Below are 220,169 nucleotides of genomic sequence, written 5' to 3'. Positions count from 1 at the left end.
TTGAGTTTTGGATTCCCAAGAGATCCTTCAGAGCAAGCAGGACGATGAATGGAAACTTATCCGCAGCTCCTTCAAGCGCCCGGGACCCAGGACGGTTTCTGCAGCTACCGCTTGACTTCAGACCGCTACCGCTAAAGTTCAAGAAGGGTGCAACGTTAGCTTTCTTGGAACTGAAAGTGCTGCACAGTCTTAGGTGGTAGCTTTCCGCTTTTGGGAAAAGCAAACTGAAAAAAAAAGGAGGACTAAAACGTAGTTAGTGCCCTCTTGCCATTTCTCTTCCTAGAACAGGGGTCTCCAACCTTGGTCCCTTTAAGACTTGTGGACTTCAACTCCCAGAGTCCCTCAGCCAGCAAAGCTGGCTGAGGAACTCTGGGAGTTGAAGTCCACAAGTCTTAAAGGGATCAAGGTTGGAGACCCCTGTTCTAGAAAGATATGTAATGGCTTAGGTCAGGGGTGTCAAACTTGAATTCATTGAGGGCCGCATGAGGGTTGTGTTTGATCTCGGGGGAGCGGGGTGGGTGTGGCTGTGATAGGCATGGTCAGGGTGGGCGTGGCCAGCTCAACGTCACTCATGTTGGGCACCTGTGGTGGCCAAGTGCTGAGGCAGGACTTCCTCAGACCCTTCCTCCCTCATTATATTCCTCCCTTCCTTCTTTCCTTCCTTCCTTCCTTCCTTCCTTCCTTCCTTCCTCCCTTCCCTTCCCTTCCCTTCCCTTCCCTTCCTTTTCTTCTTTTTCCTTCCCTCTTCCTTCTCCTTTCTTCTTCCTTCCCCCTCTTTCCTTCTTTTTCCTTCCTTGCTCTCTTTCCGTCTTCTCTTTGTCTTTTCCTTTCCTCTTTTCCTTTCCTCTTTTCCTGCCCCTTCTTGCATGCTCAAATGCAAAAGGGGAAACATTTCTCCTTTTTTGTTTTTAGTTTGTTTTGCTTGCCCTCTGCTAGTAAAAACAGGGCTCCTGGGGGGGGGGCACATGTGGCCTCCCCCAGACCTCATTTTTGGCCACGATGGCCTCCTGCAGTCCTCTGCCAGGGAAAACAGGACCGGGGGCAGGGTGCGCGGTCCCCCAAGCTCCATTTTTGCTGGCAGAGGCACCGCAGTCTGGTCCTTTGCTGTTTCCAGGGTGGCCTCGTGGGCCGGATTTGGCCCGCGGGCCTTGAGTTTGACAGCCCTGGCTTAGATGAAGTGGATGAATTGGTATTGCAGGATGGAGGGAAGGAAGGAAAGAGGGTGGAAGTAAGAAAGGGAGGGAGAAAGGAATGGAGGGAGGGAGGGAGGAGGGAAGGAAGAGGAAGGAAGAGAGGAACAGAGTGAGGGAGGAAAGGAAGGAAGGAAGGAAGAAAAGGGAGGGTTGAAGAAGAGATGAAGGGAGAAGGGGAAGGGAGAAAGGAAGGAAGGGAAAAAGGAACGGAGGGAGGAAAGGAAGGCATTCAGGAAAGAAGGAAGGAGAGTTTTGTGAATGGACAATTAGCCTTGTCATGCCCATTGTGTGACAGAGATATCTGTTGTGGAGAGAACCCAGCTCTGAAAGTTTGTTTGTGCAACCTTTTAAAAGAAAGTCTACAAGCGGTCAGCATAATCTCAGTTTATTCATACAACACTTATACCTGTGCAAAATACCATTTTAAAATCCTCTTAGCTTATCTTCCCAACCAACGTGTCTGGACTAGTTCTCATTTGACAAGCAAGAATCAGCAGAGAGAGCAAGAAAAAGGGAACGGAGGCCTATTTTTTTTTTAAAAAAAAACACACACATCACAGTGTCCCTGATCAAGAAGAGTTGTGCGAACTTGGGTTTGCATAAATCTCCACAGTACTGGATGAGACACTCTTTGATAACGTGGTTCACCTCTTCCGGTTACGGATTTATTTATTTTTTTCTTTCCTAAAGGAGCCAAGGAATGAGTTTTCAAGAAGGGAAGGCTTTAAATCATTTCTTTTCGCTTTCGATCAGGGGTGTCAGACTCAAGTTCATTCAGGGCTGCATCAGGGTTGTGTTTGACCTTGGGAGGGAGGAACGGGGGCTCGGCCAGAGGGCGTGGCCAGCTTGATGTCACTCATGTCGGGGCACCTTTGGTGGCCCGAGTGCTCTGCCAGCGAAAACAGGCTCCGGAGCTCCGTTTTCAGCTCTGCCGGCAGAGGATTGCAGGAGGCCGTGGCAGCCGAAAACGGAGCTCGGGAGCCCGTTTTCGCTGGCAGAAGCACCACAGGCCGGGCCTTCGCTGTTTCCAGGGAGGCCCCATGAACCAGATCTAATTACCCCGGGCCTTGAGTTTGACACCACTGCTTTAGATACACTGAATTCCTTCTCTCATACAGTCCCCGAATACAGTGGGTTTAAAGTAGTGGTGGGTTTCTACCAGTTCGCCCTGGTTTGGGCGAACCCGTAGTGGCGGCGACGGGAGGCTCCGCCCACCCGCCCGAATGTCATCACGGATGCTCTGTGCGTGTGCAGAAGGTTCTGAGCATTGGCAGAAGCGCCGTGCACGAGCGAAGCGAGTACACGCACGTGCTCGCAGATCCGAACCGGTAGCGAATGTAAGTGAAACCCACAACTGATTTAAAGTCTTGATGCAGCATTAGCTAGTAACGTTCACGGTCAGAGGCAATCTACCTTTAGTCACCGATGCTTAAAAGAAAAAAATAGATAAAAGATCACATTCGCCTTTTTGAACCTCCAAAAACACCTCTGACTATTATTATTATTTTAGAAATAAAACTTTGATCCCCTGCAACAAATATATAGCTCAAGTTTGCAGTTCCTTGTTGTACAGAGTCGTAAAATTAAGAAAACTGGAACCCTTGTGGGTTCTTTTTTTTAAAAAATATTCCTTTGGAAGTACTGTGTACAGACCGTCTCCCTGGGTAAAAGGCCTTTCCTTTAAAAACACGAAATATATATATATTCAAGTAGGAATGGTTTCCTGCAGGAATGCATGACCTCAAACAAACAGAGGCCGATGTGCTTAGCACCACCATACATTTGCTAAAGCCAAGGTTGTCATCAAAAAGTCAAGATGGCTACAATGACATGCCTGGCAGTGGCCCTCTTGATTTTTGGAACCTCTTCAAGGACTCCCATGTAAAATGTGTCCTAAGAAATTCATTTTTAAAAAAATTCTTACAAGGTATCGTAGAATAGTTTGCCGTAATGAATAGGGAGGAGATCTATCGTGGGAAAAGCTTGCTATAGTTCAGTGGTGGGATTCCAATTTTTTTACTAATGGTTCTGTGGGTGTGGCATAGTGGGCGTGGCATGGCGTGGCTTGGTGGGCGTGGCAGGGGAAGGATACTGCAAAATCCCCATTTCCTCCTGATCAGCTGGGACTCAGGAGGCCGAGAATAGATGGGGGCGGGGCCAGTCAGAGGTGGTATTTACCGGTTCTCCAAATTACTCAAAATTTCCACTACCAGTTCTCCACAACTGGTCAGAAACCTGCTGAATACCACCTCTGGTGTAGTTGATGTATTTCTTAATATTAACGGGAAGGAAATATGTGGCTAAGGGTGGTGTGGTATGGACGGAAAAGACACGGATAAGGCTAGGCAGGTGAACAGCTTACTGCAGCGGTGTGAAACTCGATTTCATTGAGGGCCGCATGAGGGTTGTGTTTGACTTCGGCGGGCCGGGTGGGGCATGGCTAGCTCGATGTCACTCGTGTCGGGGGCGCCTGTGGCGGCCCGAGCGCTCTGCCAACGAAAATGGAGCATGCGGCCCTCCTTACCTCCATTTTTGCTGGCAGAGGCACCGGGGGCCTGCCCTTCGCTGTTTCCAGGGCAGCCCCGCGAGCCGGATTTAAGCACACAGCGGGCCAGAGTCAGCCTGTGGGCCTTGAGTTCGATACCCCTGGCTTTCTGCGTTTCAAACAATTCACATTCTAGTGGGTTTTTAAAACCAAGATGGAAGTTAGGCTGGCCATACCTTCCTTGCCCTACCGACAGTGTCACCGTTTTCCCCCCCTCCTAAAATCAAATAATCACTCATGTTCTTGGAGATGTGAGCAGGCTAAGGTGAAGAAAAGTGACTTCCCACCAACGGCATAGAGTCAGATTTTCGAACGTCTGCGAGACAAACTACCAAGGCAGAGAGAGAAGTCCTCAAAAAAAAAAAAAGAGGTAACTCTGAGCATCAAATCCTTGCTGAGTTGTCAGTCAGGTGCTTCTTCGGACGCTGCAGTGGACCAAGTGGGAGCGAGTGAGAGTTTGCAAAGGGTTGAAAGTCCGCGGAGGGAAGCGAAGTCGTACAGCTAGTGCAGAACCTTCCTTCTCTTGGAATGGTATGGAATTTGAGTCTGCCGCTGTGGTTTCCTTCTGCTAAAGGTTGCAAAGTAGGCTTGGAGTAACACCCTTGGAAAATAACTTACAGAGCTAAAGTGAAACGTTCGTGGTTGGTGGCTTGATAAACTTCAGTTTTCCGAGCAGTGGTTAGGGAAATCATGGGAAAAGACCTTCGGGGTTTTTTTTTTCCTTTTTTTTTTTTTTTTTTAAACAGAGGGTCTAAAGTTAAAACACCTGATTGTTCAAAAGTCCCCTGAAGTATTCTTTCTGGTCTGGTTCATAGTAAGAATCGGCTGTGAGAAAGGAAAAAAAAAAAAGAGAGAAGAGACAAATAGTACGGTCAACTTGGATAGCTATGTGCAAAAGGTGAAAAACGACAGGTGTTCCTCAACCTGTAGTTCAGGAATAACCACAATTATTCCTCCACAACCCCAAATGGATTTCCATTGGAGTCATGCGTGATTTTATGAACGTTTTTTGCCCCCGTTGTTAAACAAATCAATGCAGTTGTTAAGTGAAACACGCAGGGAAATGTCCATACAAAGCTGATTTTTTTAAAAAAACTTTGCTTTTCAAAACAGATGAATTTCCCAGCTGGCATTTGGGATTTTTAGATACATGATGGGGTTCCTAGAAATTTATCCAGTGTGTGCAAAAAAAATAAAAATATTGCTGGATTTCAGGATGACCTTTTAAATGGGAGTTTCCGAAACCGATGAACCAGTTCTAATTCGATCACAAAAGTCTCACAGTTTAACAAATGAACAATTAAATTAATTGGATGCTTGAATAAAAATAAAAAAATCTTTTTCTTACACTGTTTTGATACAAGCGATTCAATTGTTGTAGAGGACTACAGAGACAGTTTGAAAGAAGGAACATGAGGGCAATTTTATAAACGCCAGCATAGCCTTGAGAGAGGTAGGGTGAGAAAGAAACTCAAGGCTGCTCTGTCTTGATTCTCTTCAGTACACGAGAGACAGAGAGACACATACAGAGATATACATACACACATACACAGAGAGAAAAAGAGAAGAGACAAATAGTACGGTCAACTTGGATAGCTATGTGCAAAAGGTGAAAAACGACAGGTGTTCCTCAACTTGTAGTTCAGGAATAACCACAATTATTCCTCCACAACCCCAGTTGGATTTCCATTGGAGTCATGCGCGATTTTATGAACGTTTTTTTGCCCCCGTTGTTAAACAAATCAATGCAGTTGTTAAGTGAAACACACAGGGAAATGTCCATGTAAGGCTGATTTTTTAAAAAACTTTGCTTTTCTAAACAGATGAATTTCCCAGCTGGCATTTGGGATTTTTAGATACATGATGGGGTTCCTAGAAATTTATCCAGTGTGTGCAAAAAAAAATAAAAATATTGCTGGATTTCAGGATGACCTTTTAAATGGGAGTTTCCGAAACCGATGAACCAGTTCTAATTCGATCACAAAAGTCTCACAATTTAACAAATGAACAATTAAATTAATTGGATGCTTAAATAAAAATAAAAAAATCTTTTTCTTACACTGTTTTGATACAAGCGATTCAATTATTGTAGAGGACTACAGAGACAGTTTGAAAGAAGGAACATGAGGGCAATTTTATAAACGCCAGCATAGCCTTGAGAGAGGTAGGGTGAGAAAGAAACTCAAGGCTGCTCTGTCTTGATTCTCTTCAGTACACGAGAGACAGAGAGACACATACAGAGATATACATACACACATACACAGAGAGAAAAAGAGAGAAAGAAAGAGACACACAGACTGAGAGACAGAGAGAGAGACACACACAGACAGAGATACACGCACAGACAGAGAAACAGAGACAGAGACAGAGACACACACACTGAGAGAGACACACACAGAGATACACACAAAGAGAGAGAAACAGAGACAGACGGAGACATAGAGACACACACTGAGAGACAGAGAGACACACACACAGAGACACACATACAGAGATACACACACACACAGAAATACAGAGAGAGAGAGAGAAAGAGAGAGAAGGAGAGATACACAGAGGGAGATACACAAAAACATACATACAGAGAAATACACAGAGATATACAGAGAGAGAGAAAGAGAGACAAACAGAGAGAGAGCGAGGAAGAGAGAGAGACACACACACAGATACACAAACAGATACACACAGAGAGAGATATACACAGAGAGAGACAGAGAGACACACACAGACAAGAGAGATACACAAAGACACACATACAGAGAAATACACAGAGCTATACAGAGAGAGAGAAAGAGAGACAAACAGAGAGAGAGAGAGAGGAAGAGAGAGACACACACACAGATACACACAGAGAGAGATATACACAGAGAGAGACAGAGAGACACACACAGACAAGAGAGATACACAAAGACACACATACAGAGAAATACACAGAGCTATACAGAGAGAGACAGACAGACAAACAAACAGAGAGAGAGACACAGAGAGAGAGACAGCCAGACAGACAGAGGGGAGGAGAAAGTTTGTCAGGTTTTCAAGATCCTGCAACTGTAGAGTTTTGATAGTGTTACTACACTCCGTTTCCTGATCTTGAAGAGCTGAGAACTATTTCATTGATACAAAGCTCACGTCTGCAAGCTGTCGTTTATAAAAAAAAAAGAAAGAAAAGTAAAAGCCAAACTTACCTATATGGCAGTTGAACACCCACACACGTAGTAACCCATACCTGACGTTACATATCATAACATTGTTGGAATAATCCGACTCTGCCACTTCAAAGTTTGGATTAACAACGACCTGGGAAAAGATAACAGGGATTTCAATGTGGCCTAATTGGAGAGATAATCCTGATTGGGTGCCTGTAAGAAAAGTTAGTTTGATCATGCAGTTGATGCCCCATCTCTTTTTATACCTCAAAACAAACATTAACAGAGGTGGAAGGGACCTTGGAGGTCATCTAGTCCAACCCCCTGCTCACGCAGGAGACTTTTACTAGGGATTCGAACCGCCGAAATGCTGACCTTTCTGATCGACAAGCTTAGCATCTTAGCCACTGAGCCATCTAGCCAGGCTCACACGTAACCTCACACGTAAAAAGTGGAGGCTTCGATGGGCCATCACTAGCAGACAATTTTCTAGCACAAACTGATGCAAGCCATTGTATTTACTGGAGCTAAAACAGCCTTTTAGTGGTTCTCGCCTTTTTTTTTTTTTTTGCCTTTCATAATGGTAAATGTTTTCCTAGTTTAACATTTGTATTGAGTTATAAGATAAAATAAGATACAAAATACTAAAGTAAATAGGAAGACAGTGGGGAGAAAGAGGGGTGGGGATAGGGAAGAAAAGTGAGGAAGGATTAGGAAAGAGAAAAAGAAGAAAGATTATAATTGTGTTAGATTTTAAAAATTTAATGTATGACTGTTTTGTTTAAGGAACTATACCTTGTGTTTGCTCTGGGAAGTCCGGGGGGGGGAGGGGGGTTTAGGAGGGAGGGGGGAGGGGGAAAAATTTAATTGTTGTAAAACTTTTTCAATAAAAAAAAAAAAGAGAAAAAGAAGCATTAGAGCCCTCTCTAAGCGATTTACAGAGTCAGCATATCACACCCGATATTCCTGGTCTTCGTTTTACCCACCTTGGAAGGATGGAAGGCTGAGTCAATCTTGAGCTAGTCAGGATTGAACTCCTGGCAGTGGGCAGAATTAGCTTGCAGTACTGCATTCTAACCACTGCGCCACGACGGCAAGGAAGGAAGGAAGGAGGGAGGGAGGGAGGGAGGGAGGGAGGGAAGAAGAAAGGAAGGAAGGAAGGAAGAAAGGAAGGAAGGAGGGAAGGAAGGAAGGAAGGAAAAAAGGAAGGAAGAGCAATAACAATATCACTTAGATTTATATACCGCTTCATAGTACTTTACAGCCCTGTCTAAGCGGTTTAGAGAGTCAGCATATTGCTCCCAACAATCTGGCTTTTTATTTTATCCACCTGGGAAGGATGGAAGGCTGAGACATCCTTGAGCCTGGTGAGATTCAATCTGCCAAGCTGCAGGCAGCCGGCAGTCAGCAGAAATAGCCTGCAGTACTGCACTCTGACCACTGCACCACCGCGGCTTTGAAATCTGGCTCCCTCATTGATTTTGCTTGTCAGAAAGTCGCCAAAGGCGATCATGTGACCCTGGGACGCTGCAACCGTCATAAGTATGAACTAGTTGCCAAGCGTCTGAATTTTGATCGCACGATCATGGCGGTGCTGCAAAGGTTGTAGCTGCTGAAAAATGACCGTAAGTCGCTTTTTTTCAGTGCTGTTGTAAATTTGAATGGTCACGAAAGTGAACTGTTGTAAGTCGACTGGCTGGTGAAGAGAGAGGCTGGGTTGTTTCTATTCTGCAAACAAGGCCTATGGTTGCCATTCACTGGCGGAATCATGGCTTACCCGGAAGAAGTAGTCTCCTTGTTTGAGATCGGTAACGTCAATCCACTGACAATCAATATCATGCCGATACACATCGTAGCATCCGACAGAGATCCCTTGCTCCCCAAAGTTTGCACATTCATACTGCTTCTGGACCCCTAAGAAGGAAGTCAGTACAAAGGTATGGTAGTATCAACGTTTTGGAAGGCATGATGGTGTTTTAACTAAACAGCAATAAGAGAAGTGAGTTGTGGATAATGCTATAGCCCAGGGGTCTCCAACCTTGGCCACTTGAAGACTTGTGGACTCCAAATCCCAGAATTCCTCAGGCAGCTCTGCTTGTGGGCTTCAACTCCCAGAATTCCTCAGCCAGCTTTGCTTGTGGGCTTCGACTCCCAGAATTCCTCAGGCAGCTTTGCTTGTGGGCTTCGACTCCCAGAATTCCTCAGGCAGCTTTGCTTGTGGGCTTCGACTCCCAGAATTCCTCAGCCAGCTTTGCTTGTGGGCTTCGACTCCCAGGATTCCTCAGCCAGCTTTGCTTGTGGGCTTCGACTCCCAGGATTCCTCAGCCAGCTTTGCTTGTGGGCTTCGACTCCCAGGATTCCTCAGGCAGCTTTGCTTGTGGGCTTCGACTCCCAGGATTCCTCAGCCAGCTTTGCTTGTGGACTTCGATTCCCAGAATTCTGAGGAATTCAAAGTCCACAAGTCTTAAAGTTGCCAAAATTGGAGACCCCTGCTTTAGATGAGCATAGCAATAGGAATGTGGGCTATGCAGCAGGAAACCCACTTCTACGCAAGGACCGATGGCCCCCATTTTAAAAAGTTAGGGGAAGTCACTTGTCACGTCTTTTTTTCCCCCTGAAGGTTGAAGCATATCATGTCATTATTACCCCAAAGGTGCTTCTTCCAAAACAGCAACAGGACTTTCTTGGTTTTTTGGAGAAAGAACTGAAGAAGTTTCTTGGATGAGAAGAGAACATTTCCAAATGGGGGAAAAAAAACCAACAACCAAGAAAGTCCAGTTGCTTTTTGGAAAAAGCACATTTGGAACCACCATGACCTGGATGATTGAGAATCTCCATAGACAGAGCATGTAATTAAATATCCCGTTCAATGGTATCTCCAAAAAAGAGGTTATGCAATGGCAGTTGACTTGGGAGGAGATGTTGCATACAGACTTTGGCAGAAGGAAGAGAAGGCTTGGAGGGCGAAGCCTTAGATCTTGCTCACTTCAACAGAGATATACTAAATCAGACTGGGCCACCGTTCTGATTTTAACATAAAGCAGTTTCCTATATCCACAGGAATGAGTGCCTAGAACCAGGAGTGGGCTGCTGGGGGTTCACAGGGATTCGGGAGAACCTCTATCTAAGATTCTGTGCAGTTCAGAGAACCCCCAAATCCCACACCTGGTAGGCCCCCTGCCTACCCCACCCCTCCCAGGAGTCCCCATGTGGCCCGTTTTGGATGCAGGTAAGTGCAGGGCGTGTGTGGAGGCTCGGGGAGGGCAAAAAAATGGGCCTACCGGAAGTTCGGGAAGGCCAGAAACGGGTCTGTTTCCGACCTCCAGAGGGCCTCCAGAGACTGGGGAGGCCGTCTTAGCCCTCCCGGAGGCTTGCCTCCAGAGCCCAGGGAGGGCAAAAATGCCCTGCCCACCATGGTGCAGGAGGTTGACTAGGTCATGCCCACCCAGCAACCGGGCAGAGAACCCCTTGCTTCTTCATTCTGAAGGGGAAAGTTTCATCTTTAAAGATTAATTCCCAGGAATGTCTGACCATTCCTCAGCCTGATTTCTGGATAAATTGAACAATGGATGGTGACAGGTTGGTTCTCCATTTGGTTTTAATAGCAATAGCCATAGCACTTAGACTTATATACTGCTTTACAGTGCTTTACAGCCCTCTCTAAGCGGTTTACAGAGTCAGCATATTGTCCCCAGCAATCTGGGTCCTCAATTTACCGACTTCGGAAGGACGGAAGGCTGAGTCGACCTTGAGCCAGGCGAGATTTGATCTGCCAAATTGCAGTCAGCCGGCAGTCAGCAGAAGTCACCTGCAGTACTACATTCTGACCACTGCGCCACCCTGGCTCATAATGTTCTCGGCGACTCAGCCTTCGATGTATTTTCTATGCTGGTGTTAAGAGGGAAAACGACTGGGATTAAGGAGTGCTAATCAACTGACATATTACCAATGCACTGAAATAACGTTAGAAACACATGTACCGTCTATGCAGTCACTGTCCTCCAGGCAAAAGCTGGCCTTGTGGCCTTCGGCAACTTGCGTCCAGTTGCTATCCAGCAGATCGTAGTGGGCAAAGACTTCCATGCTGTGGTAATGCCTGTGGAAGCCAGAAAGGAAGCAAATTTCGGAAGGCTGTCAATGAAGATTTGATGTCTTGTGTAAACTCAGCGCTGATTATGTTACCTGGTTGGGTAATGAAATATCTGCAAGTAAACCACCAAGCTCAGAGAGCACCAAACACCCCACTATTCAACCCTGAGCTACAACCATTTTCTTCTATTGATAAACTCAGCTTAGTTAGCAAATCATGGTTAAGGCTGGTGAATCTAGACATGATATAATCACAGCATATCCGATTGTTGGTTGTTTTAGACACACCAGAATGGCAGTTTATCATGACTCTAGTATCTCCCCTACCACATATGCATGCAGAGAATTTCTTTTTTCACTAAAATACTATATTAGGGCTACCTGGAAGCTCTAGCCAATGCTTAACGAAATTTACTACTGGTTAACGATAAATGCTTTTCATTCAGATGAAAACATCTCCCAAATGTGACTATTTACCGGATGAATTCCAGCTTGGTGATATTAGTCTAGAGCAGGGGTCTGCAAACTTGGCTCTTTTAAGACTTGTGGACTTCAAAGCTGGCTGAGGAACTTAACATAACATAACATAACATAACATAACATAACATAACATAACATAACATAACATAACATAACATAACATAACATAACATAACATAACATAACATAACATAACATAACATAACATAACAACAGAGTTGGAAGGGACCTTGGAGGCCTTCTAGTCCAACCCCCTGCCCAGGCAGAAAACCCTACACCATCTCAGTCAGATGTTTATCCAACATTTTCTTAAAAATTTCCAGTGTTGGAGCATTCACAACTTCTGAAGGCAAGTTGTTCCACTTATTAATTGTTCTAACTGTCAGGAAATTTCTCCTTAGTTCTAAGTTGCTTCTTTCTTTGATCAGTTTCCACCCATTGCTTCTTGTTCTACCCTCAGGTGCTTTGGAGAACAGCCCGACTCCCTCTTCTTTGTGGCACCCCTGAGATATTGGAACACTGCTATCATGTCTCCCCTAGTCCTTCTTTTTATTAAACTAGACATTCCCAGTTCCTGCAACCGTTCTTCATATGTTTTAGCCTCCAGTCCCCTAATCATCTTTGTTGCTCTTCTCTGCACTCTTTCTAGAGTCTCAACATCTTTTTTACATCGTGGCGACCAAAACTGGATGCAATATTCCAAGTGTGGCCTTACCAAGGCATTATAAAGTGGCACTAACACTTCACGTGATCTTGATTCTATCCCTCTGTTTATGCAGCCCAGAACTGTGTTGGCTTTTTTAGCAGCTGCTGCACACTGCTGGCTCATATCTAAATGGTTATCCACTAGGACTCCAAGATCCCTCTCACAGGTACTACTATTGAGCAAGGTGCCACATATACGGTACCGGTGCATTTTGTTTTTTTTGCCTAAATGTAGAACCTTACTTTTTTCACTGTTGAATTTCATTTTGTTAGATAGCGCCCAATGTTCAAGTCTGTCAAGATCTTTCTGTAACTTGAGCCTATCTTCTGGAGTGTTGGCTATTCCTGCCAGCTTGGTGTCATCTGCAAATTTGATGAGTTCCCCATCTATCCCCTCGTCCAAGTCATTGATGAAGATGTTGAAGAGTACTGGGCCTAAAACTCTGGGAGTTGAAATCCACAAGTCTTAAAAGAGCCAAGTTTGCAGACCCCTGGTCTAGAAGAAGGAAATAAATACCATATGGAATGCATTTTGGGGGGATCCTGTTATTTTGTCCTAAGCAATAATACAATTGAATTCATGTGACATCAAAGTCTCAAGTCCATTGCTGTCAACCTCAAGGCTGTCTTCAAAAACTAAGAGGATTATGCCTTAGAACCAGGGATGAAAAGCTCCCGATTCGGATTTCCCGATCCAGTAGCGATGGCGGCAGGTGGTTCAGAGAACCGGTAGCAAAAATCCCTGCCCCACCCCCATGCCCGGCTGAGCTGCGCAATCATCAGAGGGTTTTTTTTTTTACTTTTAAAAGCATTTTTTCTTCGGCCAAAAAAATGCTTTTAAAAGTAAAAAAAAAAAAAGCCTCTGATGATCGCCCGGCTCAGCTGGGATTGTCAGAACCTTTTAAAAGCATTTTTTCTACAACCTCTTGTAGAATGCTTTTAAAAGGTTCTGTGATAAACAACTCAGCTGGGATCGCCAGAACCCTTTAAAAGCTTTTTTTCCTCTGGCGATCCCAGCTGAGTTGCCTGGTCATCAGAACCCTTTAAAAAGCATGTTTTCTACAAGCTCTTTGGCCAAAGAGGTTGTAGGAAAAAATGCTTTTCAAAGTAAAAAAAAAAAAAAGTTGGCCATGCCCACCCAGTCACATTACACCCCTCCTCACCAAGCCACACCCACAGAACCGGTAGTAACAAATTTTATATTTCATTCCTGGTTAGGTGCCTGCTAAAGCTGCAATTGTCCTGCTCAGAAATGTGCTTTTCTCGAAGCTCAATTCATAATTTGGAACAAACTCAACCCAGCAGTGCTCCACCAACACCCTTGATCAAACTAAACAGTGAGCTCACCTCCAGGGAGATAAACCCCCATCAGGTACAGTACTCACTTGGTGGGAGGCCTAATTCAGAGCTTTAGTTAAGCTTTAAAAGTTTAAATAGCTTGCGGGTTGATGCCTTGGAAGAACCATCTGCTCCTATTTATCCTGCCTGGCCTTCTTTTCATCAGCATAGATTTTAGCAGATGGTTACGAAGGGACTCCTGTACCTTTTGCAGGGATGTTCACTGCAACCTGTTTTGTACTCTTCGTTTATTTTGTTTTCCAAAGTTTTGAGGGCATCGCTGCAATTTATATGTCCTTTGTACGTGGTAAATCTTAGACTTAATTCTGCGCTAGGTTTATATATTTATAGATTTCTATTCTATTCCTGCTATGTGTGTTGCAGTGGTGGGATTAAAAATTTTTTTACTACCTGTTCTGTGGACGTGGCTTGGTGGGTGTGGCGTGGCATGGCATGGCTTGGTGGGCATAGCAGGGGAAGGATACTGTAAAATCTCCATTCCCACCCTACTCCAGGGGAAGGATACTGTAAAATCTCCATTCCCTCCCCATTCCGGGGAAGGTTACTGCAAAATCGCCATTTCTTCCTGATCAGCTGGGACTCGGGAGGCAGAGAATAGATGGGGGTGGGGCCAGTCAGAGGTGGTATTTACTGGTTCTCTGAACTACACAAAATTTCCACTACCGGTTCTCCAGAACTGGTCAGAACCGGTTGAATACCCTCTCTGGTGTATTGTATATTATGATAATGCGGTTGTAGACCAAATCTGTAATGTGTGCTCCATTCTGGAACGGTGCAGAAAACCACTTAAGTAAAGAAATCAATATTGTCTACCGATTTATGCTAAGATAACAGAGAATGAATCAACTTGCTAGGATTGATTGGGATTACCGCCTTCTTTAAAGAAATTGGTCAGAAACCAAGTAAGCAAACAAACAACAGCAACAACAACAAAACGGACACTCTAATTTGGAAGGACGTGCTTGACTTAAATCCGACAAGATTTTGGTGTTCTTTCCTGAAACCTCATGAGGCGTCATGAAAGAATCCTGACGTTTTACAAAATTCGGCAAACTTGCAAGATGGAAGTCTTTGCATTTTTGTTTGTCAAAATAGTTTGTTGGGGTGGGGGGAAGCCTACAGATTGCATTTAGAGGGATGGTGGTGCTTTGGGGCCCAATCTTTGAGCGTTACACTGCTGGCAATTTGCACAAACCTGAATTTCTTTCACAGATTTAACGGTCTCACGTATTAGAACACGGATTTTCAACCTTGGTTACTTTAAGATTTGTGGACTTAAACTCCCAGAACTCTGGGAGTTGAAGTCCACAAGTCTTAAAGTAACCAAGGTTGGAGACCCCTATATCAGAAAGCTCTCTCAGTTGTCAAGTTATTTGTCCAACCAGGATACTACCTGAAGTGGCACTACTTGATACTACCTCTGACTTACAACCATGTTTCAGAAATCTTCCTGGAAGGAAAATTTTCCCCTCATCTGATACTTGAATGTTTGAAATTGATCCCCAACTAAATGTGGGACTCTGGAACTGAGCTATGGTTCCTTCCCCAAAACAAAAATATTGAGTGAATATCTATGGAGATTCTCAGTCATCCAGGACTTCGTTGTCCCAAAAATGCTTTCTCAAAAGGGAACTGGACTTCCTTTGTTTTTTCCTTGACCATGAGGCAGAGTGAAATCCAATTTTTTTTTACTACCGGTTCTGTGGGCATGGCTTGGTGGGCATGGCAGGGGAAGGATACTGCAAAATCCCCATTCCCACCCCACTCCTGGGGGAAGGATATTGCAAAATCTCCATTCCCACCCCACTCTGGGACCAGCCAGAGGTGGTATTTGCCGCTTCTACGAACTGCTCAAAATTTCCGCTACCGGTTCTCCAGAACCTGTCAGAACCTGCTGGATTTCACCCCTGCTCTGAGGGCACAGATAAACCTCCAAGTGGCCTCAACAACTCTCAGAAAGAATGCTAACGACCAGATGACTGCAAGGAATATAAATCCAGCCATTCTCCACCATTCAATCAGAACTGACGAAGATTCTTGGATGAGAAGCGAAACGTCTTCAAGGGAAAAGAAAATCCAGTTGCCATTTGAAAAAGCACCTCTGGGACATATTGTATGAATATTTGAGCCTTTTTGATCAACATGGAATTTATGCTTACAAGAGTGGGTTTATAAGCATCAGGTACGTTGTAATAATCCCTTCTGTCAAATATTGAAAGAGATCCTGGCATCTTGGAAGAGGTTTTAATTTTTAATTTGTGCAACAGCTGCCCAGAGATTGTGAACTTGCTTGTGCAAAAACCAAGTGTAGAATCAGAAAGCAAGCACATCCTGGTATAAGTTGTGGGAAACTAAGGAACTGCAAGGTAGAGTTAGCTGCTTTGCACCTGAGAAAATAAACCACAGAGGGCATTAAACACCTGGAATTCAGTATCAGGGAGATGATACATCGATCTGTTTAATCTACTTGCATGTGGGGGAAAGAATTTTTTTAAAAGGAAACCTTTTTTTTTTTTTTTTTTTAAACTGACTCAGAGTTGCTATAATAATTTTCTTTTGCCACACATTCTTGGGTTTCTCTTTTACCTGCTTTTCAGTGGAACCCTACAACCCACCCCATTCTGGATCATGAATAGAATTCCACAGCCCGCAAATGGAAAATACGGAGAGCTGTTAAGAAGTCCAAACTATTTGCTTTGAAGTTGGATGCCTGAGCGATTTTCCAGTGTGAAAAAGTCAAACATAAATGCTAACTGTTCCTAAAATATGTCCGCTTGCTCAGGAAGGTGTTTATCTTATGCTGTTTATGGACCAGAAATACTGTAGAGGAATTGAGCAGGTATCCCTGTCTATAAACAAACTGGTTTCAGCCGACTGATCAATTGTAGCTGCCTCACTTAATTTGAACTTTTCAGAAAGTCCAGAAAGGAAACGAGTGTTAATAGAAAGGACATTGTGAGGTTAAATAGAAAGAGGCCACATCAAGAGCTATGTTTGTTGGTTTGAGAAGCTTGATCAACTGGTGCTATTAACCTGCTTGATTGAGATACTCTTAGGCTTCGGGGTCAGCGATTCAAAATATGTTCAGTAGTTTCGGAAAAGATCAGCCAATTCGGAATCAACAGCGTGAGATGGACCTCAAATCTGGAATCATCCAAAAAGGGCCTGCGTAGATTCATACGGAACTGGCAGGATTCCCTCCCTGTGCTACGTCATAACACAATTAGCTTGGGGAACAATGAAACCCAACCGCGGCATTTTAAACCAGGGCTCCCCAAACTTGGCAACTTTTGAGACTTGTGGACTTCAGCTAGGGGTGGGCTCCTAGGGGTTCGCAGGGGTTCGGGAGAACCTCTAGCTAAGATTCTGTGTAGTTCGGAGAACCCCCAAATCCCACTCCTGGCTGGCCTCCCCCTCCCCCACTCCTCCCAGGAGTCCCCAGGTGGCCCGTTTTGGATGCAGGTAAGTGCAGGGCACGCACGGAGGGTTGGGGAGGGTGAAAAATCGGCCTATCTGAAGTTTGGGAAGGCCAGAAACGGGCCTGTTCCTAGCCTCCAGAGGGCCTCCAAGGCCTGGGGAGACCGTTTTCACCCTCCTGGAGGCTCGAGGAAAGCCTCCAGGGCCCGGGGACGGCAAAAACCACCTTCCTGCTGTGGTACAGGAGGCTGACTAGGCCACACCCACCATAGCCACACCCACCCAGCAACCGGGTAGAGAACCCCTTGCTAAAATTTTTGAAGCCCACCCCTGACTTCAACTCCCAGAATTCCCCAGCCAGCCATGTTTAAACCACAGCGAATGAAATTACGGCTTCGAGGGAGATGTGAGTAGGTCAGAAATGTGCTCCTGGCCTTGTTGAGTTTGACTTTGAACCAACGGGCACGGCCACCAGTATTTTAATTCACGCTTAGAATCCGTTTTTGACTTGCAGGTCTGTGTTGGTGACCCTGCATGAGTTGATGTCAGCATTTCACTTTTTTCCTTCCTTCCTGTTCTACAAAAAGCGAAGACAGAAAGCAAGACTTGCCTGTGGCATTCGTGCCAGATCCAAGCATGCCGGCCCGTTTTGGGACGGAAGTCAGCCTGCCCGTTATTATGGATCTCGGAGGAGAAGCGGAAGAGTCTCCTGTAACCGGAGGTCACCGAGGTGTTGACCGCGGAGGTGGCCAGGCAGTTCTCCTCCATGGCGCACTGCAGCACATGCATGGGGCGGTCCTCCAGGTAGGATGTTTGTTCTACTTCCTTGGCATTGAGGACGAGATCAGCTGCAGCTGCAGACATGAATGGAGAGTAAGGATGTTGTGTCTTGCTCGCTCTCGCAGCAGCCGGGGCCTTCTTATCTGCTCCCGAACACGGAGGAATGTATGCCTCCCGGCCCCAGTCCTGGCTCCATGCCCAGACAAGCTGAAGAGGAGGGGGCACCTCCCGGTCCCAGCCCTGGCTCCATGCCCAAGCAGGCTGCAGAGGAGGGAGCAATCCCCGGCCCCAGCCCTGGCTCCATGCCCAGGCAAACGGAGCAGCTAGACCCCTCCCCCTCCTCCACAGCATGTGAGCCTGAGGAAAGTTTATTTCCAACAGCTGCTGATTGGAGTGACCCTCGCATCAGAAGACTGGATAGGCGGAGGCAACAGAAGGAAGGGAGGGGCAGGCCTTAATGAGTGCTGAGTCATGGAGCCACACCCCATGGCCTATATAAAGGATCTGCTTTCTGGCAGTCTCTGAGTCAGGCAAAGTCGAACTTATCTTGCTGAAGTCACTTTCTGGTCTCCTGCCTGCTCTGAGGACTTTGCTAGGACTTTGGGCAGAGCTGCAGAGGCAAGCCTGATTCGGATTTCCCTGACCCGGCCGTCAGCGGAGGAGTGGGACACGACAAAGGACTTCGCTTTTCTCCTCTGATTATTTCCGCTGAAGGATTTGTAGATCAGGGGTCTCCAACCTTAGCAACTTTAAGACTCGTGGACTTCAAGACTCGTGGCTTTGCTGGCTGAGTAATTCTGGGAGTTAAAGTCCATGAGTCTTAAAGTTGCTAAGGTTGGAGACCCCTGTTGTAGACGGCCTTGAAAAATGGAAGGTTTCCCAAGACACTTTTCAAGACCCGTGTGCATCTTAAGGTAGGGTTAGGACCAGTGGTGAAATTCAGTTAGTTCTATCCGGTTTGGGCAAACTGGTAGCATCTGCGGTGGGAGGCCCGGACATCATAATGTCCCGTTTTTGACTCTCAACACATGCGCAGAAGGCTCTGCATATGCGTGGAGGAAACGCACGCTCTCACATTTGCGAACCGGTAGGGAAGGTAAGTGAATTTCACCCCTGGTTAGGACTCCTATCAGAGCTTGCTTCCATTAATGGAAGGTGATGTGATAGGGACACATTATTATCAGAGGAAGGCACCAGCAAAGTGTTTTTATAATGTTGTCGATAAATCTATCTGGGAGGTGACCTTCTGACACCAGGAGAGAAGCTCAGCTCAAGGAAATTTTTAGATTAATTCAGATGGCAGGACAATACATTTGCCGGGGCAAACTGCAGCACTTGGCTCACTTTGGCTGATCAGAGAAAGCTTGGGAGGTTAGATCTTGTTTAGAACTTGAATGGGAGGTATCAAGAACTCCCAAAGGTATGATCTCATCTGGAAAATTGAAACTCTAAAGTGGGCAATCTTTTCCATTAAGTAAACCACACGGACACATGGTATTAGAATATTAAAAACGTGAAGCAGTTTTGAGTTTAGAATCCAGATTTCTCCCTGAAATATTGAACAATAGAATTATAGGGCTAGAAGAGGTCTTCTATTCCAACCCTGCTTCAAGGCAGGAGACTTAAATCATCCCGGTCAAATAGTTACCTAATCTAGTCTTGAAAACCTCCTGTGATGGAGAACCTACAACTCCGGGTAAAGAGATATTCCATTGATTAATTGTTTACTATTGACTAATTAATTGAAGATTCATTAATTGATTAATTGAACATCATTAATTGGTTTCAAGGGGATGCGGTGGCTTAGTGGGTAAGACGCTGAGCTTGTCGATCGAAAGGTCGGCAGTTCAGCGGTTCGAATCCCTAGGGTGAGCTCCCGTTCCTTGTCCCAGCTTCTGCCAACCTAGCAGTTCGAAAGCATGTATAAAAATGCAAGTAGAAAAATAGGAACCACTTTTGGTGGGAAGGCAACAGCATTCTGTACACCTTTGGCATTGAGTCAGGCCGGCCACATGACCACGGAGATATCTTTGGACAGCGCTAGCTCTTCGGCTTTGAAATGGAGTTGAGCACGGCCTCCTAGAGTTGGGAATGACTAGCACATATGTGTGAGGGGAACCTTTACCTTTTAAATTGGTTTCAAAATCAATTTCTTTTGCTTGCTATGTCACCATAACCAAGGTATGGAGAAGTCATGTTAGCAATCGCCCCGGTTAAACCCAATAAAAGCACTCAAAACATGATCATGCTTGACGGCAGTTTAGATAAACTGTGGTCCAGATGTGAGCCAAGGAAGCCGAAAGTGCTTACTTTCTGTACAGGAAACACCAGCTGCATGGCGTCCGCCTCCCTTGGGGCAGGAGACCTTGGCATCATGTGGGCAGTGGAACAAAGCCATTTCTGTACCGGAGCATTTCATCCCACTCATGACCACGTTATCTGCACCAGTGTCTCCATACCAATACCAGGTCTCCTAGTAAGAAATAACAAAAAAAAAAAAAAAAGGAAGGTGATTAAGTATAGATGCTTTGTAATATGTCTTAGACCAGGGGTCTCCAACCTTGGTCCCTTTAAGACTTGTGGACTTCAACTCTCAGAGTTCCTCAGCCAGCTTTGCTGGCTGAGGGACTCTGGGAGTTGAAGTCCACCAGTCTTAAAGGGACCAAGGTTGGAGACCCTTGTCTTAAACCATCTTTCCCACTTCAGTAACCTCTGGAATCGCTGAATGTTAGTTTTGTTTTTTCCAACTTGGGGGCCTGATGACTGTTGTGACCCAGCCCCAAGTAGGTAGTAGGAAACTCAGTCAATGTAAAAACAAACTTTATTAGCACAGCTGAGAATTAACTCATTCTCAGCGTAGTCCAAACTAAATTAAAGCAAATTCCTTCCAATACAATTCCTCAGCCTTATCACCAACCTTGGTCCAATTAGGCAAACTGCCAAAGGAGTTTCTTGGCAAAAGTTTAGAAGATGCCAATACGAAACAAATGCAACAAGACAAAGCTATTAACGTTGCTTTCCGGCAAAGAGCCCAAACGCCATTGCTGGTCTTTTAAGCCTTATGGGAGGGGCCAATCATCTCTTGGCCCTACTCCCGAGTCATCCTCTTTGCTTGATCTGCTCTTGCCTTCTGGCAGCTCTTCTCATGAGTGCATTAGGAACAGGCTCCTCCTGTTCCTCTGCCTCACTACTGTCAGCCTCCGGAGGCTCTGGAATCCGCACCTCACTCCCCAATGGCCCTGGCCCCACCTCTGCCTCCGACACAGAGTCCTCATCCGGGCCTTCTCCAACCTCCAGGACTGGCCCATGTTCTTCCTCAGCCTGATCGCTGTCCGACTCTGTTGCCAGCTCCGCAGGCTGCTGGCAGACCACAACAATGACCAGCTTATTGCCTAACAATCTTCTTATTTTTTCAGCATCCACATCAGATAGTTTAGGACATGGGTATCAAATTCACCACGTCACATTGCCACCACGTGATGTTTTGTGACATTTCTCCACTTTGCAGAGCTGGGGTGGGCGTGGCCTGTGTGTGATGCATCCGCCCATGGGCCACCAGTTTGACACCCGTTGCTTAGGAGAATAATTAATTTCAAGGCCAGGATTCGAAAATTCAAATTCAAATTTAATTCAAATTCAGATTTCCTGCCTACTTTGGAGCAGGCGATCCCTTCCTTCCTTTATTGATGTATAGTCTTTACTGAGGCAGAAAAAATAATTGCTACCAACCTGCCTTCCATTGAGGACCTGTATACTGCACGAATCAAGAAGAGGGCTGTGAAAATATTTGCAGATCCCTCACATCCTGGACATAAACTGTTTCAACTCCTACCCTCAAAACGACACTATAGAGCACTGCACACCAGAACAACTAGACACAAGAACAGTTTTTCCCCCGAAGGCCATCACTCTGCTAAACAAATAATTCCCTCAACACTGTCAGACTATTTACTGAATCTGCATTACTATTAATCGTTTCATAGTTCCCATCACCCATCTCTTTCCATTTATGACTATATGACTATAACTTGTTGCTGGCAATCCTTATGATTTATATTGATATATTGACCATCAATTGTGTTGTAAATGTCGTACCTTGATGAACGTATCTTTTCTTTTATGTACACTGAGAGCATATTAACCAAGACAAATTCCTTGTGTGTCCAATCACACTTGACCAATAAAAAATTCTATTCTATTCTATTCTATTCTAAGACCAAATAAAACGTGAAATGGTTGTATGTCGAAAAAATGCAAGCAACGTAAAGCACCATACGGGATGTAATAAAACAAAGGAAATTGAAGCAAATGTTCCAGCACAGTTGAGTTTGTCCATACGACCCTCTAAAGTATAAGCTAAGCCTCAAACCTTGTAATACTTAGCCAGAATGATGGAGCCGAACTTGGCAACGTTCCTGGAAATCTTCAATAAAGAGTCTGAAAGTATAAGGTGAACAATTTCTAGGTTCTGGCCAAACAACACAGCCAAGAAGAAGTGGATATATGAAGGCTGCGAGCCAAAAATCATAAAGATGCAGCAGTGTAAAAATATGAGCAACTGACTCAGTAGCACATTCTGGACAAGCGTAACAACACTCACTATATGGAATACTGCCAAAACCTTCCCTCCAGCTGGCAGAGTTTTTTGGGTTTTTTTTAATCAGTAAGGTATCCCAGCAATTGTAATGGTCGACTGACAAACCTGATAAAAGGTCCAGGAGATGATTTTTGTAAACAGCTGCTCCATTATCAGAGGAAAGAAATTCCTTGTCAGTTGGAAAGGAGCATCTTGGACCAGGGGTCTCCAACCTCGGCAACTTTACGACTTGTGGACTTCAACTCCCAGAATTCCTCAGCCAGTTTTGCTTTGCTGAGGAATTCTGGGAGTTGAAGTCCACACGTTGTAAAGTTGCCGAGATTGGAGACTCCTGTCTTAAATAGAAACACAGAAAATGGCTTAATGCAGGGATGTCAAAGTCAAGGCCCACGGACCAGATCCAACCTGCGGGGTGCTTAGATCTGGCCCAAGGAGCTGCCTTGGAAACAGCAAAGGTCTAGCCCGCGGTGCCTCTGCTGTGTGCACCCCCACTTCCCCTGGGCTCTGTTTTCATTGGTAGAGGGCTATCGAAACAACTTAAAAACAAAAGAATAGGAGAAATGTATCCCCTTTTACATTTGAGCAGGCAAGAAGGGACAGGAAAGGAGAAAGGGAAAGAGGAAAGAAAAAGATGGGAAGATGGGAAGAGAGCAAGGAAGGAAAAAGAAGGAAAGAGGGAAAGAGGGGAAGGAAGAAGAAAGGAGAATGAAGAGGGAGGGAAAAGGAATGGATGAATGAATGAATGAATGAAGGAAGGAAGGAAGGAAGGAAGGAAGATAGGTTATAATGAGAGTGAGGAAGGGTCTCAGGGAAGCCCTGCCTTAGCACTTGGCCACTACAAGTGCCCAGATACCAGTCCCATGTCACACCCACCATGGCCACGACCCCCCAGTCCTCTGAGGTCAAACACAACCCCGATGCAGCCCTCAGTGAAATCGAGTTTGAGACCCCTGCCTTAATGCATGGGGGAACAAATTGGTTCTAAACTGAGAATAGCGTGGTTGCTGACATCTTGCAATTTCGTCCCTTTCATTTCAAAGTCTTCCACTTGTTCTTTAACAAATCTTGTTAAAGAAGTCTCGTTGCGAATATGGCCTGGAAGGATTGGTTGAGTCAGATCTTAACAACAACGGAGAAGCAAAGCAATGACCAAAGTAGACTCTGCCTCTTTGGGAATACTTTATGAGAAAAGTGAGGTTCAGAATCCAAACCATGGTTCAGTTGTTCTAATCTAGAACAGGGGTCTCCAATCTTGGCAACTTTAAGACTCAGCAAAGCTGGCTGAGGGATTCTGGGAGTTGAAGTCCACAAGTCTTAAAGTTGCCAAGGTTGGAGACCCCTGATCTAGAAAGTGATATTATGTTCCCCAAGATTCCAGCCGGTTAATGCAATATTTGAATCAGGGCTCAAAAGAGTTTTGGTGGAGGGATGTGCTTGGCTTTTGAGACTTGGCATAAATAATATGATTACTGGATACTTGTGCCAATAATTGGACCTATTGAAAACGACTACTTTGCCAGCTTCTGTACTGTTTTTTACTTCAAATTATCAATCATATCGTCAGCTGGATAGGATAAGAAATCAACATGACTCTCGACTCATCTTTGCAATAACATTTGGCAGCCAGGAAGCTTTTCTGAGTGGCTAAAGAGCCATAAAATTTGATTCAGCAGAACTGAAAATTGTTCCTGGTATAGCTTGTAAATTACTTCCCTGTCTTGCTGATGTATTTACGACACATATCTTTGTGCAAGATTCAAGCCAATTTAAAAGACTTCCAGGACCCAAGAAGGGCCAACCCACTTTTTCAGAAGTGGAAGCCACTGAAAACATGACTGTGTTTCCTCAAAATTAAGCCCTCCCCTGAAAATAAACTTTTTCCCGAAAATAAGCCCTCCCCGAAAATATTTAAACGCATGCGCAGCCAGCCCCCGCGATTTCTTCTGGTTAGGGTTAGGGAGACAGAGCTGGAAATCAGGTAAGACGGCAAGAGGAGCCCCGTCTTGCTCCACGCGCCCCCAAATAACAAGACCTCCTCGAAAATAACGCCAAGCGCTTAATTCGGGGTTCAAAAAAATATAAGACAGTCTTATTTTTGGCGGAAACACTGTGAGTTGTTTTAGATTGGCAGTATTAAATGAAATAAATTCACCTACCACCTGTCCGGTTACCTAAAATGTTTAAAAATATGTCTAGCAAATGTTGGAAATGTAACCAAAAAACGGGCATATGTGGTAGACTTGTGGAAAAAAAAATTGGGCAAAAATGCATAAGTGGTTATTTTTTTTTAAATTTTAATTTATATCCCGCCCTTCTCCGAAGACTCAGGGCAGCTTACACAGTGTTAAGCAATAGTCTTCATCCATTTGTATATTATATACAAAGTCAACTTATTGCCGCCAACAATCTGGGTCCTCATTTTACCTACCTTATAAAGGATGGAAGGCTGAGTCAACCTTGGGCCTGGTGGGACTTGAACTTGCAGTAATTGCAAGCAGCTGTGTTAATAACAGACAGACTTAGTCTGTTGAGCCACCAGAGGTTAGAAAAGGTGATAGGAAACCATGTAGATTTTAAACCTGAACTTTGTCTTATTAGGTATAGCACCAGAAAAAAATTGATAAACAAAATATATATTTAATATTGCATGTATTATCTGCAGCGAGGATTATATTTGCACAATATTGGAAAAATGAAGAAATCCCGCGAGACGAAGAGATAATTAGGAAGATACTGGATTGTGCAGAAATGGAGAGACTCACATTGAAGTTTAAACAGAAAGAAGATACAGAATATTATCAAACGTGAAACTTATTCTACTAGTGGTTGGAAAAAAGGGGTGGAGCTTAAGAACACAATCTGTACTGCTAAGCAAATAAAATAACACGAGGTTTATTAAGCACCAACAAAATGTAGACAATAGAAAATTAATAAAACTTTATAAAAAAAGAGAAATAAATTCCTTATTCATTCATTCAGTCAGTCAGTCAGTCAATCGATCAAAAAGACACTTATCTCACTTAAATATGCAAGGCAGTGGCAGACCCTGCTGTTTGCATTTATCGTGACAGGAAGTGGGTACGCAGCATAAGGATGGGCCACATTATACATACATGTTAGACTTCACGTGGCCAAGAAAAAGGGGGAACCTGTTGCCAGTCCAATAGTCCAGGCACAAATAGCCAGAATCATTTGTGAATAGAATAGAACAGAACAGAATTTTTTATTGGCCAAGTGTGATTGGACACACAAGGAATTTGTCTTTGGTGCATAGGCTCTCAGTGTGCATAAAAGAAAAGATACGTTTATCAAGAATTCTAAGGTACAACACTTAATGATAGTCATAGGGTACAAATAAGCAATGAATGAGCCCAAACGGATATTTTATTGTTGATCACCGATATTACAAGAATCTTGCCAGATATTCTGCCTTCCCTTGGGAAATGGTAGATGTATATCTACTGGGATGCGGTGGCTCAGCAGCTAAGACGCTGAGCTTGTCAATCGAAAGGTCGGCAGTTCAGAAGTTCGAATCCCTAGTGCCGTGTAACGGGGTGAGCTCCCATTACTTGTCCAGGCTTCTCCCAACCTAGCAGTTCAAAAGCACGTAAAAAAAAAATGCAAGTAGAAAAATAGGGACCACCTTTAGTGGGAAGGGAACGGCGTTGCGTGCGCCTTTGGCGTTGAGTCATGCCAACCACATGACCACGGAGACATCTTCGGACAGCGCTGGCTCTTCGGCTTTGAAACGGAGATGAGCACAGCCTCCTAGAGTCGGGAACGACTAGCACATATGTGCAAGGGGAACCTTTACTTTTACCTTTATCTTTAAACCTAAGCATGGAATGAACTCCAAGCTGAAACGTCTCTTTACTCCCCCAGATGGAGCTCCCTCCCTTTCAACTGTTGGTTTCATCAAAATCTTCTAATAAGCTCCTTAAGCTCCCTGCCTCTAGATCTAATCGATAGAACAGTTAATGATTGGGAGTGAAAGATGATTGCCTATTCCAAACCAGCTTTGCTAGTAGATTTTACTAAGGATTCCAGATTGTGATAGTCAGGAAAATGAGATGAGATACACTGCAGTCCTTATCCTACGTGATCCTGGCTTTGCATCTGGGGAGGGAGGGGAGAGAGATGCAATCTATATCCTGCTCCTACATGATCCTGGCTTTGCATTGGGGTAGTGGTAGTGGGAGACACATGCAAGCTGCAGATCTGGTCTGCTTTTACTTCTTGCTTGGTGTTGAAGTTGGTGGCTCAACATGTAGTCAAAATTCAAGGGCATTTTTGGAAAAGCCTTCAAGTAATACGCACAATCCTATAGGTTGCGTACTTTTGACCCAATAGGAAGCAACTCTTTAGAACTTGGATCACCTGTTTTTCTGCCAATCTCTGTCTCCCCCCCCCCTGCAAAATCTATCCACGCTGGCCTGTAACGAGAATGAATTAACTGAATTATGAGCCAATTAGAATGGCATTTTCCTGAGCTCACAGAGCAACTGAGGCCTGGCCTCTTTCCCGGAAAACACATAACTGCTCAATAATCACCAAATCATACTGCTTGGCTGTCCGTCCTCCCCAGCCCCTCCCTCCTGAGTCATGCAGGAGCCAAGGATCCTGTCTACTGTGAGTGAATGAATGCCTTTTCCATCAGCAGTTGCCCTATCCTGAGCGAAGGACTGACCAGCTTGGCGTCTCCATGATAGGATCTTTCATGTTAGAGAATTATCCCAGCATCGAATTTGTCAAGTTCGCCTTAAATTTGGAGAAGCACCATTGCTCTGGACTAGCTACGGGTGAGGACTTATTGGGGACTCGATTGGCTCCATCCCAAACTCTGGAAAATCAATACAGGTGATTCTTGAGAATCAGTGCATCCCCCTTATTATTTTCATTTCTCTCGGCGGTCTCCTGACAAATTAACTTATTGCAAAGTGCACTGCTTTGAGATTGGCTGGTGTGTGTTATGTCCAAGCTCCAATTCTCTGCGCAACACAGCTCCATGATCAATCTACCTGCTTAATCTGTTTTGGGACAGAATTCTTGCCTTGATCGTATTATTACCCACTAAATAATCCCTTGGCTAGAGTTCTGCATCTGGAAGACTGTTTGAACCCCAGCTCTACAACCATGCTGCACTTTTAACACCATAGTTAATAAGTTTATCTCTTGGAAATAGAATGGAGAATGAAGATGCCTGCTTTGGAAGATGAGGTGAAGATCAAGAACCTAGTAACACAGGTCATCTTGGAAATAGTTCAGTGAATGTTGTTATTTATCTATCTATCTATCTATCTATCTATCTATCTATCTATCTATCTATCTATCTATCTATCTATCTATCTATCTATCTATCTATTTTGCATATGATTGTAGGCAAGAGACTACAATGCTAATGCTGAGTAGTAGTTTGGCTGCCTAAAACTACTAGCTGTCAGGGTTCTGAAGGATACCCTAGTTAAATCACCCTGACAGCAAGCCAACTCTGACTCCACGTAATTTACTGCCCAGACTTGACCCTATTTCCCCCCTCCCCCAGTGTGTGTCAGTCACATTCGCCAACAGAGCAATTTCACGGGTTGTAGAGATCACTCCCCTCCGGCCGCTGTGGGTAACCCTGGGAGACAGCCTTGAGAGAGATATATCTGGAATGTGCTTTTGGTTTTGGTTGCCATGCTTCTTCGCCGTTTTTCCATCCCCCTTGCCTATCACAACTCGAGAGCAGGCCAGGGATGCTTTGCGAGTTGACATTAGCCCTATTTGGTTCACCTATTTGGTTCACGCTCACCCGCTATCCAAAAGAGTCACGGGTGAGCTAGCTCTACCTCAGAAAGAAAGATGAGCAGCTTTCCTGCTGCAGCATCTAGGGCCTTCTCCCTGTACTAAAGTCACCTGGGCAAGGTCCAGTGCCAGCAGGATTCTAACTGTCTGCACGAAGTGCCGGCTGTTCTGTCCTCCTTTGCCTCCATCCGAGTGATGGCTTAATTAGCCGACACTATCAGCTCTGGCAGCAGAAGAGCGAACGTCTGCCAAGTTCTCTGATATCTCCCTCGACGCTGGTGAGTCACTTCAGCTCTCAGTTAATCAGTTGATTTGCCAGCTACGAAGAGACACAGCAGTGCTCACTGCTTTTATATCCTGTGGGTTGTGGCTCCATGACTCAGCACTTCCTAGGCCTGCCCTATCCTTGCTTCTGTTGTTCCCTCCTCTCCTGCCTACGAAACCTAGGATCCAGCCAAGCCTGATTGCTATCAGCTGGGTCTGCAGGCATGGCCCGGGGGGGAGGAAGAGTCAGGGGATGGAGGCCTCATTATCTCTTCCACCTGGCCTGCTTCTGGCTCCTGGAGCTGAGCCAGGGAAGCCGGTGCTCCCGAGGTAAGTCCTGACGGCCCTTCCCCCTCACTTTCCAAGTCACTTTCTGGCAGCAGGCCCGGCTCTAAGTCACTTTCTGGCAGGAGGCCCAGCTCGGGGGGAGGTGCAGACACAACACCGGCTCACCCCCCCCATCGAAGTGGTACCTATTTATCTACTTGCATGTAGATAAATGCTTTTGAACTGCTAGGTGGAAAGAAGCTGAGGCAAGTGACGGGCACTCACCCTGCCACGCAATATTAGAACTCAAACTGCTGAAGGAAAGACCATGTCCAGCGTCGTTAAGCCGCTGACCCACTGCCTCTCTTAATCCTGCATATGGTTAACATTTCACTGGATCCAGGCTTGAAAAACAGCAGAGTAGTAATGACTGTCCAGCGTTCAGAATCTCTTCTTCATATTCCACCTAAGGAAAATGTTGCTAACAAACAGGACGTTCCTTGCATCAGGCGGAGCCTCATTAAAAATGCCTCCTTGGCATGAAAACCTTCACAAGGTAGGTCTGTTCCACCTATAAAGAGGGGCTGTGTGCTCCATGAGGAGGGCAGCCTGGAGCAAACACAAGGACCTCTGTTCCCAAAATAAGCAGAGCCAGTGCGAGGAAATGCCTTCTTCCATCAAAGAGCACAAGGGCCGCTAATGTCAACAGGGCAGAGAGATTGGAAACGGGGGCATTCGGTGGACATCGTAGTCCTCAACTCCTGAACCAAAAATTGGCTGCTGTACAAGAAAATAAACCAAGACCTCTAGGGTGGCACTTTTCAGTGGAGCTAAACTTGCAACAGGCAAGAGTTCCCTTTACTGCGCTTCCCTATTTGGCTTGTGTGCTGGCCCAGCCTGTTTCCTGGGGAAAGGCTGGAGGAGGAGATGAAGTGAATTGCAACAAGTCACAGGTCAAGCATGGAGATCCTCATGAAAAAATACACTTCCCAATCATTTTCTGCAGAGAGACATTTTCCTATGAAACTGGTACACTCTCTCTTTCCTGCCACCAATTTATCACTCACTCACTCACTCATCTTGTCTCTCTGTCTGTCTATTTATCTACCTATTTAACTACATAACTATCTTATCCACCTACCTACCGGTTATCTATCTATCTATCTATCTATCTATCTATCTATCTATCTATTTATCTATCTATCTATCTATCTATCTATCTATCTATCTATCTATCTATCTATCTATCTATCTATCTATCTCATATACCTACCTGTCTATCTCATATACCTACCTATCTACTGATTATCTTCCTTCCTTCCTTCCTTCCTTCCTTCCTTCCTTCCTTCCTTCCTTCCTTCCTATCATCCATCCATCCATCCATCTATCTATCTATCTATCTATCTATCTATCTATCTATCTATCTATCTATCTATCTCATCTACTTACCTATCTACCAGTTATCTGTCTGTCTGTCTGTCTGTCTGTCTGTCTATCTATCTATCTATCTATCTATCTATCTATCTATCTATCTATCTATCTATCTATCTATCATCTATCTATCTATCTATCTCATATACCTACCTGTCTATCTCATATACCTACCTATCTACTGATTATCTTCCTTCCTTCCTTCCTTCCTTCCTTCCTTCCTTCCTTCCTTCCTTCCTTCCTTCCTTCCTTCCTTTTCTTCCTATCATCCATCCATCTATCTATCTATCTATCTATCTATCTATCTATCTATCTATCTATCTATCTATCTATCTATCTATCTCATCTACTTACCTATCTACCAGTTATGTCTGTCTGTCTGTCTGTCTATCTATCTATCTATCTATCTATCTATCTATCTATCTATCTATCTATCTATCTATCTATCTATCTATCTATCTTTCTATCTTTCTTTCTTTCTTTCTTTCTTTCTTTCTTTCTTTCTTTCTTTCTTTCTTCCTATCATCCATCTCCCTCTCTCTCTCTCTCTCGCTCTCTCATCTAATCTATCTCATCTACCTACTTACCTACCAATGTACTTACCTATCTATATTTATACATCACGTGCACACTGACTCACTCAATCACTCACCCTACCTACCTACTAATCCACCAGTCTATCTATCTACCTACCTATGAATGAAGTGATTGATTGGACAATTTACCAGTGAGGAGGTAAATACACAAGAAGGGCTGTAAATGGAGCTTTCCTACAATGAGATCTACTCACTACTAAATAGCTACGATGGCTTGCTGTTTACCTTTGTGGATGGGCTTGTCAAAGGAGTTATTTCACAGAGACACAGAAAATTTCAAGGTAGAAAGGCCCTGGGTAAAATGCTTTTTTGGGGTGTGGGGTCCCCTTACATTTCCATGCAATTACCTCCTACCTCTTTCCTTTTCTACTTTTCTCCTCCTAGCTAGCTCCCTCTCATATGGCTTGTCTTCTTTAGACCAGGGGTCTCCAAACTTGGCAACTTTAAGCCTGGAGGACTTCAACTCTTTTCTGGAGTTTAACATAGCATAGCATAGCATAGCATAGCATAGCATAGCATAGCATAGCATAGCATAGCATAGCATAGCATAGCATAGCATAGCATAGCATAGCATAGCATAGCAACATAACATAACATAACATAACAACAGAGTTGGAAGGGACCTTGGAGATCTTCTAGTCCAACCCGCTGCTCAGGCAGGAAACCCTACACCAATTCAGACAAATGGCCATCCAACATCTTCTTAAAAACTTCCAGTGTTGGAGCATTTACAACTTCTGCAGGCAAGTTGTTCCACTTATTAATTGTTCTAACTGTCAGGAAATTTCTCCTTAGTTCTAAGTTGCTTCTCTCCTTGATTCATTTCCAACCATTGCTTCTTGTCCTGCCCTCAGGTGCTTTGGAGAATAGCTTGACTCCCTCTTCTTTGTGGCAACCCCTGAGATATTGGAAGACTGCTATCATGTCTCCCCTAGTCCTTCTTTTCATTAAACTAGACATACCGAGTTCCTGTAACCGTTTTTCATATGTTTTAGCCTCCAGTCCCCTAATCATCTTTGTTGCTCTTCTCTGCACTCTTTCTAGAGTCTCAACGTCTTTTTTACATCATGGCGACCAAAACTGAATGCAGTTTAGACTGCTTTAGACAGACATCAGTGTTATCTCTTTCCTTTACTTTCTTTAACCTTTTGCTTATAAAAAGAATTAGCGTAGGAAAAAGACAGGGCAAGGGCTGGGGCTGGGATGTATCTGCAGGATCCATATAATTGCAGTGGTTCTCAACCTGTGGTCACAGGGGGTCCAGGAAAGTTTGGAAAAAATGTTATGATTTAAATCTTGAATTAAGTCTCGGGGGTCCGTGGCCACGGCCTACAAAAGATACTTAAAGGAATATGTGGTGAAGGAAAGAGTGAGAACCAGTGATGTAATGCATCAAAATTGATCACAGTAAGCCAGCAGAAATAGGACTTCAGATATAACTGCTGTTTCAGCAGAGCTGCGGTCTCTTAACCAATTTGCGGCCGAAGATACTGTGTAGAGAAGATAACTTCTCCAGCTGTACCCCCTGAAATATGGGTGGCCCATTTCTCAAAGGTTGCAAATTATATCCTCTTAAATTTCTTTCTTTTATGTACACTGAGAGCGTATGCACCAAGCCAAATTCCTTGTGTGTCCAATCACACTTGGCCAATAAAATTCTATTCTATTCTGTTCTGTTCTGTTCTGTTCTATTCTATTCTATTCTATTCTATTCTATTCTATTCTATTCTATTCTATTCTATTCTATTCTTGATGAATCTATCTTTTCTTTTATGTACACTGAGAGCATATGCACCAAGACAAATTCCTTGTGTGTCCAATCACACTTGGCCAATAAAATTCTATTCTATTCTATTCTATTCTATTCTATTCTATTCTATTCTATTCTATTCTATTCTATTCTATTCTATTCTAATCTTTCCGGGGCCTTCGATTTGTAACTTTATTTTCCTTCTTGCTGCCTAGCTACTGTGCTACGTGGTTTTAGCCACGACTGCTTGGCTTTAACAAGAGCGGTGAATGTTTTTTTGGCCCAACAGACATTTGGCTGAAAATGGCCTCCAAAACATTGGGTGTCCAGAACTAAGACTAAATCAACTGAATGGAAAAGTAATTCAAATCAGATGAAGTTCAATAGTGCAGTGGAAAGTTTTCACCTTAATGTTTCTCCTTTCTGTCACATCAAAGAGTAAAATTTGAGGCTAAATTAAAATTAAGGGAGGTGTTTCATGCATAACAAGACGTAAATATGCCATTTTGTTATTAGAGTTATATTTCGTCTTTTCCTCAGTGTGGCTTACTTGGGTATTCACTTCACTCAGTATAGCTGAAAGGATAGGTTTCTGAGCTACAATTAGCCCAGGAGATGAAAAATGTCAGGAAGAAACCCTTTGATCTGGCGCAGTATGATTTTTTTTTAAAAAAAAATAATGTATCTAAAACCATGGTGAATTGGAGCCTTCATATACCAGGGGACTAACGATCAAAATAGATTGTCATCATCATTTTTTGTTTGAAGTATCACAGTGACTACAAATAAAAACATGGGACCTGATGAACTTTTGATCTGGTGTCCTGAAGCTATCCTTGTGCTTATGTGCCACAACACTCCAAAAATAAATACCGATGTTCCATGGAACATTAAGTGGAGCCTCAAATTATAGCAATAGCAGCAGTACTTAAACTTACATACCGCTTCACAGTGCTTTATAGCCCTCTCTAAGCGGTTTACAGAGTCAGCCTATTGCCCCAATCTGGGTCCTCAGTTTACCCACCTCGGAAGGATGGAAGGTTGAGTCAACCTTGAGCCCGGTGAGATTCGAACTGCCAAATTGCAGGCAGCCGGCAGTCAGCAGAACTCATAATTTATATAAACTATACTCAGCTTCTACAAAAGAAATAGTGTCATCTTGTATCCAATTTATCACAATTCTATCATAATTCCTCTTCTTCATGTTACTGATCTTTGACTGGTAATTGTAGCTCCTGGTTATTCTGGGCTGTAAAAACCTATTTCTTTGATTAGAGCCTGTTGTGGTTCGCCAGCAGCCTGCAGAGCTGGCAACGGAGTCAGACAGAAATGAGGCTGAGGAAGAACATGGGCCAGTCCTGGAGGCTGGGGAGGGCCCGGATGAGGGCTCTGCGTCAGAGGTAGACATGGGGCCAGGGCCATCGGGGAGTGATGTGCGGACTCCAGAGCCTCTAGAGGTGGACAGCAGTGAGGCAAAGGTACAGGAGGAGCCTGTTGCTAATGCACGCATGAGAAGAGCTGCCAGAAGGCAAGAGCAGCTCAAGCAAAGAGGACGACTCTGGAATAGGGCCCCTCCCTACTGATGATTGGCCCCTCCCATAAGGCTTAAAAGACCAGCGATGGCGTTTGGACTCTTTGCCGGAAAACAATGTTGATAGCTTTTTCTTGTTGCATTTGTATCGGTGTCTTCTGAACTTTTGCCAAGAAAGGCCTTTGGCAGTTTGCCTAATTGGACCAAGGTTGGTGAGAGGACTGAGGAATTGTGTTGGGAGGAATTTGCTTTAATTTAGTTGGACTACGCTGAGAATGAAGTAATTCTCAGCTGTTTTAATAAAGTTTGTTTGCTTTTATACTGACTGAGTTTCCTACTACCTATTTGGTCCTGGGTCACAACAGAGCCCAATTTCATATGACTCAAAAGAGGGCTACTCAGTGTCTGTTTTAGCTTTCCTTCCTACCTTTTCAAAGGAGACAGGAAGGGAAGAAAGGAAGTAGATTCCCCAGAAATATGGGGATAGGGAGTAGGAAGGCTACTCCAAGCACAGGGAAGCGGAAGGACGGACACAGAAGAAAGTTGTATACGATGCCAAGAAAACAAGGAATTTTGTATGTTGTAAATCCTGGCTTGAAAACTCAAAGAATATGTCTTTAGATAAGAACTTCTGAAGAGCAATGAATAACAAGGGGAATTTGTTTTTCACCTGTGGAATTAAAGCAATCTTGTACCTGGAAGGCATGGTTAGCATAGCCAAGATTCAGCTGGCGACAAACTACCATGGCATCCATTATATCCCATCCTTCACCGCAGATGGACCCCCATATGAATGTGCCATTGCGCTCCTGGAGAACTTCCACCCGGCCTTCGTAAGGTGTGCGGCCGCCACTCAAGCGTATCTGCGGAGAATAATTGACAGCTGTCAAAGTTATGGTGATTGCCACAACAGCAGCAGCCCCACCCCCGCAATACCCTCTCCACTTTCCCTGACAAACCTAAGAAACCTCTTGGAGGGGGGAGGGGAGGGTAGAAGGGAATTGTGGACTGACCACAAAAACCTCGAATACTTAAAAAAAACCCGAAAGCTTTCTCCCAAACAAGTTCGATGGGCTCAGTTTTTCAAACGCTTCCACTTCACCCTCAAATACATCCCAGGTTTCATTGGCAATCTCTTCCCATGGCCGGGTGGGTCACATGGCACATGGGTTCGGCTACGGGTTGTAGGAGTCCATATAATTTTCCTGAAACCATCCTCCCATTTAATTGTGGGTTCCCATTTGTCCAACCAAGCTAAACCCAGGATGATGGATCCACAATTCCCTTCTACCCCCCTCCCCCCTCCACTTGGCCCGAATTTTTGGGAATAATGGGCCTGTTTAGAGAACAAGTCCACTACGGTCCATATCACTGTATTTCCTCCACTAGGTGGGAGTTCAACAATAATCCATGGCAAGAGAATTCCTACGGTCCATTGGGTCCATTTATGTCCCCGATAAAGAGTGCACCCCTCAGTTTAATGAGTGCGGGGTGGTCGCGGTCGAGTGAGTACTTGGTTGGCTGGTTTGGTATCGGGGATCATCGCATGAATCACCTCTGGCATTTTCTGCTCGTAGAGGACATAGAAAACCAGGCTAGGGAAACGAGTTGTGTAACAAAGGCATGCTTGGCAACTCGGTTGACCAAAATTATCCGGCTGGCTTTTGAATGTGGATTGCCTCCAGTTGACTTGGAAATAACTTTAGATGGTTTAAAACTCTCCTCGTTGTTTTTTTTAAAAAATTAAATTGCAGAAAAAAGAATCACATTGACATAGCTCAGGCTATCTCTGCATTTTGAGTTGCTGCCGCCCAACAGTATCTTCCATCAGCATGATCAAGATGATATCATGGGCCATGTATCAGGTCCAGGACAAAAAAATATTTATAATTTATTTTTATGTTTATTCCGCTTTTATTACTTTATGACTAACTCAAGGCAGCAAATGAACTGAATATTCCTGCCTCTTCCAACAACCCTGTGAGATGGGTTCGGCTGAGAGAGAGAGAGAGAGAGACAGAGACAGAGACACAGAGAGAGAGAGAGACGGAGGGAGAGAGAGAGAGAGACAGAGAGAGAGAGAGGAAGAGAGAGAGAGAGAGGAAGAGAGAGAGAGAGAGGGAGGGAGGGAGACAGAGAGAGAGAGAAAGAGAGAAAGACAGAGAGAGAGAGGAAGAGAGAGAGAGAGAGGGAGGGAGGGAGACAGAGAGAGAGAGAAAGAGAGAAAGACAGAGAGAGAGAGACAGAGATGGGGGGTGGGGAGAGGGAGAAAGAGATTCAAAATCACCCAGCAAGTTTTCATGTCTAAAGCGGAACTAGAACTCACAGTCTCCTGGTTTCTAGGACGGCACTTCAACCACTACACCAAACTGGTTCTCTACACCAAATTGACTCAGAGGTCTGTGAATAATAACAACTGTAGTCTACAGATGATACCTGGTGTAATATCTGATGATCAATTTATACAGTAGCCTAAATCATGAAATATTTTCAGATTATAATCAAAGACAGAAGCAACCTGGAATTAAGGAGAAACTTCCTAACCATGAGAACAATTAATCAATTGAACAGCTTTGCCTTCAGACATTATAGGTGCTTCATCACGGGAGGTTTTTAAGAAGAGACTGAACAGCCACTTGTCTGCAATGGTGTAGGGTCTCCTGCTTGAGCAGGGGGCTGGACTAGAAGACCTCCAAGGTCCCTTCCAGCTCTATTCCATTCTATTACTCTCACAATTCCTAGCAAGATCTCGGCTGTATTAAATCCTACTGGGAAAACTCTAGCCTTCTACTCCTAAGTCTATTAAGATGATATTAAGTAATCAACAGTATATGACAATCCACTGAAACATTAGCCTATCTCCCCTTGTTCTTGGAAGTCCAGAACTCCAAAATATTTTTTATATATAGGCTATCCAACATGATATAGATTCAGTATATCACAGATGTGAGTAGCCCCCCTCCCATTTTGTAAATATTTGAGTATATTTTTTCATGTGACAACACTGAGGAAATGACTACAATATAGTGAGCATACAGCTTGTATAACAGTGAAAATGTGCTGTACCCTCAAGATAATGCCCAAGAGGGTTAAAAGATATACTTAAATATTTACAAAATGGGAGGGGGTGTACGCACTTCTGTGATATACTGTATATTCTACATACTATGCAGGATGTACTGGGCTATGCTAGATTTGATTGTACACAGCTTTTCCCAGGCACCTCTGAAGATCATACTAACAAAGGAGGAAATCAGGGGTGAAGTACTCCCGGTTTGGACCGGATCGCCCGATCTGGTAGCGATGGCAGCGGGTGGTTTGGAGAACCAGTAGCAAAAATACCTGCCCCCCCCCGCCCAGCTGAGCCACGCAATCATCAGAGGGTTGTAGTTTTTTTTACTTTTAAAAGCATTTTTTCTTCGGCCCAAAAAATGCTTTTAAAAGTAAAAAAAAAAAAGGCCTCTGCCCAAAAGGTTGTAAAAAAATGCTTTTAAAAGGCTCTGACGATCCCAGCTGAGTTGCCTAATCGTCAGAGGTTCTTTTTTTTCTTTTAAAGGCAAAAAAAATGCTTTTAAAAGAAAACAAAAGCCTCTGACCATCAGGCAACTCAGCTGGGATCGTCAGAGCCTTTTAAAAGCATTTTTTTACAATCTCTTCGGCCAAAGAGGTTGTAGAAAAAATGCTTTTAAAAGTAAAAAAAAAAGTTGGCCACGCCCACCCAGTCACATTACCCACCACCAAGCCACGTCCACAGAACCGATAGTAACAAATTTTACATTTCATCACTGGATGAAATGTACAGTTGTATTCAGACAAGAACAATTTTACCTGGGGGAACAGGAACTCATTTTTGTTTTCTACCAGTTCTTGACAACAATGTACTATGTTTATTCAGTCTAGATTAGAAGAGTTCTACTCAAACCTGATACTCTTCAGATGTACTGAATTATAATTCACAGTGTCTCTAAGCTACCAGGATATTGTTGTGAACTGTAGTCCATCAAGAAGGCATCATGTTAGTAAAAGCCTCTCTTGGGGTTGAGGGTCTCGAAACCGAGGTTACATGGCATTAAGGGCCTCTGGTGGCTCAGCAGACTAAGTCTGTCTGTTATTAACACAGCTGCTTGCAATTACTGCAAGTTCAAGTCCCACCAGGCCCAAGGTTGACTCAGCCTTCCATCCTTTATAAGGTAGGTAAAATGAGGACCCAGATTGTTGGGAGCAATAAAAGTTGACTTTGTATATAATATACAAATGGATGAAGACTATTGCTTAACATAGTGTAAGCCGCCCTGAGTCTTCGGAGAAGGGCGGGATATAAATTCAAATTTAAAAAAAAAAGTAATGCTTGAGCATAAACCCAAACTGATATTTAAGGTGGAATAATTGTTTTAAAGGGATGCGGTGTTTCAGAGGCTAAGATGCTGAGCTTGTCGATCGAAAGGTGGCCGGTTCAGCGGTTCGAATCCCTAGTGCCGCGTAATGGGGTGAGCTCCCGTTACTAGTCCCAGCTTCTGCCAACCTAGCAGTTCGAAAGCACGTAAAAAATGCAAGTAGAAAAATAGGGACCACCTTTGGTGGGAAGGTAACAGCGTTCCGTGTGCCTTTGGCGTTGAGTCATGCCAGCCACATGACCACAGAGATGTCTTTGGACAGCACTGGCTCTTTGGCTTTGAAATGGAGATGAGCACTGCCCCCTAGAGTCGGGAACCACTAACACATATGTGCCAGGGGTACCTTTACCTTTACCTTAATTGTTTTAATGAAAGTATTAGGAAGAAGCTTGGTTGAAAACTATGAAGCAAATTATTGGGGGAAAAGCTAGGATGTTTCTCAAATTATGTTGCGCTCATGGATTTTAAGAGAACACAGATGTTAAACTGAATGGAACATGTGGAGTTTGGCCAGATCCTGGGATGTAAATCTTACAAATTCACTGAACTGCCTGCCAGAATGGAGTCAGAGCCAGCAGTCTGAAGATGACCTCAATATGGAAGGTTGAGGAAAAGCGCCTCCTGTTCAGAACTCAAATTCAGTAAACATTTTAAGAAGTCTCCAAACGTCTGATTCATGTGACCCTTTTCAGGTCACGGCGGCTATTTGATGAGCTTGCTTGTGTTTTTTGGGTCCTCTAACATCGGTTTGTGTGCTGCGCTTCATACGGTTTTAGCCCTGTTTGCGCATGGGTTTAAAAATATTACAATGTGCTCAACGTTGAATTTGACCCCGGGGGGTTAGTAGCTGACGTCACAAACAGTGATCATGCTACTAAGACATAAAAACAAGGCACATCAAAAGAGCCCCAGCTCCTTTGCTCTGTGTAATGGTAAAACTGAAGAAGACCGCGACTTCTACTATCATTGCTGCTATAGCAGTTAACTCTCCTCATTGTCTACGGAGATTCTCAATCATCTAAGTCAGCGGCGTTAAACACAAGGTCCGTGGAATGCTTAGTTTTAGCCCACAGGGCCACCCTGGAAACAGTGAAGGACTGGCTCACAGTGCCTCTGCCAGTGAAAATGGGCTCCCGAGATCCGTTTTTGGCTGTGCAGGCCTCCTGCAACCCTCTGCCAGTGAAAACAGAGCTCGGGAGCCCATTTTCACTGGCAGAGCACTCGGGCCACCACAGGCCCCCCCCCGACATAAGTGACATTAAGCTGGGCATGCCCATCTCAGCCACGCCCCCCCCGACCCCCCCTTCCCCCAATGTGATCAACCCTGATGCAGTCCTCAATGAAATCGAGTTTGACACCCCTGATCAAACCTGGTGGGTTTCAAAAATTTTTACTACCGGTTCTGTGGCTGTGGCTTGGTGGGCATGGTGTGGCTTGGTGGGTGTAGCTTGGTGGACATGGCAGTGGAAGGATACTGTAAAATCTCCATTTCCTCCCATCACCTGGGACTCAGGAGGCAGAGAATAGATGGGGTTGGGGCCAGTCAGAATTTTTACTACGGGTTCTCTGAACTACTCAAATTTTCTGCTACCGGTTCTCCAGAACTGGTCAGAACCTGCTGAAACTCACCTCTGCCCTGATCTAAGTTATGGTTATTGTAAAGGTGATTTTTCTAAAAGGCAACCGAACTTTCTTGTTTTTTTTCTTTGAAAACATTCTGCTTCTCATCCAAGAAGCTTCTTCAGTTCTGAACTGAAGAGGTTCTTCAGAACCGAAGAAGCTTCTTGGATGAGAAGCAACATGATTTCCAAGGAAAAAATCAAGAAAGTCCAGTTGCCTTTAGGAAAAAGCACCTTTGGGTTGCCTCTCCTCATGTTTTTGCACTAACAACAATGTTGGTCTTAGAGATTGTGGCTGGTCCAAATTAAACCAATGATCTCAAAAGTAGAATAGATTATATCTTTGATGGTGGTCTCTTCATCTGGAGGTCAACGGTGATAAAAGTAAGAATGATATTTCTATGTTCCAGCTCTTATGATGAAGTGCACAGTGCATTCTACAGGAAGAGGAGAGGAGGAGGAAGAGGAGGAGGAGGAGGAGGAGGAGGAGGAGGAGGAGGAAGAAGAAGAAGAAGAAGAAGAAGAAGAAGAAGAAGAAGAAGAAGAAGAAGAAGAAGAAGAAGAAGAAGAAGAAGAAGAAGAAGAATTATTCTCCCAATGATCTCACCTGGTTTTGGAAGCCCATCGCTGGGATGTTGCATCTCACACCAGCATCTTCTTCATGGGTGCAGCTCCTGATCTCCTTGCTGAATTTACAGTCTGTAATGGACTTTTCAAAGCCTGTGCAGTCCACTTCATTGAGATGGATAGGGCCAATGCCTTTAAAAAGAGCGAGACACCCATAAGCTCATTTCCCCAGAATAAATCCGAAGTATATATTTTACATGTTCTGATGGAAAGTACCCTAATTTGGTGACTATAAGCAGTTAAAGTCAACATATCTACATAGTTCTTCAATTAGGAAATGTGCAGATCTTACAGTCCCCCTTTCAGAGAGTAAAACATATGACTTCATCATATGTGGTAAGCCAATGTTGTTGTGTTTTCTCCTGCTTTTTCGTTCTGCTTAATAAAAGCTTTCCCCCTAGAGACCTGTCCTAAGAGTATCCTAAGCTGCATCTGGAGAAATCAGAGAAGGCAAATGTGTTAAGAATTCATAGACTGTCTATAAAAGTAAATGTAAAAGTTCCCCTTACTAGTTGTTCCCGACTCTAGGGGGCAATGCTCATCTCTGTTTCTAAGCCAAAGAGCCAGTGCTGTCCGAAGACGTCTCTGTGGTCATGTGGCCGGCATGACTCAACGCCAAAAGCGCACGGAACGCTGTTACTTTCACACCAAAGGTGGTCCCTATTTTTCTACTTGCATTTTTTATGTGCTTTCGAACTGCTAAGTTGGCAGAAGCTGGGACAAGTCACGGGAGCTCACCCCCTTACGTGGCACTAGGGATTTGAACCGCTGAACTGCCGACCTTTCAATTGACAAGCTCATTGTCTTAGCCACTGAGCTACTGCATCCCTAGAGATTGTCTACAGAGATTCTCAATTCAACTGAAGAAGCTTGGATGAGCAGTTAAATGTTTTCAAAGGAAAAAAACCCAAGAAAATCCTGTTGCCTTTTGAAAAAAAAACCCACCTTTGGGGCAATTCATAGAGTGGACATCTCAATTGCCCAGATATTCTCAAATCCAGATAGAGGCCAAGGAAACTTCTGAGTTAAAAATATCCGGGGCTTTAATGAAGTTTTTCTGCAGTTAATTTTGTTTTTGTTCTTTGAGATACTGTTTCCAATATTTTTCTTCCTTTCTTTCAATTGTTAGAAACAGAACGAAGGCCAATTTTCCATTTCTCCATCATTTCTTAAATTTCATTTGGAGAATTGGAAGCAAAATATGCAACTGGCTTTTTTTTTTTTTTTACTATGTTTGCCCACAAAGTCTGACATTTCAATAGGGATAAGGATAATTCTTTCGTAGGACTATAGAAAGATTGCAAATAAACATGGATTATTAGAAGATTTCTAACATTATCTTTACTTTTGCAAGAAAACAGAGGGTTATAAAAAGATTTCCACGAAATCTTTGAACTTTAAATGGACATCCTAACACTACAAAATTTGAGGAAAAAAATATTACATCCGGTAGAAGGGCTTATGGTTCCCTTTTGTAATGCAGCCTCAGTGAAATAAGCTCTTAAAATCTAGCTCTTCTCCCAAGTCCTGGGTTAAAGCAGGTGTGTCCAAACTTGGCAACTTTAAGACTTGTGGACTTCAACTCCCAGAATTCCTCAGCCAGTAAAGCTGGCTGAGGAATTCTGGGAGGGGAAATCCACAAGTCTTAAAGTTGCCAAGTTTGGACAGCCCTGGGTTAAAAGAAACCATGGATCTCTGATGGGACGTCAATCTAATAGAGCCGATGTTCCCAAAGGTTTTCTTTCAAGAGGCAACTGGACTTTCTGGCTTTTCTTTGAAGACATTTCACTTTTCATCCAAGAAGTTTCTTCAGCTCTTGGATGAGAGGCAAAAGCTGAAGAAGCTTCTTGGATGAGAAGCAAAACGTCTTCAAAGAAAAACCAGAAAGTCCAGTTGACTCTTGAAAATGCAACTTTGGGAACAACCATGATCTGGATGACTGAGAATCTCCATACCCATAGAGCTGGTATTTTTCCACGCATTTGTTTTGCATTGTTTTGCATTATATGTGCATTATATTCTGTTTTGCATTATATTCTGTGGCTCAGACTGGTAAGACAGTCTGTTATTAACAGCAGCTGCTTGCAATTACTGCAGGTTCAAGCCCCACCAGGCCCAAGGTTGACTCAGCCTTCCATCCTTTATAAGGTAGGTAAAATGAGGACCCAGATTGTTGGGGGCAATAAGTTGACTTTGTATATAATATACAAATGGATGAAGACTATTGCTTAACACAATGTAAGCCACCCTGAGTCTTCGGAGAAGGGCGGGATATAAATGCAAATTAAAAAAAAATTCTTTTAATGAATATTTCATGTTGAAAACTATCCAAAGTTGGGATGAAACTAGACAGTCTAAAACTACCTAAATAAATACACAAATAAGAAAGAAGGGAATTGATAGTGTGATGGTGTGATGGTGTGAAATGGAATATGTTTTATGTTATATTTTAGATTATGTTTGTTAGTTACAATACCCTGTATTCTGTTGGGAAGTCTTGGGGGGGGGGAAGGGGGAAATGGAGGGGGGGAAGAGGAAGCTTATAAATTGATTGATTGCCATTGTACAGGAATAATGGTAGAATTAAACAAGTTGGAATGGTGTAAAGTCGGGGCTGCTCGGTAACCACTCCCGAAGGGAAAGGGTAAGGAAAGAGGAGTAAAGAAGGAAGAAAGTAGGTAGGCAGGTAGGTAGGTAGGAAAGAAGGGAGGGAGAAGAAAGGATAGGAGGAGAAGAAGGAGGAGAAGATAGAGGGTTAGAAAAGATGGTAGTGAGAAGTGGGAAAGAGGTGGGGAAGTAGGAAAGCGAGGAGAAGGATGGTGGGGAAAGTAGAAGAAGGATGAGAAGGGTAGAAAGGATTAAGGGAGGGAGTGGCGGTCGAGCAGCCCTGATTGAGTATAATTTGAGTATAGGATCGATTGTTGGATAAGTGATTGTATTGTACACTGGTCAAATTGTGGGAATTATTATGGAAAAATAAAAAATTTTGTCCTGTAAAAAAAAATAAAAAAAAATAAAAAACTTTACACATGAAATAAATACACAAATAAATATTCATGCATTTTCTCTAGTAAATCTATTAGTGTCGGATATTATGCACATTTATTAAATATTCCCACTAAGTAGGACTTCCGGTTTGGCACCGTAGGTGATGGCGGTGATCTTTACGATCACCAACCTCTGGATTATGTGGAATCGCTAGGACAGTTTAAATCTGCTGCCCAGCGGTTCGGAAAACCCCCTCTTCGGGAGAAGGAGAAGGGGTGAGCTGAGGGCAGAGGTTGAATTTCCCTAAAGCCCCTGAGAAAAAAGGGGTTTGAAGGGTTAAGTTCCCTCCAGTAACCCGAAGTGCTCCAGATCCGAGGATTCTTCTGCTTTGGCGGAACCAATCACCACGACCAAACGCCGAGATTTATTTTGGACAATAAAGGATTATACCGGACAGAACGAAAGTGGGAGAACTTTAAGCAAGTAGCCAAGCCGATTCCCCGATACTTTGTAACAAGCTTGAAAACAGCAAGAAAATGGAGGCGAATTGTTAACAAGTTAACGAGTGGAAAGCGAAAGTGATACTTTCAGCGTGTGCCTCTGCAGTTGGTAATTTGCATGTTACTTGCTGCTTTAACTCTTTGCTGCCTGCTGATAGAATCTAGGAGATTTTTAAATACTGCTTTAAAAGACTGTGTTTTCAGAAGTTAAGAAGATTTAAAGTGAATATTAAGTTGGAAATAAATAAATAAATAATTTTATAGAAGATGGCAGCCAAACAATTAAAGTCTACTGTAACAAAGAGCTCTGGAACTTTATCAGCTGGTGCCTCTCCAGCTCATACAGCAGAGACTAGAACATTGAATTTAGAGGCGTTACAAGAGAACTTAAAAGGCTTTATAGAAGAAAAATTTAAAGTAATAACTGATGAGATGTCTGAAATGAAAGAGCAGATATCAGAAATTCAAGTGGGAAATAAAGAAGTTAAAGAAGGATTTGTAATGGCAGTACAAAGTTTGGCAACGAATGTGATTTTATTGGAAGAGGAGGTTGAAGAAATTAAGCAACATAATTTAAAATTAGAAAATAAAATGGATGAATTTCAAAGTAAAATGGAAAAACAGAGGATGAAATAGTTTTGATACAATATAGAAATATGGAATTTGCTCTTAGAATTCGAGGTTTGAAAGAAAATAAGGAAGAGAATTTAAGGAAATTTTTCTGAAGTATTTGCTGAGATATTAGCAGCTCGTCCAGCAGATGTGGCTTATCAAATTGATAAAATATATCGTGTGAATTCTTGGATAGCAAGGCAAAAAAGTTGCCAAGGGATGTTGTTATTTATTTTACAAACAGAACAGTGAGAAATCAGATTTTGCAAGCTTCATATAAGGGGGAGAAGATTCAGATTGCTGGTCAAGATATTTTGATATTAAAGGAAATTCCACCAAAAATGTTAAGGGCTAGGAAGGAATTTGCCTTCCTGGTGAATGAACTTAAAAAACATCAGATTGAATATAGATGGGATATTCCAACTGGTATAATAGTATATTATGCAGGGAAAGTACATCGTTTCAATACGGTTGGAAAAGCAAGAGAATTTTATGTTGAGGTATTAAAGTTGGAAGTCTTCCCCATTGGAAGCTAGAAGAAGGAGGCTGAAGTGAAGGAAGAGAAGTGAAGCAGGTACAAGAACAGATTGTGATGGAAGAAGATTTATTACAAGTGTTGGAAATACCTACGACGGGTTTAGATTCAAAAGAACAAAGGCTGACTAGAGCTGCTGCTAAACGCAAGGAACAAGAGATGAAGGCACAACAACAACTGGCAACTACTACAATGGAAACAGTGGGAGGAGCAAGGCCTAAAGTAAAATGTGATCTGCGGCTGGTGTTCTAAAAGTTTCCTTCGGCCGATAATGGCAATTAAACTATTATCTTGGAATGTTAATGGCCTGAATTCACCGCAGAAGAGAAGGAAAGTATTTCATTATTTGAAACAATTTAAAAATGACATTACCTGTTTACAAGAAACACATATTAGATCTTGCTAAATGTTGGAGATGCGATTGTGAAGATGCTACTTATTACCATATATGGTGGTCTTGTAAAAAGTTAAAGTATTTTGGATTAAAGGCTGGTGGATCATGCAGAATATTTTGAAAAGAAGATTAAGTTTACTCCAGTTCTTTCTACTAGGAATAATTATGGACTATACAGCTATAGAGACTAAATTGATTTTGAACTTAATAACAGTCAAGACTTTTGATTGCTCAGTATTGGAAGAAAGAAGAATTACCTACAATCAAGAATGGACAAAACAAAACAACAAATGGACACTCAAAGTATCAAATCTGGCAGAGATGACAAAAATCTCCGCTTACTTGAAAGACTATATACTAGAAAAATATATTTTAGAATGGAAAATGTGGATTGATTATATTTAAAATAAGTATCAGATAAAAAAAATATCGAATAGCATATGAGTAAATTTAGGAAATATTTTGTATTAGATATATTTTTGAAGGAGAGGGGAATTGAGAGTGTGACTAAGTGTGGTGTGACTAGAGATTATAATTTAGGAATTATTTTGGATTATGATTGTTAGTTTTGATACCCTGCATTTTGTTCTGGGAAGTCGGGGTGGGGGGTGGGGGGTAAGGGGGAGGGGAATTGGGGGGGGTTTGGTAGAGATGGAGTGATGGTTAATGTACAGGGGTTATTGAAGAAATATAATTAATGTAGGGTCGGGTCTGCATAGTTACCATTTTAGAACGGTGGGAGGAGAAAGAGAGAGTAGGAGGTAGGAAAGAGGAGAAGAGGAAGGAAGAGGGATAGTAGAGGGAGAAGGAAGGTGTAGGGTGGAGGGAGGAGTGGATGTAGATAAGAGAAGGAGAGGAAGGTTTGGAAAGTAAAAGAAGGTAGAAGAGGGAAGAGTGTTAAGAAGGGTGGTGGTGACTGGGCAAGCCCGACTAATTGTATATAACTGTACATTGGATGAATTATTTGATATGATTGTAAAAATAAAACTTTTTATTTAAAAAAAAAAAAAAAAAATATTCCCACTAAGTTCAAAAAATGCAAATAGAACTGGACTCTTAGGGTGCTAGCAAACAAGACAGTGTTGTCTGTCTTCTATACCCTACTTTTCTATGCCAGCATATATTCAAGGCAGAAGAACCAAAGCAAAATAATAATAATAATAATAATAATAATAATAATAATAATAATAATAATAATAATAATAATAATAATAATATGCATTTTTGAATGTTCAGTTGACTGAGTTTCATGTTTAATAAATAGTTAATAATAATAATAATAATAATAATAATAATAATAATAATAATAATAATAATAATAATAATAATAATACCTGGAAAAAATCATGAAATATCGCAACTAGGCCATCAAAACTACATGGCTATGGATGAAACATGTAATAGTGATACCCATTGTCATTGGGGGACTTGGTAGCATGTCTAAGAATTTTATAAGATACATCAACAAATTGCAGCTTCTTGCAATAACACCTGCGGAACTGCAAAAACTGCGCTACTTGGAACATGGTACATCTTAAGAAGGTACTTGGTTGATACCTAGGATGCTGGCAGCAACCCATATCAGCCACTAGCACCAGTCAATGGTATTTGTGATGCCTTTTTGAATGTTCAGTTGATTGAGTTTCATGTTTAATGAATAAAGTAAATAATAATAATAATCATGATTAAAAAACACAGAATCTAAAAACTAAAGCAGCACGTTAAAAACTAATAATTTAGTAGGTTCTAAAATGTCAGGTATGAAGAATCAGGACCACATATTAAGTTCCAGTTTTGCTGAGTTATTGCTCATGCCTATATACAAGAATCAAGTCAACTAATGGTCAACACTAAATTGATGGAATTCGAGAGGAGGCGGAGTTGGATTGCTTGTGGCAAAATAGTGATTCCTGGCAGATTACTTTCTTGACTCCGCCCCAGGTTCTGCCTCTCCTTCTCCTACATCAAATCATTTAATTATCATAAGACTAGCAAAACTGCTTTGCCTTTATAGATTTTCTAGACACTGAGAGAGGGCCAAGTATAATTCCATAGGGGATTATATTTCAAAATCTTCTTAGTTTTGCCACAACTATGGGCTTCTGAAAGCAGTGGCTACATCAAAAGAATCTTTCTGGCTGATCTTAGTAATTGGAGAAGTTTCCAACGGGAAAGGAGGTTCTTTAGACTAGGGGTCTCCAACCTTGGCAATTTTAAGCCAGGAGGACTTCAAGTCCCAGAATTCTGGGAGTTGAAGTCCGCCAGGCTTAAAGTTGCCAAGGTTGGAGACCTCTGCTTTGGACAATCAGACCCTGAGATCAATGCCAATATCAAGATTTAAAATTAGTCAATTTCAGAGTCAGTTGTAGAGTAATCAGATTGAGATGGAAGGCTATTAGAAACTGAATAAATAAAATTACATTTGGTAAACAACTGGCAATCAGCATTGATATTTTGATGTAAACATATGTGATTCTTGCATATGTTCTTCTGCTACATTTTACAGTTTCTATGTCCTTTTCAAAGGTACACTACATATAGTAGCAATTTTCAGTATTGATTTTATAAAATTTCACCAGAGAAATTTTAGGATCATATTATAGTCAAAATAGCCAAGACCCCGTGGAATTAATCCAACTATCACAGTAGCATCCTAAAATTATTAGTCTTATTATTGAACATTAGTATCGTAAAACAATTACAGAGGCCTGTTCATGCTATCTTGTGTGCTTGAACAGACTAGTAAATTAAACTGAAAGACCTTTCATGGTTTTCCCAAGTTTCAAGAAGTTAGAAGATGGAAAAAGTTAATTTTGTTGCTGTCTCATTGAGCAGTAATCTATATTTTCCCAAACAAAATATGCATACACACACACACACACACACACACACACACACACACACACACACACACACATATATGTTTTCTGAGGTTTTCGCGGATGTTTGTATGTAGGTCTTTGGTTATTCGGGTTTTCTCCTGCGTAAAATTGGAAGTGTCTTGGCGATGTTTCGACGAAGTCTCATTCGTCACCTTCAGGCTTCAGCTTCGTGCTTCTGGGAGCAATGTGTGATTGCAGCTGTTTCTTCCTTTTTAACTGCTAGTGGGGGTTTGAACTGATTGGGTGGGAGCTTGGCTGTGCTCTGATTGGATGGGTTTTTTTTGTGCTCTGATTGGATGGGGGTGTGTCCTGTTTGGGTGGGGGCTTGTTTATGCTCAGATTAGTCTGAGTTGCAGGGGGATTTGAGCTGGTGAGCTGCATTGCTGTTGTTTGGCTTCGTGTTCGTGGTCGTGCTACATCTTCATAGTGGGTGTCAGTCTGCTGCATGTATGGATTGGAGGGGTTTGAAATGGCTAATGTTGCAGCTGCAGTCTGGCTTCTGGTCCTTGGTCATGCTTCATGATCAGTGTGGGTTTGGCTCTGCTTTCTGGGTGGATGTGTGGTGGTGACATCCTGTGTGGACCTCGTGAGTGTGGGTCTGGTGTCATTCCTCGTGTTAGGGACTCGTTTGTCATATATACTGTATGTATGTGTGTGTGTGTGTGTGTGTGTGTGTATATATATATATATATATATATATATATATTTGTTTTCTGAGGTTTTCACGGGTGTTTGTATGTAGGTCTTTGGTTGTTCGGGTTTGCTCCCGTGTAAAATTGGAAGTGTCTTGGCGACGTTTCGACGAAGTCTCATTCGTCATCTTCAGGCTTCAGCTTTGTGCTTCTGGGAGCAAGAAGCAAGAAGCACGAAGCTGAAGCCTGAAGATGACGAATGAGACTTCGTTGAAACATCGCCAAGACACTTCCAATTTTACACGGGAGAAAACCCGAACAAGCAGATAGAAAAAAAATGCAAACCTATTTTGCTAGAGGTTTTGCTACCTTCTGCTTTATTAACATACTTCGAAGCAAGGCTAGCTGTTTTTTCTAGCGATCTCCAATTTTCAGTAAAGAAAACACAACAAAACCAAAGCAGTCTTTCAAAACGTCTAGCTTCTCCTTGTGTAATGTGCCAACCTGCTCCAGCCCCATCACGTTGCAGCGAGGTTTTTTTTCATGTGATGCTAACACTTCCATAGCGGTAACCACAATTAAATATATATTAGAGCAATTTGGCTGTAAGCTCACATTTCTAAGATTCCAGAGAGCTGCAGTGTCTGTCTCATACATAAATTATTTTCCTTTTCTTTCCTCAAACCACAGCATTTTGGAGTTACTTCACGGTTTATTTAGATTTCTTGACTCCTTTGTGCCCTGGACATTGCTTTGATGCTACCATGGCAGAATTTCCCACCCACCCCCAGCATCCGGCCAGGGTGAATTCTATATGTTTAATGTTACATTTATTTGATACGTGTGTCATTCCCTCCCTTTTTTTGTACACCAATTTTTTTTTCGTTATTGGTACTGGATGTATTTTTTTTTCCTGCTTTGTATTTAAGTTTTGCTGATAAAACAAAATGTATTTTTTAAAAAACTTAAATCTTAGATACTGGATTTTATAGAACAGGGGTGTCAAACTGGATTTAATTGAGGGCCAGTTGTATTTTTTTTAATTTGCATTTATATCCCGCCCTTCTCCGAAGACTCAGGGCGGCTTACACTATGTTAAGCAATAGTCTTCATCCTATTAGTATATTATATACAAAGTCAACTTATTGCCCTCAACAATCTGGGTCCTCATTTTACCTACCTTATAAAGGATGGAAGGCTGAGTTAACCTTAGGCCTGGTGGGACTTGAACCTGCAATAATTGCAGGCAGCTGTTGTTAATAACAGGCAATAATACAATAATTTGTATTTGACTTCGGGGGGGCTGGGGTAGGTGTGGGTGAGTGTGGCCAGCTAAACATCACTCATCAAGGCTCTGTTTTTGGCCGCGTGTGGCCCTCCTGAGTTCTGTTCTCACTGGCAGAGCACCACGGGCCGGTCTTTTGTTGTTTCCAGGGTAGCCCCAAAGGCCAGATCTAAGCACTCCATAGTCCGGATCTGGCCTGGGAGCCTTGAGTTTGACACCCATTATAGAATATTGTTGTGGTCCGCCAGCAGCCTGTGGATCTGGCAGCAGAGTCGGACAGTGAGGAGGCTGGGGAGGACGATGGGCCAGTCCTGGAGTGAGGGGAAGGCCTGGATGAGGGCTCTGTGTCAAAGGCAGAGATGGGGCCAGGACCATCTGGGAGCGATGCGCGCACTCCAGAGCCTCCGAAGGTGGACAGCAGAGAGGCAGAAGAACAGGAGGAGAATGTTCCTAGTGCATGCATGCGAAGAGCTGCCAGAAGGCAAGAGCAGCTGAAGCAAAAAGGACGACTCGGGAGTAAGGCCAGAAGATGATTGGCCCCTCCTATAAGGCTTAAAAGAGCAGCAACAAGCCGTTGGGTTCTTTGTGGAAAAAGCAACATTGATTCCATTGCTTCTTGTCAGCATCTCTTGAACTTTGTGGGGTATTTGCCAAAAAAAACCTTTGGCAGGTTGACAACAAAGACAACAAAGATTGGTGATAAGGCTGCAGGACTGTTTATGAAGAATTTGTTTTGGACTAAATTGAGAATGAATTAATTCTCAGGTGTTTTAATAAAACAAGTTTGTTCAGGCCTGAATTGTGTTTGGTAATCACTACTTGGGCCTCGGTCACAACAAATATTACCTTCCTCTCTTGATATGCCATTCTAAGTTATATCAGCTTTCCGAAGAGTTAAGACAGATTGTTTTACCTATCAAGCAATCCCTTCCTAAACCTGAAGATGTTAATGATCATATTATGGGATTTTCTGCATATAAAGCATGGGCTCAGCTCTTGGACTCTCCATCTTCATTACTCCTTCATCCTTTCTAATAACTCCCTAATTTTTGAACATGCTTACCTTGTCCAAGTCTTGCACCCAAGATAGCCTCCTTGGCGGTTCCAAAGCCCAATTCTCGGCAGGCCACACTGGCTGAAGGTAGGTTCCACCCATCATCACAAATGGTCCCCCATTCTCCATTCATCAACACTTCAAGCCGGCCTTCTCCAACCTGGGCTCCACCCTTTAGCCTCACCAGAAAGTGCTAAAAAGGAATGGGAAAAAATCTTTATTGCTTAGGAATGTAATTGTCAGCGGCAGTTTTTGTTTATCTGGTTCTTTGTTTTTAAGTCAACCGATCAACAGAAATGCACCTTCTGGCACAAATCACAGATAGTATAAAAACAGAACTCGACTTATGACCATTAGAGTCGCGGTGGCGCAATGGTTAGAATGCAATATGCAGGCTACTTCTGCTGCCTGCCGGCTGCCTGCAATTTGGCAGTTTGAATCTCAGCAGGCTCAAGGTTGTCTCAGCCTTCCATCCTTCCGAGGTGGGTAAAATGAGGACTCAGATGTTGGGGGCAAGAGGCTGACTCTGTAAACCACTTAGAGAGGGCTGCAAAGCACTGTGAAGCGGTATGTAAGTCTACGTGCTATTCCCGTTGCTATAACTGGAACCAGAATTTCCATCACTAAGCAATGCAGATGTTGCGTGATTTCACACGGGATTTTTCACATTTTTTTGCCATGAATTAGTAAGTGAATGATGGGGTCATTAAGCAAACCCGGTTTCCCCCTTTACATTGTTTGGCAATCATGTGAACCCAGATCGCTGCAACCATAGTAAATACATGCTTGAATTTGATAAAATGGCTACAGTAATGCTACAATGGTCGTAAGTCACATATTCGACAAGACCTAAGTTTAACTCACAGAATCATCTATTGTAATGTCCTTCCTGTTAAAGACTACTTCAGCTTTAATTGCAATAATACTAGAGCAACCAATAGATTTAAACTTAATGTCAACCGCTTCAATCTAGATTGCAGAAAATATGACTTCTGTAACAGAATCATCAGTGCTTGGAATACTTTACCTGACTCTGTGGTCTCTTCCCATAATCCTAAAAGCTTTATCCAAAAACTTTCTACTATTGACCTCACCCCATTCCTAAGAGGACCATAAGGGGCGTGCATAAGCGCGCAAACGTGCCTACCGTTCCTGTCCTATTGTTTTTTTTTCTTTTTCTCCTTCTTATATATATATAGATGCTTATACCTCCTTATATTTACTCATATATGTGTTTATATACTATATAATCTTTTTGTATGATACCTACATATATTGTTGTGACAAAATAAATAAATAAAATAAATAAATTTCAGTGTCATTGTAACATGAGACACTGAACGTTTTTCCATAGTGCAAGTTGAGCTCATTATTTTTAGCGAAAAGTGTAGAGCAAGGAGCGTTAGAACCTGGTGGTGGAGTTAAAAGAGGAATCAACCTAAAATCCCTACATAGCAGACAAAGTCCAGCGCCCTTTGAATTCTATTGCTCCTTATCTGGTTCTTAGCAGGTGTTAATAGTTAGTTGATAATATTCCTGCACATTGGCATGATTAATAATAAATCAGTTTAATTGAACCGTCAAATCTTGCATGCCTGACAGAAAGCATGTTAGATATCCTTTCCCATCTAGGTGCCTTTCGGGCTTGTTGTAGCTATTAATCACCACATTCCCAGTCAGGAGGGCTAAGTCAAGGCATTTGGAATTATGGGAACTGTAGTTCTCAAGGTGACAGACTGGAAAAAAAGTAGGCTGGATTATGTGATAGAAGCACATTTATGCAAATTTTCTAAAAATTGGGGAGCTAGAGGGAAGCGTTGTATCATTTAGTCTCAGCTGATACAAATTCAAGTTCATAATAGAATTTTGTTCTCTATATTCATGGCTCAACTTATTCCCACATATATATATTAACAATCTGGAGATTGCAGTTTTAAAAGGTGGGCCTTACCAAAAGCTCATCCTGATGGTTTTAGAGGCCTCCGAGCCCCAACAAGAATGTCAACAGTCCATAGGAAATATTTTAAATAAACAGAAAATGCTTTGTCATCCAAGAACATTAGGTGGATACCAGAGGTGTGTTTCAGCAGGTTCTGACCAGTTCTGGAGAACCGGTAGCGGAAATTTTGAGTAGTTTGGAGAACCGGTAAATGGCTGGTCCCAGAGTGAGGTGGGAATGGATATTTTGCGGTATCCTTCCTCTGCCACGCCCACCAAGCCATGCCATGCCACGCCCACCAAGCCATATCCACAGAACCGGTAGTAAAAATTTTTGAAACCCACCACTGGTGGCTACCTTCTGAACGGCTAAAAAGGAGGAAACTTCTCCTAAGGAAAATATTACAAATCTATCAACTCTTGGTCCTGGATTAAAAGCAATCTCTTGATGACTTTGCATGATCAACAGGCTGTCCTAACAACTCCGTCCCGGGTAACCTGGTCTGTAGTTTAATTCAGGAAAGATTGCTCTTACAATTCAGGAGTTTTGTGGGAAACTAGGTCAATTCTGCTGTGATCACTTATGCACGTGAATGGTGAAAGTCCCCTGTTGTTTTATCTGTTTATTTGCTGAATTTCACAGAAGAGCAGCATGTACTGGAATTCAGATCTGGGCCATAAAATTCCCCCTCCATTCTACTCTCACTCAAACCTCCCAGGGATGGACACTAAATTCAAGCAAACACACCAGTGTTTCATCATTAGCTCCAATCCTATCTGTGCCAGGATACAAAAATGTATCCTAATAGGGTCCTACTTGCTTAATCATAACATAACATAGTAACAGAGTTGGAAGGGATCTTGGAGGCCTTCTAGTCCAACCCCCTGCCCAGGCAGGAAACCCTACACCATTTCAGACAAACGGCTATCCAACATTTTCTTAAAAATTTCCAGTGTTGGTGCATTCACAACTTCTGCAAGCAAGTCGTTCCACTTATTGATTGTTCTAACTGTCAGGAAATTTCTCTTTAGTTCTAAGTTGCTTCTCTCCTTGATTAGTTTCCACCCATTGCTTCTTGGTCTACCCTCAGGTGCTTTGGAGAATAGCTTGACTCCCTCTTCTTTGTGGCAACCCCTGAGATATTGGAACACTGCTATCATGTCTCTCATAGTCCTTCTTTTCATTAAACTAGATATACTGAGTTCCTGTAACCCTTCTTCATATGTTTTAGCCTCCAGTCCCCTAATCATCTTTGTTGCTCTTCTCTGCACTCTTTCTACAGTCTCAACATCTTTTTTACATCGTGGTGACCAAAATTGAACGCAATATTCCAAGTGTGGCCTTACCAAGGCATTATAAAGTGGTATTAACACTTCACGTGATCTGATTCTATCCCTCTGTTTATGCAGCCCAGAACTGTGTTGGCTTTTTTGGCAGCTGCTGCACAATGCTGGCTCCTATCTAAATGGTTGTCCACTAGGACTCCAAGATCCCTCTCACAGTTACTACTATTGAGCAAGATACCACATATATGGTACCTGTGCATTTTTTTTTTTTTTTGCCTAAATTTTAGAACTTTACTTTTTTCATGGCCGAAAGGCTACTTATGACCTGTGTGTCAGAATTGGAAACCAACTTTTACAATTGGATCTTCCAGGCCCATCTACCTCTTGTATTGTAGCTCCTGATGCCCATTGAAGAAAGTTAACACTTCCTGGAAGAATGAAATATTTTAGGAAATATTAAAAAGGCAGAATATTATATTTCCCTGGATGAGAAAAGGAGAAACATGTTTTCAAGCCAAAGCAGCTCCCTGCCCCCACCTTCAATTCCAGGATGATGGGATTAAGACATGGCCCTCAGGATATATTTTTTTTATTTGCATTTATATCCCGCCCTTCTCCGAAGACTCAGGGCGGCTTACATTGTGTTAAGCAATAGTCTTCATCCATTTGTATATTATATACAAAGTCAACTTATTGTCCCCAACAATCTGGGTCCTCATTTTATCTACCTTATAAAGGATGGAAGGCTGAGTCAACCTTGGGCCTGGTGGGACTTGAAAATGCAGTAATTGCAAACAGCTGCTGTTAATAACAGACTGCATTAGTCTGTTGAGCCACCAGAGGCCCCTAATTCTAATATGATAGAATTAGCCCTCTATCAGGGGTGAAATGCTCCCGGTTCAGACCGGATCGCCTGATCTGGTAGCGATGGTGGTGGGTGGTTCGGAGAACCGGTCGCAAAAATCCCTGCCCCCCCCCATGCCCAGCTGAGCTGCACGATCATCAGAAGTTTTTTGTTTTTGTTTTTTACTTTTAAAAGCATTTTTTCTTTGGCCAAAAAAATGCTTTTAAAAAACGCTGGGATCGTCAGAGCCTTTTAAAAGCATTTTTTCTACAACTTCTTCGGCTGAAGAATTGTATTACATAACAGAGTTATTATATAATAAAAATCAGGATCTAATATAGTGTCTCAATCTGGAGCCTTTCAGTTGGTTCACAATTCCAGACCCAGCCAGCCTAAATGATACCATGAAGTCTATGTTGTGATCACTATTTTTGTGACCAACTTCAGAAGTCGTTATGTGGCGATTTTTAGCTTTTAAAATATGACTGCAGATCCGCAGCATCCAAAAACGGTGCCGACTCAGAAATAGTTGGCAGCCTCAACTATCCATCTATCTTAAAAACAAATAAGTTTTTTTTTTGTCTTTCTTTTGCTGTCACGGCGTGCTAATAAGTTACACATCCACCCTTACATAAAGTTCAGGAATTCTAAGGCACAACTGTCCACATTATCATTTACATAATAGGAAAGCTGTCTGTTTGGAAGGACACAAAGCAACAGTCAGTTGGCGTGAACAAAAGAATTTGGAACCAGAATTAGGCAGCGTTTTGCCAAGAGCTTCACCCCTTCCAGCAATAAATGAAACTTGGGCAGTTCTGGAACTCCCAAACATCCTGAGTTAAAGCAGGGAGAAATTATAAATAAGGCTCTGCAGAATATAATTCTTAGCATTTTCCAGGTAAATATGAGCAACCGAGCAACTGTGCTTGAAAAATAAATGCAACATTTGAAGAGTGATGGCAACGCCTTGAAAATATTGTTATTTAGGAGGAGCAGGAAATATAAATATGGAAAATTAGAATCTGCAGGGGAGAGAATGTTTTCGGCGCTATGAATTATTTGGAATTGGGAGAAAAGCTGTTTATGACTGGCTCTTAAATGTCTCCTATTTAAATCCCAAAAACATTTTCACAATGTTTTTTTTTTAAATGTTGTCACCTTATTTAGGGATTTCATACTGTTCAAGGCATAGGCAAAAAAGAAGAGAAGGTCAAAGAACATGGGCAGACTCTGAAGAACATGGAGACACAGCATTAAAAGATACACTACAGCAACCTCAATTAACAATGGTTGAGGCCACCAAAACAGTAAAAGTCAGGACTCTGTATCTCCCTGGGCAGAGGAGGAGGAGGGATGGGGAAGGGGAAAGGGAAGAAGGGGAGGGAGAGGAGGGAGAAGAAGAAAAATATGAGGTGGAGGAGGGAAAGAAAAAGAAGAAGAAGGAGAGGGAGAGAAGGAGGAGGAGGAGGAGGAGGAGGAAGAGGAAGAGGAAGAAGAGGAAGAGGAGGAGGAGGAGGAGGAGGAGGAAGAAGAGGAGGAGGAGGAGGAGGAGGAGGAGGAGGAGGAGGAAGAAGAAGAAGAAGAAGAAGAAGAAGAAGAAGAAGAAGAAGAGGAGGAGGAGGAGGAGGAGGAGGAGGAGGAGGAGGAGGAGGAGGAGGAGGAGGAGGAAGAGGAGGAGGAGGAGGAGGAGGAGGATGGGGGGGGGGAAAAGAAGATCACCATCTTATTTAGGAGAAAATGCAAACTTATCATTAAATGAACATTGCATATATTCTATGAGATGGAAGGCTGGTCCAGCGAAAAATGCTGCTGGAATTCATACACAAAAATGGCAAGTTAAGAAGCAGGGTTCCTACTATTGATATACATCACAAAGTATTGTGAAGAATACTATTTTGTACAAATTAATGCGTGCCTTCTCCTATCACTGGACTCTAGCCAGTAATGTTCACAGTTCTGTAAATAATGACCATATATGGACAAAGAATTTGTGTGATTAGCTAGGATATTTTATCCCAATAGAATTTGGCCCCTGACTGAGCAGATTTTTGCTCACTTTTGGAGCTAAGGAGTAGCTGAGTAAACTTACTCAGGCTATAATGACATTATGCAGTGTCCACATATTCAACATCTTTTCCTAAGAATATTTGAAATGCAAAGGTTTGTGATTTCGCCACAGACACATAGACCTCTAGCTAACCTACAAATCTCAAAGTTAGCAAATAAGAACTAATTCTAGACTAACCAGAGCAATTTTATGACGATGAACATTACTCTGTAGTCTACTAAAGACTTTTGTGTCCTAGTCTGAAACCTTTTGAGATCTCACGTGAGACATGTGAAATCTCAAAAAAATACTAACCTTTTCACATTGGTAAATGTTCACCAAATATTTTAATTTTAAAATTTGCTATCCTGCCAATATTTGCATTGAAGGAAGGCACTACGGCAAGCCATCAACACAAGAATTTCTTGGAAGCAACTCAGAAGCTTGAGCGATCCTAGTTGTGATATCATCTTGCATTGCTCTGTCTCAACTGATTGACCGGAGAGAGGCCTTCACCCTACCTCAACCCTTGATCACAAGAAGAATAACATAGAAAGCAATCTGCTAAAGACAAATGAAGCACCATGGTTAATTTAATGATCACAACAGTTTTCCCTAATTAGAATGAACATCACCACTGCTGAAAATTTTGGGAAATGAAGTCCTTGCAACTGGAGGGTACTTAAGTTATGGAAAAGTGGGTTGCTAAAATCAGTTAGTGCTTTGCTAAGATCAAACATATTAGAAATTGTTTTATATAAAGCACCACAGAGCAAACAAAGAGTACAGTCACCATGTGCTTTACTGCTCAATTATATTACGGTAACAGGAAACAGGAAACTCTCCTCAGAACACAAAGAAACCATAGATTATAACACTAAACGCCGCCATCTATTGGCTAAAATAATTCCGTAGTTGTTGCAAAACAAAACGCATTCTAACATGTATTCCAACAAAACATTATGTTCAAATCCCTGCTAAGCCGTGAAGCTCGTTGGGTGTGATTTTATGTCTTCCAATCAACTTCATTTCGCAGGTCTTTAAAAAGATAAACTAGGAAGAACCATGAACGCAGCTGCTCTTCTTGGAGAAAAGATGGGAAATGAATGTGATAACTAAGGAATACTAGTTCACACACATGGTCAAGCATTGGATCCAGGTTGATGCAATGAAATGGCGAAAGGGAATCAGGGCTGTAGTTTCCTTAATATCAAGGGGCTCAAGCTTGGAAGTGATCCTAAAGTTTGTTTGAACGGTTCATGGCTAGCAATTTGTTCCATAGCAAATTCAAGTTCCCTATCAGACCAAGCAGATGCGCTTCCACTTACCTGAGCACGGAAAGCTTTGCCGAAGCCACTGTGGCTGCCTGGGGAAAACACTAGTCCAGGACTGCAGCTTACCACTGCAGGCATCCCATTCTCACAGGTAACGTTCCCACCAATTGTCATGAGTCGATCACCCATTTTGCAGCTAAAGAGACGTGATTCAGTGCCTTTGCAATTCACGGAATAAGCCCAGTACTTATGCTTTCTTCTGCTTGCTGATGTCCTGGAAGAGAAAGAAGAATAGTACAATGGTTAAGATTCTGCCACTAAGTGCAATAGCACTTAAGACTTATATACCGCTTCACAGTGCTTTGCAGCCCTCTCTAAGAGGTTTACAGAGTCAGCATATGGCTCCCCAACAGTCCGGGTCCTCATTTTACCCACCTCGGAAGGATGGAAGGCTGAGTCAATCTTGAGCCAGTCAGGATCGAACTGCTGGCAGTGGGCAGAGGGAAGGAAGGAAGGAAGGAAGGAAGGACAAAAGCAATACTGTAGCACTTAGACGTCTATACCGCTTCAAAGTGCTTTACAGTCCTCTCTAAGCGGTTTACAAAGTCAGCCTATTGTCCCCAACCATCTGGGTCCTCATTTTGCCAACCTCGGAAGGATGGAAGGCTGAGTCAACCTTGAGCCTGGTGAGATCTGAACTGCCAAATTGCAGGCAGCCGGCAGTCAGCAGAAGTAGCCTGCAGTATTGTGCTCTAACCTTTCCGATCGACAAGCTGAGCGTCTTAGCCACTGAGCCACGTAGCTGCATTCTTTTTTTTATCTTGAACTCACATAAGGTTTGAGAGAACAGCTAGTCGTTGACTTACAACCACCATTGAGCCCAACATTTACGTTAAAATGTATTTATTGTTAAGTGAATCAATGCCGTTCTTAGGTTAGAAACACGGTTATTAAAGACAATCTGGCTTGGCTTTTCAGAAGGTCACAGAAGGGGATCACATGACCCCAGGACGCTGCAACCGTCATAAATATGAGTCATCATAAAGTGTCTACATTTTGATCATATGATCATGGGGAGGGATGTTGCAACGGTCGTAAGTGTGAAAAATTCACTTTTTTTTCCAAGTGGCATAGAAGTTTGAATGAACTTCACTAAATGAACTGAGGTAAATTGAGGACTACCTGTACCGGGCCTCCCTCCTCCCTCCTCTAAGATTAACCAATGACCCACGGCCAGTGGTGATATCCAATTTTTTTTACCACCGGTTCTGTGGGTGTGGCTTTGGTGGGCTTGGTGTGGCTTGGTGAGTGTGGCTTGGTGGACGTGGAAGGAGAAAGATATTGCAAAATCCCCATTTCCTCCCCACTCCAGGGGAAGGATACTGCAAAATCCCCATTCCCTCTCCACTCCAGGGGGCAGGATATTTCAAAATCTCCTGCCCCACTCCAGGGGAAGGATACTGCAAAATCCCCATTCCCTCCCCATTCCTGGGGGAAGGATATTGCAAAATCTCCATTCCTTCCCCACTCCAGGGAAAGGATACTGCAAAATCCCCATTCCCTCCCCACTCCTGGGGGAAGGATATTGCAAAGTCCCCATTCCCTCCCCGCTCCTGGGAGAAGGATATTGCAAAGTCCCCATTCCCTCCCCGCTCCTGGGGGAAGGGTATTGCAAAATCCCCATTCCCTCCCCGCTCCTGGGGGAAGGATACTGCAAAATCCCCATTCCCTCCCCACTCCTGGGGAAGGATACTGCAAAATCCCCATTCCCTCCCCATTCCTGGGGGCAGGATATTGCAAAATCTCCATTCCCTCCCCACTCCAGGGGAAGGATACTGCAAAATCCCCATTCCCACTCCACTCCTGGGGGAAGGATATTGCAAAGTCCACATTCCCTCCCCGCTCCTGGGGGAAGGGTATTGCAAAATCCCCATTCCCTCCCCGCTCCTGGGGGAAGGATACTGCAAAATCCCCATTCCCTCCCCACTCCTGGGGAAGGATACTGCAAAATCCCCATTCCCTCCCCATTCCTGGGGGCAGGATATTGCAAAATCTCCATTCCCTCCCCACTCCAGGGGAAGGATACTGCAAAATCCCCATTCCCACTCCACTCCTGGGGGAAGGATATTGCAAAGTCCCCATTCCCTCCCCGCTCCTGGGGAAAGGATACTGCAAAATCCCCATTCCCTCCCCACTCCTGGGGGAAAGATATTGCAAAATCCCATTCCCACCCCACTCCTGGGGCCAGCCAGAGGTGGCGTTTGCCGGTTCTTCGAACTACTCAAAATTTCCGCTACCGGTTCTCCAGAACCTGTCAGAACCTGCCGGATTTCACCCCTGCCCAGACCGTCTGTTTCAATGGGGGAAAAAAAAATCAACTGAGGAACAATCCTTCTGGCTTATCTGCTAGTTCAAAAGAGAACCTTTAATGGCCTCACTGCTTAAACCCTCAAGGATTAAGTTCAAGGGGTAAAGGAAATCTTCTGGGCCACGTTATGGATAATTTAGGAATCCTTTCCTTCCACCGCTTCCAAGTCCTTCAGATAAGATTGGAAGAAAAGAGAGAAATTAACTTTGCCCTTCCACCAGTCTGAGAACACAAGCCAGATCTCCACGTATGTCTGGGAGAGAAATTCAGTAAAAGATTGTCAGAAACTTTGGGAAGCTCAACGGATTAATAGGAACCATTTGAAAGGAACATATTCGCCCTGCCCGTAATATATACCTGTGGCATACGGTATGGCAATCTTTCGTACAAAATTCCTGGACGCGAGAGAGGGAAATAAATCACAACGGATAACTCTGCGTCAAGATCAAAATAAGATGGTCTTAATTTAGAACCGGTACATGAAATCCACTTTGGTGATTTTGAAATCACCCCGAGAATTAAATATGGCATCCATGTTATAAGTCGGCAGATTTAGAGGTAGTACAACAGTGATGACTAATGCTACCTTTCTTGCAGGGGTGAAACCCAGCAGGTTCTGGAGAACCGGTAGCGGGAACTTTGAGTAGTTCAGAGAACCGGCAAATGCCACCTCTGGCTGGCCCCAGAGTGGGGTGGGAATGGGGATTTTGCAATATCCTTCCCCTGGGGTGGGGTGGGAATGGAGATTTTGCAGCATCCTTCCCCTGCCATGCCCACCAAACCACACCCACAGAACCGGTAGTAAAAAAAAATTGAATTTCACCACTGCTTTATTGTAAGGTTACGTTAACAGGCTCTTGCAAATCTAAAAAAAAAATTGCTACTCTCTTCCCCCGACTCTACAGTCCAAGAAACTCAGAAGGGTCCTTGTGAGACATTTGCTAGATCCCTAGTTTAGCTGCAGCATACTAAAAAGAAGAGACATCACCCTGCCAACAAAAGTGCGCATAGTCAAGGCTCTGGTTTTCCCAGTTGCAATGGATGGCTGTGAAAGTTGGACCATAAGGAAGGCTGAGTGCCAAAGAATTGAGGTCTTTGAACTCTGGTGCTGGAGAAGACTCCTGTGAGTCCCTTGGACTGCAAGGCGATCAAACAAGTCAATCCTAGAGGAGATCAACCCTGAATGCTCTTTAGAAGGCCAGATCCTGAAGATGAAACTCAAATACTTTGGCCACCTAATGAGAAGGAAGGACCCCCTGGAGAAGAGCCTAATGCTGGGAAAGATGGAGGGCAAAAGAAGAATAAGGGGACGACAGAGAAGGAGGTGGCTGGATGGAGTCACTGAAGCAGTCGGCGTGAGCTTAAATGGACTCCAGAGGATGGTAGAGGACAGGAAGGCCAGGAGGAACGTTGTTGGACGTTCACAACTAACAACAACAAAACTTTACAGTCCAAGAAATTCAAAAGGGTCCTTCTGAGACATCTGCTAGACCCCTAGCTTAGCTGCCTCTTATCTGTTGTAGAAAGTTAACACCCACTCCTCACCTAGGAGAATGAAATATTTTAGGAAATATTGAAAAGGGCAGAATATTATATTTCCTTTAAGGAGAAATGGAGACAGAAAGCAGGTTCCCCCCTTTCTTAATAGCCCTCAGCAGATGTCAGCACTTAAGAGATAAAGAGCTTTTTGAAAGAAGCCTAGCATCTAGGTAGCTCGATTCATAGGCAAAGCAAATACTGCAGTCAGAAATCCATTCAACGCTGGATAGTTTGAAACAAAGGCAGAATGGTGGGATTAGCCCTCACTCAGGATCCAAACCAGCCATTAAGCCATAATAGGAATTGCCCAACACCCTTTCAGAACACAAGCCCCATCGTTGCATCATCTCACTTGCACCACCCCCAGCAAACGTCAACCAAACCTGGGAGCTCAAACAACCTATAGAGCCAGCTATGACCCCTACATAACCCTTATAATAGCCAATAGAGTACGTGTTCTTGCACAGGAACAGGAAGCTCAAGTGCAAAGTTCAAGAGAAGGTATAAAAAAACCCACATTCTCAACTCCATGTGGTCAGTTGGACCAGAATCTATGTGCTTCTGCTTCATCATTAAACCCTCTTTCCAATCAGCCTCCATGTTTCCAGTGTCTTTTTCCTGGCTTGGAACTGAACCAGATGGATATTTCTTCCCATGCTGTCCATTGCCCAAGCTTCTGGTCCCTCTCTTCCTCCATTCTCCCAAGGCCATTCCCACAGATCACCAACGAGTTGACCATTCTTGACTTATAGGGAGCATTTTAGCAAAGTCATATTGCAACTGCAATGATGAGACTCGGTAAGAAAGAAGAGGAGAAGGAATGGTTTTTGGCTTCTTTTCACGAGCATGCTGAAAACATTGACTGTAAAATTCTTTGTCCGTATTAAATTCTCTATAAAATTTATAAAGGATGTATTTAAAAAAGCGATTAAAGAGCAATACAAAATGCAATCGAGGGGTTATGAAGGTTAAGGGCAGCTTCTAAATTAGTCTGGTTGTGTCCTGCTTTTTTTTTTTTTTTAACAGATTAACAGATTTTTTAACAGATTATCAGAGTTGGAAGGGACCTTGAAGGTCATCTAGTCCAACCCCTCCACTCAAGCAGGAGACCCTACACCATTTCTGACAGATGGCAGCCCAGTCTCTTCTTGAGAGCTTCCAGGGATGAAGCTTCTGAAGGCAACTTCTCTTCCATGGGTTGATTGCTCTCACTGTCAGAAAACTCCTCCTTATTTCTAGGCTGAATCTCTCCTTGCTCAGTTGGTAGTCCTTGACTTAGCACCACAATTGAGCCCCACTTTTCTGTTGCTAAGAGAGACAGTTATTTAGTGAGTTTTGCCCCATTTTACGAACTTCCTTACCCCAGTCGTTAAGTGAATCACTGCAGTTGTTAAATTAGTAACACGGCTGTTAAGTGAATCTGGCTTCCCCATAGATTTGGCTTATCGAAAGGTCGCAAGATCACATGACCCCGGTCATAAATACAGGCCTGTTGCCAAGTGTCCTAGTTTTGATCATGTGATCACCGAGATGCTGCAACAGTCATAAGTCTGAAAAATGACTTTTTCCAGTGCTGTTATAACTCCGAACAGTCACTAAAGAAATGGTTGTAAGTCAAGGACTAACTGCCCTTGACTACCAGCAATTCAGAGCTGGTGGTATTAATGGATTTAAATAGGGGTGCTATTCAGCAGATTCTGACAGGTTCTGGCGAACTGGTAGCAGAAATTTTGAGCTGTTCAGAGAACCCGCAAATACCACCTCTGGCTGGCCCCAGAGAAGGGTGGGAATGGAGATTTTGCACAATATCCTTCCCCCTGGAGTGGGGAGGGAATCGGCATTTTGCAGTATCCTTCCCCTGGAGTGGGGAGGGAATGGAGATTTGGAGTATCCTTCCCCCAGGAGTGGGGAGGGAATGGGGATTTTGCAGTATCCTTCCCCCAGGAGCGGGGAGGGAATGGGGATTTTGCAGTATCCTTCCCCCAGGAATGGGGAGGGAATGGGCATTTTGCAGTATCCTTCCCCCAGGAGTGGGGAGGGAATGGGGATTTTGCAGTATCCTCCCCCTGGAATGGGCTGGGAATGGAGATTTTGTACAATATCCTTCCCTTGCCACACCTACCAAGCCAAGCCCACCAAGACACACCCACAAAACCAGTAGTTCCACTACTGGATTTAAGTCTATTCAACAAGGCCATTCCTACCCTTTCCTGCTGCTAGAACCAGAAGAGCTGACTGAGCTCAAGAAAACAGCACAAAAGCAAACGACCAGATTTTCCAAATTGGTTTTTCCTCCCCCCCACCCCCCACCCCCTTTAACATAAATTGTCCTCCGAGCAGAAATTAAAACAGCATTCTAAAGAGCAAATTTGGCAGCCAGGATGGGATGAACTAAGCTGTTTGCTTTAGCAAAAGGTCCCATCTGTGAATCATTTCTGCCTCCCACCCTCCCACCCCTACAAGAGGCTCTACAGCTTTCATACGGGTTACCTCAGCACCTAAATGCTGTGGTTAAGAGTTTAAGACATGAAAACCCTCGCCTTGGCAGGCAAATTTGCCTCCCCCACCCCAAAGACTGCCTACAGAAGCACGTAGCCAGCTTATTGGAAGAGAGCCTCAGCTGCAGACTGGCTCCCCAGCTGCAGAACCACAATGTGAGTGGAATATCCCATCCGTGGGTAGAGCAATTTATGACGGCACAGTGTAGAAGGAGACGAGAAGGATGAGACACAGATTAACAGGGCCTCTGGAGTCACGTGTAAAAAGAACTGGATCCAAGTGACTGGCCAAGATGTGAACAGAAGCTTTCCTTCCCTTGACTATACAGGCAACTCTTGTTGTGGTCTGCCAGCAGCCTGCAGACCTGGCAGCGGAGTCGGGCAGTGAGGAGGCTGGGGAGGACAATGGGCCAGTCCTGGAGTCTGGGGAAGGCCCGAATGAAGGCTCTGCATCGGAGGCAGAGATGGGGCCAGGGCCATCTGGGAGCGATGTGCGGACTCCGGAGCCTCCAGATGCAGACAGCAGAGGCGCACAGGAACAGGAGGAGCCTATTCCTAGTGCATACATGCGAAGAGCTGCCAGAAGGCAAGAGCAGCTGAAGAAAAAAGGATGACTCGGAAGTAAGGCCAGAAGATGATTGGCCCCTCCCATAAGGCTTAAAAGAGCAGCAACTCTTGGGTTCTTTGTAGGAAAGCAACGTTGATTTCCGTGCTTCTTGTCAGCGTCTCTTGAACTTTGTGGGGGTTTTGCCAAGAAAAGCCTTTGGCAGGTTGCCAAAGACATCAAAAGTTGGTGATAACCAGTCCGTCGATAACCAGTTGATGGACTGGTTATTAAAATTTTTGTTCTGGACGAAGCTGAGAATGAATTAATTCTCAGCTGTTTTAATAAAATAAGTTTGTTAAGGACCTAATTGTGTTTAGTAATCACTACTTGGGCCTTGGTCACAACAGCTCTTGACCTACAACCAGTGGTGGGATTCAGCCGATTTGCACCACTTCGGGAGAACCGGTTGTTAACTTTCTGAGCAGTTTGGCAAACTGGTTGTTGGAAGAAATCATTAGGGCAGAGAACCGGTTGTTAAATTATTTGAATCCTACCACGTCTTACGACCACAATCGCACCCAACATTTCTGTTGCTAAGTGAGACCTTTGGTAAGTGAATCAAAGCAACGAATCAAGGAGAGAAGCAACCTGGAACTGAGGAGAAATTCCTTGACAGTGAGAACAATGAATCGGTGGAACGAATTCCAGAAATTGTAAATGCTCCAACACATGCCAATCATCCGAATTTTAAACATGTGACCATGGGGATGCTGCAGTGGTCATTAAGTATGAAAAATGGTCATAAGTCACCGCTGTAACTTCAACTAAATGAACTGTTATAAATCAAGGACTACCTGTATATGAATCTACAACAGCAAGTTTTTTTAAAGACGAAAAGGAGATGTTACCGGTTGACCTGCAACAGAAAGAAGCTTATAATTAATTTTTTTTGCTGGGTTTTTGAAATTGAGTCGTTTTGGGTCAGCTGCTAAGGAGGGTCGGGGAAAAGTGTTGGTTGTCTTTTTGTGCTTTCAACGAGCCTCTTTTCTCTAGCCTCTGCAGCACGCAACTGGAAAACTACAGATTTAGTCCACATTACCCTGCAAGCAATACATAAAATAGAGGAAACAAGGCATGTATGTTTACAGGAGCTGACAATAACTAAGCAAACTTGGCTGATCTCAAAAGTCTAAACATTGGCAGGTCTGGAAATCTGACAGCTGTAGCATGACCTGGGGATTAAAAATAGGTTGGGAAATGGAAATGGCAAACCACGTCATCACACAATGAAGAAAACGTCACAGCCTGTTCATAAAGTCACCAGAAGTCAATTTATTTAAGGAAGTTTTGGCCTTTACTTTCCTGGGAGTGAATGAAAAGTTTAGTGCATACCTCTGGGATTATACAATAGCAATAGCAAAAGACTTATATTGATATTGTTTCCTGATTGCTTATTTGTACCCTATGACTATCATTAAGTGTTGTACCTTAGAATTATTGATTAAGGTATCTTTTCTTTTATGTGCACTGAGAGCTTATGCACAAGACAAATTCCTTGTGTGTCCAATCACACTTGGCCATAAAAAAATTCTATTCTATTCTATTCTATTCTATTCTATTCTATTCTATTCTATTCTATACCACTTTACAGGGCTTTACAGCCCTCTCTAAGCGGTTTACAGAGTCAGCCTATGTGTCGTGTCCCACTCCTCCGCTGACGGCCGGGTCAGGGAAATCCGAATCAGGCGTGCCTCTGCAGCTCTGCCAAAGTCCTAGCAAAGTACTCAGGGCAGGCAGGAGACCAGAAAGTGACTTCAGCAAGATATGTTTAGACTTTGCCTGACTCAGAGAATGCCAGAAAGCAGGTCCTTTATATAGGCCATGGGGTGTGGCTCCATGACTCAGCACTTATCCAGGCCTGCCCCTCCCTTCCTTCTGTTGCCTCCGTCTATCAAGTCTTCTGACGCGATGTCACTCCAGTCTGCAGCTGTTGGCAATTGACCTCCCTCAGGCTCACATGCTGTGGAGGAGGGGGAGGGGTCTAGTTGCTCCGTTTGCCTGGGCATGGAGCCAGAGCTGGGGGTTGGAGATACTTCCTCCTCTTCAGCCTGTCTGGGCATGGAGCCAGGGCTGGGGCCGGGAGGCATACTAGGACATTCCTCCGTGTTCGGTAGCAGATAAGAAGGCCCCGGCTGTGGTGAGATCGGACGAGACACAACACTATGGCCCCAACAATCTGGGTCCTCATTTTACCCACCTTGGAAGGATGAAGGCTGAGTCAACCTTGAGCTGGTGAGAATCAAACCGCCAAATGGCTGGTAGCCGGCAGTCAGCGGAATTAGCCTGCAGTACTGCATTCTAACCACTGTGCCACAACAATGCAATACAGGTAATCTTTGACTTACAACAGTTCATTTAGTGACTGTTCAAAGTTAGAACAGCACTGAAAAAAGTGACTTATGACCATTTTTCACACTTACGACTGTTCTAGCGTCCCTGTGGTTACGTGATCAAAAGTCGGCCACTTGGTTACAGTGTCCTATGGTCATGTGGTCACCTTGGATGTCCTTCTGACAAATCAATGGGGAATCCAGATTCACTTAACAACTGTGTTACTAACTTAACAATTGCAGTTCAATTTTTTCTGAAGATCTTCCTCTTTCCAAACAGTTTGTAAAACAAAATTTTTTATTAGTTTGGATGAAGCATACTTTAAAAGTGTTTGATCTTATTGGGACTGGATTAGCACTGTATATATGACAAAAGAGGGAAATGACTAAATGCAACCTAAATAGCTGAATGTACAGAATAAGGGCTGAATGAAACTTAAATTATTTCAGTATTAGCCTGGCCCCATCATCTCTTTGGAATCATTCCTTGAAAGCCAAGTTCTGGCTTTTTCCACAAACAATGTTGTGTACTCGGCCCTTAGCAACAGTTGCTGAGACGCAATGCCCCATTTTGGAAATACCTACGAGGTTACATGTTGTTTCTAGTGGCCAGGTGAAAATTTCATTTGTCTAAATTGGGCTTTCTCAACATGACCCTCTGCGTGAGAAGATGGGGAAGTGTGTGCAGATGGCCACTGCTGCACTGTGTGAGTATGGTGGGGCTGGCTGCGGTTAGGTCAAGGAGATGAACTGAACACACTCAAAACCGTAGAAATGGTGGTAGACTTTAGGAGAAACTCTTCCATACTTCCACCTCTCACAATACTTGAGAACACAGTATCAACAGTAAAAACCTTCAAATTTCTAAGTTCTATCATATCGCAAGATCTCAAATGGACAGCTAACATCAAAAACATCATTAAAAAAGGACAACAAAGAATGTTCTTTCTGCGACAACTCAGTAAGCTCAAACTGCCCAAGGAGCTGCTGATCCAATTCTACAGAGGAATTATTGAGTCTGTCATTTGCACCTCTATAACTGTCTGGTTCGGTTCTGCAACCCAACAAGAAAAACACAGACTTCAGAGGATAATTAGAACTGCAGAAAAAATAATTGCTACCAACTTGCCTTCCATTGAGGACCTGTATACTGCACGAATCAAGAAGAGGGCCTTGAAAATATTTGCAGATCACTCGCATCCTGGACATAAACTGTTTCAACTCCTACCCTCAAAACGACGCTATAGAGCACTGCACACCAGAACAACTAGACACAAGGACAGTTTTTCCCCGAAAGCCATCACTCTGCTAAACAAATAATTCCATCAACACTGTCAAACTATTTACTGAATCTGCACTACTATTAATCTTCTCATAGTTCCCATCACCCATCTCTTTCCACTTATGACTGTATGACTATAACTTGTTGCTGGCAATCCTTATGATTTATATTGATATATTGACCATCAATTGTGTTGTAAATGTTGTACCTTGATGAACGTATCTTTTCTTTTATGTACACTGAGAGCAAATGCACCAAGACAAATTCCTTGTGTGTCCAATCACACTTGGCCAATAAAAATTCTATGTGCATACCTTAAAGTGACCAGATTTCAGTGATGGCAAAGCGGGACACCATTGACCGGGGGGGGGGGCTGCGCATGCGCACTGGGTCTCGCCACCTGGCTGAAGGAGGAGGAGTGGCTGCTGCACTGCTTCTCGCCTCTTCCAGGCAGGCTCGGCTCTCCTCTCAGCTCTCGGCTCTTCCAGGCAGCCTCCGGGGGGCGAAGTCAAGCAGCATCTCTCCTCTGCCTGCTCTCACGACAGCGGGCGATCTCGCGAGAGTGGGCGGAGGAGAAATGCCGCTTGATGTCTGTAACACCCACTCCCCCACCTCCGCCTCCACCTCCTCCTCTTGCGTTGCCGCCTCCCATTTTCAGAATGGGAGTGAATGGAGTCTGCGCTTGAAGGTGGGACTTTTTTAAATGCCGCGGGACGCGGGACAAATTATTAAAAAGCGGGACTGTCCCGCCAAAAGCGGGACATCTGGTCACCTTAGCATATCTGCTATTGAGTATGAAATTTCTGGGAGCTATCCTATGCGGCCAAACTCCTCTGGAGAATAAGCCTAAATGATTACTGGAGTGATTGATGTTCAACCCTTCCTGACAGCTTCTCCATTGATTTTGCTTTTGTGAAGCCAAGAGATAAGTTTGCAAATAACGTGTACAATGTACAATGCATCATGCGTGTACAAGATGTTGCAACTATCAGAAGTACAAACACCAGATTGCAATTATGTGACAGGATGTCGACAGTGGCGGGATTCAACTGGTTCGCACCACTTCGGCTGAACCGGTTGTTAAATTCCAAGCTGGCCCCTCCCCACCCCGCCCTTCCAGAAGTCCCCATGTGCCCCGTTTTGGATCCCAGGTAAGTGCAGGGAGGCCTACTAGGCCCAAAATGGGACATGGGGGGCAGCGTGCCCTCCACAGCCCATTTTTGCTCCTGGGGGGTGCAGGAAGCCAAGTGGACATTAACCTACTGCAGGACTAACTGTGCTATTGGGGATGATCATTTGAGCAATTGCTTTTCCTTGTAAGCTTCTCTGGGAATTTGTTGGGTTGAAGAAAAGGAGATAAATGAATCACGAATGAGAGGATGTAGCCATTTTCCTACTTTCAACTGACCGGAATGACCCCACTGAAGAGAGGAAAGACTTAGTCACCAAGCCTGAAGCCCGTTCCCTCAGGACAGGCAGTTGCGATTCAATTTACAGAGCAGATAACCAGATTTATTTGGAATGAGCTGTTAAGCAGGCCATTCCACCAGAGGTGGGTTTCAGCAGGTTCGGACCAGTTCTGGAGAACCTTTAGGAGAAATTTTGAGTAGTTCAGAGAACTGGTAAATACCACCTCTGGCTGGCCCCACCCCCATCTATTCTCTGCCTCCAGAGTCCCAGCTGATCAGGAGGAAATGGGGATTTTACAGTAACCTTCCCTTGGAGTGGGGAGGGAATGGAGATTTTACAGTATTCTTCCCCTGCCATGCTCACAAAGCCACACCCACAAAGCCATGCCACGCCCATAAAGTCACACCCACAGAACCGGTAGTAAAAAAATTTGAAACCCACCACTGATCTGCATATGCATTATATTCTTGAAGTTTAAGAATGTAACCATCCAGAGGTGGTATTCAGCAGGTTATGACCGGTTCTGGAGAACCGGTAGCGGAAATTTTGAGTAGTTTGGAGAACTGGTAAATACCACCTCTGACTGGGCCCACCCCCATCTATTCTCTGCCTCCTGAGTCTCAGCTGATCGGGAGGAAATGGGGATTTTTCAATAACCTTCCCCTGGAATGGGGTAGGAATGGGGATTTTGCAGCATCCTTCCCCTGCCACGCCCACCAAGTCATGCGTACCAAGCCACGCCACAGCCACCAAGCCACACCCACAGAACTGGTAGTAAAAAAAATTGAAACCCACCACTGCATTCCACCCAACTTAAAGCAGCAACCTGCTAACCCGAAGATATAAGTAGGGTGGAGATCCCCAAGAAAGCCAAAACACTGGCGTAGACATGTGATTGTTTCTCCCCGAAGTGTAAAACAAAACACGCCAGGCCATCTGGAATCACTTCCACGCCAATGATTTGTAAATATATTATACATAAAAACCCGGGATGGCCTTAAGAAATCCATTGTGATGCGGTTTTTAAGAATTCCATTCCATAAACCTTCCTTCTTTCTCCACCCCCACCTTCATTTTAATTTCATTATTTTTCACTAATGAAGTATTTGAAACTTGGCCAATGAAATCCTGCAAAGAGAGGACACCAAGGGAGAAAAAAAAAAGTCCTTCATGGAAACTTGAAGAGCAACTATGGAAAGCTGAGGCTTGGTACCTTCAGACCTCCCTCCATCTTTGGTCAGGACAAGCTGTTCAAATTATATTGCTCAAGAGAATATGCTTTACAGCTGTCCGAAGGCCTCTTTTTGTCAAAAACAATGAAGGAAATTAAGAGTTGAAGCCCTTCAGACGTTGACGACAAAACACACAGAAACTACCAGAATTTTTCCAACTCCCGTTTGGAAAGGGCTGGTTCCAAATAGATCTACATCAGTGGTTCAGCAGGTTTTGACCAGTTTTGGAGAACCGGTAGCGGAAAGTTTGAGTAGTTCGGAGAACCGGTAGTAAAAATTCTAACTATCCCCACCCCCATCTATTCTCTGCCTCCCGAGTCCCAGCAGATTGGGAGGAAATGGGGATTTTGAAGTAACCTTCCCCTGGAGTGGGGAGGGAATGGAGATTTTACAGTATCCTTCTCCTGCCACACCCACCAAGCCATGCCATGCCCATCAAGCCATGCCACGCCCACCAAGCCATGCCCACAGAACCGATAGTAGAAAAGTTTGAATCCCACCACTGATCTGCATATGTATTATATTCCTGATGTTTAAGAATGTAACCATTCAGTGGTGGGTTTCAGCAGGTTCTGACCAGTTCTGGAGAACCGGTAGCGGAAATTCTGAGTAGTTCGGAGAATTGATAGTAAAAACTCTGACTGGCCCCGCCCCTATCTATTCTCTGCCTCCCGAATCCCAGCAGATTGGGAGGCAATGGGGATTTTGCAGTATCCTTCCCCTGGAGTGGGGAGGGAATGGGGATTTTGCAGTATCCTTCCCCTGGAGTGGGGAGGGAATGGAGATTTTACAGTATCCTTCCCCTGCCACGCCCACCAAGCCATGCCACACCCACCAAGCCACGCCCACAGAACCGGTAGTAAAAAACTGTGAATCCCACCACGGTAACCATCCCTTAGAAAACTGCCTCTTACTTGTAGGCTCTGACGTTGTATTTCTTCTCTCCAGGAAATCCGAACATGCCGCAGACAACACGGGAATTTTTGCTGGTCCAGTTTTTGTCGCAGATCTGTTTCCAAGTGCCCCCTTCTTTGACCTCCACGTAACCCTCCGTTACAGGGATGCGTTTGCGAGAGGATGAAAAGACGGCCCGTATTCGGACATCTTCGACTTTGATGTTTGTGTTCTAAGGAATGTAAGGGAGATAAGAGTTTTCTTTTTTAGGCACAGGCTACTGGAATATATAAAGGCCCGAGGGGGGGGGGAATCCTTTAAACTAGGGGTGTCAAACTCAAGGCTCGGGGGCCAAATCTGGCCTGTGGGGTGCTTAGATCTGGCCCGCAGTGCCTCCGCCAGCGAAAATGGAGTTCGGGAGGGCCACATGCGGCCCTCAATGCAGGGGTCAAATTCAGCAGGTTCCAACAGGTTCTGGAGAACCAGCAGCAGAAATTTTGAGCAGTTCGGAGAACCGATAGTGGAAATTTCGAGTAGTTCGGAGAACCGGCAAATACCACCTCTGGCTGGCTCCAGAGTGGGGTGGGAATGGAGATTTTGCAGTAAGCTTCCCTTGCCACGACCACCAACCATACCACACCACGTCCACCAAGCCACGCCCACAGAACCGGTAGTAAAAAAAATTGGATTTCACCGCCGCCTCCGAGGCTTCATTTTCGACCGTGATAGCCTCCTGCAGCCCTCTGCCAGTGAAAACGGAGCTCAGGGGAGGGGGAGTTTGCACGGGCTCCGTTTTTGCTGGCAGGGGGCTTCAGGAAGCCCTCACGGCTGAAAATGGAGTCTGGGTGGGCCATCCATGGCCTCCCTGAGCTGTGTTTTTACTGTCAGAGGGCTGCAGGAGGCTGTTGAGGCTGAAAAGAGCCCAGGTGTCCTGAGTGACATCAAGCTGGCCACTCCCCTTGGCCACTCTCCCTGGTCTCTCCCACCCTTGCCCCCCCCCCCCCGAGGTAAAACACAACCCTGATGCGACCCTCAATGAAATTGAGTTTGACACCCCTACTTTCAACCAACCAACCAACCCGCTTGCCCATCCAACTCCCTTTAAAGTAGAGTTGTGAAAAGCTGCGCAGTATTTTTTTTCCCTATTGTATTATAATTTATTATAAAATCTCTCCCAAAGTCATACTTTCATCCATATTGCCCTTTTGAAAACAGACAGATAATAGATTTTCAAAATATATTCCTTAACATCGGAAATAATATAACTTTTCCAATTTCTTAATATAATATTTGAGTCATTTCCTCTATATTCAATAAACCAAAATTTCTGACAAAGTCAAATTTCAAAATGTGGGACATAATTCGATATTATATTAATATGTTTAACATTTAAAGATCTCCCATAACATTATATAAAATTAGAACACAATTTCCAAAATGAAACCTCAATATTTTTTTTACCTCCATCAAGAAAATCTTATTTATTTATTTATTTATTTATTTATTTATTTATTTATTTTGTCACAACAATATATGTAACTATCATACAGAAAGGTTATATAGTATATAAAGGTATAGAAGAAAAGAAAAACAATAGGACAGGAACGGTAGGCACGTTTGTGCGCTTATGCACACCCCTTATGGTCCTCTTAGGAATGGGGTGAGGTCAATAGTAGAAAGTTTTTGGTTAAAGCTTTTAGGATTATGAGAAGAGACCACAGAGTCAGGTAAAGTATTCCAAGCACTGATGATTCTGTTACAGAAGTCATATTTTCTGCAATCTAGATTAAAGCGACATTAAGTTGACATTAAGTTTAAATCTATTGGTTGCTCTTGTATTATTGCAATTAAAGCTGAAGTAGTCTTTGACAGGAAGGACATTACAATAGATGATTCTATGAGTTAAACTTAGGTCTTGTCGAAGGTGATGGAGTTCCAAGTTTTCCAAGCCCAGGATTTCAAGTCTGGTGGGATAAGGTATTTTGTTGTTTACAGAGGAATGGAGAACTCTTCTTGTAAAATATTTCTGGACACGTTCAATTGTGTTGATGTCAGAGATGTGGTGAGGGTTCCAAACAGGCGAGCTGTATTCTAGAATTGGTCTAGCAAATGTTTTATATGCTCTGGTTAGTAGTGTAGTGTTTTTGGAAAAGAAGCTATGCAAGATTAGGTTTACAACTTACGTCCATCATTTCAAATATATTCTTTGGGGAGTCCAATATTCTCTAAATACAATTTTTGATAAATTAAGCATAATGTTGAAACTATAGTTTTGACATTAAAAGCTGCGCAGTATTATGGCATAGTGCTTCATAGAAGTCACTAGATGTCTTTGAACCTATCGCTTCCTCTCAACCCAACCTTCACTTTGACATTTTTTCCCCTGCATTTACGTTTTATTGCAACGCCTTTGCTTATTGTGAGCCGTTGAGACTTAAGTGACACAAACACATAAACAAATAAATCTAGAAGGACCCAATATCACAGATGGATTCAACAAACTTCTGCGCTAAAAATCAGTCCGTTTCTTTACGGTAATGCTGGAGAGAAAATCGTGGTCCTCCAAAGGTTCAACAAATGAACAGATTAACGGAGTTGCGAGAGACCTTCCTTGTGGATCATCTAGTCTAATCCCCCCCCCCGCCCAAGCAGGAGACCCCACACCAGGGGTCATCAATCTTTCGGACTTCAGGGACCACTAAATTCATAATTTTAAATCCTGTGGACCACTAATATGATTTTTTTAAAAAGAAAAATAGTATTTAGTGCAAATGCAAATAATTTTTCTGTGGACCACCAAAATTTTCTCATTGGACCACCAGTGGTCCACGGACCATTGGTTGGTGGCCACTGCCCTACACCATTTCTGACAAATGGCAGTCCAGTCTCTTCTTGAAAGCTAGCAGTGATGAAGACTCGGATTGCTGGATTCAGAGTCCAGAGTGCTAACCGTTCCAATTGTTGGATCATGACTTCAGTTGCCTCAACTATCTTGGGAGTTGCTGTTTAGCAACCTTGGAGGGTCCCAGCTCCCCACCCCTTCACCCTTGCGGTTTCGTCTCGCTAAAGGTAGAAAAATTTAATCCATGATATTCTAAGACTCCTGTGCTCATTCTGTTTTGCTTGGGAGAACAGTGTGGAATGCCGAAAGTATGACTCGGGATGAGTCATGAAAATGAGGTATTTCCATATTCCTGCCTACGTGAAACTTCCAGCAGAGCCAATCCCTCAGGGCTCTCATTAGAGACGACTGAGCAGTCTCGGAAAAAATGCTCTTTGCTGCACCAGTAAGTAGCTAAAAAGGGAACTAATTCCAGAGAAGGTTTATGTATTTTTTTTTTTTAAAAAAGCTATTTTTCTGTCCCTGCCACCCAGCAAGACCGTGTTTCTATTTCATGACCTCAAGACTGAGGAATCCTTCTCTTCCCATTTATAAATGCAATACCTCCAAAGGGCAAAAGGGTTTAAAACAGTGGTGAAATCTGAAAAGGGTTACTGCCGGTTTGCTGGCTGTGCATGGGTGCTGCGCACACATGCGCAGTGCGCACCACGCACCAAATGCAAGGTGCATACGCGCAGTTCACGCCAAAAGGAGGCATGGGGTAAGCAGAACAGCGCACAAGGGTGTGTGTGATCAGCTGTGGTGCACAATCTTTTTTATTTTACTTTTAACAGCATTTTTTAATCGGCCAAATAGGTCTTAAAAAAATGCTTTTAAAGGTTAAAAAAAGGCTCTGAGGATTGCGCGGCTCAGCTGTGATTGTCAGAGCCTCTTTTTTTACCTTTTAAAAGCATTTTTAAAAAGAAGTGGCAAGCGGGCAAGCGGGCAAGCGAGTGACTGAGTGACCAGGCAATTGAGTCGGCATCGGCAGGGGGGCAGGGATTTTTGCTACTGGTTCTCTGAACCACCCGCCGCCATCGCTACCAGATCGGCCGATCCGGTCCGAACCGGGAGCATTTTCACCCCTGGTTTAAAATTATAGGATAATTGGAAATCAAAGTTTTCAATGAAAGTTGAATTTCACTGTTTCTCCGTGCCCAAATGCAATCAGCAGAAAAGTTGAAGCTCGTGCTAAGCTTTCAGCGCTGACCTTTGGAGCCAAAGAGAGCCATTTAAAAGAGACAACAGCCATTGTGTAGATGAAACACAGCACATTTTCCATTTCAAAGCGATACTGGCTTGATTATAGCTGTAGAGCTGGCATTAAAAAGATATTTTTAACAGTGTGGAGAGAAATGAATGAATAAAATAAGAAATAGCCCCTTCCTTTCTGTTTTGGATCTATATAGCTTGGATAGCTCATATACAGCTAGTCCTTAATTTACAACAATTAATTTAGTGACTGTTCAATAACACCGGCGCTGAAAAGAGTGACTTATGACCATTTTTCACACTTATGACCATTGCAGCATCCCCATGGTCACATGATCAAAACTCAAATGTTTGGCAACTGGTTCATATTTATGACGGTTGCAGTGTCCCAGGGTCGTGCAATCCCCCCTTTTACGACCTTCTGACAACCAAAATCGATGGGGAAGTCACTTAACAACTGTGTTCCTAACAACTGCAATGATTCACTTAACAACGGTGGCAAGAAAAGTTGTAAAATGGGGCAAAACTCGCCGAACAAATGTTTCGCTTAGCAACATAAGTTCTGGGCTCAACTGTGGTTGTAAGTTGAAGACTACCTGTATTTTAGAGATTAATGGATGGGAAGATGAAATGGACAAATGGACGCTTGCTCCTGGGGAGGAAAGCTATGGCAAAGTTAGACAGCATACTAAAAAGCAGAGACATCACCCTGCCAACAAAAGTGTGTATAGTCAAGGCTATGGTTTTCCCAGTTGCAATGTATGACTGTGAAAGTTGGACATAAGAAGGACTAAGCACCAAAGAATTGAGGCCTTTAAACTCTGGTGCTGGAGAAGACTCCTACGGGTCCCTTGGACTGCAAACCGGTCAGTTCTCAAGGAGATCAACCCTGACTGCTCTTTAGAAGGCCAGATCCTGAAGAGGAAACTCAAATGCTTTGGCCACCTAATGAGAAGGAAGGACTCACTAGAGAAGAGCCTAATGCTGGGGAAGATTGAGGGCAAAAGAAGAATGAGGTGGCTGGACGGAGTCACTGTAGCAGTCGGCGTGAGCTTAAATGAACTCCGATGGATGGTAGAGGATAGGAAGGCCTGGAGGAACGTTGTCCAGGAGGTTGTGATGGGTCAGACACAACTTTGCAACTAACAACAACAACAACAAATGTTGTCATTATTGGCAAACAACTTAGCATCTTCACCCAGAATCACCTTGTAGGGGAGATGGATGGCATAAAAGTTAAAATCAATCAATCAGTCAGTCATGCCAGGTTAATATTCTCTGTCAGCTGGCCTGACTGAGGCCATGTTGGAGGCTTCAGTGTTGCCACAAAGGAGATGAATGATAGGGAGGCGGGAATAGAGATAGCTGGGGTTTTGTAGCCAAAACAAAATAGTTTCCCCTGAGAACCAAGGACATTCACACAGGTGGCTGAAAAGAGAAGGAGGGAAGTTTCCAAGCAACTGGACAGCACCTTGATTGGACCATGTGACTGATTGTTTGGGAAAGGGGGAAACACTTTTACTTTTAATTAGGTGAAAACCATGAGAACACTTAAGAGACTTAAGAGAACACCAGCTTGTGCCAATATGATATATTAAATAAACTTGTTCTTTGAGGAACCTCAGAGTTCTGTTTGCTATGGGTGTATTACTTAGAACCCTGACACTGTATCCCAGTGCTTCCCAAACTTTTTCTTTCATTACCCCAAACCACTTGTCATAATTCCTTTTTACCCAACGTAGGTAAAATACTTCAAGACAATTTAAATGTTTCTGTTGTGATTGGGTAATGCGTTTGTGAAGGAACACTTTTACTTAATTTTTACTTAACTGTCCATCAGAAAGATTAGCAGTTCGGCAGTTCGAATCCATTGTACAGGTCTCCTGCGTGAGCAGGGGTTTGGACTAGATGACCTCCAAGGTCCCTTCCACCTCTGTTACTGTTACTATATAATTTGGGATAATTTACCCAGGTTCAGCAAGTACTGGGCTTAAGAGACCCAGTCCTTCGTACAATTTACCCACTCTCCTTGTTATTTGTTCTTCTCTGCTCTCCTTCCAATTCATCAGCATGTGTTTGACCAAAACTGGACAAACAAGTACCAATGTAGCCTAAACCCTAAAGCAGAGTTGTTACTTCCTGTAATCTCAGTATTGCAATATCAGTGCCATCCGAAAATGCCTTGGCTCTGTTGGCAGCTGTACCACATTGCCAGCTCATGCTTCATGTCTGGCTTACCGGAACAGATGCTAGGAAAGAAATTAGTGTGCCAAACTCAAAAAGATGGGCAACTCCAGCCATCCGTTATAATCTTTTTCTCTGTGTAGCATATGGATTTTGTGGCCTGGAAGGGTTGCTGTTCTGCTTGGACAAGCCAACATATGGAGTGAGAAAAAGCCAAGGCAAAACACAGCTCAGTTTGGGTGTCGAAAAGCAGCTGCTCTATCGTGAGGTCTGATGAGCTAACTTGGCTGCTAGTCAGGGCTGGTGTGGGGAGGTTTTGAATCAGTAGTCCCACTGGTGCAGTGAGATACTTAAGTATCAGGGACCTGAGCACAGGGGTGGGTGGGGATAGACACTCTTTTCTCACTGGGACATGCTGTGATGACCCGGGGCGTGACACAAAGGCAACACAACCAGAGAACCGATATGAGTCCCTTTATTATTACCAGCTGTGCCCCCAATGTCCCTTTCAACTCTCCTGCCTGGAGAGAGCTCTTCCACCAACCTGTAATAGTCTTTGGTTGGCAATACTTCAGTCCCAAACATTGTAAGTAGAAAACTTCTAACAAAAAATCCAATAAGGCAAGATCAGATGATTAATCCAGCAGGGCAAGCAAAATAAGGAATTCCACAAGTAAAGTAGCACGGCAATAAATCAAGCCAGTTGGGAGGATGCCAGGATTCAAAGAAACACCAGCTAAACTCAGTGTTTGTTCCCGACAACCACCCCTCCCATTTGCCTTTCCTTTTAAACTCCAGCAGCAGCTGTGCCTTGTAAAGAGGATCGGTTCCCTTTCCTCCCCTGTAAGCCACACAACCCAAGTTGCTCTCTTCTCTGTTCCTCCCTGCGCTGCCTAGGATGAGGAGGGGGTGGGCCTTGGTCTTCATCTGAACCCCCTCTCCCTTGTTCTGCCTCTCCCCTGCTCTGCTCAGCCTGACTTTGCCCTTCCCCAGTTTCTTCCACAGTCAACGGATCCACTCTCTCACTCTCTGTCAGCTGTTCCTCTTCCCCTTCCGATTCAGACTCCGACAGGGGCATGACACATGCTCCAAAAATTGGAGAGAGAGAGAGAGAGAGCGAGAGAGCAAGAAGGAGCAAGAGAAGGAGAGTAGAGTACATGTTTGTGGCTGGAGTGAATGGACAAGCTGGAGAGAAGTTGGAAAGTAAAGTGAAGTGAATTGTGTATTGAAAATGTCAGTTCCTGCTTGAGAACAGGAGAAGAACAGTCCAGGGGAGATGTGTTGTGGCCCACTGGTGGCCAATGGAGCTGGCAGCAGAGTCAGACAGTGAGGAGGTTGGGGAGGAACATGGGCCAGTCCTAGGGGCCGGGAAAGCTCAGCCGAGAGCTCTGCGTCGGAGGCACAGAGGTAGCTAGACAGCAGTTAGGCAGAGCAATAGCTGGAGCCCGTTCCCAGTGTGTGCATGCGCAGAGCTGCCAGAAGACAAGAACAACTCAGAAAGCAGGGTCGACTTGGGAGTAAAGCCACACCTTGGAGATGATTGGCCCCTCCCACAGGAAACAAAAGAGGAGTGAACAGGGAGGGGGCTTTTGCAGGAAGCAATTTGTTCATTTGGTAATTTCAAGAGTGGAAATTTCTGTTCGTGACTCTAAGAGACTCTGTGCCAAGTTTTGCCTTGTCCTGCATTTGGAAACAAGTTACGTGGCAGCTTGCCAAACGAGATAAGGTGTATTGATAAACATTCCTTTGAAAAACTATTTGGACAAACCTTGTTGACTGTGAATGAAAGTAATTCACAGTCATATAAATAAAAGAGGTTTTGCCTGGACCAATTCCTGCCTCCTGCTTTTTAAGGGAGCCTAGGTGAGAACAAGGCTTCCGTGGAAGAAGGGAAGACTTAGAGGGACAAGCTCCACCCAAGCCCTGAGATGGGAAAGAGATTGGTGCAGGTGGCAGCTTTGCCCAAGACCCTGGAGAGGATGGCAAGAATCAACTGCTTGTACGGCATCCCTGATTGAAGGGAGTGGAAGAAAACTGGGCAGACAACCCTTCTACCAATGCAGAAGAAGGTGAGCAGCTGCAAACTCTGCTGGATTTATATCTAAAGGTAAAGGTTTCCACTGTCCAGTCATGCCCAACTTTAAAGGAGGGTGCTGATCTCCATTTCTTAGCTGACGGAGCCAGTATTGTCTGAAGATGCTTCTCTGGTCATATGGCCAGCATGACTATATGCTGGAATACTGTTGCCTTCTCACTGAAGTGGTACCTATTTATCTAATCGCATTTGCATGCTTTAGGTTAGCAGGAGCTGGGCAAGTAGCTGAGTCCACCCTCTTGCACTGTCCTTGGACCCAGGCTGTCAACAGACAAGCTCAGCTTCTTTAACCACTGAGCCATAAGCCCCACTGGACAGAATAGAATAGAATAGAATAGAATAGAATAGAATAGAATAGAATAGAATAGAATAGAATAGAATAACAGAGTTGGAAGGGACCTTGGAGGTCTTCTAGTCCAACCCCCTGCCCAGGCAGGAAACCCTACACCACTTCATCCAACATCTTCTTAAAAATTTCCAGTGTTGGAGAATTCACAACTTCTGGAGGCAAGTTGTTCCACTGATTAATGGTATTAACTGTCAGGAAATTTTTCCTTAGTTCTAAGTTGCTTCTCTCCTTGATTAGTTTCCAGCCATTGCTTCTTGTTCTACCCTCAGGTGCTTTGGAGAACAGCCCGACTCCCTCTTCTTTGTGGCAACCCCTGAGATATTGGACCACTGCTATCATGTCTCCCCTAGTCCTTCTTTTTATTAAACTAGACATACCGAGTTCCTGTAACCGTTCTTCATATGTTTTAGCTTCCAGTCCCCTAATCATCTTTGTTGCTCTTCTCTGCACTCTTTCTAGAGTCTCAACATCTTTTTTACATCGTTGCGACCAAAACTGGATGCAGTATTCCAAGTGTGGCCTTACCAAGGCATTATAAAGTGGTATTAACACTTCACGTGATCTTGATTCTATCCCTCTTGTTTATTTATATTTACTGAACTTTTATAGTTGACTCCAGATCTCCTAATTCCTGGTTCAACAGTTCAGCCACAATACTTCAGTGCTTCTCTGCTTGAAGCTATAACGCACAGATATTTGGACAATTACAATGTTAACCGCAGTGTGGGAAATGAGATTTCACATAACATCCTTCCTGCTTTTTTTTCCAATTCTCAAGATTTTGTTAAGTGACTCATGTATTTTTTTTCTTCTCATGGGGTATTTCCAGTGGTCCTGCAATAACCTCATTGTTTAAGGTTTCCATCATAGTTATTGTATAATTGACAGATAGATTTTCTAATAATTGCACATGGAATTGAGGAATGGGGGAACTGGAGGGGGAGAAAAAATGAAATTTAGGAGGAAAAGATAACATCTCGCCTTAACAAGTTTATCCCATTGACTTGGGATGACTTGCCTACATGTTCCCACCACAAATACTAACACATTTGGCAACTGATAACTCTACGTATTTTTACTGACATCACCATGCCTAAAAAGTTGATGATTTGTGGATTTCTAAATGACTAAGGCATGGGTTATGTGAAGAAGAGATATTGGTGGGATCTTACAGGGAATGAAGAGTTATTGAGTTTGTTTATACTTGTGACGAGGATAGAAAGTCACTTTTTAAATATTTCTTTTCCTTCTCTTTCTTTGCACCTTTTATTCTTCTTTCCGCTGCTTGTTTTTCTCCGAGTTTATTTTGTCTTTGCTTTCACTATTTTAAAACGTCCTTTTAAAATGTTTTCATTGTTTCAATAAAAAATGTTTTAAAAGGAAGATGCTTCAATCTTCTAACGAATGTTATCAGATCCATCCATTTTAGCAGAAATGCCCATTTAAGACTACATCCCATTTTCTCCTTTGCTGCCTCATAACCTGGAATTTGTACCCCTTTGAAGTAATAGTCTCTATCTCTTTGTGTAGTGTTACGTAGACTAAAGTGTGAATATTTAATCCTGAACAAAAAAAACTTTAAGATCAAAAGAACAGTCAAACAACATGTAGCCAAATTCTGGGAAACAACGTGAATGGATTGGAAAAACCATTTCCTTCTCTGATGTCATCAGGAATTGAGTTTTACTGGAAGTCTAACATTTATTAAGAATCATTTTCATGAATTATTCTGAATTGACAGCTCGCATTAAATTATAATCTTTGGTGTGTTATTTCCAATTTATGATATGGCGTGAACTATTAGTCATTTGTCAAACAAGATTTATGGCTTGGTATATTTTGCAAAAGAAGCCAAAGCTGGTTTATTCCATAAACCACAATTAAACCAAGATGGGACTCCTGCTAGCTACTGACCTTGGCTGACTGAATAAAAACATCTTGGATTGAATAAAAAGTGATGACTGATTTAGCTGGCAGTAAATTGTTCCTCTTTCAGTGCAAGATTCAATTAAAATTGCGGCTCAAAAGTTCTCATTGCAAAGGACATTCCTTTCCAACTGTGAGAAAGAAACATGGGTGACCTATTCCGATATTGGCCACAATGCACAGAACATGCAAAATTAAAAGCAAAGCAAATATACGTTTTTCCCTTTGGAAGTATAACATTTTCTCTGGGCAAGTCTGGATAATCAGTAATTGAGTAGAGTGTTTTTTCTTCTTCTAATAATAACAGATTCCAAGAACTCTTGTAATGGAGGTGTGGGGGGGGGAGGGAGAGGGAGAGAGAGGGGGGGGGGGAGAGAGAGAGAGAAGGAGAGGGGGAGGGAGGGAGAGAGAGAGAGTAGGAGAGAGAGAGAGAGTAGGAGAGAGAGAGAGAGAGAAAGAAAGAAAGAAAGAAAGAAAGAAAGAAAGAAAGAAAGAAAGAAAGAAAGAGAAAGAAAGAAAGAAAGAAAGAAAGAGGGGGAGAGAAAGAGGGGGAGGGAGAGAGAGGGAGAGAGGGAGGGAGAGAGAAGGAGGGAGAGGGAGGGAATTAGAGAGGAAGAGAAAAGAGAGAGAAAGGGAGGGAGAGAGGGAGGGAGAGAGAGGGGAGGGGGAGAGAGGGAGGGGGAGAGAGAGAGACAGAGAGTGGGAGGGAGGGAGAGAGGGAGGGGGAGAGAGAGGGAGGGAGGGGGGAAGAAAGGGAGAATGTGTGTGTGTGTGTGTTTGTATATGTGTGTGTGTATACATACATATACATGTAGGCTCTTGGCATATTCGGGTCTTTTCCCGTGTAAAGTTGAGAGTATCTTGGTGACATTTCGACGAGGTCTCACTCATCATCTTCAGGCTGGTGCTTTCGGCTTCATGCTTGTGCGAGCCTTGCATAAGCACAAAGCCGAAAGCACCAGCCTGAAGATGATGAGTGAGACCTTGTCAAACATCGCCAGATACTCTCAACACGGAAGACTCAGCTCATGACCATACATAGGTATGTAGGTCATGGCATATTCGGTTCTTTTCCCGTGTAAAGTTGAAAACAAATACATATACATATATAGCTTCCTGAGCTACTTTTTTCCTTAATCCAGAGTTTCTCAGCCAGCTGTGTGGAGAAATCCTCCCCAAACTGGGAAACCTTCCCCAAATATGAGAGGAGAACAAAGATGGAATCAAGTATGGTAAGAATAGAATAGAATAGAAGAATAGAATAGAATAGAATTTTATTGGCCAAGTGTGATTGGACACACAAGGAATTTGTCTTGGTGCATATGCTCTCAGTGTACATAAAAGAAAAGATACGTTCATCAAGGTACAACATTTACAACACAATTGATGATCAATATATCAATATAAATCATAAGGATTGCCAGCAACAAGTTATAGTCATACAGTCATAAGTGGAAAGAGATTGGTGATGGGAACTATGAAACGATTAATAGTAGTGCAGATTCAGTAAATAGTCTGACAGTGTTGAGGGAATTATTTGTTTAGCAGAGTGATGGCCTTCGGGAAAAAACTGTTCTTGTGTCTAGTTGTTCTGGTGTGCAGTGCTCTATAGCGTCGTTTTGAGGGTAGGAGTTGAAACTGTTTATGTCCAGGATGTGAGGGATCTGCAAATATTTTCACGGCCCTCTTCTTGATTCGTGCAGTATACAGGTCCTCAATGGAAGGCAAGTTGGTAGCAATTATTTTTTCTGCAGATAAATAAACTGATCATGACAACAAAGAATTTTCTTCTCTCCAAGACTGGAACAGTCTATTTGGCATGTGGTGACCAAATACTGTTTTGGACAATTCTGCATTATTGACATTCAAATGGCAGAGGCTCATCTATCTCTTAATTTCAATTTATGGAAAGTTTGTTCCTACCGCAGTCAACGGTACTTGAACCCCAGTTAGCTCTCAGTTGTTATTTTATGCTTACAGAAGTGACAATTATTATTAACAGAATTACACGATATTTATGTCTCCAAAATTCAGAAGGATGCCTCTGAACCAGAAGTGGTATTTAGCTGGTTCAGATCGGTTTGCCCGAACCGGTAGCAAAAATCTTGGATGGGCCTGCCCACCTGCCCTAGTTCTATGACATCCTATTTAGGCACATTTTTGAGGTTGGGCGGAAGGTCCACGTGCCATGCGTAGAAGGCCGGGCGCATGTGTGGACGGGGCACGTGAGCTCACATTTGTGAACCAGTAAGGAAAGTAAGTGTATACCAACCCTGCTCTCAACATATAAACATCCTTCTCAAAAAATGCAGTTTGGACCCCAATTTTTGAGGGAATAATTGGTGGGACATAAGAGGTAGCGACAGATTTTATTTTCCTGGGCTCCAAGATCACTGTACATGGGGACTGCAGCCAAGAAATTAAAAGATGCTTGCTCCTGGGGAGGAAAGCCATGGCAAATCTAGACAGCATACAAAAAAGCAAAGATATCACCCTGCCAACAAAAGTGCGTATAGTCAAGGCTATAGTTTTCCCAGTTGCAATATATGGCTGTGAAGGTTGGACCATAAGAAAGGCCGAGCGCCAAAGAATCGAGGCCTTTGAACTCTGGTGCTGGAGAAGACTCCTGCGAGTCCCTTGGACTGCAAGGCGATCCAACCGGTCAGTCCTAGAGGAGATCAACCCTGACTGCTCTTTAGAAGGCCAGATCCTGAAGATGAAACTGAAATACTTTGGCCACGTAATGAGAAGGAAGGGCTCCCTGGAGAAGAGCCTACTGCTGGGAACGATTGAGGGCAAAAGAAGAACGGGACGACAGAGTACAAGGTGGCTGGATGGAGTCACTGAAGCAGTCAGTTGGAGCTTCAATGGACTCCGGAATATGGCAGAGGACAGGAAGGCCTGGAGGAACGTTGTCATAATGGGTCGGACACGACTTCGCAACTAACAACAACAACAAAGATATAAAAGTCCGAGAACTACTGGTCTAACTCATCCCAAGCCTGGCCACAAAACATTCACTGTTTCCTTGTCTATTTTTTCCAATAGATTTTTTTTTTCCTCCTGAAACCCTGGGATCTCCCCATTCCTTTTAATAGAATTAGGAGGAATGTTTCAGGAAGGCTTCTCAGATTTCCTACCAGTTGCGAGTTAAAACAACCATTGTATTTTGAGGCACTGCCAAGCTTTTAGGAAGTTTGAGTAATAATAGTAATAATAAAAGGCATCATTAAACGGGCATTTGAGCTGAAAAACTCATAATATATAAAGAAAAAATAGCTTACCTCCCCCCTCCCCTGACAGTGGGCAAATGGAAAAGTGAGTTGGGTTCAAAGCCAAAGGAAATTGAAGATAATCAAGACACTGTTTTAGGCATGTTATGAGCTCATGGCAATCAGGGAATGTTGTGGTTAAATTCCCCGACTTTAAAAAAACACACACAACACAGTGCTCTAAAATATAAGAGAAAAGAAAAACACTTTTCTCAATTCAGTTTCACATGGTCACATATCTCTGGAGTTTTCTTGTCTGCTTTCTAATGCAGGAGTCTCCAACCTTGGCAACTTTAAGACTTGTGGACTGCAACTCCCAGAGTTCCTCAGACAGCTTCACTGTCTGAGGAACTCTGGGAGTTGAAGTCCACAAGTCTTAAAGTTGCCAAGGTTGGAGACCCCTTTTCTACTGCCTTCTCCTGCTTGTTAACCTACTGCCTTCTTCTAAGTTTTAAATTCTCTAGAATAAATTTTCAGTTTTAGGATTTCAGCTAGTTCTTTCAGCTAGTTACTAAACAACCTGTTTAGGTTTCAGTGATCAGAAACACTTGGCAGGGGTCTTTTGCTTGCTGTGATCCAGGGGTCTCCAACCTTGGCAACTTTAAGCCTGGAGGACTACAACTCCCAGAATTCCCCTTCTTAGTTTTGCCACAACTATGGGCTTCTGAGAGCAGTGGCTACATGAAAAGAATCTTTCTAGCTGATCTTAGTAATTGGAGAAGTTTCCAATGGGAAAGGTGATTCTTTAGACTAAGGGTCTCCAACCTTGTAACTTTAAGCCAGGAGGACTTCAAGTCCCAGAATTCCCCTTCTTAGTTTTGACACAACTATGGGCTTCTGAGAGCAGTGGCTACATTGAAAGAATCTTTCTAGCTGATCTTAGTAATTGGAGAAGTTTCCAACGGGAAAGGTGGTTCTTTAGACTAAGGGTCTCCAACCTTGGCAACTTTAAGCCTGGAGGACTTCAAGTCCCAGAATTCCCCTTCTTAGTTTTGCCACAACTATGGGCTTCTGAGAGCAGTGGCTACGTCAAAAGAATCTTTCTAGCTGATCTTAGTAATTGGAGAAGTTTCCAACGGGAAAGGTGGTTCTTTAGACTAGGGGTCCCCAACCTTGGCAACTTTAAGCCAGGAGGACTTCAAGTCCCAGAATTCTGGGAGTTGAAGTCCTCCAGGTTTAAAGTTGCCAAGGTTGGAGACCCCTGCTGTAATCTGTCAAATATTAAAATTCATTTGACAAGTACAATATAATGCAAAGCACGACTTTCAGAACTGCCCGCCACTAAAATGACATAAAGTAATGTCCTTCCTGTCAAAGACTACTTCAGCTTTAATTGCAATAATACAAGGGCAACCAATAGATTTAAACTTAATGTTAACCGCTTTAATCTAGATTGCAGAAAATATGACTTCTGCAACAGAATCATCAGTGCTTGGAATACTTTACCTGACTCTGTGGTCTCTTCCCATAATCCCAAAAGCTTTAACCAAAAACTTTCTACTATTGACCTCACCCCATTCCTAAGAGGACCATAAGGGGCGTGCATAAGCGCACAAACGTGCCTACCGTTCCTGTCCTATTGTTTTTCTTTTCTTCTTCCTATATATGTTTATATGTTTATATACTATATAATCTTTTTGTATGATGTTGTGACAAAATAAAATAAATAAATAAATAAATAAATAAATAAAGTCTGTACTCATTATTTTAACCTTGACACAAGAATAGTTGATGCCTTCAGAAATGGTTGAGGTGTAGACAGGATTACGGCCAGTTAGAAAAAGCTTATTATTAGATGGTTGGTTAGATCGTATGGATTTGATCCAGAGTTAGTTATAATCAGACTATAGTTTTTGGCCTCCATAGGATGCATTTAAGTTTGATTCAGATTGGATCAGTGGTCCAGCTCCGCCCACCTGCCTGGACATCATCATGGATGTTCTGCGCATGTGCAGAAGGTATGTACGTGTGCTCACAGTTCAAAACCGGTAGTGAAGGTAAGTGAAAACCACTACTGGACCGGACTCATCCAATGTTTGTTTGACTAAGCAGATATCAACGTAACTTCAGATAACCCTTCAGGTTCATAAATACATTGTTATACTGACTATATCGTTAACGGATTAGAAATCTTGCTTCGGTATGCACTTTGAATTAGATTTTTAATTTTTTTTTTACTGTTCTAATGCTTTTTACTGTTTTTATTGTTTTAAACCTCTTTTTAACATTTTAATTAATAATGTTTGAATTGTAAGAGCTGCCCAGAATCATTTGCTCAGATGGGTGGCTATAGAAATCAATCAAACAAACAAACAAAAAATCAAACTTATTTCACCTGAAAATCTGGTCTTCCCAAATGCTTGCGGTCACATTTCAATAATGCACTGATTTCGGTTGTATCTATCATACAGGTAGTCCTTGAATTACGACCACAACTGAACCCAAAATTTCTGCCGCTAAATGAGACATTTGTTAAGTGAGTTTTGCTCCATTTTACGATCCTGTTTGCCACAGTTCTTAACTGAATCACTGCAGTTGTTAAATTACATAACGGTTGTTAAGTGGATCTGGCTTCCCCCGTCACTTTGCTTGTCAGAAGGTTACAAAAGGTAAACTTTGACCCCAGGTTGTCATAAATATGAGTCAGATGCCAAGTGCCTGGATTTTGACCACATGACAATGGGGCTACTGCAACGGTTGTAAGCGTGAAAAATGGTCATAAGACATTTTTTCAATATTGTTGTAACTTTGAACGGTCACTAAATTAGAATAGAATTTTTTATTGGCCATTTTAGGAAGGAATTTGTCTTTGGTGCATATGCTCTCAATGTACATAAAAGAAAAGATACATTCGTCAAAAATAGAATAGAATAGAATAGAATAGAATAGAATAGAATAGAATAGAATAGAATAGAATAGAATAGAATAGAATTCTTTTATTGGCCAAGTGTGATTGGACACACAAGGAATTTGTCTTGGTGCACAGGCTCTCAGTGTACATAAAAGAAAAGATACCTTCATCAAGAATCATAAGGTACAACACTTAACGATAGTCATAGTATAGAAGAGAAGAGAAGAGAAGAGAAGAGAAGAGAAGAGAAGAGAAGAGAAGAGAAGATATTTTTTTTTTATTGGCCAAGTGTGATTGGACACACAAGGAATTTGTCTTGGTGCATACGCTCTCAGTGTACATAAAAGAAAAGATACGTTCATCAAGGTACAACATTTACAACACAAATGATGGTCAATATATCAATATAAATCATCAGGATTGCCAGCAACAAAGTTACAGTGATACAGTCATAAGTGGAAAGAGATTGGTGATGGGAACGATGAGAAGATTAATAGTAGTGCAGATTCAGTAAAGAGTTTGACAGTGTTGAGAGAATTAATTGTTTAGCAGAGTGATGGCCTTCGGGATTATTAATTAACTGTTGTAAGAAGACTATCTGTATTATTTTTTTATTTACTTAAAATAAAAAAACTTAATATATCAAACAAATACCAATGTCCAAAATTTGTAGCAGAAATAACTTTCTTGAGTTACTGGCTCTCTTCAAAAGGTTAGGTACGCACTAAGCGCTGACTCTGATCCAACAGGATAACTGCTCAAACTTTGTTTGGACTTATTCCTCAAACTCTAGCTCTTAGCCAACTGTTCATTAAGAAGAACTCATTCATGGGCCAGGAAGTTGTATATAAAGATGCTGAGATCAGACTTGCTTCAAAAGAAAACATATTTTCCGCCCTGAACTAAAACATATTTTCGGTCTCTCTATTTCAGGATCATTTTCTGACCCTTTGCTTAGTGCCGATTTCAACACACTTCTCTTTTCCTCTTTGGGATAGCCCGTCCTTCCTTTAAAACTCTCCCATAAGCCATGATCTAGTTTTCCTTCAAGAAGCTGAAGAATGCAGAGAATGAATTAGCATGTACTCTCCATATGTACAATCTCAGATGAGACAGACGTGTCCCCTTAAAAGTGCATCTACTTAAAAGCTCCGACATTGGTCCGAGTAGACATCATCATCTTTGGAAGCAGAATTCCTTTCCTCCTTTTGACACATTCCCTGCACGCATGACATTTTTTTCTGGCAGCACTTTTGGCCCCAGGAATGCTAAACTTTTGATTTTGGGGGTGGAGGAAGGGCAGGGGGATCCTGGGAATTTCTCAGGCAGTTTACACTGACGCTGCATTTGCTAATCCAGCTCGTAACTATTGTCCCAAAGGTGCTTTTTCGGGAAGCAACTGGACTTTCTTGTTATTCTTGGAAGATGTTTTCGCTTCTCCACCAAGAAGCTTCTTCAGCTGTGAGTAGTGGATGGTGAGGAATGGAAGGATTTATATTCCTTGCAGACAGCTGGTTATTTGCATCCTTTTAGAGGGACAATGAAGAATTTTGGGGTTCATCTTTGTCCTCAGGGTCACCTGAGTAGTGCCAATGGTTCCTGTAGTCTGCAATTTTTTCCCCCTCTGGAAATCCATTCCTATTCCCACACCCCTCGAAGGATGTTCATCCCAAATTTTATAGCTAAAAGTCTGCAGAGATTCTCCGTCATCCAGGTCATGGTTGTCCAAAGGTGCTTTTTCAGGAGGCAACTGGACTTTGTTTTTTTTCTTTTGAAGACGTTTCGCTTCCCAAGAAGCTTCTTGAATGAGAAGTGAAACATCTTCAAGAAAAAAACGGAAGGTAAATTTCCACTACCGGTTCTCCAGAACTGGTCAGAACCTGTTGAAACCCACCTCTGGATGGTTACATTCTTAATCTTCAAGAATATAATGCATATGCAGATCAGTGGTGGGTTTCCAATTTTTTTACTACCGGTTCTGTGGGAATGGCTTTGTGGGTGTGACAGGGGAAGGATACTATAAAATCTCCATTCCCACCCCACTCCAGGGGAAGGTTACTGCAAAATCCCCATTTTCTCCCTAACAGCTGGGATTTGGGAGGAAGAGACTAGATGGGGGTGGGGCCAGTCAGAGGTGGTATTTACCGGTTCTCCAAACTACTCAAAATTTCCACTATTGATTCTCCAGAACTGGTCAGAACCTGCTGAAACCCACCTCTGATCAGGACATTGCTTATGTCTTTAAAGTCTAGTCTTAGTTAATTGCAATACAGAATAAGAGAGATGGAAAAGGACCTTGGAGGTCTTCTAGTCCACCCCCTGCTCAGTCAGGACACCCTACACCATTCCAGACCAATAACTATCCAATATCTTCTTAAAAACCTCCAGTGATGGAGCGCCCACATCTTCTGGAGGCTATCAAAGGTCCATAACTTCTCAGTTAAAGCTGGTGAGGAGCTATGTGGAATGTACCATGCACATTCCAACAGCCCAGTAGGGTAAAGAGAAACATTCTCGGCATGTGAGGCCCCAGACAAATGCAAACATGGCAGGAAGCAAAGCTGAGAAAAAGAAGGGGAATGCCAGTAGCAGTCAGCTGTTAAAACGAAAGATTATGAATAAGGTATCTGTGCACAACGGAGAGACGTATATAGACACAGTATATAGATTAGGGAAAGTCTGGTCGAGGTCCGGGCAACGTTCTACTCTGTTTATATTATCCAACGGATCATCAAAAACAGTCTGCAATTTGGATTGTTTCAAGTTTCTCCTTCAAATTCCAAAAGATTGCAGGGCCCTATCAGGCGGATTCCCTCTCTTGGGCAGTAGATCTACAGGATCTACAAACCCCTCACATCCTGGACATAAACTGTTTCAACTCCTACCCTCAAAACGATGCTATAGAGCACTGCACACCAGAACAACTAGACACAAGAACAGTTTCTTTCCCAACGCCATCACTCTGCTAAACAAATAATTCCCTCAATTCTGTCAAACTATTGACTAAATCTGCGCTACTATTAATCTTCTCATCGTTCCCATCACCCATCTCCTTCCACTTATGACTGTAACTTTGTTGCTGGTATCCTTACGATTTATACTGATATTGTTTCCTGATTGCTTATTTGTAGCCTATGACTATCATTAAGTGTTGTAAGTGTTGTACGTTGATGAAGGTATCTTTTCTTTTATGTACACTGAGAGCATATTCACCAAGACAAATTCCTTGTGTGTCCAATCACACTTGGCCAATATAAAATTCTATTCTATTCTATTCTATTCTATTCTATTCTATTCTATTCTATTCTATTCTATTCTATTCTATTCTATTCTATTCTATTCACAATGGACAGGTTCATTAAGATAAGACAGCACCTATGGCAGGGGTGTCAAACTCAAGGCCCATGGGCCGGATCTGGATCCTGGAAAATGTAAGGGGCCAGCCTGCATTGCTTTGACCCAGTCTACCGGCGTCACTTTGGCTCTATCCCAGGGGTCTCCAACCTTGGCAACTTTAAGACTTGTGGACTTCAACTCCCAGAATTCCTCAGCCAGCTTCTGGGAATTGAAGTCCACAAGTCTTAAAGTTGCCAAGTTTGGACACCCCTGGTCTATCCAATGCGAAGAGGAAACATCAGGCCAGTGTGGCTTTGGCCTGGTCTATACAATGCGAAGAGGAAATATGCCAGCAGTTTGGGGAGTGGCATCAAACTAGCCACGCCCGCTCAGTCGCCCCCACCCCCCCTGAGGTTCCCCCCCCCCCGAGGTCAAACACAGCCCTGATGTGGAATTGAGTTTGACACCCCTGTGGTTTAAATTCTGACAGATCAACCTATGGATTTTTCTACTGAATTAAAGAACCATCCAGCTTGGTTCAATGCTGTCTCTGCTCAGCTTGACAGTGACTGAGATGGAACGAAAGCAGAGGACCTTCAGACGTTTGGACAGAAATTGGATTTGGAGACCACACCAGGCTATGTCTTCCCTCTGCACAAAATAGTCTATATGACCACCATCTTCTCTGTTCTAAAGCCAGAACAGACCGGTTTAAGGAAGAAGGAAAAAGTCACTCTTACTGCAGACTATGGCTAATCCTGAAGGATAGCCCAGGGGTCTGCAAACTTGGCTCTTTTAAGACTCGTGGACTTCAACTCCCAGAGTTCCTCAGCCAGCTTCTGGGAATTGAAGTCCACAAGTCTTAAAGTTGCCAAGTTTGGACACCCCTGGTCTATCCAATGCGAAGAGGAAACATCAGGCCAGTGTGGCTTTGGCCTGGTCTATACAATGCGAAGAGGAAATATGCCAGCAGTTTGGGGAGTGGCATCAAACTAGCCACGCCCGCTCAGTCGCCCCCACCCCCCCTGAGGTTCCCCCCCCCCGAGGTCAAACACAGCCCTGATGTGGAATTGAGTTTGACACCCCTGTGGTTTAAATTCTGACAGATCAACCTATGGATTTTTCTACTGAATTAAAGAACCATCCAGCTTGGTTCAATGCTGTCTCTGCTCAGCTTGACAGTGACTGAGATGGAACGAAAGCAGAGGACCTTCAGACGTTTGGACAGAAATTGGATTTGGAGACCACACCAGGCTATGTCTTCCCTCTGCACAAAATAGTCTATATGACCACCATCTTCTCTGTTCTAAAGCCAGAACAGACCGGTTTAAGGAAGAAGGAAAAAGTCACTCTTACTGCAGACTATGGCTAATCCTGAAGGATAGCCCAGGGGTCTCCAACCTTGGCAACTTTAAGACTTGTGGACTTCAACTCCCAGAGTTCCTCAGCCAGCAAAGCTGGCTGAGGAACTCTGGGAGTTGAAGTCCACGAGTCTTAAAAGAACCAAGTTTGCAGACCCCTGGGATAGCCATTTAACGTGTTTAAACTCTGTATGCTAATTGGTCGACTAACTGCTTGACCCAAAGGTATTTTTTTTTAAAGAGGCAACGGGACTTTCTGGTTTTTCTTTGAAGACGTTTCTCATCCAAGAAGCTTCTTCAGCTTTGACTGGATGGTGGGGAAAGGCCGAAGAAGCTTACACAGTAACAGAGTTGGAAGGGACCTTATAGGTCATCTAGTCCAACCCCCCGCCCAAGCAGGAGACCCGACACCATTTCTGACAGATGGCAGTCCAATCTCTTCTTGAAAGTCTCAAGTGATGAAGCTCCCACAACTTCCGAAGGCAACTTCTGTTCCATGGGTTGATTGCTCTCACTGTCAGAAATAATTTCTCCTTATTTCCAGGTTGAATCTCTCCTTGATCAGTTTCCATCCATTATTCCTTGTCTGGCCTTCGGGTGTCTTGGAAAAGAGCTTGACCCCTTCCTCTCTGTGGCAGCCCCTCAAATATTGGAAGACTGCTATCCTGTCTCCCTTGGACCTTCTCTTCACTAGACTAGACTAGACTAGCCATGCAACCGTTCTTCACATGTTTTAGCCTCCAGTCCCCTAATCATCTTGGTTGCTCTTCTCTGCACTCTTTCTAGAGTCTCAACATCTTTTTTTATAGCTTCTTGGATGAGGAGCAAAACATCTTCAAAAAAAAACAAACAGAAAGTCCCGTTGTTTCTTGAAAAAAAAACAACAACTTTGGGACAACCAATGACCTGGATAACTGAGAATCTCTACAGATATTACTGCTTTGAGTTTTTCATTCTTATCTCCCAATTAAGCTGAAGATGCTGAAACAGAGCCACAATGCTTCTGTGCCCAAAACCGCAACAGTATAATGGATCTGATCTTAGTCCACTCAGACATCCCTAAAGCATCATTTGTGGGATTGCAGAACTATCCGAGTGGTCTTACTAAAGCCCAGCAGATGGCCTTAAGAGGAGAATCTTAATGATCCAATTAATGATGTACAACAACTTAAATTACCTCAGTGGAAAAAGATCCAGGCCTGGTAAGATATTTTTACTGCAGATAAACATTTGCTCCAAGAATCATGCGAAGTCGATCTAGAAAGACTCTACACGACCCATTACACACAGGTATTTCCCTAATCCCAACAGAGCCACCAATGCCCGGGGTTGTTATTTGTCAGCACAAAGCGGAGACTGGCCCAGTTGGGGCACGACGGTACTTTCAGAGAACCAGAAGTTTCATTGCTCAAGTTGTTCTGGTGTTCTAAACTGAAAAAAAAGAGAGTAGGATTTGACTAGGCTGCTCTGATGCATTAAGTGACCAGAATGCAATGGGAATAGATACATTTACCTCTGTGCAAATAAACTGTGCAAGGGAACAGAGGGCAAAATTGCCGTTCCTGGACAATAGCAAAGCACAGAGAAACTTTGACAAACTGTTGTCAGCTGATGGCTAATAAATGATCGTCTTAACTTTCCCCTGAATTTTGCCATGGGTTGCTAATTCCATCCTTTGACTATTGTTGCATGCTGGGGGACTCACCTTGTTGCAAATGTTTTTTACTACCAGTTCACCCGAACAGGTAGCATTTTTTTACTATTAGTTCACCTGAATCGGTAGCATTTTTTAGTACTGGTTCGCCTGAACTGGTAGCATTTTTACTATCAGTGCACCCGAATCAGTAGCATTTTTTACTACTGGTTCACCTGAACTGGTAGCATTTTTTACTACCAGTTCTCCCAAACAGGTAGCATTTTTTACTACTGGTTCATCCAAACAGGTAGTATTTTTTACTATCAGTTCACCCGAACAGGTAGCATTTTTTAACTACAAGTTCGCCTGAACAGGTAGCCTTTTTTAACTACTAGTTCACCCGAACAGATAGCATTTTTTAACTACTAGTTCGCCTGAACAGGTAGCATTTTTTAACTACTAGTTCGCCTGAACAGGTAGCATTTTTTAACTACTAGTTCACCCGAATAGGTAGCATTTTTTAACTACTAGTTCGCCTGAACAGGTAGCATTTTTTTACTACCAGTCATGTTTTACTACCAGTTTGCCCGAACTGCTAGCATTTTTTACTGCCGGTTTGCCCAAACCAGTAGCATTTTTCCCCTGCCTCACAGTGACTATCAGAAGCTAATCTCACTCTTTCTCCTATCATTCCACAGGGTACTTTTGTGACAAGCTTGGATGCCACTGCATGGTTGAAACGCCTGCAACAATGGTCAAAGGATGGAATTAGGAATCTCCTAGTTTCATAGGCAGGCAGTTTAGGGAGATCTGTGGGCTTTGAGAACTATTCCAGTAGAACATAGGGGCGTACAGGTAGTCCTCGATTTACGACCACAATTGAGCCCACAATTTACGTTGCTAAGTGAGACATTTGTCAAGTGAACTTGGCCCCATGTTATGACTCTTCTTGCCTCGGTTGTTAAGTGAATCACTGCGGTTGACGGGTTAGTAACCTGGTTGTTAAGTGAATCTGGTTTCCCCATTGACTTTTTGCTTGTCAGAATGTCTCAAAAGGGGATCACATGATCTTGGGACTCTGCAACGGTCATAAATATGAACCCGTTGCCAAGCCTCTGGATTTTGATCACGTGATCCTGGGGATGGTGGAAAGGCCATAACTGTGAAAAACGGTCATAAACCACTTTCTCAGTGCCCTTGCAACTTTGAACGGTCCCTAAACAAACTGTTGTAAGTGTTAGTGGGTTAATTAAAACGATGCTAGATCTGAAACATTTGCCATCATTAAATTTGTGGCTCTTATTTCTTTGGATGGCATATTCTCTATGGCAAAATGTAGAAAATGGAAGCGTTTCTATCCACCTGGCTTTAGCATATGACACAGGCCACCTGCCCACACACAATTTCTCCACTCGTAGCTGAACTGACGCTAAAATTCAAAGCCACAAAAACATTCTGTTTGCACAGGAGCTTGTTACAGCTAGCAGCATGGGCTATATCAAATAGAAAAAGGCTAAAGTCAACATGAAATATTTTTAAAGGAATGTTTGAGGTAATTTTTTAAAGAAATCTTCTATGAGCAGCTGTATGTCTTTCTTTTTTTAAAAAATAAAATAAAAAACCAAGCTCCTATTTCCTACTGCCATTACATTGCTGGATATCATGGCAAAATTATAATTATATACTATATTGAACTAAACTTGCTGGACCATGTTGAGTGGCGAGCTGAGCACAGTGAAAGAGCTTGCATTCAAATTTGGTCTCTGATGCAAACTCGGATAGTTCATCCATGAGTGCAGAGAAGAGCAACAAGAATGCAAAGAAGAGAAACAAAAAGGATTAGGGGACTGGAGGCTAAAACATATAAAGAACCATTGCTGGAACTGGGCATGTCCAGTTTGATGAAAAGAAGGACCAGTGATGACATGATAGCAATGTTCCAATATCTCAGGGGCTGCCCTAAAGAAGAGGGAGTCAAGCTATTCCCCAAAGCACCAGAAAATAGGACAAGAAGCAATGGGTGGAAACTAATCAAGGAGAGAAGCAACTTACAACTAAGAAGACATTTCCTGACAGTTAGAATAATTAATCAGTGGAACAACTTGCCTCCAGAAGTTGTGAATGCTCCAACACTGGAAGTTTTTAAAAAGATGTTAGGATAACCATGTATCTGAAGTGGTGTAGGGTTTCCTGCCTAAGCAGGGGGTTAGACTAGAAGACCTCCAAGGTCCCTTCCAACTCCTATTCTATTCTATTCTAATTCTATTCTATTCTATTCTATTCTAATTTTATTCTATTCTATTCTATATCCTATCCTTTCCATTTCCATTTCCATTTCCAATTCCAATTCCAATTCCAATTCCATTCCATTCCATTCCACTCCACTCCACTCCATTCCATTCCATTCCATTCCATTCTATTCTATTCTGTTCTCTATCCTTTCCATTTCCAATTCCAATTCCAATTCCAATTCCAATTCCAATTCCAATTCCAATTCCAATTCCAATTCCAATTCCAATTCCAATTCCATTCCACTCCACTCCACTCCACTCCATTCCATTCCATTCCATTCCATTCCATTCCATTCTATTCTATTCTATTCTATTCTATTCTAAATATCTTCAAATGTGTTGTTCTGTAAGCTTTATTATTCTTAGCCAGTACTATCAGTAGTTGAGTTGATTAATTGGAATTACAGAGGTTGTAGTCCAACTAATCCAGAAGGTGCCAACATTAAAATCAAAATAATAAATAAAAATTAAGGAATTAAGTATTTCAGCTACCAGATGATCTTTGCTTGGTTCAAAATTTGCTTAAACTTATAAAGAAGATTTTCCCCCCTTGCAGCCTACCTTAGCTCACACAGTTGTGAGAAGAAGCACAAGTCCAATTCTCAAATGGTGCTTCTTTGGAATCACATCTTTATTTTGTGTCGGGTTTACATTACAGGCAGTCCTCGACTTACAACCACAATGGTTGCAATATGAAACATCGGTTAAGTGAATTTTGCCCCATTTTGTGACTTTTCCTGCCATAGTTGTTAAGTGAATCACTGCAGTTGTTAAGTTAGTAACACCGTTGTTAAATGAATCTGGCTTTGACTTTGCTTGGCAGAAGGTCCCAAAAAGGGATCGCATGACCCCAGGACACGGCGACCGTCATAAATATGAGTCAATTACCAAGCGTCTGAATTTTGATCACCCGATCACGGGGATGCTGCAATGGTTATAAGTGTTAAAAATGGATATAAGTCACTTTTTTCAATGCTGATGTAACTTTAAATGGTCACTAAATGAACTGTTGTAAATCAAGGATTACCTGTATCAGCATTCACCATTTAGAAGGTCTCATCTAGAGCTGTGGTAGAGCAGTGGTTAGGATGCAGTACTGCAGGCTACTTCTGCTGACTGCCGGCTGACTGCAATTCAGCAGTTCAGTTTTCACTGGCTCATGGTTGACTCAGCCTTCCATCCTTCCAAGGTGGGTAAAATGAGGACCCAGGTTGTTGGGGGCAAGAGGCTGACTCTGTAAACTGCTTAGAGGGGGCTGGGAAGCACCGTGAAGCGGTATATAAGTCTAAGTGCTATTGCTATTTCCCTCCCTCCCCTTCCTTCCTTCTTTCCTTCCTTCCTTCCTCCCCTTCCTTCCTTCCCAGATCAGAATGCAGCATTACAGGCTAACTCTGCCCACAGCCAGGGGTTCGATTCTCACTGGCTCAAGGTTGACTCAGCCTTCCACCCTTTCGAGGTGTGTAAGCCCTCGGAAGAAGGTAATGGCAAAGCACTTCTGAAAACTTGCGAAGAAAACAAGAATCTAGTCCAGGCAGTTTCCAGGAATCAAAACTGAACCAAAGGAAAAAGAAGGAAGGAAAGAAGGGAGGGAGGGAGGAGGGAGGGAGGAAGGAAGGAAGGAAGGAAGGAAGGAAGAAGGGAGGGAGGAAGGAAGGAAGGAAGGAAGATATTGTTAGAAGTTAGACCATGATGAAGAATGTAGGTATGTTTTTGTCATGTTCTTAGGCATGTATTTTGCTCTTATACTATTTTTGTGTCATTGCATTTTGTAACTGAAATAAAAATACTTTTGCTTCCCTTAGTAAATATTCAAGAAATTTCCAAGAAATTAAATTTCTTGGGGAAATTATGTGGTTCTATTGAAAAATTCATTTGTGCGTGAAGGCAAGTGTATTCCAAAAGAACTGAATTTACATTCCTTTCTTCCAGAACTTTCAGAAATAAAAAAAATCCAGACAAATAAACTTCCACTTTATGTATGACTGCGATAAACTGATATGAGAGTTAGAAAATAATGAAGAGCAACAATTAAAACAGAGGTCTTCAAACACAGCAGTTTTAAGGCTCTTGGACTTCAACTCCCAGAATTCCCCAGTAAGCATGACTGACTAGGGCACAGGTCTTCAACCTTGGCCGCTTTAAGACTTGTGGACTTCAACTCCCAGAATTCTCTGGTAGCAAGCTATGCTGGCTGGAGAATTCTGGGAGTTGAAGTGCACAAGTCTTAAAGCTGCTACGTTTGAAGAACTCCGAGTTAAAACAAGGATCAGTTTTTCCATTGAGGGAAGAATCCCAGGGAAGGGTTGTTTTTAATCCACATGCTGATACATATCAGGCATCTGCGGGATCTTGGACAGCTTAGCACTATCTGCTGAGAAAACAACTCTGTCCAGGGCATCACTCCCGAAGCGTGGAAGGAATGAGGTCAATTTAGACCAGGACAAAAACAAAGGAGAAGAACCTCTGTCGCTGGCCAGTTTGGGGGAAAGTATTCTGCAGCTGCACAGTTGCAAAAAAAAAAAAAAATTATTATTATTGCTTCCTTTTCCATGAAAATTCAGCATCATTCCTGAAATTTGGAAACTTGAGATTTTGGGGGGGAAAGTGCAAAGTTAGAGCAACTAAGATGATTAAAGGCCTGGAGACTAAAACTTATGAAGAAGGGCTGCAGGATTTGGGTTTGGTTAGTCTAGAGAACTAAGGGGGCATGGTGGCTCAGTGGCTAACTAAGGTCGGCAGGTCGGCGGTTTGAATCCCTAGCGCTGCATAATGGAGTGAACTCCCGTTGCTTGCCCCAGCTTTTGACAACCTAGCAGTTCACAAGCACGTAAAAAATGCAAGTAGAAAAATAGGGACCACCTTTGGTGGGAAGGTAACAGTGTTCCATGCACCTTTGGCATTTAGTCATGGCGGCCACATGACCACAGAGACGTCTTCGGACAGCGCTGGCTCTTCGACTTTGAAACGGAGATGAGCACCGCCCCCTAGAGTCGGCAACGACTAACACGTATGTGCGAGGGGAACCTTTACCTTTACCTTCTAGAGAAAGGAAGGACTAGGAGGGACATGATAGCAGTATTCCAGTATTTGAGAGGTTACTACAAAGAGGAGGGAGTCAAATTATTCTCCAAAGCACCAGAAAGCAAGACAAGAAGCAATGGATGGAAACTAATCCAGGAGAGAAGAAACTTGGAATTAAAGAGAAACTTCCTAACTGTGTGGACAATTAGCCAGTGGAACAGCTTGCCTTCAGAAGTTGTGGGTGCTTCATCACTGGAGGTTTTTACGAAGAGACTGGAATTGTCTGAAATGGTCTAGGATCCCCTGCTTGGGCAGGGGACTGGACTAGAAGACCTCCGAAGTCCCTTCCAATCTCTAGTCTGATTCAACTACTTGCCTCCACAGAAAAGAGATGTTGGAGATATTCAGATTGCTTAACTGACGTTGGCTGATCTCAAAAAGTCTAAGTTGGGTTGACCTATTTAGATGAGAGACCACCAACAAAGTTCAGAACATCAAGTTAGACAGGGAATTCAATACTTACACACACACACACACACACACACACACACACACACACACACACCAAATACAATCTTGGAAGATTTTTGTACTATTGCCAGGAAAGCTGCATGAAGTCACGCTCAAAGGAGATTTTCTTTATTTTGTATTGACTAATTATTGGGCTAAGAATCCCAATTTTAAACCTGCAATAGTGCTCTGAAGAAATACAAATTTGTATTTGCATTTGTTCGGAGCTACAAATCCAGTCTACTGGAGCTTAATGTTGTAAGCTTAAAGAGAATGACAGGACCAAACTCACCCAGCTGTTTTCATGGCTAATGTGTGGGTGGGGGGGGGGGACTAGAATTCACAGTCTCCTAGTTTCTATCCTGGCACCTTAGCTACAAGGCCAAACTCCTCTCAAATGTATTCAGTTATTTGATGCTATTTTGACAGTCTGTTTTAGCTCATCTAAAGAATTCACATTTTCAAGCTAGCTTTCTGATTTGGCGTGTGTTCGTGTGCAACATGTTTTGCACACGAGTATGTTTCGTTGGACACGGAACCACTGATTGGTTCAAAATTGGGAAAGGAGTCCGGCTAGGCTGTATACTATCACCCTGCCTATTTAACTTATATGCAGAGCACATCATGAGAAAGGCGGGGCTAGATGAATCAAAAATTGGAATTAAGATTGCCGGAAGAAATATCAATAACCTCAGATATGCAGATGATATCACTCTAATGGCAGAAAGCGAAGAGGAACTAAAGAGTCTCTTGATGCAGGTGAAGGAGGAGAGTACAAAAGTTGGCTTGAAACTCAACATTAAGAAAACTAAAATCACAGTTTGTAAAGCACGAGATTTCTACACTAATGTATTAAAGATTGGGAACTCTTTATTAATAGATGTTAAGTTGAATGGTGAATAGATGGTGGAAAAAGTGTAAGACAGAAGAAGGGGAGGGAGAATGTTTAATTCTATTATATATGATTATGATTAATTTTTGTAAATGATTTATTTTGGATATAAATGTGTAATTTTAGGGGTATTATTTGATATATTTCAGGTATAAAGGAATAGGAAGATGGAATATTGTTTAACTTTGGAGGATAGATAGTAAAATTTAGGAATTTGGATTAAATATTATATTTAAGAGATGGATGTAATGTTGTTATATGGCTAATTAGAATTTAATTGTTATAATAGATATATTTTGGATAAGTTATAGGTGTAATTTTAATAATGTTATTTGATATAAGCAAGGTAAAGTGAAGATTTTAATTATTACAATTGATATATTGGATATTTGTAATATTATTTGATGTATATAAATGTCAAAGATGTGAAAAGATGGACTATTGTTTACCCTTGAAGGTTGGACAGAAAAATTTAAGAAATTAAGTTGGAAATATGAACTATTCTTGAGAGACTGCTTAAGGAAGAAAGACATTTCAGAAGAACCCTTGATGAATATTGGAAGATGGAACGTTGTTTTGATATTGATTGATGAAGGTTGGATATTAAAAACTATGTACTTTATTCAAGAACAAACATTAACTCAATTGGAAATTTCTGAGAACTCTAGGAGTGGAATGGTCTGATATATAATGGATTGGAAGAAATGTATTTTCTTTGTTTCTGGAAGGGGAGTTGAGGTTTTAAGGAGTGACTATGGATTATGATTTGTGTTATATTTTATTTTTTGTTGTTAGTTTTATACCCTGTATTCGGTTCTGGGAAGTCCTGGGGGGTGGGGAGGAAGGGAAGGAGGGGATGAGGGTAGAAAATGGATTGATGGTTAATGTACAAAGATGATTGAAGATATATAATTAATGTAAGATCGGAGCTGCCTGGCTACCACTTCAGAATGATGGGAAAGAAGGAAGTAGAAGAGAGAAGGAGGTAGGAAAGAGAAGAGGAGGAAGAGGAAAGGAAGGAAGAGGGATAGAAGAGGGAGAAGAAAGGAGTAGGGAGGAAGGAGGAGAGGATGTAGATAAGAGAGGGGGAGGATGGTTGTGGAAAGTAGAAGAAGGTAGAGAAGGGAAGAGAGTCAAAGGAAGAGGGTGGTGACCGGGCAGGTCCGATTAATTGTATATGATGGTACATTAAATATGTTATTGGATATGAATGTTAAAATAAAACTTAAAAAAAAACAACTAAAATCATGGCATTCGGCCCTCTCAATTCCTGGCAGATAGATGGTGAAGAAATGGAGGTAGTGATAGATTTTATTTTCCTGGGCTCCAAGTTCACTGCAGATGGGGACTGCAGCCAAGAAATTAAAAGACGCTTGTCCTGGGGAGGAAAGCTATGGCAAATCTAGACAGCGTACTAAAGAGCAGAGACATCACCCTGCCAAAAAAAGTGCGTATAGTCAAAGCTATGGTTTTCCCAGTTGCAATATATGGCTGTGAAGGTTGGACCATAAGAAAGGCTGAGCGCCAAAGAATTGAGTCCTTTGAACTCTGGTGCTGGAGAAGACTCCTGCGAGTCCCTTGGACTGCAAGGCGAACAAACAAGTCAGTTCTAGAGAAGATCAACCCTGACTGCTCTTTAGAAGGCCAGATCCTGAAGAGGAAACTCAAATCCTTTGGCCACCTAATGAGAAAGAAGGACTCCCTGGAGAAGAGCCTAATGCTGGGAAAGATTGAGGGCAAAAGAAGAACGGGACAACAGAGAACGAGGTGGCTGGATGGAGTCACTGAAGCAGTCGGTATTAGTTTAAATGGACTCCAGAGGATGGTAGAGGACAGGAAGGCCTGGAGGAACATTGTCCATGGGGTCGCGATGGGTCGGACACGACTTCGCAACTAACAACAACATTTTTCATTTTGCTTTGTAAATAATTGCACCCCATTTGAAAGTGTTCTGGGGAATCTAGAATACGTCAGAGACACTCGTGAACAAACGCATCCTATTCCTCCCATACATTTTTATCCTCTTGCATTAGCAGAATGCTAAAGCCAGAAATAAGCCCAAGGGGGGGAAATAAACAGCAGGCAAGAAAGAATTAAGACATTCTCCTCTGAGCCACAAAGTCCTCTTTGTAAATGTCCATATTATATTACTATTACTCTGAAAGCAGAGTTTACAACACATGTTTGTTAAGCTAGCCAAAGTCGGGGGGGGGAGGGAACCACCCAGTGAAGCACCTAATAAAATCAGGACTATGAACTGAGCGGTAGAGAGTCTCAACTGGGGGATATTTTGTTGCTTGGTTTCCAGGCTACCTCCATAGGAGGTACAAAATTAAGAAAACACGGGTGCAACAGTGTGAGCCAGTCTTCATAATTTAGCCAAGTTCTTCGCTTCTACACAGTCTTCCTACACAAAGCACTTTACTTCTTTCCCATTTTCTCTTCCCCCAGATTTGATGGGTTGGACAACTTAGTTAAGCTAGTTTCAAACAGGGGTGGGCTGCTGGAGGTTCACAGGGGTTCGGGAGAACCTCTAGCTAAGATTCTGCGCAGTTCGGAGAACCCCCAAATCCCACTCCTGGCTGGCCTCGCCTACCTCACTCCTCCCCTTCCAGGCGTCCCCACGCAGCTTGTTTTGGATGCAGGTAAATGCAGGGTGCGCACAGAGGCTCGGAGAGGGCAAAAAATGGGCCTACCGGAAGTTCGGGAAGAGGGCTTCCGGAGCCTTGGGAAGCTGTTTTCGCCCTCCCAGAGGCTCGAGAAAAGCCTCCGGAGCCTGGGGAGGGCAAAGATGCCACGCTTCGCCCCTCGTGATGCAGGAGTCTGACTATTTTATTATTTATTTATTTTATTTGTCAATCATATATAAGATAACAGGTAAAAGTATAAACATAATTTGGATACCTGAAAAGAGTAAGTAAAAAAGGAATATTAGGACTGGGACGGTAGGCACGCGGGTGCACTTATGCACGCCCCCTTACAGACCTCTTGGGAATGGGGTGAGGTCAACAGTAGACAGTCTTAGGTTAAAGTTTTCGGGGGTTTGGGATGAGACTACAGAGTCAGGTAGTGCATTCCAGGCATTAACAACTCTGTTATTGAAGTCATATTTTCTACAATTGAGTTTGGAGCGGTTTACCTTGAGTTTGTATCTATTCTGTGCTCGTGTATTGTTGTGGTTGAAGCGGAAGTAGTCATTGGCAGGTAGGACATTGTGGTAAATAATTTTATGTACTATGCTTAGGTCAGACTGAAGTCTGCGTAGTTCTAAGTTGTCTAAGCCCAAAATTTGGAGTCTGGTGGCATAAGGTATAAAAGTATAAGGCCACACCCACCATGGCCACACCCACCCAGCAACCAGGCAAAGAACCCCTTGCTATAATTTTTGAAGCCTACTTCTGGTTTCAACTAATTTAATCGTCAGTCAGGGAAAGGATGGCCTCGAATTAACTCAATACACTTTGAACCTTTTACAAAGGGACAGCAGAGGCAGAGCAACTGGTGGAGAGTGATTCATGGTTGAAATATCCTTGAGTGAGTTACCCTCTGTTTAGAGTCTAGACTGTTCCAAGTTACACACACAAACACACACACACCAGATTTTGCTCTGAGAATTAAAATCTGACCCTGGAAAAACTGATGACTGCAAAAACTATCCCAAATATTCAGTGTCTCCTTTTCCAGGCGCTGAGCTATCCTTATTAAGACAACTGCTGGAATTGCAAAGGAAGAAAAGCTCATTCAAGAGAAGGTACCCCGCATTCTATCTCTACTTGCTGGTGATGTGTTGTTGTTTTTTAAATGCCGGAACTCAAAAGATGCGCTTTGGAAACTCAGAGCATAGACAGTAGCACATATCTTGAGTGGTTATTTTTTTTTCTGTGAACCTTATACGTAGTCCTTTTCTGAGCAGAATGAATGCCGCTAAACTGAGTTGAACAGATGGAAACCTATCAAGGAGTGATCCAACCTAGAAGTAAGGAGAAATTTCCTAACAGTGAGAACGATTGATCAGTGGAACAGCTTGTCTTCTGGAGTTGTGAGTGCTCCATCACTGGAGGTTTTTAAGAAGGACTTTGGACCATTGGTGGGATTTAAATAATTTAACAACCAGTTCGCCCAGGGTCAACTTGGCTGTCATGGGAGGCGTGGCCCAACCTGACCCTGGGCGAACTGGTTGTTAAATTACACCCCCCCACACCTCTGCGTGCACTATCAAAATGGATCCTGGGCACTGCGCTCTACTGCAATGGAGAAACGGGCAAGAGAGCACCCAGCATGAGGGAAGGAGGAGAAGCAGCGAGAAGAAAGAGAGAAGGCGGCCTTCTCCTTCCCTTGCGCCAGCTGCTCTGTTGCCCATTTCTCCATTGCAGCAGCACCCAGGATCCATTTTGATAGTGGCGAGGGTGGGTGTCTAATTGTTCTGTCTCCTTCCCCACCTCGGAGTAATGAGCTGGCCTTCAACCAGTGGATTCACGGCTCTTATCAGTCCTGGCAGAGAAATCGCAGCTGCTTGCCAAAGTTCAAACAAATGACTCGCAGAATAAGACTTCAGCTCTCTTTGAAACGGTTCAGCTAATCTTTTGCTCCCCGTGGAGTGCGAACAGTCCCAAATCTTCTTATATATCCTGTGGGGTGGGGCTCCAGCCCCACCCTTCCCTTTGATGATGACGCCTCTCTAATCTTCTGAAGCGCGGGTTAATCCAAGCTTGATGATGATGATGATGATGATTATCTGGGTCTGAAGGCATAGCCTGAGGAAGGGAGGAATCAGGGAATGACGGCCTCATTACGTCCTCCGACTAGACTGGTTCTGGCTCCTGGAGCCGGCCCAAAGGCATCGGTGCTCCCGAGGTAAGCCTTACCGGCTCTTCCCCCTCATTCTCGGAGTCACTTTTGGGCATGGGGCCAGGTTCAGGGGCTGGAGTTACAACACTAATTTAACAACCGCTTCACATGAATCGGTGCGAACCGGCTGAATCCCACCACTGGACAACCATTTGAGGTTTGAGAATTTGCATTGCTTGAGATGGCTAGAAGACCTCCAATTCTGTTATTCTGCTGTTGAACTGAATCAAATTGAATCACAGGTCTGGAAGGGAACTTGGAAGTCTTCTAATCCAACCCGCTGGTGCAAGGTAGGAATCCTTATATCATCCTGGATCTTTCACATTCCTGGATGCTGATTGGGTAACCTTTCAGGCAATCACAAAACAGGTTTCTTCCATCTGACCATGAAGCTATAGAGAATCTGATTTGATCGCCCTTTTGGGGTCATTAGGGAGATATAACCACCTCAACCAGAGCTGTTTCAAGCTTTTTAAAAAAGATGGCGACGTCAAGAAATTTGACAATAAATTATCATTGTTGTTATTTTTGTTATCTTCTAATGGAAGAGCAACATTGTCGCTGGAGTCATCACAGCAAAATTTATTTTCATAAGGAAACCCTGCAAGTTGCAGAAGATTTAATGATGTACATTTATGGGAAGAGAAATATTGACATAATTTTTGCTTTCACTAGATTCTAGGTGCCACCTGATTTGATTATTATTGTTAAAGGTAAAGGTTCCCTTCGCACATACATGCTAGTCATTGCTGACTCTAGGGGGTGGTGCTCATCTCCATTTCAAAGCCGAAGAGCCAGAGCTGTCCGAAGACGTCTACGTAGTCATGTGGCTGGCATGACTCAACGCCAAAGGTGCACGGAACGCTGTTACCTTCCCACCAAAAGTGGTCCCTATTTTTTCTACTTGCATTTTTACGTGCTTTCGAAACTGCTAGGTTGGAAGAAGCTGGGACAAATAATGGGAGCTCACCCCGTTACACGGCAGCACTAGGGATTCGAACCGCTGAGCTGCCGAACTTTCAATTGACAAGCTCAACGTCCTAGCCCCTGAGCCACCGCGTCCCCTCTTATTATTGTTATTTAAAGTTAATTTTTTAAAAAACCAGTAATGAGTTTACTGTAGAGCACTAGCCCCTACTATCCCTTTTATTTACAAGAAAGTTTCTGTACCCAATAGGTATTCCTAGAAATTCATTAAATATAAGGGATGTCTCCAATCTCATATTTTCCTAAAAATATGCCCACCTTTCCAGAAAAGAAGGCATAGTATGGGGGCACACAGTGTTCCAAATGTGTTTACTTGTCCCCAACGGATGCCTTAATTAATGTGATGAATTAAGAATGCATTAATTAATGCATTAATTAACATAATTAATTACAGGTGGCCCTCAACTTACAACCGTGTATTTAGCAACTGTCAACTCTGAAGCTGATTGGGGACATTTTTGAGTGTGGCCACAAAGGAGATGAAGGATAGGGAGGGGGAATAGAGACAGCTGGGGTTTTGTAGTCAAAACAAAATAGTTTTTCCTGGGAACCAAGGCTGTGCCAACACAGGTGGCTGAAGAGAGGGGGAGTAAAGTTTCCAAGCAACTGGACAGCACCCTGATTGGACCACGTGACTGATTGTTTGGGGAAAGGGGAAAACTTTGAATTAGGTGAAAACCGCGGGAACCTTTAGAGTCGGTTTTCACCAGTCTGTGCCAATATGATACCTTCAAATAAAACTGTTCTTTGAGGAATCTACCTACCTCGGAGTGCTGTTTGCTATGGGTTTGTTACGTGGAACGCTGATAGCAATTGCTAGACGTTACGACAGCATTGAGAAAAGTGACTTCTGGTCGTTCTCGCACTTACAATCTTTGCAGCATTGATCAACGTTTGGGCCCTTGGCAACTGGCATGTATTTATAGTAGGATCCTACTATAGGCAATCAAAGTTTCTGTACCTTCTCAGGCAAACCAAGTAGATGGGGGAAGCTGGATTCGCTTAAACACCCTGGCAAAAAGAGATCCTAAAGTCAGGTGCAAATGTCAGGTAAACAACCACCTGGCTTAGGAATGGAAAAAAAATTTTGGGTCCCAATTGGGTTTCAAAATCGAGAAGCACCTGTATATTTTGTATTTTAGATGTTTTTAACAGTTTCAGCTGTTTTATAGCTCTAGAATCGTAAGCTGCCCAGACAGAGGGCAGCTGTAGAAATCGAATGAATGAATGAATGAATGAATGAATGAACGAACAAGTCCAGTGTTTAGAAAAGCAGGCCAATCTCTTGTATTTTACTTAGGAATGTAAGTCTCACTATGAACAGCAAGGCCTACTCCTAAGAAGTAGGCTCAACAGGCTAATGCAGTCTGTTATTAACACAGCTGCCTGCAATTACAATTACTGCAGGTTTGAGTCCCACCAGGCCCAAGGTTGACTCAGCCTTCCATCCTTTATAAGGTAGGTAAAATGAGGACCCAGATTGTTGGGGGGGCAATACAAGTTGACTTTGTATATAATATACAAATGGATGAAGACTATTGCCTTACACAATGTAAGCCGCCCTGAGTCTTTGGAGAAGGGCGGGATATAAATTCAAATAAAATAAATAAATAAATAAATAAATCATATATATAAGGTTCAACATTGCAATGCTAACATCCCCAAGAAAAGTAAGAAGGTCCTATTTGAATACTTGGCAAACTTCCACAGAAGGGATACAGTGCGATCTCTATTTAGCCCACCCCCCAACATATTCTGCATTCTTCCATGATTATTTCAGGGCTGCCATAAAAAGAAGCTGGGCTTTTCCTGTTGCCCGATCAAGGGAGCTAATCCTACTTATCTGCTTTAGAAAATGGCAATGGTTTCAAGAATTCCTCTTACGGAGAGATTTGATCCCTCTAAGGAAGGTGGAAGGCAGAGACTCCACACCAGTCAATATCTTTGACCTGGCACTACATCCATCAAACGTCAGATCGCAAAAGATGTGGATTAAGTGACGGGAGTAAGCATCAGGGTCAAAAATTAATAACTTTAAAAATTAAATTCTCTGTAGCACAAGTCTGGTACTGAATTTAATTTAACCAGGACCCCATTTATGAATTATAGTTATGCAGATAAGACTTAGAAGACATCCAAAGTTTGGGTTTAGTTCAGTGGTGGGTTTCAATTTTTTTTTACTACCGGTTCTGTGGGTGTAGCTTAGTGGGCGTGGCATGGCTTGGTGGGCGTGGCTTGGTGGGCGTGGTATTATTATTATTATTATTATTTATTTGATTTTTATACCGCCCTTCTCCCGAAGGACTCAGGGCGGTGTACAGGCAGAATAAAACAAACAATACAAAATACAATTAAAACGGAATTTAAAAAACTTATTTAAATTAGCCTGAAAATTTAAAAATTTACCATACGCTAAAAAACCCCATTTAAAATTAATAAAATTTAACATTTAAAATTCAATTTAAGCCAGCCCCGCGCGGATAAAAAGGTGTGTCTTCAGTTCGCGGCGGAAAGTCCGAAGGTCAGGTATTTGGCGTAAACCTGGGGGAAGTTCGTTCCAGAGTGTGGGAGCCCCCACAGAGAAGGCCCTTCCCCTGGGGGCCGCCAGCCGACATTGTTTGGCGGACGGCACCCTGAGAAGTCCCTCTCTGTGAGAGCGTACGGGTCGGTGGGAGGCATGTGGTAACAGCAGGCGGTCCCGTAAGTACCCAGGCCCTAAGCCATGGAGCGCTTTAAAGGTCGTAACCAACACCTTAAAGTGCACTCGAAAGGCCACAGGTAGCCAGTGCAGTCTGCGCAGGAGCGGTGTTACATGGGAGCTACGCTTAGCTCCCTCTATCACCCGCGCAGCTGCATTCTGGACTAACTGAAGCCTCCGAGTGCACTTCAGGGGGAGCCCCATGTAGAGAGCATTACAATAATCCAAGCGAGAGGTAATGAGCGCATGAGTGACTGTGCACAAGGCATCCCGATCAAGGAAGGGGCGCAACTGCCGAACCAGGCGAACCTGGTGGAAGGCCCTCCTGGAGACGGCCGTCAAATGATCTTCAAGCGACAGCCGATCATCCAGGAGGACACCCAAGTTGCGCACCAAGTTGTGGTAGGGGAGGATACTGCAAAATCTCCATTCCCTCCCCAATCCAGGGGAAGGTTACTGCAAAATCTCCATTCCCTCCCCAATCCAGGGGAAGGTTACTGCAAAATCCCCATTTCCTCCCAATCAGCTGGGGCTTAGGAGGCAGAGAATAGATGGGGGCAGGGCCAGTCAGAATTTTTTACTACCAGTTCTCCGAATTAAGCAACCCACAGGCCACATCCAGCCCTCCGGCCTTGAGTTTGACACTCCTACCCTAACCCAGGAAAACTCCATGGATATATCTAGGTACTCACCAGGGATCAAACTTCCTTGGAGTGAGATTCAAGTTTGTGTGTGTGCAAAAGATAGACAGTCCCAATGAAGGTACCGAAAAGCTTTTTACCTCAATGCAGCTGCCAGAATTGGCCAATCGCACTGGATGGAGAAGTTGCGGGTTTCAGCAAAGGTGCCAACGAGCCAACGCTAAACTCTCGTTACTCCCAACTTTGCTTACCTCTATTTGATTGAGCAGAGGGTCCTCAAATTTGAAGCCCGGGATCCTCTTTTCGCTGCAGACCACGCTCACATCCTCGGTGTGCTTGCAATCCGACACACCCCATCCGTTGGAGGTACATTGGGCTATTGATGTCTCTCTGCCAGTGCAGTAGAGGTTGTCCAACCAGATGGGGCCTACAGAGAAAGAATAGAATAGAATAGAATAGAATAGAATAGAATAGAATAGAATAGAATAGAATAGAATAGAATATTTTTATTTATAGACCGCCCTTCTCCCAAAGGACTCAGGGGGGTGTACAGCCACGAATAAAATACAGAAAGAAAACAACAATACAAAACTAAAAACAACCCTTAAAAAACCTAAGAGCAAAGGTCTCTTTTAAGAGGTCCACTTTCCACTTTGTAGAGCAGAAAGAATTTCATAAGACTGAGCTCTGCAGCCAACTACAGTAGTGGCCAAAATTGTGGAAACCTTTTGGGAAAAGTGTATTTTCTAAAACTAGCTAATAACACCACTCCTTTTTGTGGGGGAAGTAATAGTACCATAAAACTGTATATCAGTGGTAGTCAACCTGGTCCCTACCACCCACTAGTGGGTGTTCCAGCCTTCATGGTGGGCGGTAGGGGTTTTGTCCGATACTGAAACACTTTCCTTTTTTTTTCATTTAATTGACTTTTTAAAAAAAATTCATAGCATTATTTAAAAACATTTTCATTAGGTTTTCATAAATTTCCCTGTGACAATTTAAATTTCTGAAAATATACTATTTGTATCGCCCGCGCGTAAGTTTAGTTCACTTTACGGAAGTGAAACTAAATGGCGCTATAGTGCGACCACAAACAAAAGAGCCTCGTCCCAGAATAGCTTGCGCATCTCCCCCCACACCACCCAGCTGTAACAGACAAGCAGAGCTGGTAGCCAGTGCCGCCCACCAACCCAATCCACGATGCGTGAGAGGCATGCGCAGACGATGATACACAGCACATTACTGTGGAACCAGTGGGCGGTTAGAAAGTTTTACTACTAACAGAGATACAAAAGTGGGCAGTAGGTATAAAAAGGTTGGCTACCCCTGCTGTATATCAATGGAAAGATAATCTGATCAAGAATGTAATGCGATAACTTTTATGAAGGATTTGCTATTAGAATAGCAGTTACAGGATAAAGAAGAAAAGTGAAACACGTAGGAAAAAAATGAGACATACAAAAATTATCAGCATAGAAAAAACATTGTTCGGCATCTCACCTTCTCCTTTGCCATATCTGGAGCCAGGGAACCAGGATGTGGCTTCCACGTACCCCAGTTGCCTGCAGAACACATTGGCTGAGTGGATGGAGAAATCGTCATCACAAATGGTGCCCCATTGGCCGTTATAGTAGACTTCCGCTCGCCCTTCGTTGTGCTTCCTCTTGTCTCCTGCCAACCGGACCTGAATAGAAGGCTCAGTGCTGGGTTGAGAAGCTTGTTGATCCTGGGCAAGGATCAGGTGGTGGTCCAGGCACACAAAGAAGAAGAAAAGGATCAGATGGCAGTTTGGGAACATTGCCATTGAGGATGTAAAGGAGATTTGGAGAAATTTGGAGACAAGTCTTAAGTTCGATCAGAGATCGGAAGGTAGTCTGGCCGGTTTGCTGGAAGGAAAGAAATGAAGGAAATACTTGAGAAATAAGAGCCACGGTGGCACAGTGGTTAGAGTGCAGTACTGCAGGCTACTTCTGCTGACTGCCGGCTGCCTGCAATTTGGCAGTTCAAATCCCACCAGGCTCAAGGTTGACTCAGTCTTCCATCCTTCCGAGGTGGGTAAAATGAGGACCCAGATTGTTGGGGACAAGAGGCTGGCTCTGTAAACCGCTTAGAGAGGGCTGGAAAGCACTGTGAAATGGTATATAAGTCCAAGTGCAATTGCTATCCTTCTATCCTTCTTTCCTACTTCCTTCCTTTGTTCCTCCCTCTCTCTCTTATTCACTTTCTCATTCTTCTTTCTGCTGGCACAGTGATTAGAATGCAGTGTTGCAGGCTAACTCTGCCCATTGTCAGGAGTTCGATCCTGACTGGCTTAAGGTTGACTCAGCCTTCCATCCTTCCTAGGTCGGTAAAATGAGGACCCAGATTGGCAATATGCTGACTCTGTAAACCGCTTAGAGAAGGCTGTAAAGCACCATGAAGCGGTATATAAATCTAAGTGCTATTTCTATTGCTATTGCTATTGGCTTCCTTCCTTCCTTCCTTCCTTCCTTCCTTCCTTCCTTCCTTCCTTCTTTCTTTCCTTCCTTCCTTCCTTCCTTCTTTCCCTCCCTCCCTCCTCCCTCCTGTGATTAGAATGCAGTATTGCAGGCTGACTGCCTACAGCCGGGGGTTCGATTCACATCTGCTCAGAGTTGACTCAACCTGCCATCCTTCTGAGGGTGCTAAAATGAGGACCCAGATTCGCAATATGCTGACTCTGTAAACCACTTAGAGAGGGCTGTAAAGCACCGTGAAGCGGTATATAAGTCGGAGGCTGCAGCTAGTCCAGAATGCAGCTGCATGGGTAATAGTGGGAGCAACTCGTTGCTCCCATGTAACACCAATCCTGCGCGGCTTGCACTGGCTTCCTGTGGTCTTTCGGGTGCGCTTTAAGATTTTGGTTACCACCTTCAAAGCGCTCCATGGCTTAGGGCCCGGATACTTACGGGACCGCCTGCTGTTACCGCATGCCTCCCACCGACCCGTACGCTCTCACAGAGAGGGTCTTCTCAGGGTGCCGTCCGCCAAACAATGTCGGCTGGCGGCCCCCAGGGGAAGGGCCTTCTCTGTGGGAGCTCCTACGCTCTGGAACGAACTTCCTCCTGGCCTACGTCAAGTGCCTGATCTTCGGACCTTTCGCCGTGAGCTGAAAACGCATTTATTTATTCAAGCGGGACTGACATAATATTTTAAATATTTTAAATATTTTAAATTTTAACTGGGGTTTTATTATTATATGGTTTATAATTTTAAATTTTAAATTCTTAAATGTGGCCATTTTTTCTAATATGCTCGGTTTTAAATTGTCGTTTTAATTGTACATTTTTGTGTTTTTTATCTTTTGGCTGTACACCGCCCTGAGTCCTTTGGGAGAAGGGCGGTATAAAAATTTAATAAATAAATAAAAATAAATAAATAAGTGCTATTGCTATTGCTCGATGCTTAGGGGTATATAAACATTTGCTTTGGAGATCCAGCTGAAAGGGGATTTGATAGAAACCCAAATGGATTCCGAATCAAATGACAGATGAGGTGGATTTGATTGTCCAGATCAGATTGGAGGCTTCCAAACTGATTTGGAGAAGTGTAGCAAAATGATTCCTTTTCAATTGTAGAATTTAATCCTTAAATGCTACCCAGAGTCTCCTAGGTGTGAGTTGGGCAGCTATATAACTGTTTAATAAACAAACAAAGAGACAATTGCCTTCAAATCTGATGGATTTGCTAAACAGAATCAGGAATCCATATAGGGATGGGGTGGAAATCAGAAATGATGTTTGGTAGCAGTTTATGGCTGATTTTCACATGCTTCCACTGGCTTTTCCATTACAGATAGTCCTTGACTTATAACAGTTCATTTAGTGATGGTTCGAAGTTGCAACGACACTGGGAAAAAATGACTCTTGTTTTTCACCCTTACGACCATTGTAGCAATCCCATAGCCATGTGATCAAAATTCAGATGCTTAGCAACTGACTCATATTTATGACGGTCGCTGTGTCCTGGGGTCATGCGATCCCCTTTTGGGACCTTCTGACAAGCAAAGTAACTAACGTAGCAGCTGCAGTGATTCACTTAACAACTCTGGCATGAAAGGTCATAAAACGGGGCAAAACTCACTTAGCAACTGTCTCGTTTAGCAACAGAAATTTTGGGCTCAATTGTGGTCGTAAGTTGAGGATGACCTGTATCACCATTATTTGCCATTACCAACTTTTGCAGCAAGTAATGACAAACCAACAGCTATGGCCCAGAGACTGTGGGTATTATAAAGCATTGGTTTTATGGCTCAAGTAACACCCTGAACTGCTATATTATTCTTACAAATAGCAATAGCATTTAGGGAAGGAAGGAAGGAAGGAAGGAAGGAAGGAAGGAAGGAAGGAAGGAAGGAAGGAAGGAAGGAAGATAGATAGATAGATAGATAGATAGATAGATAGATAGATAGATAGATAGCAATAACACTTAGACTTATATGCCACTTCATAGTGTTTTACAGCCCCCTCTAAGCGGTTTACAGAGTCAGTCTATTGCCCTCCAAAATCTGGGTCCTCATTTTACTGACCTCGGAAGGATGGAAGGCTGTGTCAATCTTGAACCAGTCAGACTCAAACTGCTGGCAGTGAGAAGTGAGTTAGCCTGCAATACTGCATTTTAACCACTGGGCCACCATAGCTCAAATGCAATTCATCTTGGAAAGAAATACTATCTTTTCATCTGCTGGATGAAAAGCAGAATAATTTCTTCCACCTGCCCCTATTCCCTATAGAAAGAGATACAAAACTGCAACTTCTGCATGTTTATTTTTATGCTAAATGCAGCATGAGCTTTGGCTGTATCAGGTGTGGCAGATGGCTAAGAGAATTATTTTGAGAAATTGGAAGAGTATTCCTATTATTCCGGATATGAAGGATTATCGTATTTTTCAGAGTATAGACACACCTTTTTCCCCCCAAAAAAGAGGGTGAAAATCTGGGTGCGTCTCCTACTCTGAATGTAGCCCCACCCAGCCTCTGAAACAGAGGTTTCAGTGGCTGAAAGAAGCCTCAGAGCTTCAGAAAAAAAGCCTCTGAAACGGAGGTTTCAGAGGCTGAAAAAAAGCCTCTGAAATGGAGGTTTCAGCGGCTGAAAAAACCCTCTGAGCTTCAGAAAAAAGCCTCTGAAACAGAGGTTTTAGAGGCAGGAAAAATGCCTCTGAAACGGAGGTTTTAGCAGCTGAAAAAAGCCTCCGAGCTTCAGAAAAAAAGCCTCTGAAACAGAGGTTTCAAAGGCTGAAAAAGTAAGGTGCAGAGTTCACAACCAACAAACCTGTTGCTAAAATTCACCTATGGGAACAGCTGATGGGGGGGTATTCCGGGAGGCCGATCCACCCGCTAATCAGTTTTTTTCTTATTTTCCTCCCCAAAAACTAAGGTGCATCTTGTACTCTGGTGCGTCTTATCGTCCAAAAAATACGGTACCATCAGTAGATGTGTCATTTATCCATTTTTGAAAAGGGATTTTTTTTTCTCCCCCCTCCCCGCCCCCCGCCCCGCAATTCAAAAAAATGATGCAGCGACGTGTTTCCTTTTGGCCTATTCAATATACAATAAGCCAAAAGCTGTTATTGCACCTGGCTGGGCAGTGAGATAGCTTTTAGAAGGGCAAACCGGGTGCTGCCCTTTTTAACCTCTGCTCTCTCTGCAAACTTCTTTAACCCGTGTCTGGGATTCTTTGTTCCTTCTTGTCTGTTTTCCTGTGAGTCATGCTTTCTATAGAAGAAGAGCGAAAGGCCAGATCTTGTGCGGGGAGAGTAACACAGGCTCTGTTTACGGTAAAGATTTCCCCTTCTCCAAATATGTCCCCCTCTGCTCTGTCACAATGCATATTTCCATTACTGCACGTCTGGTTTTTTAACCATACTTAATGCAAACAAAAGGTCCAGCAGAATCTGCTCTCTGCTTCCACTTGTAGAGAAAGCAATTTAGCAGACGGTTCTTTGTAGCCCCTCTAAGTCAGCCAACAAGTTGACGGATGTTCGAGACTGGCTGTCAAAACCGCATTGCTCCTTTCCCAAGTCAGCGGGGAAGCATTTAAGGCGAGAGAATCAAAAATGTGAGCTAGAACTCCACCAATCCCCACAGAGCTGCTCCTTGTGTCATTCTCCCTGCAAGCTGCACATGCAGCAGTCTGGAAAGCCACGTGTGTGGAAAGGCTTCCATGGGAAGGGAAGCCAAGAAGCAGCTCAAGAAGCCCACCACTTCTAATTTCCTAGAACAGCATAACTTTTCCTGGCCTTGTCAGCGTGCAAAACATAGCAACTGATGTGCTCTGCTTTCACTTCCAGGAAAGACAAATTTCCCAAATTGAGCATCAGTTGTGACATGGACGGACGGACGGGGGGCGGGGGGGGGGGAAGAGGGTCACAGAGAGAAAGGAAGAAAGGCTAGGGGTGGGGTTTTTTTTGGGCTAAGCATTACTTTATTTAGATTTTATTGTCATGGTCAATTTCTTTAAATTAATCAACAATCATAAGAGCAAGAATAAATGTTCCCCTCGCATGTATGTGCCAGTTGTTCCTGACTCTAGGGGGCGGTGCTCATCTCCGTTTCAAAGCCGAAGAGCCAGCGCTGTCCAAAGACGTCTCCGTAGTCATGTGGCCGGCATGACTCAACGCCAAAGGTGCATGGAACGCAGTTTCCTTCCCACCAAAGGTGGTTCCTATTTTTCTACTCACATTTTTTTTTTACGTGCTTTCAAACTGCTAGGTTGGCAGAAGCTGGGATGAGTACCGGGACCTCACCCTGTTACGTGGCGCTAGGGATTCGAACCACTGAACTGCCGACCTTTCGATCGACAAGCTCAGCGTCTTAGCCACTGAGCTACCTCATCTCTTAAGAGCAAGAATGGCCAACCTTAAATAATAGCCTTCTCTTGTTGTTTTCCCCCAACTACAAATGAAACAACAACATTAGAAAAAGCTTGTAAGACCCAGATTAAACTCATAGAATCACAGGGCTGGAAGGGACCTTGAAGGTCTTCTAATCCAATCCCTTATCCAAGGGAGGAGTCCTTATACCATTCTGGTCAAATGGTTGTCCAATCTTTTCTTGAAAACTCCAGTGATGAAGCAGTTGCAACTCTGAGAGGCAAGCTTTTCCCACATGTTGGGAAATGTCGGGAAGTTTCTCCTTAGTCCCAGGTTGGATCTTCCCCTGATAAGCCTCCATCATTTCTTGGCCTATCCTCAGGTACTTTGAAGCAGGGATCTCCAACATTGGCAACTTGAAGACTTATGGACTTCAACTCCCAGAATCTATAGAACCGGTAGTAAAACTGGTGGGAGGCTCCGCCCACTGACCCCAAACATCATCAAAACTCTTCTGCGCATGCGCAGTAGCCTCTGCGCATGCGCAGAAGAGCACGTGCGGGCACGATGCGAACCGGTAGTAAAAGTAAGTAGAACCCACCCCCGGCACATAGGTTGCAGAGAACTGCTCCTTTCCAACTTCAAAATTAAGAGGCTGTTCAAGAAGCTAAGCTAGTTGACAAATCAGAACTAGTCAAACTCTTTAGGACCAACAACAATAAAAAAAAAAAATCTTTATTTTCCCTCTCCAAAACAATTAGGGTTTGGAGAGATGACATTGAATGGAGACAAAATTATGATGGATATTGGTCAAAGGCAGGAGAGCCAAGTCATTAACAGTTCTTTTGTTACGAAATTATATTGGTGCCAGATATAAAGGACAACAATTCAATGGTTATCCTTATCCCCATTCCCTTCTTTCTTCCTGATCCTTGTTTAATTAGAAGGAGGGGATTAAGTACATATTCAATACAACTAATTGCTTCTTAAGTACCGTTTATTGATTATGTCATAATAGTTTGGGAATAACCACAACATCGAGGTACAAACTGAACAAACTATTCATTTAGAATGTGTGAATTCATTTTAAGAAGGCACCAAAAACTATAAATTATTATTAGTTATTAGACACTGACTCTTTAAGCAATATCTTTATGCACTATAGAATAAGCAAAATCTGCCTAGTGCTTAATGACAGTGGGTTAGAAACTGGGAGACCTTGAATTCTAGCCCTGCCTTAGGCATGAAGTCACCTGTGTTACTTTAGATCAGTTCATCTTCCGAAGCCCAAGAAAGAGGAAAACGAAGCCAGCAACAGCAAAAGCCTGCCAAAAAAGTTTCCAAGAAAACTTCTGGGACTTGTCCAGGCACTTGCTAGGAATCAAGGCTGACCTGAAGGCACAAAGTTCTTCTTTAATTGGGGCTGGAGGCTAAAAGAGACGATGAATGGTTGCAGGAACTGGGTATGTCTAGTCTAACAAAGAGAAGGACTAGGGGTGACATGATAGCAGTCTTCCAATATCTGAGGGGCTGTCACAGAGAAGAGGGGGTTAACCTATTGTCCTGAGCATCTGAGGCCAAGACAAGAAGTAACGAGTGGAAGATCCTTAAAGAGATATCCAACCTAGAAGTAAGGAGAAATGTCCTGACAGTGAGAACAATTAATCAGTGGAACAGCTTGCCTCCACAAATTGTAGGTGCTCCATCATTGCAGGTTTTCAAGAAGAGACTGGATAGCCATCTGTCTGGAATTGGTTTAGGGCAGTGTTGGCGAACCTTTTCGGGGTGGGTGGATGCCGGAAACCGGAAGAACTGTTCCCTGGCGCACATGTACAGGCCAGGAAGCTGAGCTTCTGGTTTCCTGTATGCGCATGCACGCTGGTCACCTGATCTTCTGGTTTCTGGCACGCATGTGCACACAAAGACCAGCTGGCTGGCCGGAAACCGTAAGAGCAATGGGCGACAGCTGGCGTGCCTGGGGAGATGGTTCTGCGTGCCCCTTTGGCATGCTTGCCATAGGTTCACAATCACAAGTTTAGGGTCTCCTGCTTAATCAGGGGCTGGGCTAGAAGATCTCCAAGGTCCCTTCCAACTCTGTTATTCTGTATTCTTATAAAAAAAAAAGGCAAAAGAAGGCCACTAGGAATGTCCATCCAAAGAAAACTAAACCTGAGTAAGCATTTTAGCCCTGGATATCTCATTTCTCCGAAAAAACTGAAGAACATTTGCCATAATAGACACAGGGCAAAGATGTTTCCATAAACGCATTTAACAAATTCACTGTTTTTGTTGTGTTTTTTTTGTTATCATAGAAACAGAAGTACACGCTGGAAATCCATTAGAATAGATCTTTTCTCTCTCTGCTTCTGGAGACGGATTAATCCGGCAGAATAGCTTTTCAAGGTGGCATGGAAAAAAAAGTTTAGGTCTTCACGTTTACTGCCCTGGGAAAAATCAACCCAATAAATCCCATCCTCTTTACTGAGCCAACATTTTATCCATCATGAAAAAGCTGAGGATGGAAATGTAATTTAAGTGAAGAATATGTCATAATATGGGAGACCAGATTTTAGTCCTGGCTCCAGCAACCAGGACCGGATTTTTCATAAATCGTATTGGATAATGTTGCAAGATGTCTTTTCCTCACCAAAAGACCAAACCTGGCAATTTTAAACCTAGGTGCCATCTCCACATATAAACAGCAACCTCCTCTCTTTTTTGTTAAAATAATTTCAAAAGCTTTTTTTTTTGTCTTTCTTTGGGATGGAAAGACATCAAAGCCAACATATAATGCAAAAAGCAAGGAAAACACACATGCTTTCAAAACATGTGAAGCAGTGGTAGGTTTAAAAATTTTTTACTACCAATTCTGTGGGTGTGCCTTGGTGGGTGTGGCATGGCTTGGTGGGCGTGGCTGGGGAAGGATACTGTAAAATCTCCATTCCCACCCCCCTCCAGGGGAAGGATACTGTAAAATCTCCATTCCCACCCCACTCCAGGGGAAGGATACTGCAAAATCTCCATTCCCACCCTACTCCAGGAGAAGGATACTGCAAAATCTCCATTCCCACCCCACTTCAGGGGAAGGATACTGCAAAATCTCCATTCCCACCCTACTCCAGGAGAAGGATACTGCAAAATCTCCATTTCCACCCCACTCCAGGGAAGGATACTGCAAAATCTCCATTCCCACCTCATAGAATAGAATAGAATAGAATAGAATTTTATTAGCTAAGTGTGATTGGACACACAAGGAATTTGTCTTGGTGCATCATCATCATCATCATCCGGGACTTGGGAGGCAGAGAATAGATGGGGGTGGGGCCAGCCAGAGGTGGTATTTACCGGTTCTCTGAACTACTCAACATTTCCACCACCGGTTCTCCAGAACTGGTCAGAACCTGCTGAAACCCACCTCTGATGTGAAGGCAAAAAAACAAACAAACCATGAAGACCATTGTTGAAATCCTGAAAAGCCTGGTTGAAAAAACTCAGAACGTAGGAAGTTGGATTGCAAAATCAGGCAGAATATAACATTAATACAGATAGTGCCAAATCCATTGAGGGGGTGGGACAAATCCTCCCCCCTCATCTCAATAAAAAAGAGAAGATGAGCTCTCCCCCATGGTGGGAAAATTGCCTAATAAAGAGTAAGGAGCAAGGAGGCTATTTCTAGCCACTGAATGTGACTCCTTCATCTGCTTGGAAGGGATTATTTGATCATCCTTCTTATATCCGCCATATGGAAAACCCATATGGAATTTGGGGGAGAGCTCTAGTCTCAGGTGGACGTTTTTGGGTTACTATTGTTACCTTACGATACACATCAGGAGAGAGAGGAGGTTTAAACCATTGGCCTTGATTTGTTGACAATATGTTGGAATGGAATCGAATCTAAGCTATTCTTGGAGATGTCTTGGTATCCAACTCAACAAATGGTTAGCTGTCCCCTACAGGGAAGAGTCATTATGCTTGGAATCTAGTAAGGACAACAATCCAAAGATCATACAGTCATGGGATCAATAGAAGATCTGAAACTCTGGACAACTAGATTTTGTAGATAAGGGGGAACATTTCAGATGCCAATGTGTGTCATTTCCCTTACATCAAAAAGTGCTAAGTTATCCCAGCTCTGCAGAGAACTTCTACTGTTACTTCAGTTGAGTGTAGAGTCCTAGCTGGATGGCATTGCTGACTTATCATCCCGCAGCTCGCTTCCATAGCAGCATGCAGGCAATCTCGAATGATTTAGAAAAATACCCAGGGTCACAGTAGTAGATGCTTACAGATAAAGGAGAATATTTGGTGAATGCCTAGATGGGAGATCATCAATTCTAGGAAAAAGATTTGCACAACAATGGAAAAATGATGAGATCCCATCTGAGGGGGAATGTAATTTAAAAAAATATTAGAATGTGCAGAAATGGACAGATTAACACTTGCTATTAAGGATAAAGAAGAAACTGAATATTTTTTGATATGGGACATATTCTATCAAAGGCTAGATAACAGAAACAAAAGTTAGAAGGAAGGAGATATAAAAAAGAGGAAATGGTAAATGTTAAGTGTTAAGTATTAATGTTATTATACTATTATCAATGGTGGGTTTCAAATTTTTTTACTACCGATTCTGTGGGCGTGGCGTGGCTTGGTGGGCATGGCTTGGTGGGCGTGGCAGGGGAAGGATACTGTAAAATCCCTATTCCCACCCTACTCCAGGGGAAGGATACTGCAAAATCCCCATTTCCTCCTGATCAGTTGGGACCTGGGAGGCAGAGAAGAGATGGGGACGGGGCCAGTCAGAATTTTTACTACCGGTTCTCCGAACTACTCAAAATTTCCACTACCAGTTCTCCAGAACTGGTCAGAACCTGCTGAAACCCACCTCTGATTATTACGTTATTATATTATTAATATGATGGTGATGACCTATCACAACAAAGATTGTAATATGACCATTTAAACATAATTGTACCCAGAATACACACTGTTTGATGAAAATTGAATTTGGAGGTCTTCTAATCCAACCCCCTGCTCAAGGAAGAAATCCTATACACCATTTCAGACAAATGCTTGTCCAGTCTCTTCTTAGAAACCTCCAGTGTTGCAGCACCCACAACTTCTGGAGGCAAGCTGTTCCACTGATTAATCGTTCTCAGTCAGGAAATTTTGCCTTAGTTCTAGGTTGGTTCTGTAGAGCAGTCTAGACAAGAAGCACAACCTAGCTTTTCACTTTATCAGCGGCATCTTGTAAGATTGAAAGTATATCCATTTTTGAATCCAATTTGAATTTATATCCCGCCCTTCTCCGAAGACTCAGGGCAGCTTATGTTGTGTAAGGCAATAGTCTCATCCATTTGTATATTATATACAAAGTCAACTTGTATTGCCACCCCAACAATCTGGGTCCTCATTTTACCTACCTTATAAAGGATGGAAGGCTGAGTCAATCTTGGGCCTTGTGGGACTCGAACCTGCAGTAATTGTTTGTAATTGCAGGCAGCTGTGTTAATAACAGACTGCATTAGCCTGTTGAGCTTACTCTCTGGAAAAACTAAGGAGAATTCCTTCTGAAGTGATTTCCATACCTTCCTTCCTTCTAAGGCAGGGGTCACCAACGTTTCAGACCTCAGGGACCACTAAATTCATAATTTAGAGCATATGCACCAAGACAAATTCCTTGTGTGTCCAATCACACTTGGCCAATAAAAATTCTATTCTATTCTATTCTATTCTATTCTATTCTATTCTATTCTATGCTATGCTATGCTATGCTATGCTATGCTATGCTATGCTATGCTATGCTATGCTATTCTATTCTATTCCATTCCGTTCTGTTCTATTCTATTCTAATTTTAAATCCCATGGACCACTACTATGATCTGTCTAATGACTGGCTGGCTGGGCGTGGCCAACTTGATGTCATATCGAGGGGCATCTTGCCAGCCGCTACGCACTACTTCTCGCCTGTCCACCCAGGCTCCTTAGGGCCCCAACAGGAAGCAGTTGTTGGAGCTAAGCAGCCACCATGAGAAAGATTTGGCCAAACAGCTGGCTCAGTTCAAGTTGGAGGTGGCCACGAAGGAGGCTCAGCAGAAACACCTCACTGAGGACTAGGAGCATAGGCTTTCCAAGCAGAGGGAAGACCTGGGGGAGTGCAAGGCCAGGTACCAGCCCCTGGAGGCTCAGCAGGCTGAGATGGTCAGCCAGTTCCAGGCCATGATGCAGTTCCACTGGAAGGAGACCCTCTGGCTCTTTGCCACCAGCGGTGCTTCCCTCCAGCCTTCGCCCAAAGCCATGCACCAGAAGGCTGAAGCAGACCCCAAGTTGGAATTTCTGCCCCCCTCCGACCCACACAAAAAGACCCCGAAGGGGAGATTCTCTGCAGCAACACAAATGTTCATTGCACGTATCTGTCCCAAGGGGCATAGTTTGAAGACCCCTGATTTAGTGCAATATAAAAAATGCAAATAATTTTTCTGTGGACCACCAACATTTTCTCAAGGACCACCAGTGGTCCACGGATCACCAGTTGGTGACCCCTGTTCTAAGGTATCTTTTAAACTCCACTTGTCTAGTCTGCAGCTCTCCTTCCTGTCCCCCAATATCATAATTCACACTCCAGTACAGTAGTGCATGTGCTAAAGTTTCATACTGTAGATCGCAAAAGTCCCCAAGATGTTTTCCTCCCCTTAATTTCCTTAGTTGTTGGGATTCTTGCAAGATTTCGGGCAGAATGCAAAAACCAGCATCTTGCAGGGTTTGGCGACCTCTCAGAATTCCAGCCAACCAGCAATCAAACTGGCAGATGCCAAGTTCTTCCTCTCTTTTAGGAAAATCTACTTTCCTTACAGTGAGAACAATCAACCCATGGAAGAGAAGTTGCCTTTGGAAGTTGTGGGAGCTTCCTCACTGGAAGCTTTCAAGAAGATGCTGCACTGCCATCTGTCTGAAAGGGTGTAGGGTCTCCTGCTCAGTGGTGGGATTCAAGTAATTTAACAACCGGTTCTCTGCCCTAATGATCTCTTTCAACAACCAGTTTGCCAAACTGCTCAGAAAGTTAACAACCGGTTCTCCCGAAGTGGTGCGAACTGGCTGAATCCCACCACTGCTCCTGCTTGGGCGGGGTGGGGCTGTGCGTTGGACTAGATGACCTGCAAGTTCCTTTCCAACTTTGTTAATCGGTTAATCTGTTCAATCTGTTAAACAAATCTAATGTATTATTTCCATGCTCAACCTGCTCCAATATATAGGTAGCCCTTGACTTTTGACCAGAATCAGGATGGTTGTTGAGTCATGCCCAATTTCGCAACGTTTTCCCGCTGTAGTTGTTCAGCAAATCATACGGTCGCTAAACAAATCCAGCTTTCCCCCATCAATTTTGCTTGTTGGAAACCAGCTGGGAAAGTTGCAAATGGCAACTACATGACCTGGAGGGGCTGCAACCGTCCTGAAAACATGCCAAGCGCCCAAATTTCAATCATGTGACCACAGAGATGTAGTTGTAATGCAAGAAGTGGTCCCAAGTCACTTTTGTTGGGGGTGTTGCACTTCGGTCACTGGACAAATAATTATAAGTTGAGGCAATGGTGAAATCTGAACTGGTTTGCTACCAGTTCGCTGGCCGCGCATGCGTGTTGTGTGCCAAGCGCGCACTGTGCATGCACATGCACACCAAACATGCACTGCATGCACATGCACAGTGCGCACTAAACATGTGCTGCATGTTTAAAAAGCTACCAGTTTAGTCGAACTGGTAGTTAGCTACCGGTTCGATTGTTTAAAAAAGCTACGATCCAACGATCAGCTGTGCCGCGCGATTTCGGTTCGCTAGAAAGCAGGATTTCCGGAGCAAACCGGTAGCATTTCACCCCTGAGTTGAGGACTACTTATAATTACAGTGAGAGGTTGCACAGTGGCTGCGTTTTTCTCATTGCTAAGTTAGTGGTTTTCCAGATATTATTGCTCTGGCAATTGTGTGGGGAATTGAACCAATAAAGTTACCTAACCTGGCAATGAACTGCCTGCAAATAGAATAGCAAAGCTCAGAGATCACCAAGACCGCACAAATTCTCCCCCAGAGTTCCACAAAATTATTAAAAGAAGGAACTCGGCTGATCCTTTCCTTTTAAATAAACCTTTCAATCAATTCCACATATTTATTTCTAAATTGCAGTTCAACTGAAAAACTGTGTTCACCAACTGGGAAAGTGGGTAGCAAAATTTCAGACCAAAAAATAACCCTAACCCTCCCCAAACAGTGGCTAGCTTCTTGCAACTAAACTAAGCGTAACTCCTGTTTAATAAGCAGAACTGCAGTATTCACGCAACATACTATAAATCATATTATTTCATGAGATGTCCTGGGCTCTCACAATACACTAAACCACAAACTACCTAACCCTGTTTTAGGCTAATCTTTGTACACATTCACAAATTGAATGTCCTCTATTCCAAACAATTTTCAATGCATGTCTATTTACAAGTAACTCTTGGCTAGTTCATTGAGGGTTACTAAATCCCGGGTAAATGTAGATAGGATTTCAGTTACAACAATTAGCATTTATATCACCTGCCATTCCTCTAAGCTGCAAAATCCATTTTCTCCTTCAGATCTAAGAACCTTGCAAAATAGACCATTGCTCTACCCATTAATTTGTTTGATGTCAAGGATCAAAGCAACGGTTACGTGGCATCTAATACCCAGAATCCAGAATTACTGCAATGTCTATTGGAACATCTGGGCTCCAGTGTGCCAGACAGTTTGGCTTTCAGAATTGAAGCTGATGGTAACGAAGATAGATGCCAGCTATATCCTGCCTCAAGTTGTCTGCAAGAGCTACTATTTCCTTCCCTCTCAATGCACACAATATACTGACCCCTTTTTGGTTGCAGACACTGATTGGACTCATAGAATCATAGCCGTAGAAAGGACCTTGGAGGTCCTCTACTCCAACCACCTGCCAAAATCAGGAGCCTTATACTATCCAGGACAAATGCAGACAAGTGCAGAGAAGAGCAAAAAGATGATTAGGAGACAGGAGGCTAAAACATATGAAGAATGGTTGCAGGAACTGGGCATGGCTAGTTTAATGAAAAGAAGGACTAGGGGAGACATGATAGCAGTCTTCCAATATCTCAGGGGTTGCCACAAAGAAGAAGGAGTCAAACTATTCCCCAAAGCACCTGAGGGTAGAACAAGAAGCAATGGGTGGAAACTAATCAAGGAGAGAAGCAACTTAGAACTAAGGAGAAGTTTCCTGACTGTTAGAACAATTAATCAGTGAAACAACTTGCCTCCAGAAATTGTGAATGCACCAACACTGGAAATTTTTAAGAAAATGTTGGATAGCCATTTGTCTGAAGTGGTGTAGGGTTTCCTGCCTGGGTAGGGGTTTGGACTAGAAGACCTCCAAGGTCCCTTCCAACTCTGTTATTCTATTCTATTCTATTCGAAATGGTTGTCCAATCAACAACAACAACAACAACCAGGAGACAAGCTGTTCCATTGCTCTTCATTTCATTCTACCCCTAACCTTTTAGTCCCAGGTCTTTTGATGAGTTAATGTACTGCCTGTTTGTTCATTTTTCTTATATGCCATGGAATTACATTTGCTTTTCCCATTAATACTTCATTTGCCCTCAAAAAAGTCCAAGGGAACTTTGCTAGTAGGTAAATGTTTCCCCCCACCCCGTAGCATCACAACTACTTTGGAAGGGAAATTAAGGTGAAAATAAAAGAATGTTATGGTAAGTTGGGTATTGAAAGCAAATCTCATGTGCCCAAAAGTAGTACTTCATCTAGCCTACCATCTAATTTTACTTAACCTTGTCCAATAGTTAGGAATACTCTGCCATAAGAATGGTCCACCATAAGCATATATGGAATTGTAGCATTATCTTTCTTTAAATCCCAGATCTACCTATTCCTGGAGCTGGACTATTGAATTGGGTAAGATTATTTCATGGACCTTAGGGAAGGATAACTTTCTCCACCTCTTCCCAAACCTCAGAAATATATTTCATGCACATGGAACAATACATGATGACTCTAGGAAGTTTGAAAGTAGCTAAAGAGAACTCAGAAGGGCTGTTGATTCACAGCTGAATTAAGGATGAGAGTGAGAAGGAGAAGGGAAGATCAAAGACAATCCTTTCTAACCTCAAGTCCCCTAAATCCTGAAAATCTTCCAAGTGACCAAGAACCCCACAAACTATTTGAAATCACTTGAGATTTTCAAGAAAAGGTTGGACTGCCACTCGTCAGAAATGGTGTAGGGTCTCCTTCTTGAGTGGGGAGGTTGGACTAGATCAGGGGTCTCCAACCTTGGCAACTTTAAACCTGGAGGACTTCAACTCCGAGTTCCTCAGCCGCTTTCTGGGAGTTGAAGTCCACAAGTCTTAAAGTTGCCAAGGTTGGAGACCCCTGACTAGATGACCTATAACAGGGGTCTCCAGCCTTGGCAACTTTAAGCCTGGTGGACTTCAACTCCCAGAAAGCTGGCTGAGGAACTCTGGGAGTTGAAGTCCTCCAGGGTTAAAGTTGCCAAGGCTGGAGACCCCTGACCTATAAAGTCCCTCCCAACTCCCGGTCATCTGTTAAATTAAACCACACAAAGATCTTCTCTTTCAGTATCACCTTTTTCCCCAACAAGGGGCACTTCTTGTTCCCGTCGGGGGGTCTTCTTCTCGCCATCCTTCCAGTCCTATCGTCGGTCCCCCGTCCCCCACCCCTACTTTCCTATCTCCTGCCATTAAGTAACTTCCCAAAGTTTCAAGCAAAACTTTTTCAGCCCCGCATGAGATTGCAGCGGGAGTTCAACCCAGGACTTGAGCTCTCCAGAGGCTGGGCAAACCCACTGCTGAGCTGTAAGTCCTGTATGCTTGTCCCATCTCTTATCAGGTTTTTTTTGGGGGGTGGGGGTGTGGGCAAACCAGACGGGAGCAAAATCCCTGGAGGGGAGGGGAGGATGGCGGGGAGGAAATCAGGAGAAGGAAGAAAGGAAAAGAACGGCATCAATTGTAAACATCAGCCCAATCCTACACACATACACACACACACACACACACAGACTGACAGACAGACAGACATTCCTCCCTCCCTTATTTTTGCCTGCCCGCATCGTTCTCTCTCTTTCAGCGCAACCGCTTGCTGCCTTACCTATCGTGGTGCGGGGCTTGGAGGCGAGCAATTCCCTGGCCGAGAGCGCTTCTCCTTGACCGACTCTGGGAAGAGAGCCTGCTTTAGCATATTTCACAGGACTTCTCCTCCCAAACCCCTCCCAGGGCCCACCCCTTGCACATTTCAGCAGCTGAGGCTGAAGCGGGGCGATATCACTTTTTTTTTTCGTTTTGTAATCCGATACTGGTTTTGTGTGTGTGTGTGTGTGGATACCCAGAGTCTTCCTGCTTTGGGAAGCGTGGAGAGGAGGCAGTCAGCCAAGGATGGTGAGGAGGGGGGGGGGTGGTCGAAAACAACCTTCCGTGGAACTTGGATTGTAAACAGAAAATCTGCTCGCTCTCTCTTTCTCTCTCTCTTTTTGCGTTGGATGGACAATATTTGCAGTTTTCCCTGCAGCAGAAGGCGTAGCTCAGTCCCCCTTTTTAACTGGGATCCTGCTAAATCGGTGTTTGGGGGGGGGGTCCTTAGTACTTTCTGAGCTTGATCAATTATCTACCACAAGGTCCTACCTGTCAATATTAATCTTCAGCTTCGACCCCAACAAAACACGAGCTGCTTCATTCAAAGAATGAAGAAGGAATGGAGGCCAATGACCAAGAAGTCCTACCATCGAGTAACCTATGAAGAGGCTCCGCCACAGAAGCCTTATGGGGCAGGAACACGCTATAAAAGTTAAGGAGGCCCAAGAACGACTGCAAGTCTGCTTTGCAGGTAGGAGTAGGGGCATTTTTTATCGCCTCCACCTTTGACGGGGTTGGATGCAACCCATCAGCATCAATTAGGAATCCCAGGAACTCAACCCCAGGCACCCCGAATGTACACTTAGACTTTTTAAGCTTAAGGCCTGTCTGTTGGAAACGGGTAAGAACCTGTCGCAGGCGGCTAAGGAGGGCATCCTGGCTGGTGGCAGAGATCAACACATCATCGAAATATGGAACGACTCCAGGTATGCCCTGCAAGAGCCGCTCCATAAGACTCTGAAACAACCCAGGGGCCACACTAATCCCAAACTGCAGGCGGCAGCATTTAAAAGCGCCCCTGTGAGTGACAATGGTTTGTGCAGCCGCCGTGGCATCATCCACAGGAAGCTGCTGATATGCTTGTGCCATATCTAACTTAGCAAAGATAGACCCCTGGCCCAAAGAGTGGACAAGGTGTTGGACTACAGGAACTGGATAAGGGTGTGCCTGCAAAGCACGGTTCAATGTGCATTTAAAATCACCACAGATGCGTACCGAACCATCCGGCAATGGGGTGACAACAGGAGTCTCCCACTTAGAGTGGTCGGTGGGCTCCAGCACCCCTTGCGCAATCAACTTATCCAGTTCCTTGTCCACCTTTGGACGCAGCACAAAAGGCACCCGTCGAGGCTTAAGCCTAATAGGAGACACCTGGGGATCAAGGTTTAGAGATATAGGGTTGCCCTTATATTGACCCAGGGAATCAGCAAATACCTCAGCAAACTCAGACATCAGAGCCTCGAACCCATCTGTGGTGGTAGAATGAATGCCGGTGATGTTAAGGCCCAATGCTGAGAACCAATCCAACCCCAATAAGCTGGGTAGGTCACCCTTAACTACAAGCAATGGGAGGCGACCGGAGAAAACACCTTTCTCCACCCGAAGGCGGGCACCTCCAAGAATGGGAATATCATTCCCCTGATAGTCCTTCAGTCTGGTAGTACAGGCAGTCAACCAACTTTCAGTGAAGCTTGGAGCTATCTTCTGTAAGGTGTTCCAGGCAATAATAGATTTAGAAGAGCCTGTGTCCACCTCCATTTTACAGGGCACCCCCTCCAACTTGATAGTAAGAAAAATTTTCTTGTTGGAGCCAGTCGAAGCCTGGCTGATTGACACTGCAGGGTTGGTGTTTCCTCGGTTCACGGTGAAGCAATCATCTTGGGACACAGGAGGACCTCTCTGGAACCGTCTAGCCAGATGAGGACCTGATGGAATATTGTCCAGTGGGGTAGAACGACAAACCCTAGTCAGATGTCCCCGTTTGTCACATTTGCGGCAAACTGCAGTTTTGAAACGACACAACGAGCGAGGGTGATTCTCTCCGCATCCCAGGCACGGCGCCGTCTGTTGTTTCCGCTCTGGTGGCCGCTTGGCTCCCGGGGCTACTCGGAGGCGACCCACCTCGTCTTCCTCACCCTCGAAGTCCTTGGAGAGAACATCGTCATAGTGAATGGAAGCAGAGTGGGCCACCGTATGTGTGGCCGGAACCCTATGCATCTCCGCCGATGACTTCTCTGACATTTCATAGGCACGTGCCTCATCCAAGGCAGACTGGAGGGTAATGTCCGTTCTAGATAAAAGACGGCGTTGCAATCTCAAACTTCTCACGCCGCACACCAGCTGCTCAAGAAGGGAGTCATCCAAGTTAGGGAACTCACACTCTATAGCAGCGGTCCGGAGAGAAGCCATATACGAGTTGATGGACTCCCCGTCCATTTGAACCCTCTGGCGAAAGGTAAACCGTCTGGAAATGCGCGAAGGAGCAGGCGCATAATGAGCTCGCAATGTGCCCATCAAGGTGGCCCAAGGCACCGCAGAAACTGATTGAGGAGCCAACAGAGCTCTGGCCGTTGCAAATATTTGTGGGCCACAGGCATTCAGGAAATGGGCGCGTTTCCTATCTCCCGAGAGCTCGGTGAAATCGTTGGCTAGAAGATAACAGTCAAAACGCTCAACATACGCATCCCACGTCTCGTAGGCCGGGTCATAGGGAGCGAAAGATATCTTAGCCGCCATGGAGCAATGTGGATTGACAAGAATAGAGGATAAATAAACTCCCCTACCGTAACCAGTACTCAACCGTCGCCTCAGGTATCCCACCTCCTCGTCGCCAGTGCTTCATTCAAAGAATGAAGAAGGGAATGGAGGCTTGACGGTTAGCAATAATCCTTTATTAACAACAAACTAACAGCGAGTAAAACTAGGGCAATATTCCCGAACAAACCAACTTCACTCACAGCTGCTACTTATATAGCAGCTATCACCTGTTGGCCAATGATGGCAACTCATTTATAAGCCACTAGGCAACGATTCTCTAGCCTCATACGCTGCATTCTGAACCTTTAAGAACCTCTGAATCGGAGTCTGTAAATTAACAGTTCAGCATCAGAGATGCCTTGTATTGATTTCTCTCTTCATGTTTCTAGAAACAAGACTGTTTGTTTACTTGTTTGTTGGTTTTTACATCGTGGGTTCCTCCAAGGTTAAAATGGGCCAGCAATGGCTAGAAGATCGTGATCCGTTATTGGACTTTCTCTATCTAGTTAGCTTTTGCTAACCTGGCATTTCTTTTCCCCAACCGTTCGCTCTTTCCAGAAACAAGGAAGGGATAATTTAGCAGCCTTTTATCTAGCTCATCTAGACTCCTTGGAACCACAGATTCAAGGTTTGCATCGGTCACCACGGTCTTTCTTTCATATTGACTAAAGCAGTTGAATAGCTCCTCCGAGCAAGCTGCTCTCCATGGAGAGATTGCGAAGGCGATACTCTCAGCTGAATAAATTGTAATGCATGGCAAGGCAGACAATCCATCAGCAAACCGATTTATTTATTCAGGACATACAGCTGCCCATCTCAAACACACAACTCTGGGCAGCTTACGGCTCACATTCAAAATGTGAGAATAACCAGAATACCATATAAAACATAAGTAAAGGTAAAGGTAAAGGTTCCCATTGCACGTATGTGCTAGTTGTTCCCGACTCTAGGGGGCGGTGCTCATCTCTGTTTCAAAGCCGAAGAGCCAGCGCTGTCCGAAGACGTCTCCGTTGGTCATGTGGCTGGCATGACTAAACGCCAAAGGTGCACGGAACGCTGTTACCTTCCCACCAAAGGTGGTCCCTATTTTTCTACTTGCATTTTTTACCTGCTTTCGAACTGCTAGGTTTGCAGAAGCTGGAACAAGTCACGGGAGCTCACCCCATTACACGGCACTCGGGATTCAAACCGCTGAACTGCCGACCTTTCAATCGACAAGCTCAGCATCTTACCCACTAAGCCACCGCGTCCCTTTTGCACGGGTACACCTTCCCAATTAAAATCAGAAAAACGTGAAAGTATCAGTATCCCTTCATTGGAGCCTCTGATAAACATACACACAGTTGTGAAGTTGGATCTAGACCAGGGGTCACCAACCTTTCGGACCTCAGGGACCACTAAATTCATAATTGTAAATCCTGCGGACCACTAATATGAATTTTTAAAAAGATAAATAGTATTTAGTGTAATATAAAAATGCAAATAATTTTTTCTGTGGACCATCAAAATTTTCTCACGGACCACCAGTGGTCCATGGACCACCAGTTGGTGACTGCTGATCTAACTGAACCACTTCAAGGTAGGATAGAAAAGGTAGAAAATAGATGTAGTAGCCTAATCATCTCTGAATTGCTAGCTTCCAGATGTTATGTTCAGCACATCTGAAAGGAACCAGAAGTCAGGAACGGTGTCTCTATAACAATGATGGCTAACCTTTTTGTCATCATGTGCTGAAAGTGCATGCTTACCTGCACCCATAATGCAAAGTGCGTGCGAACCCCCGACCCCCACGCATGCTTGCGTGACCCCCCCATGCTCACCCCACCCCATGCGTGCGTGCATGACCCACCCACCCCTGTTTTGGGCCTAGCAGGCCTCCCTGTAGCCTCCTGGGACCAAAAACAGGCCGTGTGGGCCGAGGAGACTGCAGACCACACGGGGGGGGGGCGCATCGCACTCCCTGTGCACCCTCCAGGCGTGTGACCCCCCCCCAGCAAGCATGTGCATCTCCTGCATGAGCCCCACCAGCTGGCCAGCGGGAGGCGCATGCGCATGCGGGGTGGAGCCGAGCTGGGCGACTGCTCACGTGCCCGCAGAGCAGGCTCTGTGTGCCACCTGTGGCACACGTGTGGCATCACAGCTCTATAATGTTCTTAAAAATGTTTTCAAAACTGGATATAAAGTGAGGAATGTCCCAATTTCCATTATGGATTGTTCTCTGGGGGAGAGAAAGGTCGTGTCCTGACCAGTCTCCCACCACACCAACGGATGGAGTGGCATTTCTTTGTCCCTGCTGACAAATGATAACACTAATATGGCTGAAACTACGCTTGGCCCTGGGAAATACCTCTTGAAAGGCGACTTAACCTTTGCGTTAAAGTCACCAGGTAAGTCTGTTTGTGAACGCCTAACATTTGAGGAGCATTTCAGGTAAAGTCCTTCAAAACAGAAGCTACCTGCAAAAACAGCTCCGCAGAGTACTGGGTTTATTATTTCTTTTTTTCTCTCTGCTCCCGCTGTAGCGCGAATACCTGTTAGGGATCGCTACTGTATATGTGGCGCTTGGTCCATGCATCATTAGAGAGCAACAATGGCCTAGATAAGGAAGGACAGAATGCCCTGGACCATGCTTGTCGCCAAACTAATAATAATTGTATTTATTTATTTATTTTGGCTAGCCTTTCTGTTAGGTTGTTTTTGGTAGGTTTCTCCATGAGTGGAATTCTTTTGCTCAAACCGTGTGTTTTTTTTTTAAAAAGGTCCCGGAATAAAAGAAAAGGAGGAGAAGCTAACTTGGTTGGAGAGTTCTGTCTAAGGAAATGATTTGCAGTGGTTGACAAGAGCTGTTTTGTAAGCCAGGAGGTCAAAGAATATTTGATGCGTATGGCTAAGTGGCTGGGCTAACAAGAGGCCTCTGGGCCACTCTTCTCCAGCTCTTAACACTGGTACACCACAGGGTTGCGTGTTGCCCAGTGGTGGGTTTCAAATTTTTTTACTACCGGTTCTGTGGATGCGGCTTGGTGGGCATGGCTGGGGAAGGATACTTCAAAATCTCCATTCCCACCCCACTCCAGGGGAAGGTTACTGCAAAATCCCCATTCCCTCCCGATCAGCTGGGACTCGGGAGGCAGAGACTAGATGGGGGCAGGGCCAGTCAAAAATTTTTACTACCGGTTCTCTGAACTACTTAAAATTTCTGCTACCGGTTCTCCAGAATTGGTCAGCACTTGCTGAAACCGTCCTTTGGTGTTGTCCCTTACTCTATACTCTTTATGTGCATGATCTTCTGACCTAGGCTTCTGCAGCAGCACGAAACCGAGTCCTCGTCCCAATAAACCCCTTTTATTTAATTTATAGTGAATTCCTCTCCAGCAAAGTCTTTCCTCTCCTGCACACAATCTCGTTCACAATTACCGACCTTTATCAGGCCAATATCTTTCAGACTCCACACAGTAACAGACAATACTTGGCAAGAATGCAGAAACAGATCTTCACCCAAATGAACTAATTGTCTCCTGCAAACTCCTCTCCCCCTTCGTTCCTTTTTATTCCCTATGAGAGGGGCCATTCACTGTCCACCTGTGGCTTTACTCCTGAGTCGACCCTTGTTCCTTAGCTGTTCCCTTCTCCTGGCAGCTCTGTGCATGCGCGCACTGGGAACAGGCTCCAGCTGTTCTTCTGCCCCACTGATGTCCGACTCCGAAGGCAGCTGACAACTGTCAGACAGGCCTGGCCCCATCTCTGCCTCCGACACAGAGCACTCGTCAGAACCTTCCCCAGACTCCAGGACTGGCCCGTGTTCCTCCACAACCTCCTCACTGTCCGAATCTCCTGCCAAATCCATTGGCCGATGGCAGGCCACAGCACGATTGCATTCCCACTCACACTCACACCAGTAATACTATTATTAAATTTGCAGATGATACAACAGTGGTGGGACTCATCTCTGGGGGTGGGGGGGAATGAGTCTGCCTATCGAGATGAGGTGGATCGGTTGCTTTCATGGTATGGAGACAATAACTTGGTCCTTAGCACCAATAAGACCAAGGAGCTTATAGTGGACTGTAGAAGGAGTAGATCAGACATCCAGCCCTTGCTTATCAATGGAGACCAAGTAGAGCAAGTGGCTAGTTTTAAGTTTCTGGGTGTTATCATAAAAGAGGACCTGACCTGGGGCGCTCACATTGCAGCACTGGTCAAAAGGGCCCAGCAGAGAGGATACTACCTAAGACTTCTCAGGAAACAGCAACTGAATGAAAAACTGCTGGTGGCCTTCTACCGCTGCCCCATAGAGTATTTTAACTTACTGCACCTGTGTATGGTTTGCCAATTGCACAGTGGCAGATAGGACAGCTCTCCAGAGGGTCAACGTCATTGCCCAGAGGATCATTGGTTGTCCTCTCCCCTCTATGGAAGAGCTTTAGAGCTCCCGCTGCCTTAAGAAAGTTCAAAACGTTCTTAAAGATCCATCTCATCCTGGGCACCCTTTTTTTTTTTAACTATTACCATCTGGCAGACGGTACAGGATAATAAAAACAAGGACAAAGGCTGAAAAACAGCTCTGCTATCCCAGAGCAGTAACTATATTGAATGCTACTGTATAGTGCAATATTAATGCAATATCAGGGGTTCAGTTGTATGGAACGTGAAGGATGTGTGTTTGTGTTTTATTTTTATAGTTACAATGTACACTGAAGGTGTCATTTAATTTCGTTCTACGAGGGGCAATGACAATGAAGTAAACTAAACTAACCTGGCTAACAAGGTCATTGCTAAAGGCTGGATAAATGGCAGCTCCAATCCAGTGGTGAAATCCACATTTTTTTACTATGGGTTCGGTGGGGGTGGCAGGGGAAGGATACTGCAAAATCCCCATTCCCTCCCCACTCCTGGGGGAAGGATATTGCAAAATCGCCATTCCCACCCCACTCTGGGACCAGCCAGAGGTAGTATTTGCCGGTTCTCTGAACTACTCAAAATTTCCACTACCGGTTCTCCAGAACCTGCTGGATTTCACCCCTGCTCCAATATTCTTTGCACTCTTCCTTCCTTCCGTATGTCTTGTCCATAAGACTTTCAGGAAGAAAACAAATATTGTTTAGTACACACCCAAACACTAAATGCAGTCCTTGAGGGAGGAGGTCACCTGATCACAAGGCCTGGAAATCCATTTAAAAATGTAAGCACCTTATTGTCTCAACAATGTTGACTTTCACTATTGAAGATGTCTAGATTTGATTTGGGATCAGACAACAGCTACCGTATTTTTCGGAGTATAAGACGCACCTACCTTTCTTGGTGAGGAAAACAAGAAAAAGAAATCTGCCTCTACCTCCCAGTAATTTTGCCTTGCAGAAAACTAGCAAACAGCCTGCTTTACTTTCATTTTCATTTTCAGCATAGCTTGATTAGCACAAGAAAAAGAAATCTGCTCCCAGCAATTTACCTCCTTGCAGCAAGCAGCAGAGGCCCGCACAGCAATAGGCAATGGCAATCTCTGCAGCCTGAAACAGCTGAGAGTCGGGGGACAATCAACTTGTGCTAATCAGGCTGTGCTGAAGCTGAAATGGGCTGTTTGCTGCAAGGAGGTAAATTGCTGGGAGGCAGAGGCCAAAGGGTGGGGGCCAGTGGGTGGGAGGGGCTAAATTTGATGTATAAGACACACCAAAATTTTCACCCCCTTTTAGGGGGAAAAAAGGTGCGTCTTATACTCCAAAAAATACGGTACTTAGTTCACTGGACAGAAGTTCCATATTTTGGGGGGCTTGGATATGTGCTAAATCTGCCAAAGTTTCGTATTTGTGTAGATTTTTAACACCTGGGTTATGATAATAATAATAAATAAAAGCTTAAAAGATCATCTTGGAAAAAAAACCTCCAGATACCAGATAGCTCTGAGGTAGCCAAAATGGGGATATCCGCAAGAGGCAGCATTCTCTGGGCTGGAGCTATCGAAGGACAGAACGTAATTAAACTTTAATGAAATTTTGCTTCAAGAGTCTCCACTGACTTCCTGGAATGTATTTGCCGCTGTCAAATTAAGTTAACGTATTTCCTTTAGGGCAATGTAACTCTAGGATGAAAATGAGGGAAGCTGCCATGAAAACCACATCCCTAAGAAATTAGCAAGTATCACTGTGTTTGGTAGAAGGAGGCCTAATCAAGACTTCAGGCTCTAAATGCCAAACACATTGATATTGCGCTCTTTGAAAATGTCAGCTTTTTATGGGCAGAAGAACCTGCTCCCACACACCGCGCAACATCTTGTTGTCAAATGCTTGAAAAGTTCACGAAGAATGCCTCGGGCACGTTTTGAAGGCAAATGGGAATCAGGTTTTCTAAGAGCAAAGGCGCAGAGCCTCCGGAACAAAATTAAAAGCGAAGACAAGAAAGGAACAAGGAAGCTGAGGTTCTTTGTCTGCAAAAGCTAGAAAAGTCTAGGGCAGTGATGGCTAATTTTTCTGCCATCGTGTGCCAGAAGCGGGGGCAGTGCAGGGGGGGGATCACGCTTGTGTGTGCCCATACCCATAATTATATGCACCCCGCCTCCCCCACACATGCTCCCCCAGCTTTTGGCACAGTGGGTCCAGTAGGCCCGGGTTTTTTTGCTCTCTCCAGGCTCCAGAGCCTCTCTAGGAGCCTGGGGAGGCTCCGGAGCGAGCAAAAAATGGGCCTTCCGGTCCCACTGGAAGTTGGCAAACAGGTTATTTCCAGCCTCTGGAGGGGTGGGGAAGGCCGTTTTCGCCCTCCCCAGGCTCCTAGAAAGGCTCTGGTGCCTGGGGACAGCAAGAAATGAGCCTTCCCCACCACCCCCAGGCCCTTCAGAGGCAGGAAACAGCCTGTTTCCCTACTTCTGGTGGGCCCAGAAGACCCCAAAATCAGCTGGCTCGCATGCCCACCGATATGGCTCCATGTGCCACCTGCGGCATGCGTGCCATAAGTTCACCATCATGGGTCTAGGGCGACAGCCTTTGTCTCCTAGAGAGATCCACCAACTCCTGGGGCCCCACAGGGTCTCTGCATTTTAATGTAATGTCAGCAAACTTGATTCAAGTTCCTTTAATGTGTCTTTTTATTTTCCCCATCTTCAACAGCTGGGAACAGATTTCAGCGAGGTACCATCGCGCAAGATTTCATAAGCCAGATGTGGGTTCCTAGGATGATGGAAGTTTGTATATTTCATAAGACAATCTCATCGATTCTGCTTTCAACTATGGACATTTTCCAAGTTAAAAAAAAAAAAGGCTCTGTTATCCAGAAATAAGAAAGTAACAGCGTACTTGCTATCGGCCCACTGTTTTTCCCATTCCACCCCCCGACTCCCAAATTATCATGAACATTTGAAATGACGCTCAGACCATAGAATGCCACAAAGGTGCACGCTCACGCACATATACACCCATAGACCAGCTGCTGCTCGCACACACACACACACACACACACACACACACACACACACACACAAAGGAAGTCCAGGGAGGCCGACTGTGCAGTGCGATCCTCCAATTTCCAACAGCAATGAAGCACCACGTCCTGGCCAGGCTATCTTTAGCACGACATTTTGCAAGGATGGGGATTTTCCATCTTAACAGACAGGACTGCCACCGTTTTTTGAGACTTGAGCTTTCACTATCCATGGTCCTGATCGGGAATTTAGAACAGGCAACTTTAAGACTTGCGGACTTCAACGTCCGGAATTCCCCAGCCAACATGGTCTTAAAAGTTGGACAGCCATGATTTAAAAATGAGGGGTCACGTTTGAATCGAGCAAGAATTAGGAACTGGTAATGCACATTTCCCCCTCCAATTCTTTGTACTTCTCTGCCATGTTTTTTTAAGACAAAGGCTGCCTTATTTCTGATCCATCTATCCTTGATTTAAGCTATTTTTTTTTAAGGGGTGGGGGGGAGAAAGAAAAGAATCAACATGGTTTAAACAAATAATTAAGAGTGAAATGCTAAAGTCTCTGTAGCTGTTCAAATCGGAGCAGGAGAGGCCGAGGCGGCCTTTCCCCCTGTGCTTTGCGTGGCTCAAGAACATGGCACAGAACAGTGAACTGGTTAGCCCACAAGAGTCAGCTAAAGCAAGCCTGCATTCAGACCGAGGAAAACCCATCACAGCAGACTTACGGCATAAGGAGAGAACAAACCCATCAACATTTACTGAACATAAAGAGTTGCTCGCGACTTTCCCGTTTAACGTACTGGCACAAAGTCTTCACTGCATTCTCCTGCTTTTCTGTCTGTCCCCCTGTCCCTAAGTCAAAGTGCATTTGCTTTCAAAGTTAAAGAGTTTTAAAATAATTTTGGCTGAAAGACACCCCCCCAGCCTTGTCAAGCCAAGTTTGACCTAGCTTTGCCCTGCAGTCCTCCAGAGAGGGAAATCCCACTAGGGGCTCAGGAAGGCTCTCCGAAGGCGAGAGAGAGAGAGAGAGAGAGGAACCCTGAGAGGAGGAGGAGGAAGGGTCTGAGATTCACAGCCAGCAGCTTATAAGCCTCCGGGGATCTTCTGCGACGGGAGGCCTTCTTCGATCCAGAGGGGAGGAGAGGAGCCGTTGTGCAGAGTTCGCCGGTGGATCCTCCGTAGGCGCAGCAGGTAGAGGAGGATGGAGAGCAGCACAACGAAGAAGCAGGCGAAGAACAAGTAATGGTTGTAAACGAAGGCGAAGCTGCGCCAGTGAGAGTGATTGCCGCGGAAGTTCTCCTGCTGGATGTCTCTGTGGGAGGAGGAAAAGAGAGGGGATGAAAGAGACGGTTCTACTCCAGACCAGGTGGTCTCTAATCACTAACCCCCAAGGCCAAAGTGAGGGGAAGCAAAAATCGGCATATTTATTGTCCGCTTGGCAAGACTGCTTTAAAATGGGTGGACCACCAGTAAACCACCCAAATGTTTATTTTATATACAGGCAGTCTCCAACTTACAATTATTCATTTAGTGACCATTCAATGTTACGATGGCATTGAAAAAAGTGACTTACGAATTAAGACAGCATCCTCATATATCTCTTATCAGTCACATCTACCCGACCCACCAGAGCGGGGAGGCAAGGAATGTTGCGGGTCCCTTCCCCGAGGGAGATACACCTGGTGGGATTCAGAAGAAGAGCCTTCTCCGTGGTGGCTTCCTCTCTCTGGAACATCATCCCCCCCCGGAGATTAGAATGGCCCCCACTCTAACATTCTTCCAGAAGGCACTGAAGATCTGGTTCTGCCAGCAGGCCTGGGAAATGCGGAGCGGGATGGAGCCCATTAAATGGCTTGTGTGATGTGCTGTTGCCGGGGATGTGTGTGATTTTATTAATTTATTATATGATTCTCTCTTTCATTTGTTTTATTGTTTTCTATGTAAGGTTTTATATTCTTGTAAGGTGCCTTGGGTTGCCATGTGCGAATTGGCAGCAACATAATTTTCCTTAGATAGATAGACAGATAGATAGATAGATGATAGATACTGTACATAGATAGATAGATAGAAGATAGATAGATAGATAGATACTGTACATAGATAGATAGGTAGACAGACAGACAGACATAATAACACCCCAACAACATAGCCTAGTATCCCCTGAAGCATCTCTACAGATTTCTCAACAATTTTGCCAACCTGAGCAAAAGAGATACTGTTGGAAAGCCACAAAGAAGGCTTTATACTGTGATCACTGTGATCCCAAAGGCTTCTGGTGATGAACATCAAGCGTAAATCATCCACAATAAATAAAGATGACAAATATAACAACAATAACATGAATTAGGGCATTCAACGAAAAAGCAGACCCTAGCTCAAGGCTGTCCAATCCTGGCAGCCTTAAGATTTGTGGCTGGGGGATTCTGGGAGTTGAAGTTCACAGGTCTTAAAGCTGCCAAGGTTAGACACCTCTGTCTTAGTAATTTCCCAATGTTCTTTTTGAAAAGATCCATTTTAACCAGCTGCTGGAATGCTTTCACGAGAGGAGCTAACCCAGCCTTCCACAGGAAGGTTGCAGAAGGAAACAGAAGCCATCACCCCAAAAATTCTGTTTTTGTGTTCCGGTCTCCCTCGCCACACAAAAGCAGGGGGACACTTTTCTGGGACCTACACGCCGGGCAGATTGATTGCAATGTGAGAAGTTAGCCCTGAAGATACCTGGGGGCTCAGGTCATTTAGGCTTTATTGGTTAAAGCCAACACATTGAATTATACCCAGAATCTCATTGGAAGCCAATTTTCATTTGGGCAAGAATTATCCTGCACAAAAGGTCTATTAGATGGGGAGGCTGGCACCCCAGGGCCTGATGAAACCTGAATTCCAGTGTCTAGGGCAGGGCTGTCAAACCCGCGGCAGATGCGTCACGTGCTGGCCACGCCCACTCCCATTTTAGCGAAGGGCAGCGAAAGCCGCAATACGTCAGGTGACAACAATGTGGCGCCCTGTTCTAGGGCAAGAGGAATTTCATCCTCGCTTAGCAGCTTGTTACGTGAGAAGGGGAAAAAAGTGTACCCCAAAAAGTAAGAAAGAGGCAGTTCCAACACATTAATCATCATCATATAATCCACTGTTCCAAATGATTCTTCCAGGCACTTGGCAGAAAAAGGATGGGCCGTCCCTGTCGTAGAATTTACAGAAGAAATTTCTGCTCCAAGCAGGCGAGTGTGTTTCTGTGACACCAACAGCTGTGGAAACCAATTCCTGTCCTCCTATTTGCATGGCCAGCAATCAAGAGCCAAAGAGTGTGTATCTACAGGTCCCAAGAGGACAACGGCAAGAATGAAAACAACAGAAGAGAATATTTGTAGCTTAGGGTTGAATTGTGGCATCCATGGTGCATGATGACGTTCCCTAGTATGGTAATGAAATGTCTGGAAGAAGAAAAGCGAGCGCAGGGAGCACCACCAAGCAGGGAGCACCGCAGCAAAAATTGTGTCGGGCAAACTGAGATGGACAGCCAGAATTTTCTGCTTACGGAGCCACAGCCTCCATCCACATTTACTGATCAACAGTGCATTGGTTCTACATTAAGCTTGGAAAGCAAAACAAATGCAAAACTTTCTGGAGACTGTGATTAAAGCTTGGGTATGTATGTGTGTAGGGACGTGGTGGCTTAGTGGGTTAAGACGCTGAGCTTGTCGATCGAAAGGTCGGCAGTTCAGCGGTTCGAATCCCTAGTGCCACAGGGGTGAGCTCCCGTTACTTGTCCCAGCTTCTGCCAACCTAGCAGTTCAAAAGCACGTAAAAAATACAAGTAGAAAAATAGGGACCACCTTTGGTGGGAAGGGAACAGCGTTCCGTGCGCCTTTGGTGTTGAGTCATGCCGGCCACATGACCACAGAGAAGTCTTCGGACAGCTCTGGCTCTTTGGCTTTAAAACGGAGATGAGCACCGCCCCCTAGAGTCAGCAACAACTAGCACGTATGTGCGAGGGGAACCTTTACCTTTATGTATCTGTGTGTGTGTGTTTGTGTGTGTGTGTGTGTGTGAGAGAGAGAGAGAGAGAGAGAGAGAGCAAGCTGCCTTTGAATTTCACAAGTAACGTGGCAACGCCTCAAAAGGTGTACCTCAAAGGTAAAAAACGGGTCCGATAAAGGATGGCCCCCAACGTCCACTGCACCTCTTTATCGTATACTTGAAGTGCTGTTTTTAAGCTGTTGTAGTTCACAGGAAAACCGAAGCCATTGTGAAATACCTCGTACATCCAGGCTGACTTAAAGCACTGATACCTGCAAGGAATAAAACAGAAGTGACACGTCCATATGGGGTTGTTATTTAGACAGGAACTGAGCTAAACGGCACAATCCAAAAGAAGAATGAGCTAAATTCCACCAGTCTTAAGCACTTAATTGCGCATTCAAGATCCCAGCTGTTGTTACCGGGATTTACACACACATGCTCTGGATTCTGTCCAGAATAATTAAGATGCCTCCTTAGAAGGGCTAATTAAGCTGTGCGATGACAAAGAGATAGCCCTCCTGGGGCGGGGGAGAGGGGGGCTTGTACGTTAATGAAAAGGAATGAAAGGTGTGGGGTGAAAATTTAGAAGTCCTTCTCATGCAACTTGCTGCAAACAAGGGACTTTCAGGGGTTGGCTTTCAGGGAGGGGAACTTTTCAGCAGAGTTAGCACAGGCAGTTTTTCTGAATGATTTTCATGATTTATGATTAATAACAGCCAATCTGTGGGTAGGCAGGATATGTGCATGTATCATCAAAACACCACTGTCTTCCAGAGATGGAAGATAATTCGCTTCCTATTCATCACTTATTTTCTATAGAGTGGGAAAGGAAGCCACCTGGTGACCAAAAAGAGGCAGCTGTACCAAAAGGAAAAATACATATATATTCTGTATGCCATCCCTCCCGCCTTTCTCTGTCGTCTCTGTCTCTCTCTAACTTCCTTCACTTTATGTTAGGCTTATATTGTGAAAAAACCTTGCAGAAAGCAAAATTGCAAAAAGAAAGAAAGAAAGAAAGAAAGAAAGAAAGGAAGGAAGGAAGGAAGGAAGGAAGGAAGGAAGGAAGGAAGAAAGAAAGAAAGAAAGAAAGAAAGAAAGAAAGAAAGAAAGAAAGAAAGAAAGAAAGAAAGAGACTGGGGCTTTGGGAGAAAGATGTCTTGGTGTGTTTCTAGATTTGGTTGCAAATTTGTACAATAGTGACTTCTTTTTAGATAAAGCAAAATCTTGGGATAAAAACAATTAATATTGAATTGTGTAAATCAACTTCACAAAGCGTGAGAAGTCAGTCTCTGCCAATTCCGAAATACACCCCAACATTAAACTTATAGCATCTTTACATTCTCCTTACGAGTGCTCCAACAGCTGAGAGATTTATTTTTTAAAAAATATATATATGTCAAAGTATTGTCTTCCTTGAAACAATTACTTAAGGAATTCAGTTTGGGGTCTCTCTCTGGCAAGGATTGTTCGACCACATGTAGCACCGAAGAATGTGGATGCTTACTTCACTCGATGGAGATCTGCATGGGAGGCATACAGGCCACGATCGAATCTTTCCCGTAGAACAGACCACTTCGTGGCACAATATTCCTGAAGGGAAAAAAAATATGGAAATAAATATACACACATTATTTATATAAATGCACATACAAGATGTTTCTGAAGTAATAATGCAGTCACACAAAACTGACCACTTACCACCCAGTTATTCTGGTTTCCTTTTTATTATCGTTAATTCTTACACATAGTTATTATCTTAAGGATTTATTTCCTGATTTATTGACAAAATTTTGGCTGCCCTGTTATTTCTGGTATAACATATATAACAAAGAGTATTTTAGAATCAATATTATCCTGTGAGAGATTTACAATCTAAAATTCTGACATTACAGAATGTGTTAATTTAGGGATTTTATTGTGCGGTATATTTCTATGCGATCTCTAGCCTGAGCTGGAGAAAATCAGGTTAGATTTCCTAATGGCGCTGAAGTGACTCCTAATTTCTCAGCCAAACCTCCGAGTGGGATATGTCCGGCCTTACATTTGCAGCTTTGAGGAACTGAGCAGCGTTGTAATCTCCTCCCATCCGCAAGACATCCTCGGTACAGTAATAGAACTCCGAAAACCCGTAGAATTCGCTATTCTCGAAATGGATGGGTGGCTGATAAATGCCATTCAGGGACGTTTGCGTTTCGTTGGTCTTGTTCATGAAAGGCTGAATGAGATCGCGACACAAGTGGAAATCTCCGGTCCCTCGAAGGTACAGGGTCTGCCCGTTCTGCTGGACTTCGTCCTCAGCGTCTAAGGGCAGGCAAGGGTCTAAGTAGGGGGTCTCAGAGGTCAGACCGATCTGTTTACCAAGAAGCCTGTGAGCAGAATGGACCAAAGGACAATCAACGGAACAGCCAAAGGGAACTAGATCTCAATTAGAAATATGGACCCCGATTCTTCTGCCCTGTCCAAAGTATTCTTTGGTGAGGAGGGAGGGGAATAGGGGAGCATAACCATCTAGCCCAGTGATGGCTAACCTTTTTGCCATTGCGTGCCAGGAGCGGGGTGTGTGTGTGTGTGTTACATGCGCACGTGCCCACCCCCACAATTCTATGTGCCCCGCCCTCATGTACTTCCGGTGAAGTTGGCAAACAGGCAGTTTTCGGTCTCTGGCAGGGTTGGGAAGGCCATTTTCTCCCTCCCCAGACTCCTAGAGAGGCTCTGGAGCCTGGGGACAGCAAACAATGAGCCTTCCGGTCCCACTGGAAGTTGGCAAATGGGCCATTTCCGGCCTCCAAAGGGCCTCCAGGGGTGGGTGGGGAGGGCCGTTTTCACCCTCCCCAGATTCCTAGAAAGGCTCTAGAGCCTGGTGAGAGAGAAAAACAGGTCTTCCCCATTCCCCGAGGCCCTCTGGAGGCAGGAAACATCCTGTTTCCCTACTTCTGGTGCACCCAGAAGGCCCGAAAATTAGCTGGCTGGCGCACACATGCTGAACACGTGTGTCCACCAATATGGCTATGTGTGCTACCTGTGACACGCGTGCCATAGGTTCGCCATCACGGATCTATCCCAAATCACTGTTATAGGGTCAGAATAACTAGACTCCCGTGGGCAGAGTTCAAGCTAACTACTTTATTATGTTCTTCCTATAATACAGGAATCTCCTCAGAGTGGCTGCCTTCTCTTGGGAGCAAACAAGTCTCCAAGGAACTTGGATGATGGCAGTGGTAAGTCTTAATCCTTTCGCAGTTGTGCAGTGACTCAAGTTCTGTACTTCAGACCTCCTCCCTGCCAGGCTGGGTTTTTCCCGCCATCAATTATATTTGGGGAAGCACCAAGCCATGGATTATTTCTTGTTTGAACAAGCCAAGCTGATCTGACTCAGCCATAACTCTAAGCCGCACAGAATGATGTGTAAAGGGGCTAGTAGCTACCGTCCTCCAAACCAAGGAACCTGCCTGATGACAGGAGACCCAAAGATCTGTGGATCTGACACCATCGACTATCAATTCCTACTTCTGGCTGGTTTTTTTCCCCCCAGCTGAACTACGGCCTTTCATATAAAAAACTTCCCTGCCCCCAATTTAACTCTTACGTTCTGGCAAATAGCAAAGAGTTTTATTTTATTTGGCCTGGTAATTTACTTAGTCAGAATGAAGATGACCGTGCTATGTTTGATACAGGTTTTTTTTATTCTACTTGTTGTGGCCCGCCAGTGGCCAGTGGAGCTGGCAGCAGATTCGGGAAGTGAGGCGGCTGGGGAGGAACATGGGCCAGTCCTGGAGTCTGGGGAAGGCTCTGATGAGGGTTCTGCATCGGAGGCAGAGATGGGGCCAGGGCCAGATGCCAATTATCAGCTGCCTTCAGAGTCAGACATCAGTGAGGCAGACGAACAGCTGGAGCCTGTTCCCAGTGTGCGCATGCGTAGAGTTGCCAGACGAAGGGAACAGCTAAAGAACAAGGGTTGACTTGGGAGTAAGGCCACAGGTGGAGGATGAATGGCCCCTCCCAGAGGGAATAAAAGACGAGGGAAAGGGGAGTGGAGTTTGCGGGAGACAATTAGTTTGCTTACCGTATATACTCGAGTATAAGCCGAGTTTTTCAGCACATTTTTTGTGCTGAAAAACGTCCCCTCGGCTTATACTCGGGTCTATACGGCTTATACTCAAGTTTTTTTTTTAAGCCCTCGCTTATACTCGAGTATATACGGCTTATACTCGAGTTTTTTTTCTTTTTCACATTTTACGGACTGAAGCCCTGCCGGTGCAGTGAGAGGGCGGGCGGGGAGCCGCCAGCCTTCTCAGCTGAGGGAGGAGGGTTTCAACCGGTAGGTGCCTCATTTCCCACCCTCGGCTTATACTCGAGTCCCCAGTTTACCCCAGTTTTTGGGGTAAAATTGGGGACCTCGGCTTATACTCGGATCGGCTTATATTCGAGTATATACGGTAATTGGTTCGTGACTCCTTGTCAAGTTTTGAAGATATTGGCCTGGCAGCTCCCTAAGCCAGATAAGGTCTGTGACTGTAAATTCACCCTTGAAAGACTTTGCTGGATATGAATGGGAAGAATTCACAGTAACTTAATAAAAAGGGATTTTCTGTCGGGACAAGGAGCCTGCTTCATGCTCTTGGGAAGCTTAGCTCAGAACCCTACTCTACACCTTGCTGTTGCAATGTCATTTGACAAAAGATTTCAAATTCTGAAAATCCAAGGATCTAGTTGGTAGAAATGTGGCACAGAAACATCTTTCAAAACAAACACATCTGGACCTTTGTTGTAAACACTGAATTATTTTCATACATACGATCTGGGGTTGGCCATTACAGAAAACCAGCTGTTAAATTAAATCAATTGTGTAAACAGACTTTTTTCCTTCTGCAGTTGACATGACAACTAATCGTATTAACTCATGTAGCCTCAAGTCACTATTAGTCACCCTTAGTTTATACTGCATTTTAAGACCGGAAATCTAATATTCCATTTTTTTTTTTGACATGTGCCTGTTTCAGAGATTTTATGCTAAGCGTGTCACGAAAGCTATAATTTGGAAGTAAATTCACTACAGTACCCGCACCTGTTTCTCAATACTGTGTTGGTGAATATGTTGTCTGCGTATCTCTGTCGAGCGGCGTTACCGCCAAAGCCCAGAAAAGTTGCCACGTAGACGCGATACACATGTTCATTCTGGTGAGCGTCACATCCCAAGTTAAATTCCGCCAGTAGGTTCTTGGCCACCTCCTCCTGCCGGCCACCAAAGAAAAGAGATCGAGAGAGGCAGAGTTTGGCTCTGTTGTTTTCATCCCCCAGGTTTTGGTCAGTCAAGACCACTTCCAGCTCCGTGGGGCTTCAAAACCATCTCGGCAACAGGTGTTTACAGTAAACACCTGAACAGTAAGCCAAGTATGGTCATCGAGATGTTCTCGGGTACAACTTTCCAACAGCTCCAGCCATCATAAGCTTAATACAAAGGGATACACCTGTAAATGTATCCCTTTCTGGTCCTGCACAATGGAAACAACACCAGTATCCAAGTATTTGTCAACTACAGGGACAGCTATGCATATGCCCATATAGACTGTGTTAGCAAATATTACACCTTTCCTTCCTCTACAGTAATTTTTAATAATGATGCATTCTCAAAAGTGGTTTGCCATTGCCTGCCTCCTAGGGCTGAGCGAGAGGGATTATATCACTCAGCTGGCTTCATTCCGTAAAGCGGGATTAGAACTCTCAGTCTTCTGGTCATTGGCCCAAAGTCTCCCAGCTGGCTTAATGCCTAAAGCAAGACTAGAACTCATAGTCTCCTAGTTTCTAGGCTGAAACCTTAATCACCACTGAAATATTCTTGGCGCACTTATCCTGGCGCCAAGACAAGCTTCAATTTGGATCCCAAAAAACAGAAAGGGAAAAAGCAGAGGTTTTCGCCAGCCAGAGATTTTGGATAAAATCTTAAAAATGAACAGTATATAATGTGCAAAATCTGTAAATTTCTCTTGCTTTCTGTCACAGATCAGGTATACTCTACAGCAGGGGTCTCCAACCTTGGCAACTTTAAAGACTTGTGGACTTCAACTTCCAGAGTTCTGGAAGCTGAAGTCCACAAGTCTTAAAGATGTCAAGGTTGGAGACCCCTCTTCTACAGAGATGTGTAACCCTAAAGCCCTATATAGCTGTAACACTAAACTGTGGTTTTGTTTCTAAACACAGGTTAGATGTTTCTGAATACATAAACCATAGTTAGGAAATGAATCCACTGTTCATAGTGGTTAAAAGTTTGACTGATCACGTTCAAAGCATGTTTTCTGAGAGCAGGACTTTTCTGAGCCCCTATATTCAGGGTTTCTTCTATATCTAAGTTTTCAGCCAGAGTTAAAGAAACACACCATGCTTAATGTTATAATTACAACGAAGCATGATGTCTGTATTCATTTTCAAAAAGCCCACAGTGGTGCAGAAAGCACAAGTAATGTAGAAAAGGAAGCCTGGAGCAACAATAGGTTAGAAAAATCTGCTGTACTAAAAAAAAGAATAATTCTGGTTTTTATTTTTCCTCTTGTAAAAGCTACTCAGAACGGGAATAAAATAAAATAAAAGTGTGCTTGGAATGCATTACCTGACTCTGTGGTCTCTTCTCATAACCCCAAAAGCTTTAGCCAAAAACTATCTACTGTTGACCTCACCCCATTCCTAAGAGGACTATAAGGGGCGTGCATAAGCGCACAAACGTGCCTACCGTTCCTGTCCTATTGTTTCTTCTCCTATATACATATATATGCTTATACTTCCTTGTTTCTCCTCATATATATGTTTATATATTATATAATCTTTTTGTGTGATGCTTGTGTATATTGTTATGACAAAATTAAATAAATAAAAATAAATAAATAAACTCCCACCCTGTACTGTACTTTTGACTATTTGACCATGATTCATTCAATAAGATACAACGGTTGGAGCTACACATCCAACTAAGCCAACACCAAACGAACCTTGTTATGGCTAAGTATGATGAGTGAATCCAATGTTTCTTTTTTATCTCCAAAGGCTGTAGGTCAGGATTTTCCTTGTACTGAGTGCTATACAGTCACTCAGGTATACCATACGAATAACAGTTCCTATTAATATTTTCCCCGACAATATTTAAATTTAGAATAATGATTTTAAAAAGGCATTCCGTGACCATTAAGAAATCGCATCCGATAGTAACCGCAAGCGAGGTTAACAGTGCATACCGTATTTTTTGGAGTATAAAACGCACCATTTCCCCCCCACAAAAGAGGGTGAAAATCTAGGTGCGTCTTATACTCCGAATGTAGCCCCACGCAGCTTCTCAAACGGAGGTTTCAGAGGCTGAAAGAAGCTTCAGAAAAGAAGCCCCCAAACAGAGCTTCAGAAAAAAGCCCCCAAACAGAGCTTCAGAAAAAAAGCCCCCAAACAGAGCTTCAGAAAAAAAGCCCCAAGCAGAGCTTCAGAGACTTTTTTTCTGAAGCTGTTTCAGAGGCTTTCAGAGGCAGAAAATGTTTTTTTCTGAAACTGAGTTTCAGAGGCAGAAAAAAAAGCCAAAAAAAAAAAGCAAGGCACAGAGCTCGCAACCAAGGAACTTGTTGCTAAAATTCACCTCTGGGAACAGCTGATTGGGGGTATTCTGGGAGGCCGATCTACCTGCCAATCAGCTTTTTTCTTATTTTCCTCCCCAAAAACTAAGGCATGTCTTATACTCCGAAAAATACAGTAATTTTTTTTATGTACAGTATGAAAAAAAAAACCCGATAATTTCAACAGCAAAATTCATCCAGGTAAAGCTGCGCATCGTAAGCAACACACATTTCTAGCACACTGACTTGATGAAATGGAAAAATAACGTTGTATGGATTGCTTAGCTGATGGGACACAGAAGTTCAGCTCCTTCTCTTCATGCGGGGTGAAACTGCTCGCACACCGTAGGGCAGAGGACTCACACCGTGCAAAAGAAAACGAATCAATGGATATGGGTTAAAATGCAGGAAAACAAAAGAAGGAAAGTTGTACAGATAATAACCTGCTGTGAAGAGGCAAAGCTTACAGTTTTAGGGACTTCATACGCTATTTGAGTTGAAACACCACCCATGTCAAGTATACCCACAGTCCTCTTCCGGACAACTTCCTCTTTGCTTTCGCTGTCGGGGACGTGCACTTCTACTACCGCCTCGTCCTCTGGAAGACAAGACGGGAAGAGGCACTGCTGAAAACGGGGCATCGTTTCAATTTTTTGTATTATTGCACAGGGGGTCCTCGACGTACGACCTCGATCGAGCCCCGGATGTCTGTTGCTAAGTGAGACATTGGCTAAGTGGATGATGGCCTTTCTGGCCACCGTTGTTAAGTGAATCTCCGCAGTGGTTCAGTCCGTAAACGTAGTTGTTAAGTGGGTCTGGCTTCCCCATTGACTTGGCTGGGGAGAAGGTCGTACAAGGGGGATCGCGTGACCCTGGGACGCTGCAACCGTCATATATATATGATATATATATGATATATATGATATATATATGATATATATATATATATATATATATATATATATATATATATAGGTCTTTGGCTATTCGGGTTTTCTCCCGCGTAAAATTGGAAGTGTCTTGGCGACGTTTCGACGAAGTCTCATTCGTCATCTTCAGGCTTCAGCTTCGTGCTTCTGGGAGCAATGTGTGATTGCAGCTGTTTCTTCCTTTTTAACTGCTAGTGGGGGTTTGAACTGATTGGGTGGGAGCTTGGCTGTGCTCTGATTGGATGGGTTTTTTTTTGTGCTCTGATTGGCTGGAGGTGTGTCCTGTTTGGGTGAGGGCTTGGTTGTGCTCAGATTAGTCTGAGTTGCAGGGGCATTTGAGCTGGTGAGCTGCATTGCTGTTGTTTGGCTTCATGTTTGTGGTCGTGCTACATCTTCATAGTGGGTGTCTGTCTGCTGTATGTATGGATTGGAGGGGTTTGAAATGGCTAATGTTGCAGCTGCGGTCTGGCTTCTGGTCCTTGGTCGTGCTTCCTGATCAGTGTGGGTTTGGGTCTGCTTTCTGGGTGGATGTGTGGTGGTGGCGTATGGGTGGAAAACAGCCAGAAGCGGAGGCTGCTCTCTACATGGGGCTTCCCTTGAAGAGCACCAGGAGGCTCCAGCTAGTCCAGAATGCGGCCGCGCGGGTGATAGAGGGAGCACTGCGTTGCTCCCATATAACACCTATCCTGCGCAGCCTGCACTGGCTGCCGGTAGCCTTCCGGGTGCAATTCAAGGTGTTGGTTACCACCTTTAAAGCGCTCCATGGCTTAGGACCGGGGTATTTACGAGACCGCCTTCTGCCACCGATTGCCTCCCAACGACCTGTGCGCTCCCACAGAGCGGGCCTCCTCAGGGTGCCATCGACCAAACAATGTAGGTTGGCGGCCCCCAGGGGGAGGGCCTTCTCTGTGGCAGCACCGGCCCTATGGAACGAGCTACCTCCGGGGTTACGCCAACTCCTCGACCTCTGGGCCTTCAAACGTGAACTGAAGACCTTATTATTTCACTGAGCAGGACTAGCCTAAGAAATATGTTAGCGAAATTTTAAACGGGTTTTAAATCGGTCCCTGATGTTTTAGTGATTCGGCCATTAAATATTTGATTTTAATTGTTTTTACATATTGTTATTTATTATATTTATATTTGTATTGGTGTGTGTATTTTAATATGGCTGTAAACCGCCCTGAGTCCTTCGAGAGATGGTGCGGTATAGAAATGTAATTATAAATAAATAAAAATAAATAAATTTTCCAGTGTTGTAACTTCAAGTGGTCACTAAGCAAACTGTTGTAAGTCAAAGGCTACCTGTAATTGTTTTGATTCTTGATTCGTTTGCTAGCCAGAGTCCCTTGTTGCACACAGGTTAAATCAACCAACAAATAAATATACTCTTCTCAATATCTAAATTCTTGCTGGGCCTAGCAACAGTCAAGGAAGCAACAGGATCTCGACAATGTCGGCCTAATATTTAGAGGCCAGAAAATATATAACTTGCCCAAGAAGAGTCTTTCCTAGTGTAGAAAGTCTTAAAGGGATGTGATGTTGGGACATCGCAGAGAAACTTTCTGAGCAGTGCACGAGAAAATGCTGTCAATATAAAAAAGAAGCTAAACTCTCATGCGAGAAATTAAGGTCTGAGATTTGTTTATGCTAATCATATTAATATTTTTAATAATGCAATAATATTCTTAGTAATATTAAGAAAAATACTTCCCAAATAAATAGGCTCAAAAGAATAACACAGTGCTGGGAAAGTTGCAATAAAAAGCAACCAGAGTAATCTAAAATCCATAGGAGGATGCATATCTTTATTTGCAACAACAAAAATTATATAAAAGAGAATGACGATTGTTGAGTTCCCAGAATTCTTCTGATTGTATGTATGTATGTATGTATGTTTTTTATTTGTATTCCCATCATGCCTAGAGGTGATATTATGGATATTTCAGGTTGATTTGGAACTGATTTGAGAGATAGTCACTAAGAGAAATATTTTCTGTACAAGTCTTGATTTTTGTTCTCTAATAAAACCCTAAATGCAGGTTTGAAGAATTGTTATGGAGACACTATTAACCAAGTACCGAGGCTGAGCAATTTCCATTTGTAAGAATAAAGCCAGAGGAGGAAGGAAACTGTGCACTAACAATACCTTAGCAATTTTTGGAATTAATTTATATTAAGGCCCTTACCTTCATCCATATGTTCAAATTTTCCAAGGACAAAGTTGATGCCAATCCATGCATACACACCTGGATAAAATGTAAAAAGTACATTTGTAAATATTTTAATATCACTGGGGTGGGGGTGGGGTGAAGCTTTTAAAAAAGAATACCTTAACAAAACCAAAACAGTAGCAAAACAAGAGATATATAAAATATACATTAAAAAATTCAAACTGTACTTTCTTGAAAACTCAAATAAATATTTGCACGTGAAAATGCTCCAGCACTTCATAAAATTGAGGAAGGCAAAGCTCCTTAGCTCATTAAACCCCTTATGCCTCACAACTTAGTAAATTGTTTCCTGGTGATCTCACACACACACCGGACAAATATTTACAGGGACAAAGATTTTCCATGTTGACCTCTAAAAAAAATAATTCTATTCTATTCTATTCTATTCTATTCTATTCTATTCTATGATTACCATTGTTGTACCTTATGATTCTTGATGAAGGTATCTTTTCTTTTATGTACACTGAGAGCATATGCACCAAGACAAATTCCTTGTGTGTCCAATCACACTTGGCCAATAAAGAATTCTATTCTATTCTATTCTATTCTATTCTATTCTATTCTATTCTATTCTATTCTATTCTATTCTATTCTATTCTATTCTATGACTACCATTGTTGTACCTTATGATTCTTGATGAAGGTATCTTTTCTTTTATGTACACTGAGAGCATATGCACCAAGACAAATTCCTTGTGTGTCCAATCACACTTGGCCAATAAAGAATTCTATTCTATTCTATTCTATTCTATTCTATTCTATTCTATTCTATTCTATTCTATTCTATTCTATTCTATTCTATTCTATGACTACCATTGTTGAACCTTATGATTCTTGATGAAGGTATCTTTTCTTTTATGTACACTGAGAGCATATGCACCAAAGACAAATTCCTCGTGTGTCCAATCACATTTGGCCAATAAAATTCTATTCTATTCTATTCTATTCTATTCTATTCTATTCTATTCTATTCTATTCTATTCTATTCTATTCTATTCTATTCTATTTGGCCAATAAAATTCTATTCTATTCTATTCTATTCTATTCTATTCTATTCTATTCTTTGTTACTATAATCCTGTATAAATGAGGTTCCAGTTCATGTGAAAACTTTTGCACATAATAGTTACATACCAGTATGTAAAAGTTGCTTCCCTGCAGATGTTTATTTTGTGTCCCATGTGCCCTTAAATATCAGAATAGTTAACAGTATCTGCTTCTCTTGAAACATTTTCTTAAAATATACCAGCAGGTTCAGGCTGGTGCAACAGGCTGCACAAGGCATCTTAATAAAGATACATGGGTGCTCTATTCTATTCTATTCTATTCTATTCTATTCTATTCTATTCTATTCTATTCTATTCTATTCTATTCTATTCTATTCCAATTCCAATTCCAATTCCTATTCCTATTCCAATTCCAATTCCTATTCTATTCTATTCTATTCTATTCTATTCTATTCTATACATGGGTGCTCTATTCTTTCCTGGACTGGACAGTTTCACTCTGGCTAGCTCACAAAACACAGGCCTCTCCTAAATTATTCCTGATCTTGCAAAAACTAAAAAGAAATGTTAGTACTTCCAAATGTTGCCACCACCACTGGGGCATGGCTAGTCTAGTGAAGAGAAGGACCAGGGGAGACATGATAGCAGCCTTCCAATATTTGAGGGGCTGCCACAGAGAGGAGGAAGGGGGTCAAGCTATTTTCCAAGGCACCTGAAGGCCAGACAAGGAACAATGGATGGAAACTGACCAAGGAGAAATTCAACCTGGAAATAAGGAGGAATTTTCTGACAGTGAGAACAATCAACCAATGGAACAGAAGCTGCCTTCGGAAGTTGTGGGTGCTCCAACACTGGAGGCTTTTAAGAAGAGACTGGACTGCCATCTGTCAGAAATTTTGAACGATCTCCTGCTTGGGTGGGGGGTTGGACTAGATGACCTAGAAGGTCCCTTCCAACTCTGGTATTCTATATTCATTGGAACAGCTTGCCTTCCATTGTGGGAGAACAATCAACCAATGGAACAGAAGCTGCCTTCGGAAGTTGTGGGAGCTCCAACACTGGAGGCTTTTAAGAAGAGACTGGACTGCCATCTGTCAGAAATTTTGAACGGTCTCCTGCTTGGGTGGGGGGTTGGACTAGATGACCTAGAAGGTCCCTTCCAACTCTGGTATTCTATATTCATTGGAACAGCTTGCCTTCCATTGTGGGAGAACAATCAACCAATGGAACAGAAGTTGCCTTCGGAAGTTATGGGAGCTTCATCACTGGAGTCTTTCAAGAAGAGACTGGACTGCCATCTGTCAGAAATAGTGTAGGGCAGTGGTTCCCAACCAGTGTGCCGCGGCACTAAGGGGTGCCGTGAGATCTTTTGAGGGTGCCGGGAACTTTTGAGCTACAGAGATTTTAAATATCTATTTCCTTATAAGGGTGCCGGGAACTTTTGAAAGGCTTTCCAAGGGTGCCTCAAACAAGAAAAGGTTGTGCCTCAAACAAGAAAAGGTTGGGAACCACTGGTGTAGGGTCTCCTGCTTGGGAGGGGGGGGGTTGGACTAGATCAGGGGTCTCCAGCCTTGGCAACTTTAAGCCTGGAAGACTTCAACTCCCAGAATACTCCCAGAAAGCTGGCTGGGGTATTCTGGGAGTTGAAGTCCTCCAGGCTTAAAGTTGCCAAGGTTGGAGACCCCTGGACTAGATAACCTACAAGATCCCTTCCAACTCTGTTATTCTAAGCTAAGATACTCTCAATAATGATGCCTCTTTTCTCCAGTTTTTCAGGACCGTGCCTTCTCACTTTTTCTCTGGTTACATATTCCATCAGACTCCTGATTAAAATCCCAAGCTTTCTTGGTTTCAGCGTGTGTGTGTTCTTACCTTCTTGCTTTCCTGAAATCACTTCAGCGTGAGAATCCGAAAACAGAAAATCAAAATGCACTGGGATATCAGTAAGAAGGTCTTCCAGTATCGCCTTTTGCTGGCTGCAAGATTTGAAATGGGTTAAAGGTAAATTAGGATCTGTTTCTGTGGGCAAAATCTTTCTATTTAAACATTAAGAGGAAATGAAAAGGTATTCGGGTTACCTCTCTGGCAGGATTCGCATCCCCGCGGTACAGAGAATATACAGAGGGGTTTCTTTGTGCTTTGCACGGGGTATGTGTTCGGCAGCAAAGTTCAGGAGCGGAAAAATATAGTCACTAACTTTCTCAGGGGAGGTAGCAAATTCTGAAATGCCTGCAGAGCAACGAGATAAATACACTGAACCATGCAGCGACATGAGAAAGCAAAACCCTCTTTTAAAATAAGGAGGCTGTTTTTCTCACTTAATACCCAAGGTGGGAATTCAGTCGAAGGCAAAATACTGCAACTTTTAAAAAGTCCTGCCTTTCTAAAATACAGTATGGGTGTGCAAATGCAAGATATTATCTCAAAACAGGGGTGTCAAACTCGATTTCATTGAGGGCTGCATCAGGGTTGTATTTGACCTCGGAGGGGCGGGGGCATGGCCATGGACGGATGTGGGCATGGTGGGCGTGTCGGGGGCACCTGTGGTGCCAAGTGTTAAGGCAGCACTTCCCTGAGACCCTCCCTCACTCTCATTATAATCTCCTTCCCTCCCTCCCTTTCCTCCTTCCTTCCTTTCCTTCCCTCTTCATTCTCCTTTTTTCTTCCTCCCCCTCTTTCCTTATTTTTCCTTCTTTGCTCTCTTCCCATCTTCCCTTCTTTTTCTTCTTTCCCTTTCTCCTTTCCTGTCCTGTCTTGCATGCTCAAATGCAAAAGGGGAAACATTTCTCCTTTTGCAGCCCTGAGTCCCGTTTTCGCTGGGAGAGGGCTGCAGAAGGATGTGGCAGGTGAAAAAGGGGCACAGGGGGCGGGCTGTGTAGCCCCCTGAGCTCCATTTTCACTGGCAGAGGCACCGTGGGCCGATTCTTTGCTGTTGCTGGGCTGGCCCTGTGGGCCATATATAAGCACCCTGTGGGCTAAATCCGGTCCCCGTGCCTTGAGTTTGACATCCCTGTCTTAAAATTACATTCTGTATAGCAATCTCAACTACTTTAAATAAGATATTGTGGAAAAATTAGTCTTTAATGGTAGTATACAAATATTAGCAATAAAAAACGAAATGAAATAAAATGAAACCTGTTTGCATCTTTGGGTTTTTTTTTTAAAGCATTAAGAATCCGAGGAAATAAATGAAAAGCAGGGGGACAATTGTGGGAAGACCCAGGTTTTGCAGATCCCAAACCAAATGGCGGAAAGAATCCACTGCATTTTAAGAAACAAATATTGCCAAATCTTTAGTGTGACAGAGTTTCTTCATAGGCAAACAAGCAACTGGGGCAGGGGTCTGCAAACTTGGCTCTTTTAAGACTTGTGGACTTCAACTCCCAGAATTTGCTGGCTGAGGAACTCTGCGAGTTGAAGTCCACAAGTCTTAAAAGAGCCAAGTTTGCAGGCCCTGAGCTGAGGAATAGGTATGACTTCCCCTGGTACCTGGCTTAATTTTCATAACCACTGGTTTTCTGTTTTTGTCCCGCATTTGTTTGATGTCAAGTAAATCATGGGGATTGCCATTGTGCCTCGGCCACCAATACACGAAGATCCGAGACCCGCTGCTTCCACAATCCACCATGATGCCGTAATTCAGCTTTGGGTTGCTCGTGTCTGTGGCTTCGGTGTCTGTAACTCGGGCAAGATACCTGGGAGAGAGAGGACAGAAGAACTGCTCAAGAAGTACTGTCTTTTTCGGACTATAAGACGCACCGGAGTATAAGATGCACCAAGATTTCGAAGAATTAAATAAGAAAAAAAGGGTTTTTACCTTCCCCGGCCCCCAGGAGGATTCTGCAGGCCTCCCAAACCTTCTGCACATCCTGTTTTTATGAAAAATTGGCCTGTTTTTCGCAGGATGTGCAGAGGGTTTGAGAGGCCTACAGAGTGCTCCTGGGGGCTGGGGAGGGCAAAAATGTGATGCATGGGGGGTTTGGAAGGCCAAAAATGGGCCTGTTTTTCGCAAAAATGGGGTGTGCAGAGTGTTTGGAGGCCTGCAGAGTGCTCCTGGGGGCTGGGAAGGGCAAAGACACCATTTTTTCAAAAACCGGGCCTGTTTTTGGCCTCCCAAACCCCCACACATTGCATTTTTGCCCTCCCCAGCCGCCAGAACCACTCTGCAGGCCTCCCAAACCCTCTGAGAGCCCCATTTTTGTGAAAAACAAACCCATTTTTGGCCTCCCAAACCGCCCATGCATCTTGTTTTTGCCTTACCCAGCCCCCAGGAGCATTCTGCAGGCCTCCCAAACCCACTGCACATCCAGTTTTTGCGAAAAACAGGCCTGTTTTGGGTGAAAACAGGACAGGCAGGGCAGGGTTTGGAGAGCCCAAAAATGGCTGTATTCGATGTAGACTACGCACCAACATTTCCACCCTCTTTTAGGGAGGGGAAAGTGTGTCTTATACTCTGAAAAGTACGTTAAGTCTCACTGAACCCAGGAAGGTTGTTGAGGAAACAGGGGCAGGACAAAGCCGTAATATCAATCACACTGAATGTGATAGCTGCGGAAACACATATGTAAGAGCAATTATACAATTAAATTTCACTTGCTTGATTGGGAGGTTCAACTCTTTATCTGTGTTTTTCATTGAATGACATTGGACTAGCCACCAACACAAAGGCCAGCCTACTACTTCAGAGGACTCTTATTGTAGAGATTAAATGAGGGGAGGCCTAGATTTATGCCAATTTAAGTTTACACAGAAATGGAGGGGGTATTAACACAATGAATAAGTTTAATGTAAGGTGATCTGTCTCATTTTGTTAGGTATACAGTTTTGGATTGGTTTTTAATCCCCCAGACAAAGATTACCTGTGCAGCTTTTTGTCCCGGGAGCTGTATTTTAAAACAGAGTAATATAATATGAAAAATGCAGCAGCGAGGAGTCCAGTGACAATAATTTGCCGTAATGTGGTGTTCAGTATCCGTGGACACCCAACAGGGGAAATACTGAAGTGCCAGGAAGCAGGAAAAAGGCAAGAGAAGCTGATCCTGGAATGAAGAAAAACAAGACATCTGCATTTCAAATTCTACACTGGCACCCCACAGATACAACTGTTGGAAGCCAAATGTTGAAATGTATCACTGCTCATTTAAAAAATGAATACTTTTCAAGAAAAAAAGTATTTTTTCTGGGAACTAAAAAAAAGTGGTGTTTTTTTCCCCTATTCAGTCCAAATTTTAGAAACCTTTCTTTACAAGCACGGATATATTCTTATCTGACAGTATTTATAACCCTGACCTTCCATAACTACACAATGTACAAAGTGATATATTCAGAAAATATATGAAAATCCAAGGGTCAAATATTTATTTACGGTTGAATAAATGAACAAGCACAAGCTAAATCCTTTTTTAAAATATATACATTCACTAAAATCAGGAAACAAGGCTCTTATAATTAACAATTATAAACAAGACTATACGCAGTTATAAGGTTATAAGCAAGACTAACAATTATAAACAAGCAAGAACTTTGGGAAGAGAGAAATGACTGCAGAATGAAATAGCCAGATTGAGAATGGTTGGAAGTGGCAAACAGATTAACATGGAACATTCTGATGTAGTTTTAAATAGTTCAACTCTTCCAGTGCAAACAACTGAAATACTGTTGTTGGAACTGCATGTTTTCTAAAAGGAAATCAAGAAATGTCTTGTAAATATTGGCTGGGAGAACTAAAATGCTTAATAATTTGCACTATCATGTTTTATTGTAACAAAATTTGACAAAATTAGCAAAAGTGACCTGGATGACCTGACATGCTAAGTCATGGTTTAATAAACTAGAACTGAGTCCCTACATTTGGCTAAGGCTAAACAAGCCACATTTTTTCCCATTTAGCAAAACAAAAACAAATCATGGCTAAAACAAACGTTGACTTATTGTGACACAAACTTTCAATCTTCAGATCTACAACATGGAGGCAACTGAACTGATTCATAGGGCTGTTTAAGGATTACTGAACTAATTCAGAAGAGAATATTTGACAAAATCCAATATTTTGGGTGTCTAGACAAATGTCCTTGATTAATTATGCAGATTTTATTTTAGAAACAGACAAAAACAAACAAACTATTAAAACAAAGGATGTGAAATCTCATTAAAGAGAGGCATTACTATTTTTATCAGCTGATTAGCCCTTTTCTAGTTTTCCATAACAGTTAGCTAGGATCCCACCCCGTTCTTAATAGTGTTGCCTTTTGGAACCAACCATTTCAGGGCACTATCAGGGAGAAGCAGAAAGTGCATATTAGCAGTGGTGGGATTCTGCCAGTTCGCACAGGTTTGGGCGAATCAGTAGCTCCGATGATCAGCTGAGAGCGAACCAGTTCGCTCCGACAATCAGGTGGGCCTGCCTGCTTGCCCCTGTGCTCTACTGACCTATATTTCCTATGTTTGAAGCCCAGCTGATCAAAAAGCATCAGAAAGGGAGCTTCAGAAAAAAAGCCCCAAACAGAGCTTCAGAGGCTTTTTTTCTGAAGTTCTGCTTTGGAGGCTTTCAGAAGCAGAAAGAAGTTTTTTCTGAAACACTGTTTCAGAGGCAGGAAAAACAAAGCAAAAAAAAAGCAAGGCACAGAGCTCACAACCAAGGAACCTGTTGCTAAAATTCACCTTTTAGCATAGAAGGTGCTAAGAATACCCTAGGAGGCCAATCCACCTGCCAATCAGCTTTTTTCTTATTTTCCTCCCCTTTATAAGGTAGGTAAAATGAGGACCCAGATTGTTGGGGGCAATAAGTTGACTTTGTATATAATATACAATGGATGAAGACTATTGCTTGACATAGTGTAAGCCGCCCTGAGTCTTCAGAGAAGGGCGGGATATAAATGCAAATAAACAAAAAACAAAAAAACTAAGGTGCGTCTTATACTCCGAAAAATAATTGTATATTTCAAGTATACATCAAGTATATAGATGAAGGTGCTGTTGCTAAGTGGCAGGTTTCCTGTTATGCTCATGCTGCTGCAGGCAGCTCCCTGACTGCCCTGGCCTTATCATCCTTAGCCACTCTTGATCAAATAGGCTTTGTTGTACCTAAAAGGACCGGCAGAAGCAGGAAAGATATCCCCCGAAACAAGTGCTTAGCATACATAATTCAGGTTAATCTTTCTTTCTTCTTAAAGCGATTTTGTATTGCTCATGATGCCACCCAAGCCATTAGACAACTAACAAACATTGGTATCTCAAATTGTGGAAGTTTTAGGGGGGAAAAAACGAGAGGAACATTAAATTTCTGGCTATTGAAACATAAAAATCAAACACATTTGACAGATATTTGAACCCGCCAAGTTTTTGTTGTTTTGACTCATCCGGGATTTGGATACTCACCTACCCATTTCTGATCAGGTCACAACTAGGTCACAGAAAAAGCTACCTTTTTACGGTCAGCCCAGATTCATAAGGCACAAGATTCATCCCCAGAACCAATGGTATAAGTAGGAACTGAAAGATATTAATTAAAAGGTAGCATTTTCATTCAAGCTAAAACAGATGAAATGCCATGAAGTCAAATTAATGTATGTTAGCCAACAGGTCCTCCAGAAAGTTCAAAGTGGTATGCATAAAGTTTCGCTTCTTTTATTCCCACTGCCTCCAAGAAGTAAGACACAGAGATAATATCTAACTCAAGGCACCTCGCATCTATTCTCCAATTACTCTATACACTTTTAACATACAGCAGTCATTGTGTTTTTTCATTCTATCTGAAAAAGGAAATGATGATCAGCTTTGGCTGAATACTACTCTGGACAGATATGAAGCTTAATTTTTTTTAATAAGATGTTGTCTTCCCAACATAGATACACAGAATTTTAGAAACAAACAAAAACCTTCCTAGTATTAACATTTCTAAGCTCTGAAATATAGCAGGAAGATCAGAAAATCTTGTTCCTTGCCATATTTGGAAAATACATGTCTTTTTTCGTTGTTTTCAAACTGGCAAATATTTTGGAAGTAATTAATAGAAGCTCTTCACAAAAGATTTCATGAACTGTAATTTCCACTTATAAAAAGATACTGTAGTGGAAACTTCAATTGGTTTTTGGATGTGCTTTCAAACGTGCAATAGAACATTTAAAAAGTTATGCCTGCTTACCTTTAAAACACAGTAATCTTTGGGCAGAAAGCACCAAATGTTTAATGCAAGCTGCATTCCTTAATAGTTCCATGGGAGAAACACTAGAAGAAGCCATCTCATTTGGAACCTAAATAGGGAATATAGAACATAAATGTGATAAAAATTAAGACATTTTCTCAGTAGAAACTGTACATTACCCTGAAATGTGACACTGAAAATGTTGAATCCATTTAGTTAGTTAAAATGCTTACATATTACTTTACAGGCAACTGTACAATACAGACATATCCTTAAAAAACTCTCTAATTTAAGATTCAATATACCACATAAAACATTATGATTAAAAAGCTACAAAACTTAAGTCAGCTGCCATGAACAGTGGAACTATAATACTATGAGATGTCAAATGGCAGATTAACAGTATTCTCAGCAGTATCTGAACTATTGTAAGGCTGGCATCAATGAAAATACATACAGGTAGTCCTTGACTTACAACAGTCCATTTAGTGACTGTTCAAAGTTAGGAAAGCACTGAAAAAGGTGACTTCCGACCATTATTCACACTTATGACCATTGCAGCATCTCCATGGAAACATGACTGACATTCAGGGCTCATATTTATGATGGATGCAGTGTCCCGGGGTCACGTGATCCCCTTTTGTGACCTTCCGACAAGCAAAGTCAAGGGCGATGCCAGATTCGCTTAACAACCCTGTTAATAATTTAACAACCGCAGTGATTCACTTTAAGAAACGTGGCGAGGAAAATCGTAAAATGGGGCAAAACTGATTTAACAAGTTTCTTAATTAACACGTAATGAATTTTGGGCTCAATTGTGGTTGTCAGTCTAAAGACTTTATTTATGAGCTAAGATCAAACACAATGAAAGAAGATAAAGGTAGGAAAGGGGGGGGGAAGCTAAATTAAATCTTTCTCATTGACACCTAGGTTTCTTGTTGGAAGAACATACTTTGTGCCCTTCATTCTAGTCTGAGATGGGTCCGTTTCAAATCCAGCCTCTCCTTCTATCTAATTGTTGGAAAAAATGTCCATCTAGGTTCAGTTCCAAGTGGGGATAAAGACACTGGAAACATGGAGACTGCTTGGAAAGATGGTTTAGACAAATTCCTTGTGTGTCCAATCATACTTGGCCAATAAAGAATTCAATTCAATTCTATTCTATTCTATTCTTTCCTATTCCTATTCCATTCTACTATTTCTATCCTATTCTTTCCTAATTTCATTCTATTCTATTCTATTCTATTCTATTCTATTCTATTCTATTCTTATTTCTATTTCATCCCATTCCCCTATTCCTATTGATTCCATTCCATTCCCATTCTCTATTCCAGGGGTCTCCAACCTTGGCCCCTTTAAGATTTGTGGACTTAGAGTTGAACTCCACAAATCTTAAAGGGGCCAAGGTTGGAGACCCCTGCTCTATTCCATTCTATTCTGTAGTCCCACTCCATCCCATTCCTATTCCTATTCTATTCCCCAGTGAGAGGGCAGGGGGGGGGGTGGATTCTGGGAGTGGAAGTCCGCCCATCTCCATTTCTGACATCAATACAGTTGAGCGTGTCCAGAGGTATTTTACAAGAAGAGTTCTCCACTCCTCCGTAACCAACAAAATAGCTTATCCCACCAGACTTGAAATCCTGGGTTTAGAAAACTTGGAACTCCGTCGCCTCTGACAGGACCTGGGTTTAGCTCACAGAATCATCTATTGTAATGTCCTTCCTGTTAAAGACTACTTCAGCTTTAATTGCAATAATACTAGAGCAACCAATAGATTTAAACTTAATGTCAACCGCTTCAATCTAGATTGCAGAAAAGATGACTTCTGTAACAGAATCATCAGTGCTTGGAATACTTTACCTGACTCTGTGGTCTCTTCCCATAATCCTAAAAGCTTTATCCAAAATCTATCCACTGTTGACCTCACCCCATTCCTAAGAGGACTTTAAGGGGCGTGCATAAGACACAAACGTGCCTACCGTTCCTGTCCTATTGTTTCTTTTTATATATATATGATATATTCTGCAATCTAGATTAAAGCGGTTAACATTAAGTTTAAATCTATTGGTTGCTCTTGTATTATTGCAGTTGAAACTGAAGTAGTCTTTAACAGGAAGGACATTACAATAGATGATTCTATATATATGCTTATACTTCCTTGTTTCTCCTCATATATATGTTTATATATTATATAATCTTTCTGTGTGATGCTTGTGTATATTGCTATGACAAAATTACATAAATAAAATAAATAAAGTGGCCAAGGTTGAAAACACTGAACTGAATCAACCGGGGGATTATGGGACTTGTAGTCCGCGCTCCTCTGGAAGGCAGAGAAGCCTGATGTGTCCCAAGCAACCCCCAGCAACCCCAAAGCCCACGGGGCTTACCCGACGTAAGCGCCTCCTGATCTCTTGTCGGCCGAGGCGCCTCAGCAACGGGCCCCGTCTCCTAGGCAACGGCAAAACCGTTGCGAAAACCGCAGGTTTTGACCCGATTACCGGCTTCGCCCCCCCCCCACGACCCCTCCTCCTCCTTTACCAGAGCGCCCAGGAACCTGGAACCCAAGACGGAGAACCGAAAGGCGGGCAGGGTCGCAAGCGCCTTTCCCCGGCCCGCTCCTCACTTCCCTCGCCTCCTCTGCGGTCTCGCCGGGCCGGTCGCCGGTTGCCAGGCGCATCCCGACACCTCAGCCATCCTCCACTTCCGGGTCCCGGCCGGGCGTGCGCCGGAAGTGACGCACGGACGAACCGCCAACGCGGCGAGGAAAGGGAGGGGGCCGAGGAGCGCTCTCTCGCTCTCTCTCCCTCCCTCCCTGCCTCCGTAGAGCTGCGAAAAGGGTAGAGGGACGCGCCCACGTTGTCTTTGTGAGTCAGCGTAGCTCAAACGCAGAGCTCGGGTCGCGCGAGGCGCCAAGCTCCCTTACTAGCCAGCTTGGCCGCCTCTCCTTTGCAATGCGGAGCCAAAGCAGCCGCGGGCTGTAAGGTCAGCTGGCGGGTCAAATAATATATGTGGGTATATGGATAATTTTTTATTGATTGATTGATTGATTCATTCATGTATCTATGTATCTATGTATGTATGCATGTATTTATTCATGTATGTATGGAGTGGTGGGATTCAGCCAGTTCGCACCACTTCGGGAGAACCGGTTGTTAACTTTCTGAGTAGTTTGGTGAACTGGTTGATGGAAGAAATCATTAGGGCAGAGAACCGGTTGTTCAATTATTTGAATCCCACCACTGTTTGTATGTATTCATTCATTCATTCATTCATTTATTCATGTATGTATGTATTTATTTATTCATTCCTTCATTCATGTATGTATGTATATATTATTCCTTCATTCATTTATTTGTATGTATGTATGCATTTATTCATGTATGTATGTATGTATGTATGCATTCATGTATGTATATTCATGCATTCATGTATGTATTTATTCATGTATGTATGTACGTATGTATGTATTCATGTATGTATTTATTCATGTATGTATGTACGTACGTATTCATGTATGTATGTATGTATGCATGTATATTATACCTTCATTCGTATGTATGTATGCATTTATTCATGTATGTATTCATTCATTCATGTATATTCATTCATTCATGTATGTATTTATTCATGTATGTAGTACGTATGTATTCATTCATTCATGTATGTATGTATGTATGTATATTATTCCTTCATTCATTCGTATGTATGTATGCATTTATTCATGTATGTATGTATTCATTCATGTTTGTATGTATGTATGTATGTATTCATTTATCCATTCATGTATTCATGTGTGTATTTAGTCAGTCATGTGTATGTTTATCTAGTTATATGGCTGACTAGGTGGCTCAGTGGCTAAGACACTGAGTTTGGTGATCAGAAAGGTTGCCAGTTCGGTGGTTCGAATCCCAAGTATACAGGTCTCCTGCGTGAGCAGGGGGTTGGACTAGATGACCTCCAAGGTCCCTTCCAACCCTGTTACCGTTAAATCTGATGTAGTGCATACTGAAGGTGGTGACCCTTTGAGAATAGTATGCAAAGAATTTTCATTTTAATGTACATTCCGATTAGTGTACAATTCAAAGTGACCGTAAAGTTGTTCTCAATCTAAATGCACAATGTCTAAGGGGGACGGACGGATCATTTTGGCCAAGAAAAGTTTTATGTCCGGGATCTGTTAAGTGCCAAATAGTAAAGAGCCAGGCGGGCTCAAAAGCTCTGAGAGCTCTCTCTTAAATTTCCTGTGTAGTTCCACACGGCTCTACCAAGGCTCTACTGACGATCCCAAACCACAAGATGGCAGCAAAGAGACAGAAATCGTTCCTTGTAGTTTCCCCCCCCCCCTCTGTCGGCCATTGGGATTGTTGCAGCCCAGGTTTGGCAGTCCTACAACAGCGGTTTTTTTCAATCTGTGTGAAAAATCAGTACCCAAAATAAATTAAATAAACAAACACACAAATAAACAATAAATAAATAATAAATCTGTAATAACTAACTGCATACATACATACCAGTAGTGAAATCTGAACCAGTTTACTACCGGTTTGTTTGTTTGTTTGTTTATTTATTTATTTATTTATTTATTTATTTATTTATTTATTTATTTATTTATTTATTTATTTATTGGATTTTTATACCGCCCTTCTCCTGAAGGACTCAGGGCGGTTCACAGCCAAGATAAAACCGCAATAATATACAAATAAAGCAATAGTTAAAAAACTTATTAGATATAAGGCCAGATTAAAACATTTAAAACCGTAAAAAACCCCATAAAATTTATATCAAATATTAAAAGTTATTTAAAATTCCTATGCCAGTCCTGCGCGAATAAACAGATAAGTCTTCAGCTCGCGGCGGAAGGTCCGAAGGTCAGGCAGTTGACGAAGTCCAGGGGGAAGTTCATTCCAGAGGGTGGGAGCCCCCACAGAGAAGGCCCTTCCCCTGGGGGCCGCCAACCGACATTGCTTGGCGGACGGCACCCTGAGAAGTCCCTCTCTGTGCGAGTGTACGGGTCGGTGGAAAGCATTCGGTAGCAGTAGGCGGTCCCGTAAGTACCCAGGCCCTAAGCCATGGAGCACTTTGAAGGTAGTAACCAAAACCTTGAAGTGCACCCAAAAGACCACAGGTAGCCAGTGCAGTCTGAGCAGGAGTGGTGTTACATGGGAGCCACGTGCGGCTCCCTCTATCACCCGCGCAGCTGCATTCTGAACCAACTGGAGCCTCTGGGTGCTCTTCAAGGGGAGCCCCATGTAGAGAGCATTGCAGTAATCCAAGCGAGAGGTAACAAGAGCATGAGTGACCGTGCATAGGGCATCCCGGTCAAGGAAGGGGCGCAACTGGCAGATCAGGCGAACCTGATAAAAAACTCTCCTGGAGACGGTCGTCAAGTGGTCTTCGAAAGACAACCGCCCATCCAGGAGAACGCCCAAGTTGCGCACCCTCTCCACCGGGGCCAGTGATTCGCCCCCAACAGTCAGCCGCGGCTGCAGCTGACTGTACCGGGGTGCCGGCATCCACAGCCACTCTGTCTTGGCAGGATTGAGCTTGAGCATGTTTCTCCCCATCCAGACCCGTACGGCTTTCAGACACCGGGACAGTACTTTGATAGCTTCGTTGGGGTGGCCTGGGGTGGAGAAGTACAGCTGCGTGTCGTCAGCGTACAGTTGATACCTCACCCCAAAGCCATTGATGATCTCACCCAACGGCTTCATATAGATGTTGAACAGGAGTGGCGAGAGAATCGACCCCTGCGGCACCCCACACGTGAGGCGCCTCGCGGTCGATCTCTGCCCCCCTGCCAACACCGTCTGCGACCGGTCAGAGAGATAGGACGAGAACCACCGATAAACGGTGCCTCCCACTCCCAAACTCCCCAGCCGGTGCAGCAGGATACCATGGTCGATGGTATCAAAAGCCGCTGAGAGGTCTAATAGGACCAGGGCAGAGGAACAACCCCTGTCCCTGGCCCTCCAGAGATCATCAACCAACGCGACCAAAGCCGTCTCCGTATTGTATCTGGGCCGAAAGCCGGACTGGAACGGTCTAGATAGACAGTTTCATCCAGGTATTGGGGTAATTGACGTGCCACCACACTCTCTACAACCTTTGCCACAAAGCGAAGGTTGGAGACCGGACGATAATTTCCCAAAACAGCTGGGTCCAGGGCAGGCTTCTTGAGGAGGGGTCTCACCACCGCCTCTTTCAAGGCGGCAGGGAAAACCCCTTCCAACAAAGAAGCATTGATAATCCCCCGGAGCCAGCCTCGTTTGATGGAATGTTTGGTGGCTGTGCATGAGCTCTGCACGCCAAATGCATGCTGCGCATGCGCAGGGTGCACCACATACCAAATGCAAGGTGCGTGGGCGTGCACATGCAGTACACACCAAAAGGAGGCATGGGAAGGAAGGTAGGTAGAACAGCGCGCATGGGGGCGGGTGAGCAGCTGTGGCGCATGATCATCAGAGCCTCTTTTTTTACTTTTTTTAAAGCATTTTTTTTACTACCTATTCGGGCGATTTTTCAATATCCTTCCCTTGGAGTGGGGTGGGAATGGAGATTTTGCAGTATCCTTCCCCTGCCACATCCATCAAGCCGTGCTCACCAAGCCTCACCACGCCCATGCCCACAGAACCGGTAGTAAAAAAATTTGGATTTTACCACTATGTAGGGGTCATAGCTGGCTCTATAGGCCCAGTACAAATCCTAGGTGTTAGTCTGAGCTACGTTCGGTTGAAGTTTGGACTGCTGATGCAATGAAGGGGTGTTGGGCAATTCCTATTGTGGCTGAGGGCTAATCCCACCTTTGCTCAGACCTTGCTGCGGGGAATTTTTGCCTATGAATAGAGCTACCTAGATATTTGGTCTCTTTCAATAAGTTCTTTATCTCTTAAGTGCTGACATCTGCTGAGGACTATTAAGGAAGGTGGGGGCTGCTTTTTGTCTCCAAGAGCATGTTTCTCCTTTAGGGAAATATAATATTCTGCCTTTTTAAAATATTCCTCAAAACATTTCACTCTTCTAGGAGAGGTGTGTGTGTGGTGCTTTCTCACACTGGTCCCAGCCTGTTGCTTTAACAATGACATCAAACTTTACATCAATTTTACTCCTCTAAATATCCCTAATAAAATAGCATTGATTATATTTTAATTTTTAAATGATGGATTTTAAAAATCAATTTAATTTTTCATACATAAAATTATTACATTAAATAATATTAATTTCCACTCTATTTAATACAATTAAAAATTATATTAATGAAAGGAAGAAGAAACTGGACTGGAAGCAAAAATAAGCCCACTCTCTTACTATCCCTGGGAAAGTTGGATTTGCTATAGGAATTTGGGGGTCCTTATAAAATTGAGAAAATGAGAAAAAGCTCAGAAAAAGAGCGGGAGAAAGAGGGAGAAAGGAAAAGGAGAGAAATGAATGTGGCCCTAAGAAAACTTTCAGCAGAACCACTGTAAGCAGAAGGGAGTAACTGAGTAGGAAAACCATACAGAGTAACTCAGTCAGAGGTGGGTTAGGTTCTGACCAGCTCTGGAGAACCAGTAGTGGAAATTTTGAGTAGTTCAGAGAACCGGTAGTAAAAAAATTCTATTCTCTGCCTCCCAAGTCCCAGCCGATTGGGAGGAAATGGGGATTTTGCAGTATCCTTCCCCTGGAGTGGGATAGGAATGGAGATTTTGCAGTATCCTTCCCCTGAAGTGGGGTGGGAATGGGGATTTTGCAGTATACTTCCCCCCGGAGTGGGGAGGAAATGGGGATTTTGCAGTATTCTTCCTCCAGGAGTGCAGTGGGAATGGGGATTTTGCAATATCCTTCCCCTGGAGTGGGGTGGGAATGGAGATTTTACAGTATCCTTTCCCTGGAGTGGGGTAGGAATGGGAATTTTACAATATCCTTCTCTTACCACGCCCGCCAAGCCATGCCCACTAAGCTACACTCACAGAACCGGTAGTAAAAAAAATTTGAAACCCACCACTGAACTCAGTACATAGTAAGATAGTCACATAGATTTTGGGGCTGTGTTGCACCGGCTGAACTTAAACGGAAGAGGTAAGCAACAATAACTTGTGTAGAAAAAAATTAAGCTATTTCCCTGGAAAATACCAGTCTCCTGAAGAGAAAACTTATTTCAATGGAAAGAAAATAGAAAAAGTTGCTTTGCATTTTACTGGTGTGCAGTGGAGCTTTGCCTTTTGTGAGAAAAAAAAATATTTCATGTGCACATTAAGTAAGAGCTTATTTTACATAATTGTATTTTTGAGGAAGGTGGAGGGGGAAAAATAAAAAAAAGAGGGGGCACCCAGATTTGAACTGGGGACCTCTTGATCTGCAGTCAAATGCTCTACCACTGAGCTATACCCCCAGCTGCCTATTGGCTGTCTCCTAATAGACTTAGTTTATAGCTGTTTATTCATCCCTCACTTCCCTTCTGGCCCTTTCCAGTAAAGAGTTTATTGCAAGGAAAAGCAACTGCTTTGCTTCCTGCTACGGGAATAGAGCTGAGTCAGTGGTAGAACATTTGGCTACAGATCATTTTTCTAAGTGTTTGGTTAGAAAGGGCCTGAGGGAAGAGCAACAGTTGTGATGCAAGAGGAGCTGGAAGCAGGCTTCCCAGGCATTTCCACCACGTAGTAAGGAATAGAATAGAATAGAATAGAATAGAATAGAATAGAATAGAACAAGGAATAGAATAGAATAGAATAGAATAGAATAGAACAAGGAATAGAATAGAATAGAACAAGGAATAGAATAGAATAGAATAGAATAGAATAGAATAGAATAGAATAGAACAAAGAGTAGAATAGAATAGAACAAGGAATAGAATAGAATAGAATAGAATAGAACAAGGAATAGAATAGAATAGAATAGAATAGAATAGAATAGAATAGAATAGAATAGAATAGAATAGAACAAAGAGTAGAATAGAATAGAACAAGGAATAGAATAGAATAGAATAGAATAGAACAGAACAAGGAATAGAATAGAATAGAATAGAATAGAATAGAATAGAATAGAACAAAGAGTAGAATAGAATAGAACAAAGAGTAGAATAGAATAGAATAGAATAGAATTCTTTAATGGCCAAGTGTGATTGGACATGCAAGGAATTTGTCTTTGGTGCATATGCTCTCAGTGTACATAAAAAGACAAGATATTTACATCAAGAATCATAAGGTACAGTGTTAACAATAACAGCGTTGGAAGGGATCTTGGAGGTCATCTAGCCTAACCCTCTGCTCATGCAGGATACCTGTACTGGGGATTTGAACTGCCGATCTCTCTGATCGACAAGCTCAGCATCTTAGCCACTGAGCCACCTAGTGATACTTAATGCTTAATAATAGTCATAGGATACTAATCAAATCATACTAGGAAACAATAAAAACAATATAAGTTGTTTATATTTAGCTTGTAGGGAGACAAGCCACATGGATATAGCCATAAGTGGGAAGAGATAGGTACTAGTAAGGATGAGAAGAAGAATAGTAATACAATCTTAGTAGTTAATTTGACAGTGTTGTGGGAATTAGTTGTTTAGCAGAGTGATGGCATTTGGGGAAAAACTGTTCTTGTGTCTAGTTCTGGTGTGCAGTGCTCTGTAGCGTCGTTTTGAAGGTAGGAGTTGAAACAGTTTATGTCCAGGATGTGAGGGGTCTATAAATATTTTCACAGCCCTCTTTTTGACTCGTGCAGTATACAGGTCCTCAATGGCAGGCAGGTTGGTAATAATTGTTTTTTTCTGCAATTCTAATGATCCTCTGACGTCTGTGTCTGTCTTGTTGGGTTGCAGAACCAAACCAGGCAGTTATAGAGGTGCAGATGACAGACTCCTCATTAACATAGGAGCAATAGTTAAATAGCACATGGGCAGCCATACACATTGAGTAAAGAAATAAATACATACGTACATATTGGCCCTAGAGTATGCCAACCTCTCTTGCCAGATCAGCATCTCAGCCACTGAAGTTATTGAACACTTTCTGAGGGTTTTTTCCTTTTCATTCCCTGAACCAAGATGACCCAGCTATGTGGCAGTGCCAGAATCATCTGGAAAAGCTAAGCAGGATTGGATCTGGATCAGAGGTCTTCAAACCTGGCAGCTTTAAGACTTGTGGACTTCAACTCCCAGAATTCTCCAGCCAGCAGCTGGACCACAACTGAGCCCAAAATTTCTGTTGCTAAGCAAAACAGTCATTGCGTAAGTTTTGTCTTATTTTACGATCTTTCTTGCCACCATTGTTAAGTGAATCACTGCTATCTGTCTGTTATTAACACAGCTGCTTGCAATTACTGCAAGTTCAAGTCCCACCAGGCCCAAGGTTGACTCAGCCTTCCATCCTTTATAAGGTAGGTAAAATGAGGACCCAGATTGTTGGGGGCAAAAAAAGTTTATTTATTTATTTATTTTATTTTATTTCTTTATTTCTTTTATTTGTCACAACAATATATGTAGGTATCATACAAAAAGATTATGTAGTATATAAACACATATATGAGTAAATATAAGGAGGTATAAGCATATATATATATATAGGAAGAAGAAAAGAAAAACAATAGGACAGGAACGGTAGGCACGTTTGTGCGCTTATGCACGCCCCTTATGGTCCTCTTAGGAATGGAGTGAGGTCAATAGTAGAAAGTTTTTGGTTAAAGCTTTTAGGATTATGGGAAGAGACAAATGGATGAAGACTATTGCTTAACACTGTGTAAGCCGCCCTGAATCTTCGGAGAAGGGCGGGATATAAATTCAATTTTTTAAAAAAATTGTTAACCTAGTAACACAGTTGTTAAGTGAATCTGATTTTCCCATTGACTTTGCTTGTCAGAAGTTTGCAAAAGTTGATCACAGGACCCGAGGATGCTACAACTGTCATAAATATGAATCTCTTGCCAAGCGTCTGAATTTTGATCACGTTGTTGAAACCCAGGCAGAAGTAGGTAGTAGCAAACTCAGTCCATGAAAAAACAAACAAACTTTATTCAAACAGCTGTCGATCAGAAAGGTTGGCGGTTTTGGGGGTTCAAATCCCTAGTACAGGTCTCCAGCTCTGTTACTGTAATTGAAATATCTTGCCTGAGCTTTTAACATCTTGGGGCACTGCGTTAGGAAGTGAACAAATCCATCAAAGGGGCTTCTTGGAGGTCTTTCTCTTCATCCAGAAGGGAGGCTGTACGGCTTGCCCTCCTTGGCAGCTCTTCAGAAATAATTGTCCTTTCAGAGAAGAAAGTAGGAAGGACAAAAGAAGGGAGGGAGAGGAATGAGAAGGAGAAGAAAGTTTGCTGTAAAATGGAAAAGATGAAATGGAAGAAAGACAACCCCGAATATGTTTGAATGTATCAGGATAAAAATTGAAATAGCTAAAAAATAATAGAAGAGAATAAATATTAGTAAAAATGGAGAAATTAGAACTGGAGGGCGAAGGAAGATGTGATTTATATAAATGAGCATGGAAATATTAAGACACAATCAAAATATGGAAAAAGAATACATTGGCAGAAATTGTAATGAAGTAAAATGTATTTGGATATGTTAAACTGTATAAGATATGATATGGGAAATACTCTGTTCATAAACTATGTATGTGTGTAGGGGGGGAAATTAAAAAATCAATGAAAACTTGTTTTTTAAAAAAGAAATAATTGTCCTTCCACGATGAGCGACAGGAAATGAGTCCTGTTGACAGGAATTGACCTACATCAGAGCGATTGGCTTCCAGTGTGGCCGAGGAGGGGGAAGAGAACCCAGGTGTCATTTTAAGGGCAGGCAAAACAGAGGGAGGTCATTGTGTCAACCTCTTGTCCCAAGGAAGGTGGAGATCCAGCTGTGTACACACATCCCGGGCTGTCATTCTGGAGCAGAAGAAGGGATCCATTTGAATGGCAGGTTTGTCCCTGAGAGGGGAGCCTCCAGCTTGGCTCTAGGGTGGGGAACTGTCTGCTGTGGGGGGGTTTTTTCCACACATGTTGCAAAACATCTTTAGAAGGATCTGTATTCTTGAGAAACTTCCACACCTGGATCTAATAACAGTTAAGATAAAGGTAAAGGTTCCCCTCGCACGTATGTGCTAATTGTTCCCAACTCTAGGGGGCAGTGCACATCTCCATTTCAAAGCCGAAGAGCCAGCGCTGTCCAAAGACGTCTCCGTGGTCATGTGGCCGGCATGACTCAACGCCAAACAGGAACACTGTTACCTTCCCACCAAAGGTGGTTCCTATTTTTCTACTTGCATTTTTTATGTGCTTTCGAACTGCTAGGTTGGCAGAAGCTGGGACAAGTCACGGGAGCTCACCCCGTTACGCGGCACTAGGGATTTGAACCGCTGAACTGCCGACCTTTCGATTGACAAGTTCAGTGTCTTAGCCTCCGAGCCACCGCGGCCCTATAAATAACAGTTACATCACTCTAAACCAGGGGTCTCCGAATTTGGCAACCTTAAGACTTTTGAAAAAAGTAACTTCTGACTTTCTTCGGTGCAGATACAATGTAGTTCCTTTTTTGATAGGACTCCATGTTGCCTTCTTTTTCTTTTAACAAATCTATTGATGCACAAATGCAGAACATTGTATCCCTGCTAAAGTGAGATGAAGCAAGGATCTTTTTTTTTTTTTAAATGTTGTTGCATATCCCAAAACAGGGCTCAAAGGGTTTGTGCTAAACCGTGGTTTGTTGAGAAAAGTCCAGTTAACAAGATGGTTGCTATTCCTTGTTGAGAAGAGAAGAGAAGAGAAGAGAAGAGGAAGAGGAAGAGGAAGAGGAAGAGGAAGAGGAAGAGGAATAGAATAGAATAGAATTGAATTGAATTGAATTGAATTGAATTGAATTGAATTGGAAGGGACCTTGGAGGTCTTCTAGTCTAACCCCCTGCTTAGGCAGGAAACCCTATACCATTTCAGACAGATTAACAGAGTTGGAAGAGATCTTGTAGATTATCTAGCCCAACCCCCTGTCCAAGCATGAGACCCTACACCATTTCTGACAGATGGCAGTCCAGTCTCTTCTTAAAACCCTCCAGTGATGAAGCTCCCACAACTTTTGAAGGCAACTTCTGATTCCACTGGTTGATTGCTCTCACTGACAGAAAATTCCTTATTTCTAGGTTGAACACCTTATTTCCAAGGTGTTCCTTGGAACCCTCACACTCTCCTTGTTCAGTTTCCATCCATTATTCCTTGTCTGGCCTTCAGGTGCCTTGGAAAATAGTTTGACCCCTTCATCTCTGTGGCAGCCTCTCAAATATTGGAAATATTGGAAAACTACTATCATGTCTTCCCTGGTCCTTCTCTTCACTAGACTAGCCATGCCCCGTTCCTGCAACAACCGTTCATCCAAAGATAATCTTTCCTTGTCATCTACTCCTGCACCCAATGATACAAATGAGACCACCTTGTTGTCCATTGCTATTTTGTCATAGCAAGTAGCAGCTCCTACCTTACCTTGGTAAATCTCAAAAAGCTAACTAAGTTTGGATCTGGCTAGTTGTTGTTTTGTTGTTGTTAGTTGCGAAGTCGTGTCCGACCCATCGCGACCCCATGGACAACATTCCTCCAGGCCTTCCTGTCCTCTACCATCCTCTGGAGTCCATTTAAACTCCCACCGACTGCTTCAGTGACTCCATCCAGCCACCTCGTTCTCTGCCGTCCCCTTCTTCTTTTGCCCTCCATCTTTCCCAGCATTAGGCTCTTCTCCAGGGAGTCCTTCCTTCTCATTAGGTGGTCAAAGTATTTCAGTTTCATCTTCAGGATCTGGCCTTCTAAAGAGCAGTCAGGGTTGATCTCCTCTAGAACTGACTTGTTTGCTCACCTTGCGTTGGTGGCTTGATTGAGATTGATTGAGTTGGTGGCTAGATTGAGAATTTAGAGAACTATTTCTGAGGCGAGACGAGAACAATCCACTTCTATATCCCTGCCAAGAAAAACCAAACAAATAGGGATGGGTTCTCTACGAAGTCGGCAAAAGCTGAGCTCAGATCCACTCACTTCAAGGTCCTTCTTAGAGTTTGTTGATATTTTAAGACTCGGACTTGACAGTCCATCAAGAGGAGGATATAATCTAACGCAGGACTGACAGCCCTTCAAATGGGGAATTAGTCTCAACAAAAAACATGTTTTGAGCCTAGGTCCCGATGATGAAAGATCTACCATATACAATACAGTAAATGTAAGCAAACTTTTGTATTTAATCGTTGATACTTTTTTTTTCTTTTTTGCCCTAGTAAAAAATCATTTTGCTGGTTGTCTAGAATGCCATGGGAGGTCCTACTCTCAGCAATCCCCCCAGAGACTTGTCTGTCTGCCAGAAACTTATATTTCATTCTGGGCCCCCAGTGCTCTAATGAATTAACCTGCTAGAGAAACAAGCACAGACTGGTCATATCTCTCGCTTCCTCCCCCCTCCTTCCCTCCCTCCCTCCTTTCTCTCTTTCTCTCTCTCTTTCTCCCTCCTCCATCCATCCCTCCTCCTCCTCTGAAAAAGGGAAAGACAAAAGAAAAATGCACCAAAATATTACATTTTCCTATACTAATTAAAATGTGTTTTACATTTAGATAAAATATTTACAGATCCCTCACATCCTGGACATAAACTGTTTCAACTCCTACCCTCAAAACGATGCTACAGAGCACTGCACACCAGAACAACTAGACACAAGAACAGTTTTTCCCCGAAGGCCATCACTCTGCTAAACAAATAATTCCCTCAACACTGTCAAACTATTGACTGAATCTGCACTACTATTAATCTTCTCACCGTTCCCATCACCCATCTCCTTACACTTATTACTATATGACTGTAACTTTGTTGCTTGTATGCTTATGATTTATATATCTTTATATATCTTTTCTTTTATGTACGCTGAGAGCATATGCACCAAGACCAATTCCTTGTGTGTCCAATCACATTTTATTATTGGCCATAATAAAAAATTCTATTCTATTCTATTCTATTCTATTCTATTCTATTCTATTCTATTCTATTCTATTCTATTCTATTCTATTCTATTCTATTTGTGTGTCTGTGTGAAATCAGCAAGAAAAAAAGCATGAAAAAGCAAGAAAATTAAGCAAGAAAAAAAAATAGTCAAAGTGCCCGATCCTACCCTTGATGTTTTGATGCAAGTGCTTTCACTAACATTCCCCTCTCTTTTGTGCTCGCTCCCACTGAAAGTGTGCAGAAGATTGTGTGTTGTTACGCCCACTCTCAGATGAGTAGCCGGAAGAATCTTGTTTCAACCACTGTGAGGCAGTGCGAGTCTTAAGTCAAAGGTAACACGTTGCAATGTGTGGCAAATTACACTGATCAAACTGTTCCTCAGATTGAAAGGGATCGTGTGAGAGCTGGCTGAGGAACTCTAGGAGTTATAGTCCACAACGTTGCCTAGTTTGGAAACCCCTGCTTCATGTTGTGACCCAGGCCCAAGTAGGAAACTCAGTCAGTGTAAAAACAAACAAACTTTTTTCGAACAGCTGAGAATTACTTCATTCTCAGCGTAGTTCAACTAAATTAAAGCAAATTCCTTCCAGTACAATTCCTCAGTCCTATCACCAACCTTGGTCCAATTAGGCAAACTGCCAAAGGACTTTCTTGGCAAAAGTTCAGAAGACACCGATACAAAATAAATGCAACAAGACAAAGCTATCAATGTTGTTTTCCGGCAAAGAGCCCAAACACCGTTGCTGGTCTTTTAAGCTTTATGGGAGGGGCCAATCATCTCTTGGCCCTACTCCCGAGTCGTCCTCTTGGCTTTACCTGCTCTTGCCTTCTGGCAGCTCTTCTCATGCATGCATTAGGAACAGGCTCCTCCTGTTCCTCTGCCTCACTACTGTCAGTCTCTGGAGGCTCCGGAGTCCGCACATCACTCCCTGATGGCCCTGGCTCCACCTCTGCCTCTGATGCAGAGCCCTCATCTGGACCTTGGCTGGACTGGCCCACTCTTTTCCTCAGCCTCATCGCTGTCTGTTGCCAGCTCCGCAAGCTGCTGGCGGACCACAACACCTCATCATATGAAGACTTTGCCCTATTACGGCTATGACCAACCAATGATCGGATACTGCCAGGCTCATAAGCCACTCCATGTAAATAAGGGATATGATACTATCTCCCGAAACCAGGTTGAAACCACCAACTTGGAGCTGAGTCGAGATCACAGCTTCATTGCTACCAGCTATTTACATTGAGAGAATACCAAACTGATGGATCGTCTTCTGAATGAAAATGAAGAAGAATGTGTGGGAGGGGTCTTATTTTCCCCTCTGCAGGGAAACAAATGGCCCTTTGATTCAAAGAGGTGAAAGGTACAAGAAGGCGCAAGGATCAAAATCTGCCAGCGAGCTCTGATGAACTCACTGGGATGTATTTCTGAGTAATTGTGTTATCTAGGATGGCTGCTCATTACAGCTTTTCTCTGATTTTTTAGAATATAATATTAATGTTGCAAAATTGCAGGGCTTGGGTTTGTTTATTTCATAAAGCACTTGCCAAGGAACTGTTGTGTTCAGTTGGTTTTCCTACACTCAAATTGCTATTCTCAGAAAAGGATTATGAAACATAAAATCCCCACTCCCCGATTTTTTTTGGGGGGGGGGGGCTTTTTGGAAAATCCATGCTGTTTAAACAACAACAACAACAACAATCTGAATTGTGTAACAATTATGCTGTGTGCATTAGAAGCAGCTACAGAGATGGCTTTTAGCTCTTCTTCAAGAATGCCCTCAACCAGAATTTATTTAGTTATTGCTCTCTGAATCATACATATAACTATGAGCATCGGATTTAGGAATATTTATTTATTTATTTATTCATTTATTTATTTGTCAAACACAACAGTATATATAAGTATAAGCATGAAATAACCATACGAATTGGATACAATCAAGGGAACATTGAATATTTGAACGGTAGAGAGATTTTTCTTAGAGTTCTTTGTAAACCAGGCCATGCTTGTGATCAGAATGGAACCCTGAACATTTTCTGGTTTAATTTCACTTCAAGGGGCGGACAGCTGAGGACAAAACAAGCCAAATAAACAAACTAAAAAAATATGTTTCGAATTACTAAACATTAAGGCTGCACACAGCGGTTTGCAAATTCATTTGCTGTACCTCACAACTCATTAGGATGCATTCCTTTTAGGATAAGAATTTCCTCTGCCCTCTCCTTATTATAATTTCCATTAAGGGCCACTGTAAATAGATAAATATTTATTTATTTACCTTTGCAGGCCGCGAGTCACTGACAGTAAATGGAGTGGCCAGATAATTTTTCATAAACACACAAATAAAACGTATTTATTATTAATTATCTACTTAATTTATTAATAAATGAATGAATGAATGATCTTTATTTAAATACATTTTAAAAAAGGGCCTTTCTGAGATGACATTCTGCATACAGTAGTGGCCAAAATTGTGGAAACCTTTTGGGAAAAATGTATTTTCTAAAACTAGCTAATAACATCACTTTTTGTTTTGAGTAGTCCATACAGTTATATATCAATGGAAAGATAATTCCATCAAGAATTAATTATGAAGGATTTGCTATTAGAATAGCAGTTACAGTATAAAGAAGAAAAGAGAAACACGTAGAAAAAACGAGAGATAAAAAAGCCACCATAGAAAAAATGAGATATACAAAAACGATCACCATGTCAGTTAATACTTAGTTGGGTAACCTTTTAGCATGAATTATGAATTACGGTCTTACAACATCTTCCCATGGAATGAACCAAGTCTTTTAGTTCTGCAGCTGTTATAATGTGAAACCAAGATTGAATGATTGTTTCTATTAACTGGATTTTATTGCTGGGTCGCTTCTGATTAACAAGTTTCTTTAGTCAGCTCCATAGATTTTCAATTGGGTGAAGGTCTGGGCTATTCCCAGGCCATTCCAGCAGTGGAATAGGATTATCTTGAAACTCCCCCCAAAAAAGTGGTGATATTAGCATCAAACCTCAAAAATACACTTTCCCCAAAAGGTTTCCACAATTTTGGCCGCTACCGTAATTCTATATATTTGGTCTGAAAAATAGAAACAACAGTAACTCCAACTTTACTACACTACTAACCAGTTAGTACTACACTACACTACTAACCAGAGCATATAAAACATTTGCTAGACAAATTCTAGAATACAGCTCGCCTGTCTGGAACCCTCACCACATTTCTGACATCAATACAATTGAGCATGTCCAGAAATATTTTACAAGAAGAGTTCTTCACTCCTCTGAAAACAACAAAATACCTTATCCCACCAGACTTGAAATCCTAGGCTTAGAAAACTTGGAACTCCGTCGCCTTCGACAAGACCTAAGTTTAACTCACAGAATCATCTATTGTAATGTCCTTCCTGTTAAAGACTACTTCAGCTTTAATTGCAATAATACAAGAGCAACCAATAGATTTAAACTTAATGTCAACCGTTTTAATCTAGATTGCAGAAAATATGACTTCTGTAACAGAATCATCAGTGCCTGGAATACTTTACCTGACTCTGTGGTCTCTTCTCAAAATCCCAAAAGCTTTAACCAAAAACTTTCTACTATTGACCTCACCCCATTCCTAAGAGGACCATAAGGGGCGTGCATAAGAGCACAAATGTGCCTACCGTTCCTGTCCTATTGTTTTTTTTTTCTTTTTCTCCTTCATATATATATGCTTATTCCTCCTAATATTTACTCTTATATATGTTTATACACTATATAATCTTTTCTGTATGATATAAGGTAGGTAAAATGAGGACCCAGATTGTTGGGGGCAATAAGTTGACTTTGTATATAATATACAAATGGATGAAGACTATTGCTTAACACAGTGTAAGCCGCCCTGAGTCTTCGGAGAAGAGCGGGATATAAATTCAAATAATAATAATAATAATATATATATTGTTGTGACAAAATAAATAAATAAATAAATAAATAAACTTAAGTTAGAAACTGGGGGAAGGGTCATAAAAGTCACCATGACTTCAAGTTTAAAGATTTAAAGACTTCAGGTATAAAGATTTCAGCTTTATAAAAATTAATTCTCACAGGGCACATTTTTCTCCCTCCACACCAAATGCTCCTCTAAGTATCGGTGACAAAAGAGGGCTGAATTTTATGAGAGTCAAGCTAAACATGCTGAGTCCTGTTTGGGCTTTCTTGCAATGCTCTCCACCCTCACCTTCCTTTGCTATTTTATCTGAAATAAGAATTTATGAGCTTGGATGAGGACTGATCCTTTTTGATCTGTCGCTGTCACACTTTCGGAGCGAAATTCTTCAGGGTGTTTGCACAAATCTTTTTAGATACAGGTCGTCCTTAATTTAATGGCCACAATTTCTAAGAGAGGCAGTTGTTAAGTGAGTTTTGCCCCATTTTATGACCTTTTTGCCACAGTCGTTAAGTGAATCCCTGCAGTTGTTCAGTTTGGGACGTGGTTGTTAAGTGAATCTGGCTTCGCTATTGACTTTGCTTGTCGGAAGGTCTCAAAAAGGGATCGAACGACACTGCAACCATCATAAATACACGCCAGTGTCCAAATTTTCATCATGGGGATGCTGTAACGGTCGTAAGTGTGAAAAACAGTCATAAGTCCTTTTTTTTAGAGCCCTTGTAACTTTGAAAGGTCACTAAACAAACAGTTGTAAGTCAAGGACTACCTGCATAGCATAAAAATTAATACTACAGTAGCACAGGAAACCAAGCCCTAAACGGAAAATTAATAGGAATAAAAGTTGTACATTCCACATATGGAAGAGTGTGAAATTCTAAGGAAGCTGCTGATTATGTCCTAGATCCTAGAGAACAGGTAAAAAATATGGCAAAATATAGCCTTCAAAAATGACCTTTACCTGTTCATTATTAATTTAGTTCTCACCTTTTCTTTGTGTATACAATGTTCTTCTTGCCTCTTGCTGTACATTAAAGAACAACAACGTTGTTGGCCAGAGAGAGAGAGAGTGACTTGTCCAAACTCACCCAGCTGAGATCTGTTTAAAGTTTTGAAAGATTCTTGAGTCAAAAATAATAAAAAACAAGCTCTGGGACCATTTGATGGTGTTAAAAGTTTAAGTCTGTTAAATGTTCAGGGAAGGAACGTAGGATTGGCTTATTTGATAAAAGTTAAAATAGAAAATCAGCCATACCTGGTTTCCCTTGCTGGACCTTCGCTGATAGAAAACAAATGATGAGACTTTGAATTTATTGATTGATTGATTTTAGTTAAGAGACATGTTATGGAGTGAAAGAGTATATGTTGTATTAAAAGATGGATACAATACTAAAATTGCTTTTACTTATTGAGATGAAGGGGGTAGCTTTGAGGGGGGGAGGTTCCCTTCTTTTCTACAATTTTTCTTTTTTTCTTTTTCGTTTTGTATTTCTACATGTTTGTAGTTTGCAGTAGTTTATGTTGTTTCTATTTGTACTTTTTTATAAAAATTATTCGAAAAAACAAAATTCCTCACTAGGCTTCCATCCCTAAGGGAGGATTAGAACTCACAGCCTCCCAGATTCTAGTCCAACATCTTATTTATTTATTTATTTATTTATTTATTTATTCATTCATTCATTCATTCATTCATTCATTCATTCATTCATTCATTCATTCAACTTTTATACCGCCCTTCTCCCGAAGGACTCAGGGCGGTTTACAGCCAAGTAAAAGCAATAATACAAAAGTTAAGAGCAATTTTAAAAAACTAATTTTAAATTGGCCGAAATGTAAAAATTTGCTAAAACCCATTAAAAAAACTAATTAAAACTATTAAAAACTATTAGGCGAGTCCTGCTCGATGAAATAAAAGAGTCTTCGGCTCACGCCAGAAGGCTCGGAGGTCAGAGAGTTTGCGCAATGTTGGAGGTAGTTCGTTCCAGAGGGCTGGGGCCCCCACAGAGAAGGCCCTCCCCCTGGGGGTCGCCAGCCGACATTAACCGTTACACCAAATTGGCTTCTAACCAACCATTTTTTATAGTGCTTTATGGTCTGGACTAAGTTTGGGAAGAGCCAAACTCCCGGCATAGATAGCTAGATAGTGAAATACAGGGAATCCTCAACTTACGACCAAAATTGGCACCAGAAGTTTGGTCGTTAAGCAACACAGTCATTAAGTGAATAGTGTTCAATTTTATGAATTTATTTTTTTTTTTTGCCCTGGCCATTAAGCGGACTATATAATGGGATTCCCCCATTGACTTTGCTTATTGTGATGCTGGCATAAATACACACCAGTTGCCAAGTGCCCAAATTTCAATCGCAGGACCATGGGGATGCTTTGACAGTCATAACTGTGAGTAAGTCACAGTTGTAAGTCACAATTGTAAGTCACTTTTTTCAGCACCACTGTAACTCCGAATGGACACGAAACGAATAAGCAGAGGGCTACCTATAACAGAAATGCATTAGAATAGAATAGAATAGAATAGAATTTTATTGGCCAAGTGTGATTGGACACACAAGGAATTTGTCTTGGTGCATATGCTCTCAGTGTACATAAAGGAAAAGATACGTTCATCAAGGTACAACATTTACAACACAATTGATGATCAATATATCAATATAAATCATAAGGATTGCCAGCAACAAGTTATAGTCATACAGTCATAAGTGGAAAGAGATTGGTGATGGGAACTATGAAACGATTAATAGTAGTGCAGATTCAGTAAATAGTCTGACAGTGTTGAGGGAATTATTTGTTTAGCAGAGTGATGGCCTTCGGGAAAAAACTAGCCGTCCCCTGCTAGCAGGCTACCTGCCTTGTTTAATTTTTAGATTAGATTAGATCAGGGATATCCAAACTTGGCCCCTTAAAGAGTGGTGGACTTCAAAACATGAGCTATAAATATGAGCAAGTTGCTGGCTGGGGAATTCTGGGAGTTGAGTTGAAGTCCACCACTCTTCAAGGGCCTCTGTGGCTCAGACTGGTAAGACAGTCTGTTATTAACAGCAGCTGCTTGCAATTACTACAGGTTCAAGCCCCACCAGGCCCAAGGTTGACTCAGCCTTCCATCCTTTATAAGGTAGGTAAAATGAGGACCCAGATTGTTGGGGGCTATAAGTTGTCTTTGTATATAATATACAAATGGATGAAGACTATTGCTTGACATAGTGTAAGCCACCCTGAGTCTTTGGAGAAGGGCGGGATATAAATGCAAATAAAAATTTTTAAAAAGGGCCCAAGTTTGGACATCCCTGGATTAGATTAACAGAGTTGGAAGGGACTCAGCCCTATCAGGAGACCCTACACCATTTCTGACAAATGGCAGTCCGGTCTCTTCTTGAAAGATTCCAGGGATGAAGCTCCCACAACTTCTGAAGGCAACTTCAGTTCCATTGGTTGATTGTTCTCACTGTCAGAAAATTCCTCCTTATTTCTAGGTTGAATCTCTCCTTGTTCAGTTTTCATCCATTATTCCTTGTCTGGCCTTCGGGTGCTTTGGAAAATAGCTTGACCTGCTTCCTCTCTGTGGCAGCCCCTCAAATATTGGAAGACTGCTATCATGTCTCCCCTGGTCGATTTTGGCCGATAGTCATGAAAATGGGAGCTGCATTGCAGCAGAATCTGAGACATAGCATTTGCAAAAAAAAGTGGACTTTGGCCGCCATGGACTTTGGTTCTGGACTAGCAGTTCCCAGCCTCTCGTTCCCTCCTGTCCTGTCCTAAAATGAAACCCTATTTGGCTTCTCTTGCAGTTCAAATGCCACTGAACCTTAGGAAAGGAAACAAAAAACACAACCTCTTGGAACTAGCTACGTTTGTTTTAAAGTCCAAATTAGCCTGCCTCAGTATTGAGAAATCCCAGAATTCTATAGTCCCTGGAAGCACAAGGTAATCAAAATAGTTTTAAGTTATTAAAGAAAAAAGGTAAATGTTTTCCCTATCCAGTTTGTTATGGTCCGCCAGCAGCCCGCAGAACTGGCAGTGGAGTTGGAGAGTGATGAGGCTGAGGAAGAGCGTGGGCCAGTCCTGGAGGCTGGGGAAGGCCCGAATGAGGGCTCTGCGTCGGAGGCAGAGGTGGGTCCAGGGCCATCTGGGAGTGATGTGCGGACTCTGGAGCCTCCAGAGACTGACAGTAGTGAGGCAGAGGAACAGGAGGAGCCTGTTCCTAATGCATGCATGAGAAGAGCTGCCAGAAGGCAAGAGCAGCTCAAGCCAAGACGACGACTCGGGAGTAGGGCCAAGAGATGATTGGCCCCTCCCATAAGACCAGCAATGGCGTTTGGGCTCTTTGCCGAAAAACAACGTTGATAGACTTGCTCCTTGTCTTGCTGCATTTATTTCTTGTCGGCGTCTTCTGCTTTTGAACTTTTGCCAAGAAAAGCCTTTGGCAGTTTGCCTAATTAGACCAAGGTTGGTGATAAGACTGAAGAATTGTGTTATGAAGAATTTGCTTTGATTTCATTTGGACGACGCTGAGAATGAGTTAATTCTCAGCTGTTCTAATAAAGTCTGTTTGTTTTTGAACTGATTGGGTGTACTGCTACCTGCTAGGGCAGCGGTTCTCAACCTGTGGGTCGGGACCCCGTTGTGGGTCGAATGACGATTTGCCAGGGGTCGCCTAAGACCATCGGAAATATGGGAAGTATACTTGCGAGTTGAAGAATCGCGCTCTAATGGTTGACTCCACAAGCCAGCTGCAGGCTCTTCTAATCGCTAGCCGAATTCAGCTTCAGGCATGATCAATTAAAAAAGAGAGAAATCTTTGCTCTGATGTCTCCCTCTCAAGCCAGCTGCAATCACTCCCAATCGCTAGCCTAATCTGGCTTCAGGCGCCATAAACTTAATAGGGGAGGAGTCTCCGCTTTAATGCCTCCGTCCTCAAGGCAATCGCAAGCAGTTCAAATCGCTAGCAAATATGGCTTCAGGTGCAATAAATTCAAAACGAAAATAATTTTACAGTTGGGGGTCGCCACATCATGGGGAATTGTATTAAAGGGGTCACAGCACTATAAAGGTTGAGAACCATTGTGCTAGGGCCTGGGTCACAACACAGTCGTGTCTTATTCTACTCTCCATTTCCTAGCTGAGGGAGCCAGCGTTGTCTGAAAATGCTTCTGCAATGTATGGAAACTAATCAAGCAGAGAACCAACCTAGAAATGAGAAAAAAATATTCCTGATAGTTAGAACAATTAACCAGTAGACCAGCTTGCCTTCAGAAGTTGTGGGTGCTCGTTCACTGGAGATATTTAAGAAAAGATTGGACACCCATTTATCTGAAATTGTCTAGGGTTGTGATGGAGAACCTATGGCATACGTGCCACAGGTGGCATGCGGAGCCATATCTGTGGGCATGCGAGCGTTGCCCTAGCTCAGCTCAAGTGCGCATGCGCACATCGGTCAGCTGATTTTCAGGGCTTCCGGTCCTACCGGAAGTCGGGAAACAGGCCATTTCCAGGCTCCGGAGACCCTCCAGGTGGGAGGCTGTTTTCACACTCCCCAGGCTCCAAGAAAGTCTCTGGAGCAGGGGTCTCCAATGTTGGTCCCTTTAAGACTTGTGGACTTCAACTCCCAGAGTCCCTCAGCCAGCAAAGCTGGCTGAGGAACTCTGGGAGTTGAAGTCCACAAGTCTTAAAGGGACCAACGTTGGAGACCTCTGCTCTGGAGCCTAGGGAGGGTGAAAAATGGACCTACCGGGCCCACTGTGCCATCGCGTGGCAAAAGCGGGGGAAGCACAGGGGGGGATCACACGCACATGCGTGGAGGGTGGGGCTCATTGAATTATGGGTGTGGGCCCGCACATGTGCAACCCCCCCACCCCGTGGTCTCCCTGCTTTTTGCATGCAATGGCAAAAAGGTTAGCTATCATTGGTTTAGGGTCTCCTGCTTGAGCAGGGGGCTGGACTAGAAGACCTCCAAGATCCCTTCTGGTATTATCAGTCTCTGCAACCTGCTGCTACATGGAAACAGCCTTCCCCTGCCTTATCACCAATTACCATATACCAGGAGATATTCGTATATACAGAGTTAATCTGTAATTCCAATGCATGTGGCTTTTAACTGCAACGTTGCTGGAAAAAGGGTCTATAAATCCAATATATTAGCCCTTTCAACCTGGTACTTCCCAGGTGTGATAGCATATTCATCATTTCCATCCAGCAAGTCTGCAGCCTACCTAAACAGTAAATTCCTTTATCAAGTGACACATTATTCTGTACCCTTAGCAAGATATATGAAGGTTTAGAAGAACCTTAAATTTTGCAACGGAAGGACTATAAATAAATACACTTAGGGAGAAATCATTATCATGAGAGAAAGTCCACTAAAGCAGCTCCTAACAGGGCTGAGTTCATATATCACATAAAGACAAAATGTGATTAGTCTGGATTAGCTTTAGATACTACTGTTGTGTTTTGTGAACTAAGATTTATGGTTTAGAGCAGGGCTGTCAAACTCAAGGGCTGGGGCCCAGATCTGGCCCGTGAGGTGCTTAGATCTGGCGCGTGGGGCTGCTCTGGAAACAGCGAAGGACTGGCCCACAGTGCCTCTGCCAGCAAAAATGGAATTGGGAGGCCCGGCCTCTGTTTTCACTGGCAGAGGCACCATGGGCTGGTCCTTCACTTTTCACTGGCAGAGGGCTATCCAAACAAACTAGAATAGAATAGAATAGAATAGAATAGAATAGAATAGAATAGAATAGAATAGAATAGAATAGAATAGAATAGAATAGAATAGAATTTTATATTGGCCAAGTGTGATTGGACACACAAAGAATTTGTCTTGGTGCATATGCTCTCAGTGTACATAAAAGAAAAGATATCTTCATCAAGGTACAACACTTAATGATAGTCATAGGCTACAAATAAGCAATCAGGAAACAATATCAATATAAACTGTAAGGATACAAGCAACGAAGTTTACAGTCATACAGTCATAAGTGGAAGGAGATGGGTGATGGGAACGATGAGAAGATTAATAGTAGTGCAGATTTAGTAAACAGTTTAACAGTGTTGAGGGAATTATTTGTTTAGCAGAGTGATGGCATTCAGGAAAAAAAACTCTTCTTGTGTCTAGTTGTTCTGGTGTGCAGTGCCCTAAAGCGTCGTTTTGAGGGTAGGAGTTGAAACAGTTTATGTCCAGTATGTGAGGGTCTGTAAATATTTTCACAGCCCTCTTTTTGACTCGTGCAGTATACAGGTCCTCAATGGAAGGCAGGTTGGTAGCCATTGTTTTTTCTGCGGTTTACTCAGTGGGGTCAATGAACTTAAAGGGCAAAGCTAGTTTGCCTATCATTGGATGTTCTGAATTACTGGCAACTTCTCTTCCTTTTGTGTTTGAAATTATGAGGCATCTTGAAGAGGTAGCTTTCTGCCCACACAGTTCTTCTAAGCCAGGGACCTGCAGATAACATTAAACACCCCAGGTCTGAAGTGGCAAAAGAATTGCCTCAGCCTTCCCTTTCTGGGTGTTAACACTTGCTCTTGGATTGCAACCCTCAATATGTCACGTAAGGCGTGATGTGGTTCTTGAACCAACCGAAGCTACATGCCAAGAAACTGATAATCGGAATAGGGGATGTGGCCTTCAGAACCAGAGAGCTCATATCTGCCAGGAGAACATCTGTAGATACTCCCCTCTCTTTCCATGTATCCGCGGTCAGCATGGAAAAGCTGCAATTGGCAGATACAAAATTTGTAAGAATACAGGCGATTTTTTCCAATGTTTCCTTACATACATACCTACATTAACCTTTCCCGATCTGGTGTCCTCCAAAAAATTAGGACTTCAACTCCCAGAAACCCTAAACAGCAAGACCATGCAGGGTCCCATTCTGGGAGTTGAAGTCCATTCACATCTGGTATGAGAATGTTGTTCTACAAGTTTAAGCTAACTTTCTTCTTCTTCTTCTTCTTCTTCTTCTTCTTCTTCTTCTTCTTCTTCTTCTTCTTCTTCTTCTTCTTCTTCTTCTTCTCCTCCTCCTCCTCCTCCTCCTCCTCCTCCTCCTCCTCCTCCTCCTCCTCTTCCTCCTCCTCCTCCTCCTCCTTCTTCTTTTTGGTGTGTTTCCTTTGAGCGGTTCTTGACTCCTGGAGAACACCTTGGCTAGTCCAAGCAGATTTCTGGGCAATATTTTCAGAAGTTGTTTGCCATCGTCTTCTTTTTAGGGCCAAGAGAAAGGAACTGGCCCAAATTCCTCCAGCTAGGTTCTGGGTCTAAGGCTGGACAGATTTCTAGGTCAGTGCCCTAAGCACAATACCAATCTGACTCTCAATCTATCATTAGACCAGAGGATAATTAGAACTGCAGAAAAAATAATTGCTACCAACCTGCCTTTCATTGAGGACCTGTATACTGCACGAATCAAGAAGAGGGCCGTGAAAATATTTACAGATCCCTCACATCCAGGACACAAACTGTTTCAACTCCTACCCTCAAAACGACGTTTTAGGGCACTGCACACCAGAACAACTAGACACAAGAACAGTTTTTTCCCGAAGGCCATCACTCTGCTAAACAAATAATTCCCTCAACACTGTCAAACTATTTACTGAATCTGCACTACTATTAATCTTCTCATCGTTCCCATCACCAATCTCTTTCCACTTATGACTGTATGACTGTAACTTTTTGTTGCTATCATTAAGAGTTAAATTGCAACCTATGACCATCTTTTGTGGTGTAAATGTTGTACCTTTGATGAAGGTATTTTTTTTCTTTTTCTTTTATGTACACTGAGAGCATATGCACCAAGACAAATTCCTTGTGTGTCCAATCACACTTGGCCAATAAATTCTATAATATAATATAACAACAGAGTTGGAAGGGACCTTGGAGGCCTCCTAGTCCAACCCCTGCCCAGGCAGGAAACCCTACGCCATCTCAGTCAGATGGTTATCCAACATTTTCTTAAAAATTTCCAGTGTTGGAGCATTCACAACTTCTGCAGGCAAGTCGTTCCACTTACTAATTGTTCTAACTGTCAGGAAATTTCTCCTTAGTTCTAAGTTGCTTCTTTCTTTGATCAGTTTCCACCCATTGCTTCTTGTTCTATCCTCAGGTGCTTTGGAGAATAGTTTGACTCCCTCTTCTTTGTGGCAACCCCTGAGATATTGGAACACTACTATCATGTCTCCAATGATAGCAATGATAGCATTCCATTCCATTCTATTCTATTCTATTCTATTCTATTCTATTCTATTCTATTCTATTCTATTCTATTCGACCACATTATTGCTACCAATCTTTTTTTCTGTGTACTCATCTATACCTTAGTATAGGTTTTGTAGGACCTGTGATAGTGTCCCTTAATCATTTAAATTATCAAATTACCAGCAATTAGAAAATGATCATATTTTATATTGAAGGTTTTTGTTCATTTTTGGCTCCAGTATTCCTAATAAAAACAATTCAGGTTTCAAATCTTTTTTTTGCTTTGTAATTTCTTCCAGTCATTTTTGAATTTTACACCAATACTTCTTTGTGATGCGGCACAATGATGAACATATTTTAGAGCAACCAGAATCTACTCTATAAGCCACAGATTCCCAGTCCCAGTTTGTGGTTGGCTTCACATAAACATTAAGTCATATATTCTTTTGCTCTAATGTGGAAACCATGGTTTATGACTTACAAATTTAGAGGAACCTAGTCACCCTGAGTCAGACTTTGAATGGGTGCTTCATGAAATTGTCTAACTCTATAGCTAATTGTGTAATTAACCATGATAAGTTGTTGTGGACAGGTTGTTGGGGAGGTTACATGCCACCACATGTTTACTGGACCTGTGCCCCTCCTGGTTGGTGCTGGCCACACAGGAGGTGACACGAGGCTGGATCCGGGGGATTATCAATGCTTCTTTGTTGGAAGGGGTTTTCCCTGCCGCCTTGAAAGAGGCGGTGGTGAGGCCCCTCCTCAAGAAGCCTTCCCTGGACCCAGCTGTTTTGGGAAATTATCGTCTGGTCTCCAACCTTCGCTTTGTCGCGAAGGTTGTTGAGAGTGTGGTGGCACGTCAACTACCCCAATACCTGGATGAAGCTGTCTATCTAGACCCGTTCCAGTCCGGCTTCCGACCCGGATATAGTACGGAGACGGCTTTGGTCGCGTTGGTTGATGATCTCTGGAGGGCCAGGGACAGGGGTTGCTCCTCTGCCCTGGTCCTATTAGATCTCTCAGCGGCTTTTGATACCATCGACCATGGTATCCTGCTGCGCCGGTTGGAGGGATTGGGAGTGAGAGGCACCGTTTATCGGTGGTTCTCCTCCTATCTCTCTGGCCGGACGCAGACGGTGTTGGCAGGGGGGCTGAGATCGACCACGAGGCGCCTCACTTGTGGGGTGCCGCAGGGATCGATTCTCTCGCCTCTCCTGTTCAACATCTATATGAAGCCGCTGGGTGAGATCATCAGTGGTTTTGGGGTGAGGTACCAACTGTACGCTGATGACACGCAGCTGTACTTCTCCACCCCAGGCCACCCCAACGAAGCTATCGAAGTGCTGTCCTGGTGTCTGGAAGCCGTACGGGTCTGGATGGGGAGAAACAGGCTCAAGCTCAATCCCTCCAAGACGGAGTGGCTGTGGATGCTGGCACCCCGGTTCAGCCAGCTGCAGTTGCAGCTGACTGTTGGGGGTGAAACATTGGCCCCAATGGAAAGGGTGCGCAACTTGGGCGTTCTCCTGGATGAACGGCTGTCGTTTGAAGATCATTTGTCGTTTGAAGCAAAGCTGGCTGAGGAACTCTGGGAGTTGAAGTCCACAAGTCTTAAAGGGACCAAGTTTGGAGACCCCTGCCCCATACCGTTCCAGACAAATGGCTTCTTAAAAAACCTCCAGCGTTAGAGCATCCACAACTTCTGGATGCAAACTGTTCTACTGATTACCGTAATTGTTCTCACTGTTAGGAAATGTCTGCTTAGTTCGAGGTTCAGGGATGAAATGCTCCCAGTTCGGACTGGATCAGCCCATCTGGTAGTGATGGTGGCGGGTGGTTTGGAGAACCAGTAGCAAAAATCCCTGCCCTCCCATGCTCACCTTTTTTTTAACTTTTAAAGGCATTTTTTCACAACCTCTTCAGCCAAACAGGTTGTAAAAAAATGCTTTTAAAAGGTAAAAAAAAGGCTCTGACGATCACAGCTGAGCCCTGTGATCATCAGAGGCTTTTTTTTTTACCTTTAAAGCATTTTTTCTACAATCTCTTTGGCTGAAGAGGTTGAAAAAAAATGCTTTTAAAGGGCTCTGATGATCCCAGCTGAGTTGCCTGATTCTCAGAGGCTTTTTTTTTTACTTTTAAAAGCATTTTTTTTACAACCTCTTCGGCCGAATAGGTTGTAAAAAAATGCTTTTAAAAGGTTAAAAAAAAGGCTCTGACGATCACAGCTGAGCCGCGCGATCGTCAGAGCCTTCTTTTTTACTTTGAAAAGCATTTTTTTACAAATGTAAAAAAAAGGTTTTTTAAAAGTAAAAAAAAAGATTGCGCGTCACAGCTGATCACTCCCCTCCCCCCCACGCTGTTCTACTTAACGCATGCCTCCTTTGGGTGTGCACGGCGTGTGCACACCTCACATTTGGGTGCGTGGTGCGCATGCGCAGCCAGCGAACCGGTAGTAAACCGGTTCAGATTTCACTACTGTCTAGATTGCTTCTCTCCTTGATGAGTTTCCACCCATTGCTTCTTGTCCTGCATCCAGGTGCTTTGGAGAATAGGTTTATTTATTTTTTTATTTTTTTATTTTTTTATTTATTTATTTGTCGTAACAATATATACAAGCATTGCATAAAGGGTTATATAATATATGAACGTATATATGAGGAGAAACGAGGTACTATAAACATATATATACATAGGGGAAGAAACAATAGGACAGGAACGGTAGGCATGTTTGTGCTCTTATGCACGCCCCTTAGAGTCCTCTTAGGAAAGTGGTGAGGTCAACCATGGACAGTTTTTGAGTAAAGCCTTTGGGGTTATGAGAAGAAACCACAGAGTCAGGTAATGCATTCCAAGCATATACAATTCTGTTACAGAAATCATGTTTTCTGCAATCTAAACTGGAGCAGTTGACATTGAGTTTGAATCTCTTGGTAGCTCTTGTGATATTGTTATTGAAACTAAAAAAGTCATTGATAGGAAGGACATTACAACGGATGATTTTATGAGCTAAACCCAGGTCCTGCCAAAGGCGACGAAGTTCCAAGTTTTCTAGACCCAGGATATCAAGGTTTCGGAGGAGTGGAGAACTCTTCTCGTAAAATACCTTTGGACACGCTCAACTGTGTTGATGTCAGATATATGGTATGGGTTCCAGACAGGAGAGCAGTAATCAAGAATTGGCCTAACAAATGTTTTATATGCTCTGGTCAGTAGCGTGGTGTTTTTTGAAAAGAAGCTATGTAAAATTAAGGTTGACTCCCTCTTCTTTGCGGCAGACTCTCAAATAGTGGAATACTGCTATCATGTCACCCCCTGGTCTCCTCTCATTGACATGGACATTGAAGGGAGAGCAACTTCTTCTTGGTGACTTTTTGTGCGTTTTCTATCCTACCAGCAGGCTGCGGGACCCCTGGCAGTGGTTTTCAAGGCAGCAGCTTCATCTCTGTTACCTGAGGACCTGCAAACTGGAAAGACAAGTTGTTGAAAAGAGACTGGGTCAACAAAGGAGCACAAAAAATGGCATAATTACTGTACTAAAGGCAGCCTCTCCCTGTTCCATGAACAACAGGAAAGAGAAGATTAAAGTAAAATATCTTCCCAGGGAAATTTGTGGCAAAATCTAACGGAAGTTGCTCAAAATGGTGACCACATATAAAATGACCAATAAATCTAAGGCATAGAGCTTTAGATTAGCTGTCTATAATGCAGATTCTGATGCTAATTGCAGTGTATTGGCCATCTTCTTTCTCTGTCTTGAAGCAAACATTAATGTGATTGTTTAGAATAGAATAGAATAGAATAGAATAGAATAGAATAGAGTAGAGTAGAGTAGAGTAGAGTAGAGTAGAGTAGAGTAGAGTAGAATAGAATAGAGTAGATAGAGTAGAGTAGAGTAGAATAGAATAGAGTAGAGTAGAGTAGAATAGAATAGAGTAGAGTAGAGTAGAGTAGAGTAGAGTAGAGTAGAGTAGAGTAGAGTAGAATAGAATAGAGTAGATAGAGTAGAGTAGAATAGAATAGAGTAGAGTAGAATAGAGTAGAGTAGAGTAGAGTAGAGTAGAGTAGAGTAGAGTAGAATAGAATAGAGTAGATAGAGTAGAGTAGAGTAGAATAGAATAGAGTAGAGTAGAGTAGAATAGAATAGAATAGAGTAGAGTAGAGTAGAGTAGAATAGAGTAGAGTAGAATAGAATAGAATAGAATAGAGTAGATAGAGTAGAGTAGAATAGAATAGAGTAGAGTAGAATAGAATAGAATAGAGTAGATAGAGTAGAGTAGAATAGAATAGAATAGAATAGAATAGAATAGAATAGAATAGAATAGAGTAGATAGAGTAGATAGAGTAGAGTAGAATAGAATAGAGTAGAGTAGAGTAGAGTAGAGTAGAGTAGATAGAATAGAATAGAATAGAATAGAATAGAATAGAGTAGATAGAGTAAGAGTAGATAGAGTAGAATAGAATAGAATAGAATAGGAGTAGATAGAGTAGAGTAGAATAGAATAGAATAGATAGAGTAGAGTAAGTAGAGTAGAGTAGAGTAGAATAGAATAGAATAGAATAGAATAGAATAGAATAGAATAGAATAGAATAGAATAGAATTCTTTATTGGCCAAGTGTGATTGGACACACAAGGAATTTATTTCTTACGTTTGACCAAATAGTACAGTGGTCCATCTTTGATACCGGTATGGAACTTTTGCTGGCTTCCTGAAGATCAGCTGTGGCTGATGAACAAGCACACAAGGAATTCTAGAAGATTCTGGAATGTAGGGGAATAATCTTCAGCCCTACTGAGAAGGAGACACAACTTATCTACAATTGGTGGTCTAGGCCTCAAGCCAGGTGAATTATTTTCCTTTTCTTTCTTTGCTTAAAGAATAATTTCAGTGGTTTCATAAGATAATGTTACTGTAATGCCTTCGCATATTCATATTTTGCCTAGGTTCGCACCATATTAAGCCATATCAAGATTTGATGGTTGGCTTTCTTATTGGGGTTTTTTTTTTTTTGCGTTGCTGTGGTTGGTAAATCATGACTTGGTATAATTTGTGAATCCAGTCAATGGTGGCTTAATGGACAAACCCAGATGAAGTCAATGATAATTTAGAATGGTGTATGAAACAGGGTTTAAACAAGATTGTACAGTATTTTACTTACCTGAACAGGTAGAAAATCAGTCATATTGCTACTGCTCATTCTGCTGAGTGCAATCCTGGACTTGTGCTCCAAAAATTTCTTCTGATAGAATAGAATAGAATAGAATAGAATAGAATAGAATAGAATAGAATTCTTTATTGGCCAAGTGTGATTGGACACACAAGGAATTTGTCTTTGGTGCATATGCTCTCAGTGTACATAAAAAGACAAGATACATTCATCAAGAATCATAAGGTACAACACTTAATGGTAGTCATAGTGTACAAATAAGAATCAAATCATAATAGGAAACAATCAATATCAATATAAATCCTAAGGATACAAGCAACAAAGTTACAGTCATACAATCATAAGTGGAAGGAAATGGGTGATGGGAACGATGAGAAGATTAATAGTAGTGCAGATTCAGTAAATAGTCTGACAGTGTTGAGGGAATTATTTGTTTAGCAAAGTGATGGAGTTCAGGAAAAAACTGTTCTTGTGTCTAGTTGTTTTGGTGTGCAGTGCTCTGTAGCGTTGTTTTGAGGGTAGGAGTTGAAACAGTTTATGTTGGGACCACTAACATATAAAGAAAGATGGTGGAAATACTTTGGTAGGGCTTGATCTGATAAACTTTCATTCTTAATTCTGAAATTATTACATGACACTTGTCCAAGCACATAAATGAGAGGCACCAACATGCTAAGCCATAAAAGGGTTGGTTTGGGCTTATCACGTTATGTGATCTCAACCATTTGTAGCCTGTTTAGCACAACGTGGTGTAGAACAGGGGTCTCCAACCTTGGCAACTTTAAGATTTGTGGACTTCAGCTCCCAGAGTTTTGCTGTCTGAGGAATTCTGGGAGTTGAAGTCCACAAGTTTTAAATTTGCCAAGGTTGGAGACCCCCTGGTATAGAGCAGGATAGATTAAACTGTACATTTTACTGGGCTCAGAAAAAGAATAGCATGATCAACCACGTCCCATTTTGGGGGTGTTGGCAGGAGAGATGGCTGCTGGTTGATCAGGAAAGATGAAAATGGACGACAGCGTACATCTACCCTAGGGAGTGTATCTTTGTGAATCCTGCTGGATCTGCAAGATAAAGAGGGCAGGTCTTATTTCTCAGAAGAAGAAAAAATGTCCTCCCTCTAGGGTGCTTCAAACCAGCCCCACCTCTGTTATCAGACCTAATCCACGGTCTGTTTTAAGAACCAGCAACTCGCACGATTCCTGCCCATTAAGGAAATAGCTTAAGATAACGTTGGCTTTAGCCTTCTAATCAGCTGAGAAGAAACTGACATTGAAAGTCCAACTCCACCCTGCTTGGACCAGAAAGTTGAACAAAGAAAAGGGAACGGAGTCTTCCACTGAGTTGGTTGGAGACGTCTTATCCAGTAAAATGTCTTGAATTACAGCTTTGCTTCCAAGAGACGTTTTGGCTGTATAATTCCATCTCTAGGTAGAGTGACTAACTACTGTATAAAATTATATCCGCTGGGGGAGGAGACTCTCCCATTCTATTTGTTGAAGAAGTCATTGTATGAATTTGACTTCAGTAACAGAGTTGTTAATGCCTGGAATGCACGACCAGACTCTGTGGTCGAATTCCAAACCCCCCCCAGATTTTAACCTAAGACTGTCTACTGTTGACCTCACCCCATTCCTAAGAGGTCTGTAAGGGGCGTGCATAAGAGCACCAGTGTGCCTACTGTCCCTGTCCTAATGTTCCCTTTAGTTGTATTCATTTTATGCATTCAATTCATGCTTATACTTATATATATTATTTAATATGTATTTGACAAAATAAATAAATAAATAAATAAAAATTGTGCCTGTTTCTCCATCGCTAGCTGAAAACGTTGTCTCATAGCAGACAATCAGTTCCTCTACCCTGTTTTCTACCCAAATTTCCTAGGTCAGTCACCCCATGACCTTTCTCACCCAGACATCCAGGTTAGCATATGGTACTTTACGGAAATGGCCAAGCCACCAAACTCTACAGGAAGGTCCACCATGGCTCAAATGCTTCTTAAGACTCCTGGCTTTGGCAGAGAAAGTTGGGATCTCCTTGACCACAAACATAACATTGCTCCAGGCTATTATGAGAAAAAAATAAAAATAAAATAAAACCCAGACACCTTGTGTCTAAATGTCAGGTAGCAAAACTTCCTCCAATATGGACCGGATACTAATGGAAAACACCACAATGAAGCTCCGGACCAAACCAGTTTAATAGATGGTATATTGGGTAATATTGCCAAATATTGCCAAATATTGCCAAATAATCATTACATTCGTTCTCTGCTCGATATCCATTCTAGTGGAAAGTTTGAACTATCGGCAAGTGAGGTTAACTTTAACGACAGCCAGCAAGAGCTGCTCTTCTTGATCTTACTTGGGCCTCCAGTTTCCTAGCACCCAAGAGCTCCATTTATTTATTATTTTATTTGTATGGCCACCTATCTCATCTAAACAACACTTGGAGGCTCACAACAATGAAAACAAGTTAAAATGCAATATAAGGTAAAGGTAAAGGTTCCCCTCGTGTATATATGCTAGTCGTTCCCGACTCTAGGGGGCAGTGCTCATCTCTGTTTCAAAGCCGAAGAGCCAGCGCTGTCCGAAGATGCCTCCGTGGTCATGTGGCCGGCATAACTAGATGCCAAAGGCGCACGGAACGCTGTTATCTTCCCACCAAAGGTGGTCCCTATTTTTCTACTTGCATTTTTTTTACGTGCTTTCGAACTGCTAGGTTGGCAGAAGCTGGGACAAGTAACAGTAACAGAGTTGGAAGGGATCTTGAAGGTCATCTAATCCAACCTCCTGCTCACACAGGAGATCTGTACTAGGGATTCGACCTGCTGAACTGCCGACCTTTCGATCGACAAGCTCAGCATCTTAGCCACTGAGTCCCTAAAAGGCAATATATAAACATACAAAAACCATCCATGCTCAGTGTAAAACAGAAAATCATGATCAGCGGTAGAATAATTCATGCTCCATCAGCACCACAGCTCATATTGCAAGAGCTCCCCACCTTTGCCAGATCCCCAGGCATGGTGTTTTCAGGACGTTCCTAAAGACTGGGAAGGTTGGGGCCAATCTAGATCCTGAGCAATGAAGTTCCACAGAAAAAGCTCTCTTCCTGGATCCTGCCCGATGACAAACTTTCATAGACTGAAGCCATAACATGCCTTTCCTGATGGGATGGATAGATTCTAAGCATGGAGAGATGCTCCTTCAAATAACTTGGTCTAATGCCATACAGAGCATTAAAAGTTATAACCAGCATCTTGAATTGAATCCAAAGCAGAGTAGCAACTACTGCAGCTCACAAAGCAATGGGGGTACATGCATTGATTAGAGCAGAGCACATAATTGCTCACACTGCTGTATTTTGTACCAGCTGCAGCTTTTGGATGCTCTTCAAGGGCATCCCCATGCCAACCCAACAGGCCTGCAAGAGGAATTTATCCATCCTCTTTGGTCACTAGGTTTATAACAGAAGAACAAAAGAAGAGTGTTGGAAGGGATCTTGGAATTTTTGGAGGTCTTGGAGACACAGACTTCAGAGGACAATTAGAACTTCAGAAAAAACAATTGCTACCAACCTGCCTTCCATTGAGGATCTGTATACTGCACGAGTCAAAAAGAGGGCTGTGAAAATATTTACAGACTCCTCGCATCCTGGACATAAACTGTTTCAACTCCTACCCTCAAAACGACGCTACAGAGCACTGCACACCAGAACAACTAGACGCAAGAACAGTTTTTTCCCGAAGGCCATCACTCTGCTAAACAAATAATTACCCCAACACTGTCAAACTATTCACTAAATCTTCACTACTATTAATCTTCTCATCGTTCCCATCACCAATCTCTTTCCACTTATGACTGTATGACTGTAACTTTGTTGCTGGCAATCCTTATGATTTATATTGATATTGTTTCCTGATTGCTTATTTGTACCCTATGACTATCATTAAGTGTGGTACCTTATGATTCTTGATGAAGGTATCTTTTCTTTTATGTACACTGAGAGCATATGCATCAAGACAAATTCCTTGTGTGTCCAATCACACTTGGCCAATAAAAAATTCTATTCTATTCTATTCTATTCTATTCTATTCTATTCTATTCTATTCTATTCCATTCCATTCCATTCCATTCCATTCCATTCTATTCCAACCCCCTGCTCAGGCAGGAAACCTTATAACATTTCAGACAAATGGTTTTCCATTCTCTTCTTAAAAACTTCCAGTTTTGGAGCATCCACAACTTCTGGAGGCAAGCTGTTCTGCTGATTAATTGTTCTAACTTTCAGAAAAAAAAATATCCTTATTTCTAGGTTGCTTCTCTCTTTGATTAGTTTCCATCCATTGCTTCTTGCCCTGCCTTCCAGTGTTTGGACAGTGGGTTGACCCCCTCTTCTCTGTGACAGCCTCTTCAATATTTGGAAGACTGCTATCATGTGACCCCTTGTCATTTTTTTACATACCCAGTTCCTGCAACCGTTCTTCATATGTTTTAGCCTCCAGTCCCCTAATCATCTTTGTTGCTCTTCTCTGTCTTCTTTCCAGAGTCTCAACATCTTTTTTACATGGTGGCAACCAAAACTGGATGCAGTATTCCAAGTGTGGCCTTACCAAGACCAAACTCACACGGATCTGGAGATCTAGCACAGATGGGGGATAGGGAAATTCCCACTACTTTCTATCTTGTTTTCATAATCTAAACCACTCTGCCCAGATTATTTCTATATCTGAACATGTAGGTGTGTTAGGAGGAAAGGAATGCAATTGTATCCATATCAACTTATCTGGAATCAACTTATCAGAATCATCTCATAAGGAAGAATGTAGGCAACATCTTTTAGAGTCAACCAGCATGCTGAGAGCATGGGAATGTAAGAATTCTGTTACCATTAGATATCTGGAAAGAATTAGGTCCCTTCTCCTCAGAGGTGGTGGTATTCAGCTGATTCAGACCGGTTTGGACGAACCGGTAGCGGATATTGCAGATGGGCCTGCCCACCTGCCCCGGCGCTATGCTGTCCTATTTAGGCACATTCTTCTTCTTTGCCAAATGATCTCCTGGCTGAGAAGTGAGTCCTGTTTTTTCATTCTTGCCAATCAGTTGGGAGGCTTCTTGGCTTCTCAATTTAAAGCGACAGTGTCTTGGTTTTTTTTCTTTCTCTTCTTTGTCAAGTGAGCCCTGATTTTTTCCTTCTAGCCAATCAGCTGGGAATCAGGAGGCAGTGAATAGATTGGGGGCGGGGCCAGGCAGAGGTGGCATTTACCGGTTCTCCAAACTACTCAAAATTTCCACTACCGGTTCGCAAGAACCGGGGAGAACCGGTAGCAACCCACCACTGTGCTACATGGCATGTTCTGACTCCTCACAGCCACTGGCCTCGCACTCATATACCCCCTTCCGCAATATTGTCTCAAAGCTTTGAGTCTTCATAAAACAATGTAAGCAGGCAAGGATGCAGAGAAAGAATGCCAACCGAAGCACCTTCCCTGCAGTCTTTCGGCCCCCATCCCCATTTTCCCACAATGGAGGAGAAGCAACAAAGACAACCTTCTGATCATTTATTGAGAATGGGAGCAGTGGTGGGTTGCTCACAGTTCGGTCCGGTTCTTGCGAACCGGTAGTAAAAGTGGCAGGAGGCTCTGCCCACCCACCCGGATGTCATCATGGAAGATCTGCGCATGTGCAGAACTGCACGAGTGAGCGAAGTGAGTTTCCGTTGCAAATCAGCAGTAAAGGTAGGTAGAACCCATCCCTGGTATGGTAATGGGGCCATGATAGGTGTCCTTCCAGGAATCAGAGAGTAGAATGACACAAGAGTTGGACCAGTGTGAATCTAACGGTCCCACTTTGTACCTCCAAAGGCTCAGAAGCCCAATCCATAGTTTATTGGCTTGACTTCTCAAAGCTCATGCAAGTTTTGGAACCTCATTGTTCTGTCCCCCCTCGCCTCCATCCGAGCGATGACTTAATTAGCCGGCACTATCAGCTCTGGCAGCAAACTAGCGAGCATCTGCCAAGTGTCTCTGTTATCTCCCTTGATGCCGATGAGTCAACAAACAGTACTTCAGCTCTTAGTTATGCAGTTGATTTGCCTGCTACGAAGAGGCATAGTAGCCCTCGCTGATTTTATATCCTGTGGGGTGTGGCTCCATGTCTCAGCACTTCCTAGGCCTGCCCACCCCTGCTTCTGTTGTTCCCGCCTCTCCTGCCTACGAAACCTAGGGTCCAGCTAGGCCTGATTGCCATCAGCTGGGTCTGGAGGCGTGGTCTGGGGGGGAAGCATGAGGGGATGGAGGCCTCGTTATCTCCTCCACGTGGCCTGCCTCTGGCTGCTGGAGCTGAGCCAGGGAAGCCGGTGCTCCTGAGGTAAGTCCTGATGGCCCTTACCCCTCACTTTCAAGTCATTTTCTGGCAGGGGGCCCGGCTCGGGGGGCGCAGACACAACACTCATCCTGAAAGACAGGACTGATAGAGATTGCCCAGGTCCGCAGAAAGGCCTAAGACTTTTGCTGTCCCATCCTACATATACAAATTCCTTCTCTGATGAAGAGGAAGTAAGACAGGAATATTGACTTAAGGCCAAGAATCAGAGAAATATTTTACGAGGGAAAGGGTTCTGTAGGCGATGTTATGCAACTTGTGTAACCACATTCCAGAGAGCAGTTGCAATTGCGTGTCCTCTTGGCAAATTAACACATATTTCTCTGGCACCAAATGTTGACCTTGCTACTCAGGTCTACTTACGTTTAAGTGCAGGCACCTGGAAAGGCAGGGCAGCATCAAGCTTACATTGTAGGAAGAGAACCGTGTAGATCAGGGGTTGTCAACCTTTTTATATCTACCGCCCACTTTTGTATCTCTGTTAGTAGTAAAATTTTCTAACCGCCCATCAGTTCCACAGTAACGCGCCATGTATCATCGTCTGCGCATGCCTCTCGCGCATCGTGGGGTGGGGTGGGGTGGGGGGCGCCAGCTACCAGCTCTGCTTGTCTGTTTCAGCTGGGTGGTGTGGGGGGGAGATGCGCGAGCTATTCTGGGACAAGGCTCTATTGTTTGCGGTCGCACTATAGCGCCATTTAGTTTCACTTACGTAACGTGAACTAAACTTATGCGCGGGCGATACAAATAGTATATTTTCAGAAATTTAAATTGTCACGGGGAATTTTATGAAAACCTAATGAAAATGTTTTTAAATAATGCTATGAAAATTTTTTAAAAAGTCAATTAAATGGAAAAAAAAAAAGGAAAGTGCTTCAGTATCAGACAAAACCCCTACCGCCCACCATGAAAGCTGGAACGCCCACTAGTGGGCAGTAGGGACCAGATTGACTACCACTGGTGTAGATCTATGTCGGTGGGGGAAAAAAAATCAAAAGTCTGAGAGCACTTTTTCCAACTAACAAATTTAATTGCAAGGGCTAAGCTTTGTGGCATTGTGTCCCTCTGATGAAGCAATGATGGGGTTGGTCATGAAAGCTTGTATGCTTTTTAATAACATTTGCTAGTGAGATATAGCAGCGGCCTAAAACCTTTCGAGCACTAGGGACTGATTCCACGGAGAGAGGTTTTTTTGTGGACCAGAGACTTAGCCGACTCAGAATAACTTTATTGTTACTTTGAATGTACACTAATCGGTATACATTAATATGAAATTTCATTGCATACAGCTCTCAAAACGTCACCACCTCCAATATACATTACTTAACCATGACAAAATAAATAAATAAATATTATGCATATACCCGCATATATTATTTGACATAGAGAAACAACACAGTTTAGTTCGGATGTATACATGTACATGGTGAGAGAAATGAATCTTGTGAGTTTACCAGATGCATGGCATAAGGAACAAAACTGTTACAGATTCTGGGAGTCCTGCTAGGAATACTTTGAAACCTCCTCCCAGAGGGGAGCAACAGAAACAGACCATAAAGTGGGTGTGTGGGGTCTCTAACAATGCTTTGAATTCTAAGCACATAGTGCTTATAAGTAGTGTCCTGAATACCAGGAAGTGAGCTTCCTATAATCTTCTCACCACTCTCTGTAGGGACTTTCTGTCTGAGGCGCCGCTCCACCAAACCAAACGGTGATGCAGTTTGTTAAAACGCTCTCAAATGTGCCTCTGTAAAAAGTGGCCAGGACAGAAGGAGAAAGATGTGCTCTCCTCATCTGATGCAGAAAATGCAGAGGAGGAGGGCATGATTTTGTGTGCTGCCTGCATCTCCAGATGGGGCTTCGCTTGTTTGAGTGAACCAGTTGGTGGCATGCCGCGGTCTGGTACCGGTCCATGAGCTGGGGGTTGGGGACCCCTGAGATACAGACTTCTTCTATGATAGTGTTTACAGTGTTGGGCCAAAACTGAAGAAAACCCAGCTTGAAGGTCAGGTTGAATGGCAGAAATCAGTTGAGAGAAATTGGGCCAGTCACATTTCCTCTTAGCGTAACCTTACAATGTTGTTATTCTGTAAGTAAAATGAAAGAAAGTTCTTATTCTTAATGCCCACGGAGATTCTCAGTCATTCAGGTCATGGTTGTCCCAAAGGTGCATTTTTCAAAAGGCAAATGGACTTTGTTTTTCCTTGAAGACATTTCGCTTCTCATCCAAGAAGCATCTTCAAAACAAAGTCCAATTGCCTTTTGAAAAAAAGCACCTTTGGCTCTTATTCTTGATATTATGTCAGTGGTGAAATCCAATTTTTTTTACTACCGGTTCCGTGGGCATGGCTTGGTGGGCATGGTGTGGCTTAGTGGGCATGGCAGGGGAAGGATACTGCAAAATCTCCATTCCCACCCTACTCTGGGACCGGCCAGATGTGCTATTTACCGGTTCTCCGAACTACTCAAAATTTCCGCTACTAGTTCTCCAGAACCTGTCAGAACCTGCTGAATTTCACCCCTGAAGAAAAGGTCGGATATAAATCTCACAAAAGAGAAATGAAGAAAGAAATAATATGAGCAATAGAATAGAATAGAATAGAATAGAATAGAATAGAATAGAATTTTTATTGGCCAAGTGTGATTGGACACACAAGGAATTTGTCTTGGTGCATATGCTCTCAGTGTACATAAAAGAAAAGATACGTTCATCAAGGTACAACATTTACAACACAATTGATGATCAATATATCAATATAAATCATAAGGATTGCCAGCAACAAGTTATAGTCATACAGTCATAAGTGGAAAGAGATTGGCGATGGGAACTATGAAACGATTAATAGTAGTGCAGATTCAGTAAATAGTCTGACAGTGTTGAGGGAATTATTTGTTTAGCAGAGTGATGGCCTTCGGGAAAAAACTGTTCTTGTGTCTAGTTGTTCTGGTGTGCAGTGCTCTATAGCGTCGTTTTGAGGTAGGAGTTGAAACAGTTTATGTCCAGGATGCGAGGATCTGCAAATATTTTCACGGCCCTCTTCTTGATTCGTGCAGTATACAGGTCCTCAATGGAAGGCAAGTTGGTAGCAATTATTTTTTCTGCAGTTCTAATTATCCTCTGAAGTCTGTGTTTTTCTTGTTGGGTTGCAGAACCGAACCAGACAGTTATAGAGGTGCAAATGACAGACTCAATAATTCCTCTGTAGAATTGGATCAGCAGCTCCTTGGGCAGTTTGAGCTTACTGAGTTGGCGCAGAAAGAACATTCTTTGTTGTCCTTTTTTAATGATGTTTTTGATGTTAGCTGTCCATTTGAGATCTTGCGATATGATAGAACCCAGAAATTTGAAGGTTTCTACTGTTGATACTGTGTTGTCAAGTATTGTGAGAGGTGGAAATATGGAAGGGTTTTTCCTAAAGTCTACCACCATTTCTACGGTTTTGAGTGTGTTCAGTTCCAGATTGTTTTGGTTGCACCACAAGGCTAGTCGTCGACCTCTCGTTCATTCATTCATTCTTCTTCAATTGGAGAAGCATGTTGCTGTAAAAATGTATCTGCAGTGTATGCACATCCAGAATGCACATTTATAGAAATGCTCACCTATAAACAAGAAAGCCCCTGAAGTACATAATTGTGTGCATAAAAGAACATGCAATAATTTAGCAGCAGGGTCCTTGGTGCTCTCTGAGCTTGCTGGTTTTCTTGCAGATATTTCATTACCTTAACTAGGGTATCATCATCTATTTATTTTATTTATTTATTTATTTTGTCACAACAATATATATAAGCATAAGCATGAAAGTAACTATATAATATATAAGCATATATATATATATAAGCATAAGCATGTAATAACTATATTAATTAGATATAATGAAAAAACAATAGGACAGGAACGGTAGGCATGTTTGTGCTCTTATGCACGCACCTTATGGACCTCTTAAGAATGGGGTGAGGTCAATAGTAGACAGTTTTTGGTTAAAGCTTTGGGGATTTTGGGAAGAGACCACAGTCAGGTAGTGTGTTCCAAGTATTAACAACTCTGTTACAAAAGTCACATTTTCTGCAATCAAGATTGAAGCGGTTAACTTTTTTTTTTTTAATTTGAATTTATATCCCGCCCTTCTCCAAAGACTCAGGGCGGCTTACAATGTGTTAAGCAACATTAACACATTGTAAGCGGTAACATTAAGTTTGAATATTGTTTGCTCTTGTATTGTTGTGATTGAAGCTGAAGTAGTCTTTTAACAGGAAGGACATTGTAGTAGATGATTCTATGAGTTAAACTCAGGTCCTGTCGAAGGCGGCGGAGTTCTAAATTTTCTAAACCCAGGATTTCAAGTCTGGTGGCAGAAGGTATTTTGTTGTATTCAGAGGAGTGGAGAACTCTTCTTGTAAAATATTTCTGGACACGTTCAATTGTATTCAGTTGTATCATGAGTGCTAGTAAGAAGTGCTGTTTGGTGTCAGTTATTAAACGCATAGCAAACAGCATTCCTTACTAGCACTGATAGTAAGAAGAAATCCTTTAGGAGAAACCCTTCCATACTTCCACCTCTCACAATACTTGACAACACAGTATCAACAGTAGAAACCTTCAAATTTCTGGGTTCTATCATATCGCAAGATCTCAAATGGACAGCTAACATCAAAAACATCATTAAAAAAGGACAACAAAGAATGTTCTTTCTGCGCCAACTCTGTAAGCTCAAACTGCCCAAGGAGCTGCTGATCCAATTCTACAGAGGAATTATTGAGTCTGTCATTTGCACCTCTATAACTGTCTGGTTCGGTTCTGCAACCCAACAAGAAAAACACAGACTTCAGAGGATAATTAGAACTGCAGAAAAAATAATTGCTACCAACCTGCCTTCCATTGAGGACCTGTATACTGCACGAATCAAGAAGAGGGCCGTGAAAATATTTGCAGATCCCTTGCATCCTGGACATAAACTGTTTCAACTCCTACCCTCAAAACGACGCTATAGAGCACTGCACACCAGAACAACTAGACACAAGAACAGTTTTTTCCCGAAGGCCATCACTCTGCTAAACAAATAATTCCCTCAACACTGTCAGACTATTTACTGAATCTGCACTACTATTAATCGTCTCATAGTTCCCATCACCAATCTCTTTCCACTTATGACTGTATGACTATAACTTGTTGCTGGCAATCCTTATGATTTATATTGATATATTGATCATCAATTGTGTTGTAAATGTTGTACCTTGATGAACGTATCTTTTCTTTTATGTACACTGAGAGCAGATGCACCAAGACAAATTCCTTGTGTGTCCAATCACACTTGGCCAATAAAATTCTATTCTATTCTATTCTATTCTGATGACGTTACCTAGTTAGGGTAATAAAACACCTGCAAGAAAAGAAGCAGGCTCAGAGAGTGCCAAGGAGCCTCATGTCAACCCTGAGCAACAAAAACTCTCCTTTCTTGGTAGCAGCAGAGTAGTTTTGGTAGCACCTACTCATGGGCATCAGGGTTTCACCAGCTCCTCTCTGCCAAATGGTGCTTCAAAATGGAGTATAACTGTAGGTTCAGATTGAAATAATTGCCGAATTTCAAACAGCCAAATCTCAAAAATCTTCAGGTCCAAAAACCTGCCCGGCAAACTGCACACCTTGTGGCAATTCCACAGGAACTTAAAATACATATGAAACAATCCCAATGGCCATTCAACGATTAGTCAAAACACACTGCTCAAAAAAAATAAAGGGAACACCTACCCAACACAATGGACTGTATTTAATAAGAATATTTCATTCCTTCAGATCTAGGATGTCTTACAGTATTTTTGTGTTCCCTTTATTTGTTATTTTATTTATTTTTTATACTGTAAGACATCCTAGATCTGAAGGAATGAAATATTCTTATTAAATACAGTGTATTGTGTCGGGTAGGTGTTCCCTTTATTTTATTTTTTTGAGCAGTATGTATTTGCAGCTTTGTTAAACAAACAAACCCTGGTCATGTGACCTCCCCCCCAAAAAAATAAACTCTCAGTTGGAATCCAACAACTCACTCAGAATCAAACGAAGTGAAACAGATTTTTTTTCCCCTTTCCCGGCAGTAAGTCAAAATTGCATGCGTTTAAAAATGATCAATTTCCATGGTTTTCCCTCCACTTTTTAGAACAGGGGTCTCCAACCTTGGCAACTTTAAGACTTGTGGACTTCAGCTCCCAGAATTCCTCAGCCAGCAAAGAGTTGCAGTTCACAAGTCTTAAAGTTGTCAAGGTTGGAGACCCCTGTTTTAGAAGGTTCTTTTTTTTTAATACCTCTGCAGCAGTGGTGGATTGCCCTCGGTTCGGACCGGTTCGCCAGAACCGGTAGTAAAGCCAGCAGGAGGCTCTGCCCACCAACCTGGATGTCATCAGGAAGCTCCTGCGCATGTGCGTGGTCTTGTTGCAAAGCGATAGTAAAGGTAAGTAGAACCCACCCCTGCTCTGCAGATTTGTCTTCCTACACGTACACCAATGTACAGATTCGTCTTTCATGCGCCTGCATGATATATTTTTGGCCGTACAAGAATGTACCTAGGTTTTAGCAAGAAGTACCTTGTTTGTATGTATGCAGATGACTGACATACTACCCGTTATAGTGTTTGTAGAGCCAGTTTGGCGTAGTGGCTAAAGTGCTGACTAGAAACCAGGAGACTGTGAGTTCTAGTCTCGCCTTAGGCATGAAAAACCAGCTGGGTGACTTCAGGCTATTTGCTCTCTCTCTCTCTCAGCCCAACCCACATCACAGGTTTGTTGCTGTGGAGAAAATCGGAGGAGGAAGGAACATTATGTTGACCGCCTGGAATTATTTACTGCATATTAAAATGAATAAAGGCAGGGTTAAAATAAACAAATGAAATATTAATGTGAAGTCCACTTTCCTCACCTTTGACGATCTACAGAATTTCAGGGGTGAAAATGCTCCCCGTTCGGACCGGATCAGCCGATCCGATAGCGATGGCAGTGGGTGGTTTGGAGAACCGGTAGCAAAAATCCCTGCCGCTCCCGCCCATGCCCATCCAATCGCCCGTTTGCCCGCTTGACGCTTCTTTTAAAAAATGCTTTGTGGTAAATGAGCAGGCCCAAATAGGTAACAAATGAAAGTTAAAAGGTGATGGATAAATGACTGTACATTAAATATGCTGATAGAAAATGAAAATAAAAACTTTTGGGGAAAAAAAAATAAAAAATGCTTTTAAAAGGTTAAAAAAAAGGCTCTGACGATCACAGCTGAGCTGTCTGATCATCACGGCCTTTTTTTTTTTTACTTTTAAAAGCATCTTTTTTACAACTTATTTGATCGAATAGGTTGCATTTGGTCACATTTGGTGTGTCGTGCAAACACGCATCCACAGCCAGCGAACCGGTAGTAAACCGGTTCAGATTTGACCACTGATCTATTTGCAGACCATGCAAGCAGATTTATAAATGGTATTTTCCTTCCCCTCTTCATGGGAGAGATGGAGGCTCAAAATAAATGTATTTGTTTCTAATTGAATGGCAACTGCTGAAGTTATAGGAATCAAATGCACACCAAGGGCTACATGGCCAGAACTATCAGCTACAAGTTGCAAAGTATAATTATCTCTAAATTCAGCCCCTGTCTGTCTCTGGAAGTCTTTTACAGTTCTCCTCAGTGCGGTTGTTGTTATCTGTGGAATGTGGTCTTACCAGTGCTGTTAAACACCTTCTGGATCAGGGGTCTCCAACCTTGGCAACTTGAAAACTTGTGAACTCCAACTCCCAGAATTCCTCAGCCAGCTTTGCTCTGGGAGTTGAAGTCCACAAGTCTTAAAGTTGCCAAGTATGGAGACCCCTCAAAGCTGGCTGAGGAACTCTGGGAGTTGGAGTCCACAAGTCTTAAAGTTGCCAAGGTTGGATAGTCTCCTCATGCTGTCATTTTGCATGAAACAGGGGGGAAAAAAAGAAAGAAACATGGTTTTGATGATTAGAAAAAAATAGAGTAGTAAGAAGGTTGGGGGTGGGGGGAGAAAGAGCTTTCTTTTGTAACCCGTTTTGTAATTATACTTACAACTGCTGCAAAGAAAATCGGAAGCTAATTTTGAATTTTCCTTTTTTTTTTTTCCTTTTTGCACTTCTGTTCTGTTTGTCTTTTTCTTTATTTTATATTACGTATTGTTCGTTTTTATCTTTCTTCTTTTCTTTTTGGAACTTCTTCATAAAATTTTATATTGGAGGGGGGAATCAACAACCCCCGCCCCCAACCGCCATCTCAAGTTGCCGCTCTGGAGATTGTGCAACAATTGCTTCGTTGCACATTTTAAACTCATCGGTTGCACAACTGCAGTGCCAAAGAGCGTTGGTCTAACCACGTGGAGTTAGGTTAAGATGTTGCAGCATGTGGCTGATGATTCTGGCCAGACAATTCTACTTCTCTTCCTCTTCGTCTGTCTGCCAATTTCCCAGTGAACGGTTAACCAGCATCTGTGACTGCTAAGGGTCACACAATTCTGGTCAGGCTAGGTGAGAGGTTACCTGCATTACTTTTTTCGATTGAGTTATGGATGAGGGTAGTGTTTTCCTTGTTTTTCCTACAAAATTAGTAGTTTATTTATATTTATTTAATTAAACTTTTATACCGCCCTTCTCCCGAAGGACTCAGGGCGGTGTACAGCCTACATTAAAACAATTAATATACACACTAAAATAACAATTAAAAAACTTATTCAATAAAGGCCGAAATTAAAACCGTCCAATTGACCATATAAAATACCCAATAAAATTTAAAACTTTTAAATTTTAAATTTTAAAAAATCAGGCCACTCCCGCTTGTTGTTAAGAGAACCTGGAAATTAATACAAATTTACCTCCAGGCGTTTTAAATTCAGTTTTAGAAAAGATTGAACTGTTGCACCCTTCTTTCTTTTTAAAGGGCAGTATATAAATCAGGGATGAAATCCTACGGGTTCGGGCCGGTTCGGACGAACCGCTAGGGATTATGGGCATCAGTTCGCCGAACCGGTGGTAATTACCCCTCCTTGGCGCCACCCACACCCGGCCGGTTGCCGCTCACCTCTTCCGACCGCTCGATATTCCACAGAAGTCAATGTTCAATGCAGCAGAGAGAATGCTAACTTTTCTCCCTCCATTCAGAACGGAGCTGCTGCAGCCTATCCCTTTAAGGTAGTCCCTGGGATGGGGAGGGGGCAGCAGCAGGAATGGAGCCATTTTTGTGAAAGGCAGGAAAATGGGGAAGGGGATTTTCCTGCCTGTCATCCATTCCTCAATCTCAGCACAGACTGAGGGAAAGGTGATAGGCAGGAATATTCCCCTCCCCATTTTCCTGCCATTCGCGACAAGGAGTGGCTGGGAGGGGAGGGGGCCAGTGAGGAGCCCCCCCCCTGTGAGTGATGTCAAGTTGGTCACGCCCACCCAGTCACATGACCTCCCCCACCAAGAAGCCACACCCACAGAACCGGTAGGGGAATTTTTTTAATTTCACCCCTGATATAAATTCACCAATAAACAGGGTAGAGAGGATAGAAGGTATATAGAAATAAGGGAGAACGGGACAAAAGAGATAAGTATAATAAAATGAAAGGCGAGGGGGAAAAAGAATGTAAATATTAGAAGAATAGCGAAACGAAGCTGATGAAAAGAAGCAGTAGATGTTTTATGTCAATGTTGGTTATGTCTTGTTGGTTTTCTGTTTTCTTTTGTTTAAAAAAATAAATTAATTCAACAATAAACAAATAGCATAATGAAATGCAGCAACTCTCAGCTGTTGAACGCTGTAACAACAGCTGTTCAGATACACGCTGAATTACTTCCATCGTTTTTTGAGCTGCGAGGTTAAAAAGACTGTGGTGCAGTACAGTTGAAGGCCATTAACATCAGCCGCATTCAGGTTATATTGCCTTTGCAATACAAAAGCACAAACAGACGGAGGTCCTTCTGCGGCCACACTTAAGTATCTTGCTGGGTAGCAGCCGTGCAGTTGTGGATTTTCAGTGTCAATTGGGCCTTGAATCATTCAGCAAGTCATGCTGAGCTGCCTCTCAGCTTACATCGGGCGGAGTCTGAGTTGAACCTTAAGTTTACTTCTTCTCTGGCAGCATACCATGCCAGAGAAGTGTGGAAGTGTGGCGAGAGAGAACATTTCCTCAATCTACTTCTCCTAACGGTTCTTTTGCTTGCAAAAGGACACTTTAGAATACAGACAGTTTGAACTGGTTGGCCTTCCTTTCCCAATGAATAATAGCATGCACTTTAAATGATCTTGACTCCCATTTAACCCCGGTTGGCATAACACTAGAAACAGTGGAATTTCTAAAGGCCATAATGGTTCTGTACTGGAGATAATTTATTATTATGTACACAACATGTTAAATCACAGCTTTGGCTTGATTCGCCCCAAGAATCCTAATGCATCAGCTTAGTATATGTGCAGATCCAAGCAGTGTGGGCATTTTGTAATTGACAGATGGAAAGTTTTGTCAATGTGTATATTTTCTAAGTGGCAACCAAGATTTTTTTTGGGTACGGCACCCAGTGGGACCACCACAGCCAGTTTATGCTCTAGTCCCGTGATGGTGAACCTATAACACGCATGCCACAGGTGGCACATGGAGCCATATTGGTGGGCATGTGAGCTTAGCTCCTTTTTCGGGCCTTCTGGGCCCACCAGAAGTAGGAAAAAAGCTGTTTCTGGCCTCCGGAGGGTCTCAGGGGGGTGGGAAAGGCCATTTTTGCCCTCCCCAGGCTCCTAGAAAGGCTCTGGAGCCTGTGGAGGGCAAAAAACAGGCCCACCGTGCCATTGTGTGCCAAAAGCGGGGGGGTCATGCACGCATGCGCGGGAGGGCGGGATGCATAGAATTATGGGTGTGGGCACACGCGACTCCCCCCCTCATGTGCCCTCTGCTTTTGGCACGTGATGGCAAAAAGGTTAGCCATCACTACCCTAGTCTTTCAGTTTCGATTTTCAGTTCTTGATGCTTTGTGTCCTTTTCCAATTCTTTGTCTAGTATCCCCTGGGATAGCCACATCACTTGTCCACACTTTCTTCTTTTCAATCAGAGTTATATCTGGTGCATTATGGGTTAAGATTCCATTGCTCCATATTCAGAAATCCCACCATATTTTAACCTGCTCGTTTCAACTACTTTTTCAACTCTTATGTTTCCAGCAATTTTTTTTTTAATTTCTGCCACATAATAATTTTGCAGTGCATAATTATGGCAACTGTGTTATGTTGTTTAGAATCAATTTGTGCAATCCTCTTGCATGAGCTGAATATACGACCTGCTGGTTTTTTTCCTGCTTCTTTGTGCAATCTATACTTTGAATCAGCAAAGCTGGCTGAGGAACTCTGGGAGTTTGAACCTGCAGTAACTGCAAGCAGCTGCTGTTAATAACAGACTGCATTAGTCTGTTGAGCCGCCAGAGTTGAAGTCCACAAGTCTTAAAATAGCCAAGTTTGCAGACCCCTGGGATAGATAGGAAGTAGTCGACTTACAACAATTCATTTAGTGACCGTTCAACGTTATAATGGCCTTACGACCATTTTGCACAGTTACAATCTTTGCAGCATCCCCATAATCATGTGATCAAAATTCAGATGCTTGGCAATGGGTTCATATTTATGACACAGTATCCTGGGGTCATGTGATTCCTTTTGCGACCTTCTAACAAACAAAAGCCAAATTCACTTAAAACTGTGTAATAGAATAGAATAGAATAGAACAGAATTCTTTATTGGCCAAGTGTGATTGGACACACAAGGAATTTGTCTTAGGTGTATATGCTCTCGGGGTATATAAAAGAAAAGATACGTTCATCAAGAATCGTAAGGTACAACATTTAGTCATAGGGTACAAATAAGAAAACAGGAAACAATCAATATCAATATAAATCGTAAGGATACAAGCAACAAAGTTACAGTCATATAGTTGTAAGTGGGAGGAGATGGGTGATGGGAACAATGAGAAGATTAATAGCAGTGCAGATTTAGTTTGACCGTGTTGAGGGAATTATTTGTTTAACAGAGTGATGGCGTTTGGGAATAAACTGTCCTTATGTCTAGTTGTTCTGGTGTGCAGTGCTCTATAGCATCGTTTTGAGGGGTAGGAATTGAAACAATTTATGCCCAGGATACGAGGGTCCTGTAGATATTTTCACAGCCCTCTTTTTGACTTGTGCAGTATATAGGTCCTCCATGGAAGGCAGGTTGGTAGTCATTTTTTTTTTCTGCAGTTCTAATGATTCTCTGAAGTCTGTGTCTGTCTTGTTGGGTTGCAGAACCAAACCAGACAGTTCTAGAGATGCAGATGACAGACTCAATCATTCCTCTATAGAACTGGATCAGCAGGTCCTTGGGCAGTTTGAGCTTTCTGAGTTGGCGCGGAAAGAACATTCTTTGTTGTGCTTTGTTGATGTAGTTTTTGATGTTGGGTGTCCATTTTAGGTTGTGAGATATGGTAGAATGTAGCAATTTGAAGGTCTCTACTGTTGATACTGTGTTGTCTAGTATTGTGAGAGGTGGTAGCATAGGAGGTTTTCTTCTAAAGTCCACCACCATTTATTACTATTTTAAAAAACCACAGTGACTCACTTAATAACTGTGGCAAGAGACTTCACAAAATGGGGCAAAACTCACTTAAAAAATACCTCCTTTAACAACAGAAATTTTGGGCTCAATTGTGGTCATACCTTGAGGATTACCTGTATGATGTAACTTTAGAGAGGTAAAATATATTTGAACTTATCACTGCTGTGAAGAACATTGAAACTGACTTCTTTATAAAGAAAATTTTCCATTTTCAACTTTATTCTTGCTTCCTCCCCCTTTCCTTTCTTTTCCCTACTTAATATTACTTTGCGTTAAGTTTTTATCGTTTCATTTCAAAGTTTTAATAAAAAAATTATGTCTCTTTTATCTTTGCAGGTAGCCTGCAACTCGTGACCACGATGGAGGCCAGAATTTTTGATATTAAGCAAGGCGGTTGCTAAGTAAGTTGCGCCTGATTTTATGTCCTCCTTTGTCGTGGTGGCTAAGGAAATTGATGCAGTTGTTAAATGAAGCATGCGGTCATTAAATGAATTGGCTGCCCTCCCCATTGACTTCGCTTGGGAAGGTTGCAAATGGCGATGCAATGATCTCAGGGCTTTGTCAATGTTTTAAATACATACTGGTTGCCAAGTGCCCGAATTCTGATCATATTTATTTATTTATTGAATTTATATTGCCGCCTATTCGCCTGTGGTGACTCAAAGCGGCTTACAGGGATGTAAAACCACATTTAAAACAATAAAAACTAACAAAAAGAATCCAATAAATTAATATAGTACAATATAACAAAATCACCCACCCCATCCTGGCGACAACAGATCGCAAGAGCCATTTAATGGGCTCCATCCTGCTCTTGGTCCCACAGCAGAACCTGGCAGAACCAGGTCTTCAGTGCCTCCCAGAAGAGTATTAGAGTGGGAGCCTTTCTAATCTCCAGGGGTAGAATGATGTTCCAGAGAGAGGGAGCCATCATGGAGAAGGCCCTTCTTCTGGGTCCCACCATGTATATCTCCCTCAGGGGATGGGACCCGCAATATTCCTTGCCTCCCCGTTCTGGTGGGTTGGGTAGATGTGACCGAAAGAGACATACGTGTTAATTCGTAAGTCACTTTTTTCAATGCATTGTAACATTGAATGGTCACTAAATGAATAATTGTAAGTTGGAGACTGCCTGTATATAAAATAAACATTTGGGTAGGATTACTAGCGGCTACCCTACCCATAGGGCCGCGGTGTGGCTCAGGCTGTAAGACAGCCTGTTATTAAACACAGCTGCATGCAATTTATTTATTTATTTATTTATTTATTTGTCACAACATCATACAAAAAGATTATATAGTATATACACATATAAACATATATAGGAAGAAGAAAAGAAAAACAATAGGACAGGAACGGTAGGCACGTTTGTGCGCTTATGCACGCCCCTTATGGTCCTCTTAGGAATGGGGTGAGGTCAATAGTAGAAAGTTTTTGGTTAAAGCTGTTAGGATTATGGGAAGAGACCACAGAGTCAGGTAAAGTATTCCAAGCACTGATGATTCTGTTGCAGAAGTCGTATTTTCTGCAATCTAGATTAAAGCGGTTTACATTAAGTTTAAATCTATTGGTTGCCCTTGTATTATTGCAATTAAAGCTGAAGTAGTCTTTGACAGGAAGGACATTACAATAGATGATTCTGTGAGTTAAACTTAGGTCTTGTCGAAGGCGACGGAGTTCCAAGTTTTCTAAGCCTAGGATTTCAAGTCTGGTGGGATAAGGTATTTTGTTGTTTTCAGAGGAATGGAGAACTCTTCTTGTAAAATATTTCTGGACACGTTCAATTGTATTGATGTCAGAGATGTGGTGAGGTTCCAAACAGGTGAGCTGTATTCTAGAATTGGTCTAGCAAATGTTTTATATGCTCTGGTTAGTAGTGTGGTGTTTTGGAAAGAAGCTGCAAAATTAGGTTTACAACTCTTAGAGCTTTTTGCTATGTAGTTGCAGTGGGCTTTGGCACTTAGATCATTTGACATGAAAACTCCAAGGTCTTTAACGGGATGGGGGTCGTCTGTAAGGTAATGTCCATCTAGTATGTACTTAGTTTTAGAGTTCTTTTTTCCTATATGTAAGACTGAGCATTTGCTGGTTGAAATTTGGAGCTGCCAAATTTTAGACCAAGCGGTTAGATGGTCAAGGTCGTTTTGAATGATAGAAGTGTTGTCTGTGGTGTTAAATAGTTTGACATCGTCAGCAAAGAGAACACAATTACTTGAGATATGGTCACAAAGATCATTAATGTATAGAATAAAGAGTGTTGGTCCAAGGACGCTGCCTTGAGGAACGCCACTCTTGACAGGAACAGGATTTGATAAAGCATTGCCAATTTTGACCACTTGTTGTCTGTTAGACAGAAAAGCAGATATCCATTTGTGGAGGGGTCCTGAGATGCCATAGGATGTTAGTTTAAGGAGAAGTTTATCGTGTACTACTGAGTCAAAAGCTTTGCAGAAGTCTATGTAGATTGCATCTATTGATTTGCCTTGATCTAGATTTGAAGTCCATATGTTTTTGCAGTGGAGAAGTTGTAATTACTGCAGGCTCGAGTCCCACCAGGCCCAAGGTTGACTCAGCCTTCCATCCTTTATAAGGTAGGTAAAATGAGGACCCAGATTGTTGGGGGGGCAATAAGATGACTTTGTATATAAATATACAAATAGAATGAGACTATTGCCTTACACAATGTAAGCCGCCCTGAGTCTTCGGAGAAGGGCGGGATATAAATGTAAATAAAAATAATAAAAAAATTTTTTTTAAAGCAGTCTTGCCAAGCGGACACTATAAATATGCCAACTTTTACTTCCCATCACTTTGGCCTTGGAGGTTAGTGATTAAACTGACCGGACAATTTAGCATTCCAAAATTGTTTTGCTTATGACTGCTAGCTTTTATTTGGAGTCACCACATCACAAACCAGAGTTTGTTGTGTGAACAACCACTGACCGAGTTCACCTAAACATGCCAAGCAAACACAAAAAGAACAATCTGAACCACCTTTCCCTTCCAAACCAAACAAGCCATGCTGTGGTATGTAAAAAAAAAAAGAAATAAATAAATTACTGTATTTCAAAATGCTTTGGGGGAAGGAGAAGCAGATGGGCCTGGATTGTTTTTGTTAATTTTTATTGTATCTACTGTGTTACTCTGTATGCTGCCTTAAGTGGTGAAAAATGAAAACAGTATAAATATGTTGCAATGAACGGTCAGATAATTAAACAACCAGGTCAGCTTCTGCGACTTGCCCGCCCTAAGTTCACGGTACAAAAAGCTACCTAGTTGTAGTTTGTTGTTCCAACAAACCAGGATTCCATTTCTTCCCCAGCCGGGCCTGCTAGCGGGGTGTGTGTGTGTGTGTCTTGTACTTTGCAATATTATTTGAACCGTCTCCCAATTCGAATCACTCCCCCTCGTTCGGCTCCAAAACGCCTCTTGTATGAAAAGCAAAGGCGCTTTTGCCAACCCCACGGTGGAAATTGCAGAACAGAGCCGAGTGGATTCCCGGATCGAGTGGATCGGGAAAATCCAGGCCCTTTTTGTCATTCCTCCCCCCCCACCAAGGCAATTTGCAGGCCGGCCAGAGCCTCCCGCATGCCACAACTCATCCCAGCCCGCATTTTTCCAAACTAACCCCCAAATAATAATAATAATAAAAAAGAATAAATCTCCAGCTCCGTTGCGCTTCCCGGACTCCAAGCCCGATGCCCTCGCGTCCCTGTCCAGCCTTTGCCAAGGAAAGGCAGGCAGGCGGGCAAGGCAAGCGCAGGCCTGGATCCCGCCTAGCAGGCGCAAGCACGGCCCTTTTTCTTCTTTTTTTTTTCCTTTTTGCCTTCCCGAGGATTTGCTGGCAGGAGTGTTAAG

The 220,169-nt window shown here is 43.0% G+C and overlaps 2 protein-coding genes, 1 long non-coding RNA gene and 1 other non-coding gene across 7 annotated transcripts; all 4 read right to left on the bottom strand.

Annotated features, from left to right (window-relative positions):
* Nucleotides 1-1,562: 1,562 nt before the first annotated feature.
* LOXL2 (lysyl oxidase like 2) lies at nt 1,563-130,139 on the bottom strand. The gene is made up of 14 exons (XM_058194346.1): nt 129,988-130,139; nt 113,498-113,883; nt 112,249-112,424; nt 73,027-73,238; nt 58,901-59,120; nt 51,466-51,649; nt 40,555-40,706; nt 34,630-34,797; nt 20,025-20,187; nt 17,545-17,788; nt 10,865-10,980; nt 8,662-8,798; nt 6,924-7,035; nt 1,563-4,563 (listed from the first exon to the last, which is right to left on the bottom strand). Exons 2-14 carry the CDS (start codon nt 113,799-113,801, stop codon nt 4,496-4,498), a joined length of 2,256 nt encoding a protein of 751 aa, XP_058050329.1. The 5' UTR covers nt 113,802-113,883; nt 129,988-130,139; the 3' UTR covers nt 1,563-4,495.
* Nucleotides 130,140-134,663: 4,524 nt separating this feature from the next.
* ENTPD4 (ectonucleoside triphosphate diphosphohydrolase 4) lies at nt 134,664-166,824 on the bottom strand. Of its 4 annotated transcripts, none has more exons than XM_058194349.1 (14): nt 166,648-166,824; nt 164,107-164,215; nt 163,341-163,454; nt 160,823-161,002; nt 159,453-159,658; nt 158,042-158,192; nt 157,836-157,939; nt 154,914-154,973; nt 152,239-152,393; nt 149,275-149,441; nt 146,251-146,575; nt 145,714-145,799; nt 144,317-144,478; nt 134,664-141,501 (listed from the first exon to the last, which is right to left on the bottom strand). In XM_058194349.1, exons 3-14 carry the CDS (start codon nt 163,346-163,348, stop codon nt 141,273-141,275), a joined length of 1,833 nt encoding a protein of 610 aa, XP_058050332.1. In that variant the 5' UTR covers nt 163,349-163,454; nt 164,107-164,215; nt 166,648-166,824; the 3' UTR covers nt 134,664-141,272. The 4 variants fall into 4 exon arrangements, with proteins under 4 accessions (XP_058050332.1, XP_058050333.1, XP_058050334.1 ...); XM_058194350.1 differs by lacking the exon at nt 166,648-166,824 and adding an exon at nt 166,497-166,635; XM_058194351.1 differs by lacking the exon at nt 163,341-163,454.
* Nucleotides 166,825-172,405: 5,581 nt separating this feature from the next.
* On the bottom strand, nt 172,406-172,477 carry TRNAC-GCA (transfer RNA cysteine (anticodon GCA)). The gene has a single exon. It is a non-coding gene; the product is annotated as a tRNA-Cys (tRNA).
* A 22,311-nt stretch (nt 172,478-194,788) lies between these two features.
* LOC131203765 (uncharacterized) lies at nt 194,789-197,386 on the bottom strand. Its single transcript, XR_009156477.1, has 3 exons — nt 197,328-197,386; nt 196,818-196,960; nt 194,789-195,634 (listed from the first exon to the last, which is right to left on the bottom strand). It is a non-coding gene; the product is annotated as an uncharacterized LOC131203765 (long non-coding RNA).
* Nucleotides 197,387-220,169: the final 22,783 nt, after the last annotated feature.

Source organism: Ahaetulla prasina, chromosome 9 (genome assembly GCF_028640845.1).
Source record: "Ahaetulla prasina isolate Xishuangbanna chromosome 9, ASM2864084v1, whole genome shotgun sequence".
Taxonomy (NCBI): Eukaryota; Metazoa; Chordata; class Lepidosauria; order Squamata; family Colubridae; genus Ahaetulla; species Ahaetulla prasina.
The sequence above is the reverse complement of the archived record's forward strand: the minus strand, read 5'-3'. Positions and strand labels throughout refer to the sequence as shown.

What these genes read in the sequence shown, in the direction of transcription:
- LOXL2 (XM_058194346.1), bottom strand. Translation starts at nt 113,801, where the DNA reads ATGGCAATGTTCCCAAACTGCCATCTGATCCTTTTCTTCTTCTTTGTG. An exon ending in TACAACGTCAGAGCCTACAA is followed by an intron (nt 59,121 to 73,026) that starts GTAAGAGGCAGT and finishes TTTCTCTTCCAG; the next exon opens with GACATCAGCAAGCAGAAGAA. An exon ending in ATCTGGCACGAATGCCACAG is followed by an intron (nt 10,981 to 17,544) that starts GCAAGTCTTGCT and finishes TGGCTTCCACAG; the next exon opens with GCATTACCACAGCATGGAAG.
- ENTPD4 (XM_058194349.1), bottom strand. An exon ending in GATTTCAGGAAAGCAAGAAG is followed by an intron (nt 154,974 to 157,835) that starts GTAAGAACACAC and finishes CATTTTATCCAG; the next exon opens with GTGTGTATGCATGGATTGGC. An exon ending in GCTTTGCCTCTTCACAGCAG is followed by an intron (nt 149,442 to 152,238) that starts GTTATTATCTGT and finishes GGTGGCCGGCAG; the next exon opens with GAGGAGGTGGCCAAGAACCT.